This window comes from Eublepharis macularius, chromosome 13 (genome assembly GCF_028583425.1).
Source record: "Eublepharis macularius isolate TG4126 chromosome 13, MPM_Emac_v1.0, whole genome shotgun sequence".
Taxonomy (NCBI): Eukaryota; Metazoa; Chordata; class Lepidosauria; order Squamata; family Eublepharidae; genus Eublepharis; species Eublepharis macularius.
The window spans coordinates 69,850,768-70,115,925 of NC_072802.1; the positions used below are offsets into that span (position 1 = coordinate 69,850,768).

The window sequence follows — 265,158 nt, forward strand, 5'->3', positions numbered from 1 at the left end:
AAAACCCAAGCCGAGGCTTTTATGAAAGTGAGAGAGACAATCCCTCCCATTGCTCTTCTCCCAGTGGAGAATCACATTGAGCAGCTGTTCTTTGCAAGACAACACTACCCAGGGAACCTTGCAGGACCTGACACATGAGGAACACATGTCTGGCGTATCGTGTAGTTTGGCTCTGAGAGAGGATCTGGACTGCATATCATAGTTTTAATCTCTCTTCAAGGAAGCTAGCATACAAATCAACTCGGGATGGGCGGACATTGTATTGAAGCAGTCAGGTGACTAGCTACAGGCCCCAAAAATCTACATCTTTACCTGGATTTGAGACTTCTTCTTCCCCACAGCAGGCTCGTTAATGGGCATTTTAATAGTTTCTTCATAATTGGCCACCACAATTGACCGGAGAGCACTGAACGCTGTGTGCAATTGTTTATCATCCACAGACCAGAAGCGGTGGAACAGGAGGTTTTTTTGGTACCTGTGGAGACACAAGAAATGCAAACTTAATTCCAGCTCAGGAAGGCAGAGGGTTGTCTACATTCATGGTCCTCTCTAGGAGCGGCCGTGTCCTTCATGAAGAACTTTCTGGTCAGAATCTAGATGCCAGAAATCCAGAAACATCTGTGGAACGGCAAAGAGCTGAAACATCAATAAAAACTGCAAAGAGGAGCTGGTAGAAGTGCAAAAGCCCCCCCTAACAGTGATTTTTCTAGTTCTCACTCAGTTTGTTCCTTTCAAAATTAACTGCAGCACCTTATGAGGGTTGGCCAGGCTGCTATGGGTCAGGCTATGGGACATGCAGCTTTGGGTCATCAAACCAGGCAGGGAGTAATAATTTGCCTAGTTATGTTCATAATCACATTTGCCTTGTCTGTGGGTCTCTCTCCAGCCAGCCATCAGCACAGCAGAAGTCTGGTAGGCTGTGCCTGTTGTGGAGCCATCCACAGGCTCAGATGAAGGGAGGGAAATAGATCGAGAATAAAACCACCATCCTCACTTGTCAACTAAGCTGGGGGACACCCTTCCCTTCCCCTCTGAGCAGAGCTGCGGAGTCTTCAAAGGCTAGGAGAACCACAGGTGAACAAGCCAGCCTCCTCCGCACACTCTTAAGGTCTCCTAAGATTCGAGGAGACCCACAAAAAATGCTTATTATAAGCTTTTAGGCAGATGCCTCCCATTTTCCTTTGTTCTGATCAAGGACCATTAGATCTCTGCACTGGGCAGGGTCGGTCTAGGTTAGTAATTGGATGGGAGACCTCCAACGAAGAGCAGAGGCAGGCAATGGCAAACCACCACTGTTAGTGTCTTGCCTTGAAAACCCCATCAGGGGTCACCACAAGTCAGCTATTTTATTATTATTATTATTTATTCAATTTATATACCGCCCATCCCAGGGGCTCTGGGCGGTGAACAGTTAAAATTGATAAAAACAAAACTAAAATCAATATACAAATAATAAAACAAATTAACAAGGTGCAGTGGTGGGGAGAACCTTCCCCACCCCAAAGGTGGGAGGCCGACATGGCACCGCCCCCTTCAATCACCAAACGCCTGGCGGAACAGCTCTGTCTTACAGGCCCGGCGGAACGATAATATGTCCCGCTGGGCCCGGGTTTCCATTGACAGAGCGTTCCACCAGGCTGGGGCCAGGACTGAAAAAGCCCTGGCCCTGGTTGAAGCGAGGCGGGCTTCCTTAGGGCCGGGGACCACAAGTAAATATTTATTCGCTGATCGGAGCGATCTCCGGGGAACGTACAGGGAGAGGCGGTCCCGAAGATATGCCGGTCCCAACCCACTCAGGGCTTTAAAGGTAAGAACCAACACTTTGAACCTGATTCGGAATTCAACTGGAAGCCAGTGCAGCTGGCGCAGGACAGGTGTGATGTGTGACTGGTAAGGTATACCAGTCAGGACCCGTGCCGCCGCATTCTGGACCAGTTGTAGTTTCCGGATCAGGCCCAGGGGTAGCCCAGCGTAGAGTGAGTTACAGTAATCTAGCCTGGAGGTGACCGTTGCATGGATCACTGTAGCCAGGTCCTGGGGCGTCAGGTAGGGGGCAAGTTGCCTGATCTGACGAAGATGGAAAAATGCAGACTTGGCAACCGCCGTGACCTGGGCCTCCATCGATATGACTTAAGAACACTTTACACCACCACTGACATTCAGCTGCATTTCTCACCATTCTGCCACCGGCACCATCTCCTGGTCAGGCTGGTTCCCCACAACGTGGTCAATGAAATTCAGCCCTCCTTGTGGCCTGGCAAGGGGAAAAAGAAGAGTGGGAAGTTTCTTTTAGAGAGCAGGCCATTGTTATTCCAAGGGAGTTGTGACTGCTGGTGTCTTATGAGATCAGACACATCTACTGTTCTGCTCCTAAATTCCAACATGGGAATGCCTCACTGTATCAGTCACCTTCCAGAACAAGCCAAGACATGCTGGTACTTCATGGCAAGTCCAGCTGTGCTTCCACTTCAGGCACGTGGAGTGGGTCTCAGTCCGCCATTTTGTCTTGGTACTTACAGACTTTTCAGCAGTGGATCCTTGAAGAGAGGTGGCTCAAAACCGGGCAAGAAAAGGCCTTTGTAGTCCAGCTTCTCAATCAGGGTATGGGTGGTGTCACCATACTAGACAGAGGGAGATACATGGCGCAGCTTTAATACTATTCTGGGAAATGGGAGTAATTCCATTGCTTTGGCACCCAAGTCAGCACCCACTTGGCTCATGGGGGAAGCTGATGCAAATGACACCACGAATGGCTTCCCTCCCTTCTGCTTCCAAAGCCATCTGCTGAATCCTCCACTACTTCAAGAGCCAGCACCACTAAGGGACCAATTGGGCCCATCTGCAGTGATGAGAGTCAGGAGGGATTTGCTCTGGGACTTGACGTATTTTTAATTATTCTTTGCTTGTAAACTGCTTTGGGAAAAGGCATCTCTCAGGACTGAAAAGCAGGATGCAAGTAAAAAAAAATAGCTGGTGGTCCTCGTGGGTGGTGTTTTGTCCCGAGGAAGGGCTCGCCACAGCTCAGAGCTGGCTCAATCTGCTCCCTTACCTTTCCCACTTGAAATATTTTGAGGGAAGGGATCCAAGAGGCTAGGAATTCTTTTCCCAGAGTGGAAACAGGATAAGGGAAGGCTACACTGGGGGCATTTCTGCCTGTTTTCAGCTGTGAAAAGCACAAATATCCCAAGAGATGAAAAAGTGGCCACTGATTCCCAAGGCAAATCGGAGTCCAATTGGCTCTCTAACTTTAAAAACCGAGCTCTGCTTGTGGCGCCAGCAAAGAGAGAAGATAATAGTCAAGCGGAAGCACAGTTGTTTTGCTCTCTAATATGGGATAATAATACAGGCTGTTGTAAGGATTTGGGGCAGGGCTTTTTCTGTAGAAATGTTATATTTTGGGTTACTGGACTTTTCAAAGTTCAGTTAAAAGGACAGGTCCCCTCCCCGTCTTACCGTCTGAACAACAGCAAATTTCACTTTCCCAAATTTATCTTCCTCTATCCAAGGCTCTTTCACTATTAAGGCTCCCCGTTCTCTTGCTTTCTGACAGGGAAAGAAAGAACGTTGAATGGGCTAAGCACGTTGGTAGCAAGGTTCAGAGTTAAAAGGGAGAATTCTTCACTGGAGGTTTACTTGCACAATGAAATTGCAGTCCTCCACTTCAAAGGCAACGTCTTTGACGCCGTCTCCGTGCTTCACTAAATGCGCTCCCATTTCTGCGCAATGAGAGAGAGGAGAAGGTACAGGAGGTGATTTCAGGGAGCAGAAACCTATCGGAAGCGATTAGTTATGAAAAATGGAACCTCCATGTTCAGAGCCAGTATACCTTGGAACAGAAGGGACGGGAGGGTCATTGCCTTCATGCCTTCCTAGTCACTTTGCACAGGTACCTAGACGGCCTCCACTGCAAATGGAAGGCTCGGTCCTCCGGGACAACTTAGATGTTTTTAAAGCATCAAAGATGAGCTACATGAATTTTGAAGAAGGGTTTGTGCCTGGGATTTTATTGTTGCTGCCCACCACCACGACAAATGTTGATTCCAAATCAGCAAGCCCTCCCCTTCCTTCTGGTGAGCTAACCCTTGAAAATTAAAAAAAAAGGGCTAATCTTTTCTGTTCTGATACTTGGAAGCCAAATAAACTCTACAAAACAAACAATTAGATGCAAAGCCTACCTAAATTGATTATTTTGTTCCATCACAGAATCTTTTTTTCCTAATGGATGTTCTGATTTGCATGGCATACGTCCCTTCCTGCCTTTACTTATTAAATTAATTGTCATGTTGATGGATTATTTTTATCCCCCGCGAAACCTGACTCCCTAGGGCAATCAGATACCTGACTCCCTAGGGCAAACATTATAAAATCAGAAACAATTTAAAATATATATCAGCATGTAAGACAATGGAAAATCCCCCTTGAAACGGGTTGAAACCCCCCCTTGAAACAGGATTTTGCCATCTTACAAGTCACTCTATGGCTGGACTAAGGAGCCTACATTTACCTTGATTTCCCGGGTTGAGAGCCGAAGAGAAGACAAAAATAATCTGGAAATGTAATAACAACAGCATGTTCATTTTCTTTAATTCAGCCAGTGAAGCACAACAGTAAGTGTGCTGGACGTGGATCTTGGAGACCCCAGTTAAATCCCGACTCTTCCATGAAGCTCTCTGGTTGACCGTGGGTCGATCACTGTCTCTCAGCCCAACAGGGTTGTTCCAGGGCCGTTTTTGCCTCCCCGTCTGCCCTGATCACTGGGTGCAGAACTGGGGCAGCTTCAGGGCAGCAGCCAGAGAGCATGAGCTGTAGAGCAGTCAAAGCCTCCCTCCCTACAACCCACAGTTTGTCATGGATACAGTTTGATCTATAGGCAAAGAGTTGCTGGATATGACCAAGGAAATCATAGTTGATGCCTTTGCCCCCAGAAACGGGGCTAGCCCCACCTCATAACTAGACATTGCACAAAGGTCTAGAATCGCACAAGCTTGGAGAGGGGCACAAAACAGAGGAGTAACACAGTTGCAGGGCCTCGTGTCTGACTCGTATCACAATATACAGTGTATTAAGGCCTAGGTGTCTGGGAATGGCAGGAATGTCTAACTTCATAGACGCTGGCAAACAGGGCTTTTTTTCTGGGGAAAGAGGTGGTGGAACTCAGTGGCTTGCCCTCAGAGAAAATGGTCACATGGCTGGTGGCCCCGCCCCCTGATCTCCAGACAGAGGAGAGATTAGATTGCCCTCCGTGCTGCTCAGCGGCGCAGAGGGCAATCTCAACTCCCCTCTGTCTGGAGATCAGGGGGCGGGGCCACCAGCCATGTGACCATTTTCAAGAGGTTCCTGAACTCCATTCCACCGCGTTCCCCCTGAAAAAAAGCCCTGCTGGCAAATATTACTCAAGAATAGATGTATTGGTTGAGGGCCGAAAGATATTCATATGCATGAGAAACTTGTAATCGCTATTTTTACATAGCCCTGGTAAAGATAACAAGTAGCAAGAATGAACTATTTTGTATATATTTTAAGGAGATGTTTCAAATATCGATAACCTTGTCTGGTGTTTGAAGTTAAACAATAAGTTATCCAAGAATGTGAGTCCCCTTTGAAGTGAGACAGACAGCCATTGTAAGGAGACAGCTCTGAAAATCGATAAATAAGGCAAGAGGAATCTATCGGGAGCTTCCCCTTAGAAGGGGCTCCTTGGCTGTGACTTTCACATCTTTGGGCAAGATACTTTTTTGGACTCGTGTAATCGTTCTCCTTGAATGATCTATGTAGCTTTTATAATGGATTTTCCGTTGATTTGAGTTGATACTAAGATTGCCAAATAATTATGATTTATTAATAAAGGCTTAGAATGGAAGCAGAGATTCCATAATTGTATTACTTGTGTACAATACACAGTAAGGAATGTAGAACGTTATCTGTGGTGTACCTCTTGCCAGGAGTTAAAATGATTTGATACAGCAAAGCTAACCAGATGTTCAGGGCTTCTTAAGCGTATGCTTATATCTGAATCAGGTCTGACCAGAGTCGTCCAGAACAAACTGATTGCTCTGAAGCCACTGCTGCCCACTGTGACTGTGTGATTGGGGGTTCTCCAGCTCGGGGCGGGGGGGGGGAGGCCAGCACAGGCCCCAGGGCAAGTTTCTTTGTGGATAAGACTGCTCTGACCCCCAGGCCACTGTACCTCTCAAAGCCAATGGTGTAACCACTGACTGATGCCCGTCTCATCCCCTCTCTCTCCTGGCACCTCTTGGCAAGGCAGTGGCAAACGCCAGCCTTCTATCTCCTTTGACACTTGAACTGTTTCCTGCAGCCGACAGCCAAGCAGGTGAGGGCAAGACAGGAAAGTCCAGTTATAAACGACTGCGGAAGGGCACTGCAAGCGCATCGTCCAATGTGCGTGAAAGCATCCTGCAGTAACAGTCACCAGCATCAGGGCTTTTTTTCAGATGGAATGCAGTGGAATGGAGTTCCGGCACCTCTTGAAAATAGTCACATGGGCTGGTGGCCCCGCCCCCTGAGCTCCAGACAGAGGGGAGTTGAGATTGCCCTCCACGCCTTTCCAGCAGCGTGGAGGGCAATCTCAACTCCCCTCTGTCTGGAGCTCAGGGGGCGGGGCCACCAGCCATGTGACCATTTTCTCCGAGGGTAACCCACTGAGTTCCACCACCTCTTTTCCCAGAAAAAAAGCCCTGACTAGCATCAAGGCCAAGTGTCTGCCCAGCAGGGCTTCTCTTACAGAGACGGGACCCAAGCACACCGCCGAGGGAAGTGGCCACGTACCTTGTCCTGCTTGATGACGTGTGATACCACATCTCGGCTCCCTGTTTCCAGGCCTCTGTAGGCCAGTTCTTCAAAGCCCATTTTGTTGCAATAAAACGACGCTGCCTTTGAAACGCACAAGCAGAAGCACACGGACTCAGTCAACACGGAAGGAAGGGACACGTTTGAAAAGCAGAGGCCTCTGAATATTTTGCTGAGCTACAGGCGACTACAGAGCCACCCCTCCCAGCCTGCCAACTTGTTTTCGGGCTCTGCTCTTGTATCTTTAACAGCAGCCTGGAAGGTAGGAGTGAAGCAGATTCATCGGTTCATGGCAGAAGAGGGAAGGGATGGAAGAAGCCTCGTCTGCTGAATTTCTGCACAGCAGGGCTCAGTTAAAGGTGTAGCTCTACACCTTTAACTCTACAGTTCTCTATCTCTTACCCTTTAAAATCCTTTCAGTTGGGGAAAAGAAAGTTTTGGTGGAAAAGGCCTTTCATTTTTCTATTAAAAAAAAACCCTCTAACCCTCTAATTGTCATTCTCTGTCAATAAGCATTTTTTTCATTTAATCCCTTTGCAAACAGGGCTTCCCAGTACCTTTTTTGCTAAACTCAAATATCAATGGCCTGCAATAAAGCTCCTGGGGATCAACTGCATGCATCTGATCCAGTCAATCTAATGGATAGTGTTGACCTGTGTTCAAATCTTGGCTGAGTTATGAAGCTCACTGTGTCTGAGGAATGAGTAGTAGGGTGAAAAAGAACGGTGTAGTGTCAGGAAAAGCCTTGTGTCAGACTGAAAAATAGTAAGGAGTCCAGTAGCACCTTTAAGACGAACCAGCTTTATTGTAGCATAAGCTACTTAAGTGTCAGACTGAGTCTCTATATGTATACTCACATACAATAAGCATGCTCTGTAGCAGCGACCAAAGCCTTTTGCCTCTTTAGCACCTTTAAGACTAACCAACTTTATTGTAGCATAAGCTTTCGAGAGCCACAGCTCTCCTCGTCAGATGCATTGTCAGCTTTTGAGAACCACAGCTCTCCTCGTCAGATGCATTGTCAGCTTTTGAGAACCACAGCTCTCTTCGTCAGATGCATCGTCAGCTTTTGAGAGCCACAGCTCTTTGTCAGATGCATCGTAAGCTTTTGAGAACCACAGCTCTCTTCATCAGATGCATCTGATGATCAGATGCATCTGACGAAGAGAGCTGTGGTTCTCAAAAGCTTATGCTACAATAAAGTTGGTTAGTCTTAAAGGTGCTACTGGACTTTTTATTATTTTGCGACTACAGACTAACATGGCTAAGTCCTCTGGATCTTTTGCCCCTTCGTTGACCACAACTGCCATTAGATTCATTGACCAGTGCAAGAAAAACAGCTACCCTGCATTAAGCAATTTTTGTTACCTTGACTGAGAAAAAATGCCTCTATGAGAGAGAATCTCACAAGAGGCTTTTTCTGCCACTACACTAGCAAACCCCCGGTTCTTCCAGGCTCCTGCTATTTGCCACCAGATTTTGACAGAGAAACTGAAAAAAGAAGAGGCTGTCCTCCTCAAAAGTACTGGTGCAAAGAAGTGGTAAACCACAGGAGGAGAAATGCAATTATACCCAGTGAAAAGCATTTAATATCATAGAATCATTCTCTTAAAGGGCTATATGCCTAATCAATTGTTCAATCAATAAACATAAGAGTCATACAGTTATATTCAAATATGGTAACTGCCAATAATAAACCAATGCAATTCATGTACGGTAAGAATACAGTAGGTGCTCTATTCCAAACGTCCAAAGATCAAAACAAAAGTCTCCTGTATAGCGGAACTAACCAGTTAATTCGACAGGTACAGTGTAGATCCAGGATGGACGTCAAAAGTAAGTATCCTTCAAGTAAGTATCTGATTTACATAGAAATGTATATAGAAACTTGTAAAGAAGAATTCTTAGTTTAAATATACTTATGGCGTGCTGCTTATTTTGCAGGTGGTGTGAAATGTAAACAGGTCACCCAAGACATCGCCCATCTGTCCGACATTCCGGGCCGGTAGGTGACCTGATGTTTCGTCCAGAGGCACCTCCTCAAGGGCAGCTTCACCACCAAATATATAACATCAAATAATTCAAAAGCACCACAGTACAGTATCCAGAGGAGTTAGCCATGTTAGTGTGTAGTAGCAAAATACAAGAGTCCAGTAGCACCTTTAAGACTAACCAACTTTACTGTAGCATAAGCTTTCGAGAGCCACAGCTCTCTTCATCAGATGCATCATCAGCTTTCGAGAGCCACAGCTCTCTTCATCAGATGCACCGTATAATATGGGAATAGTCAAGCGGCTATTTGGTGTTGAAGCCGCCCCTGAGGCGGTACCTCTGGACAAAATATATTTAAACTAAGAATTCTTCTATACAAATTTCTATATAAATTTCTATGTAAATCAGATACTTACCTGAAGGATACTGTGGCTTTCAAAAGCTTATGGTACAATAAAGTTGGTTAGTCTTAAAGGTGCTACTGGACTCCTTACTATTTTCCAACAAAACAATTCTGGAACCCTGGCTCTTCTGCTTACTTCTCCCCAAAGCCCACCCTGGCTCCTCCTGGATAATACGAGGGGCTCTTTTGAATGATCCTTGGCCTGTCAAGGGGCCATCTGCCTTGCCTCTATTACCTGGCCTGTCCAATTTCCGACATAACCTGCATTCCAGCAGACGCTGGAGAATGTTCTAAAAACAGCACATGGCTCTCCGCGGAACGCCACACTGGAAACGGTCTTTGGACCAGCTTCTTATGCAAGAATTGAAGGCGGGAAGCTGCCCCTTAGGGGTTGTGTGTGTTTGGCCCTGTGGGCCCCCACCCCATCAACGGGCCTCTCAATAAACCAGCTTATCAAGGCAGATCTCAGTAACTTGATTTCAATCATGCGTTAGTAGTCCAAAGATCACACCAGTGTGACGTTCTATATGTGCTAACTATACAGAGAGGCCCTTAATTGAATGCAGGTTGCTTAGGGAATTCCTCCTGCCAGGAATGCCTCCCCCTCCTCGGCTCCAATCAGAAAACTGCCAGGACAGCATGGCCCTCCCCGCTCCCTCCTTCAAACAAAATGATGACATGGGACTCGGCCCCCACCCTCACCCACCTCTGGGCCGGGCACCCCTGGGCAGAGCTGATTGGCACACCTACCTGCTTTGCATTTCCCACCCAGAATGTCAGAGAATGGAAGCGGAGGAACCGTCCTTTTTCATGCTGAAGGGGAGGAAAGGACCGTCTTGTCATGAAGCTGCAGTTGCACCTTTGCAGCCGCAACGTACCTGTGCGCCACCCACCCACCCCCCGCCATGCCACCCAACTCCAGTTCTTGCAAGATCCGAAATCACTAAGTTTGCCAACTCTGGCTCAGGGAATTCCTGGATATACGAGGGCAGTGATGAGAGAGGTGGAGTTTGAAGGAGGAAGATCAGTGGGGCTGCAATGCCCTAGAGTTCACCCTCCAAAGTTGCCATTTTCTCTAGGGGAACTGGTCTCTATAGTCTGGAGATCAGCTGTAATTCCAGGAGAACCCCAGGCCTCGCCTGGAAGTTGGTAGCCCCATCCCCACTGGACATGGCCAGCTGTGGCACAAGCTCCAAGGATGAGTCTTAGCTGCTCGGAAACCCCTCCAAGGTAAACTACCACCCTTCTTTTCCTTTTGGAAAGACGCTGAAGACTGCCTTTCCCCCTTTCTTTCATGTACAATGCGACCACTCTCCACATCTGAGCTGTCTCCTCTGCGATTCAAGAAATCAGATCTGTGTGTGTGAGTGTGTTTACGGGGTGAACAGATGCAGCTTGGGGCCCACAACAGAACTGACAGGGTCCAGGAGTGACAGGACAACCTAATTGGAATGGCGCTTGTTTCAGCAACAAAGATATGGAGTTCCTCATTCTTGCCCTCCCATCTGGGGAGCGAATCCATTGTGGAGAAGGAATTTGGACTACAGTCTAAATCAATCCCAGCCAGATGATGCAACCAACCCCTTTCCATTGCAGAGGAAAGGACGGATCTGCATATTTTTCATCATTCATAGATGGGCTTGGTTAAGAACAAAAACTGCAAAATTATCAATGGGTTCACAGCAGGGTAATGCCCAACCAAAGTGGACAACTTGTCTTTAATGTTTGGATCGGGAGTGGACAAACAGTGGCCCCTGACTTTTTAAGAGGGACTTTCCACTCCTCATCAATACTTAAATTCACAAGTATTTTGATAACCTTGCTGTGCTAAATGTTAATTATCCTTGAAAATGTTTCCCAGTCTCTACAGAGGGGACAGGTTAAAGAGTAAAAGATTAGAAAGCCTGCAATGCCTGGTTGTTCTCTTCCCCTTGCAACATTTTTCAAAAAGGATTTTTTTTCTCTTGCTGTACAGGATGTGATGCCTACTTCCTCTCTGATCCCAGACGAGATTTATCTGGAAACGTTCTCTTTTTCCCAATGAAACTTCCTCCCTGCAGATCGTCACCTTGATTTGGTTACTGTTTGCATCTGCATGTCAAATAAAGGGCATGCCTATGGCATCATCTTTTGCGACCACATTATTTTTAAAAGAGGTCACAATAAGATTGCAAATTTAGGACACTTTCCTCAAAGTTAAAGGGGGTAAATTTCAGTCAAACCCCCAAGCGCTTTTCAAGTATTATTAGCCTTGGGGAGAAATCATATTACACTCTGTATTGATTTGAAGCACGGTTAAAAATTCCTTTTGTACACAAACCAGTCAAATATCAGAATGTTACTAAGCCACACAATGGAATACCAGCTTTACAGTGCAATCCTAAACAGAGTGCAATCCTAAACCAACTAACTTTAAAGGACACAGACCCATGCAATTCAGTCTAGGACAGAGGAAAGTTACTCTTTACTCCATAGTCTACTCTATGGTAGAGTTCGAAGGCCTCTTCACACATATTACGAGTTGACCAAGAGTGACCTTCTCTTAACAGAAGGAGTTTTCCTCTTAGAGTGGAATCTTCCACACTTGGAAAAAGTTTTCCAGTTATGGAAGGACTCCCCCGATAAGCGTGAGAGAGTCAGGACCCATCCCTGTGTTTGGAAGTGTAGACACAGGAAGTTTTAAAAGTTCCCGTAAGATTCTGAAGTGCGAACATGAGTTTAAAGCACATTATAGCTGCACAAAAAGGACCTGAAACTCAGGCTTGCCCTGCGTAACATGAGAAACAACCAAAGTGTGTGAGAAAATTTGCTTCTGTTTAAAAACTACATGTCACGACACAGGAAACAGATCCATCTTGCAGATCAAAAGACAAAGCTTTCACTAATATGCACTTTTTATGCAAGAGTGTTTCTCACCGGAATGTGACCGATTCACCTAAACAATCAAATTGGTGTCATAAAACATTAACACCCGATGTGATGCGTTAACAGTGAAATCCTAAGCAGACTTACTCCAGTCTAAGCCCGTTGAAGTTAATGGGCTTAGACTGGAGTAACTCTGCTTAGGATTTCACTATAAGAGTACAAACAAAGCCCGAGGGAATAAGTCTTTAATAATGTTTTGTTCTTACCTTCTCACCCTTGTCTGTGTAAGATGTCTAGGAAAAAAACACATGAGGATAGAATAAAACAGAGACATTAATGTTGGTTTTCTATTAACCCAGAAGGAAAACTTACTCCACAATGAACACCGCTCACAAAAACAAGAATATTACAGACATGTTACAAAATACCAAAGACAGTACTAGAAAGATTAAAGCATAGGCAATAAAATTATCTTCTGAATATTCTGTACTCACTAGGCAAACAACAAAGATTAAGAACCATAAAATATTGATTCCCCCCCCCCAAAAAAAAAACTGCTGACCAGAAAGTAGATGTTCAGGCTAATCACAAGAGAATCTGCAAGTTTTACAGAGAAAGGGAGGCTTCTGTTTTATTGCACCGGATGACAGCAACAATTTTGAAAATAATGGTTGTGAAAGCGCAGTTCCCTCACCATTTTTTCTGCTGCGGGATCAAAAAGGAGAATTGAAAGAGAGAGAGGGGGACAGCTTGGAGCCCTTTAGATATAGAAGCCCTTCCTAGCTCCACCTTCTCCAGATGGGATTTTGAAACACATTAACCCAAAAGAGGTTTTTGTTGACTCTCCGTTCTTCAGCATAAATCAGGGAGAGTGTAGAGGTGACATTCGCTGGCGTAGCACGCACAAGGAAGCCCCAGATTTGGATCTTACGCCAGACATGAATTCACTCAGCCAAGATCTCCCTCAGCCCATCCCCTCTCCCATGTTTGCATTATGGAGATAATTACAGGGCGTTCCTTACAGGGCTGTTGAAAGAATTATGAATGAATGCGAAATGAATACTGGAAAGGCAACAAATAAATTTGTCATATGTGTTATGTGCCATCAAGTCGCCTCCGACCTGTGGTGACTAAATGAAAGACCTCCAAAATGTCTTATAATTGACAGACTTGCTCCGATCCTGCAAACTGAAGGACGTGGCTTCTTTTATTGAGTCAAGCCATCTCGTTTTGGGTCTTCCTCTTTTCCTACTGCCTTCCACTTTTCCTAGCATTATTGACTTTAACAAGAGAATCTTGTCTTCTCATGGTGTGGCCAAAGTACGATAGCCTCAGTTTTGTCATTTTAGCTTCTAGGGGGAATTCAGGCTTGATTTGATCTAGTACCCACTTATTGGTCTTTTTGGCTGTCCATGGTATCCGCAGAACTCTCCTCCAGCACCACATTTCAAATGAACCAATTTTCTTCCCGTCAGCTTTCTTCATTGTCCAACTTTCACACTCATACATAGTAGTGGGGAATACTATAGTCTGGATTATTTTTATCTCAGCCCCCAGAGAGACATCTTTATATACTATTTATAGCCCACCCTCCTCACAAGCAGGCTCACGGCAGGTTACAACAGTAATAGAATATAATATAGATATAATTAATGTACCAATAAAACTTATCTAAAAATCTAAAACGTCAGTTAAATTGTACACACAAATTGATGGCATCCATGAAACATATTTAAAATGCTGTAACTGTAGTCAGCAATGCGTTAGGTGGACAAAGATCTACCAAACCATGCAAGCAGGAGGAGCCAGAGGAAAATTACCTCCATCACCTCGGGCATAAGCCTGACGGAACATATCCATTTTACAGGCCCTGCGGAACTGCAATAAGTCCCGCACAGCCTGGATCTCAGCTGGAAGAGAGTTCCACCAGGCAGGTGCCAAGGCAGAAAAGGATCTTTAAGGATCTTATCTAGTTCCCTCACAGTAGCTCTTCCAAATTGCAATCTTCTTCTGATTTCTTCATTGAAGTCTCCCTTTTTGTTGATGATTGAGCAAAGGAATTGAAAATCTTGAACAATTTCACTTTCCTCATTGTCAACTTTAAAACTGTCATTCATCAGTAATCATTACTTTTGTCCTCTTGATATTCAGCTGCAGGGCTCATTTCGAGGGGGAATGCGCAGGAATGCCGTTCTGGCAGTTCCCCAAAGAGGTCACGTCAGGTGGCCCAGCCTACCTGACTCTCGGCCATTTTGGGCTCGTTTCATCCTGGATTGGGGCTGAAACGGCCCAGATCAGGCCTCTGACGGGTGGTGGATCACTCTCTTGTTCAGCAGCAGCCCAGTCCTGACTATTTTGGGCCCCTTTCTGGCCATTTTCAGCCCCTTTTTGCCACTTTGGGCCCAATTTCAGCCCTGAATGGCCAGGATTGGGCCCAAAGCAGCCAGGATAGGTGATGTCAGGGGGCGTGGCATATGCAAATCAGTTATGCTAATGACACATTTCTGGTGCTGTAAAGGGGAGTGGCATATGCGAATGAGTTATGCTAATGAGTTATGCTAATGAATTCCTCCAGCTCTTTTTCTACGAAATGACCCCTGTTCAGCTGTAATCTAGCTTTGGTGCTTTCTTCTTTAACCTTCATCAGTAGTTACTCCTTTATGATTTTCTGCCAGTAACATGGTGTCATCTGCATATCTCAAATTATTAATGTTCCTCCCACCAATTTTCACTCCACCTTCTTCTAGATCTAATCTAGCTTTCCTTATGATATGCTCTGCATAGAGGTTGAACAGGTAAGGAGATAATATGCATCTTTGTCTGACACCCTTGCCAATTGGAAACCATTGTTTCCCCATATTCTGTCCTGACAGTAGCCTCTTGTCCATAGTACAGGTTGCACATCAAAACGTTTCTTTTAACACTCTCCATAGCTTTTCATGATCCACACAGTCAAAATCTTTGCTGTAATCTATAAAACACTGGCTGATTTTCTTCTGAAATTCACTGGTATGTTCCATTAGCCATTGTAAATTTGCAACATGATCTTTAGTGCCTCTTCTTTTTCTGAATCCAGCTTGAACATCTGGCATTTCTCATTCCATATATGGTAAGAGTCAGGGCTTTTTTTCTGGGGAAAGAGGTGGTGGAACTCAGTGGGATGCCCTCAGAGAAAATGGTCACATGGCTGGTGGCCCCGCCCCCTGATCTCCAGACAGAGGGGAGTTTAGATTGCCCTCCGGGAGGGCAATCTAAACTCCCCTCTGTCTGGAGATCAGGGGGCGGGGCCACCAGCCATGTGACCATTTTCAAGAGGTTCCGGAACTCCATCCCACCGCGTTCTTTTACCAGAACTGCTTTTTATGGGGAAATTAGCAAGCAGTTTGGCTTGAGCTAGCGCAGATCTTTAACCAATATATACCAGAGTCAGTCTATCAGATCACTCAGACAAGAGAGAGGAGGCTAATATTCAAATAAATAATGTTTACTAAAAGTGTGGCATATGCCTGACATAGCACTTACATACAGCAGACATACAAGAACTCAAAAATAAAAGTTGGAAAGAGTTACAGAGACATTTGCATTAGCAGGAACCCACTTGAGATTGATGGAATAGAGGCAATACATTACCTGATCACGGTGAGGAGCAGAGATTCCAGCAGCGAGGTTGGGGGGCCATGTACAGTGCCATCTGGGTTGGGGATGGGGCGCAGCGCCTGGCTGAGCATGGCGCCAGGCCCTGGGCACGGCACCAAGCACCGAGTGCCAGGCAGAGCCTGCTTAAATAGCCAAAAATGTACCCTGGGGCAGGGGCCTTCCATGTAGTTCTCAGGAGGGGGAACAAAAGCTTGATGGTCCTATAACTATCGCTAATGGGCCACTTTAGAGTCTAATTGTGTGATGGTGACACCTGGGGAAGAGTAAACAAAGGAGGGGAGGGAGTGCCGGGCGGGTTGATTAGATTTGACAGGAAGCCGGGTGGTACTGATGGGATCTGCTTGGAATGTCAGTGCTTGACGGGCGCATCAATATGAATCCATTGTCTGTTTTGTTCGGCCAGCACATCTCTTCCGTCCCGGGGCTGTGGCCAGCGATCTGCGTATCAGGGTGAGGCTGGGCTCCGTGGAGGTGACAGGAGCTGGTCTTGAAATGGCAGCTTCAGAGTAAAGTGTCCTTGGTGGTTCTTTGCTGCCTGAGAACATGGCTTCTCCCTTGGCACGCTTCGTGGGCCGGCTGGCAGGCTGCCCAGTGGCAAGGGCAGGCCCAGTGATCGTCCTGCAAGGGGCTCCCTGTGGGAACTGACCAGGGGGTGCCTGGCCAGGCTTGCGGAGGGTCCCTCCGGCTGGCACTGTGCTGCTAGTGGCATGGCTCTGGGCCCAGGTGAGGTAGGTGCCCAAGGGGGTGGGAAACAGGCACAGGTAACACAGTCCATAACAGCAGAGAGGTAGGAAGCAGGCATGGGCAGTGCTGCCCCTAACAGAGTCTTTGGCAGAGCTTCAAAACAGCAAGGCAGGAAACTGGCGCAGTTCATAGCAAGCTCCATAACAGGAGGGGGGGGGGGCTGGCAGCAGTTCCAGCTGAAAAAAAGCCCTGGCAAGAGTTATTTCTGCCAGATTTGTGTTTCAGAATCAAGGCCAAACAATCTCAGGTGATCATGTGAACTTCTGAATCCAGCCTGCATTTCTGAGCCAGGCAGGCAGACATTGCACCCAATGTACTGAGTTGCCCAATCTTGTGAATTAATTTCAGTCCGCGTTATTTGCGATTCGCCTGCAAGGTGCCTCCGGTGTATGTGGCAATTCAGAGGGAGGCTGCTAACAATCTCAACAGAGATTTCAACAGAAGAGGAGGAGACCATAGAGGGGAGGAGAAGGAGAGGCCAGAGAGCAAATGGATTTGCTGGATTTTTAGGCTGAGCATCAGCTGGCAGCTAGACCCAGGAAAGAGCTGGTTGAACATAGTTTTGAATATATGAAGCTGCCTGAATCCAAGCCAGGCCACTGTTCCCTCTCACTCTCAGCACAGCCTATTCTGGCTGCTGGCAGTGGCTATCTAGAATCTCAGTTAAAGAAAGGTCTGGATAGCTCTTCTGGATCAGACAAAAGGGCCATCCAGGCTAGCGCCGGGGTTTCCACACCAGCCAGTTATTTGCTTCTGGAAGATCGACAAGCAGGGTGGACACCAAGGCCGAAGCCTTCCCAGGTAGCTGCCCCCACTAACAAGAACTTAAGGTAGATTGCCCCTGAAATTGGAGGCTCTGGTTAGCTGTCATTGCTACTAGCCACCGATGGACCTCTCCTTTTTCAATACGTCTAAGCCCCTTCTAAATTAGTGTGCCTTCAAGTCGCCTGCGACCTATGGTGACCCTATGAATGAAAGATCTCCAAAAGCAGCCTGCGCTGCTTTCATTCTAGGAAAAGTGGAAGGCAGTAGGAAAAGAGGAAAACCTAAAATGTGATGGCTTGACTCAATAAAAGAAGCCACGTCCTCCAGTTTTCAGGATCCGAGCAAGTCTGCTAGAAAATAAAACTCACATTTTTAATCTCTTCTGAAGTCAGAAAGCAGACATGTACCAAGCAGGCCAAAGGTTGAAAACCTGATGATGAACTGACTCGTTTGTTTGGTTACGGACATAATTTTGTTTTTCAGAATTTTTTTGACAACTATTTAATATTTCTTACTGTAACAGATTAAGTACACACGTGTAGTATAAGTGGGTCAACAGTAAGTTTTTATATTTGCTGGCCGACAACTATGGGAAGACTTAAAGTAAAAACAGACTCCCAGATTTCTGGCTCTGCTATTGATTGAAACCAGAAGACGGGAAGCTTTGCTGGCTTCAGTTTATCAGCAAACATTCCCGAGGATCATAGCACCAGCAGTACTCAGAAAGAACCAGGGGCTTGCTGGAAGTCAGGGACAAAGGCCCTGATCCTTCTCTGGATCCAGGAACACGTGTGAAGTAAGTTCCCTAGCCACAGAACTCCCCGCTGGAGTACACAAAAAATCATAACTTTACATAGATTCTTTCCCTCCCATCTTCCTTCCAGCATGGAACTCAAAGCCACGTACACACAGAGAACAGCACGATCTAAGTCTAGCGGCACTTTAGAGACCAACAAGATTATCAGGATATGAGCTTTTGAAAGTCAGAGCTCCTTTCTTCACTTAGGAGTAGGAATGGAGATTCCTCAGCCATTCTATCCCAGTCAGAAGGTGGGAAGGGTGAAGCGAAGAGAAAGGGTATAAAGGGTACAGTGCAGCTGAGTAGGGCAGAAATTAGCATCTGTAGTGAGATAAGAATCCTAAATCTCTATTCAAGGGCGGGCTGGGGGGGAGTCCATTCTTCTGAATTTGTGAATGAACTCCCATTTCAGCAATCTCACATTGTAATCTTCCCCTTGAAGTCTGTTTTACACCAAGATAAATGCCAATTCTTCTATCCAGAGATGCTGATTAGACTGAGACCTGCTCAGCATGTTTCACAACATAGGGTTGCCAACCTCCAGGTGGTAACAAAGAAGGGGGCCAGCCCTGGTAACAGCAATTGGGAAAAGGGGGGAAGGGGATACAATCCCGCCAAGGGCTATGACAGTTAACCTCTTGTGAGCTAAATGAAACAATAAAGGATGTGTGCGAAAGAATTTTATAACAATCTTACTGTGCAGACATCTACCTTCCTTGTAACCAAAACACATGAATTCTCAAAAAGAGAGATATTCATTACATAATACATTTCATGAATTCTCAAAAAGAGATATATTCATTACATAGTACATTTCATACAAGGGCTATATAATACATCTCCAAGAGTAAGTATTATAATCACAAGTTCCACACGTGGAACCCGGACGGTTGAGAATGGTATTCTCCTATACAGGCTTCTGTCAGTTTATCAATATGCATTCTTCCCTCTATATAAAGAAGGTAAACTTCCAGTCGTGCCCGAAGAGACGGTGTCGACAAGTTGTTCCGCTCAGCTTTTCGTCCGTAACTTCCTCAGGGGCAGCTGACAAGGTTGCTACACAAGGGAAATCATGCACATCTTACACGGCAACTCATTAATTAATTAATGGTGCGCAGAGTAACAATTATTCACCAACAGGTTTAATACAAACTTGCTTCTCAACCCGCTCCCGAAGGCTCTCGTCTGGGTTAATCTGCTTATATGCTAACGATTAACTATTTGCTGACCTGGCTCATTTACCTTTCCAGAAAGGGACTAACCCAGGCAGCACTTGAATACAATTTCGTTATTGAGACCCGCTGGGGCCAAGGTGCCCATGGAATGAATCCAATAAGCTTCCTTACACAATAGTTCCCATTGCAGACCAGCTCCCCCGGCCGGCTGATGCAACCCTGCCACTGTAGCATCATGGTTGTACTTCAAAAAATGTGACGTGAGGGGGGCTTCCAGAGTCTTATTGCGAATCCGTGAGACATGTTCCAAGATATGTACCTTTAATGGTCTGATGGAATTGCCTATGTATATCATATTGCAAGGGCACAAAATCATATATACTATGCCTGAGGTTTGGCACATAATAAAGGAACGCAACTTAATAGTTCTAGTCGACCCGGGCACAAAAACCACATTACCCTGTAAAATATATTTACAAGCCACGCAGTGACCGCAGCTGTAAGTGCCTGCAGGTAATTTCTGGCTGGAATCAATCTCAGGAGCAGATCTTAAAGCCGAATGAACCACTAGATCTCTAATACTTGCTGTTCTCCTATAGCCTATAAGTGGGACGTTCTCACAACCAGGGATTTCCCTTACTAAGGGCCAATGTTTTTTAGTGATATTACTCACCCTCTTTGAATACGGTGTGTAATCAATCGCCCATTTGATACCCTGGTCCTGAGGGCGCTCTGACCAGACCATTAGATCCTCCCTCCATCTCAAGGATGCTCTCGCTACTGCTGTCTCAGTTACTCTTGAGGGATAACCCCTATTATGAAAGGCAGTCAACCTTTCCACCACCCATGCAGGACAATGCTGCATTTTAATATTTAATATTCTACACCCGCCAATTTTAATGGTTTTTTTATACGATGTTTTAATGTTTTTATAATGTTTCTACTGTTTTTAATTTGTTGTCAAACCGCCCTGAGCCCGTCTGACGGGGAGGGCGGTCTAAAAATGTAATTAATTAATTAAATAAATAAATAAATAGAGCGGCTTTCTGTCAAATAATCACATCCTCTAGATTAATTCCTTTTAAGACATAAAAGCTGTCCATAAGGGATGTTCCTCTTTCATTGTGGGGGGTGAAAAGACTGATATGATAAGTAAGAGTTGCGGTCTGTGACCTTGTGGAAGGGACGAATAAGCAAGGTGTTCTCATTATTTTTATATACTGTCACGTCCAAATAGTCTATACTACTCGCCTCAAACCGCCACGTGAACTTGATATTGGAGTCACGGGTATTGAGCCATCCACAAGTCACCCACTGTATCTCCATCAGAATAAAGGATGAATAAATCATCTATGTAAGCGACAAACTTTACTAATATTAGACCCACATGGATTCCCTGGTCCCGTGATATAGGTGGCTTCCCACCTGGCCATGAAGAGGTTTGCCACACTGGGTGCTGCTGCGCACCCCATGGCCACCCCCTTAATCTGCAAGTAATAATCATCCAGAAATTTAAAAGAATTGTGTTCCAACATCAGATCCGCCAATTGAAGTAAGAATTCTGTTGGTGGATTGGCCCTCTCCCTCTGTCTCAGGGTAAGCTCTATAACATATCTTGCCTCCTCTAAAGGAATAGATGTATATAGTGAGGCCACATCCATTGTTAGTAGAACATAATTCTCCTCAACATGGGTGCCCTCACTGAATTGGATGAAGGCACCCGTGTCTCCAATAAAGGAAGGTATCTTAGAGACAGCTGGTTGTAGGAAGGAGTCTATATATATGGACAGAGGTTCCAGGACTGACCCACAACCTGAAATGATGGGACGTCCAGGAGGGGGCGTCACATTCTTATGTATTTTAGGCAGGTGGTAAAACACCGGAACCCGTGGGGCTGGCGTCATTGATGCCATTCTGGCATCCTCAGAGATGTCCCCCATAGCGCTTGCTTCATTCAAAACCGTTCTAATTAGATTTTGAATGTGTGGGGTGGGATCTCCCCCAATTTCCCGATAACTGGTCCCGACTCCTAGTTGCCGGAGCGCCTCATTAACATATGTTTGCCTGTCCAGGACCACCACCCCTCCCCCCCTTGTCTGCCGGTTTAATGACTATAGAGGGGTCGAAAGGCGGGAGGAAATGTTACAAGATTAAGCTTTCTTTTTGCGCTTCTGGTAAGGGCGCCGGCGGTTGTCTAAAAAATCACGCTGGCCCAAGGGGACTGTCCTGTTCCTCAAATATCGATTGCTGGTACCCTCATCCCCTGAGCTGTCGGCTCCAGATGGTTCCGAAGTCCCACGATCTGATATGGTCTCGAGTGGTCTAGACCACGATACTTTCTTCCTCCTCGGACCCAGCTGATTCTGGTCCCACCAAAGATACACCCTACCATTGGAATAGTCCACACTATCCCTTTTGAACTTCTTAATCTTGATTTCCCTAGTCTTTTTCTCAAACGCAGCCACTTCCTCCTCTATCTCCTTTAAGCGAGCCTCAAAGGCGTCCGCAGGGAGCGTAGCTTTAACAGTCTCTCCTACCCGTTCAATCTCCTCCGTGAGTGCCTGGGCTTCTTGCTTGCAGCGTCCAATGAGTAGCAACATCAAGTCAAAACAACATTTCTTCAGAATTGCTGCCCACTTGGACTTGAAGTTATCGTCATCTGCAAACATGCCAGGCGGTTTTTGTAGACGTAAACCCCTTGGAATGCGCTGCGCTTTGTGGTAATCAAACAAAAGGTGTTGGCGTGTAAGGAAAATTTAACTAACTTAGACTTAATGAACTTGAAAGTGTCCCAATCTTCCCGGTCCTGGGAACTTGGTTGACTCATAATAGAGGACATGCCTGCTAAGATTTCTTCCTGCTCTTCGACTGAAAACCCAAACACATCCTGAAAAGCGGCCATACTCAAATCCAGTAACAAAGAAGGGGGCCAGCCCTGGTAACAGCAATTGGGAAAAAGGGGGGAAGGGGATACAATCCCGCCAAGGGCTATGACAGTTAACCTCTTGTGAGCTAAATGAAACAATAAAGGATGTATGCGAATTTTATAACAATCTTACTGTGCAGTCATCTACCTTCCTTGTAACCAAAACACATGAATTCTCAAAAAGAGAGATATTCATTAGATAATACATTTCATACAAGGGCTATATAATACATCTCCAAGAGTAAGTATTATAATCACAAGTTCCACACCTGGAACCGGGATGGTCGAGAATGGTATCCTCCTATACAGGCTTCTGTCAGTTTATCAATATGCATTCTTCCCTCTATATAAAGGTGCTTTGCAGAGTGCACTCTATGGCATTATACCCTGCTGAGGTCCCTCCCCTCTCCAGGCTCCACTCCAAAATCTCCAGGAGTTTCTCAACCGGGAGCTGGCCTGCTACATGCAACAGAATTCATATCCACATGAACGGCGCCTTACACGGAGATACAACATGACCGATGCACGGAATAATCCCTTTAATACATGCGAATCATTGCTACGTGTCGCAAGCCTCAGCCGCGCACGCGCACAACCCTACCCACCACACACCCCGCCCCTCCTTGCAACGAGACGCCCTGACTTCTGCTTTGGCCCCGCCTCGTTCCGGCCAGCCACGCCCCCTCGCTTCTTCCCAGCTGGTCTGCCGCCATAAGCTGCTGCGAAGCTCCGCCTGATTGGCTCCGCTGCCTGGTTCAAGGAGTCGTGGGCGGGGCTTGTGCCTCCCCCTGTGACGGAGCACTTTTGGCTTCTAACGCTTGCCGTAGCGACGGTTGTTTGCTTGGCTTTCTGTGGCTTGCTTGCAAAAAAGCAATTATTTTTCTTTCTTTTGAAAACTGATTTTTCTCCAGATGTCCCAAGAAGACCCGGCAGTCTCTAAAGCGGTGACTGTCAGCGATGTGCAGCAGCTGCTCAAGAAGAAAGATGAAATTGAAGCCCAGATTAAAGCTTACTATGAAGTTCTGGAAGATGTAAGTGACGGGGCGGGGGCAGGGGCGGGGGGAGGAATGCTAGGGCTGTGTGTACCCCGAAAGTCTTTGGAGAATGAAAAATAATTGTGGTTAGTTGTAAAGGCTGTTGTTTCTTTTGCAGAAGAAGCAAACAAAATTGCTACTCAGTTATTTAAAAGCAGCGCTGCGTGTGCCTCCCATAAGCTTATTTTCATAGATTCATAGGGTTGGAAGAGACCTCTAGGGTCATCTAGTCCAGCCCCGAATTTGCCTTTGCCTTATTTGTGTCAGGGTCCAGCTTACATTTTTTTCTTCTCTGGGTTGAGTTTTGGGAAATAGCCTGACTTGCTGTGCAACCCTAAACACGTTTACTGGCAAGGTAGTGCTATTGAATCAAATGAGACTTACTCCCAGGCAAGCGTGCACAGAATTGCAGAAGAAGATGTTTGGTCTTTGAGCTGCAGCTTTGCGCGTGGGCTCTCTGTTGGTCGGTTCAGGTGACTGTTGGATCCAGGGCTTTGACAAAATAGGTAGCAAGCTTTGTAGAAGCAGGACATGCTGTTCAGCATCATGAAATGGAGGCAGAGTGTGAAACTACAATGCCAAGACCACGGCTATACAGCCCGGAAAATCCACAACAACCAGAGTGTGGATGTTTGGGCGCACGTGGCAGAGAAATGCTAGTGTGGACTACGATGTAATGACAGAAATGTAGAAAACGTAACTTAGGAGCTTTTCTTTTGCGACTGGTGAGATTGTCTGGCGTGGGGTATAGTGCTGTGTGCTCAGTTGCTGGTCCATTCTCTCCAGTAAACGGGGTGTGCTGCGTGCGAGCTGTGTGTGTGTTTAACTAGGGGGAATGGGGAGGTGCCACAGTTCAGTGGTGAGCATGTGGAAGGCCCCATGTTCACTTGTAGGCATCTACAATTAAAAAATCTCAAGTTGCAGAACTGAGAAAAAACCCTGCTAGTCAGGTGGCCAATTGCCTGATTCAGTGGAAGGCTGCTTCAGAACTTATCTTCTTGAACGGAAGCAGAAAGGCACTGAACTAAATTGTTAAAAGGCCTGCTCTGTTCTAGTGTCTCTCTCTTTAAAATTAAATGCTTCTTCTTAATCTTCTCTTTGAAAAAGGTATCCACATGGCAATGTATATATTTTTTCTGCAGCAAAGAGGAATTGGGATGAATGAACCGCTAGTGGATGTTGAAGGGTATCCACGTGCAGACGTTGACATCTACCAAGTCCGGACAGCAAGACACAACATCGCCTGTGAGCAGACCATCCTCGCATTGTCTCAGATTACATTTGTGTGTGTGTGTGTATCCTAGTCTGATGGTCTAACCACTACATCACACTGGCTGTCCTTCTATGTTACTTCCCTCCCCCATTTTATCCCCACAACAACCACCATGTCAGTAGGTCAGATTGCACACTGCAAGCTTCCATGGCAGCACATGGATACGAACCTGCACCTCCCAGATCCCAGTCTGACACTCTAGCCACTATACCTCACTGGCTTTATCTTCAGTAGAGGTCTCTTGCATCCAACCCAGAACAATTAAGCATCTTATTTTAATATGAATTGAAATGTAGATGCTTACATAAGAAAGCTAGAAACTGGGGTGTGTGCTGCAACTGTGCAGAAAAATCTGAGCATAGGGCATAGAGTGCAGCACTTCTGAGCATTTCTGGCTTTTGCTTTGAAAACAATAATGCAGGTTTCTAGCCCTTGTGATTGTGAAGATGGGCTTCAAGGATTGTGGACATTTTCTTGGTATTTCCAAAGTGGGGCTAATTCTCTGCAGACAAGGGGATAGGCCTCAATGCCTGAAATGGCTTCTCATCTCTCTGCACAACCGGCAAAAATAAATGGCTTGCAAAATAAGGAGCTCTGTGCATGTTGGAGAACTCAGCTTTTCCCTGTGCAGGATCTGATACACCAGTGCTACAGATTTTATTTTTTTCACATCTTTTTTCAAAGACTTTCAGTCCACACGTAGTTTTTTGTTTAGACATAATAGCTCTATTAAAACGACTTGGATTTTTTATTTGTTATAATAGTTACCTGTTTTCCCTCTGTGGATCGGTTCCGCTAACAAAGATGTATTCTCTGCTGCACGGAGCCTTCTCCTATCCCAAGATCTCTTGAAGCTTCTTGAGATGGGGGAAGACTGTGCCTTGGGGGAAAGCACCGCTCTTAGCAGAACAGACTACAGGATGAAGTGAACTGGGCAGGGGGGGTTGGACTAGATGGTCTGTATGGCCCCTTCCAACTCTATGATTCTATGAATCTAGGACTGTACAAGTAATGATTTGTTATATTCTATACTCTGCTATTTTCCTGTTTTATTCATTATAATCTACTCTTTCCTTTTTTTGTTTTGTATCTTATATGTATATATAAATTGCTTTTATTTTGGAAAAATCAGTATAAGTTTTAATTTAACAACGAAAAAAAAAGTGTATGACATCCTGGCTAGAATAAAGATGGAATTCAAAATACGTAAGGAGGGAGAGATGGCCTGAAAGATGGCTAGGGGCAAGAAGTATCCCTTAGAGAGGGCCTTGGTGGAGTGGCCAGTAAGGGATCGAGTTTCGGAGAGGCCTGCAGTGCCATTTCTGCAGTGCCATCAACTTCAGTTGGGTTTCAGCTCTTACGACTATGGATGCCTTTTGCCCAGGGCTTTTTTTCTGGGAAAAGAGGTGGTGGAACTCAGTGGGTTGCCCTCAGAGAAAATGGTCACATGGCTGGTGGCCCCGCCCCCTGATTTCCAGACAGAGGGGAGTTTAGATTGCCTTCCGTGCCGCTGAGCGTGTTCCAGCTGAAAAAAAGCCGTGCTTTTGCCTGCAGGTTTGCAAAATGATCACAAGGCCCTGATGCGTGAGGTGGAACAGGCTCTCCATCAGCTGCATGCCCGGGAGAAGGAGAAGCGCGAAAAAGACGAGGCGGAAGCTCGCGCAGAGGCCAGGAACCGGAGCCAGGCCTTGCCTTTGCCTTTTGCCAGAGTGAGCGCCATCACTCCAGGCTCTCCAGCGAGCATGTCGGCAAGTCCTTCCTCTTGTACGCTTGTTGAGTCTTGGGGCACATCTTTACTTTTGGTAGCTGGTACTAAAGCCCCATTTTTTCTCTTGCTCTGTGAGAGCCAACCAAAACAAACTCTGGTTCTCCTTCTCTCTTCTAGGGGTTGCAAGTGGATGATGAGATTGTTGAGTTTGGCTCTGTGAATACTCACAACTTCCAGTCCCTCCAAAATATTGCCACCGTTGTGCAGCACAGTGAAGGGGTGAGCCGCTTCGCAGCTATTGTTGGTTGGCATTTGGGGTGTGGTTTGTTTTCAGTTCTCATGGAAAAGGAATGAGCAAAGCCAGTGGCCCACCTGGCATGGGCAGCGCTTCCTGGACAGTCAGGCACTAGCATGTGCGGGTTTTTGAGCTTTACACGATGCTTCAAGAATGTGAACATGATCCTGCTGGTACTGAGCAAAGGTAAATCTAGTCTGGTGTTCTGTTTCTGGAAAAGGCCAACCAGGTCTCCTGAAATGCTCGCAAGAAGGGCAGGAAGGTGATGGCTCTCAGCATCTGAAGCCATCTTCGTTGTTTCACGTGATCCTGCCACAGTCAGACATGCCTTGATGATATCCCAAATAGTTACTCTAAAATGTTCCTCTTGAGGCTGCCCTTGAAGAACATCCAGAAACTTCAACTGGGTCAAAATGTTGTTGCAAAGGATGTAGGTAGGACCTGCAGAGATGTACCAATACTATGTCCAATATGTTGGTCCTGGTTAGTTTCTGGCCCTCCATTCAAAGTACTGATATTGAGTTCTAACACTCTAAATGACTTAACCCAGGGTACCATTTCTACCCATGTGAGCCTCCTGTGATTGACATAGTTAAGGTGGGCAAGTACGCAGATAAAATTCAGTTGTGGGCTCTGGAATTCCTACCCTAGAAGGTTTTCCTTACCCTTGCTCTTTGCTCTTTGGAACCTGGCAAAAACTGTGTTGTCCCAAAGGGCTTTGGCTGGAACTATGCCCTGAATTGCTTCTGTTTTGATCTGTTCTAGTGGTTTTCTGCTGCTGTGATTTCTTATTTATTGTTGATTTTATTTTTACTTATTGCTGTTTTATATGTTTGCTGTTGCTGGCAACTTGTCTTGGATTTTTAAAAAATTAAATCCCTTTTAAGACAGCTTTGGGTATTCTTTAATAATAGAAAGACATGATATAAGTTCTCCAAATAAATACTAAGCAAGTGAACAAAACCTGGAAAGAAAATAAGGTCTTTCTGTACATTTATCACTTTTTCTTCACCAGAAACCTTTAAGTGTGGCAGTGATCCGTGGAGGAGAAAGAATGCGCTTGGGGCTAACGCCTAAACGCTGGACTGGTAAAGGGCTTCTGGGGTAAGTCTTCCAAAAATCTTTCTTATTCAGGTTGTCACCAATGTATTCCACTTGAGTGGACAATCCTGAATTTCTGCCATCATGTGGTTCTATACTGAGCCACTACCAGTGCTTAGAATCCACATTACAAGTGCAAAAAAAAAATCACTTCTATATTACCACATCCTACTACAGTGATGGTGAACCTTTTTGAGCCTGAGTGCCCAAACTGCAATACAAAACCAACGTATTTATTTCAAAGTGCCAACCCTGCAATTAAACCTGAATACTGAGGTTTTCGTTAAGAAAAAACAACTCATACAGTTGTCCGAACTAATTAACATCTTTCTCTCTCGCTCACTCAGGAGCCACAAATGAAAGTAAAGCAAGTTAAATCAAAGCAGCTTACTCTTCTTTAGAAAGCCAGCCCCAGCAGCCCGGCTGGTGCCTCCGCTTCCTGCTGCTAAAGAGACGGGCAGCAGGGAGGCAGCCTTGAAGAAAAGGAATCACGTGGGCAGGGCCAAAACCCGTGTGATCTCTGCTCAGAGCTACTGGAACACTGTTCCAGGCGTTCCCCCTCCAAATGAGCCCTGGACCTAGTGATCGGCGACTTGGCTTGTGTGCTCACAGAGAGGGCTCTGTGTGCCAGCTGTGGCACGCGTGCCATAGGTTCACCATCACTGTCCTACTATATAAAAGCCGTGCCGCGTTCCGAACGACTCACTTTTTATCCTGGCGCAGGCGCACTGCGGCCCTGTGGTGCCCCTGCACCAGGGCAAAAAGTGAGATGTCAGTGACAGGCCTCTGAGGACCTGTAGAGCTGGCAGGGAGATGCAGTGTGGGGGAGCTCCCCCCGCACAGCCTTCCTGCCGCCTCCACAGCAGCTGTGGGGCCACGCTTTGCCTCCCTGCCACCTCCACAGCCCTTGGAGGCCTGCCTGTGGAGCTGGCAGGGAGGCACAACGCGGGGGAGCTCCCCCTGCACTGCCTTCTTGCTGGCAATGCAGCCCCACTCTCTACACGGCCCTCAGAGGCCTGCCTGCGTGGGGAGGCGCTTTCCCCACTGGCTCCACTGGCAGTGGGGCCTTGGGCCGTGCTAGCATGGCCCTCCCAGGATCCCACTGCTAGAGCCCATTGTATTTATTTATTTTTACAACGGGCTCTGTTGCTAATACAGGGATAAAGGCCCCGTTGCACCTGGCTGTCTTTCCTGTTTCTTTGGTGAACGAATGTGATTTTTGTTTTGCTTTTTAGTTCTTTGGTTTTTCCTGCCGTTGGATTTTAGTTGGGTTATTCTTTATGTAACTTACCAGGGTGGGGTCCCCCCACCTTTATAAGACCCCATGGTACAGAGTTTAGCGTGTCCAGTGAGGACTGGGGAGACTAAGAGCAGAACCACAAGTGACAAAAGGCACAGATTGGACACTTGTCTGCTTCGCTCAAGTTTTGATGGGAAATGTAGGCATCCTGGTCTTGCAGCTTGGCTCTCTGACTGCTGCCCAATGGACTTTTCAACTGTCACTTGTCCAACATTCCGCCAAGCTGCCTACATTTCCCATCAAAACTTGAGGGAAGCTGGCAAGTGTCCAACCTGTGCCTTTTGTCACTTGTGGTTCTGCTCTTAGTATAAATCCCCTTTCTGTCATGAAATTCATAAGGCAACCTTGGCCTAGTCGCTCTGCCAGTCCAGCCTACCAAACAGAATTGCTGTGAGGAAAAAATTGAGAAGAAGAGACAAAAGGACATTTATCTGAGCTCCTTGAAAGGAAGGGTAGGATAAAAAAAATGTAAAATAAAATTAAGTGTGGCAGAAAGAGAGGCTGGAAAAGTTGTAAAGAAACAACAAAAATTAGTCTGGAGGAGTCAGGTGTTCTCAGTAATCCTGAACACGCAAGTTGTGTGATATTCAACCCCAAGTGCTGTGACCATTTCCCCCCATGCATGTGGTTTAACATTTTTATTTTATTGGTTCTGGATACTTTTGACTTCCCTAAGAAGTGAAAGGTGGATTATAGATTTAAAACAATCTCTAATACTCTTTTCTTTTCTTCTCAAGTTGCAACATAGTCCCTCTGCAAAGATGATTTCCAAGGTAAAATCTCACAATTCTGTTGATACTTTATTCTTAACAAGACAACGACACAACTCTATGAAGAAGCTGGGATATTGGAAATGAATCCTGAGATGCAAGTCTCGACTGCTGAGGAGGCTTTGACTGCGATCTGCACTCATGGTTTGCAGTTGTGCTGATTCACAGGATTAGTTTGCACCGATCTTGCATCTTTTACCCCCTAGCTGTAAATCAAATTCAAAAGGCAGATTTTCTTTTTGGCAACACATTCTGCAACCTCACTATCCTTTCTTGCTTATTCAGTAAGGCAATAAAGAGGCCGATGCTAGTCCTCATGAATTTTTCTCTGCTTTTGTTTCTTTTCCTTCAGTGTTGACATGGGGGGGGGAGGTATTGTAATTTTCAGATCTCTGAAGTGTGCCAGAATGCTGATCGGTATTGTATTTTGTATTTCCATTAGAGAAAGTGAATAAAATTTAAGATTTAGAACCATGGATTTGTGCAACTTAAATATTAAGTTTACAAACATACTTAGCCACTTTACATTTTACATGCTTTGGGCAGATAGCATATGCTTGCTCTGTTTTCCTATATTGAACATCAGAAGCTTTCTTATATCAAGTTAAACTGTTGCTCCCCTGAATTCGGTGTTGTGTGTGCAACTGAACTATGATTCTTTCGTTTGCAGTTTGCAGGTTAGGTTGCAGATCTTTGTAAAATTCTCCCTTGCAAATACGGAGCTGTTGAAGTGAATGGGAATGCCTTCTTGATGAGGATCTTCTATGTATACCCCACGCTTCCTCTGCCTATAAGGGCTCAGAGACGCTGTCAACTCTGATTATACATTTGGAATAGTAACTGAGCCTGTTTGCGGGGAGGGTGGGCTAAAAATTGAATTAATAAATAAAAATAAAATAAGTGTTGAACCAGAGGATCACAGAGCAATGGCCCCCAATCCTTCAGTGTGTACCTTACCTGCTGTCCTCTCACACAAAGAGCTCTAGAACCACATCCGCTTACATGAATTACAATGGAGTCTCTTTCACAGCTGCACATGGGAAGTGAGCAGCTAAGCAATGTAAGGAATGAACTCTACCCTGTGATTGAAGTGGTAGAAGCCTGAAGGGGTTGGGTAGCCTGTACTGCTTCAGGTTGTAAGAGGTGTTTTGCTCACTGCAAGAAAAGAGCTAACACATCAGGGAGAAAAGTGCTGGTCTAGCCTAGTCTTTTGACTAGGGGCCAGAACTTTGTCCCTGGTTCTGACCGCCATACCATCCTTTTGCAGCCGCCCTGGAGTTACATCATGGCAGTGCCCATGGTTTATGGAGATTTTACAGTAGCCTGATTTGTTTGGTGGCACCTGGATTTTTATGCTATTTAGATCAATGTGGGTTAATACTGGATTTTATGCTATTTGCAATAACATTTTATTTTAACAGTATGTTTTGTTGGAAGCCTTGAGCCGGCTTGCGGGAATGGCGGGGTATAAGTCAAATAAAATGAATGAATAAATAAATAAATAGTCCTTGCTGGGCTACTTTTCTACTTGCAAGGAGATTTTTATAGGCAAAAGACTATCTAGAAATATGATTCCCCCCACACCCCACTTAAGTGGGATATTGTCGTTGACTACCACATTTTTAGCTTATTCTGCTGTGTGTCTAGGTGGTCACCCGACATCTTTTGTGGGGAAAGGGAAAGGTGGTCTTCTTTATGACTTGGCCTAAGTAGCTGAGGCCTACAAGATGAGAGGAAAAAGTGACTTTTGTATTAGGCTGCAGAGGCCAAAATTCCTTCCTGTTACATAGCCATGAAAGGCCCAAGAACCCTGCTGCCCTCCTCACAATTTACATTAAAAAAGGAATTTTTACCTGAAGGAGTGTTGGGGAGAAATGTAGTCACAAGGGTACCTTTCACCCAAGCAAAGAGGCACTTCTGAACTTCAGTTAACATAATAAAGCAGCTTTATGAACACTGCGAGATTCAAGTCCAGCGGTACCTTAAAGAACAACCATTGTTGTCCTTTAAGGTGCCACTGGACTCGAATGTTGATATTCTGCTGCAGGCCAAAATCGCTACCCACCTGAAACAATGCATTGTATTAGTAAATCGTAATGTCATGAAATTTAGCATTTTTTTTAAAAAAAAGTCTAGATTTCCAAAAAGATACCATCACACTCTCAGGCTTGTCTGTGATGCTCTAAACAAAAGTGGCACATGGATTGAAAAGAGAACCAGAGGGGGGATTTTGAGTCTATTCTAGGGGGGGCGGTATTTATTTATGTAATTCATAGTCCACCTTTCTCGCTGAGACTCAAAAGTGGATTACACAGTATGAGATTAGTACAATCAGTATCAAGGACATTTCCATAAACAATGCCGTAGGGTAAATAGATACAAGTTTAAAAGACATAGTATTAGCAAGGATCCAACACAGAGTAGAAAAAATACTGAAACAGAAAATCAATTCTAGGACTGTCATTAGACAACATGGCACACAGGTGGTACACAGGAGTACATATTTAAAGCAGCAGATAATATGTAAGCAATATAGTAATGAAGTCTATGGTCCCTAACTCATTAGCGAAGCATCTGAGACCCCAGCCCTACAATACATTTGAGTAAAAAGCCTTTTTGAATAGTTCAGTTTTGCATCATTTATGGAAAGCCAAGAGAGTGGGTGCTGTCCTGACCTCAGGCAGGCCATTCCACAGGGCAGGGGCCACCACAGAGAAAGCCCGTGTACAGGCTGCTGTTGACTTCACCCATGTGTAGCCTGGCACCTGCAGGAGACCCTGTTCAGATGGGCAATAGGGAGGGAGGCAGTCCTGTAGGTATGCCAGACCAAAGCCATAGAGAACTTTATATGTAATAACTATATGTAATAACTAATACCTTGAACTGAGCTCGGTAACTGATGGGTAGCCAGTGGAGCCACTGTAGGATGGGAGTGATGTTCATGCTCCTGATAACAGTCGAGCTGCAGCGTTTGGCACTAATTGGAGCTCCTAGTCAGAGAGACCAGAAAAGCAGGTGTCACAGGCCTGTAGATGGTGGAGTGCTAAAACAGACTGAAAAGGGCATTTTGAGTGTGTGTGTGGGGGGGGGGGGGAGTAGATTTCCTGAGGATGGGCAGAGAGCAAGGGCTCTGTGTCTTCAGGCAGGGTGCCCAAAGGCATTTCTCAGGGAGTATGAACAAGAGTGTGTGGTGTGGCTACTACCCTTCACTCAATTGTGGGGCGTTGCCCACACAAATGTGTCTCCAGAGATGCCTGGAAGCAAACTGGCTATTTGGAAACCAGCCAGGGCAACCAAGTTGTCCCTAGGAGGAAAAGGCTTGTCCTGTCTAGACAATCAGTCACAGTTGCTTTGCGGCCTTCTCTGGCAGCTGCCGGTTGCTATGGGAACAGGAGTCGGATGCAAACAGTCTCCAGGGCTTCCCAGGCCGCTCGGCTGCAGTCGGTCAGGTGAGTTCGGGGAGACAGAAAGGGGGCCGGTCGGGAAGAGGCTCGGAGGGCAGCTAGGGTTATCAATGCCAAGTTGGCAGTGGAGCCTGGGGAGGGCAGAGTTTGGGTAAGGAGGGGCCTCAGTGTCGTATCATGCCATAGAATCCACCCTTCAAAGCAGGCATTTTCTCCAGGGGAACTGATCTCTGTAGTCTGGAGATCCATTGTAATCAGGTTGGGAACCCTAATTGGGAAACAGATACAAGAAAGGTTGAATGGAGTGGGGCAAGGCCTGTTTTTTTTTTAAATTAAATTTCAATAATCCTGCCGAAACAAAATCAGTTTCCTTTCTGATTAGGATGGAGATAAGAAACTTTCCAAGACCAGAACGTGACCTAACTTTTCCTCGCTGATGACTAGCCTCTTCTAAAGTTCTCGTTTGCAAATTTCAAGTTTGTGTGGGGCATGAGCAAATGTTTCCCCTGGTCTCGCTGTCATGGTCACCATTAAAATGTTTGGATGCATAGGTGACGGCCTTATTTCTGGCTTTGTTATAGAGAGAGTTGCAGTTATCAATAAGGCAAGATAAATTTCTCACCTTGCATTAGGATCCTAAGAATCTTTACCCATAAATAAGTCCACTGATTTATTTCTCCCTAGTGAGCATGCTCAGGACTGCAGCCTTATTTGGCAAATAGGATCCTGTTGAGAAATTAAGAATAGATCTTGATTTTATGCAATCTGAAGAGAAACCAGAGGAAAGATCTTGATTATGTAAGACCACCTTCAGTATACAAATGCATTCAGCTCTTTATAATGAATTGGACCATAAGTTCCTCTAGCCCACTACTGTTTATTCCAAATGGCAGCAGCTTCCCAATACCTTTGGTAAGGATCATTCCCGCGCTCTGCCTCCGTCCTGAGATCCTTTGAGATGTCAACGACTGAACCTGGGATCTTAGAGCCAAAACACACGTTAAGAAATACCTAGGTTCAGCATGTGTTCTCTTACCTCAAGGTTTGCTGGGATCTGTAGGCGTCCTGGAAGCTTAAAGTTTAGCATTTACAGAGCAGCAGGGAGGGAAATACAGGCACCTGAATTTCCCTTCCCCTTTCTGCTGCTCTGTAAATGCTAAACTTTAAGCTTCCAGGACGCTTACAGATCCCGGCAAACCTTGAGGTAAGAGAACAAGTTTAGCATTTACAGAGCAGCAGAAAGGGGAAGGGAAATTCAGGTGCCTGTATTTCCCTCCCTGCTGCTCTGTAAATGCTAAACTTTAAGCTTCCAGGACGCCTACAGATCCCAGCAAACCTTGAGGTAAGAGAACACGTGCTGAACCTGGGCATTTCTTAACGTGTGTTTTGGCTCTCACACATACAGGGTTCTTTGAATCATGGAAAAACTGTGACAACCTTGTGACTAATATTGTTGAAACTATATTTCTCAGATTATATAAAAATTTGTAAAAGTTAATAGAAGAAGATGTCGGATGAACCCGGAAATACTCCTGCAGAAACCCCACAAGAGGTGAAGTTATCAGAAGGTGATGCTGAAATGCCTAGTGAAGAGGTACAAAATGTAGCAATTATGCCTGATAAGACAGAATTGCCCAGCCAGGCTGCCGAGGTGCCTCGTGAACAGAGTCGGGGAACTTCTGAGCTTACACAAGTAAGTGAAGGTGAAAGATTTTCAGCAGAAGATAATGATAATGATAATGATAATCAATTTATATACTGCCCTTCAGGATGACTTAATACCCACTCAGAGTAGTTTACAAAGAATGTTATTATCTCCACAACAAAACACACTGTGAGGTGGGTGGGGCTGAGAGAGCTCTATCGACCTGTGAATGACCCAAGGTCACCCAGCTGGCTTCAAGTGGAGGAGCGGGGAATCAAACCTGGTTCTCCAGATTAGAGTCCCGTGCTCTTAACCACTGCACCAAACTAGCTCTTGGGGCCAGCTTAGCTCTTCTCCAGACCTCCTAAAGGCAACTTCTCACCCACTGGAAGTGTTGCCATTGTGAACTCAGCTGGTGCTAGCTAATTCTATACTTACATAAGGAAACTTTGGTGTTCCTGTCCCAGGAATGGGTACAAGAGTTGGAAGGTGGACACAGCATTTTCGTTCCCCCCGTCTTGATGCAGACTCCAGTTCCAGGTTGACACGTTTGAACAATTCTCTTGTATCCAAGGAGATCTTTGTTAACCCAATTTGAGATGGGCAGGGTCAAAATTTCCCTCCAAGTTTGCTCTCGGCCAATCATCTCAAAAGTTTAGATAAGGATTTTTGGGCACCATGTCAGGAAATTAAAACTTATCCTCCTTTTATAGCTGAAACTGTTCCGTTCCTAGTCCATCTTCACGTTTACTTGTCTCTCCTTCCTGCAAAGGCGTTAAGATTTCATTGCTCCCCATCTCTCAAACAAGCCTGTGTTATTCCAAGGCCCATTTAATTCTCCCATGATAGAGGGCATCCCAGCCTTACCCTAGACCCTGTACTTTTCTCTTGTCTGCATTCACTCCTTTGGTGTGGGGGCATGCAATCAGAAAAATGGGGAGGGACACTTGCTCCCTCCTGTTCTAGACCTGGGCCGATTCCAGATGGCCAGAAATTGCGTTTTTTCTGCGGAAATAATCGCTTACCGGCCACGCGTTCACTTTCGTCTCCATCCGCTTTGTCTCGCAGCGTGCCATGCCATCCTGCTTCCGGATGTTCGCATGGCCAACTGAGGTACCCGGGATTGGTTGTTTCCTCCCCTTCACAGTTGACGTCGGGGGCCTTCATTGGTTCGCATTTCGGTTTTTTTAAAAAAAATTTTTACGTGTTTTGCGCAAATGCGCAAACGCGCAGGTATGCGAATATGCAGCGTCGACTTTTGTGTGCTTTTGTGCGTTTGTGCATTTGTGCGCATTTGCACAGTTCGATGTGCGCAAACGTGCAACTGCGCAAATGGCGCCCGGTTTTTTTAAAAAAATTAAGGGAATATTGTTGCCGGCCGGCCAGCAAAGGAAGGAGGAAAAGGGGAGGGCCTCTCCGTGGCGACGAAGCGTCCAGAAGTGTGCAAACCCGCAATACCGCGTTCACACTGTCCGCTTATAGAGCGCAAGCGAGCGCCATGGACCACAGGTAAGCCGGGACGGGAAATTGCAGGTATTTACGAGTGAGGTCACTGAAAAAGCGAAAGCACTCGCTCTATTTGTGCCCATCTGGAATCGGCCCTGGTGTGAACAATAGGTTGTAGGATGGTGATCTCCCATGCCAGACAATTGTTTTCCCATTGGAGCCATTAACAAACCCAGCGCCCAGAGACTGTGGCCCTCCATGGAAGTGCATTAGACAGAACTTAAAACTTGTTAGAGAACTTCAACTGACCCCTTTTTTCCCGCTTTTAAGGAAACTGCAGTTGATGAAGGATCCACACAAGAAGGAAGGCAACAGCTGGTCTCCTCAGGCACACAGTCCCAAAGCATCCCTTTGAGGAAGAACCAAGTGCTGAGTTTCTCACAGGAGATAGTTGTTAACGTAGAAACCCCTGAAAAGGAAACAAGTACATCTGAAAAAGAGATTTCGGTCAGGCATGTGGAAGACCAAATGCCCAGCGAAGCGAATACTATAGAAAAGGAAGGACTGGCTGAAGAACCAGGTCAAGATGGGAGACCAGCAGAAGATGCAGAAATGGTGGTCTGGGGGGATTTAGAACCGCATCTGGCAAGCCAGGAAAGTAAGGCAAGCCAGGAACCTGCTGGAAAAAGAGAAGAGGGTGCCATGAGTGGAAGTTATCCGGAAGGTGCTGCCGAGGAAGAAACGCCTAATGGACAAATAAGTGTGGGAATGTTCCCCAAAGAGGGAGACCCCTCCACACCAGACTCCCTTACCCAAGGTCTCCCTCCAATTGATGGGTCCGAATCTGTTGTGTTTTCTGCCTTCCCCAGTATGATGTTTGAAGACAAGACCAAGAAAGTCTCTGCACACTCACTTGTGAGTATCGCACAGAAGACGGCAGACCGCTGTGACTCACAATCAAAGTGCAGCCATGCAAATGGGAAGGGAGTGCCTTGGGCAGAGAAAAAAAACTCACAGAAAACAGTATTTTGTTTAAAAAACACATACATTAATAGATTTAAAAAATGTTTATGCCGCATCTTGCATTTCCAGAGTTGGGTGTGTAACAAGCAATAAACATAACTTTCAGTTAAAATTCTGAGGAGTTAGCCATGTTAATCTGTAGTCACAATATAATATAGAGTCCAGTAGCACCTTTAAGACTAACCAACTTTATTGTAGCATAAGCTTTCGAGAACCACAGCTCTCTTTGTCATCTGAACTGTGTTCTCTTCAGATGACGAAGAGAGCTGTGGTTCTCCAAAGCTTATGCTACAATAAAATTGGTTAGTCGTAAAGGTGCTACTGGACTCTATACTAATTAAAATTCTGTCAGACTGAGGGTGGGAGGGGAAGAAAGCTATTATCTAAATCACAATCAAAATACAAAATGGTATTCTGGGCGCAACATCGCCACCACTACATAAAACAAATTACGGGTAGGGAGTAAAAAGAAGAAAAAGATCTTTCTCTAAAAGCTGGAAAGAATCAAGTTGTCTTCATCTGGTACCTGAAACTCAAAAGAGAAGGTCCCAAATGAACTGATGTGAGGGTGTGTGTGTCCAAAAATGGGGTGCCACAACAGGGTAGGCCTTGCCCTTAGTAACCTTCCTTCAGGAATGGGGGGTGCACAGCTCAGGGTCTCCCTAGGTGGTCTCAGCTATTGGGCATCATTTTGATGAATTCACCAAAGGCCCTCAGGGTTCAGAATCAGGGGAGATGGAGAGGAGGATGTGTGGATGCTGCAATTTTAGTCAGAGACAACACAAGAGCCCCCAGTGCAGAGCAAGTTAATCACCACTTAACACTCCATTGAAATTGCTGGAATTAGCAGTCTGTATACTTCTTTTCCCTCCCATAACTTAGAAGAAACAGGATAAATGATCCAGAGTTAGAGAAATCATGCAAATTGGCTCAAAATGTATCATTTATGCAAGTCATACAGCTTGGCTTATAGTAGTGCAGAATGTCTATTTGGGTTGTTTTTAAATATAGTGTTGGGTATACACAGCTCTGAAAATAACTTTCTCATTTCAGAATTTATCTTGGGTCTTTGGCTATAACAGCAAACTCCCAGTTTTCAACCTAATAGATGAAGAGTTTAGGGTGATTTTGTACATCTCTTCTCACACAGCTGTGATTCATGATCTCCAGAGGAACAAGCAATATCACCTACAGGTACATAGTTCTATATCAGGGCAAGAGAAATGGTAAGTCTCTCCTGTTTTGCTTAGAAGTATCTGCCATCAATATTAAAATAGTAGTTGTAGATTTTCTGGGCTGTATGGCCGTGGTCTTGGGGACCACGGCCATACAGCCTGGAAAATCTACAACAACTAACGCTCTCTGGCCGTGAAAGCCGTCGACAAAATATTCAAATAGTTTGGATATGGCTAAAGCTTTCATGAGAAGGTAATCTATTACCAGTGGTCAAGTTTTATGTCACAAACAAATCAAGAGAAATGTGAATTTTGTTGTGTAGCAAATTCTGACATAATTATCCTTGTAAGATTTTTCCTTTCTGTAATAAGGTCCTTTTCTGAAATAATATGTTTCTGCATTTATTTTATTATTACTTGTTTTTCCTATCTGTTCTTGCATTTCCTGTATTCATTTTGTATTTGTATAAAATTAAAAAAAAATGTGAATTAGAGCTAAACAAGACAAGATGATGGCAGGTCTGTGATTTCATCTCCCAAGCTGTTTTTATTGGTAACTTGCAATCGCAATCCCCTACCCAGTTCAGAGGGGCTGTGTGGGATGTGTGTGCAAGGGGGGGAGTAACCCTCCAGTCCTTTTTTCCTGATCTCAAAACTGTTCCCTGGAGCTGCTATTTGTCCTAGTGAGAAAAACCACAGAGGTTGCCAGGGCTTTTTTTCAGGGGGAACGCAGGGGGACGGAGTTCCGGAACCTCTTGAAAATGGTCACATGGCTGGTGGCCCCGCCCCCTGATCTCCAGACAGAGGGGAGTTTAGATTGCCTGCTGCGCCGTGCCACAGATGGCAATCTAAAGTCCGCTCTGTCTGGAGATCAGGGGGCGGGGCCACCAGCCATGTGACCATTTTCTCTGAGGGCAACCCTCTGAGTTCCACCACCTCTTTTCCCAGAAAAAAAGCCCTGGAGGTTGCCAATGTGTTGCCTATATTTTCCCCTATCCTGTGGCCATAAAGGCCAAATTTTTAGAGCTATTATACCCCTCAGAGACCAGGGGACGAGGAATGTGGGAATTGCCCTGTTTGTGAACTTGCCTGGGGCATCTGGCTGCTAGATAGAATATATGACTAGATAGTCCCTGAAGGTGGGTGGAGGGAGAGGGAGAGAGTGTTTCTGGCAGAGCGTTTGAATCAGCGACCTGTTGAACATTTCTGATAAAATAACCCGGTCGTTCGCAACAAGGCCTCTTTCCTTCTGCTCCACCTTAGGGACATTCGAGTTGCATCTCGTGTGTCTGTGTGAGTGAAGACAGAAGATGGATAGCAACAGCCGACGGAGGTCCTGAGAGCTTGGTGATTGTCTGGGATGGCTACTCAGCGTAAGCGCCGAACAGCTGCCATTTTCATTAGGATACGCCCATCAATGCCATGATAAGCTGGGACCACACAAAGAATCACTGGGGGGGGGCAGAAACCATTGGAAATCCCATTCATCCACCCAGGGCTTTTTTCTGGGGAAAGGGGTGGTGGAACTCAGTGGGTTGCCCTCGGAGAAAATGGTCACATGGCGGTGGCCCCGCCCCCTGATCTCTAGACAGAGGAGAGTTTAGATTGCCCTCTGTGCCGCTGGAGCGGCACGGAGGGCAATCTAAACTCCCCTCTGTCTGGAGATCAGGGGGCGGGGCCACCAGCCATGTGACCATTTATCAAGAGGTCCCGGAACTCCGTTCCACCGTGTTCCAGCTGAAAAAAAGCCCTACATCCACCCCTTAAAACCCAGAGAAGGATCCCGAATTTTTATGTCCTTGAGGGACCACTCTCATTGGCTGTTGCTTGTTTGTTTCTCCAGAGTTCCTGTGCACACGATATTTGACAGTCACCCAGAAGGGGGTGTTGGTGCCATTGCAATTTCCCACGATTCCAGGTTTTTGGCTACTGTCGGTGCTGGGGCAGTGCAGGTACATGGAATGTTTGTTTTATAGCACTATTTCTCAGCTAGGGGGCATGATTGTGGAGGAGGCACAACTGATCTAGCATATCTTCGTGGTAATGGGCGATGAGCTAAGGGTTTCCCAGAGGATGTGTTGATCATGACTCCAGGGGGAACACTAACATGGGGGAGCAGGGTTTGTTTTTTCTTTATTTTTTTTTCACTTCATTTATAGCCCACCTTTCTGACCGAGAGTGAAGGCAGATTTCAAAATATAGAAAAAAATTAAGTCAATCAGGATAAAACATCCCGTAAGCAATGCAATAGTACTAAAATTTCAGGGTTAGAAAACAATGTAAACAAATTCAGTATCTAAGAGTCTCTCTATGAGACATCTGACACATGAAGAACTCGTGTTGGGAGATGTAATGGTAGCGAGGAAGGGTAGTTTTAAAAGACAGAGCCAGCGGCAGGGCAAAGGCTTTGCTATACACCGGAGCTGTGTGAAGGGGCTGTGGAATGCCAGAAGGGAAACTTCAGCCCATTATAACCTCTCCAAGTCCAAGCCTGGCTCTGGAAGGCAGCTCCAGCCCATTTCCATTCCTCCTTGTCCTCTGGTTGCGATCCCACGTAGTTTTAGACTGGAGAGGTGAAATTGACAGAGCCTTGGGGAGGTGAAGGTGAAATTAACAAACCCTCTGAGGAGTGATCTCTGCTGGCTCTGTCTTTTAAAATATGCTTCTTGGCTAACATTGCGTCTCCCTACACTTGATGAACACACTCCAAAGTGTCTTGTATAGAGAGACTGTGTGGCATTATAAAGAAAATGGCTTTCGAAGGTGGGAAACAGGGCAGTAAACGCAAGGTGATACATCCCATAAACATTGCAATAGATTACATTCCTGTTCCCTTATACAAGCATCTCCATGAGTCGTTATACCGCAATCCTAATTCCTTTATAAAAATGCTCTCTTGAATATTTCTCTTTTGCATAGTCTGTGAAAATTTAGAAATGTGGGGGGCTTCCCGATCTCCTCAGGCAGGCCCCTCCACAGGGTGGGTGTCAGTCTGCCCGTGAACAGGCCATCACAGTTCTCACCCATTTGAAGGGTGGTGCCCTCAGAAGGTTTTGCTCAGATTAGGGAAGCTCATGTGGTGGAGCACGGCTGATTCCCCACACATTGGATAATGCACTTTCAATGCACTTTAGCGATCGCTTGGAAGTGGATTTTTTGTTTCACACTTGAAAAATTCAGTTCCAAATGATCTCTAGAGAGGATTGGAAGTGCATTATCCAACGTGTGCGGAATCAGCCCATGTTTGGAGCAGTTGTCCTTTAGGCGTGTGTGTCCAAGGCCATGATGGCTTTATAGATGACGGCCAGTATCTCGAACTGAACCTACAGTAGCAGCTGACGGGCAGCCAATGGAGTGATTGCAGAATGGGTGTGACGTGCATGCTCCGCCTCGCTCCCAATAATAACTGATCCTCAGCATTCTGTGTCAACTGGAGTCTTTGAGTCGATTTTAAGGGCAGACCTAAGCAGAGTGCTTTACAGTAGTCTATCCTGGAGGTAACGGCGGTATGGCTTGATGAGGCCAGATCAGCTGAGTCAGCTGAGGGAGCCATCTTCCAAGTTAAGTGAAAATGGCACAGGCTGGTGGTGAAGTGGCAGTAGGAGAGCGTGCATAGCAAAGTGGGAGTGCGGGGGGGGACACAAGGAAATGCAAGAATGGATGGGAGCTGAAGCAACCCTTGTCCGGTGGCGGGGAGCAGTATCTGTGAACAAGAGAAAGAGAAGGGACTCCCCTCAGGAATCTCCAATGAAGGGTCAGGGTGTGGTGCAGGTGGAAGGTCTGGGCACCTTAAAAGGGGGTGCAATTTTATAGCCTTAAGAGCGTTTTCTTTTTTTACACCAGAAAGTTTGCATTTGGAAGTGGACCTCACCTGAAACAAAGCCTGTTTGCAGTGTAGAACTCCCACCTCAGTATGGTTTTCAGGTGAGTAATTCCGATTGTTTATATACAGAGAGAGTTGTGGGCTTTATTGTGGGGAAGAATGCGGAGGGTGTTGTGCTTTGGAAGTTCATTGTCACCAGACTCACTGTCTTCTGTCCAGGATCAGCTTCAGAGTCCCTCAATACATAGAGTCATAGGGTTGGAAGGGATCTCTAGGGTCATCTAGTCCAACCCCCTGTGCAATGCAAGAAATTCACAAATACCTCCCCCCCCACACACACACCCAGTGACCCTTACTCTATGCCCAGAAGATGGCAAAACACTGTCAGGATCCCTAGCCAAACTGGCCTGGGGAAAAGTGCCTCCTGCCCCCAAGGTGGCAATTGGCAAGTAAGAAGGGGCCACAAGAACGAGGCACTGATGTAACCTTTCCTGCCCTCCCTCTCATGATCTGCCTAGGTTCACATCACAAAGTCCTCATGTTTGTTGGGGAACAGCAAAAGGACATTGTATCACACATGCAATAGGATTTTTGTGCCTCCCAAATGGAAGCCACTGCCTTAGCATTTTCAACCACAGCACACAGGGAAGATGTACGCTGTTTTTGCATGCTCAGACTGCCCCATGGAGCCACCATTCGCTCCACTGTGAAACTTACATGTAGCCACATAAATGATGTGATTTTTACAGCAAAGCCAAGGCAGTGGAGCTCACGCCTCGTGTTGCAAAGAGCCACATTTGCAATCACTATCAATCAGAAGAGCCGTATGACTCCTGCATGCACTGTGTACCACCCCATCAAATGCACACATACAATAATATAACCATTACAACAACAAAATGTAGTCTTTATTAGCCAGAGGCTATTACTTTCTTGGTGCCAATTCAAAATTTCAAATGATCAAACGTCAGCATGACATGAGCCATATAAAACAAACACCAAACAAGCTACATATTTCAGCAATTACCTACATTTAAAATGTACTTAATAATCAATCTTTAAAGCATACCATCCTAAAAGCATCATTAATCAATCAACAATATATATTTTAAAATATTGCTAAACAATCAATAAAATTGTATCTTGCTATATAATTTATATAATATAAATTGCATAGAATTCAAGTTACCTTATATTATCATGTGTGTGTATTATGCGCCATTGCCTCCAACCTATGGCGACCCTATGAAAGAAAGACCTCCAAAATGTCCTCTCATTAACAGATTTGCTCAGATCCTGCAAACTGGAGGATGTGGCTTCTTTTATTGAGTCCAGCCATCTCGTTTTAGGTCTTCCTCTTTTCCTACTGCCTTCAACTTTTCCTAGCATTATTGACTTTTCCAGAGAATCTTGTCGTCTCGTAATGTGTTATGTTAGCCTCAGTTTTGTTGTCAAACCAGGCTTGATTTGATCTAGTACCCCCTTATTTGTCTTTTTGGATGTGAGGGCGATCTGGCTGTGACATCTGTCACCCCGTTGATCACCAGGGTTGATTCGGCTGATCTGGCTGGCTAGGCGGGTGTCCCCTTCCTCCCTCACCGCTCCATGTGTGTCCCTCCCGAAGCTGCGCACTCGGTGGAAGAGGACGACCATCCCAGATAGAAGGAGTGTACCATTCTTCGGTCAAGGGTATACAATTTGTCTCTTTGGCTGTCCGTGGTATCCGCAAAACTCTCCTCCAGCACCACATTTCAAATGAATCAATTTTCTTCCTGTCAGCTTTCATCACCGTCCAACTTTCACATCAATGGGGTATTAGATCAAAATTTATCTAAGATTCACTAGCTATTAATATTAGATGTATGTTACCAGAGGCTGTGGAGAAGGGTGGAGTGAGTGTTGGGGGGGCAGTGGAGGCAACACCATGCCCCCCCCCTCCTCAGCCCCCTGCAGGGTCAAGCTCCGCAGCAACCAGGCCCAGTGGGTTGACTGAGGCGCCTTATAGACAGCTGCGCACCCGCCAGCTGATCAATGGCAGCTGGCCTGTGTAGAGTTAGTAGGGTTGCCAGCTCCAGGTTGGGAAATTCCTGGAGACCTGGAGGGTGAAACCTGGAGAAACCTGGAGAAAGTGGGGTTTGGGGAGGGAAAGGACCTCAGCATGGCATCATTCCATAGAGTCCACCCCCCAAATTAGCCGTTTTCTCCAATTGAACTGATCCTTGTGGCCTGGAGACCAGTTGTAATTCCGGGATATCTCCAGCCACTACCTGGAGGCTGGCAACCCTAAGAGTTAGGCACCCACTGGCAGTGGGCCCTCTGGCAGCCAGCTCTCTGACAATCAGCCGCTTGGAAGCTCCACCTGGGAGCAGGAAAGAAGAGGAAAGAGGCAGAAATTGCTCAGGGGGCACTCTTGGTTCCTCACAGGCTGGGCCACAGCTCCAGAAGGCTTCTGGGTACAGACTGGCCACTGGGCATGCCCCAGACATGGCTAGTGCCTTCAAAAGGGTTGAGGGGGCCGGCCAAGGAGGAAGACCAGTTCTGGTTCCCAGCTCAGAAGGGAGTAAAGCTAAGGGAGAGGCGGTGGATTAGGGTGCGGTCTAAGGCCCAAGGGAAAGCCCTTCAGCCAAATTAGGTCTTGGTGCATGATAGCTGGAGCTGGGATTCCTACAGCGTTGTTGTAGAGGATGGGGGCCTTTGCTTCCACCCATGGCTCAAGGCCTGCAGCTCAGGGAGGCTTGCTGCTTATCCATTCTCTGGTCCTTCCTGAGGTCGCTGTTGTGACATCGCAAACTCCTACTTCCCCATCCAAGCATCAGTTTTTCAACTTTAAAAAATTATTTTTTTAAAAAAAAGCTGATCTTATGGCAATAGTGAGATTCAAACATGGAGAGTGCCGTTTTGTAGCCCAACCACTTAACCACTATGCTACAGCACTATCTCATATTTCTCCTCAGTGAGTCCTTTAAGTGGCTGACATCATTCTCCTCCCCTCTGTTTTAGCCTCACAGCAACCCTGTGAGGTAGGTTGGGCTGAGCGGGTGTGACTGGCTCAAGATCAGCCAGCAAGCTTCGATGGCAGAGCAGGGATTTGAACGTGGGTCTCCCAGATGCTGGGATAATACTCTAACCAGTATGCTTCCCCTGACTCTCTTTTAGCAGAACAGATCCAGGGGGACTAGCTCAACAGTTGAGGCACCACTACAGTCCCTGTCTGTGCGCATACCACCCACCTTACCACCGCCGAGCAGCGTCTCTGTTGCAAATCTTAGCTGATCATGCAGCTTTATCTATTGTTAATACTGTATACTGTTTTGATCGTGGTTCTTGCAGGACAATGTTGCATTTAGTTCCAGAGACCATTGTGAACTGGTCAGCAACAGCACCACACAAGTCATATTCTACAAGTGGGTAAGTAGAAATGGCCTCTGGGATATTTGGGAGTGTTGTTCGACACCATTGTGTATTCACAAGAGATGCAGGAACAGCTGCAGAGTATGTGTGTGTGTGTGGGGGTGGTATTTGTGTCTAATTTCTAACAAAAATGGAGCATGCAGGAGACAGGAGCTCAGTCCTGCCTCTTGCCTCGCCTCACTTGGCCTGGGTGCTTCCGATGTTTCCAGCCCTGCTCACTTCTGGTAGTGGAGTCAGGCTGGGAGAAATTTGCTTTAAGGTGAGTGAATGCAGTGAGGTAAAGAGTGGGCGGTAGGCAGGGTTTTACTCTGGAACTAAATGCCTCTATGGTAATCTTCGTTAGTCTTTAGTTCTGTTCATCATTCATTTTCATAATGGCTTATGAATTCTGCTTCCTTATAAAAAGGGAGAGTGGCACCATGTGCGGTTCCAGAGAACGAGTCTCTCTCTTGCTCATGCCCTTTTCTCCATTGCTCCTTAGGAAGGCAACAGTTTGCAGTTCCATGCTCCGCTCCTGACAGACAAAGTGAGTATGAACATGGAACGCAGGCAGGGGCTTGATAAATCGAGCCTCCTTCCATTGTATTGAGATTCTGCTGTGAGGGAATCGGTGGCGCTTGAGCAGGGACCCTGAAATGAGCTGCCAGATTCGTCCCGTGCAGACGGGGCCAGTCGGTCAAGGTCTTTTGCTGGCCCCAGCAAGGTATATCCGTTCCTTCCTGGGCCCGCGTCATTGTTGCAGTGGCCCAAACCCAAAAGAGGATGCCAGCCAGCCTCCAGTGTTCCGGCATCACTTGTCGGAGTCTGGTTCAGGCTTGTAACATGGGGGCCCTGCCTTGATCCTGTCCCATGTATAAATCTCTTGACGCATTTCTTTTTTATTTCTGCGATTGCATAAACAAGCTAGGTCCGGAGGAGTTAGCTGTGTTAGTCTGTAGTAGCAAAACAGCAGAGAGTCCAGTAGCACCTTTAAGACTAACCAACTTTCCTGTAGCATAAGCTTTCGAGAACCACAGTTCTCTTCATCAGATGCATCTGACGAAGAGAGCTGTGGCTCTCAAAAGCTGACGATGCATCTGACGAAGAGAGCTGCGGTTCTCGAAAGCTGACGATGCATCTGACAAAGAGAACTGTGGTTCTCGAAAGCTTATGCTACAATAAAGTTGGTTAGTCTTAAAGGTGCTACTGGACTCTTAACTATTCAACCCCCTTTAGCACCCCATGCCTCTAGAAGCGTAGTCAGTCTTCAGGAAGCCATTTCGATTTCTTTGTCTTTTGACCAGCTTACAAGATGCTCTGAGCTCCCAAGGAAATCTCTATGCCTGTGAAAACTGCCTCTCGGTCTGTGGGTGGCCTGGCTTTGCTGCTTCTGTGACTGGCACTTGAGTATTGGATATTTCAGTGTGTTCTGTACTTTTTCCCCCCCACTCCAGACATTCAACAAGGTGGTGGGAATCTTTAGCCAGTCCCTTTTCCACTTTAGCACTGAACAAGCCATTACAGGAACGCTGGAAGGGAAGTTGGTGGTTTGGGATGCCGTGAATCCTCCTTCCAGGTCTGCCGCTTTGTACGTCAAGCCCTACAACATGAAAGCCATCAAACTTGTGCATTTGCAGAAAGATGGGATCACAGCTCTGGCTGTCATGGACAAGTAAGCCCTTGATCTCACCGAACCATCCCTTTTTTAAATTCCCAGCTCCGGCTGGTTTCCACGGGTCCTTTTTATCCTCCCCCCCCCATGCTTGGTGGGACACAGAGCCAAGCTACAAGTGACGCCTTACACAGGTTGGACACTTGTCAGCTTCCCTCAAGTTTTGATGGGAAATGTAGGCGTCCTGGTTTTACAGCTTGGCTGTCCATTACAGCTGCAAGACCAGGACGCCTACATTTCCCATCAAAACTTAAGGGAAGCTGACAAGTGTCCAACCTGTGTAAGGCATCACTTGTAGCTTGGCTCTAAGGCTGCAATCAGACATCACAACAAGCTGCAAGATGAAACTCTGGTCAGGCATAGAAACAGCTGGTTGCTGTACTGATGTGCTTCATTTGCTTTTTCCACCTCCTTCCTTCTATTAAGCAAACTTTCCTGGTTTGATCAAGCACCAACATACCACAATGTCCGAATGGAGAAACCTCCAGAAATTGGAGTTCATTTACTCCCCACAAAGAAGGCTTCAGCTTTATAGGGTCTACCACACTGCCTCAGCAAATGCTGGGAGATTTGTGGGCAGTGCCTGGGGAGAGCGGAGTTTGGGGAGGCTGTGATGTCACTTCCAGGTGATGTACTAGGCTGCTTCCCCTAGTCTATGATGAGATCATTTCCTGTGGGCAGGTAATTCCTTGTCTCTGGAAGGTAAATGGGAGGCTGATTTTTATACCTCGATTTAATCCCAGTGTAGAGTTCCACTTTGTGTGGAATCAATAAACTCTGAGGCATCAAGGTATCTGCATTCGGATGTCCTGGTGTATTGGTGTTTGATCCAGCCAGGGTTTTTTGGATTCAGCTCTGCATATGAAAGGAAGTGGAACAAAGGTGGGCATGCATCCCGCAACTTGCCTGACTCTGAGGGCCAAGCTACAAGTGACAAATGACACAGGTTGGACACTTGTCAGCTTCCTTCAAGTTTTGATGGGATATGTAGGCATCCTGGTCTTGCAGCTTGGCTCTCCGACTGCTGTCCAACGGACTTTTCAACTGTCACTTGTCCAACATTCTGCCAAGCTGCCCACATTTCTCATCAAAACTTGAGGGAAGCTGACAAGCGTCCAACCTGTGTCATTCGTCACTTGTAGTTTGACCGCAAGTGGAGCGCAAGTGAAGAGGGAGGAATACACATGAGTCTGTTCACTTGCCAATCAAGTGTCATTCATCACTTGTAGCTTGGCTCACAATATGCTCTGTTGTGGCTCCCACTTGGTGGGATGGTCTGCTTGTGGAGACTGGAAGTTTCCCACACTTCTTACATTCTGTAGAATGTGTAACACAGAGTAATTCAGAAGGACAATTTTATACACCGAATAGGATTGTAGTCTATTGCATTGTGTATTATGTATTTTCTTCTTTTTACTGCATTGTTTTATAACTCTTATAATCCAGTTTGTACATCTTATATTGGGTTTTCTTGTATTGTTTTCTAATTTTGTAATCCGTATTGAGGCTCAGCAAGAGATACAGATTATAAAGTAAGCAAGTAAATAAACAATTAATTAAATGAAACAATCTGCAGCTCGTCAGGACATCTGAATATCGCCTGAGAGGCTTTGCTGGAGCTGCGTGAAGGGGCTGTGAAATGCCAGAAGGGAAACTTCAGCTCCTTAGAACCTCTCCAGCTCCAAGCCCAGCTCTGGAAGGCAGCTCCAGCCCATTTGCATTCCTCGCTGCCCTCTGGTTGCCATCCCACCCAGTTTTAGACTGGAGAGGTGAACTTGACAGAGCCTTTGAGGAGGCAAAGATGAAATGGACAAACCCTCTGAGGAGGGATCTCTACCAGTGTTGTCTTTTTAAACTATGCTTCCCAGCTAACATTGCATCTCCCTACTCTTGACAAACAGGGACTGAGGCATCTTGTATAAAGAGACTCGCAGTGGCCAGCTTGAGAGCACCTGGTGATTTCAGTGCTTGAGGGTGAAACGACATGTTCCATGAGACACTGGGACTGGATACTCTAATTTTTAATTTAAAGTTATAATACGGTCGGGTGAGGGCTTGAATTGGGGCCATGGTCTTGGGACAATTTTAGGGGGTAGCTTTCTCCCCTTACACCATTTCCCAATAGTAACCCTTCTTTCTTAGCTGTCATTTGCTTTGGTAGAGATCAAAAGTGAATGTCTGTATTATATCTGGATCTTCCTGGTCCAAGCTCCATATCCCAGTGGTGGTTCTCAACACTATAAATGCTCTGCTTAGCTACCTTTCATTGTGCCCTTTAAATGAAGAATAGAAATGTAAATGGCACCCTAAGAGCATCACGCAGGGCTTCTCTCCATTTAAACCGTTTAAACCAGAAGAGGGCACCACTCTACGGATTAAGGGAGAATGCTATCTGATGGATTGCATCCCATAACAAGATTAATTGTACTCTTAACATTGCAGCAAAGAACCCATGCCACATTTTCACCAGAAGGTTGGGACAGCACTGCACGCAATTGTACCTCACTGGGTGCCACCCCAGCGTTGCCTCTCAGCTGCATTTCTATAGGGGGGGATCCTATGTCACAGAACAGGGCTTGCACCTCCAGGGCCGGGAAAATATCCACTGCATAGGCTTCCCATAGAGAGAGCATAGTTCAAATTTAGCTTGGAAGTACCCTGACAGCCTCCACCCTGGGCATTATGGTGTCTGGAAAAGGATGGGAATTCTTTGGCCAAGATCCTAACTGTTATTCATTATTGCACTTTGCTCAGTGAATGTCCTAGCTGTTAATTATATTGTATTTTCACTTGCACTGTTGTAATCCGCCTTGGATCTCAATGAGAAAGGCAGACTAATAGTAGTAGTAATAATAATAATAGTAATAGTAGTAGTGGTAATAATAAACAACAACAACAATAATCCTGGACAGCTCAGTGATGGAGCTCAGGCTTTGCGCTGGCAGGTGCTAGGAAACACTTTTCTTTGCCTGAGACCCTGGAGGGCTGCCACTGGTCAGATTAAGCAATACTGAGCTAAATGGACCCGTGGTGTAAGGTAGCTTCGAACATTTCTAAGTGCATAATTTTGTTCTGAGGTGGGGACAAGTGTGTGGCATGCATTTTCCAGAGGAAGCCTACTGAGAGCCAGTTTGGTGTAGTGGTTAAGAGCGTGGGACTCTAATCTGGAGAGCCGGGTTTGATTCCCCACTCCTCCACTTCAAGCCAGCTGGGTGACCTTGGGCGAGTCACAGTTCTCTGGAGCTCTCTCAGCCCCACCCGCCTCACAGGTTGGTTGTTGTTGCGGGGATAATAATAGCATACTTTATAAACTGCTCTGAGTGGGTGTTTAGTCATCCTGAAGGGTGGCATATAAATCAAATGTTGTTGTTGTTACTGCATAGCCTACTAGCCCCAATGTCAGACCGAAAGGACAGGAAATTCTTGAAGAATCTGCACCTTGCTTACAACGTATATATTGAGGAGTTACTTAGCTATCTGTTCCATTTGGTGAAGAGCTCTGTTGGAGCCGAAAGCTTGCAAACTTTTTCAATAATGAAAGTTAGCCCAATGATAACATCTTGCTAATTGATATTGTTTTTCCTCTTTATTCTTTGGACACAACATTGTCCACAAAATTTGAATCCAGTAGCACCTTAAAGACCAACAAGATTTCCAGGGTATAAGCTTTTGAGAGTCAAAACTTCCCTATCTGACAAAGGGAGCTTTGACTCTTGAAAGCTTCTGCCCTGGAAATGTTGTTGGTCTTTAGGGTGCTACTGGGCTCGAATCTTGCTCTTCTACTGCAGACCAACACAACTACCCACCTGAAACACTGTACTGGATCTCCATACCAGCTTATTCTTCTTTTCCAGAACGATTGTCACTTGTGATGTCAAAGGCCACATTAAATTCTACGACGGAAACTTGCAACTTCTGCATTGGTATAGTCAGTTCAAACTGGGGCCCATCCGGTCGATTTCCTTCTCTAAGAAACCTGCATGTCCCTCAAACACCTCCCAGTTGCCCAGTTCCTGTACCTTAACGGGCCAACCTTTAATTGTCAGGTGAGAATTGACCATAAGAGCAATACTTTGGGTGACTCTGCTTTTCTGAAAACGGTTTTGCAAATTCTAGAGTATTTTTGACAGGCATAGAGAACATCAAGCGTTCGGTTCTCCTAGGACTGGTTCTAAAAATGTCAGTCCTTCGCTTTCCACAAATTATGCAAAACCGAATTATTCGAGCAGGGGGGTACTTTCAAAGGCGATAGGTCTGTGCCGTAAAGAAATGGTTTCGGAGGGATACTTTGGTCTGTAGACTATATTTCTGTGTACTGTCTGTTGGTGTAAGTGTGCTCCTACTGGATAGTTCTGTGCTGTTTTATGTTTTGTTTCAGCATTTTTTAAATGCTGGATTGGATTTGGTTCAGTGCTGAATTGGATTTCTTCTTGTTTTCAAATTTCTGCTATCCTTCTCATATTGTATCTGAACGTCTCACCTTATTACATCACGAAATAGAGCTTATTACATCACAAAATAGCATGCTTCCCATGGGTTGGGGGATTCCTGGAGATCTGAGAGGTGGAGCCTGGGGTTTGAGGAGAGGAGCAACCTCATCAGGGTCTAATGCCATACACCCTCCAAAGCAGCGATTTTCTCTAGGAGATCTCTGCAGTCTGGACATCAGTAGTTATTCTGGGACATCTCTAAGCCCCACCTGGGAAGTTGGAAACTGTAGCGAAGACAGCCTCCAATTGGTGATGGATAGGCAAAGCAAGGGGTGGCCCTCCTCACCCACTCTGATTGAAGCGATTACTCATTTTATTGGATTTGTTTTCAACCAAACCCTCTTTGTAACATCTACTCACTGTTAGAAGAGGAGGACTCTACACTGTCCCTTTCCTCAGGTTTCAGAGGGGGACAAACCAAAGAGTTAGAAAGACGGAGAGGTCAGGGCATTCTGTTTACTGCTCTGACTATCCCTTTGATATGTAGATTGCTATTCTCAGGACTTCGTCCTTGTGACATCCTTCTCTTCCTGGCTCTGCCACAGCCACTTTCTCTTTCCCTTCTCTCCATCTTGCAACCATGGCTGCAGGACTTGCCCTGCCATCCATGGCCATCCTTAGATTAGATAGGTAGATAGGATCTGTCGCTCCTCCTTCCCTATCAGAGTATGGAGTTCCTATAATAAAGAACTTTTATTTCCTTTCTAAATATAAACAAGTGTATGGGTTGTTATTTTCTCTCCTACACTCACACCAGACAGCATAACTAGCTCGCACCACTTATGAACAAACTTTCACTACAAACAATATACTCTGCTAATGGCCCAACTATGGAATCCTTTAATTAGGTTTCTGGGGCCAACATATGATTTATTTATCACTTAGCCCCTCTGCTGTATTTGTGTTGTGACTATGAAAGCATCAGCCTAATAAAGAGACTCCAATGCATCTGAGGAAGTGAGCTCAGGCTCCTGAAAGCTTCAGCTGGAATAAATGTTGTCAGTCTTTAAGGTGCCGTTGGAATCCTACCGTGTTTAAAAACAGCAAGCTTGCTCGCTATGTTATGATACTTGTGATATTTATCCCAAGAAAGATTCATCACATGACTGCTACTTTTCACAAACGTGTCTCAAGCTTTGTTTCCTGCGGACTTGGAAGTGACCCTTCCTTGCCACAAGTAAACAGGCAGCTGTTTACAAACTATGTATTTGCCTTACCCTTTCTCCATTTTAACTCATCCCCTCTCAACTCCTCTTACCCGCCGCCTCGTAACATCTCCAGGCCAGGGCCACACCAGATGAGACATTTTTAAGAAGCAGTTATCATGCCTGCAGAGCCCAATGCTGAGTGGACCGAGGGTGATTCTGGTTCTTCTCTGCGGTGCAGGAATTTTATCCTCTCCACAGCCGATGCCGTGGTGGTTCATGTCACGACGGAGGGGATGAAAGTGAGCAAATGCCTGGAGGAGCCCAAAGGGGCCGTCCACGCCATCGCCTGCCACCCAACCAAGCCTCTTGTGGCCAAGGGGAGTTCTTGCGGGCTCCTGAAAGTGTGGCACTACGAGCTCAATAAGTACCTCGTGAGCCGGATCTTTAAGGGAGAGAGTATCCGGAGTGTCTGCTACAACCACGACGGTATGGATTTGCGCTGCTCCTTCCTATGGGAAGTCCAGGCGATTCTTCTGTAGGACCTGGGGGGGGGGGGGGAGAGAGCATCGGAGTCGACTGGCTCCTTTGCAGTAGTAACGGACAGGTCAAGTCGATGTCATTTGGGGGCAGCAGTGTTGAACACAAACTTGTGCTTTGAGTGTCCCTCTGGCCAATCATGATAAGAGACACGCAGAGTCCTGTGGATGAAGCAATTTATTATTACTGTTTATTAAACAATGGAGGAGCGATGTTTACGCAGGGAGTGAAAGGTCCCCTCGTGCCCAACGCTCGTCAGAGCTACAATAGCAGTGTGTGTGTGTTATGTGCCATCAAGTCGTTTCCGACTTCTGGCGACCCTACAATAGCAGTGCAAAGCAATTAATACCTTTTGGTTAATTATAATATTTGTTATAATATTTGTTACTCTGTTGGGTCAGAAACACAGTGGCCACCACATTGGCTTACGGGCAGCCACCTGCCCTGGGTTCAACAGCAGGAAGTGCGCAAGCAGCTCTGGTTCCAAAGCATCATACTGCCAGGCCCTCAACATTGGATCAGCTCTTTTAGCCCTGTGCAACGCCCCTCTGAGGCTGGGTCGTTCTAAAGAAAACGCCCTGGGGTGGGGGCTGGCAGATCAGTCCTTTTTTCCTCGTTGTTCCAGCTTCTACAAATAGCATGATTAAAAGGTGTCGAGATGAAACGACTGTTTGCATTTTAGGATCCTTGCTGGCAGCTGGGTTCAGTGATGGAAGTGTTTACATCCTGGATTCAATATCCCTGGAAAATGACTGTGTGGAGCCTTTCAAATATACAAGAGGCCAAGTCATCCATATGAGCTTCTCGCATGATTCTCAGTATCTTGCAACCGCAGTGAGTGGTGGGGTGTATTTTTTTTGTCCCTTCTGTGTTACATAAGTCACATTTCTTTGCTGCTGCAGAACCGTGAGTGCTGCGTACTTCAGCTTTTTGTCGTGATTCTCAGTGGCAAGTGATTCCAACTTTGAAAACCGCAGCTTCTAGTAGTAAATAAGGTGGCTCCTATCAGCCACAAAAGCAACATTACTAGGCTACAGGTTAGAGGTTCATACACACTCAGAGGTCTCCTTGGGTATGCAGAAGAATATGTAACGAAAAGGAAGAACAAGAAACAGCATGGCCTGTAGGATGTGCTTCAGGAGGCATAAAATGCTGAGAGTGAGAGTCTCTTTACACGAGACGTCTGACACATGAAGAACACCTGTTGGGTGATGCAGTGTTAGCCAGGAAGGGTAATTTTAAAAGACAGAGCGGGCAGCAGGGCAAAAGCTTTGCTATACACTGGAGTTGTGTGAAGGGGCAGTGAAATGCCAGAAGGGAAACTTCAGCCCATTTTAACCGCTCCAGGTCCAAGGCTGGCTCTGGAAGGCAGCGCCGGCCCATTTCCATTTCTCGCTGCCCTCTGGTTGCGATCCCACACAGCGTTAGCCTGGAGAGGTGAAATTGACAGAGCCTTCCCCGGAGTCAAAGGTGAAATTAACAAACATTCTGAGGAGCAATCTTCCAGCTCTGTCTTTGAAAACAACACTTCCTGCTAACATTGCATGTTGCTGCACTTGAACACGTACTGAGGCGTCTCGTATAGACAGCCTATCAGAGCCAAGCTACAAGTGATGAATTATACTTGCCTGGCAAGTGTTGTGATCAAGTGGAGGGCAAGTGAACAGGGAGGAATACACGTGAGTCAGTTCACTTGCCAGGCAAGTGTCATTCGTCACTTGTAGCTTGGCTCTCAGTTGAAAGGCAGGAAAAGCACAGTAGGAGGTGGGAACATTGGCTCGCTCAGGCATCTGAGAGCATGTAAAACTCTGGAGCAGTGGTGGGTGGGTGTGAGGGATGGAAATATTCAAATCGTATTCCCCCCTTAATCCCCTGGGACGCCCCAACTTGTTTGGAAGTAAGCTCAAATACTTTGATGCCAAGTGAGTTTTTAATTTTTCCCCCCCTTTCAGGATGACAACATGTCAGTAACCCTTTATAAACTAGTAATTGCAGATGAGAAGGAAGTCTGGGAGCGTCTGGCTGCACTCCGCTCTCATTACAAGCCCATTCGCACTCTCCTCTTTGGAGTTCACTTAGACAGCGATACACCCCGGCTCTTAAGTTTGGGAGAAGACCGGCTTTTGGTAGGTCGCTCATCCAAAATGTAAAGGGTTAAAGCAAACTGCGTGGAGGTCAGTCAGGGGAAAGGTAAGATTCATTATCCTGTTGCATACAGTAGCCAACTAGTCCTCTTGGAGGGCCAACAAAGAAAGTTTCCATGAACGTAAATGGCTCTTGGTATAAGGAGGAGAAGATTTTTGTGTTCGAGACTGCCAAAGAGAGAGAGAGAGACGGGGAGAAGGGTTAGAGATCAATCGGTCTTTGCTGGTGCTTCAACAGTTACTGGGCTTGGTCCCCTTGCTGAGCGCATCATCACATGGTGTCTTCAAAATGCCCTAACGATTTGCATGTGTGAATAGGCCATCGTGGACCTAATGCCACATATACAACTTTCATATCACCAGTAACGTAGTTTATTCTCACCTGGGTCAGTTCAGGTGAGCTGCAAGCCCGTATGAAAGGGCTCTGTCATCGAGTTAATGCTTGTCTGTTTGCAGGTGGAATACGACTTGGAGAAAAGTGTAAAAGATAAGCTGGTAGTTATCCGAAGGGACCGCATTGAGCAGAGTGCAGTCCCCAAATACATTACCTGGTACCCGCTTCTCACGACAGAACATTTTTTCCTGACTGCCAATGACGAGTACAAAATGAAGATTTATAACGTGACCACGAAGATGTGCAGGTAACAGGGCCGGCATGAGCAGCAGGCATTGTGGGGCAGCTGTTGAGGCCCTGTGGCCTTGGGCGGGCGGGCGGGTGTGTGTGTGTGCCAGTGTGCTCGAGCAGCAATCCCAGCCTGCCTTTTCACTCACCAGTTCTGCCATTGCCTTGCCCTGGAAGAACTGGTCTGAGTCCTGCATCCTTTTTTTAAAAAAAATGGGCAGCCAGATGCCTCTGGGTGGCCTTTTCTTTTTTTTCTTTTAATTTTTTTTAACTGGATGGCCTTTTCTTATATGCCGAGGGTAATGCCGATTGCCACTTTGGGGTCAGGAAGGAATTTTCCTACAGGTCAGATTGGCCAGGGATCCTGGAGGTTTTTTCCAGAGGAGTTAGCCGTGTTAGTCTGTAGTAGCAAAGTCAAAAAGAGTCCAGCAGCACCTTTAAGACTAACCAATTTTATTGTAGCATAAGCTTTCGAGAATCACTGTTCTCTTCGTCAGATGCATGGAGGGCAAAAAGAAACTGGTCAGATATAGAGGAGGAGAGGGGAGGGCGGGGTAGATGCAAACATCTTCTGATATGCAGATGCAAACAGCTCCTTCTGATATGGAGATCAGTTTGCTTCTGTAAAGGTACAGAGGAGTTAGCCGTGTTAGTCTGTAGTAGCAAAATCAAAAAGAGTCCAGCAGCACCTCCAAGACCAACCAATTCCACTGCAGCACAAGTCTTCGAGAACGACAGCTCTCCCCACCAGATGCATCTGGACTCTTTTTGTACTAGATGACCCCTGAGGTCCCTCCCACCCTCATGTTTCTATATTTCTGTGCTTACGAGCCAGGGCACAGAGGCCAAGGCCTCCCCAGTGCCTCTGAACCTGGAGGTTCAGAGTAACCACTGACGGAGCCGTCCTCTTCTAGAGATTTGCCTAGTCCCCTTTTACAATGTTTATTTAAGTTTCTCAAAATATAACAACAATAGTATTATTGGATTTACAATAGTCTTTCAGTTAACTTTTAACAAGAGGGTTATCAGCCAGTATAAACATATATTGCATGTTAATTATACATTTTACGTTTCCTTTAAATGCAGTAAATACAAAGTGAATTTTATGCAACACAATATAACTTATTAAAAGTTGAGTAGTAAAGAGTAGTCGTCTTTGGGTTTAATTATGCTCTTTATGTGGTCATCTTTTGTCAGGAATTCTATTACCGGCAGGGCTCATTTTGAGGGAGAACGTGCAGGAACGCAGTTCCGGTAGTTCCCCAAAGAGGTCATATGTCAGGTGGCCCCGCCCACCTAACTCTTGGCCATTTTGGGCCCGTTTCGGCCTGGATTAGGCCTGAAACGGCCCAGATCAGGCCTCTGACAGGTGTTGGGATCACTCTCCTGCTCAGCAGTGGCCTGATCCTGACCATTTTGGGCCCCTTTTGGGCCATTTTCAGCTCCTTTTTGCCATTTTGGGCTCAATTTCAGCCCTGAATGGCCAGGATTGGGTCCAAAACAGCCAGGATAGGTGATGTCAGGGGGTGTGGCATATGCAAATCAGCCATGCTAATGACTCATTTCCGGTGATGCCAAGGGGCATGGCACATACTAATGAGTTATGCTAATAAGTTCCTCCAGCTCTTTTTCTGCAGAATGACCCCTGATTACCGGAGACCGTTGTTCTACAAAGTTTGAGTTATAATTAGGCAGATCAGATTGTTTAATTAAATCCGAGAGTTTTGCCATAACAAACTGCTCCCAAACCCACAGCCTAGTCCCCTTCTAAAGCCATCTAAGCACTGGCTGTCTCTGTATCCTGAGGCAATGTTTGTTTGTTTGTTTGATCAGATTTATACCTCACCCTTCCCACGAATGGGCTCAGGGCAGCTAACAACAGAAGGAAATATTATACATTAAAACCATAAATATCTAAAATCAATATTTAAACGCTCAATACAATTCAAAAGTACAAAAACTGGTGCCATGGACGATATAGGCTATAAGAAATATCTAAAAAGCATGGATACAGCTGTGGTGCAAACCCGGGACAGCCACCGATGGAACACAAGACATGAGGGGCAGGCAGGGGACAATTTGCTCGCTCTCAACCAAAGGCCCTGCGGAACATCTCCGTTTTGCAAGCCCTGCAGAAATGTAACAGGGCCCACAGGGCCCAGATCTCAGTTGGGAGTGTGAAAAGGCTCTGGCCCTGGTTGAGGCCAGACGAATGTCCCATGGGCCAGGGACCACCAAAAGCTGTTTACCTGCAGAGCGTAAGGCCCTGTGGGTGACATAGTCCCTCTTTCAGTCTGTTTCTCCCTCTCTCTTTTTAGAAAGACTGTTCTAGGACCTACATACGGCTCTCCCCTGGAGAAGATTCAAGTCCTTCCCGTTGCAGAGGGTTATGAGCCTGAGAAACGGTATCTGGCCTACATCACAACAAACCAGGTAGACGGTGATCCTGCCCGACAGAAGTAGTAATTTCTATTCCGCTGCTCAAAAGCAGAGAAGTAGGAGCAGGGTGCAGCAGCTGTGTCAGGCACGTCTGCAGATCTTTTCCTCACCGTGGAGCTAAATGCAGCTTTGAAGGGGCTACCTATAAGTGTAGGCTGAAAGGGTTAAGCACCCACTTCCCCCAGTTACTTTTCCCCTCTTGTCCAAAGCAGCTGCCTTGGGCTGCTAAATGGCTTTTTGGAAAACTGCGAGGAGAACCTAGTCATGGATCTTTGGTGGCTACAGACACAATGAGAAGCTGCAAGGGAGTCACTCTGCCTGGCCTACTGACCTCACTAAGCCTCTGAACTAGCCTCAGTTATATTCTTCAGACAGGCCTTGTGCAATTTCTCTCCATCTTCTTTGCAGGAGAAAGCGGGAGCTGATATTTCCTTTCTAGAGATGAGGCCAGGACGTCTGGATTGTGGGGTGGGTGTAGATGAATCTTTTGGGATTGAGACACGTTCCCTGTCTTTCTCCCTAGATTGGGCTGCAGATCTTGCCTGTTGATGGGAACCCGCACAAGTCCTCGGCTTTCATTTGCCACCCAGCAGGTGTCTCCGACTTCGTCTGTTCCTATGATGGCTGCCACATCTTCACATCGGGGGGCAACGACTTGGCTGTAATGAAATGGGACATTAATTTAAAGTAAGTAATGGCAGAGCTTTCTCTTCTCAGTTCCCGTGATGGAGTGTCAGCGAGGGTGTCTTCCAAAAGAAAAGGCAGACCCCAGGGGCCTTCTGGCTCAGATTCCAGTGGGTACAAAGCCCATTTGATTCAGAGAGAGAGAGTTTGGCTAGCATGGTGGAGTGACGCTACATGACAATTACATGCAGCCATATAAATAATGTGATTTTTGCACTGGAACAAATAGCAGCGGCATAGGGCAGCTTGTGGAGACAAAAATGACATGGAAGGAAAGGCTGAAGCTGTTTCTTTCTGTAAGTGTGCATCTGGGGAAGGAGCACAAACAAATAAATGTGATGACTTTGTAACGTCAGGAGGATCAACCCTGAACATCTCCTTGCTGGTAGGGAAAATTGCCCAACCAGTCCTTGAGGAATGAGACCTCCGCCCTTGGGGCTAGCCGCTCTGATTCTAATTGTGCACGAAGGAAAAAGAAATCTCCGTTCGAATGTCTTTATTGTCAAATAGAAATGACACAACATGCCTTTGTCATTCTTGCAAAATGCTTACTGTGGCATTTCTGAGAAGCTGACATATTGCTTTCTGCTATTAAAAGCAATGTACGAGCTTTTCTGCATTTCCTAGAAGAGAAGAAACCTTTTGCTGGCTTATTGACATCTGCAGCCAAAACAAGTACAGAAACTGCATTCTTGGCAGGGGGTCTGCCACCCCGTGGTGACCTCGGTGGCTGTGTTGTGATGAACTAGACACTGCCTGAAATGGGCGCAGTCATGCCCTGGGATTTTCCTAACGATGCCTAACACCCATAGAGAATCAGCAAGGATATCCAACTAACTATCTCTGAGTGTCCAGAAAAGATTGTGATGGGAGAGTCCTGATTTCATTCATTCTTTGTCTCTCTCGCACACAGATGCACACCTTGGTTTATGCAGCTTAATCAGTCGGAGGTCTGGCTTGCGCAAGCTTTAAGTGAAAGCAGTAGAATATAAATGATCCTTTCTTTATAATTGCTGGCAAGGGTCCAGCAGCGCTGAATGCCTCCGTAATTTGTTTATGAAGGAAGACTCTTTATGAGTTAATTAGCACTTTACTGCGGCCTCTGCGTCTCCACAATATTTAACATCCAAGTGTAACTTAATTATATATAAAAGCATAAAGTGTTTGGGGGACAGGGTCTCGTGTGCGCAGACCTCGTCTTTTGCACAGGGGGATTTGCCATGGAAGTGCCCATTTGGTATCGCACCATATGGAGAGTGTTGCCGGTGCACCCCAAGGATCTGGCTTGCTCCCAGCCATCACCAGCGCGGAAGATGACGGGCATCCCCGCTTGGCTTTGCACTGGCGGAATCACAGCCAAGCTCCGGAAGCAAGAGCTTGGCCCACACTAGCCCAGCGGCATTATGGGCTCAAGAGGGAATGTGTTACTTTGCTGCAAGTGATAAAAATGCCTGGAACCGACCGTGCTTCAGTGGTCTTTTGAGAGAGGAGCAGGGAAGACGTAGGCTAGGCCTTGTGTTACTGTCGGCTACCATCAGGGCTTTTTTTCTGGGAAAAGAGGTGGTGGAACTCAGTGGTAGAACTCAGGACTGCGCAATGACATCACTTTGGGTCAGCTGGAACAAGGGGGGAGTTTTTAAAAGTTTAAATCGCCCTCGTCAAAAATGGTCACATGGCTGGTGGCCCCGCCCCTTGATCTCCAAACAGAGGGGAGTTGAGATTGCCCTTCGCGCCGCAGGGCGCGGAGGGCCATCCAAGCAACCCTCTGTCTGGAGATCAGGGGGCGGGGCCATCCACCATGTGACCATTTTCAAGAGGTGCCGGAACTCCGTTCCACAGTGTTCCAGCTGGAAAAAAGCCCTGGCTACCATTAATGTGACGGCTTCCTTACACAGCGAAAGATGCACTGCTATACCAGATCAGATTCAAGGTTTTGGTATTAGCCTATAAAGCCCTATGCAGACTGGGACCGGCGTATCTGTGGGACCACCTCTCCCTATATGAGCCACGGAGGATGCTTCGATCCAGCGACAAACAGCTGTTAATGGTCCCTGGCCCCAGGGAGGCCCGCCTAGCATTGACCAGAGCCAGGGCCTTTTCGGTCCTGGCTCCAACCTGGTGGAATGCTCTGTCTAAAGAGACCAGGGCCCGGCCGGATTTTTAATTCTTCCGCTAGGCCTGCAAGACAGAGCTGTTCCACCAGGCGTATGGTTGACGCTGGTTGGGCCTCCCCGCTGGCTAACTAGAGCAAAACATTCCCCCCTGCTAGAAGTATCTACCACCCAGCCTGTTAAATACTTATGGAGATGGCCGGGTTGTGTTTTTTTGGAGAAGTCTGCTGTTGTACACTTTAAATATTTACGTGGTTTTAAAGCTATATGTATTTTAAATTACTGTACTGATTGTAATCCGCCACAGGGATTGCATTGCCCAGACTCCTTTGAGGAAAGGCAGGTTAAAAAGGAAATAAATAAATGTCCTAAGAATATGGCTTCTGAGCATGTGGTGGGTCAAGAATGACAGCTTTGCTCTTCCAAACAGGGTCTCCTGCAGGTGCCACCCTGCCCATCAGTGACATCGACAGCAGCCTCTACACGGGCTTTCTCTGTGGTGGCCCCTACCCTGTGGAACGGCTTGCCTGAGGAGGTCAGGAGAGCCCCTACTCTCCTGGCTTTCCGCAAACGATGCAAAACCGAATTATTCAAAAAGGCTTTTTACTCAGATAGGAGGGCTGTATTGTAGGGAGGGGATCTCAGATGACCCGCTAATGAGTTAGGAACCACAAGCCTCACCACTGTGTTGGATTCGATTCCTGCTAACGGAAGTCTTTGTGAACTTGTATCTATTTATCCTATGGCACTGTTTGTGAAAATGTTCCTGATATTGATTGTACTAATCCGCCTTGAGTCTCAGTGAGAAAAGTGGACTATAAATGACGTAAATAAAAAAATAAAATTATTCTGCAGCCCAGGTGTGCATGAAGAGAATCCATTCAGTGTGCATCCAGATCTTCACGAGCAGATTTGTGTGTACACTGAAGGCTCTCGAAATCTTATCTTTAAAATTTCCCCAGTATCTTTTATTCAACCCCCCCCCCCCCCCGCCCTTCGGCTGATGACGAGAATGCAGGCTTCCCAGTTACACAGATGTCCTCATCAAGTGTGAATCACTCTTCAGACTTCACTCTAACTACTCCTTACAACTTTTTTAGCACTTCACTGGAACTGAAATAAAGCTGAACAAAGCAAGCCGCTCTCGGCTTATGTAGGGGCAGGTTTGGAGGCTGAAAGATTTAATTCACTTAATTTAAAATTATATTGATCTGGAGACATTGATGGGCCTCATTATTTCTGTGTTGGGTTTTTTAAAATTGCTCATGGTTCTGAGAGGGCAGGATATTTGTTCTCTTACATCTTTCCCCCCGTTTTTTTTTATCTCCTCTCTTACTGCTGTTTAGATCTCTACCTCTCAGTCTTTGCAGAGAGGCTTAGAATTTTTAATTGTAAGGAAATGGATTTAAGTGCCGTAAGTGGCAGCGTCAGAGAGAGACGTCTGTAACAGTGCCTTGCAAAAGCGTTGTTTGTGTCGCTGCCTCTTCTAGCGTTCTGGAAGCAGCAGTTTCCCTGGGCGGGAAGGATATGATCCCATTCTACAACCTACTGGATGGTGGCAGAGAGGGCGAATTCTTCAGGGTAAGTGCACTACGTCAGCCTTTCAAGTCGGTTCACAAAAATACACTGCTAAACACATTTTCAGCCGACAAAAGCTTTCTTGAGCGGCTACCCCAAAGAGAACTGCGCTCATCAGAGCCAAGTGTAGCAGTTTATAAGCCTGTACTGTATTGGCTGGGATGCCGGGGATACAGTTATTATTTCTTTATTTCATCACAGTACTTATAACCCACCTTTCCTTTATGGCTTAAGGTGGAGGGTAGCGAGGGCAAGCATTTGCTGGGTCCCCCAAGTCTGGCCAAGAGCCCCTTGCCCTAATCCAAATGGAAGACATACAAAGTACAATAAGACCCTAACAGCCCCTTTGGGGGTGCAGGGGGTGGAATCACAGAGCAGGAGAAGCATCTGCCACCCAATTTTCTGGGTTGCTCTACAGCAATGGAGATGGAAATTCACTTTATACAACATTTTGAAGCAGACTTCCACCCAAGCTCTTATACCAGATTCCGATAGGAGATTCATGTATCGAAATCACGGATGTGTATGAGATTCCTTTGCAGGGGATCTGGGCAATGTGGCTCAGAGGCAGAGCACCCTTCTTGCCATGCAGAAGGTCCCTGGATCAGCACCCCAGCATTTCCAGTCAAAGGCTTACGTAAAAGGCAACGTGAAAGTCCTCTAGCTGCGACTCTGAAGAGCTGCTGCAAGTCAGAACAGACAATAGAAAAGAGTCCAGTAGCACCTTTAAGACTAACCAACTTTACTGTAGCATAAGCTTTCGAGAATCACAGTTCTGCGGAAGAGAACTGTGATTCTCGGAAGCTTATGCTACAGTAAAGTTGGTTAGTCTTAAAGGTGCTACTGGACTCTTTTTCTATTTTGCTACTACCGACTAACACGGCTAACTCCTCTGGATCTAAGAACAATGTTGACCTTGGTAGACCAAGCAGTTTCCTGGGTGTTCATGTATGTGTGTAGCCATTTGCTAAGCCGAAAAGTTTTGAGGCAGCACAAGTCTTTAACAGTCAGCATTCTGAAGTGAAAGTGAAATCTTCCTTGAGTGAAAGTGAACTCTGCCTTGAGTTTCAGTGAAAAGGCGGACTACAAATGACACGAATAAAGAATACAAAGTGCTGAAGAAATTACTAGAAATTGCCTAACGTATCGACTAATCTGATTTGCATTCTGCACACAGAACTTCTGTTTTGTATTCTATTTCCTTCCAGGAACTGGAAGACTATTTTTACTACGCGCAGCTGTGTCATCAAGGCATCAATACCATGGAGGCCCGAAAGGTGTCAACACACATTCCCTTGGAGCAGATTCCTTTCGTCATGCGAGCGATGGGTTTCTACCCATCGGAGGAACAGGTCAGAGTTAGAAAAGCACGAACGGCATATGTCCAAATCTCACACTTTTTGATCTCGCTTACACCAAGGTGGACGTGGAGTAACTACTATGGAAAAACAAAGGAGTTTCATAAAGGCTAACAGATTTATTGTAGCATATTCTCAGTTGGCATGCCTGTATATATAGAGTGAGAAAGTGTGTGCATGCGTGTGCTCGCTCACATACTGCCTTCCTCTTCTTTACCCCCAGTTAGGTTCCAAACTCAAAATCAATCATATCTGGTTTCCTTCCTCCTTCTTGGTTTGAATTCCCAAGGATGACAAACAAAGGGGATTAAGAGTTTGCAGATCCCCCCCCTCTGGCTGTTTTGAAGAAGGCTGGCCCTGCTCCCATTGTGTCTGCACATCTCTGCTCAGTGGAGGGAACGAGGCCATGCATCTGCCCTGCCACACAACACTGAGCAGGGAATTGGGCTACATATTCAATCATCCTTGAAGAACTGCTGGTGTTCTTCACACCAAAAGGCGCCTTCTCTCTCTCTCTCTCTCTCTCTCTCTCTCTCTCTCTCTCTCTCTCTCTCTCTCTCTCTCTCTCACATACACACACACACACACACACCCCACCCCACCCCCCTTGGTGGAAGGAAGTTGTTGTTTTAGCTGGACTCTCACAGTGACTTTGCGTCCCTGAAAACTGCAAGGCCAAGCATCATTTCTCTGGTATAACATCCTGCTTATTCCTGGCTGCATGCCCTCCAGTGGCCCCAATTTACCAGACTCAGCCTCGTTTTTCTGGTACCAGGGTGAATCACTGTCCCTTGGGAGGGACTTTTTATAATATGAATACGTTGCTAGAATTGATGTTCTTCAGTTTTAGTCCTCCTTGCTTTTGTAAAACTGAAATATGTGGATGGGAGTGGGTACATACTAAGTGTACATGTCTATATATGCATGTGTGCTGGGATGTACAATTTCTGGAAGGTTTGAAGCCATGGACACATTTCCCCCCATGGGAGAAAACCAAAATACATGCAATACTAATTTTCCTGTCCAACCTAAATTTATTTTACTGCTTTAACAACATAAAATACATCATGTACATATGTGTAAACTTTACAAAATACTTATTTTTTTCTTAGCATTTAAGATTTGGCATATTTATGGAATTTAAAGGTATAAATGGCTTAGTGTTCTACACATAAAACTGCAAACTGCTGCACTCTGTGCTGCCTTAGCACATTTATCTTAATTTTTGCTATTTGAGAGGTAGGAAAAAATAAAACTAGAAATTATAAAATGAATGCAATCAACAAAAGAGGGTGTATTATTTGGACAAGAGCAGTTTCTTACAGTCGCAAGATGACTACCGGCATATATCTCAGATACTTTCAACATGCAAGTTTTTCTTCACCTTGGCTTCCAAACTAGAGTGCTTTTTCCACACATTGTGTAGTTTTTCCCTGTCCTCAATGTGTTCTTTCCCAAAATTGTTTTACTCCAATCTTTTTAGAAAGAGCACACACAGTCTAAGTTGCCATCTGGAAGGAACGGTGCAAGTTTTCCTGCACTGCAAAGGTCCCGCTGATATTGGCACTATTGGCACTATGGGGAAGGTTCTCCCCACCACTGCACCTTGTTAATTTGTTTTATTATTTGTATATTGATTTTAGTTTTTGTTTTTATCAATTTTAACTGTTCACCGCCCAGAGCCCCTGGGATGGGCGGTATATAAATTGAATAAATAAATAAATAAATAAATATTTCCCCCATGTTCAGCCCCCTGCAGGTGCTATTTCCCCCCCAAAAATTTCTATCCTGTCACTGTAGGGCTTTTTGATTCAAAGAGGAAAAAGATCATTGCTATAGTGTTATAGTAAAGGTCTATTGCAGCTTATTCATTTCAAATATTAATAAAATGGTTATAGTGCTATTTGCATTCATGAAGAAAAGTACAAAAAATAATGGGAGGTGGCAAGTTACCATGGCAGCCCTGATGCACACAGCCATGAGTGCCCATGCAGTCAGTGTGGAACGAGTGTGGAAAGGAAAAGTCAGAAAAAAGGTGGAGGGAAGTGCTCAGAAAACTCTTGTGTGTGTAGGGTTGCCAACTCTGAGTTGGAAAAACCCTGGAGATTTGGGGGACTGGAGCCAAGGAAGGGTGGGTTTTGGTGAGGAGGAGAACCTTAGTCGGCTATAATGCCACAGAGTCCACCTGACAAAGCAGCCATTTTCTCCAGATAGTAAAGAGTCCAGTAGCACCTTTAAGACTAACCAACTTTATTGTAGCATAAGCTTTCAAGAACCACAGCTCTCTTCGTCATCTGAAGAGAGCACAGTTCAGATGATGAAGAGAGCTGTGGTTCTTGAAAGCTTATGCTACAATAAAGTTGGTTAGTCTTAAAGGTGCCAAAACCTAGGGGGAAACCTTCTGTAGGATCAACTCAAGAGTAGAGAGCCAAAGCTCAAGGACCAGTTTCTGTACCATGTTTCTGTACCATGCATCTGACGAAGAGAGCTGTGATTCTCGAAAGCTTATGCTACAATAAAATTGGTTCGTCTTAAAGGTGCTACTGGACTCTTTTTTATTTTGCTACCACAGACTAACACGGCTAACTCCTCTGCATCTAAAGCTCAAGGAGGCACACAAAAAGGTTGCAATCAAACAACTGTTAACAATAACCAGTTTTATGTCTCAGTGTAATAACTGGACTATTCTGGTTATTACACCGAGACATAAAACTGGTTATTGTTAACAGTTGTTTGATTGCAACCTTTCTGTGTGCCTCCTTGACCTTTGGCTCTCTACTCTTGAGTTAGTCTTAAAGGTGCTACTGGACTCTTTACTATTTTGCGACTACAGACTAACATGGCTAAGTCCTCTGGATCTATTTTCTCCAGAGGAACTGATCTCTGTAGTCTGGAGATCTGTTGTCAATCTGGGAGATTTCTAGCCCCTACCTGGAAGCTGACAACTCTACAAGGTATGGAAGGTCCATCACTCCTGTTTTTCTTAGTTCTGGGGTCTGTATTTTCTGCCAGCCCGGGACAGTTGGAATAATCTATATATTCAACCTGAATCTATCTTGCGTCCCCTTTGATGTGAGACAAGCTCTGAGCCTTCTTTTACCCTGGAGTTCAATCTCTGTCGACCGAGTATCCTTTGATGGCTGTGGAATTGCCGCTGAGTTGCCTCGGCACAGAATAGAACTACTAGACATTCCATCTGTTTCAGCCACTCAGTTTATGACAATGTGTCTTTATTCCTTCAGATTGAAAACATGCTCAATGAAGTCAAATTTGGCGAATATCTTGAGACCGGAAAGCAAGTGACTGAAATCAACTTGGGGGACTTCATCAAACTCTATATAAATCACCGGCCAGCATTTGGGCTGTCCTTCAAAGAAATTGAGACTGCCTTCCAAGTGCTGGGCTATGAGAACGAGAAGCAAGAGATGAATCTGGACAGGAATGATCTGCTGCTCTTGCTCCAGCAGAGAGGTAGGCAACGCAGGCCCTGAGAAGAGCAGGAGAGTGGCGGGGCGACAGAGTTGGTCTCTCCAACATCTCCTCGTCTTCTTCCACACAGGAGAGCACTTCACGGAAGAGGAGCTGGCGGAGTGCCTCACCACACTGCTGGGCATGAACCCTGAGGGAGGGTGCTCGGAGGCCGGCACCTTTGATCCCACAGGTACCTCAGTCACATTTTCCAGAAAGAAAAAGGGAGAACTCTGGGTGGATATACCGTGCAATCCTGCAAATTATAAAGCTGACAGTGCCAGTCAGCAAGATCAGACTGTACATGTGTCAGAATGATGCCTTTTCTCTCTCCATCTTTCTTTCTTCAGATGATCCCCCCTCAAAACTCACCTTGGCCCTTTTCACACATCCTTAAAGGGACGGCCCATTCACCGAATGCGAGCGGATTTCCCTCTTGACTCCAGACATCTCCGCTTTCAAAATGGTTGCAGGGTGTTTGACTTTTCTTCAGCACTTTTCCTGGGAGCGCACTTTCCCACGGTCCCGAAAAGGCACTGAAAAAAACGGAAGCCAAACAGCCTGCAACGGTTTTGAAAACGGAGACGTATGGAATCAAGGGGGAAAGCCACCAGTGTTCGGTGAGTGGGCTGTCCCTTTCAGGATGTGTGGAAAAGGCCCTTGCTTGTGGTGCACACCTGAGTCCTTATCCATTGCAGAAACTAAGGGTAAGCATGGTGTGTGCAACTGGAATGTACACAGATTCTTCCCCTCTTTCTCCTTCATCATCTCCCCCTCTCTCAGCTATCTACTCTTTGTTAGGTTTTAAACTGTAAGCTCCCTGGGGCAGAGACCTGTCTTCTCATTATTCAAGGACCAAGCACATTGATAGCACTGGATAAAAAAAATACAAACTGTCAAAATAAGATCATGAAATGAGTCCATTGATCTCAGTGCCTTGTAAATGTGCTGAGGATCAGGTGTCGGTGGCCCAGCTGTGAGGCTGTGCTTTAGTTGCATTGCAGCTCTAATAAACCTGTCATTAGAAACCACGTTAAAAAGAAAATAAAAATTAGGCACTGAGCTGAATTATGAGAGGGATATATATTATATAAATTAAGCATACGTGCAGGATTTGATTCTTATTTCACATTAGAATTCCTCCAGAAATGTTTTCCTGTATAGCTTATTGTGCTTCAGGTAGACATTGGGAGATGCAAGAAGCTGTGTGAAGCCATGAAATTCGGCATGAAAATAGTATTTAGCAAGCCTTCTGAGAAGGCATCAACCACATCTTTCAAACATATAGTCATAATGGCAAGGGCTAGAGATGTACTTTTAAAAAGATAAAAATGAAAGCTGAGAATCTTGGAGAAATTTGCACTGTCTGTGTAATGCCATGTTCCAGCCTCCTGCAGGCCCCCAGCATACCCACCACATTTTCCCACCCGCCATACAAAGTGGGTGCCTGCCCCAGGCTGCTCTGATAAGCCTCAGGGTGCTTCTGAAGGGTGCTTCTCCCTCATCTCTTCCATATCTACTAAATGCCTCTTGGCAGCCTGCTGCTAAACAGGTTTACTCTGCAGTCAGTCCCATTGACTTCCGTTCAGCTTCTTTCAGGCTTCTTAAGCATGTTTAGGATTGAGGCAGTAGCAAGCAACACAGCTTTCTGGCATCAGGAGAGCCATTTTAGAGCAAAATAAGGGAACTAATTAGGAGGCTGGCTGAGTGCCCCTTTCCTGCTGTCCAGTGACACAATGTTGACTTGGAATCGACAGGACAGAGGGAGGAACATTTACGCTCTAGTGTTATCTCGCCCCCAATTGCAAAATGAGCCCTGCCAGATGACAAGTGTGTACCACTCTGGACTGCAACATCTAGTTCTCAAAGGTTGCAGGGGAAGTGATGCACATGTCCTGGACTGGGGTTCTTCCTTTCATTGAAACTCAATATGGTCTGCATGTCAAGCCTTTTCGTAGCGTGAGCCTAAGAGTCTCTCTACACGAGACATCTGACATGTGAAAAACACTTGTCGGGAGATGCAATGGTAGCTGGGAAGGGTAGTTTAAAAAGACAGAGCCGGTGACAGGGCAAAGACTTTGCTATACACTGGAGCTGTGTGAAGGGGCTGTGAAATGCCAGAAGGGAAACTTCAGCCCATTATAACCACTCCAGGTCCAAGCCCAGCTCTGGAAGGCAGCTCCAGCCCATTTCCATTTCTCACTGCCCTCTGGTTGCAATCCCCACAGTTTTAGACTGGAGAGGTGAAATTGACAGAGTCTTTGGGGAGGCAAAGATGAAATTAACAAACCCTCTGAGGAGCGATCTCCGCCAGCTCTGTTTTTTTAAAACTACACTTCCCGGCTAACATTGCGTCTCCCTACACTTGACAAGCATGCGCCAAGGTGTCTCATGTAGAGAGACTCTCAGAGAAGTGAATAAAGGTCAGTTACAGGAGCCAGGTGGCTCAAGCAAGCAAGCAACAGCCAAAAGACATGGAGGCCACTGGCCAATCTGCCCTGGGCAAATCCCTTACTGGCCTGATTTAAGTCTCTCTTCTGAAGGGGTCAACAGCCAACTGAAAGAACAGCTTGCTTTGTAAACATTCCATTCCGCACACCACCATTTCCAAGCTGTACCAAATCCGACAATCGGTTACTGTGGGCTTTTCTCCTCCCTTCCCCTCCAGGTGCAGAAGCCTTCATTGAGGAAGAAATTCCTGAGGAAATCACAGCAGCAGATTTTGTGACAGAGATTCTGAGCCTGCCCATTCCTGAACCAGCATTAACAGGGATGGAAAAGACAACTGAAACCGGGAGCACTGCCCTGACATCTAAGTCTTAATGGCTTCTGACTCGTCGTTCTTTGTTTTGTATTTGCTCTAGTGACCGATTTCCTCGAAAGCACCTTCAGCCATTATATTGTCTTACTAAAGGTGATGTTCAAGCTATAATGAGCCGTTAATGAAACTGAATGCTCAAGTAATTATTCTTGGACTGGTCCAGTTTAAGAGCTCCTGGGGTCTGTTTTAGGCTGTATTGGGTATATTTGCTTGTGTACGCTGAGGGCAATTAGCACATGGTACAGGATAAGTTGAGATGTTTGAACCTATTAGGCAACTTGCCTGTGGATGATTAGGGTTCTTGGTCAAAACAGTCAGGATATTTCTGGTTTGCACTGCCACAGTCTCCAAATCTGAGAAGGAACATAGTTTTCTTAAAGGAAGGGGCTAGAGCGGGTATTTGGGTAGCTCAGAACTGGCTGGGAGGTGGGGGGGGGGGAGAATTGCTCCATTGGGAGCCAGCATGTGAACGGAATGTGCTGGCTTCCTCCATAAAGAAAACAGTAGTTCCACTTGTGGCTCCTGGACTGTTTCAGCCACTGAAAACAGCACAGGGGAGAATTCCTCCTTCCCCTATGTACTGGCCCTGATCAGTATCAGGCCCTGCTGTATGTTTATTCATGAGTTGCCATCACCAGCCAGCACTTATGCTGCAAGTCCCTGTGGAAAACTCATGCAGTTTGAAGCATTTACTTAGGCTCACACAGCCATGTTACAGACTGCAAACCACACTTTTCTACATCTTTAAGAGCACTGATCACCCCAAAAGGTGCTACATCAGACTATATAGGTCCATATCTGATTTTTTTTGTGCTGCCAACATACACAGACCTGTTTTATAAATTTAATCAGGATTGAACAATTTGTGCCCACCAAGCCCAATGCTGCCAGCCAACCGCATACGGTGGCCCATCAATGGCTCTAAAAATCTCCTGTACTGGACATAAGGGAGGGAAGGTGGCATGGTACAGCCCGTTTTCACCAGTTCCCAGAAACCCAGCAGGTCCGTACTTGGAGAGGGGACCACCAAGGAAGACTCTGCAGAGGAAGACAATGGCAAACCACCTCTGCTTCTCCCTTGCCTTGAAAGTCCCTTTCTGAGGATGCCAGAAGAATAAGGGGGGTACCTCATGTCATAACAAAAAGTGACAGGTGCCCCGCCCCTTTCTGGGAGGAAGTCCCGCCTCTATAACCCGGAAGTCCCGCCTCTATACCCCGGAAGTCCCACCTCTAGACCCGGAAGTACCACCTCTAGACCCCGGAAGTCCTGCCTCTAGACCCGGAAGTACCACCTCTAGACCCCGGAAGCAGTACCCCACCTGACAGGAAGGGCCTAGCAGGGTCCCGCCTGCCCCTGTGGACCAATAGGAAAGAGTTTTGAGTTTATGGGGTGCTAGGGTGGAAAATTGGGGGGCAGACCAGCCCCCTGCTCCCTAGAAGAGCCTAGCTGGTTCATGTGACCCCTCATTTCACTTCCCCGAACCCCCAGAAATGGTTTTTGATGGCCCTAGCCCCCTGTCTCTGTATAGGTCCCCTGAGGGGCTCATGTGACGCTGCTATGCACGCGTCATGACTGGCCCTACCTCCTGGATGTTGTTTAAATGCGCCAATGAGCGGTGAGATGGCAGGGGAGCCTGGTCTTTAAATGGAAGAGCAGCAGGACGATCACAGCTTCTTCTGCGGCTGTTCTTGCTGGTGCAAGATGGAGAACACCCCTACAAACACGCTTGAAATGGCTGAACCAGTGCCCGAGGTGAAGCGTAAAGCCCTCAAAAGAATGTATGTCAAGATGTCCCGCAAAGGAGATGGCAGCATGTCGGTTGTGAAGCGTCTGTTTGGTTCACCGCCAAGGACTGTAGAAAATGACCATGCTGAACCTAATATGAACAAAAGAGGCAGCCCTGAGGGCAGCCTTTCAACAACCCAGCAGGCTACAACTATAATAGAGGTACGTATGCTCTAATTTTACAAGGCTCACCCAAATATATGTTTGCAGACTGTAAAAGCATGATCTAAACACTCTGTTGTAAATTCTTCTAGGAATGCTGCCGTTCAGATACCCCTGGCCTGATATGGCCCCTGCACGACAGTGTGGATAGATATTTTGAACTGGGCATCCTTCAAGAGGATTATGTCAACCCTAAAAATAGAAGATCTGCAATGAATGAAGTAGTCAAAGCTGTTTCATATTCCATTTTGAACCATTGTTTCAGCGAGATAATGTTTTTTAAATGTACAGGATGTGTTGAAGATATCCCCGCGCAGCTGGGCCACGATTGCCTGACATGGGAAGAGGATTTCTATAACCAGAACTTGAAATATGTATCTACTAAACTCTCCATGGGGCCCATGCTCTATACCATAACACTGCTAGCCACAAGTATCCATTGTTTTACAATGAATGAGGGGCATATTAAACGGCTAGGCAGGTATATAGAAGCGATTCAAAATGCTAAGAATGCACAAGATGCTCTAAATGGATTATTAAAGCAGTGCAAACAACGTTATGTAGATCTGGCTATGAAGATTATTAGAAAGAAATTCACACATCATAACTCCTTACTGAATTACTGTGGTATATGTGCACCAGTCTTAGAGATCAGGATGTAGCCTGTGCCTGATATAAAACAAAGCCATTTTCAATTTTTAAAAATGTGTTCGTGCCTTTTGTCTTACCATCACAGAAACCACCGGGTATGTCTCCAAAAAGATAAGGAGACTGTGTAGAATGTAGCCCGTGTTTGTATAAATAAAGTTGCTTTTCAATCAGTTTAAATGCATTTATTCCCTTTGTCTTACCATCAGAACATTGTCTGCCTACAGATGATGAAGAATTTAAGTCTTTTCCAAAGATTCACTGTTCTGCTGAGAAGTATTATTGAAAAATGTAACAATTTGCAACATTTCCAATCCTTTTACTTTTTAATTTCTTTTTAAATTAGTGATTTTAAAGCATGGTCCTGTAATAGCACAAGAAGTTCAATTCAAAAGAATGCTCTTACAAGACACCCGCGATAAATACTAGTTATAATCACTTTCACACAGATTCCAAGGGGTTCTGGGGTGGGCAGCTGTAAAACAGTGGTAAAAATGACACTACAAAAGCGTGATCTTTAAAGACACCCCCCCCCCCCAATAAATACTTGTTATAATTACTTTCACACAAATTCCAAAGGGTTCTGGGGCTGGAAAGCTGGACAGCGGTGGGAAAATAACGCTTCTGTTTACTTTAAATGCCTGGTAGCATCAATTCAGAACCATACCAAAGTTGTAAAAAACATACCCATGATATATGCGATAAGACCCCAGATGCAGGGGCCCAGGGATGAAGTAGAGGTTACTCAAGAATACTTGATGAACAGTGCCCTCTCGTGTAAAAATACTGACAGAGGGCTTTTAGAAGATAGCTGTAGGCCTATGTCAGCTAGAGACTAACAAAATTTGTGGTGGGGTATAAGCTTTCGGGAGTTTATCTTCATAAAACAACAGTGTTTCCCCCCAAAATCTATGAGCCTCTATGCATTATTTAACACCGGGGATAGAATTATTTGTGTAGAATTATTCAGTTGATCCTGTTCGCATCTCCTACAAGTCCCCAAAAGGGAATGTTTCTGGCATCCTAAAAATCTGATTCTGGTACCACCAGACAGAACACGGCAACAGTCTGTTTTCAAAAGATAAGGGGAAAATGTGCTGATTCCTCCATATTATGGGGGGTGCCATAAAAGAAAAGCACCATATTTCAACCGTTCTTCAAAGATTTGGGGTATGACGGGTACGGATCTGAAGGGTTTAAAAACCGCGCAGACGGCACAGCTTTTACACACGCTTTCTACCCCTGGGCGCCAAGAAGAGAGAGAAGGTAACAAGCCATCCTTGGTGAGTATCTATGGGCTAACAATTCTTAGAAGGGATTCTAATATTACGTATTTTTCCATTTTTAATAAGGACAAATTATGAGCGACCATCATCACATTCTGGATGATCTTGAAGGTGAATTTTTAAATCAGCATGCTTTTTCCAAACTGAGAAAGGGCTGAGGGGTTTTACACTGCTGCCAGAATACTGTTTCTCCACTCCTGCTTATAACTACACTTTTTAAATCTAGCACTCTCCTACAACTATTGTGTATATGAGCTCTGTTAATGAAACTGATATAATTCACACCTCTGTCTCTATGTTTCGAAGGGGGGCATTAACCGCTCATTCTTTATCCAACTGTTTATCAAATAGGGGTCTGATAACAACCTGTGCTCTACTTTGAATGCTGCACACTGCTCTTTTCTAACACAGCCTTTCATTGTAAAAGTTATTGCAAAATTTGTGTGTGTTCTAGGATTCATTTTTTGAGGGAAGTGGCTGTGATTATATAAATTCGCCCCATAGCTGCTAACTGTACTTTTAATCTGAATTTAAGATGCTATGCTCTTTTGTTAATGAAACTGATATGATTCAGGGGGGGTGGTGGGGTTCTTTTCAGAATACTGCTCATGCTTTCTCACACCTACTAACTTTAAAGCGGGCTGTTCTCTCAGTCAAGTAATATGCATGTATATTTATGCTAAATTAGCATTGCCAAGCTCATTGTTAATGATGCTGGTAGAATAGAAAAATGCATGTGATGAATTTTTGTTAACTGATGAATGTATCATATGATGTATTTTGTTTTTTATTTGACAGGTGCTGAATCAATAAAAATAAAAAAGTCTCAGCTGTATTGTACAAACAAACACACAATGTGCACTAATGCTCACCTTATCTTGTGTATCACTTTCATTATAGCAGCAACTTTTAAATTTTCTCACCTACACATGACATAATGCTGGTATTAGGGTGTGTGGGGGTGTGTGGGGTGCTCAGGGGCCTTACTACTGTACGGGTGTGTATATACTCACACTATGAACCCATTCCTGCCAGAGAAAGTCAATGTGCCGCATGTAAGCATTCTCCACCAGCCATGATGGGTATTTTACCCCCCCCCGCATACGCACCTTGTACCTATTCCTACACATCTGTATCATCTGTTTCTCACCCTCTATCGTTTCTACACAGAAATATTTCTTGATGATTTGAATATGCCCCTGGAAACTGCTCCTCCCAAGAGCGCTCAACAAGCCAGCACCCGCCGCACTACAGATGTGCAAGCAGAGGTCCACGCCTATGGCCCAACTTTCTTCAGTGAAGAGATAGGTAAATCCCACCGCTCACTAATATATACTATAAAGCTGTATCAACACAGCTAGATTAACCCCGTCCCGCTCTCTTACAGAAATTATTTCAGAGGGAAGCACCATGCCAGTAGCAGCGACAGAGACTCCTACAGCAGCCCCTAGTAAGTCTCAGCTTAACAGGGGTCTGAGAGTTATGCTAGATAGCCACGGGGGAGGCAATAATGTGTTTTTGTTTTCTAGATACATCAGCTGCTGTGCCCCCGGGTGGCCAAAGACGCAGGAGTACAGCTCACAGCCTGAGACGACAGCCTAAAGGAGTACCACCTGCTAAGAAGAAGAAGCCCGACCCTCCACAAAATATTGAGGAGCGTTACAAAAAGCTTTTTGAATACAGCCAGAGACTTTGTGACGGCCTCAAGAGGCTAAAGGAGAAAAAGCTGATTCTGGAGAAAGCACAGCAGTCCGTGGCTGAAGAAGAAATACAGCTCGGCAAGCTATGTGGCAAATATACACCTGATATTAAAAACGGTAACAACTATTCTGCCTGTAATGACAATTCATTACAAGGGGGTCGCGGGGGACCACAGGCCCTTTCCCCCCACCCCAGGGGAGATGAGGATGCCAGAGGTGCTGCTCCACCCTCTCCACACCATATGCAGGAACAAGAAAGTGTGTGGGATGCCGGGGGGCTATCTTCTACCCTACAGTGCTCACAACCCCTGTCACAGGAAGTTGGAGCATCTCCTCTAGAGACACCCCCAACTGAGAGGGATAATCCACCTCTAGAGGAAGATGACAACTCACCGGATGCGGGGGTTCATGTGGAGCGTGTCAGATCCTGGGAGAGGCCTTTTGAAAGATACAGGTCACTAATGATTAGTGAAGAATTTCGTTTTGTTAATTTAGACAGGGTGAACTCATTCCCCCAGGCTATTGCAGCACTATTCAGAGGCATTCAAGAGGTTCTGGATGAACTGAACGGGCGAATAGAAGATGGGGACTATGTTCAGTTGCGCTTAGAGGGTGGTGGGTTAGAAAATGCTCTGTATTCATTTAAGAAGAAAAAGAATGAACTAAGTGCAGGGGAGTTCCTTGAATATATTAGTGCCTTGCTCCAGAGCAACAGGGAGATTCTGGGTAACAGCACATTACGCCTAGTAGCTACCATTGTAAAAGCTCCACGGGGGGGTGGGCGCCGCTCAATCAAGTCTATCCCTTATAGCTCTATTATTGAAAAAAAGAGGCAATTTCTGGTGGACTTCAACAGTGAGCACCACAACCTCTGCTTTGCAGGTGGTCTCTTGTCTGTTATGGCAAAAGGGCAGCCCACAGACGCAGAATTGTTAAATGCTGCCAGAAAATTGCACAGAGATCTAGGGTGGTCGGATCAGAAAAGGGTGGGGCTCAATGATATAGCATGTATTGAAAACCATTTAAAAGTCAACATTCATGTGGTTACATGTTCTGATAAGGGGTGGGGGATCTTTAAAACACAGGAACCGCGGTATCCAAATACGTTCTTCGTCCTGTTACATGCGGATCATTATTACGGTGTGCGGAATGCTAAAGCATTGATGGGTGCACGAAATTACTGTGGACACTGTCATACCCTATATTGTCATAAACACAATTGTTCTAGGTACTGTAGAATGTGCACAAACATAGACTGCAAGAATGAGGTGGGGGTTGCAAAGAAATGTCCACACTGTTGCATGTACTGCAGTTCAGAAGCATGCTTTCAAAGACATTGCGCGTTGGCAAGAATAAATGAGGTGGAGTGCCCAGCTAGGGAGTGGTGTAAGAAATGCAAGTCTTATACTGATGTGAAGCATAAGTTCAAAGAGTGTCACGGGAGGGCCTGTAAAGTCTGTAAAGCGAACCTTGCGGAAAATGAGGATTACCACCTATGTTACATAGAACCTCTTAAAGAGCCTGCATGCTCGACGCACTACATTTTTTATGATTTTGAATGCATGCAAGAAACAGGGGAACATATTCCTAACCATGTCCACGCTCGAGCTTTTAAAGAGGACCCCAAATGGGCAGCATCTGGTCAGTCTTGGGAGTTTAAAGGTGAAACATGCGTTTATCAATTTGTTAAAACATTCACCACAGATAGTACATTCAAACACTGCACGTTCATAGCTCATAATGCCAAAGGCTATGACTCCTACTTTATCGTTAAGCAGCTCATCATGGAGAAGCTTGATCCCCAGCTGGTAGCCATGGGGGGAAAGCTGATGTGTGTAACAATAACTAGTCTTGACATAAAATTCATAGATTCTTTGAACCACCTGCCTATGGCACTCTCTAAACTTCCCAAAGCCCTGGGGTTCAAGGGATGCAAGGGTCATTTCCCACATTTTTTTAACACTGTTGAAAATCAAGCCTATGTAGGACCATTACCCGATGTAAAATACTATGGTGTGGATCACATGATGCCCAAGGACAAGGCCGATTTTTTGAAATGGTATGAGGAAAACAGAACAGCAACGTTTGATTTTCAAAAAGAGTTAGCATTTTATTGTCAGCAAGATGTTGAAATTTTGGAGCGGGCCTGCACCATGTATAGATCTGAAATTATGAGTATGACTCAAAAGGGGGCCCAGTCTATAGATCCCTTTCAGTACCTCACTCTTGCAGGGGTATGTCTTGCAATGTACAGGTTTAACTTCCTGGCCCCCGGTACCATCGCTATTCCACCCCCAGATGACTATCACCGCATAGTGAAGAGATTTTCAACTGCATCGGTCCAATGGCTCATGTACACCGAATACAGTGAAAATATCCAAATACGTCACGCGTTAAAGGGTGGCGAAGTTCAGGTAGGCTCTTACCATCTAGATGGCTATGCGGTCATAGATAATAAGAAAACTGCCTTTGAATTTCATGGCTGCTTTTGGCACGGGTGTGTGCAGTGCTATAATCCATCAGAGATTAACAGGATGACAGGCACAACGTTTGAATCTCTTTACAATGCAACCTGCCGCAGGTCTGATGATCTTAAAAGGCGTCAGTTTGAAGTCAGAAGTATTTGGGAACATGAGTGGAACCATTTAAAGAACACTGATGAGTCTGTCAGAGAATTTCTTAAAGCCATGCAGTTTCCAGAGCCGCTAGTTCCCAGAGACGCCCTGTTTGGTGGCCGTACTAATGCAATCATCCTCTATTACAAGCCGGCACCTGGGGAACAGATACACTATTACGATTTTACCAGCTTGTACCCATTTGTTAATGCAACAAAATTGTACCCTGTTGGGCATCCGCAGATCATTCAGGACAATTTCAGACCTCTCACAGATTATTTTGGATTTGCTAAGGTTAGAGTTTATCCCCCAAGGGGCCTCTTCTTCCCAGTGTTACCTTCTAAGGGGGGTGGGAAACTCCTTTTTACATTGTGCCGCACGTGTGCTGATATAAAGCAGCAGGAACCGTGTACCCATAGTGATGAGGAGAGAGCCCTTGAGGGAACGTGGTGTACTGTGGAACTGGAGGTAGCTCTGGTAAAGGGTTATCGGATAGTCAAAATCTTTGAAGTCTGGCATTTTGCAGAAAAATCTGACAGGTTGTTTTCAGAATACATAAAAAAGCACCTCCGTCAGAAACAGGAATCATCGGGCTATCCCGAGTGGTGTGTGACAGATGAGGACAGAGAGAAGTATATTGCTGATTTTTATAAAAAGGAGGGGGTCCTTTTGCGCTCTGATCACATAGGGATGAACCCCGCCAAGCGTCAGATTGCCAAACTGTTTCTTAATTCTCTGTGGGGTAAATTTGCTCAGAGAACAAACTTGGCAAATACTGAAATTGTGAGAGATCCTGACCGTTTCTTCCAGCTGGTATTTTCAGACAATCACGATGTGTCATCATGCAGCTTTATAAGTGAGGAAGCTGCGTGTGTATCATGGAAATACTCTAAAGGCAGGCTGACTACATCTACAAACACCAATGTCTACATAGCCTGTTTCACAACTGCATATGCGCGCTTAGAACTCTACAATTTGCTAGACAAACTGCAGGAGCGCTGCTTGTACCACGACACAGACTCTGTTATATTTGTGACCAGGAATGGGGAGTGGAGCCCCCCCTTGGGGGATTATCTCGGGGAACTCACGAGTGAGGTGCCCCCAGAGCAGCATATAACAGAGTTTGTTTCAGCAGGCCCTAAGACCTACGGGTACAAGCTGTCAGGGGGAGAGGTGGTGCTGAAGGTAAAGGGAATAACTCTGAATGCCGCCAATGGTGAAAAGATTAATTTTGACAGTTTGAAAGATTTGGTTTTTGGCCACGTCTCAGACCCTGAGCCCCGTGAAATAGTGGTGCAGCAGCAGGGGATTGTCAGAGACAAAAAACGTTTTGTCATTGAAACAAAAGCTCTTAAGAAAACTCAGAAGGTTGTTTATGACAAACGTGTGATTGTTGACGGCTTTAAGACGCTACCTTACGGTTACTGATATGGATACAAGGTGGCTGCACCCTTTCTCAGCCATCCTTGCCGGTCCCAGCAACTGCGGAAAAAGTTATTTTATAAAAAATCTGCTTTTGAATGCAAAATCTACACTCTCTGTCATGCCGGAAAATATTGTGTGGTTTTATGCCTGCTGGCAACCCTTGTATGAAGAATTGCGGCGCCGGTTCCCCTTTATAAAGTTTGTAGAGGGCTTGCCCTCAAGCCTGAATGATGATGAACTGCTGCCTCCTAATAAAATAAACACAGTCATTGTGGATGATCTGATGGCCTCAGCGTGTGGTAGCGCCGAAATTGAGAATGCGTTTACTAAGTATGTACACCATAGAAATCTGAGTATCATTTACATAGTTCAAAATTTATTCTGCCAGGGTAAGAGTAGCCGCACCATCAACCTGAATGCGAAATACATTGTGTTATTTAAAAACCCCCGAGATAAATTACAAATAGCAACTCTAGCGCGCCAGATGTACCCCGGTAAATCATCCTTCTTTATGGAAGCTTATGAGGATGCCACACGAAAGCCCTTTGGGTACCTGGTGGTGGATTTAAATGCAGCCACTCCTGATCCCTACAGGTTGCGCACTGGCATGTTCCCCCCTGACCTGCCTGCATCCTATGTTATTAAAAAGACAGCGGGTGGGTTCAAAAGGCGCTAACTTTCAGCTGCTGTGACATTTTAAGGAGAGGTGGCTGACCATTGCAGAAGCATGTCAGAGTGCTTAAAAAGAAACGGGGCGCTACTGAAACTCGTCTCCAAATCTTCCCCTCGCCTAAGGAAAGCTATTCTGAGTGCAGCCCCGAATGATCTAATCAAGGCTATTGGAGAAATAGCTCTAAACACCCTAAAAGGCATCATCCCCCTATCACCGCGTCAGAAGAACGTCCTGCGAAAAAAACGAGGCATCATTAAATCCCTGAGCAGCGGTAAAACTCCTCTTACAAAGAAGAAGCGGCTTGTGAGGCAGCAGGGAGGCTTTATCGGATCCCTGCTAGGTTTTGCTCTGCCCCTGATTACCAGCTTTTTAACCCCTTCCTGATGGAGCATGCTGAGAAGATGTACCTGGTCCCGAGCCATCAAATAGATCGGCTAGCTATTCAGAGGCCCCCTGAGGGTGAAAGCATCAGGCACACAGCTGTACACTCTCTAGATAGGGAGATGAAGACCGTTCTAGAGAGAGGGGACCTGTCTGAATATGAGAAAGCCAAACTGTACGGGTCTCTCCTCCAGAAATATTTAACCCATGTCAGAATGGGAGAAGAAGAGAAAACTAAGCTGAATCTGTATCTCCCACAACCAGGGTTAGCAGCAGGCAGCGATGAAAAAAAGGCCGCGGTTTTTGAAGAGGTACTAGACAATATGCCCCTCCGATACAGGAACAATGCTCGTGTGCTGCTGAAGAAGATGGGTCAAAACAGTGAAATAGCCTCGTGGGATGAGAGGGGAACTTTTCTTTACAGGGGAGTGCCTGTAGCCGGTAGCCACTTACTCGACCTCATCAAGGCTATTACTCACGCGCGTCCTCCCTCTTCTGCACCCCCACCTAAAGGCTTTGATGTGTTTATGACAGCTTTGGCTGAACTCAACACCCCTGCTTCCGTCGCGGGCACCCCTGCTACTAGAAAAATACTAGAGGGCCTGAAAAGCCCCCAGCCTTCGGTTTTAATCCGCCCCCCTGCTTCTTCTTCTAAAAAGAAAAAAAGGAAAAAACAAGAGGTACCGGCACAGTGGTTGACTGAAGAATAAAATATTTTTGAAATGTAAACCTTTGTCTGAGTATTTTTAGACAAAAGACACGGTTAAATTTTTTCAGAGGGTTTTATTAGGGGTACAAGAAACACAGGTTTGAATTCGCGTGTACATGTTTTGTAAAGTCTTTGAATTCTCTCTGTTTTTCACAAAACTCATGACCATCCTGTCATTCTGCTCGGGATTGGGGGAATACATCTTCACAACCGTGTCAAAGGGGGCTCCTCTGCAGCGCTGATGTAGAAAAAACAGACAGTGGTGACCGCAGGTGTTAGATGTGGGTCCTTGGAGCCTGTTCTGCTGAAAATGGACCTCCTCAGAATTTTTGTTTAAAAATTTCATGATGGCTTTGGGGAAGAGGCGGCTGCTCGGTGAGTTCCCATAAGAGTCAAAAAACTCTGCTGTGACATGGTCTGGTAGGTATATTGCTAGCCAGTGTTCCCCGGGGAGGTAGTGAGGATGGGTGTTCACCACTAGAGATGCCGGCCTCCGAACCACTCTTTTAACAGGAAGTTGATCGCTGGGGAAGACATCTAAGAAGGTTTTTCGGGTGCGCGGGTTGTCAAGTAAGGCCTGGGATAACTGGATTGTGTCCATCTTACATGTAATCAAAAAGCACGTTACGGTTGTGGTTGATCTCTATGACATTATCAAACACCCCATACACAATCAAATTAACGGTTCGTGGTAGGGCCGCAGCAAAACGTATTTCTGCTCTCAGGTTCCCGGTTTTAATCAGGGAGTAATGGCCGGTGCAGTCCTGATCAGGAGAGAGGTCAAAAGCAAACAGGGTGTACCCGTGCCTATACTCTTCACGATCTACCAGGAGGGGCCTGTCCTGAAGGTGCTTCCCCGCTGTTTGCACGAGGCTCATGTATTCTCTCACGTTGTTTCCGGCTTCAAAGTCGGGCTGGAAGGGCTTGGAGGGGACCTGCTCCCCGTCCACGTACAGGGCTACAAAGTTAATGTTGTAATGTTGGAAATGAAAAGGGTTTTTGGTGAAGGCGCCACTGAAAGCGTCATTGTCCACGAGCCCCATGACCACCATTTTGGGGAGCTGTCCCAAAAACAGGTTGTCTTGGTTGCTCACGCGGGCACCGGTAGGGATGCTGAACACCTTCATGTCGACACGGTCCACAGGGTATTTTGCTGTGGATGTCAGCAGAGCTTCAGCGTGGGCCAGCCGTACGCCTGGGGCTACTTTCACTTTCTTCACAAAGAGCGCAGCAGAATCCATGTGGAGCTTATAGCGCACAGCAGCCCCCTCGCCACTCATCAGGCAGAAAGAGTCTTTGTTACGAGCTAGTTTGATTTTGACATCCACGCCATTTAAGAGCAGCTTTTCTTGAAAAAATATATCGGCGTGGAGATGGCCTAAAAGGTCTACTGTTTTGCTTTCGGCTGCCAGCAACGCCCTTTTGGCAAATCCTTTGTTACCTTGGTTCAGCAGGGTGCTGTCCATCAGACTCGCTGTATCCTTATAAAATCCGCCTGAAGAAAATTGGGTAGATAGGGTTTCAAAGCTGTAGTTGAGCACTGTTTCAATGAGAGCCCTGTAGGGATAGCAGTTGTTACTCTGGCTGATGAGCCGGTCGCCTAGGGTAACATCCAGCTGACTGAAAATGGAAGCAATTGGGTAGTTCACCAGTGCCACTCTAGCATTCTGTGCGATGTCGGTACCATCTTCTTGAGTAATTTTACATTTCACATACAAGAGAGTATTGTTTAAATCGAGGTAATCTTCACCATTCCCGGCTATGAAAAACTCTAGAGGTGCTGACCCCGTGAGGGCCGAGAGGGGCGGAACCTCGATATATACGCTTTTCTCAATGCTGGTCTGGGTAGGGGCTATCTGGAACAGGTCGAGCTCGGACTTTACACACTCTTCCGACCCGCAGTGGATGAAAGCCATAGCCGTTTATAGTACGTCTTTGAGCCTCCTGTGAGACTCCTTCTTCTTCTTGTTCTTTACTTTCCCCTTCTTCACATTTGTCTGTTTCTTAGCTCCCCCGCGCCTTCTTTTAATGGGTCCTGGGGGGCCTCTGCGTGTGCTGGATGCTTTTCTTTTCAGCCCTCCCCTTCTTTTAAGATATAGAAAGCCCGACCCCTCCTGGGGGGCCAGTTTATTCATAACGCCGTGAGTCACGCGGCTCACAACATCTTGAGCGATATTACGCGCAGCGGTTTTCAGGTGTGGCTTGACAATATCCACCCCTTTTCTAAAAAGTGGCACTGCCATTCGAAAAAGGCGCCGGAAAATCCCCCCCACCCCCGCTCCATACATAACGGGTGCCCCGTGGAACCCGGGGAGGCCATAACCCGCCTGAGATTGGTAATATCTCCTAAGCATCGCGGGGTCTCCATAGTCTTTCACGATCACCATTTCTTCCGTGGGCGTATGTGCAACCTCACAATCACCTTGCCGTAGCGGAATGGCACGGCCCGATTCTGATCCGTCTTTATTTCTATGCGGATGGTTTCAATGTGGTGCTTATTGATTGGAATATAGTGAGGCTCGTCATATGTGACCGTGATAAAGTCATGGTGCTTCCCCTGTACAGGAACACACCGTAGAAGGGGCACCGCTGTGTCCCCCACTAACTGATGTTCTATGATATCAGTGTACAGGTACAGGGTATTAATCCCTCCTGTAATATCTCCGCAATTGTAAATTCTTTTGATCGGAACATTAGGGGGTGCCCCCATCACATGGGCTAATTCTTCACTCATTGTGACGGTGTAAATATCAAGCCCGTTAAATCTGAGCATTGCACACGTTGGATCAAAATAGAATTGTAGATCAGGGGGCGTCCCAGCCTGTCTTCTGACGGCTGTATTCATAAAATCTGATATGCTGCGCAGGTCATAATAATAGCCTGAACGCACATGATACTCATTGCTATTGGCACCTTCAGAAATCCTGAATGATGCATTCTGGCTAAATGTGTACCAATTGCGAGGATACTGAATTTCAACCAGCCCCACTTCCCATTCTCCCCGCAAATCAAGTGGCTTAAACAGCCGCACTGTGAAAGAGGCGCTGGTATTTTCGGGAAATAAGTCCATAGACGCATTGCTAGGGAGTGTAATGTAAAAACCGTCATCCCCCATAGTGGCCTGCTATGTCGTCAGCCTGCACCCAACTGTTAAATTTAGGTGGCCAGCCTAACCACTTCACTAAAAGATACTTCTTTTTCTTCTTAGTTCGTGTAGCAATAATTTTCTCAACCCTGTATGTCCTGTCCTCTTGAGCATTAATCTTCTGCAATTCCTCAGGGTAGAATCTCCCTACTAATAGTTCACCATCAAAGTCTTTTAGGTGAAATAAGGGCCGCTCGCCTCTCCTTGTGATATCTTCTATTATGAAAATTTCATCGGTGAATGTCTGCTCATAACCCTTCTCAAAAGTGCCTTTAGTTTTCGATACTCTCACGTGATCTCCTTTTCTTAACATGGTATCTGTTTCTTTTCTTTGAAAGGAGGGATCATAAACGCGCCTCCATATCAGGAGAGAGTTAGATGCGTTAACATCTATGGGGCGTGCCTGAATAGTTCTATGAAAACTGTGATTGTACCCTTTTAGAAGCTCTTGTAACACATTTGTATATCTATAAGTATTATTGGCTGTGAAATACCGCCACATCTTTGACTTTAAAGTCCTGTTAAATCTTTCAACCACCGCTGCCTTGACTTCATTGTTGGTCACAAAGTGGTGAACCCCATGTTGTTTTAGTACATTGCTCACTTTTTTATTAAGAAATTCTTTCCCCCTATCTGTTTGTAACTTGCACGGAATGCGGCCCTGCTCGAATATATTTTTAAAAGCCGCTGATACTTCAGCCCCTGTCTTGTCTTTCAGTGCTACTGCCCATGCGTATTTAGACAAAATGTCAATCACCGTTAGAATGTATTTGTACCCCCCGTTGTATTTAGAAAGCTGTTGCATATCTGCTAAATCAGCCTGCCATTGCTCATCCACATCACCAACATAGGTCTTGTTTCTTTTAAAATGAACTCTTGCTGGCTTATGCAACGTGTACGCATCCTGATCCAAAAGCCATGCTTGCACATCCTTTCTAGTCAGTGTTTTACTAGTCTTAGAAGCCTCTCGAAAGAGGGATTCTGCTCCCCCAAAGCTACCTGCTCCCCCCGGATTATAGTAAATCCCTTTTAATACCGTCTCTTGAGGCATCATGAACCGACTCAACGCTTTTACACATGGAAAAGGCATTTTATTAAAGTGTGTACAGATTGTGGGCTTTCAACCACAACTCCACCCCCCCCCTTCAATTTCCTTCTCTGGTCATAGTCTCGGGTGCTGCTCCATCAACCCGCAACTCGGGATCTCCTTTTCTCCCCCCTGGTGTTCCTAAAGGCTCAAAATCACTATCATCGGTTTCAGTTATCGACCATTCATCAGAAGACTTGCAGCAACTAAGATTACAGTATGGCGCATATGGTCTCCACTCATCATCTGAGCTGTTAGAATAGCAGCAATTTTCATAGCAGTAACTCAGCAGAGGTCTCCTCTTTTTCAGCTTCTTCCCTACAGAGGGCTGTGGGTAATGCTCATCTTTAGAGCTCTCTATGCTATCCCCAGCAGGGCCCCACATTGTCTCCTCATTCAGTAGAGTGGGGACGGGGGGCACCTTGGGTGTGACACCATCAGTTTGCACCCCCTGCTCGACATTTTCACTCTCAATATCGCTATTATCATCAGTTTCTGTTAACGACCACTCATCAGAAGAGTTGCAGCAACTATAATGACAGAAGTCCAGGCGCGGTCTGTCCGAGTCATCTACATAATCAGAATCACAACAGGTATCACTGCAGTAATCCGTCTTAGGTCTCCTCTTTTTCAGCTTCTTCCCTACACGGGGCTTTGGGGGATGCTCATACTCAAAGCTGACCGGACCATCCCCAACCGGGCCTCTCGCTAGCACCTCATCCAGTAGAGCACACTCGATCAGCACATCTGTTGGCTGCAGGAATAGGAAAAAGAAAAACATTTTAGAATTGCTTCTCTAGCCACCCTACATTCTTCCAGGACCCTCCTTCTTTCGTACTTACATCTGGGACCAGGTATTGAATGCGCGGCTTTACGCCTTCTTTCACCGGGTCTGTCGCTTTTGCACTATCAGAAACATCCAATGTTGGATCTATTTCCCCAACCTCTATGGGGACAGCATCCTCTGGTTCATCCCCTGAGTCCTCACAATCTGCTCTGGCACCCTCATCATCTTCATCATAGGGGACTTCTTGACAATATGCTATGTGGTTGCAAAATCTGCAACAGTCAGGATCAAACTTGTTCTCCTTGACCTCCTCAGCCACCGCTACATAGTTCAGCTCCGCCATCTGCAAAATAAAAACAGCCGCCCAGTATGCTATACCCTGTTTCCGTTTTCCCCATTTCCCCTAGTCTCAATACTCACATTAGGGTAGAGAGTCTGTATGCACTGCGACACTTTTTGTTTCAGCAGTCCTGGTACTATGCCGTCTTCCTCATGCACTTCTGGCTGCTCTTGGATACCGTGTACACTCTGCATTTCTTCATAAATGGGCTCCACTTTCTGGTCTGTCACAGGCTCATCCCCTCTTATGCTTTTCGCTCCCTCAGCCGTCTCCTCCTCCTCACATCTCAGGCAACCGCATTTTTGCCAATCTGCTATTTCTTCACAGTACGGACAGCACTCTGGGTACACTTCTGTGTGCGCCGCTTTGACTATTTCGGAAAACACCTCCCAATCCACTTCATAATCATCTAGCTACAAGAGAAAAAAACTCTGTTTTTCTACTTCCCACAGGTGTCTGATTCTTTTTCCGCTCCAGCCTTCCCCCTTGTACTTACCCCCTGTACTAAAAAACGCACGCACTCGGGTCTGTCAAATCTAGCATCCGGATCGTCACCGGGTTGTTCAGGCTGCATGCATTTGAATTTTTGCCAATACATTACACCACGTCCCAGGCATCCGAATTTTTGTCGATATGCTACTTCAAAGCAGTGATCACAACACTCCGGGTAAACTTCTGTGTGAGCTGCTTCAACTATTTCTGAAAACACTCGCCACGGTACTTCTTTATCCTGCAGCTACAAAAAAGAAAAAGGCCTGCTTGTTTTTCTGCCACCTCTGGGTCTGATTCTTTCCCTTCTTCCCCTTCCCCATGCACTTACCCCTTGTACTAAGTGAATAATGCACTCTGGAAAGTCAAATCTCGAAAGCTCTCTACATTGTGCATCTTCTTTGCGGGGTTCTTCGCAAGAAGCTCGCATTTCTTCCACAGCTTCAGTTCTGTAAGGCTCCGGCGTATTCATTTTCTCGTAAACAGGCTCTGCTCCCTCAACAGCGCTGCTAGCCCAGCAAGAACAGCCGCAGAAGAAGCTGTGATCGTCCTGCTGCTCTTCCATTTAAAGACCAGGCTCCCCTGCCATCTCACCGCTCATTGGCGCATTTAAACAACATCCAGGAGGTAGGGCCAGTCATGACGCGTGCATAGCAGCGTCACATGAGCCCCTCAGGGGACCTATACAGAGACAGGGGGCTAGGGCCATCAAAAACCATTTCTGGGGGTTCGGGGAAGTGAAATGAGGGGTCACATGAACCAGCTAGGCTCTTCTAGGGAGCAGGGGGCTGGTCTGCCCCCCAATTTTCCACCCTAGCACCCCATAAACTCAAAACTCTTTCCTATTGGTCCACAGGGGCAGGCGGGACCCTGCTAGGCCCTTCCTGTCAGGTGGGGTACTGCTTCCGGGGTCTAGAGGTGGTACTTCCGGGTCTAGAGGCGGGACTTCCGGGGTCTAGAGGTGGTACTTCCGGGTCTAGAGGTGGGACTTCCGGGGTATAGAGGCGGGACTTCCGGGTTATAGAGGCGGGACTTCCTCCCAGAAAGGGGCGGGGCACCTGTCACTTTTTGTTATGACATGAGGTACCCCCCTTATTCTTCTATGCCATAAGTCAGTGGTGATTTGATGGCAGGCACGCATGCTTGCACGCACACATGCTTGCACACCCACATACACTGTGTAAAGGAAGAGATTTCAAAAATAGATGACAAATTATCTCTACATACTAAGATCAGACAGGCTGGCCCTGTGGTCCAGCTCTATAAATAATTTGTGATACAAATTGCTGCTTTGGGGACCCTATTTTGAGTGGAAAGGCAGCATAGAAATGCAAATAAATAAACATCCCCCCCCCCCCCAAGTCTAACTACTTGGAATCACTAATTCGCCTCCTTACCCACAGGAATAGGTCAAGAGTGTTTGAGCTACGGTTGCCAACTCCTGATTGGGAAATTCCTGGAGACTTGGGGTTAGAGCCTAGGAAGAGTGGGGTTTGGGGCAGGGAGGGACCTTGGCGGTATAACCTAGAGTCCCTCTCCAAAGCTGCTGTTTTCTCCAGAGGAACTGATCTCTGGTGCCTGGAGATCTGTTGTGATTCTGAGACATCTCCAGCCACCACCTGGAAGCAGGAAACCCTAGCAAAGACTCTCCAGGTATCCAGATGAGTTAACCGTGTTAGTCTGCAGTTGCAAAACAGGAGAGTCCGATAGCACCTTTAAGACTAACCATTATTGTAGCATAAGCATAGTTCTCGAAAGCTTCTGCTACAATAAAGTATGGTTAGTTGCGCCCCTCAGCGAGAGGCACCAAAACCGCCTTCCCCTCCCCCACCCCCACCCGCCTCCCCTCAGCGCAGAAATGGCGCGGCGAGTCCCCGCCCCCTCCCTCCGACGAGGCCCCGCCCCTTTCCCGCTCGCTTCCCGGCGAGGAGGGAGGCCAGCCGCGCGCGCGTGCGCGAGGCGGCGCATGCGCAGCAGGCAGGCCTGGCGGGGGCCGCCACAGTCCCAGGCAGCCAGCGCGTCCCTCCTTCCTGCCCGGCTCCCCTTCCCTTCCCGGCGGGCGGGCTGAGGCTGAGGCTGGGCAGGGCCGGCCAGGGCGGCCTCATTGTGCGCGCGGGGGCGCCGCCAGCTGCGCCGGGCCGGGCCTGCCTGCCTGCCTCCGCGGCTCCTCCTCCCCGCCGGCCGGGCCGAGCGCCGCGCCTCGCGCTCCCCTCCGCGCCCGCCGCAGCAGCATGTCGGGCCGGTCGGTGCGGGCCGAGACCCGCAGCCGCGCCAAGGATGATATCAAGCGGGTGATGGCGGCCATCGAGAAAGTGCGCAAATGGTGAGGCGGGGGGCGCGCGGGGAAGAGGGCCCCTCCCCCACCCCCATGAGGCGGGCCCGGGGGGCGCCTTCCCTTGGGACCCCCCCTCCCCTCTGGTCTTCCCTATGAGAGTTCCCCCCCAGCACTTCTGAGGGGCTTCTCCCCTCTCGCCCCCCCTCTTTGAAGGCTGTTTCGCCCCCTCCCTCCCAGTTCCTTTGCCCTTGTCCTTCTTCGCCCCTCGGTCCGTCTCGCTTTGCCCCCTCCCCACTTAACTGGAGAGCCCCTCAACCCCCCCCCCCCGCCCGTTACCCATTCACAGACTCATAGGGTCGGAAGGGGCCTCTAGGATCATCTAGTCCAACCCCTGTACAGTGCAGGAAATTCACAATTCCCCCCCCCCCCAACACACACACCCGCCCAGCGCCCCCTGCTCCATGCCCATTTTCCCTCCAGGGGGTCGGTTCCTGCCCCGTCTCTCCCCCGCCGTCCCTTTGCCAAAGGGCAGCCGGGCTTCTTCTTGCACGTTTCTCTCCCTCCGGCCTCTCCATTCATTCTCCACCTCTGCAGCCTTTGTTCCGTGTACTTTTTCTCCTCGGGCTCTCCGTTTTTGCGCAACCAGCCACGGCTGGTTTTCTTCCTTCGCTCCCCTGGTTTCTTTCTTCTCTCGTCGACGGTCCCTTCGCTCCCAGTTTGTCTCTCCATGCAGTTGGAGTGCCTCGTCTTGCCAGCGGATCACTCACTCCACCTCTGGTCTCTCCCTGTCACTTGGGATTTGGGGCTGAACCCCAAGACCTTGTGAGTGGTGGCCCCTCCAGCCACGGTTCCTACACACCCAGTCTTTCTCTTTGCTTTGTCCAGATGGCACATTACTTGCCTGTTAGCACAGTCTCTTGCAGCCCCTTCACAGTATCTCTTTGTTGAGCTGCCTCATTCTCTTGGATGTGTTTTGGCCTTGTTCTTAAAACCTTTTGTTGCTGCTTTTCTCCTTGCATAATCTTCCTTCTGAACATACTTCCATTTACCTCCCCCGTCCCTTGCTAGGAGGGTGTGTGGGACAAAATGATGTGTGTTGTGCCTCTGCCTCCCTAATATGTTTTCCTCTCCTTCAGAACAATTAAATAGGTTTGCAGGTTTAAAGAAAGGGTGCATATATCATAGTGAATAGGGGAGCAAGTAGATGGGATTTCAATCTCTGTTGCTGAAGAGCAATCGTTCATCTTGCTTTCTGAATCCTTGCACACCTTCTACAAGCCATAGAAGTTGGCATAAATGTTTTTTTTTACACCCCAGAGGAAAATCTTAGAATATTTTTTCTTGAAATTAGGTGCAAAGTTTTTAAAAGTGTGTGTGTATGCATATTTTAATAGGAACCATTAAATCAGAGGGATTTCTTTTAAAAGTTTCTTTAGCTTTATTCTGCAAAATCAGATACACGTTAGCTGTGTTGTTTAATTATGTTGGTTTAAATTCTGTGGAGCTTGAAAGGATGTAATTGCTGCTTAAATTTGTTTGAAATCATATAATTAAAGGTTCTAACCTTGGTAAAATCATCCCCTTTTGTTAAACCTTTACAACATTTTGGTATTTTGCATTTTTCTGGGTTTTTTTTTTTGTCTAGAGTTTATTGTGAAAATCAGTGTGGCATAGTTAACAATGCAGCAAAATGGTTATTGAAGCACAATAGACAATCAGTATGAAGTTTGGTATTTTGGGAACAGATAACATGGTGTGAATGTAATTCAAGAGTGCCTTATTTTGTTTAAACAACTTGATTGCGTCTTGTAATTTTATCCTAAATTTTTTTCAGAGATCTGGAATTCTCAGGTTTTGTCTTAATTTGTAGAATTCAAAGGCTTTATAGCGGATGAAATGAAGAATCTGGTTCTTGGATAGCAAATGGTTTTTGGATGTTTTTGTAAACAAGCAGAATACAGAAAAGTATGTTTGTATTCTTTTCTCCCCTTTGGAGTTGGTTGACTTTAAACCGAAGTTGTGAAGTTTGCCAGCAGTCCCGTTAACCTTAATTGGACAAAGGACCAAAATGTCTGTTCTGATGCATAGACTGAAAGAAGGTTTTTAAAATCAAAATCCAGCCATTGTGTTGATAAGCCTGAATACTGACAGCGTTGTGGTTCAAAGTTCCTAGGGATAATGCATCTCTGTGTGGCAAAGTAAATGCTATTTGCCCTCTGGCTAACTGACCAGCAGCTGGGAGTCAAATATAATGCTGAGGGATGACCGTGCTTCTTATCCCCATTGGAGCTGGATGTTTGATGCTCCGTTTGGCTCTTCTTATTGAAGGAAAGCGTGTTCCCCCGTTTCCTTTTGTTGTAATTTGGCAGAGGCTGGGGGAAGAAGAGGGAAACCTTTTTTTTTCTTGCTCAACAAATAAACCAAGCTAAACTTTTTTGCCAAGCATTTTCTGTTGTCATGGCAACGGTGCACAGGTGATCGCACTGGCTCGTTCTTCCAAGAGGAGAGTAATGGGGGATTCCGCTGGAATTTTGTAGACTTCAATCCTCGCGCAACAAGCCATTTTTAAAGGGCAACCTTCCCCTTAATACAAACGCTAGGTCTTGTCCTTGAAAGCACTGTTTGCGCCATTATCACCACACACGCAGGGAGTTTAAAAATAAGTTAAGAGAATAAAGGGGGGGGGAATGTAATAAGAGAAAAAGCAAAGAAGGAAGCCTTTCCTAATGTGTTATGATTCAGTGTTCTTGAGACTAAAGGTGGCTAGTGTGAAGTTAATGCCCTGCTGTGTTTTTGTATGTTGCTTTATTCTCCTGAAGACTGCATGGAAGAACTGCTATTGCTGTAAACTCCATGCATGATACACCAGTGGGTCACTCCCAATACACGTTGGGTGTAATCTGGAGAAAGTTAACTGTGCTCAGGTCAGAACTGGGAAGATCCAAGCCACTTTAGATGCCCAGGCATCTAATATGTTTGGTCTGGATGCCATTTAAAGCATTTAAAATGCATGTGAAGGGTTTCTGTTAGGTGGAAAATAGGGTATGGTGAATGACAGAAGGTTGTCTTTCAGTTGGATGTCAACCTTCCATTGTTTTATGATGTACAGGTGATTTTGGTTGTTGGCAATAGCCTTAAACTTGATACTGGTTTTCCTGCATTTCCTGTTGACACCTAGCACTTGAAAATGTTTCTGTTCTGGCTCAAGACTAACAGATTTCCGTGGGGATTTGATAATCACAGTCATGTTATTCCAGTTTGGAGAACCTCATGTTTAGTTGTGTGCTTGTGGATCTGCTTTAGAATCACACTGGTGATTAACTCTTATTAACGTTGTACAGCACTTGTGGTTGTTCCTGTTTGCAGTTAATCTGAAGCAACAAAATAACATGGCTACCCCCCCCCCAAATGTTCTTAAAGATGTTTGTGTACTGTAGTGTAAACAGGCTTAAACTTAGTCGCCCATTTCTTACCTGGATCTCATAATTCACATACAATTTCAATTTGGTGCATGTTTATTTGGGAGGGTGATCCACTGGACGATATTCCTGAGTAAATATGCTTAGGATTGGACTGCTTGGCTGAGGAAGCCTTCAGTGTTCTGTAATTCCAAAGGCCTGGTCTTCAGAGATCCAAAATAAGGCAGTGTTTGTGTCATTTTAGTAATATGGAGGGATTGGGAGGGGTATGAGCCCCAAAAGCAATTAATTTGGCAGTGTTACAGTCTGCGATTCATGGGAAACGTTTACAATAGATAGCAGTTGAGTGGTCTAAGGTATGAGGACCATGTAATGAAACACTCTTTTGATCTACTGTGTCGTCTTTATGCGTCAATATTTGTTGTTGTTGTTGTTGTTAAGATAACCGTCTACTCTGCCCCTTGGCCCTCAGGCTTTTGAACAGCTTACAGCATAAACTAATATAGCAACAATATTATGCAAGTTAAAACTCATCCTGTATGAACAAATCAAAATATAGATTGCTTACAATACTCTGTCGTGCAATATTAAAAAGCAAAGTTAAAAGCAAATAAGGTAGCAACCATTAATATCAACCCATTTATATAAAAACAAACCTTTTATAAAACAGCAGAACTTCAGGAGCCGGGGAAAACCAAACAGTTGTCAAACCACAAAGCAAGCAGGCAAACAAAAACTAGACAGCTAGTAACAAAACAACAAAAGGGCTCAGGAAATAAATACACTTTCACTTGGCACCAGAGGCTCAACAGATCTTGCGCCAGACAAGTGACCAAGGGGAAGGCATTTTGTATTTATAAATGTGAAGGGCTGGAACCACCCCTGAACTTCTTAAATTTTTTCAGCAGAAAATCAAACCTAAACAACTTTTAATAATTTAACATAAGATGCATTATTGCTGTTTTGCTTAGCTTGTAAAACTGGATGGTTTGGCATATTTATGGAATTGAAAAGTATAAATATCTTCATATTCCTTAAGAAAAATTGCAAATGTGTCAAATACTTGAGAATTGCAAACTGCTGCACCCTATGCTGCCTTAGCTTATGTATCTTTCATTTTTGCTGTCTGAAAGGAAAAAATAAAAGTTGAAAACAGAAAAATTCTGGAGTAAAGCAGAGAGTATGTTACTTGGACAGAAGCTCTGAGTTACAATAGGTAGGACTACCAGCATGTTGGTATGTTAAACTAAAATGTAAAGCATTGAAAAATACTGAACTTTTAAGTGCTGCAGCTTAGTTAATTCTAAGAGCTAGCCAGCACACAGACACAGATTGCTAATTTTAAAACAGCTGTGTTGACTGCCCATTTGCTTCGAAGTTCATGTTGGGTTGCCGATTATGCCATGTAAAGCAGTTTGTGCATGGGGCATGCCTATCTAAAAGACCTCATAGTTTTGGTGTAGTGGTTAAGAGCGGCAGGACTCTAATCTGGAGAGCCAGGTTTGACTCCTCCACTTGAAGCCAGCTGGGTGACCTTGGGCCAGTCACAGCTTCTCAGAGCTCTCTCAGCCCCACCCACCTCACAGGGTGATTGTCGTGAGGATAATAACAGACTTTGTAAACTGCTCTGTGTGCGGCATTATGTTGTCCTGAAGGGCGGTATATAAACCGAATGTTGTTGTTATTATGTATTATTATATCCTTGTGTGCCACCTATGGTCCTCAGGTTGCCACCTGCCGGCTATTCCTCCATTTGAGGTAACCAGCCTGGCACGAACCAGGGACTGTGCTTTTATGGGACGGGCTTCCTGAGGAGGTGAGGGAGGGCACTGAGTCTCAAAGTATTTAAGGAGGTGGTTCAAAACTTTTAATTGCTAGGGTTTTAAAACAATTTTCATGCAGGCATTTTCCTAGCGGGGGAGTGGGTTATTCGGGGTTCTGCTTCAAGGCTTGACAAGTCTGTTCTCAGGTCACTACGGTGTCTAGAAATTTCATTATGTTGCCTAGTGTTTCCAGCAATTAGTTCATTGTAGCATCTCAGCAATTTGCAGTAGGAGTACAAAGGGATGGATCGAGCCCATTTTTCCACTGGCGAAAAAAGGAGGGTAGGGTTTTAGCACCAAAAAAACTGCTTGGTGTCGTGGGACCTACATGGACCAAAGCCATATGGAACAGGGGGCTGCAATAAGTAGGGGAATTAGCTGTCTGGATCCAGCACAAAGCCTACTTAGCATTTGGCATGAGCATGTTTTGTTGCATGGCATTAAAAATAGATGTGCATGAAGTCCTTGCCGTTGCTTGTTTAAACTTCACACCATTCTGTAGTGATAAATGATTTCATTTCTTAACTAGTTGTTTTTTGTAGTGGCGCCAATATTCAATTAAGTGGCACTTTCTAAAGAAATAATGAAAGTGTGAGAAATTGGGGAGGGGAGGGTCTGAGGTTAGCTTGTTCTGGTGGTGTCGATGGCAGTTAACCCATATTTATTTATATGCCACAATATTTTTTTTCATAGCATTAATAAAATGACAAGCAACTGTGGAGAGATTTAAGCTTTCTGGTTGGAATAGTTATAAAATAAGAAAAATTGGTCATTTAAACGCAAGACTCTAAAAGCTGAAAACTAAGTCTGCCTCCTAAATTGGGCTGGCCCCTAGACCCAAAGAAAACTTGCCAAAGCCCATTTAGTTGTATTTTTGTATATTTTAATTTTGGATTTGTAAGCCATCTTGACCCATAGGGAAAGGCAGGGTATAAATATTTGCATAAATGTTCTGGTCCGAAGATGTTTAGTACCTCAGGTGCCACAATACTCCTTTTTGGTTTTCTTCCATCTTAGTAAGGGCATAACATAACTCTTCATGTGCTGTGGTCATTTACAATGCACAAATGCACCATTTACATTCTCTGGAGGCCTTTTGCCAAAATAAGGATTAGAATATTTTCCAGCAATGTTCAGAACTCTTCTTTTCTTTAAAAAAAAGAAGGCGTTCTACTTAAATGAGCTTCTACATATATATATTTCTCAAAACTGAAGCCTGCTAAGAATATTGGAGAAGAAGAACTGAGCTATGCCTGTTAAATTTGCCACAATACTTTCAAGACGAGTTTAAGTAGAAAATGACCTTTTGCAGCCATGTCCACAATGCATGGCAGTTGTGTAGTTTGCTCAAAAAAAACACCCCCAGAGGATTTGTCTTGTAATCCTGTATAAGGTCCAGATATGGAACATGCCACATACGGAGAGCTCTTTTGGAAAGTAAAACCCCAGTAAACATTTGGGTTTTGTTCAAAGGAACTTGAGGTAATCAGTTCCTCTTTATGTGGCCTGTGCCACGTGCGTTACCATATTCTGTGGCCTGTGCTTCGTATAAAATAAGGCAGGACTGTGCCTGGTGTAGGTGAGTCTTAAAAACAGAGCGCGCTGTTTGCTGAGGAGGCTGCCATCTTTCCTCCTTTGTAAAGGGATAATTTTTAGACCCACTTCACAATATGTGGTGTATCCTGTATCTAGGTTTCAAATTAGTGTTTATTCTGCAAAGTTGTTTTAAACCTGCTAGTGCACTTCCTACCTTTGTCTCAGTGGTGTGGATCTATTCATTCGTCTGTAGTCCAGGTTCTAGCAGAGGCTCAAGCAGGATCACAACTAACGACAATGGAGTATGTTCAGTACAATACCTGTGAGCTCCGTGCCATCAAATCACTTCGGACTTAGGGCAATAGAACCTACAAACTGTAGAACGCACTAATAGAGACAGTAAAGCACCATTATGAGATTGGAGAATAATGCAAAGAGGCACCGTTTTTCCACACAGCAGTAACAGGTGGGTTCAAGATAGATTACAAAATTAGAGGTCAGTGTTAAAAAGGGTAGCCTAATACACATAATGAAGATAGATGGATAGCCATGTTAATCTGTCTGTAGCAGTAGAAAAGAGCAAGAGTCCAGTAGCACCTATAAGACTAACAGCATTTGTGGTATGCTATATAAGCTTTTGTGAGCCACAGCTCACTTCTTCAGATACATAACGAAAACTCCCTGAAATTCCACAGACAATAACTGCATTCGCTATAAATTTATTCACATTATGCAAGTGCCCTTCTGAAAAGTTCTGCAGAACAATGAGAGTGTGGGAACCTTCCTGACTCTACAAAAATTATTTTGCGCTTCCATTAGATGTAGATCGTACCAATACAGTGGTTTATGCTGTAGTATTTCAATTCCTGCTCTCCACACAACTCCCCTGGATGACTTTTTTACTTTCTTGTTGGAATCCCCCTAAGGATTACCAAATGAACGATTGCTTTACAAAAATAAATTCATTGGTGCCACCAAGCGTGCTTCACAAATGCCCGCAGATTTGGGAGACATGGGGAGGGAGCTTGGCGGCTGGCTGCCTTTCATGGTTCAGATGCTTGGATTGCGTTCCACCTTTGTTCGAGTAATTGCTGAGAACAGACACATCCCTCTCCATGTTGCTGCTGACACTGTTGATATGAGAATTGCGAAGAACTTCTGCAAAACTGGTTTCTTCAGCCTCCAGTCAAATATCTACTTGAGACCTAAAGGGTTTTTTTTTTTTTTGTGCAGGCTTGGTTTTGGCCTGATGGTGTTGATTGTGTGTTTTCTGTTTTGAGACAAACGAAATTGGGTTATGTGAACTGGGAGCTCAAGTGGAAGAGTGTGGTCTTTTGTAAAATAACCTTCCATTTACTAGGTGGAGCTCCCTCTGTAGTTTGGCATTTTAGACACTCAAATTGTCTCTTATATAGGTACAAACTAATAATAACAGCGAATGGGAGTAAACTGCAGTAAGATTTATTTTAACAACAAAGTAGATGCCATTTGAGTGTTAGGTTCTTGGTGTTCCTTGTATGTGTGCGGTAAATACCAATAGAAGGGGGGACCTGCAATGACTTGTAAGGGACATCTCATCCCCCCACGCACTATTTCCTCTTTCCCTTTCCTGAACACGCCTATAATCTCTCCTTGCTTGCTTTTCTACCCACCAGTCAACTTAACTTTATCAATCCCCCTTCAGCTTTCTCTTCTTCCCTCCCCCAGTAACCTCTCCTTGGGAAGATGCTGGCCTAGTTGCACAGCACTAGCCGCCAGACCACGTTACATGGTGCAGGGTAGGCTGGGCCCAGTTGCATAGTGGGGAACTTGCAAGGACTTGTGGGGGGCACCTCACTTTCCCCTGTTTCCTCTTCCCAACACTCTTTCCTTCCTTATGCCCCTTATGCTCTTCCCAACACTCTTTCCTTCCTTAGGCCTGCTTCCTTCTCTCCTTCCCTCCTACCAGCCAGCCAACTTTTAAAGTACCCCCATCTTCAGCCACATTATTACTTTATTTATAGCTCTCATTTCTCCACAGTGGGGAACCCAAAACTGCTCTCATCATTTTCCTCTCCATTTTATCTTCACAACTCTTTGAGGTAGATTAAGCTGTGTATGATCGACCTGAAGTCTCCCCATGAGCTTCGATGGCAGTGTGGGGATTTGAACTTTGGTCTCCCAAGCGATAGTCTAAATCTCTGACCACTACTCCATACAGGCTGTGAGTTGCGTGGTGGTTACTGTGAGTCTTTCCTGAAAGACCAAAAAAGCTCTGGAAAAAGGGCCTTGCTCACTCCACCCTGTCTTTTACTGACAGAAACTAAAGCTAGAAGGCTGGCAATACTCTTGTGGTTGCCTAGCAATGGCCACTGAGGGCGTTTGTTCTTAAAGTTATAGGGTTCTTTCATTTTGGAGAGTTTTAACGCCTATTTTTTTTTTTTTTTAAGATTTCAGACTTTTCTGCAAACCTGGCCTTTCTCAGGTTTGTAGAATGGTTTGTCTTGTCTGTCCTTAGCTTCAGTGTCTAGATTTAAGTATTGCTTGGATAATATTGATTTGAGTTACCAAATATATAACCTTTTCTGGATTGCGGTCATAGTAAATTTGTCGGTGGAGTTTGGCATCTGATCTGCTTTAAACGTATTTAAAATAGTCTGGAAAGGCTTGGGGTTTAAATCTTGGGGTTTAAACTGTAGAAACCTGTGTTTGAAATAAAATGTTTCCCCCGTAGCTCGGACAGTTTTAAAGAAGCTTATTCTGCAAGATGAGAAATTTTGGGTTGTCTATTGAAGCATCAGTTATATGGAAGACGGTTGCTTTGACGCAATCTGGATACAGAAAAAGAGCTCTGCAGGCATATCTGCTCGCACTAATGCGTACCTAATCCAGTGTATTGTTCCATTGACTTCCTTGTGTACCCCAGATATGTCCAGGGTTATATTTCAAGGAACCATGGGAAATAAAGATGCAATAGCTGCTTCTTTATAGAATCTGAAATCTGCCCAGGACTGGTTTAGTTTCTATGTTCGCTGTTTTATACAAGGTTTACAGATGGGACACCAAGTGAGAAGACAGATGTTGCTCAGTGTAATCCATACACAATTTGGTCTGTCAGGGTGAGCTGTAATTAAAACTGAGTGCTCCAGGTTAGAGACTTTTCTTTGAAGAGCAAGTAAATGAGGCTAAGCAAGATTTGTGTATCAGAGGATCATATGAATCGGACGTTGGATGTCGAGCACCGTTTAGAACAGACTTCCCTTTGCTCCTCTGCATTGTTCTCTTTACCGCTCTTTAACTTTTAACTCCTCATCTAAAATGATGGTAAGTCAAACTCTTCAAATAATTAAAGTTTTGTTTGATACTTATCAGGGGAAACTTTTGCTTTACCATTTTTTGGAAAAAAGTATACTGATACATGACTACCTGTCATGGTAGTCAGTTGCAGCAAAATTTAACAGGTACCGTGACATAGGAAAACTTATTCTGGAATAATGTTTGTCAGTCTGACCCATCACTGCACTCCTGTTAGGTTCCTCTTGTGTCCCGCATTTGGTCAAGTGAAGATGCTTTGGGTGAGACTGCAATGAGATGCTAGCCGGGAGATGTTAGTTCTCGTTTTCATTGCAGTAAACTCTTTTCGTCCTCTGGGCCATTTCATTTTCTAACAACAACAACAACATTCGATTTATATACTGGCCTTCAGGATGACTTAACACCCACTCAGAGTGGTTTACAAAGTATGTCATTATCCCCACAACAAAACACCCTGTGAGGTGGGTGGGGCTGAGAGAGCTCTGAGAGAGCTGTGACTAGCCCAAGGTCACCCAGCTGGCTTCAAGTGGAGGAGTGGAGAATCAAACCTAATTCTCCAGGTTAGAGTCCCGCGCTCTTAACCACTACACCAAACTGACTCTCTATCCACACAGGCAGCCCTGTTGTGTGTAGAGTCCAAATACAAGCAAAGTTCTAGTTAAATGGGTTTGGGGAGGTGCCTTTGGAACAGAGGCTGTTCAGCTGAATGGGAGTTTGGATGTCAGTATTCATTTACCAGAAGTCCCAGTATAGAGATCTAGAATATTTGCAACAAACCTCCATGTGGTTTGGTTTCCTACTTCCATCTTTCACCAAATTGTCTCACAGCCTTCCGACCCCACAACAGTATCCCAGTCATTCTCGACGTGCAGCATTGTTCTGCTGCAGCATCCTGCCATTGTGGTGGTTCAAATCTCCTTTATTCTCCTTCCCGCCCCCCACTGCTGCCAATTGGATGCTGATGTGCATGGCGGCGCATGCCCTTCCTCTCCTGCTACTTCTTGGGCTAGAGGTCTTGTTGCTGTCCAAGGGCAGAGAGTAAGAAACCAGGTGCATCCACTGGGGTTCAGCTGAAATAGTTAGCGGTGCCATTTGGATAGTCATTTTCCGATTGTGTTGTGTGTGGTCCTTTACTCCCTTCCCTCCTGCATAGCAGGTGGTCTCTCAGGTTGGGGCTGGGGAGGCCTAAGCAGTTTAATTGCGTTAATATCCATCAACAAAGATAATCTTTCCTTCCGAATAGTTGTTGTTTAGATTTTGTTTGGGGGTGAGGGTTAAATGCTTTAACACATTTGCAGGGGTTTTCCCCCCTGAACTCATGAAGCATTTTTGGACATTGTTGCCGTTCTTAATCTTTCGTTAGGCATTTAAACTCTGCTATCGTTCCCAGTATTCCCTTTCCGAGCATGAAGCTCCTCTTTGAAGACTTGCATTCCAGGCGCCGTGCCGTGTCAGCTCTTTATTATAATTTCAGGGAGGTTTGGCTGCCTGGGGTTTTGCATGGAGTGCTGGGGGGGGGGGCACACGTACTGTCTTGTAGTTTTCCCGTCTGAGCTGTAAATTTGGATGGCACAGATTGTACTCTGATGTTTTTTCCCTAAAAGAGAAAGCATGTCCTGTTGTGAAACATTAAATGTTTCATATTGTGGAAAAGAGATATTTGTCCATCCAGGAACTGCCGCTGCCTGAAGATGCCTGCTGTTTACAGAGATAATGGGTCTTTATTGATTGTGTGTATGGGTGGGTGTGGGTGTGGGTGTGGGTGTACACACTCAGTATTGAGTAGGTGGTCTCAGCATAGTTCTAGGTTTGATGGGGAATATTCCACCAGTTGAAATAGCTTGTTGAATTCCTTCTGTGACATGCAGTGAATGTACTGTGAATTGATATTTATTTATTCTTTATTTATGTCATAGGGAGAAGAAATGGGTAACAGTTGGTGACACATCCCTGAGGATTTACAAATGGGTTCCAGTAACAGAGCCAAAAGTAGATGATGTAAGTATTTCAGGATATTTCTTTGGTTTCTGGGGGAATTAAATGGTAATCTTCAGAAAATGCACATTGTTTTGCTTGGTGATTGTAGAAAAAAAGCTAGGAAATGGGTTGAAGAGTGAAGGAGCTATGAGTCGAACACAGTCTTCCAAATCTCATATCCTTCAGTTGGGGAAAAACCCAAAAATATTATTCAGTGTTGGCTGTTATTTTGGATGCTTTTAATGAAAATGAGGCTATGGTTATAGTTTCCTTGTTAACTTTATTAAAAAGTAAATGACTTTCTTCCAGAGCCAATGGTCAATATGGAGTTTTGCAATTAATATATTAGCTATATGTAAAATTGATTTTTTAAAAAAATATTTTTATTAGTTTTTCCGTTAGGGGTAGGGGAAAGGGGGAAAACAGGAGACAAAAGTATCGTACATTCTGCTTGAAACAGCACTGCTTATCTACATTTGTAAAATAGATTTTTAAGGGGCGTGTTGTGTCTTTCAGAAAGATTCTGTTCACTTTTCAGATTGAAATGTTGATGCTATTGGCCCATGCTGAACCAAATGGAGATTGTGGCAGTCACAGTCCTCACACATAGTCCTCACACGCTTGCTAGCCACCTGTTTTTAAAGTTAACAACAGAAGGCATATTTATTGCATGCCTGTGTTTGTGTGGCTGTTAATGTTTTCACCTGTTTAGTCGGCAGACACATACACATGCTGCTGACAGAGAAAATCCCCAATACTTGTCAATGTCCGCTGCACCATGAGGCTGTCATGTGGCCATCTGCTCCTAATTTTCAGAGTGTTGCCCGACCCCTGCGCTCTGCTTGCTGAGCCATGTCCCCGTCCTTCCCTTCCCCCCAGCATCTGTCTCATCGTTTTCTCAGCAGGCACTGGGAACGCTAAGAGCGGGGCAGCTGGCACTTTCTCCTTGGAGACCAATTACGTCGCCTTCTAATTGAAAATGCCGCATCCTTTTTCATGCAATCGGCGCTCTCACCCTTTCCTTTGCTGCTTTATCTTCTGTAATGATTGTAGCCCTTTGGGGGAGAGGGCTGACTGCTCCATGTGACATGCAGCAAATGTTGCTGATCCGTATTGATTTGATGCATAAATAAATGATTTAAAGCAAAGCACTTCAATTATGCGAAGCCTTCCTTTTTTAAAAATAGCCTGCTACATACGTATGTTAAGTAAAGGCTATAATTTTATAATCTCTTAACATGGAATGCCTGACCCAGTGCTCAATAGATAGTCTGTTTTCCATGTAAAGAAGAAACGATAGGATAAATGCTCATCTTCAGAGGCCAAGCGTTATAAATACTGTAAAGGTAAGGGTAGTCCCCTGTTCAAGCACCCAGTCATTACTGACCCATGGGGGGGACGTCACATCACGACGTTTTCTTGCAGACTTTTTGTTACAGGGTGGTTTGCCATTGCCTTCCCCAATCATCGACACTTTACCCCCAGGAAACTGGGCACTCATTTTACCGACCTCAGAAAGATGGACGGACGAGTCATCCTTGAGCCGGCTACTTGAACCGGGCTTCCGCCAGGATCGAACTCAGGTCATGAGCAGAGCTTGGGCTGCAGTACTGCAACTTACCACTCTGCGCCACGGGGCTCCTTCAGTACATTATTATAGGCTTGGCAGCAGGAACTAAGTAGTCAGTCGCCATGCATGTTGTGGTCCAGTGTCTGAATCCTGGAGATGCCACCCTGGGTCAGATTGGGCTCACCTGGCTGATTTTTTTGTCTCATGCGTGTGTCTTGTCTTGTGCCAGTGTGATATGATGGATACAAAGTTGGATTTGGATTGAGAATTCCTTGTTCGGAATTAATTACTTACTGTCAGAGGAGTGATGCGACACATCACGGTCAAAGTTCTTAAATAAGCAATTATGTCCTGTCCATTTTCTAATAATAGTAAAAACATTCTAATGATTAGGTCAAGCTACCGAACACATGAAGCTACAGTTAAAGAGTTTTTTTTAGGGACTTTCTGAAGTGCAAATGCAAAGCTTCATTTAGAGAGATCCCCTGTTCCCCGATTGCGGGTTTAAAACACAGTATGAATGGCCTTGACTTAAGCCCAGTCTTGTTTCTACCAGTGGTAACATCTGTATTGAGCATGCCAAAGGCGGGATGTAGGCAGGGATCGTTTTTCAAAGCCTTCCCGACTAAAGGAATCTGTAGCTCATAAACTTGCTGCCCTACTCAACTGATAAAATTGGCCACTCTGTTTTTGGATCCGTCCTTTTTGGTTATAGTAATAGATGCTGGTATCATCCAAGTGTTTTTAATTGAGCTGTTGTAGCCTTATTACAAGAGTGCTGCTTAATATGGTGAACTGTCGATAAAAAGATGCCCACCTAATAAATGTCATGGCTTTACTGAACATTTTAAAGGGTTTCTAACTGAGCCGTAGTTGAGGGGTGCAGGCACCAAATGCTGACCGTTAGTCACGTCTGCATGTGCTCATGATCTTGATCTTCCTGTTTCAGAAAACCAAGAATAAGAAAAAGGGCAAAGATGAAAAGTGTGGTTCTGAGGTCACCACTCCAGAGAACAGCTCCTCTCCCGGGATGATGGATATGCACGGTGAGTGGGGCATTGGTGGGGGTGGCAGCAAAGAAAGGAGCCCCCCCCCCCCAGATATACGAATTTGATTTCCAAACAGATTATTATGACTTGTGCTCCTGGTTGGGTCTCTCAACTATATAAAGTAAGGAACAAAAATGAGCACTGAGCAAACAGCGGCCCCTCCTGGTCAGGCAATTCTGTCTCGCTTTCAGAAGTCTTTTATTGAGCAGAGTTAACACCATAATCCAAAAGATTTAGGCCGTGGCTTAGTGGGGTAAGCATCTGATTTGCATGCAGAGGGTGACATGTTCAATCCTTGGTACCTTCAGTCAGAAAGATCAGGTAGTATGTCTTGTGAAGCTCTGGAGAGCTGCTGCCAGTTAGAGCAGACATTCCTAAAAGTGATAGATGGTAGGCCTCAGTATGAGGAAGCTTCAAGTGAGCGTTGAACCGCAACCTCATCTTTTAAAGTAGCGGAGTGGGACTGTTGGGTGGGTCTGCTTGAGGGAGAGCAATTGGTGAGCTGCAGCGTTGTGTTGTGGGTGTATGGGGTGGGTGGGAATAACGGATAAATATTGTTTGGGGCAGAAAATGAAGCAGTGGAGGTGGGGCGATTTTGGAGGTAAGAAAGCTAGAATCGCTGTGGGATCTTGGCATTGTTACAAAATAATTGTGTGGAAGCTTAGATTCAGTTCTGCAGATCTTTTTAAAGTGTAAAAAAATGCTTAGGCACTTGAATTTGTGTCCCTTAAGTAGCAGAATACCTGCAGCTTAAAACCTCTATAGGACAGAACTTAGTCAACTTTGCATTCAAGACCACCAAAGAAAGGGGTCACACAACCTCCCTTGACAACTTCATTTGTCAGGCTGTAATTGTTAAGAACCTTTTTCTGGCTCCCAGTATTTTTAAGCTATTGGCACCTAAAATGCTGAAGGGCGCACGCTATAATGATGTTATAAGAAACAGAAACCTTGGATGTCTTCTGTTTCACCTTGGCTGATTCTCTAGTTCACTCTGATTTCGTTATCTTAATGGTGATATTACAGAATCTCATTTGTTGTCAGAGTAGATTCCGGGTCACGGGGGATTTCTCCCCTCTCCTCCCCTGTTACATATCCCTGTACGGTCTCCAGCGTGATGAACGTGAATTGGGGGAATTAAGGCTTTCTCTCCAGAAGCGTGTGCTTGACAGATTAACACTTGGAGTGAGTCATTAAATGTTACCATGGCTACCATCAGTGGAATCTGTAATTTTCCAATTCTGGTTGTCTCCATGAGAGGCGAAGTAGGTAAAGCGATAGCTTTTATTAGTGAACAGCTACAGGCAAGTGCTTGCAAGCTTTGAAACTCCAGAGGCGTTTTGGGGCAGTGGTCAAGGCCTGTTCGTCATCTGAAAGGATCTGTCCTTTCTTTTGCTTGAGTGAATTTCAACCTTCTTTCAAAAGTCTTGTGATGTACTTCTGTGTTGAGGAGAAGGTAGGGTTTTTTTTAAAAAAAGGTTCTGGAGTAGTTATTCTTCATATGTGAATATTGTGTTCCAGTCTCATGACTACGAAGACTTTCAAGTAGTTGAACTCTTTTGCTTTGGAACTCCAGAGATCTGCTTCCAGAAATGGGTTGACAGAACCAGTATAGAATTGGTAGCTGATCCTTCTTTCAGTTCACCCTTCTGAACTGGCTGTTAATCTCCATAGGTCCGCTGTGTAACGCCAAGCCACAGGATACCAAACCAGGTATTCTGGCACATAAGGTTCACGAAATATTTTGTTTCAGATATCTCAGTGGGTTAACCAATGCATGATTACATTCTGCAATAGCCTATCTTAAAATTCATCGCCGAGATAGATTAGAAACCCCATTTCACCTCACAGTGTGCTCTGAAAAGTCGAGAAATACCATAATGCACACATCATACCGACATGTACACAGCTGAGTCAGGAGGCTCTAGAACTTTCATCTCATGTGGTTCCTTAGTCTGGATAGCGTGTGCAAGCGTATTCAACGTGTGCAAGTATATTTAATGGGGAGATTCTGGAAACATAAATCTAGATTTTTAAATAAAGTCCGCGTGAATGTTAAAAAGTCAGTGGCCTAAGTAGGCAGCTTTGGCCGCTGATTTTTCTTGTTCATAGGGCTGTTCCTTAAAAAGTGTGATCCGAGCATAATAATCCATGCTCTAAACACATCCAGATTAGATTACTGTAATGGGGCTGCCTTTCAGAACCGTACATAGACTACAGTTGGTGGAAAATGCAGCAGCCCTCCCACTGTTGGAGTTTGGGAGAAAGGAGTTTGGGAGAAAGTCAGTGGTGAAAATAAGGAGGACTTGGTGTCCCTCTACCGGTGTATGTCTCTTTTGATGAAAACTAAATACACTCGTTTTGGATGGGGCAAGCACTTGAATAGCAGACATGGAAGCTAGCTTCATATCTCATTCAGCTTTGCAGCATGTGTTTGCAGCAAAACACATTAATACTAGAAGGATAATTGAATGTAGTTTTTGCGTGGCTTACCTCAGCATAGAGAATTCCTGTTGCTTTGAGAAGGAAGTCTGAACACGTTGCAAGAGCAAGAGAATTCTGTACAGTAACACACACACACAGTCCCTGTCGAGGATTTTGGAATGTTCCGGGTGTTTTTTTCTCACCAAAGCAACCTTTTTGTTTGTAGATGATAATAGCAACCAGAGTTCGATAGCTGATGCTTCTCCGATAAAACAGGAAAACAGCAACAACTCGAGTCCCACGCCAGAGCAGAACTCCACGGGGCAGGCAGATGGTCCTGAAGCAAAGTCTGACGATACTCAGGCAGATGCCAAAGAGGAGCCTGGTTCAGAAGGTAATGCATATATTACTACGTTGCTTCATCTTTTCAGGGCTCGCAAGCCTTCGTTGTTCTTGACTGAGAGTGATTGGCAGCAAGTCCATTTTTTTTACTGCAAAAGTTCAAACAAAATTGTTGCATTTTCTCCATGGAGCAGGAACTCATGCCTCTTCTTCGGATACTGTAGTTTTCCCTCTTGCGATCACTTTCTGAATAACTGTTGTCAAAGATGGATTTTTTTTTTTTGGTGGAGCTTGTTGGATCACAGAAAACAGAGTTCCTTTGTCTGGGAAATGTGCAAACCTTCCCCACTCCTTTTCTTATCGACACGCTTCTGCTTAATCCGTGTGGTTTGATGGCTCAGATCTGAGGTTCTGTGTTTGAGCCGCTCTGTTTTAGTCAGATTTCTTAATTTCCTCTGTTATGATTGGGGGCGGCCGGGGGGTGGGGTGGGGGGAGATGCCAAAATAGAAATATTTTGCTACCCTGAAGCTGCTTCAGCCCTGCCTGGCTTTCAGGTTGGATTTTCTAACCTGATTTGCTCCAAGTTTCAAGCACCACTGCAAACTCCTTTTAAAAACGTTTTCTTCTAGCATGCATTTTCAAAGATAGTCTGAAGGTTATGCAAAATTTAATGCTCTAGTTTTCTTAGGTTGGCACTTAAGTGTGAATGAGAATGTATGGGGAATACGGGCTATGGCTGGGGAGAGGGCCTTAACCTCCTTTTCTCAGATCTTTGGGAGATAATTCAGCTACTTATAAGGCCCTCTTTAACTTCTGCCAAATCACTTCTCATTGGATTCCGTCTTGTCTTTACTGTATTTCAGACTGTGTATTTAGATTCCTATATTTGTTTTTTTTAATTGATTGGGTTTTTAATGGATCAAAAATTTATGGATCTAGTTAATAAGAACTTATTTATTGAAGTTGTATGAAGGACACATTTTTATGAAAGCCTTTTCTATGTAAAATAACCTTAATAATTATTCCAAAAGGTATTGTTTAGCCACAGAACAAACCAGCCATTTGTGTGAATTCAATACCATGTCTTGCAGCATTGTAATTAATGAGGGTGGGTTCATTGCTCCTCCGCATTGCTTTTCTGCCCCAGACAATTCTGCTTTAGGCAATCCACTTGGCATAAATGTGACCCAAATACCTGCAGCAGTTACCTTTTTATGTGTCCACCCCGCCATGCCTTCCTCTACTGCCTAACACAACAAGTTAGCTTCCAGCCTGTGTCTAGCTTAATGAGACCCCAGTGCCTGATATCCCTGTCTGTTGAATGTTTGGGGTTCTCCTCTAAACTAAGCTCAGTTTGCAGTTGCTGTTGGATAAAAAGCATTGTGTGTATGTATACTCCATGCAACTTGCCTGTTAACTTGCCCATTCTGGCTTCTAAAATCTTGTAAGGACCACATAAATAATAATAATTGTGCTTATATGAGCCCTAGCAAATGAACCCCATCAAAAATCTCCAGTGAGCTCAAGGCACCTTCCCTCACCTCCTCAGAGGTGATTATCCATCTGCTGCTTAAAAAAACACCCCTATACAAAAATGATGTGGCTAATTATCTCCCAGTTTTTAATCTGCCCAATTGAGATAGCAGTAGCAGACTAATTCCAGGTCATCTTGGATAATTGTGGTGCTCCCGACCCTTTTCAGTCTGTTTTCAGACCAGGTTATGGAACGGAGATGGCTCTGGTGGCTTTAGGTGATGATCTCTGTTTGAATGTAGACAACGGCCGTGTATTTTTGTTGCCCCTACTGGATCTATCTACATTCTTTGATACAGTAGACTAGGCCATCAGGGGATGTTCCTTGGGCTTGTTTAAATAGTTCCTCAAGGAATGGACACAAAGGGTTGCCATTGGAGACCAGCTATCTTCCGTGTGGGAGTTGTCTTGGGGGGTTCCACAGGATGCAGTCTTAATTGCTATATTATTCAACCTGTATATAAAGCCCTCAGCAGAAATCATTCATAGCTGTGGAACTGAATGTCATCAATATCCAAATGACACCCAGCTCTATATCTCACTATCCAAATTCCCTGTTGATGCAGCAGAGGTCTTGGGTCACGGCGTGACTGCTGTGATCAAATTGAAACTGAACCCAGACAAGATAGAAGTCATGCTGGTTGGGAAGGTGGAGATCTTGAAGGACACTGTGCACCCTGTTCTCGATGGGGTTTAGTTGACCATTCTTGACTTGGTTAAGAGCGTCAGGATTTTACTGGATCTAGCATCGCTGCTAGAGAAACAAGTTAATGCAGCTGCAAAAAAGGCCTTCTTCCAACTCAGTCTAGCCTGGAAGATGGCCTCCTACCTTGACATGGCCAATTTGGCCACATGGATCCATGGTAAAATCTAGACTAGACTACTGCAATGCACTTTACATAGGTCTCCCCTCAGAGTCTTCTTGGAGGCTCCAGTTGGTGCAGAATGCCTCATCTTGATCATTCCCAGGAGTTAGGCAGAGCATATCTGTGACTCCCGTTCTGCAGTCACTCGGTTGAGTATACATCAATTACCAGGCTCAGTCCAAGGTTTTGGCTATCAGATACAAATCCCTTATGGCCCTGGTCCCTCATACCTGCAATACTGCCTCTTTCCTTGTGTTCCCACTTGATGGCTTGGCTGATAACAACAACAACAACACATTCGATTTATATACTGCCCTTCAAGACAACTTAATGCCCACTCAGAGCGGTTTACAAAGTATGTTATTATTATCCCCACAACAATAATCACCCTGTGAAGTGAGTGGGGCTGAGAGAGCTCCTAGAAGCTGTGACTGCTCCAAGGTCACCCAGCTGGCTTCAAGTGGAGGAGTAGGGAATCAAACTCGGTTCTCCAGATTATAGTCCCGCTCTCTTAACCACTACACTAAACTGGCTCTCTGATCTGAACAGAGCCTTCAGCAGATACCACCCTGCAGTTGAGTTAAATCAACGCCTGCCTGTATTGCTTGTTTTCTCTGGGGGCCCACCACCTAATGACTGTCCTCTCCCCCCTCCAGCTTTCCACATACTAAGCAAAACTGGATAATTCAGGTGGGCTTCTTTGCACAGGTTGAAGGGCAGTACCAGGGGTCATTTGGTAGAAAAAGAGCTGGAGGAACTCATTAGCATAACTCATTAGCATATGCCACACCCCTTGACATCACCAGAAATGTGTCATTAGCACAACTGATTTGCATATGCCACACCCCCTGATGTCACCTATCCTGGCTGTTTTGGACTTAATCCTGGCCATTCAGGGCCCAAAATGGCAAAAAGGGGCTGAGAATGGCTGAAAAGGGGCCCAAAATGGTCAAGATCGGGCTGCTACTGAGCAGGAGAGTGATCCACCACCCATCAGAGGCCTGATCCGGGCCGTTTTGGTCCCAATCCAGGATGAAACGGGCCCCAAATGGCTGAGAGTCAGGTGGGTGGGGCCACCTGACATGTGACCTCTTTGGGGAACTGCCGGAACTGCTTTCCTGCACGTTCCCCCTCGAAATGAGCCCTGGGCGCTACTATAAGGAAATGGTTCTGAAAGATACTTTGGTAAAGGGATCAGGACTGTAGACTATGCTACTGCGTAATGTCTGTTGCTGTAAAGCATGCTCCTTCTGGGTAATTTCCATTGTTTAATGTGTCATGTTTAATTGCTTAGGCTTTGTTTCAGCTCTGTATCAGTTTTCTTCTTGTTTGACTTATACAGTGTAATTGCCTTGAGTCTCAGTAAGAAAGGTGGACTATAAATAATGTAAGTAAATTTTTTCCAGATGTGTCTGATGAACAGAATTCGCAGTCTTCATTGGAGAATTCCATGAATAGTTCAGAGAAAGTGGAAACTCAACCTTTGGAAGAAAATGACATTGCCACAGAGACATCTAAAAACTCTCAGGTAATTTAGAATGGTGGCCTTTTAAAAACAGATGGGAAGTTTAAACAAAAATGAGGAAGGACCAACTAAAGAGGCATTGTCAGCAGTCAGAATTACACTTTACCAGTTTCCAACCAAGTTCATTGTGTTAAATCTCATGTTTACATGTGACAATTGACATTTCTTTCTGTCTTGGCATTGACAGTCTGACACTGAAATTTTTGGTCTTTCTCTATTAGGGGTGTGCAGCAAGATAAAATAAAATTTGGTTTTATTTGGAACTGGTATTTAAGAATAACATAAATATTCAGTATTCCCAGAGCTTTTTTTCAGCTGAAACGCAGTGGAACGGAGTTCTGGCACCCCTTGAAAATGGTCACATGGCCGGTGGCCCCGCCCCCTGATCTCCAGACAGAGGGGAGTTTAGATTGCCCTCCACGCCACTGGCGCGGAGGGCAATCTAAACTCCCCTCTATCTGGAGATCAGGGGGCGGGGCCACCGGCCATGTGACCATTTTCACCGAAGGCGATTTAAACTTTAAAAAACTCCCCCCTTGTTCCAGTTGACCCAAAGTGACATCATTGTGCGGTCCTGAGTTCCACCACCTCTTTTCCCAGAAAAAAAGCTCTGAGTATTCCTAATATCTGGGTCTGACTCAGAGGAGAGGGGCGCTTTTTTCAGTCAAACTTTACCAAATTTGCAGGGAATGTAGTCCTGCCTATCTGCCAAAGAACCTCAAGTTTCAGGACAATTGGACCCAGGGGTCCAGTTCTGTGGGACCCTGAACAAGATTCCCCCGGCCACTCTCCATTGTTTCCGATCGTGGAAACATTTCTAAGGCTTTTCAGGCAAACAAACCTTAAGCAAAAAGGCAACCCCCGGCCAAAAGCCAGTAACCAGTGCAAGCTGAACTAACAAAGCCCAACAGAACCAAGCAAAAAGAATCCTACCAGAACCAAACTGAAGCAAGAGATCAACATCACACCAGAGATTCCCACCAGAAGCAAAGTGGGGGGGAGAGACTAACATCACACTAGAGAATCTCACCAGAAGCAATGTCAGAACTGAAACTCCTCTCACAACCAGTGTCAACCAAGAGACTCTCAGCAGAACCAAAATAAAGCAAGGAAGGATACTGTTGCAAGGTGTGACTCAAAGAATCCATGCAGGCAGAACCCAGCTCCAATGCAAGTACAGCAGAACCAACCCCAAACCACAGAATCCCAAAGGAACCAAAGTCAAAAAGCCGAATAGAAGTAAGGAAGGACATTGTTGCAAGCCCAACAGAACCAATATCAAACCATTATCGAGGGGGGGGGGACCTCATTCATTAATTCACTTCCCCTCCCTCCTGCCTCTCTCCCTCCACCCCATGGAGAAAAAGCTCAGAGAAGCCTTGGAAAGTTGAGGGGGAAGAGCTGGCAAGGGCAGTAGGCAGCTTTTAAAAGGCGGTAGCTGCTTTTGCTGAGTTTATCCGGCATTTTTTAATTGGTATCCTGATTTTATTTGGGATTCTCTAATGTTATTTGGTATGCCCAGATAATACCAAATTGGCAATTATTCAGTATATATTCAGTATACTGAATTCCAAATCACACACCCCCTAGTGTGCACAGCAAGCTATCGTTTGTTTATATAGGGAAACGTGTTAAAGTATTTTAGCTAGCTAGAAGTATGTTAGTTGTTGTAAATGGCTAGATGTCCCTTTAATTTATGGTAGGACTGATGTGGGTGACTGTTAAGTGGCTGGAATGAGGTAGAGCCAGCAACCAGTAGAGACCACCTTCTGGTTTGAGTTAGGGTCATGCATTCTTTCTATTTAAAACGCTGGCCGCAAGATGTAAAGGTGAACTTTTGTCTGACGAAGAGAGCTGTGGTTCTCAAAAGCTGACGAAGCATCTGACAAAGAGAGCAGTGGTTCTCAAAAGCTGACGATGAGTCTGATGAAGAGAGCTGTGGCTCTCGAAAGCTTATGCTGCAATAAAGTTGGTTAGTCTCGAAGGTGCTGCTGGACTCTTTACTATTTTGCAGCTTCAGATTAACACAGCTAACTCCTCTGGATCTATGACCAAGTTTCAAAAGGTGTCTTCCAGGCACTTTCTGACATCTGTCTTAATGCATGTTGTGGGGGACAAGGTAAATTGGGTTTTCCTTGGTATGTAATCTTGTAGGGCCATGTAATAAATGTTCTTATTTTATTTTACCTCATTTATATCCTGCCTTTCTCCCAATGGGGACTCAAAGTGGCTTACATCATTTTCCTCTTCTCCATTTATTTCTCACAACACAACTTACCCTGTGGGGTAGGTTAGGCTGAGAATATGTGACTGCCGAAGGTTACCCAGCAAACTTTGATTGCAGAGCAGGGTTTCAAACCTGGGCCTCTTAGATCCTATTGTGTCACTCTAGCCACTACACCACACCTGCTCTCTTTTACTTTGGAAGTCAGCGTGTTTTGTATCTAGAAAAAGTTTTCTCTTTTTAAAATTTTTTGAATACATTTTATATTTTAATCTACAAATACCCAAACATACAAACACAAAATACATACTATAATCACACAAACTTAAAATAAAATCTGTATACATTTATATAGAACTTACTTAGACTTATTTTTAGTATTTCACTTCTGTTTAAATATCTTTATTCTATTTTTACCATTTGTTTTCATATCTAATAACATTTTTATCAATAAATCATATTTTTGTTATAAACATGTATTATTGCCTAATTCTATCATTCTCTTTGTTAATTTTGTTCTTGATTTTCAGCTATATAATTTTTAAAAAACTTCCCATTTATCTTGAAAGTCGGTCTGTTATGTATAAAAGTGGTTAATTTTGCCATTGTCACATATTCATTTAATTTATTCTTCCATTCATTCAGGTCTGGGAATTTCACCACGAAAAAGTTTTCTCCTTGTGTAAATGGTAGAACTATGAAGAGAAATAAATTATGATTGATTGAAAGAGTAGCTTAAAGGGAAATAGCTATTTTGCTGTAACATTTGCCACCTAGGGATATTTTGTACCTCTATAGAAATAAGAGCTGCTTCTTTTATTCAATGTTGGGCTAATTATTATTTTTTCTTTCTTCTGTCAAGGACTCTGAAGGCGTGCCACCTTCTAAAAAGATGAAAGTGGAGGCTCCCTCTCAACAAAATGTTGATGAAATATAGACTCTAGATTCCCCCCCCCCCCCGGCCAGTTTTTACATAAGGTACATCAGTGGGCTAAATTATAGAACAACCATTCTTAAGTATCTTCTCTTGGAGGAAGACAGAACTCCTATAAACTTTTCAAGTTACCAAGCAAAAATCCACGAAAACCGAGCAAAGGCTTCAGACACTGAACTTTCTTTCCTGTGAAACAAAATGTTGAGAATTTTAAGTTCCTGTCTCTGAAATGGTTGGAGTGAACAACTCAGGAGGGGTCCACGCACTGTTTCCAACGTCAGAATTACAATTATGTTGCTGCTGTATTTTTTTCCATTTTTCTATTTAACATTATAAGATATTTAAGGATGGTACAGGTCAGGTATTATCTTTTCATGTGAAATCCATTGTTCTGGTTTGATGTCTGCTTTTTTTGTGCCTTGTGTTCCAAAACAAACCAGTGCTAATTTTTTAAACGTGGGTTCTCCCTCCCCTTGCCCCCCCCCCGCCCCCCAATCTCTTGCAAAGTGGCCTATGTTTCTACAATGCCATATAGGAAGCTTTAAGTGTGTTATTTTCTATTTTATACCCTGGTGCTTACTGTTCTAACATAGAAATATTGTGAAAGAAATCAAGGGGCCATTTTCACGGTTGGAGTCTAGAGACAAACCATGCGGTTCACACTTGATTTTCTGCAAGATACAGCAAAGAATTTTTTTTTAAGTACAGCATTCAAGACACTGTAATCCTGTTCTACACAGTCCCTGTGGAAATGTATGGGAGTTGTGCGTAAATACAGCTTGAGTAGGAGAAATTCCTAGTGGGTTACATCCTTTGGCTGTATAACAGTCTTTGAAACAAACTGGTTTATTCAAATGAGTGTGTCTTGCTGTTTACTTAAATTAGTACTGATTTGGGTAAGTATTGAAGCAAATTATGAATTTTAAGAACTAGTTCTAAATAGCAGTATCTGAACCTCTTAAATATTCCTCTATAAATACAGATTTGCACAATATACATAATCTGTAAACTGATTTTTTTCTCTTGAATTGTGTATCTCCTTAAAAAATGTGGGTGACGACTGATTAAATGGCGGTCGGTGTGGCGTTTAACACCCATGTTTAATTAGAGATTTTTTTTAAAAAAAAATGTGTTTGCTGATCTATGAAATGGACAAATATATTTTTGAACTTTTAAAAAATTGTAATTATGTGATTTTAATTGATCAGCTCGGTCCATCGCTCTGAAGCCACTGCTGATAAGTCGCCATGCCCCAGTAGTTCCTGTCTGTAGATACAGCTATGTGGTTCTGTGTTTTTGTGTTTTTTACAGATTTCCAAGGAAGTAGAGAAGCATTTTGATTTCAAAGCTGAATCCTGTACTTAATAAATAAAAAAAATATATAAATAGCACTAAAATACCTCAAATTTTTCATTAGGTAGAAACATTCATTGGCATTACTGACACTGACAGGCGTAGTGATTGAAACTGACTTAATTCCTCTGTGTGGCTTTTCCTCAGAAATGTGGTGCAGTTCACAAAGACCACCTGCTACATGTTCACCATTCCCATTCAAGAGGGCTTCCTAGCTCAGGCATGTATTGAGCCTGACAGTTTAATTTTTAAAATAAATGAAAGTTGCATAGCAGTGGGTTTTAATGAATGGTGCCGTTTTCTTGGTACTCTGTGGCTCAGCAGACGCCCACCCCACCCTAACCGAATCACTTACATTTAGCGACTTCACTTTGAAAGTAGCAACACTTAATTTGCAGATCATTCAGAGTTTATAGATACCGAGATCCTCTATGTACAACAGGCAGTTGAGAATAAACAGACAGAACTAATTCCTTAAACCCCCTGAATGTCATTCTATACCCTTTTGACATGAGGAGTGGGGGCAGAGAATCTAGACATTACCCGGTATGCAGAAATTCAAAATTGTGTACAAGACTGTTACTAGTCTTTCTTTGAAGTGCCTGACAACACTGATAGGCCATTTGGATGTGTGGTTAGATAACATTTTTAATGCTTGGAAGTTATAGATGAGATCCAGCCGGCAAGGAAAGGATCCCCAATACTTGAGGAGGCTTGGTACTGGATCCAGCTTCTTGGAATTGGTTTTATAAACTTTCTTCAGGGGGATGGGGGGGCATTGAACACATTGAAGTGTGGAGGGGAAGGGGTTGATGAAGTCTTGTGTCATGGTGACTGGAAGTTGTCATGCTGATAATGGATGCGGGCCGCCAAATGCTACTGCTCATGTCAGAGGAGGTCATGTAGCAGCCATGCTTGGTGCATTGCACCCCCCCCCCCTCTTTTTAGAAATACTGCAAATATCAAGAAGTGCTTCCTTATCTACAATTGAGCATTTGGACCTCTGAAATACTAAAACCTAGACATAAGCTAGGTAACAGACCTTCGTGGGTCGTGGGCCAACGAGGTGGGGTGAGGAGGAGGCCATCCAAATGAGAAACTTACTCAGCCAAACACTTAACGTAGAACTGTTAATTGAAGGGTGTTGGGGATATTTTTTGCTTGGGGAAAGTAGTTATTAAACATTCCAAAAAGTGCTGGCACTTAGCAAAGCAGCAGCCACCAGTTCATGAGGCAGCATAAAATTATTGGCTTTGGGTAGCTTCATACAGAAATGTTGTCATGTTTTGGAATGTTCTTTATATCTAAAGGCCTGCTAGAAGGTGTAAAGAATTTTGTGGGTTTTTAAAAAAAAATACCTAATTGTTTTCCATCTTAATTATTTTGTGTGTGTTGTACAGCAGTATAATTTTTTTCACTTATTTATTCCATCAGTAGCTATGGTTTGTACAATGTACAATGGTTTCATTTTAAAAATTAAAAAAAATCACAACCCAAATAACTGCGTGAATAATCTTGATTTAATTAGTTCAGAAGTGTGTCTGAATATAAAATTGTGGAAATGAAAGGAGCCTTATAGGATATCTAGTTGGATCTTCTCCTTATTACAGAAAATCCAAACAAGCATTAATAATAACACTTGATTTATATACCACCCTTTAGGGCAACTTAATGCCACACTCAGAATGGTTTACAAAGTGTGTTATCATTATCCTCATGACAATCACCCTGTGAGGTGGGTGGGGCTGAGAGAGCTCTGAGAGAGCTGTGACTGACCCACGGTCACCCAGCCGGCTACAAGTGGAGGAGTGGGGAATCAAACCCAGTTCTCCAGATTAGAGTCCTGCCACTCTTAACCACTACACCAAACTGGCATTAACAACAGATGGTTGTCCAGTTTCTGCTTGAAAGAATAACAAGTTCATTGTTGAACCTCTCTTACTGTATAGAAGAATTTCTGAGATCGTTATCCTAAGTACGTTTACTGTGCAGATCCTGTTAAACTCTGTGGGAGTTGTCCGCATACACATTTAGGATTGGGATGTAAAACTTGACCTCTTTGAGGGATGTTTCTTCAACTCATACAGGTGTCTATTATTTCCTTGTGTGTTCCAGCGAGTACTTGCTGACAGCGTGTAGATGAATATTTTTTTAAAAACAGCAAGCAGGGCACGCCCTGGTCGCTTGTGCACATATAATCCTGTACATTCATATTAGAAGATGAGATTTTTGTATGTTGTTTTCCAAGTCCCTCCGAACGTTCCACTGATCCGGCAAGAGGTTCAGGCCAAAGGTATTGCTGCACTTTCAGTTACTATTCCTAGATGACATCAGCTTTTCCAATTTGTTACGTTTGGGGACATTCATAGAGTTGGTTTTGAATTTCACTATTGACCACACTTGGGGTATACAGTAGCATCAACTAATAACCATTTCTGAGGTTTTTGTATCACAACAAATGGTCAGGGGTGACACTGGCAAGACGGAAGTCTGAACAGAGCTGCAGCAGAAGCCCAACTGTGTCCCTTCCCCGTTGTTGAGTGCTTTTCTGCTTTTGAAAATAATTTGCACCTTTCGTTCAGGCCAAACCCTGCAGCTGTGTGGCAGCTCCAAAGGCCCCTTGTCCCTTGATCGACATAATCACGCAGGGATAGATTTATTGGTGGTTACTAGCCATGGTAATGCATTCAGTAGCAGTGAACCTCTGAAAACCTGTACCGAGAGGCAACTTCAGGAGAAGGCCCATTGCTGACCCTCCATAGCAACTAGTTGGCTGCTGTGTGATACAGGATGCTAGATTAGAATGGACTTCTGGTCTGATCCTGCCGGTCTCATGTGAAGTATGGTCAGGAGGGGCTAATCAGCACCTGCTTGTCCACCAAAACTACAATACACAAGCAACACCAGTCCATACAATAAGTGGGGGTGGGCTATTTAAATTACCTTCTCTCCCTCATCTCTTAGAACTCTAGGCATTTGTTTCCTTTCAGTGCAGTTCTTTGTCCAGTTTGACAAATGAATGCAGCTCCCAACAGACTGGACAAGCAGATTCTTGTTCAGCTGCTCTTAGTTAGCTAGCAGGCTCTTCGCTGCTTCTTGCTGCTTGTGTGAACCCCCTCATCTCAAGAGAAAGGCAGTACAGAGATAGGTTCAATAAAATCTCTACTATGATTTTTTAAAGTACAGTTATGTGGATAAATGTGCACCTGTTTGCTCGAAATAGGATATACCAGTTGCATGGTCCTATGCCACGTACGCTTGGAAATGGGAGTCCCGTGTTTAAATGTGCTCCCAGGTAAGCACACACAGGATTGCAGCTAAAAGAGCTTTTAAGCTGGCAGCCCTGCAGGTGTATTGGCAACCTCAGAGCTGAGCAGAAGGTCTGTCCCGGGTTCACCTCGATCGGTGAACCACTGGCCAATTTCTGATTGACTGCCTGGACATTTGGATAATTAATGGGGGATTCACTGATTCTACATATCCTTTTTCAAAACTGTCTTCCTGCCCCAGGTTGCCAACCCTACGCCAGGATTTCGGGTATCTAGGCAATGAGATGTGCAGACGCCGGTTTAATAACGCTACTTACTAACACTATATATTGTGTATTGGCTCTTTAACATTTGAAGACGAGTCTAAATGGATTCAAAATTCAGTTACTATGAATGTTTTCATAGTTTTTCTAGTTTTTTAATGTGAGCAGTTAAGTACCATTGTTATAACACAAAAAATTTCTCTGATTTTTAAAGTATCTTGAGGGTCATAAATACAGAGCAAAGCACATTCCTTTAAACATTTTAATTCATTCAGGGCTCATTTCGAGGGGGAACGCACCGGAAAGCAGTTCCGGCAGTTCCCCAAAGAGGTCACATGTCAGGTGGCCCCGCCCACCTGACTCTCGGCCATTTTAGGCCCGTTTTAGCCTGGATTGGGGCCGAAACAGCCCAGATCGGGCCTCTGACGGGTGGTGGATCACTTTCCCGCTCAGCAGTGGCCCGATTCTGACCATTTTGGGCCCTTTTTTGGCCATTTTCAGCCTCCTTTTGCCATTTTGGGCTCAATTTCTGCCCTGAATGGCCAGGATTGGGTCCAGAACAGCCAGGATAGGTAATGTCAGGGGGTGTGGCATATGCAAATCAATTGTGCTAATGACACACTTCTGGTGATGTCAAGGGGTGTGGCATGCTAATGAGTTCCTCCAGCTCTTTTTCTACAAAATGACCCCGGCATAGTATTAAAAAACATGAACATCCAAGACAAGTTTCCCAACCATGTCCAGTGGCACCTTAAAGGCAGACAACATTTATTCAGTATGAGTTTTTATGAGACTAAGCGCACTTAATTATTTGTGTTCAGTAAAATTTGTTATTTGTACTGCCTTTCTCACCGAGACGCAAAACAGCTTACACAGTGTAAATCAATATGATTGTGATCAATGGCTGGGACCTACCAATAAACAATACAACAGGCCACCCCCACAAAAAGCTGCCTGATACTGGATTAGACCATTGGCCCATCATCCTAAAGCTATTGATTTCATGGGGTTTAGCAGCAAAGATTGCACTGGAAGGCAATGCAGCAGGTGCTTTTAAAGCCAGAATATATATTTTAATGACTCCAGTAGCACCTTTAAGACTAACCAACTTTATTGTAGCATAAGCTTTCGGGAACCACAGCTCTCTTCATCAGATGCGTCTGACCAAGAGAGCCATAGTTCTCGAAAGCTTATGCTACAATAAAGTTGGTTAGTCTTAAAGGTGCTACTGCACTCTTTACTATTTAAAAATACTCGGAATTTTAGACTTATCACTGTGGTATTTTTTTTCCTATATGATCCCCCTGGAAGTTGGCAACTCTATTCCAGACTAAGCCGACTCCCCTGCAGTCTCCGGGCTGCCAACCTCCAGGTGGGGCCTGTAGATCTCTGGGATTAAAACTGATTTCCAGGCCACAGAGACGCCTTGCCCTGGAGGAAATGGCAGCTGGGGGTGGGGTTGCCAGCTCTAGGCTGGGACATTCCTGGAGATTTGTGGGGTGGTGCCTGAGCAAGGTGGGGTTTGGGGAGAGGAGGGACCTCGGCAGGGTCCAATGCCACACAGCCCACCCTCCAAAGCAGCCATTTTCTCCAGGGGAACTGATCTCTGTGGCCTGGGGAACAGCTGTCATTCCGGGAGGTCTCCAGCCACTATCTGGGGCAGGCCTCCGCGGCCAACGCTGCCCTGCGCCGGCTGCGCCTGAGGGGGCGACTGGGCCAGGCCTCCGCGGCGTCCCCCGCCCAGGCAGGCAGGCAGGCTGGCCGGCGCTGCCTCCTCCCCGGCCGGCCTCCGCCCGCCCCTTCTCCGCCCCCTCAGCGCGGGCGTGGCGTGGCGAGGCCGGGCCGGGCCTGAGCGGCGGCGGCGGCGGCGGGCAGCGGCGGCGGGAGCGCGGGGCCAGCGAGCGGCGGCGGCGATGGCGGCGGACGTCTTCATGCGGTTCCCGGGGGCGCGGGCGCTGGCGGTGCCGGCCCTCTCCCGCCGGGCCGCGCCCGAGGAGGACTCTTCGTCGGACGACTCGGCGGCGGAGGAGGCGGCGGGCTGGCCGGCGGCGGGGGCCCGGCGGGCGCGGGGCGGCGTGGAGGAGGGCGGCGGGCCGGGGCCGGGGCCGGGGCGCGGGGCGGGCGCGGGGCGGCCGGCGGCCCGGGCGGCGCAGATCATCCACTCGGGCCACTTCATGGTCTCCTCGCCGCACAGCGAGCACCCGCCCAAGAAGGGCTACGACTTCGACACCGTCAACGAGCAGACCTGCCAGACCTACCGCTTCGGCGCGGCGGCGGCGGGACGGGCCGGCGGGACGGGCGGCGCCCAGGGGGGCGGCGGCGGCGGCGGCCGCCTCAGCATCGACGCCTCCCTCACCAAGCTCTTCGAGTGCATGACGCTGGCCTACAGGTGAGCGGCGGCTGCCAACTCCCGGCGCGGCCTGGAGACCTCCCGGGGCCGCCGCCGGCCTCCGGGCCACAGGGATCCGCCCCCCTGCTTTGGCTGGGTGGCGCCAGGCCCTCCTACGGCCGGTCCCCGGGCTCTAACCCCAAATCTCCAGGAATTTCCCATCCTGGAGTTGGCAGCCCCAGAGGGCGGTGCTCTTGGTGAGCAAGGAGGGGCCTGGCTGTGGGGCAGGGCTGCTGAAGGCTTGGGGAGAGGGCAGGGGTGACAGTTGGCAAGGTCTTTCTTTCTTTCTTTCTTTCTTTCTTTCTTTCTTTCTTTCTTTCTTTCTATTTATATTCCACTCGCCCCACAGGTGGGCTCATAGCGGATCACAACAAGAATACAATCAACAGGGTAGTCTAAAAGTATAAAATCATCCGTAACCATTCCTATCACACGCTTGTGGCAGCCTCTGAAGGGCCCAATCCTAAGGAGGCTTCCTCGCAATTTAGCCTCATGTTATTCCATGGGGCTTACACCCAGGAAAAGCGCCCCTGGGGCTGCACCCTGGAGAGTGGCACGCTGCCCACCCCAGACGTTGGGTGCCCGTCTCTGCCAGCGTTCCTTGTGGAGACGTTGCAAAACAAAACCCTCCAAAGGCAGCCAACTAGGCGAGTGCTGAGGATACAACAACCCAAACCAGGAAGTGGGGCGTTCAGGCAGTGTTGTTTTTACCTCTTCCTTTCAGTGTCTGCTTTTTTCCGTTCTTTGGGCTCATCCCATCTTTGTAGGGATAAATTCAGGAAAAGGTCCAGAGCAGCTCGGGCCCTGTGGCCAGTTGTTGACCAGGGGCGGGGGGGAGTTTGCCTTCTCTGCGGGTGTGTGAGATGAACAGAGAAGACTTATTTCAGGACAGGAGGAGATTTAAAAATGAACGTGCTTGGTCTGTGTTGCAAAGAATCTGTGGTGCTTCCACCTCTGTTTGAGGAGCTGAAAGTGCTCCACATGTGCTAGAGTTTGACCCCTTCAGAGCAACCAATTAGCAAAGCAAAAGTATGACGTGGAATATGTTAATTTTTACGCAAGTTCTTTCAGGCTAGCAGTTTGCTTGGCTCTCTATCCTTTTCCCAGATGCTTAAAAATAGTTACACCTCACTGTTTCTCATGTCTTTGAATAGCAATGAGAAAGTAGACTTGATTTCTTTTGAGAGAGAGCGTGTTAAACTAAATATGTACGTTAGTGTGATTACAAGAGGCACGAAACTAGGACAGCTTACATAGGAAGACTTATTGATCTGCCTAAACTGCTCTCAGAACACATTTCCCATAGTATGCAGGTAGGAGGGGCTTCATGCATGTGTCTTGATACACACTGTGAGTCAGGCTGGTGTCGACGCTTTACATGCTTATTGCACTGGATGTATGCATAGCAGTCAGATTATTATTTATTTATTTACAGTCCACTTGTATCACTGGGATCCCAGGTGGATTACACCGTGCAAAGGAAAATACAATATAGACAACAGCTAGGACATTTCCTGAGCAAAGTACAATAATAAACAACAGGACATTCTGTGAAATAATAATAATAACATTTAAGGAGGAGAGAAGTGACTATACCGAGGGGGTGGAGAGTTAATGGAAAAATTCTAAGCAACTTTATATGATTTTTAAGTATTATATTAAGTAGCAATAGCGTTGATACTATGAGAATTAATGGGATAGAAATTAACTAATCTATATTTTTTGGAAAGATAACCGTATAACATAGAGTGAATATATACATACATACGTAAATTCAAAGATAGGTCTAATTGTTAGACTTATGGTATATGTATAGATAAAGAACAACATATAGAACAGAAGCCTAAGTAAATGACAATAAGTGTGTATAATAAGTATGTGTATAGAAGTATTGGAATTGATGTATAAAGGGGGGCAAATTGTTTGTCCCATATTGAAGAGAATAGAAGGAGTAAGATAAAACACAGGTTATCAAAATGAATATTATTAGTAGTTTTAATGAAGAAGATAGATTAAGAGGATTTTATTTATATGACAATTTATATGACAATTTATATGTGAAAGGAAGTGGAAATAGTGCTTAGAAGAATCTGAAAGTATATTATAATAAACAAATAAAATAAATATGAAGGAGTAGAGGGAAAGTGGATAGGGGGTTGGAAAACTGTTGGAAGTCAATAAAAAGGGGGGGGAAAGGGAGGGGGTTAGAATTAGAAAAAATTAAAGAATGTGATTATAATTGTTATTATATGTTTCTAATCCAATAAAAATTCTTTTAAAAAAATAATAATAATAATAACATTTGATTTATATACTGCCCTTCAGGACAACTTAATGCCCACTCAGAGTGGTTTACAAAGTGTGTTGTTATTATCCTCACAACAATCACCCTCTGAGGTGGGTGGGGCTGAGGGAGCTCCTAGAAGCTGTGACTGACCCAAGGTCACCCAGCTGGCGTCAAGTGGAGGAGTGGGGAATCAAACCCGGCTCTCCAGATTACAGTCCTGCTGCTCTTAACCACTACACTACACTGGGTATGGTAGCAGAAATTTGAAAAACTAACTAATTTACATGGTATGTTTAGTAACATGGAAACTCCCTAGAAGGCACATGTTTAGGTTACACACAAAGTGGGCAGCTGCCCCTGGAGTCAAACTTGTTACAAGGGAGCAACTGTGTGGGAAAGTGTGTATAACATCTGAAGCTCCTTTTTTGTTTAATGCCATTATTCTTCATTTATAACAGGTTTTAGGTGAAAACTCTTGAGAATCCAGCTGTAGGGTATATTTCCAAGTGATAGTCACTCGGACAATTCCACTGAGGGCCTTACTATACATTACATTGTTTTGGGGCCCTGCCTAAGCCCCTTTCCCCCCATGTGCTGTGGTCCCAATCCAAACTGGGGACCCACGTGCCTGAACATCAAGAGTCAGCATGAAAATCCCTGTGTACGTGTTGTTCGGGTGGACTCAGGAACTGTGTAAGGTGTAGCCCTGAGGTCTCGTGGTTTTGCCTTGGGAACATGCTTTGCGCAAGTGTCAGCTAAGCTGATTAGTTGTGATAACGAACAAGATCTGTCAACCTCCCCCGCCCCCCTGCGTGAGCAAAACATTTGTGCTTCTGAATCGCAGTGTTGTGTTAGGCCTTTTGTGTGAGAAGCTTAGTCTGGGACACTAACTAGCAATCTGGAACGCAAAGTGCGTGCGTATGGAGCTGAGTTCTCTTCTCTCCCAAATACACCATGTAGGCTGAGCTGTGAAGCAGGGGCTGGATTTCGTGCCTCGTATCATGCATTTGCTAAGTTTCACTTGCTACAGTAAATAAGATTATAGTTGGCGTTATCTTCTTTTTACAATGTGGAAAAGGATTGTAGGGCTATTCTCTCTTGGCTGTGTAAAGGTCAAAATATAAAACAATGAGGTCAGAGATCAGTTTTAGCTGTGACTACTTCAGATTAGATAATGCCTGCAGATGTATGCTCCCTTTGTCTCAAAACACTGGAGTTTGCGAAAACAAACAGGAGGCTTGTGGCACCTTAACAACAAACACATCTTTATTGTGACAAAGTCTTGTGGACTCATGTCTGCATTGGGAGATGCATAGGCTTTGTCGGGAACTGATCTTGTACATAGATCCAGGGGAGTTAGCCATGTTAGTCTGAAGTCGCAAACTAGTAAAAAGTCCAGTAGCACCTTTAAGACTAACCAACTTTATTGTAGCATAAGCTTTCGAGAACCTCAGCTCGAAAGAGAGAGCTGCGGTTCTCGAAAGTTGATGATGCATCTGACGAAGAGAGCTGTGGTTCTCAAGCTGACAGTGCATCTGACAAAGAGAGCTATGGTTCTTGAAAGCTTATGCTACACAATAAAGTTGGTTAGTCTTAAAGGTGCTACTGGACTCTTTGATCTTGTACAGTGGGTGAAAATGACAAGTTATTTCCAGGAAGGATGCTGTCGACTTTACATTCTTTCAGAACTTACTTTTGCCCTGTTAGAGAGCCGAATAGGGGAAGACTTCTGCTTGAGCGTTAGGAAAAAGGAGGATTTTTAAACTGAATTTTTGCCTTGTTTTCAACAAGGGAACATAAATACTGCTTGTGATTTCAAACAGATCTTTTTGAGAAGTTGCTACTGAACTGAAACCTCTCCTGGGACATCCACCTGTGTAGTAATGACAGCAAAGATTCCTGTGTTGATCCGTCTGCATGTTTTGTTCCCACTGAGTAAGCTCAGAGTCTCTCTCACCTGTTAAGGAGACTTGGCTTAATGTAGATTAATGGCAGGTTGTTATATTTTAGGCAGAGGTGTTAACGCTGGCATTAATCAGCCTAAATCCTCTGAATCTTGTTTGGGCTGTGCAGGGTAACGTGGAAAACAAAACGACCTCATGTCCAAGTGATACACAGAATTACAGTAGTAATAACAGTAGTGTTTCACATAACGTCATTCAGGTAGCTGGTGCTTTAGAGTGACCCAAGGAGTTGGCAGTCTCAGTTTCAGTGATATTTAATTCAGATTGCTGCTGTGATGCTGGTCCTGGGGAATAAGTAGAACGCTTTACTGGCCTGACTTGTTTTCGGTTAGAGGAATATGCCGGCTTTTCAAGTTACTCAGAATTGTTCATGTTCCTTTTATCAACCGGTCTTGCGTGCATATGTGCCGTCAAGTCACAGCTGCATTATGGTGATCCTTCCCCTTCAAGGACTTTTCAGAAGTTGCATAGCAACCCTGGCCTTCCTTGATGGTCTCCCATCCGTATACTGACCCTGCTTAGCTTCTCATATCTGATGACATCAGGCTACCTGAACCATCCAGATCAGGGCATTATCAACCAGTCTTGGTGAAATAAAATTCATTATTTTTGTAACTATGCTGTGGCTAGTGTTTTGGAGGTATGTACTTGCAGGACTTCAGAGACGAGTTAGGGAGGACGGAGTTTCCTCTTAATCCTTTTTCTGTGTCCAGTTTAGGAGCAGTGCGGGCTGTGGTAGGCTGTATTTGCCCAACCCCGTAGCATGGGAATTCTGTGGGGGAGAGAAGTCCTTCTGGCAAGGGCCATGGCTGCTGTGGAGCAGGCCATACTTCTGAGTCCCTTTGGCCAAGGCAGTCAGTAATTTCCTTGACTGATCAGGTTTCTTGTCTTTAGCTGATAATTAATGAACAAAGATGTAACTCCAAAGTAATGGGAGTTGTTCACAAGTAATGAGTTTGTGGAGCGGCTTAAAACAATAGCAGTGCCACTTTCTTAGCAGTGTGAATGTTAGAAAAAGGACATAAAGAGTGAGATCAAGGTGGGTAGTTACGTTAGTCTGTCTGTAGCAGTAGAAAAGAGCAAGAGTCCAGTAGCACCTATGAAACTAACAAAATTTGTGGTAGGGTAGGAGCTTTCATGAGCCACAGCTCACATTTTCAGATCTAAAGAAGTGAACTGTGGCTCACGAAAGCTCATACCCTACCACAGATTTTGTTGGTCTTGTAGGTGCTACTGGACTCAAGCTCTTTTATACTTAAAGAGTGTTAGAAATCCATAGGAGTTGGATCAGTGACCTGTTGGACCTGAACTGTGTTCCCTGTGTGATACAATTGGCAAGAGAGATGAGGTGCCTTTCATCCATAACGTACTGGTAGGCAAAGTCAATCTGTTCCAGTTTCTTAGACTTCTTGTTATGTTTACTATGTTAGTTTAATCCAGCACTCCTCCAAGGAACTCGGTGAAACGTCTGAGAGGTTCCATGGCAGTCTTCCATCTCTTTGTCAGTCAGACCCAGATCTGTGTCTCCCCTTGGTGGAACTATGTACTTAGAAAGTCAGATTAGGATAAAAATCTTTACTTGGCCATTATCATAAAGTAGAGGAGGGGAGAATGATGTATTCTACCCTGAGCACCCTGGACAAAGTGTAGGATAAAATGTACTAAATATAGTAAGATACACTAGGATAAAGTGAAATGAAGACACATCCATCAAGATGTGTGTCTTCTGTAGCAGAAGATACAGCCTGGTAGAGGACGAGCAAGCATTGTACGCGTCAGGAAGATCAATTTCTGTTAAACGCCAGCCATGGTTCTGCACAGTCCTTTTGGTCCCTCTAGCTGAGCATTCCCTTCTCTGATGGGCTGTGGCTCGGTAGGGTGCTGAGCAGAGAGGAGCCTTTTCGACTCTCTGCTGAAGTAGCGATGTCAGGGATTCAGCCACCTGCATGCAAAGTGTGTACTTTGCCATCAAGGCCTCTGCCCTAAGTGCCGTTGACCAACGGGCCAAGCATGCAACCAGTGGGACCTCATTCCTCGGAAATCTTCATTAACACAATTCTTCAGGTACAGTAGATCCTGCTTGAGGCTGGAAGCTGCATTGGGTGATCCATTTGGGCTCAGATCAGTTAATTGATTCTATGATGGAGCAATATCATCGCCTCTACAACCCAGTCCCAGGGCATGATGATAGCTGGTGGGCTGTAGTTGCAGCTCTTGTGCATGTTTACTCAGCAGAAAGTCCACTGAGTTCACTGCACTTGCTCCCTAGTACATGTGCCTAGGATTGCAGCATTAAACGCTTGAGCAGGTCCCCTCCACGTGAATTAAACAGCTCGGTTCATCTAGCATAAGAATTGCAATTTAAACAAGCCCAAACCATGATACCAGCTGCGAAGGAAGTGTTTGCTTATGGTTTGCTGTGACCTCAGTATCATGTGGGAACCCATCCGTTTCCAGGCTGTAAACAGAGCCCGTTTTATGACTTATGCATTTCATAACTTCTAGAGTTTGGGAAAGTTGTTAAAAAGGGAGAAGGGAGTTGTTGTTGTGTTCCTGGCATATAGAGCCATGCAGCTTCCAAAACACACTTGGTGGTGAGCTGTTGGTTGTACTTTGCACACGTTGTTGTGTAGCTTTAGAGGAATTTTAATTCATTCCTTACGTTGGTCCTTGATATTGACTATTTCCCCAGATACTATTTTTTATCATCCCACCCTCCTAGGCATTCATTAAGTGTAATTAAGAGATTATTTGCTGTAACAGCTGCTGCCAGGATTTGCTTTGAGAAGTTCCCTTCAAATGCCTGTGCCCTTGTCCCACAGTAAACCAATCCCCGGAGCACTTTAAACTACGGAAATTTCCTGCAGGAGTTTTATGAGTTCTAGGAAGTCCTTTACTTCCAGGAATTTGTTTCCAGCCACAACTGCAGAGGTCTTGGCAAATGCAGGGGTTTAGGTAACCATAATTTCTGCTCACCCAACTTCCGAAAAGATGATGGCAGAATTCAAAGCGTTATTAAGCCCTCAGCCTGGGTTAGGGCTAGGGTTTGCCGCATCCTTTCCCTCCCCATCAAGAGAGAGGTGTTCGCCGTGGACAATCTCACCATTGTCTGTCCTTGCTGCGGTGCAGCCCAGATGCCGCAACCGTGTGAGCAGCAGAACGATATCCAGGCTGTCTTAACTGGAGCAACAAGTGGCCGTGACAAATCTCCCTTCCTCCCATGGCAGGTCCCAGACTTGTTCTCTGTCCAAAGAGCCTGGCCAGCACCCTGTAGAGCAACCAGAGAAGCAATGAGGGCAATTCTTTCCCATATAGAACAGACTCGGGAGGAGAAAGTGTAGATTTTCCGTCTCCTGGGATCAGTCTGTTTGACAGCGTGCTGGCCTTGGCTTGGCCTTGCCTTCCGTGGCGCAGTCTGTATCGCACAGCTGTTTTGTGTGGCTCAGAAAGTCTGTTTGTACCAAGTGTGAGCTTCTGACAGCGTGTTGGCCTTAGCCTGGCCTTGCTTTCTGCAGCGCAGTCTGTATTGCACAGCTATTTTGTGTAGCTCAGAAAGTCTGTTTGTCCCAAATGTGAGCTTCTGAGTTCACCTTGGAGAATTTTGTGACTATTCTTTCAACTGCTCTAGAGCAAAATGATTTCTTTATCCCTTTTCTTTTTTCACAGGAAAAATGTACTTACCATTAATGCTTTCATTTCAGTTCTGAGATTGCATTCTGCAGAGATAAAAATGCACAGAGCATTTTAGTCTTTCTAGTATCTGCTATTTATGGCGAGAATGATTTTTATGGTGGTTTAAAAAAAGTTTATCAGTTGCGTTGGTTTTTAATTCAGTAGTGGTTCAGTTAAACTTGTGCAAGAATAAAACAATAGTTGGGGTGGGAGCCATTTTTCTGTATGTCTTCTGAGACAGCACTCGCCACTTGTGGCATTTTTAAGAATTAAAAAATAACTAAGAATTTTTAAAAATATTGCATCATTAATTGGGGTATCATTTTTAATCAGAATAATTTTAGATAATTATTTAAATATCTAAATGTTGTGGGCCGACTTATATTAGTTGGCTCTTGCATTTTGCTGGAAGTTAAATGCCTCGTTTGAGATATGTCTTCTGTACACATGATTGCTAATTGTGTAGCTTCTTGGTCTTAACTGAGTACAAGGAGAGTTAGATTGCAGTTTGCTTAGGACAAGATGCAGCAATTGTACTGAGTGATACTTTTGAAATCTTACTTGTTTCTGTTCTCTTCTTGAAAGGGACTGCTTGTGTACATGCAGAGAGGTACCTGCTCTCTGGTTGTTGTGGGTTTTCCGGGCTGTATTGCCGTGGTCTTGGCATTGTAGTTCCTGACGTTTCGCCAGCGGCTGTGGCTGGCATCTTCAGAGGTGTAGCACCAGAGGTGCTACACCTCTGAAGATGCCAGCCACAGCCGCTGGCGAAACGTCAGGAACTACAATGCCAAGACCACGGCAATACAGCCCGGAAAACCCACAACAACCATCGTTCTCCGGCCGTGAAAGCCTTCGACAATATACCTGCTCTCTGTTGCACTGTGAGAAAAACATTGTTCTTGGTATGGCACTTGCAGGTTCTTTTCTTGCTGTGAAGCAAGCAAGGCCAAGAAGTTCCCAGTCAGCTAAGTAGAGAACTGTAGCTGCAAGGCAACAAGACGGCTGAATGGCCCCCGGTGTGTTGTATACGAGAGCTTCTCAGCTTTTTCCACATTGAACCTTGAATATTGTATCATGAATATAAGAAGACATGATCAGAAAGCCAGTTTGCATCTTGAAACTCCTGTCATTTGATTTTATTTTACTCTAGAACAGGGGTGGGCCACATCTGGGTCTTCCCCTGCTTTTGAGGGCTGCCCGTTGACTCTTAACAGTTTTCAGTGCTAGCAGTCCAGCACTGCAGACGGAAACAACAACACTCGATTTATATACCACTCTTCAGGACAACTTAATGCCCACTCAGAGCGGTGTGATATTATTATGAGTGAGTGAGTGAGTGAGTGAGTGAGTGAGTGAGTGAGTGAGTGAGTGAGTGAGTGAGTGAGTGAGTGATTTGATTTATAGCCTGCCTTCCCCGCGAGCCAGCTCAGGGTGGGTTACAGCAGCATAATATTACAAAAATAAATATTTAGATAACATTAAAGCCGTGGTCATCAGTATGTATGTACAACAATCAAACATTAAAATGGCGTCAAGATGGCAGCGCCTTCCACTCTTTCCCAGTCAGAGTGGAAACAGGTGGGGGGAGAGGGGGTACGAGCTAATATTGCCACATTAACTGTGCATATGAGGGGGCAGATGGCTGTATATAGCCCCCCCCCTTGATGGGAGACTGGTAGGGAGGCATTTCTAAGAAGCCTTAGACTAGCCTCAGCTGTACGCCTGGTGGAACATCTCTGTCTTACAGGCCCACCAAGAGGATATAAGATCTTTGCAGGCCCTAGTATCCTCAGACAGAGAGTTCCACCAGGTTGGGGCCAGGACTGAGAAGGCCCTGGCCCTGGTTGAGGCCAGCTGAACATCCCTGGGGCCAAGGACCACCAGTAGATGTTTGCCTGCTGATCTAAGCGCTCTCCGGGGTATATACAGGGAGAGACAGTCCCTCAGGTATGTTGGTCCCAGTCCGTTTAGGGCTTTGAAGGTTAAGACCAAAAGATTATTCTGTGAGGTGGGTGGGCCTGAGAGAGCTGTGACTGACCCAAGATCATCCAGCTGGCTTCAAGCGGAGGAGTGGGGAATCAAACCCGGCTCTCCAGATTAGAGTCCTGCCACTCTCAACCACCACACCAAACTGGCATCCAACTTGCATTCCTCAAAAGCAAGGATAGGGATACCCCCTCCTCTGCTTTTCTTGGAAGTTCTTAGTGGCACTTCAAGTTGTTTGACCGTTGTTCAAAAGCATGGCTTGCTGGTCAGTGCTGCAGTCTGGTGGGCCAGCGTGTCCAAGTCATTAAGCAGGTCAAGGGCAGGACGACAAGTTCCTGTGAGCCGGATGTGGGCTTGTGCATCCCCTGGCAGCCATGATCTGCTCACCTGCGCGCCAGCATGAGAACGTTTTCCGAAGCGCCAGGAGCTCCCCCCTTTTGCACTGGAAGGTGGCTGCTGGTTCGGAGGCTTACAAAACCGACGCTTTCTCTGCAAATGCTCATTCCCAATGAGGGGGAAAGTCTGATTTATAATCCGTTTACACGCCCTTCATTCAGCAAGAAAGCGGTTTAGCTCTTTTTGTTGAGCTTCTCAGAGACGTGGATGTTACTGCTTGATCCCACGGCTGCTCTGCTGGCTGCCTCTAAGCAAATCGCTGGCGCCGTGAAGGGCTGGCACAACAGCACCAACTGCATCCTTTCCCCAACACTCGCCACTGTTACAGGATAATTAAGTGCCCGTAGATAAGGCCGCCTGCCCTGTTGTGTCAAGTGGCTGCCCTTGCCCAGTTGTTGAGAATGTCGAGTGAGAGCACTTGACTTCTCGTCACTCTCGTCTGTCCCCCTGGCTGAGAAAAGGACTTCCAGTTGGCGACTTCGATTTCCCACAGACTGGCTTTGAACTTCCACTTAGGGCAGCTGCAGAGAGACGAGAGCAGAGGTGTCTCGGGACCGAGGCTTCATACCTGTTCTTAGGGCCGCCCCAGCCACAGGCATGAGTTTGTCTGCCGGGTTACTCTTACTTAACCAACTGGGGCACCTCCACAAAGCAAAGCAAATACTACCGCGAATACCGGAGGTAAACTATACAAACCGCAGAATTATCAAAATTTTTACCAGAGTGCTTATATGTAATAAATGATATAGGTATAAATATATACAATTACATTCACAGCGGTAGTAAATTCAGCAAAGACCATAATATGGCACAATTAATAACAATCAGTCATAATACCATTAACTATCCAACTGGTGAAAAGTCACGTATAATTAGTATTTCTTGAGTTGATTAATTATTTTTAATTTCCTGAGGTAGATGTTGTTTTCAAAGAGCCGACTATTTCTCAGATGGAAAGGAATTGGAGCTGAATCTTTCTTCAAAGAACAGCCAATGGGTTTTTGCCAGCAGATTCTCAATTCCTGTTTCGTACCAAAACTTCCTCACGGGCATAACTTTTATACGTGGTCGTTAACAGGGCTTTTTTTCTGGGAAAAGAGGTGGTGGAACTCAGTGGGTGGCCCTCAGAGAAAATGGTCACATGGCTGGTGGCCCCGCCCCATGTCTGGAAATCAGGGGGCAGGGCCACTGGTCATGTGACCATTTTCAAGAGGTTCCGGAACACTCTTCCCCGGCGTTCCCCCTGAAAAAAAGCCCTGGTCATTAACAAAGCTCAGTGGCATCACTCAGTTGGTATAGCCAGACGGAACAATGCCTCATTTTATGGCATATTTGGATTTCCTCCAAAAATTTTGCAACTTCACTGGTAATTTCCGTTACCGAATCACTCAATAAGAACCGACAGTTGATCAGAGCCTGGCAACTTTGGCTGTGTACGGCTGCTCCTAGTGGAAAGTTAAGATGGTGGCAGCCCACGTTGTTTGCAATAACTCCTTAGATGCTGCCATACAACTATAACTTTCTGTTCTTGAGAACTTGAACTGTCCCCTGTTCAGAGAATGTTCTAGAAAGGCTAGAAGTAGGACCGTGCCTTGAAGGATGCTGTTTATTAAACGTTGCTAGAGAAGGCATTGAATGGAGCGTTGTTTTCTCTATTTACGTAACTGCTACATTTGCCCCTTTCTCAGCGGGTCTTGATATGATCCGTTTCTGTGTTATTTCCATGTATGGTGTGGCCAGTGTGTGCTGGAGGATTAAGTGGAATGCAGCCCAGGCTAGCCTGGTTTTGTCAGAGCTTGGAAGCTAAACAGGGTCAGCCATGGATTTGCTATGCAGAGGCCAACAACAGCAAGTCACTTCTGTTCATCTCTTGCCTTGAAAACCCCGTGGCCCTGGGGTCGCCATGTGTCAATTGCCACTTGTCTAACGGAGGGCCAGGCTAGCTGTTCTGCTGGTGAAGTATAAGTTGTCAACGTTACAAAAAACCTTCCCCCCCCCCCGTTTTAATACCTGCCTTCTGCTTAATTACAAGGTAACTCAGAAGGTTTGCGTCACCAACAGAATTTGGCCCAGTGAATGACCGGCATCTTGTCTCTTGTGCTGATGAGACACAATCGTGGTGTAACTTTTGCTCCCCGGGAATGATTCTTGTGCAAGTTTCCATATTTGATGGGGCTGGGTGGGCACACAGCAGAACTGAACAGCTACGTGTTGAGATGTGAAACGGACCAGTTTGCTCCTTTTTCTTGCTGCTTCCACTCTTGTGAGTTCTGATAGAATGTTTTCCACAGATAAGAATTATTGCAGGAGCAGTTCAGTATGTTGAGCCTAGCCCTGGCAGTAGATAAGGAACAATCCTCAATACACTTTAATGGCCAACCCAAATGAGATCTTTCTCTCCCCTTCTGCACCCCTGGTGAAAAAAACCACACAGTAATGGGGCAGTTCCTGCTCATGGCGCTGGGGCTTGAGGGGGGGGGGGCTTCCCAGCCCCAGCTCAGACCTGTCTGTCCCAATCTGTTGTCTTTAATGGCTCTCCAGTTATGGTGCCTGACAATTGCTGGTTAGGTAAACCTGCAGACTGCAGGATAGAGAGACACGTCAGTTGATGGACAACTGTTCCTCTCTCCCCTCTACATGCTCTTAAATAATCAGGCCTTTTCTGGCCTGGCTGGCCACCAGGAGTGGCAGTCCACGTATGCAAAGCATTTTAGAAGACCCTGCCCTGCTCTTTAGCAAGTACTGTGACTTTTTGGAGCCATTGATGTGAGTGGTAAAGCGAGAGAGAAACGGTTGCCTCTGTGTTGTGCTTTCTGAGGAACCCGTAAAGTTCGGGCAGAACTCTTCTCAAGGAAAGATGTGTTTTGTTTTACTCTGGCATATCGGCCTTGATGCTGTTCCTTTTATAGCATATGTTATTGCAATCCTATTTTAATCCACGGCAAGTTATTTTGGTTTCCCCAAAGCTCTCCATTCTTACTGTGGCCTTTCCCTTTTTTCTGTGGCCAATGCTTACCTGGGTTCCTGTTTAATGCTTTGGAAGTTTGTAATTAAATTAAAACTTTGTAATAATAATAATAATAATAATATTTGATTTATATACTGCCCTTCAGGACAATGTAATGCCCACTCTGAGCAGTTTACAAAGTGTGTCGATGAGTTCTCGAGCCCTCCGCTGCTTTGGGTTGTATCTGAAGTTGGGTGTTCCCCCCCCTGCCTCAGAGAATTTGCATTGTGTACGTGCTCAGTGCGGGAGGGATGAGCGGGTCTTCCAAAGAGCTCTTTTCTGGAACACCAGATGAGATCCCGAGAGTCTCCAGCATATTTATAGGCTTGTCGTGTGTTGCGGGGAATGTTACATTATCCTCTATGACAGAAGAACTAGCTTCAGGTTTCTTTGCCTGTTGCACGCAGTAAACAGCTCACCGTTCTGTGAAGCCAGTAAATCTGCCCGGAGTTCCTTACATGCAGGGCTACTCAGTCATTGCTATTCAGAATAAGTTGGCTTTGACATGAGCCACCTCGGTCAGCCCTGTGGCTTATTAGAAACGCTCCGGCCTCCAAGATTTGCTGCTTGGCCCTGCAGTCTGGCATGCCGCTGGACCATAAAGAGGTCCAAAATGCCGGAGGGATCGACTGGTAGCCATTATGTAAGGCTGTGCTCAAGCACAGAGCAGCTAGGAGGTGGCTTTTTTTTAAACTTGGGCCACTGCCTTGTGGCCCGTGTGTGTTTCACCCTTAAAGGATAGGAAGTCTATCGTTAACATTAGTTGAACTGAAGGGAGAATTTCAGTAAGTGTATTTTCTCCCTCTGTTGCAGGACTGTGGGGAGAGAAGTTGTGTTTTCTGAAATGCTCCTTTCTTTCAAGCCCAGTTTGTTTTAAATGCTAAGCAAAGCACATTGCATGGAACACTTCGCCGGAGTCCTGTTTAAACTCGGCGAGCCTTGAAATTTATGCGGTGCTCATATTTTAACTCCAGTTTTGCATGTGGGAAGCTGAGCTTGATTTTAGCCCAGGCTCGACTGGGATGTTGAATCCAGCTCCAAGTCAAGCAGCCCTATTCCATCTTCCGTGCAAAACTCTGTCTTTGTGGTGTGTGTGTGCATGCGTGTGTGTGGCAGCTCAGTTTCATCCCACCAAGGCTGAAACTTGCAAGAAGGTATATTATTCATGGGTCGCATTTATGGTGGTATAACCCAGAGGCAACCGTGTTCTTGCCTGTGTCAGTGTTAATCCTGCCTCTGTTGAAATGAAGAGAAGAACTTCTGATAACTTTAATGAGGTCAGGAACTGGTTCCGGTTATATCAGCTTGAAGTGTCCAGTCGTACCCCCTTTCAGCACAGCATTGCAGGCGGCTGTACTCTTTTGGTAAACCTGCTGTGTTTTTATTAGCAACATAGAATTTGATTTCACCTCGCTTAAACCCTTCTCGTCTGCACTGTAGCTCCGGCAAGATTAGGAGAATGGAAGGGGTGGGGGGAGGAAGGAAAAGGAGCCTGGATTGCGGTGGCTATTTTTAGATGCCGCAGGCAGGAAGAATGGTAAAAATAGTTCGCAGCAATTGTGGTCCGGGAAAAGGAAAATTTCATTGACATTCCCCTCTTTTCCGCCCCTCTCCCTTCTCTGTCATATTAATAGAGGCAGAAAGACTCAGCGGCTAGGTCTCGTTTCTCCAAAGAGCCCAAACAGTGAACTGAGAAATCCCCAGTGCAGATCTTGCTTCAGCTGTGAACGTATTTATTTAAAATATTTCTGCTCTTCCAAATAAGCTCAAGACGGCTCATAACAGAAGGTTAAAATGAACTAGATCATCGTAGGCAATCCGCTATTCTTTCGACTTTCCAGGTACTGTGTGAGGGTGCCACTGGCCCACCTTGCAGGGTTCTTGTGAGGCTTTCCAAAATCATGTGCTGACAAGTGTCTAAAGCACAACATGACTGCTTTCCATTAATAAAGTGCAAGTTGGAAGGAGGAGAAGAGGGCAACCCAGTGGGGAATTTCTCCCTAATTCATATCCTCCTTGCCAGTATAGTATAAGAGTTCCTACAGGCCAACTTTTTCTTCTCGATAGGCTTTCCTTTTTCTATATATTTCTGCAGGCTGGGGAGCCCCCTCCCCCAGGGCTGCAGAAGCAGGCTCAGCCTTGTGGCAAGTACTTGGCCATGAGTGGCTGTGCTAGAGGAATAGGCTGTGGGAAATGCCAGAGGAGGTCCGGCTCAATGAGGCTGAGCCGGGCCCTCTCCGCCCTTGTGCTGTGCTTTGGAGATTTGCTCCTAGATATTCCAGCTAGCTTGGCGGTGCCCCGATGAACATTCCTGCCGCATCCTACTGTGAGGCATTTACTACTTTAGGAGCTCTGCAGTCTTCTCTTTGCTTCTGAGGTTTGTTGTGCTCTGGCGGGGTAAATTAGATTCAACCAGCAGTTTTCAGACTCTTAACATTGCGTGTCAAGTTTGTCTGGTAACAAAACATTTGTGTGTTACAGAGAATTCGGGCTCAGATTCTCAGGGCATGCTCGGTTCATGCGAGGTACTGGCTGGGCCTGTTGGGTTTCATCACTGTCCTGTACCAAAATGGTGTGTACCCTAGAACAGCAGTCTTCAGCCCATTTGTTAGGAACTCAGGTGTGTTGCAAAGCCTTGCCTTCTGGGTCACAAGTGCCATGTTTTTGGTTTTGTTTTGGAAGGATCTATTGCTAGTGCAGATGTGTGGTCAGGAGCCCCCCCCCCCCCGCCCCCACACACACCAATGCTGTATGTTTGTAGAATAAAGACAGACTGTTCCACGCCCTAGGACCCTCTTGTCTAATAACTAACAATATTATTTGCTTTTTTATCTCAGCAAGGAACTCAGAGAGGTGCGCATGCTTTCCGCCTCTCCACATTTTACCTTCACAACCACTCTGTTAGGTAGATCAGGCAGAGAGAGAGAGAGAGACAGGCCCAAAGGTATCCAGTTTGCTTTACAGCAAAGAGTTAGGTGAGAAACCAGTGTAGTATAATGGTTAGAGTGTCAGGCTAGGATCTGGTAGACCCAGTTTAAAATCCCCATTCAGCACTGAAGCTTACTGAGTTACCTTCAGCCGCTCAGCCTAACATACATTATAGAGTGGCTGGGAGGATAAAATGGGAAAGACGGAATCAGGTAACCCATGTTGAGCTCCTTGGCGGAGGAGCGATATAAAACCATACAAGATGGGTAGTGGGTCTCCCAGGGCCGTTCTTTCACTTTAGCCGCTGTGTCACACTGGTTAGTTAGCATCTTCCGAGGTGGGCCAGGACGTCCAAAGGGCTTTTTGTCTGACGCTTTCAGGCCGGAGATCAGTTGTGCTGCGAAGTGAGTGCGAGTCAGTGGGAGAGTTTGGGCTTGGCTGAAGGCTCCCAGACAGGAGGGAAATAACAATCCTTATTGGCTCAATACAGGAACGTTTTTGTCCTGCAAGGCTGCCATTTGGTCTGGCTCACAATAAGCAAGCGTTTTTATCTGATGCTCTGAATGAACCTTTGTTTGCAAAAACATTGTTAGTTTTGGCTTGGAGAGAGCTGAATTCATGCATCCAGTTCCCCAGAAGAGAGATTAAGTTAAAAATAAAAAAAAAATGCTCCCCAAGAGAAACTATGTCGGCAAGCCAAAAAGCACCTTTTTGCCCTGGCGAGTCCTTTGGGAGGGGTGAGTTTGCTGATACTGAAATATCAAAAGCCTTAGGGGATACATGTTTAAAAAATGAAAAAAGACAAACGCCCCAGAGAGTGCTCAGATCAGCAGGTAAACACCTACTGGTGGTCCTTGGACCCAGGGAGGCCCGGCTGGCCTCGGCCAGGGCCAGAGCTTTCTTGGTTCTGGCCCCAGCCTGGTGCAGCTCTGTCGGAGAATACTCAGGGCTGCCAAGATCTTGTATCCTTTCAGCAGGCCTGCAAGACAGATGTTCCACCAGGCTTATGGCTGAAGTCAGTCCGAGGTCCATCAAGTAAGCCTCTCTACCGGCCTATAGCCATCTCCCCCCACCCACACACATACGCATGTGAAGTTATAGGAGGATGTTACAAACTCGCACCTCCCTTCTCCCCCATGTATGTCGGGTAGGGAAGAATGAAGGAGCCTCCATCTTGGGATTTGAAACTTAAAGTTACTGAGATTTCTGATTTTGCTGTGCCAAAATGTTTTAACTTTTGTATCTTACACATGTTATTGTAACCCGCCCTGAGCCCGCTCTTGGGGAGGTCAGGCTAGAAATTGAATGATGATGATGATAACAGAAGGACTGGAAATACTTCTGTGAGGAGGAGTTGTGTTGAACGAGGGGCTTTGGGATGCTCTGGACCCTCCACTGCTTCCTGCCTTGCCTGCCTTCCGCATACTTATTTGCAAGATCTGTTCATGCGGCGCAGTCTGGGTTCCTGCATTCCGTGATTGATGATGGGACCATCCAGGAATGGTACTCAAAATAAAAGGGCAGCTCTGAACTTCTTTTACCCGCAAGGTAAAAGAACAGATCTAGGTTTTCTTGGCTGGATCCACTGCTCTACTGCTGCAGACTAGAGGTGAGGACGAGGAATGCCCCTTCTGAATGCTCCCACAGTTCTGTATTTTAAAGAGGAAGAACTCCCTGCAAATGGAAAACCAGCACACAGGGGGAAGGGCCCCCGCCCTTTGCCTGTTACGCCATTTTCTGGATGTTGTTCAAGTTAGGGAGAATTGAAAAGACGTTCTTTCCCTCATCTGCAGTCTGAAGTGGTACAGTCCATTGAGTTACACTGACAATCCGCTGTGCCTGTAGAGCAGGGCCTTTTATTCAGTATGAACCTATAATGTGTCGCCCCTTGCTAAAATCATCTTCCTGTTACTTTGCTGTGGTCATCTGTGATCTGCATCAGGCAGCCTAAATTTTCATATATTCATCCATACTCAGAACACAGCGGGGACTCGGGTTGGGGCAGAATGTCACAGCTCAGTTATCATCAGGAGCGCTAGGTAGGGCATGCTGCATATTACTGTCATTCTGCAGTCTCTCCACTGGTTGCCCATCAGTTACCAGGCTCAGTTCAAGGCATTGCCTGTCCCGTACAACGCCCTTCATGGCCTTGACCATTCATATGTACTGGCCTGCCTCTCTCCCTATACTCCACCACGACAGCTTTGCTCATCTGAACAGGGCCTTCTGCAGGGTGCCACCCTGCAAATGGGCAACAGAAACTGAGTGAATGGGCAAAATCAACAACAACATCCTCATTCTCTGTTGTGGCCTCCACCTTATGGAATAGCCTGCCTGAAGACGTCAGGAAAGCTCCCAGTCTTCTGCCTGTCCACAAATTGCACTAAACTGAATTAGGGGATAGATCAGGACGTTTGTCTGTAGCAGTAGAAAAGAGCAAGAGTCCCATAGCACCTGTGAGGCTGGCGGGATTTGTGGTGAGGTATGAGCTTTCGTGAGCTCACAAAAGGTATCTGAAGAAGTGAGCTGTGGCTCACGAAAGCTCATAGCCTACCACAAATTTTGTTAGTCTTATAGATTCTACTGGACTCTTGCTGTTTTCTACCACTAAACTGAATTGTTCAGGAGGACTTTTTTACGCTGGTGAGACAGCTTTACTATAAGGAAATGGTTCACAGAGATGCTTTGGTAAAGGAATAGAGACTATAGACGATACTACTGTGTACTGTCTGTTGCTGTAAGTATCCCCCTACTATATAATTTCTTCATCATTGAATGTGTCATGTTTAAATGCTTATGCTTAGTTTCAGCAGTGTTTCAGTTCTGTACCAGACCTCTGCTTCTTCTCAAATTTCTGGAATCCAAACCCCATTGCATTGTTTATTGGATGTCCCAGCCATGGATCATGATTTATGCTGTGTAATCTGCTTGAGAAAGGTGGACCATAAATAATGTAAATTTTTAAAAAGTAAAAACAATTGGTTACAAAGGAAAAGCTACTCAATCTACATCTAGTATATGACAGCCAAATCCCAAAATTTTGACGTGTGAAACTACAGAAGCAATAGATGGTTGTTGTGGATTTTCCGGGCTGTCCATAAGCAATACTTTAACTATGGATGTGTTTCAGTTCAGAGACGCAGTGTTCTGTGTAGCTCAAAAAGCTTTCATACTCATCCACTGGAGTCGATCTGATAAAAAGCATTGATTGTCTCGGTATTGTTTCTCTTCCCTAAAGCAATTAATTTGTTCTGAGATGCTCTCAGATGGCTTCCTGCCTTCAACGTGAACTACATTTTGATTCTCTTCTCAAAATTAGTAACTTTCTAGTATATCTTTTTAGTGTCTCTTTGTCTCTTCTGGGGAATCATAAATGGTTGGAAAGACTTCTTCATTTTATCAGTATTGTCTTAAGGAGGTGCATAGGACAAAAAGAGGCAGTATAGTCTGTTGGAATTTAACAGCTTTTTTTAAAGAGTCACATTACATGCTGGTTAATTCAAGTATTACATGACTCTCAGGTTGGCGATCAGTTATTATCCAATCGGCCATTTCTTTTCCCAGAATTAGTCTGGTGGGAACAATGTGTTGTTGTACAAATCTAGGGAGTGTGTTTACTTTTGCTTTAAATAGGGCTGTAAACCAATTCAGAGTCCTTTCTAAAATCCATATGTATCCATAAAAGTTTGTACTGTCCCATCCAGCCACATATACCTGTGTTGGTAATTTGTGACATGTCATCTACCTGCAAGAAGAAGACCCAGTTTTTCCATTTTACAGATGCTCCCTGGCCTAGCCATGTGAAGAGACGTTGCTTATTCCTGGCCAGAGAACTGGTTATTTACAAGCTGGTTTGGATCCATTAGCTGGCTGCTGATTGACCCTTTGCAATACGTAAATGCATTTATTTTGGGTGTTGTACTGAGTATCTGGAAAGAAAGAAACAATTTCTTTTAAATCTTTTTGGAGTTCTCTTAGGAATAGGAGGGAAAGCTATGTGCAAAGAGGTGTGAAAATGACTCTCAACACCCTCTCAAAATACAATTCCCAGGATTTTTTGCGGAGTGTCTCACAAGTTAAACTGATAATGCAGTTAAAATGTTAGTATGTTCGTTGCCGTCACATTTAGATGAATGCACAGTTGCCTTTCGCTAGACAGCGCAGCCAAAATGGCAGGATTCCGATTTTACTTGAATACTGTTAGCTTCTTTTGCTTGTGCTGCTTATTGATAGAACAGGTCACTTTCACCTTGAAAGCAACGAACCCAGTTGCTGGCTTTGGATTCACCCTCTCTTTATTTGCTAGAATCCTATCAAGTAGTCCCTTAAAGGGCTGCTTATTACTGTGGAGGGCCTGCCCAACCACAGACATCTGCCTCAGAGTCTCTCCACTGGGCTCCAGAGCAGGGCCTCCATGTTTGTAGCACCACTATTCTAGAATTATGGTTCATCAACGGTCTTCCTGAGATTACAGGTGTTTAGGTGCTAGACGGAGGCCTCTTAATTCTGTCTCATGTTCAGTTAAGTTGCTCATTTCCTTGTTTTTTATGTTGTTTTTGTCCGTTCAGGTTTAGATGCTGCTGCTATTTTATTGTGTTGTATGTTAATGGCAATTGTGTAGCTTCGATAATTACATAGCAATTTAAGTTTTGTTCCCTGGCTATTCTTGTTGGGTTTTTTCATTGTTAGTCACTATCAAACAAATTACCTTTTTGGAAAGGGGGGATAAAAATAATTTTATTAAATAAAAGCAAAGCATACAGCTTGTCTTTTTCAGTATCACTTAATAGGTTGATCTTGGTTTTGGGAGCCATTTGTTTCATCCGGAGGAGGAAGACGGCTAAGGTGATAGAATTGGGGCAGCCTGCCCTTGGGTTGCTGCACAGTCTCCGTTCATTTACGAGGGTTGTACAGAAGTAGTACAAACCCATGATCCGAACAAACCAAACCAACAAATGCCCCTCCGGGCAGACTATTATGGACGCTGCTGATTGACTGATTTATTTAGAAAGTTTTCAGGCTGCTTCTCCAGAGAGCCTGCCTGAGATGGCTTACAAAATAATATGTAATAAAAATATAAAACCTTGAAAATCAGCCATGGTATCCACCCCCCCCCCTCCTTGCATCTACATCCAGCATGATAACTACAGCTGACTGGAGCACCTTGCTCTTGGATACAACTAGAGCTTTAAAAAAAAGATCAGTGGGTTTTAAGGAGAGAAGGAAAGTCCTGTTTGCTCTTTTGAGTGGAAAAAGTTCCTCTGTCAATTTCACCTCCCCTTCCTTGAGGCGAAGATGAAATTAACAAACCCTCCGAGGAGCAATCTCCCTAACTACGCTTCCCGGCTAACATTGCGTCTCCCTACATCTGAGCCTCCCATGTAAGATGTCTGGTGTAGAGAGACTCTGTGTGCCACCAGCAGTCTTGTTACTGCTGCTGAAGGCTCTGGCATCTCCCAGAAGGAAGGATCCATCCGTCAGGGTTGCATTTTCTTTTCCCCACCTCTTCGGGAATTGCAGCAGCACACGTAGTAATAACCAGTTTTGATTGATGGGGAATTGAGTGTTGCCAAAAGGCTGGGCAGAGTTTTCGGAGCGCATCCCGGAAAACGCGCAGCTCTGCTAGCTGCTGGTTTCATGAAACTTTACGCCCACTTCAAAGAAGTTGCCTCCTGGCCATTCTGGCATGAGGTCATTGGCGCTCCCTTAGTCAGGCACTCTCAGTGGATTCCCTTAGGGGCGTGCAGGCCTAACCACTGTTGTCTTACCTCTGACCTTCTCGGGTATGGTGTGGAACAGGAAATCAGTCGGGCAGTGAGCCCTTCCTTGCTCTTGTGGCTCTGGCAGTTGCCTGACTGCTATCCTGTGTGTGTGTGAGAGAGCATCGTTTGTGCTGTATCTGCACTGGGCATCCTTGGAAAAGCTCGGCACCTCAGAAGATGAGTGTTGTGTTGGCAGATTTTGCTCATCTGACTTGTTTGGGTCAGTGGTCCAGAAGTCTGATACGAGCTTTGTGGCTTAAAAATGTGTTGTATGCTTTTAAATTGGTACCATGTAATGGATTAGGTAGACAAGTGCAGCAGCTGTAAAGGTGGGTGGAAGTTTTTAATAGCGCAGTATGCAAGAACATGGAGTGAGAAATGCCTTTCTTATTGTGGGAGTGATGCAGCGGGCCTATTTTTCTTATCCAGTCTTGGCAAACTACCATAGAACCGCCTAAGTTTTCCCTGTTGCCGCTTTCTGGGATGTCTGTTGATTTTCAAAGTGTTGACAAGGATGGGGTAGAACAGGAAAAGAAGGCGAGCAGTCCTGCTTTGTCATGTCACAAAGTAGGTCACAAAGAAAAAAGTTCAATAGGAAAAAAATCCAACAATTGAACATTTTAGACAGCAAACCTTCTAGTGTGAAAAAAAGAAGAGGAACCAGAATCTCTCTGCTGTGTTGACTTCCCAACCACTGGAATTCCTAGGCTTTTTGTCTCTTCCCAGTTTGAATCTTTAGCCCAGGTCTTCCCCCCGCCCCCCGCAATAATCCTGCAATCGTAAAGCCTTCTCAGCCCCCCCCCCCCGTAATCCTCAGAATTCAACATGTGCTGTAAGATGTTGCATTAAGAAACCTGAATTCCTTGCTGTGTTTTGAAAGTGCAGCAGGTACTTTATCCACCCCACACCCCAGTCGTTGTATTTTATGACTCTTCCAACTTGACCGAGGCAGCTCCCCTTCTTTGGCTGCTTCCTTGCAAGCATGCTTCAGGCTCAAGAGAAGTCAGTAACCCGATCAGAGGAATCCCAGAGAGATTTTAGCTGGCTCTGCTGCATTCTAGTGGATGCATTTTCTAAAAAGTGGAGTGAGGGCTGGCTCCTGCCATGGATTTAGCCAATCTGCCCAACAGGTTAAAAATGGAGTATGCAGGCAGTATGGTGCACAGCAAGTGGCAGAGGAGATAGGAAGCCAGCTGGCTGCCCTCCCTGTCTAGACTCAGCCTGTCATGGACGCGATTACCACTGTGAGCCATTACAGGATTATTTCGGTAATTATGCCAGCTCTGGTGCTCCCGGGAAAAATCAAGGCCGCCGTCTCCGCTCTGGCAGGTGGGGCCTTTTGGATCCTTTGTCCTGGCACCAAATCCTTTTTCTAAGTCTCTGCAGGAGTTCTTGGGCCAGATGTTGCTGTGCTTTTCTATGTGAGTTTTATGCTTCTGAGACAGAAAAGATTAAGCCCTGGACAAGGAACTGCCAGGGAGTGTGGTTTGTGGTTTCTCTTCCCCTTTTCGCCCCCTCCCTGAATGCTCGCTGTGTGGCTTTCTTGAACCCATCAGGTCCATCTGGGAATTGGTTGCTCTGTGCAAGGCTCGGCAGGGACTTCACTCGCAGCTGCCAGGTAGCCCGGTTAGTTCCTTTTGACCTCAGCACCCATCTTCTTTCTGGGCGGTGGCCGTAGCTCTCTGAGTTGTAGCACACGGATGCCTCATGGAGGGTTGGTGCGTTGGCGCTGCCTCTCTCAGGATAACATGAAAAGAGTCCTGCTTGATCAGTCCACTGGTCTGCTTAGTGCAGCATCCTGTTTGCTGCCGTGGCTGACCACACGTCCTGGGGGAAGACTCCCCCATTATAGACCTCCAGCAAATCGGTGTCGACAGGTATACTGCCTCTGACACATGGAGCTTACATGTAGCCATCATAGCTAATAACCGTTGGTGGAACTCATGTGTCTTACTTCACTTCAAACCATCCGACCTGGCTGCCATCACTGCCTCTGGAAGCAGAGAGTCCCACGTTCGTATGCATTGTGTGAAGATGTACTTAATAATAATAATAACATTCAATTTATTTACCGCCTTTCAGGACAACTTAATGCCCACTCAGAGCTGTTTACAAAGTGTGTCATTATTATCCCCACAACAACAATCACCCTGTGAAGTGGGTGGGGCTGAGAGAGCTGTGACTGACCCACGGTCACCCAGCTGGCTTCAAGTGGGGGAGTGGGGAGTCAAACCCGGTTCTCCAGATTAGAGTCCCGCATTCTTATGCACTACATCAAACTGGCTCTTCCTTTTGTCTCTTTCAAATTTTCTGCTCGTCACCTTTGTTGTGTTGTGAACTCTACTATTGTGGATGAGGGAGAAAAAAGTTCTGTCTGCACTTTCCGTGCATAATTTGACAAATCAGTGCCATGTTTCCCACCATCTGTGTATTATACACATCCAACATGGTGACAGTGCTTCAGATCGTCTCACAATCCAACAGTATGCTTTGAGCATGGCTGCTCTCTCTCAGCCCCTTTTGGCTGCTCCCTGCAGTGCGGGCTTTCTTTGCTGGCTTTAGTGCATCGACCCTTAGAGGGCAACTGGTGCCAGGTAATTCTAGCAGCCTTTTGTGGCCTGGGGCCATGCTGCCAGTTTGAAAATGGAGGCTGTGTTTTTGAGCAGAAAGAAACAGATGCAAGTCCGCAATGGTTTCTATGTGCACTTGAGCATGGCTCTTTTCTCTCTGTGGTCATGTGTAGCATGTTTGGCAAAGGGATTAGGGGGTGGATATTTAAGTGTTTGTCTTCTCAGGTGGTGCGTCTCTCATGAGGATTGGTTTTGCTTGGCTGGGGGTCAGTGCTGGCCTTTAAAACCCACATGTGGTGTTAAAGAGTGAGAATTGAAGGTGGCATGTCCGTGCTCGGCCAGAGTTGTTATTTTCCCCTGTGGGCTCTTCAGTGCTGCTCCTGGCCTGGGTACTGCTGCTGGGATGGAGGGATTAATTTAACTTTCTCAGGCCTCCTCCTCACCTGTTTCCAGGGTAGGAAATCCCCCCCCCCCCCGCTCCTTGCTTTTGGCCTAGTTTCAAATGTCTGTCATATCTCCGCACTGGAAATTTTACAGCAAAAATTATAATTGGGAAGTGATAGGTGGTAACCTTTGGAAAACAGCTCTGTTAAAAAAATTGTCACTAAATTAGATTGGCAAAAAAACACAGCAAGTGCCAATGTTTTCTGTAATTTTTCATCTTCCAGGTACCAAAAACCTAACCTAAATAACCACCAACAATGCACTGGTTTTTTTCTGATAAAAATTTAGGATTACATGGCAAGTTGCTGAATTTTGTGCATTAATTCTTAAATTATGGGAATTGTATCTTTTAAAAGTTCTTATAGCCGATCTGTTTTCCTTTTAATTGTATCCTTTCTTGATTAATTTGTATGCTGGTCTTGGGTCCATAATAAATGAATGAAAGAATGTCCTTGCTACTGTATGGAAATGTCCTTGCTACTGATTGTACTAATCTCACACTATGGAATCCACCTTGAGTCTCAGTGAGAAAAGTGGACTATAAATGACATGAATGAATGAATGAATTGAATAAATACGAATAAAACATTAAAACAAATGTATATATCCCTTTTCCACTATATATATATTTTATATATATATAAAAAAACAGGGAGACCACCACCAGGCCCTCCTGTTGTGAGTTAAGACAACAGGTGGGCACACACAAGGAAGCCTAATCATGTACAAAACTTTTTTAAAAAATATGCCATGTCGATTTTATGGGTTGCATTAGTATGTCAAAATCTTTCCTAGTAATCAAAAGCAATTGAGAAATATTTCATTAGAAAAACAAATATGATTTAAATATTATGTTTGACCAAAAGCAGAGCTTTTAGATGGATGATCCTGATTTTGGAAGGTTGTAAGCTGTTTAGCCCACATATTTTACTAGAATACTTAAAGATCTGACAGCTCAGCAACATGCACGTCCCTTGTTTTTTTCAACTACAAGGGAAAAAATGAAGGCCCTGGAAATTCTCATGCTAAGTAGGAGGTGTGCACTAAAAAAAATGGTATTTTTTATTTAGGTCTCAGGAAGGTTATAAGTTTCAGGTTTTTGGTGGGGGGGAGTGCATGGGTTCTGAAATTAATCAAGTCCATTATTTTCTATGGGGGAATTTTTCTGAGGAGCTGGAGGGGTGGTTTGAATGCTGCCTGTCCTCTAAAGAACCGCTCAGTTTCAAGTAGCTTGGGTCAAGGGGGTCCCGTTTTACGGTCCCCCGAATAAGGTCCCTTCTTCAGCTTCTCTCAGTTATTTCCTGTGGGGGGTGTATGGAAACTAGTGCTTTCTCCAGGGCAGAGAATCATTAGCCAAACGCACAGGAGTAACCGCTGTCACAAAGACTCCCCCAAAGAACTTACAAAGCCCAGTAGAACCAACCTGACAGCAGAAGGCATGCTCTCAAAAAAATCTCTCCCTGAAGCTGCAGCCAGTTGCGGTAGACTGTAGTTCCTTACTTTTGGAAGTTTCCTGGGCAAAAGTGGGGAGGGGAGGGAGGCAAATGGCATTGCACGTTAGGGGAAACTCAACTTGTCTGTCCAATTATGACCATTAGAGAATCATCATGATTGGACAGACAGTTGCGCTCCTCCTAATGTGCAATGCCATTCACTTGTGAGAGTCCCCTCCCTCCTTTTGCCTGGGAAACCTTCTCAAGTGAAGGAGTAGAAGCTGCTGTGACCTTTAAAATGGTGCCCTGGTTGTTCTGAATATTTTTGGAATTAACCGAAAATGCTAATACCGAACTATCTGAGAATCCTGGATTTGGTTGGGATTCCTGAATATATTTTTTCAGCATATATTCATACCGGATATACTGGATTGCACACCTGTAATAATACTAAGCCAGGGTTTCCCCAACGTGAGGTTCCCATGGGCACCACAGCACCCGCCCGTGCTTCCCTTGGTGCCTTATTGGAAGGTGGGAGGGACCATGGTAAGGCAGGGCTTACTGTTGGCAGCTTCGGCAACTGAAGAATCAGGAGAATTAGTTCCATTCCCCCTTCAGGCTTCCTTTTTTTTTTTTAAATTCACTCGTCTCTTTCTCCTTCCTCCTAGACTTTCTATCATTTCTTTTTATTCCCATGCTGCAATTTTTTTTACAAAGTAAGGAGAGGGAGGTACTTGTTTGCCTCTGGTGCCACCTGTTGTGCTAGCCATTTTGGGGGTGGTGCTTACCACCCCTCTCAAAATTCCAAAGGTGCCCACAGGGTCAAAAAGATTGGGGGGGGGGGCTGTACTTAAGTGCACCTAAAAACCAACACAAGTTTTTTTTAAAAAAGGTCAATTTTCCAAGGAAAAATGTTATAGCAGAAAATATTCTGTTGCATGCCCCTGTGGTCAGCTGAAGCCGTTTTTCTGACTGGCTTGGCAAGCGTTCCCTTATTGGTAAGCTTCTTACGGCTTTTTAGTATTGGCTTCAGTGGAGCCTCATGTCTAAGCAACTGTTGCCTTCTCTCCTGTCGTTCTGGGAAGGACAGAAGAGAAGCATCTTTTCCTGCTCTTCCTCCTAGCAGCAAAGTAACCTGCAGTGAATCTGAGCTGAGTTTCCAGACTGAGTTGCTTCCAGTGTACCAGTTCCAGCCATCCTTGTATGAAGGGAGCCGAGTTGGCTCCGCTCGCGATCCTAATCAGGGTCAGAACTGAAGCCCAGGGCGAGGGGACTGGGTGCCAGCTTGGCATGTTGTGCTGCAGCTTTTGTTTGCCTTCTGCAAATGCAATTTCCCCCAAAAATCTCTCCTCTCTTGCAGCGGCAAGTTGGTCTCACCCAAGTGGAAGAATTTTAAAGGCTTAAAACTTCAGTGCAGGGACAAAATCCGTCTCAACAATGCCATCTGGAGGGCTTGGTACATTCAGTGTAAGTATGGCCCGTACTTCAGTGCTTTAGGGAGGCCCGTGCACCAGTTGGCAATATGCAACAGGCTTAAAGTCCTCCTCTCATTAGAGTTGTGGCCTTGCCTATCTGCCCTCACTGCTGGTAGAAGTGAGTAAAGAGGCTGGGAAAATCCAGCACTTGCTTCAACTTGGAACCTCCCCAGGGCAGTCATTCTCTTCTACCGGCAGTGATCCTGCATTCGAATAAACACGTTCTTTCAGGTCAGAAGTTCTTGCTGGTCAGAAGTCGGGAACATTTTCTGCTCTCCCCTGCCCTTTATGCAGTATGGCGGGAAGTGCATAGCGCTGGTTAGGCAACTTCTGAATCCCTGCTCTGCAGTTTCCTCAGAGCAGTGATTCAGCCTGACCTTTGTGCTCCTCCTGAGACGTGCCGCCTGCTTTCCCTTTTCTGTTGCAGATCTAGAGAAGCGAAAGAACCCCGTCTGCCATTTTGTGACTCCCTTGGATGGGTCTGTGGAAGTAGATGAGCACCGCCGCCCTGAGGTACGTCCCAGAAGGGCTCCAGGACAGATAAGAAGACCCCACTGTGGATTGCGGGCTGGCTTCGACTTACATGCCCAACACCATTTTCTCCTCTGTGTGTTTCAATACTTTAACACAGCAAAACAGTAACAGCAGCATAACATGACAGAGAAGTAAAAGTAGCACAAAATAATAATAAATAATAAGATTTGATTTATACCCCACCCTTCAGGACAACTTAACGCCCACTCAGAGTGGTTTACAAAATATGTTGTTATCCCCACAGCAAACAACTTGTGAGGTGGGTGGGGCTGAGAGAGCTCCTAGAAGCTGTGACTGACCCACGGTCACCCAGCCGGCTACAAGTGGAGGAGTGGGGAATCAAACCCGGCTCTCCAGATTAGAGTCCTGCCACTCTTAACCACTACTCCAGACTGGCTCTCCTAATGCAGCATTAAAAAGTATTTTTAAAAGGCACAGCGTAAGTTGAGAGGAAGCTAGCAGGGCAGTTAAATAAAATCACAGGAGGCATTTGAAAGAAAATCAACACTGCATAAAATGTCTGAGAAAATGTAGGAAAATCTGCTGAAAAGAAATTCGGGCAGGCAGAGGGTTAGGGGATTACTTATATGAGGCGCCACAGCAAAGAAGGCCCTGTCCCTCTTAGTCACACACACCCCCGGCACTTCAAGAGGGGCAGGATGCAGGTCTGATTGGATGAAGATCAGAGAACCTGGGTAGGCTCCTGTGGAGAGAGAGGGCCGAAGGGGAACCCTGGTTCCAAACCATCTAGGGTTTTAAAAGTCAGAACCAGCCCTTTAGAGAAAGTCTGGGGAACAAAGCATGAATAGAAGCAAACATTGTTAAACGTTTAGGCTTCGTATCAGTTTTAGGCCAAAAGATTAGTGGAAAATGGGCATTTGGAGAGAAGGAAGGGTGGCGTTGTATGCCGGGCGAGCCATATCTGTACACGTCCTTTCTCCTGTGTGTATGAACGGTGTTATTCCACTGTCGAGGCATTTTTATACTTGACTGTCAAGCATCTGGGCAGTTGTGTGTGTACGCGTGTGCATGAACATTGATAACGCTTGCATGTGCTTCATCATCTCATCTGCATTTATTCTCAAGATGGCATTGTGTGTTTCCACACAGATGTTTTATTCTGCTTCCTTGTAGCAGTGCCGTTTTGGGAAGCATCTGCATGATGACCTCTGTTTGCCCTACTTCTGTTTTTTCCCCTACTGTGATCTTTTCCAAACCTGATCTTGGTGGGATGCCAGGAAAGGTTTTGGTGTGTGCAGTGGCACCCATGGGCATCACATTGGGGTCCTCTGCCCTTAGGAATCCCCGGCAGCCAGTTGTCTAGGGTCTGCTAAGACCTATGGTCTATGCAGGGAATGCTCAAAAAGGAGGCCCCACCAGTGGATATGTCGTGCAGCGTCCCCTTGACTGTCTAGTGTGTATCACTTGAAGGTCCTGTCAACTTTTGAGTGCACCTATCCTTCTGGTTTGCACTACATGGATCTGGGAGAAAAAGTTTGCTTCTGGAGGCTTATCAGTTGGCTGAACTCTTCCTAAAGAAAGATTACTAGGAAGTACAGCAAGACCCAGCATATTGTCCAGTATGTCCTAGAGTGTTGCCGTGGGGCCGTGGCCTAGCGGAGGAAACACCTGATTTGCATGTCGCTGGTCCCAGGTTCAGGCCTTGGAGACTGCAATTGTGCTGAGATCCCGGAGAGCCACTCAGAGGAGCAAGATGGATTGGACTTCGATGATAATATATTTTCTTCTTTTCTCAGGCTATTGCAACAGATGGGAAGTATTGGAAACGGCGAATAGAAATAGTGATCAGAGAGTATCACAAGTGGAGGACCTATTTTAAGAAAAGGGTAGGCTTGTTTCGGAACCGGTATTTTAAGTGGAAGTGGTTTGGCTTACCAATGAATTAACTGTTGACTTGCCCTGAAAAATTAAGCAGCATTTGATCATTTAGTGTTCACATAGTACATTAGAGGGTTCAAAGTGTACCATGACCCTGCATGCGTTTACAACAACCCTAGAAGGTGGGCCATTGATGTCTTGCAAATGGGAATCAAGCCAGAGAAAGAGATGAGCGGTTTGCCTCTGGCCACATAATGAACTTGTGGCAAAAGCAAAGTGGAACGGGGAAGTTCCCGGTTGATCACTCAGTCGCTCATACTGGACCTTTCCAGCCCTGTGTTTCTAAGTCCAGTAAAGTCAGTGGACGCAGAAGGGGGTGTCACTGCTTAGGACTGCACTGTTGGGCACTTTGCTACCCTGTAAACTTGTAGGACAACAAATAATCTTCTGTGTTTCGATTGATTTCTCCTATTAACACTTGAACATCCTAAGTGGGGTTCTAGAGCATCCATCTCACTTTTCATCAGTAAGAATTCCTTGCCCAGAGAGGGGCTCCAGAGCCTGGCCCCCTCCCGAATGAGCACTTTGTTTTCAAAACCAAAGTTTATGTTTTTCTTCTCCAGTTACAGAAACACAAAGATGAAGATCTTTCCATCTTGGTTCGGGTAGGTGTTGTTATATCAGCCCTTCTTTGTTTCATTGGAGTGAGTTGCGGGGGGGGGGGGGGGGTGCCCCGAGATGTACTTGGAAGACCAAGGCCCAGAACTGATGGCTGTTGCTTAGGAAAAGGACATCTGTTGGGGAAGCGTTTTTGCTTAAAATGGAGAGCAGCACAGAGCTTTGAAGGGGAACTGAGGTGTGTGTGCTGGCAAAAAAGTCAGTTGGCCCTCTTTACGGATCCAGTGTTTATGTAGCAGCAGGCTTAATGAAATCCACAAGCGAATCCCCACCCACCCAGACAGAGCTGTGGAGGCCAAAAATTTGCACTTCCCACAATCTTCTAAAAGAAGTAGCTAAGGAGGGCTATTGAAAAAAGGTCAGTGGCTGCCCCCCCACCCCAGCACCCTTGTCATTCAAGCTCCTCTGACCGGAGTTTCGAAGGCTCTTGTTTAACTCTTCTACACAACAAACTCTGTTAGCTGAATTGATCCCATTTGCCGCTACAGCCAGGCCACCATTGCTTAACTAAGATATAAACCCTTCAGTAAGTGCATCTTGTAAGAAACCACGCCCCAAAATGGTTCCCGACTTGTGCTTGTAAACGCATTCTCTCTCAGACTTGTGAGGAACCGTAGAGGCTGTGGAGTGCTGTTGCAGGATTTTATCCGTAACGTTCCTCTCCTTTCCCCAGGATGATGACATGTTACTGTGGCATAAAGAAACATATGGCCGGGAGACCCCCGTCCCCATGGAGTTGGACTCCCTCTTCAGTACAGACATGCTCATGTCAGAGTTGCCGGACACCCTCTTCTCCACCCTCTCTTCTCACCAGCCAGTTTCCTGGCCAAATCCCAGAGAGATAGGTATATTTCTCGGCATTGTCTTCCTGCTTCCTTGCTTTTTCTAGCTGGACAAAGCAGCTTTCCTATTCCTGTACAAGTGGGCTTTCCTTATCATAGATTGGCCCAACTGAGGAAACTCTCAAGTCATAAAGCCCACACTGGCCTTGCATTTTTCATGGGGACACAGCTTTTGCAAGTCACTTTGTTTGACGGGGAAGAAAAACCCAACTTAAAAAAATATGTTGTGAGGTGGGGGCATAGAGAGGGTACTTTGCACCCCCAGGGAAAAAGTGTTATTTACATTCCTCTCACCTTTTCGGTGCCTGGTAGAGATGGGCACGAACTGAAATACGAACCAAAGTTCATGATGAACCGGGCCGGTTCATGGTTTGCGAACCAGTGGTTCGTCAAAGCCCATTTCTGATGAACCAGCACAAACTTTAGGCTGGTTCGTTTTTTGGTTCATCACTGCAGACAGCCTGGCACCGATCAATCCGTTTCCTAGACAACAGGGGATGGACTTCCTGCAGACCTTCTGCTGACCCGGAAGTGGTCTTCTGCTGGCGCGGAAGTGACGGTTTGCTGACCTGGATGTGATGTTTTCATGAACCAAACGAACCAGTTTGCAAACCGGGGCAGGTTCGTGAAAGTTCGTGGTTCATGAAATATGACGAACCACAAACCTCACGGTTCCGTTTCCCCCCCGGTTCGTGCCCATCTCTAGTGCCAGGTGAAATAACCCCGTTCTTGCTGTTGGGGTTCTTTCTTTTAGTGTTATGCTTTTTATTCTTTTCGGATTAAGTAAAAATGCTTTTGTTGGTGCTGCTGCTCCTTACCATTGGTTTACAGTTTTTAAAACTGTAACGCCAGTGGCCTTGAGTGCCCCCATGTGGCAGAAAGGCAGCATTTACATTTTCTGAATAAATAATAGTGTCAGGATGTAATTCATGCCAGGACTCCCCATTGGGATTAAAAAGCATGTTTAAAATGGTCAGGGGCACCGGGAACCTTGGAAGGTAGTAAAAGATTGCATTAAAGTATGCAGAGAACACTTCTTCACAGCCTGTTTCAAACATCTGGGATTCCAGGCAAACAGATGTCTTAGTTTAGAAATTAAGTGCCCTTTGCTAAGAAGGATAAGGGTGCACATGTGCATTTGAAGTCTTGAACTAAGTGTTGAATCCAGGCCCAGACTGCTCCCCTTTAGAGCCATGGCAAGATGCAGAAGAGCTGTAACAAGTGTCCCTTTAACAACACACTAAATATCCCCCAAGAACATCTGCCAAAGCATATTGGAAAATTTTTGTGTGACTCCTTATTATAACTTGTTTGTGTTTGACTCTTCCAGCTCACTTAGGGAATGCTGACATGATCCAGCCAGGACTTAGTCCTCTCCAGCCCAACTGTATGGATACTTTTGAATTTTTTCAGGGTAAGAATTTAATTATTTTTTAATATGCTAGATTTGCCAGTGTAACAACAGAGGTCTCTGCTTGCAATGTTTTAAGCGCTTACGTACTGAAATGCAATGTTGTGCCACTAAGAGTCACCTTGTAACTGAACCAGAGGAGTTAGCTGGGCTAGTCTGTAGTTGCAAAATAGTAAGAAGTCCAGTAGCACCTTTAAGATTAACCAAGTTTATTGTAGCATAAGCTTTCGAGAACCACAGCTCGCTTTGTCAAAGGCATTGTCAGCTTTCAAGAGCCACAGTCCTCTTCGTCATGATGCCTCTGACGAAGAGAGCTGTGGTTCTCGAAAGCTGACGATGCTTCTGACAAAGAGAGCGGTGGTTCTCGAAAGCTGACGATGCTTCTGACGAAGAGAGAGGTGGTTCTCGAAAGTTTATGCCACAATAAAGTTGGTTAGTCTTAAGAGTGCCACTGGGCTCTTTACTATCTTATAACTGAAGAGAGCTTTCCAGTTTTGTGCCTAGTGGTGACAGCAGTGCTATATAGGAGAGTCCCTTAAAGAGGTGCTCCTTCCTCTTGAGGGAGCCGTTCAGCTGCTATTGGGCTTGCTTGTCATTCTTAATGGCAAGCTAGTGGAACAGAACGGAATGCCATTTAGTGCAGGATTTGGTTCCTCTGGGCACATGCAGGTGGGAAGGAGAGGTGATGGCTAAGCTTCTGTCCTCAGCACCCAGAGTTCAGTGGTTTACTGCCTCTGAAGATGGAAGTTTCATTCATAGCTGCCACCATTCATAGCTGCTGATAGCTCCGCTCTCTGTGAATTTGTCTGTTCCCTGTCGGGCTAGGGTTCCATCAGCAGATCGAGTGGCAGAGTTTGTTGCTTGAAGAACTGATTACCTTATTTGGTGCCACCGTGCGAATAATGACGTGTGTGTGTGTGGTGCCCTCAAGTCATAGCTGACTTATGGCGACCCCTGGCAGGGTTTTCATGGCAAGAGATTATCAGAGGTGGTTTGCCATTGCCTACCTCTGCAGCCCTGGTTTTCGCTGGCGGTCTCCCATCCAGTTACTAACCAAGGCTGACCCTGCTTAGCTTCTGAGATCTGATGAGACCAGGCTCACCTGGTCTATCCAGATCAGGGGGCAAATAATGATAAGAGCGTGAAATACCAACTGCGATTCTCCAGGCCAATCCTGCAGGTCCACCAAAGCAGGATGTGGAACAAGTTGCAGTTCAAATTTGCAGGCAGTGAGTGGTCCAAAAATCCCCGTTGCCACAGTCCAAAGAGTCCCCTCCATTTGGGCTGTGTGCCAGCAAACTGCACCCTCCCCCCTGACTCACTCGGGGTTCCTCCCGAAGAAAGTCTTCATTTGCAAAGTGTGCCTTTTCCCTTTAATCCCTCCGTTCTTTCCTTTTTGCCCCTCTTTCTCTAATCTGTGCTGTGGCACGAAGGCTTTCTGCTTTATTATCAGAATTTAGCAAAGTACTGCTAGAAGTTGAACTAGGACAGCCATAGATCCAGAGGAGTTAGCCGTGTTTTCTGTAGTTGCAAAATAATAAAGAGTCCAGTAGCACCTTTAAGACTAACCAACTTAAATGGCTTTTGCACATCACCTTAGTTGTTAATGTTCTTGTTCTTGTTCTTATGTTATGAATGTATTATTGTATTAATAAAGTTATTAAAAAAAAAGACTAACCAACTTATTTGTAGCATAAGCTTTTGAGAATTACAGCTCTCTTTGTCAGATGCATCATCAGCTTTCGAGAACCACAGCTCTCTTCGTCAGATGCATTGTCAGCTTCCGAGAACCACAGCTCTCTTTGTCAGATGCATCTGACGATTCATCTGACTAAGAGAGCTGTGGTTCTCGAAAGCTTATGCTACAAATAAGTTGGTTAGTCTTAAAGGTGCTACTGGACTCTTTACTAGGACAGCCAGGGTCTGCAATAGATGACTGAAATACCAGGTAATACGTAACTTTCTCCGTCTTTGTTCAGACCTCTTCTTATCCAACCGTTCCAATAATTATACCATCCCCACCGTTCCTGCTCCTAGTCCAGTCATGGCAGACACCTGCAGCCATCCTTCCCAGGTAAGGAGGACTCTCAGATGGGAGGTTCTATGATCTCAACTTGTAACATACATTTTCCATATTGTTCGTTAGCAGATCAATGCTTTTATAAGTTTGCAGTGGGATTCCTTCTGTTACCTGATTTTGAATGTGTCTTTAGTGCACGTCTGAGCCAACAGGAGTTCAAGTTTCTCTTCTTCCAAAGTTTCCAGAAAGCGGAAAGATTGCATGTCCCTATTGGGATCTGATAAATACAAATTTTACTACGTATGTCTGTGCGGAAGACAAGTGTGAGGCTTGTTGACTATACTTTCATTCCTGTGGTCACCTATGACGAGTAAGAATATAGCCTCCAGATAACCAAACCAGGAAGCTTTTGTGAATTGGAAGAATTACTGGTGAATTTCCTGTTACAATGACTTGAAATATTTATTTTTTGCTGCATTTGTGTTCCAGCTTCCCCTCTGAGAAGCTCAGGGAAGGGTATATGGTTCTCTGCTCCCACTTTATCCTCATAGCAATCCTGTGAGTCCGAAGAGTGTGCAACTGGCCCACATTTGTCCTGTGACCAAGCAAGGACTTGAACTTGAACTTGGGTCTTGTTGGGCCACAGTAGATGCATGTTCTTCTACTCCAAACTGGCTGTGATGACTGAGAGATATTTTAGTAGGCAGGCTGGTGACAAACAACGAGAGCCAGGGACTGTGGCTTCTGTGAAGTTACTTGTAAGGTTAGCCTAATTGGGCTGAGTCAGGTCTGGACCTTCTTGATTCACGTTGGGCCTTCCTCCTCTCTTTCCCCAGACCGCAGCACTGGCCTCTGGTCCTTTGCCCAGCCCGCTCCCACCTGTGAACCTCAGCGAAGGGCTTGTTGGCACCTCAGTGCCTGCCGCCATCATTCCTGGCGTGGCTGACATTGGCGCTGACCAGTGCCTCGGCATGAGGACGGGGGACTCCTTCCTGCAGACACCGGGTTTCAGCGCCGAGCCACCTCTGAGCGGACAGCAGCCGTTCCTGCCTTCATTCCCAGCACTGGTGCCTCTCCTTCAGCCCCCGCAGCAGGCGCCCTTGCCCCTGGATGCCAGCGTGCCCTCTCAGGCGCCCTTGTTCGCTTCTTCGGAGGCTCCGGCGCTCGGCCTCTGCAAATCCTCCGTGATCACCCACACCGCATCCGCCACCCCCACACACAACGCTCCCGCCACCACCTTCAGCCACAGCCAGAGCGGCCTGCTGGCAACCCAGCCGCAAGGAGCAGGAGTGCCGTGCGGCCTGACTCTCCGGACTGCTGCCGCCCAGGGGCAGCCTCTGCTGCAGCCCCAGGGCACCTTCGCGCTCCCCTTGGCCAGCGCCGGGGCTAGGCCCAAAAAGCCCCAGAAGATAGTGCCTGCTCCAAAGCCGGAAACAGTGTCCTTAGTGCTGAAAAATGCCTTCCTCACCCCAGGTGAGTGAATTACTTGCTTGATACTCTGCCTTTTAACTAACAGTCCTCCCAAGTGAATGGTGCCTTCTGCACCGCTGCGTTGTGCCCGTCTTCCAGCACAGAGCTCAGTCCTACAGCAGTGATGCCAGGTTCAAGTTTCAGGTCTTCATTTTTTGTAGTAGCAGCTTGCAAGATTTACCTCTAAATACCTTGATTCTAAAAAAAATGTAGACACTCCAGTAATTCTGGAAGGCCTCTGAAAAGCCGAGCCAGTAGGGGCTTTTTTAGACCTTTACATAGCAAATACACACGAGCGTGTTGCAAACTCCTTTTGTATTGCTCTGTCCTGTGCTGGGCTGTACAGTCATTCCTTTGAGTCTGGGGTGGGCGCTGCAGTGCAGGCTCCCGAGAAGTGGAAGACGACTAATCCATCTTGGCCAGCGCTCTCAGCCTCAACCAGCAGTCGCTTTGCAGAGGCCTTTCCTGTCTGGCCTCACTCAGATCCCCATTTGTAATGGGAGCTGTCTGTGATTCTTCTGCATATCTGGCCCTGTGCATCACGTGGGAGTGTGGCCTGTTTGCAGGGACACGGGGCACCCTGTTTTCTTCGGCAACCCCCTTCCCGGATGCTGAGCAGGCAGCGCTGTCTTTCTGGGACTGTTCCTTTGTCTGTAACAAAAGGCTACTGTCCTCCCCATGTTATAAATCCAGAGGAGTGAGCCATGTTGATCTGTAGTTGCAAAATAGTAAAGATGCATGCATGTAGTCAGATGCATGCATCTGACGAAGAGAGCTGTGGTTCTCGAAAGCAGACGATGCATCTGATGAAGAGAGCTGTGGTTCTCGAAAGCAGACAGTTCATCTGACGAAGAGAGCTGTGGTTCTCGAAAGCAGACGATGCATCTGATGAAGAGAGCTGTGGTTCTCGAAAGCAGACAGTTCATCTGACGAAGAGAGCTGTGGTTCTCGAAAGCAGACGATGCATCTGACGAAGAGAGCTGTGGTTCTCGAAAGCTGACGATGCATCTGATGAAGAGAGCTGTGGTTCTCAAAAGCTTATGCTACAATAAAGTTGGTTAGTCTTAAGGTGCTACTCTTTACTATGTTATAACTGAAGCTTATTCAGTGGGCCTCAAAACCTCAGAGGCAGAGGCAAAGGCACTGGTCTTGACCTCTGTACCGAATCATGCTAGCCAGCGGTCTGAAATTTTTCCTGTTTTCTTGTGGATTTCCCACAATTATTTCTGAGGCCAAGAGTGACAAAGAAAGATTATTTTTTTAAATATCCTCTGCCAGTCCCAAACATTCTTACGTTGTGCTGTGTTAAAAGATCAGTTCTGCATTCTTGTCTGTGCAACAAACCTTGAGGATCCCTAAGGTGTGTTTTCACACAACAACTTCAGCATGCATTGGTTGTTGTGGATTTTCCGGGCTGTATAGCTGTGGTCTTGGCATTGTAGTTCCTGACGTTTCGCCAGCAGCTGTGGCTGGCATCTTCAGAGGTGTAGCACCAAAAGACAGAGATCTCTCAGTGTCAATGTTTTCCGGCCGTGAAAGCCTTCAACAATATATCAGCATGCATTGATTTGGCAAACTGTAGATTTCTACAGTGTGTATTACACTTTGTACACACGTCCACACAGGCTTGTGGCTAGTTTTCTCTGTGGGTTGCCACTTGGCTTGCGAGCCCAACAGGTGTAATGGTTTAAGTCTCCCACATGAGGCTCCTGCAGTGGTGTAAATCTTCCGCATGGTATGTTCTAAACCAGAGACTTTACATTTATCCAAGAATGGATTTTCCTGGACATTTTGATAGAGCACCAGTGTGGCAGGATCAGTAAGTCCAGACAGTTCTCTGGCTTGGAGCCAGTTTGGTGTAATGGTTAAGAGCGCAGGACTCTAATCTGGAGAGCCGGGTTTGATTCCCCACTCCTCCATTTGAAGCCAGCTGGGTGACCTTGGGTCAGTCACGGCTCTCTCAGAGCTCTCTCAGTCCCACCCACCTTACAGGGTGTTTTGTTGTGGGGATAATAATAGCATACTTTGTAAACCGCTCTGAGTGGGCATTAAGTTGTCCTGAAGGGCGGCATATAAATCAAATATTATTATTATTGTAATCTCCAGAGTCAGGACAACTGCCTGAGCTGAGATACCTCCTGACAGATGAGCTAGCTCCCAAACTGGGCTGAGCTGGGCGTGCCACTGATTGGCCTACATTTCACCTGCGCCATGCCGTGGGCTGAGCTTCAGCTCTGCTCCTGTCAGAGAAATCACACAGCCATCACTTCTGCTGCTGGATGGCGGCACGAGACACAGAAGTTCAGAGTCATCCTTCCTTTGCTTTAAATGGGAATGGAGCCCAGTCTGATCTAATTTGTGTTGGTGGCGGGAGGGGAGGGGGGGACACCAGCCTGCCCGCCCTGTCACCGGAAGCTTCTTTCCTTTCTCTCTTTCTCCTCTCCTGGTTTTAACCTCTGCTCTATCTCTCAGCTGCCTTTCAGGGTCAGTCTAGAGCTGTGATTGTCACTCCTGCCCCAATGAAGAGAGACAACGTTTTGGCCCCAAGGATCTCCCAGCCCAGTGTTGTAATTGCCCCATCTGGAATGGCCAGAGTAAGCCGCAGAAGCTGTCTGTCTGTGTGGAAGGGTGGGAGGCTGGCACAGGTCGACTTCCCCCAAGACGAGCCTTGCATTCTGTTCCTTCTGCCCTCTGTCCCCAGGCACCCCCAACGACAGAGTTCCACGGCAGCATTCTGCTCAGCCCGGGCCAGCAGACTCCAAGCCCCCAGCCGGGCTCAGCCACTGTTCCTCATCTCTTCTCTGCTAGTGCTATGCAGGACGCGTTGGTGAAAGGCGAGCAGGCCCTCCCCCGCCAAACCTGCTCCCAAGGCCCCTCACCTGTCCCCAGTAAGTAGAAGAGCCGCACGTCTGGGCATCTGCGGATGCTTCCACATGCCTGGGGTGATAAAACGCCTGGTCTTAGCCAGGGCTTTTTTCCTGGGACGAGAGGTGGTGGAACTCAGGACCTCACAATGATGTCACTTTGGGTCAGCAGGAACAAGGGGGGAGTTTTTAAAAGTTTAATTCGCCCTCCGCAAAAATGGTCACATGGCCGGTGGCCCCGCCCCCTGATCTCCGGACAGAGGGGAGTTTAGATTGCCCTCCACGCTGCTCCAGCGGCGTGGAGGGCAATCTCAACTCCCCTCTGTCTGGAGATCAGGGGGCGGGGCCACCGGCCATGTGACCATTTTCAAGAGGTGCCGGAACTCCGTTCCACCGAGTTCCAGCTGAAAAAAAGCCCTGGTCTTAGCCCTGCTCTGATACAACACAGCTTGTTGAATTGGGACGGCCCCAGTGAGGGGAAGAAATGAACATACTTCTCTGGGTCTACACACCTCTGTGTGCGCACACTCGTGCACAGGGTGATTTTGGCAAATGAACATACTTACAAGGAGTCACAATTAACGCATGTTGGAAGGGCAAAGCTAGCACTGTGGAGCGGCTGGTTCTTGCTTTATTTTAAAGATTTGTGCCCCACTTATCAATTAATTGGTAACTTAGATTAAAATGGTATGAGAACCTCGGCTTCAGAAGGCACGTGGCTTATCTTGGGCGGGGGGACAGCTAAGAGAGGTGCAGGAGGGAGACGAGGAAAGCCCCTTCCAGCCACGATGTCAGTGTTGCTGCTATACTCCCAGGAGCCACAGTGAGCCCGGGGGAGCCATAGCCCTTCCAGGTGGTCTGCACAGCCAGGCGCTTGCTGGTGTCTGGATCCCTGTACCGCAGATAAGTTCGTGGGGCAGGCAAGCGCCCCATCCTCAGACCCGGCAGCCCTGTTTCCTCCCGGGAGTGGGAGTGTTTCCTTCTGGGTTTCAGGGCTGTCAAGGACGAGAGAGACTGATGTGGCTGCAGGGTGCCAAGCCTTTTCTGTAAGGATCTCAGGGTGACGTGGATAGTTCTCCTCCCTGCAGCGGCTGTCAGGAAGAGACAGAGTGACTGGCCCAAGGTCACTTGGCGGACTTCATGACTCGCTGGGGGTGGGGCGTGTCTGCAATCCTAGTGCCCTCCCCCTCTCCATTGACTGATGGCCTCCTTGAGAAAGAATCCTCCAAGGAGCACTACTGTTCACCGCTGTCACTCGTTCGGGAAGAAAACATTGCTTGATGAATTGATTTGCTATAGATAATTCCCTTTGGACTCAACTTGTCTGTTTCTCTCTCTCTCTTTCTCCTGTTTTCAGGCAGAGACTGCCAGCTCTCAGGGCAGGCGTCCCCGTGCACTTCTGAACAAAGTCCCAGTCCCCAGTCCCCACAGAACAACTGCTCAGGGAAAACCACCACTGATCCTCATGTGGCTGCTTACAAGGTCTGTTCTTTGGCCCTTTCTTCCTTTGGTGGGACCGCCCCCCCCCCAGTGGCACTAAAGGAATTAACCTTGCCCAGGGTGTGAGGGGCTGGGGCAGATGAAGAGATGCGGCATCCAGGTTGGCTTCCCTGGGCCCTCCCTGAGACTCTGATCACACCGACTGCTGCTGCTACTGTGCGTGTTGTCCAATTGTGGCAGCGTTCAGCATTTGGCCTTTCACTTTCTCTAGGAGTTGGCCCTGGGGAACAAAGGCCCCCTCTGTGTGCCGCAGCAGGGCTCCTCTGTGCGTGGGAAAGCCCTGGGTTCTACTCCCACATAATGTCATGTAGCTGTGTCTAACGCCCCTGCCCCATGCCAGCAAAGAGGCAGAAACCTGACACCAGCCCAAGAGCTCACTTCTGCTTTCGTTTGGACAGACCCGAAGGATGAAGCATATTTCAGCAGAACAGAAGCGGAGGTTTAACATCAAGATTGGCTTTAGCACGCTCAATACCTTGGTGTCTGCAAACTCTAAATCAGTAAGTGGCTTGGCAGGACTCTGTCCTTTGCATCCAACGGAGGAATTCCTCCTCTGCTGTCTCATACTCATTCCGGGCAGTGTGTGTTCTCCAATGTAAATTCTGCACCAAAGAAGCTCAGTTGTGAAACCGGAAGAAATTGTTCTGCCAGTTTTACTATAGTGCATATACTTCAGGTTTTTTTTCAAGCCATGGGGAGGGCAAAGAGTTCTTCAGGGCTCTGCAGCCTTAGCCAGTAGAAAACATGTTGGGTGGGCTTCTCAGGTTCCATCAAACCATTGTTTGCACACTTTGAAGCATACCTGAACAAGGATTGGAAACATGGCTTTTTAATGGGTGCTGGGATTCTTGGGAAACGGTGCCCAGTATCACATTCAGTGGGTTTCTGAACTCCCCCAGATTCATGGCGTAGGCACAGTGTTATGTGTACACGTCGACCCCTCCAGCGGCCCCTGATCCTTCAGTGCCCTGAGCTTTGCACAGGGCCACAGACCGCCCTGCTGAGCTCAGTGTGGGTCTTTCTCCCCCCCCCCTGCTGCAGATCAGCCATGCCCTCACGCTCCAGAAGACCGTGGAATACATTGCAAAGCTGCAGCAGGAAAGATCCCAGATGCAGGAGGAAGCCAAGCGCCTCAAGGAGGAAATCGAGGAGCTGAACGCTACCATCATGTGAGTGTCGAGAGGCCTGCAGTCTCTCTTATCAGCTGTGCTTGTGTCCCCACAATGACAACACAGCACTGCAACCCCCCCCCCCCAAGCAGCTGCTCATTCATGGTGAGCCAGGCAGTGGGTGGGGGGGCACATCGTGCCCTCAGAGGCATTTCTGAAGGAACTCGCCTTTCTGTCCTCTGCACACGCCAGTAAAGAGTCTTGGACTTCTGGTTGTAGTGCAATATGGGTATCCTGAGCGTTGCCTTCTTGGAAGGAACCAAGATCAGTCTAGCCCAGAATTCTGTCTCCAACAGCAGCCAATCTCATGCTTCTGGAAACTAAACAAGAGGGGAGGTGCATATCCTAAGTTGTTTCATATTCCTGCTGGGGAGAACAGTGGCGTGTAAATAAAAATGTAAGGGTGCCACCCCCCCCCCTGTTAATTTAATAACATGTCCTCAACATTGGGGGAAGGGGGGGTCCTCATTTAGATATCGTGGCTAATAGCGGTTGGTAGCATTCAGCTCCTGTTGGCCATAAATATGTCTAATCCTTTTTTAAAGCCATCTGGGCAAGTGGCTGTCCCCACAGCTTGTGCGGATGCGTTCCGTGAGTTAATTTTGCGCTTATTCATTTTGTCTGTCCTGAACCTCATGCCAGCCAGTTTAACTGCATGGTACACACGTTCCCCGCGGCTTGTGTAGTAAGAAAAGGAGACAAGTTCCCTTCGTGGTCTCTGTGTATGTGTGTGTGGCTTTATTTTTATTTTAATTTTTTTTTGTGAATAGAAATGTGTAGCCAATGCAGGCGGCCCTTTGCAGGCCCACGAGGATAAATTCTCTGGTATCGTCCAGGAATTTCTAACCAGACAGATACAATCTGCCCACAGGGTACGTTTGAATAGCTGCTGCAGATAAAATGGTGTGAGACGTTACAAGAATTCTGCAGTGCAATTTCATCTGGAAAACATGAGAGGTGTTTAGTACTAGATATATGTGCCATGTGCTGTACAGACCCAGAAACACCACGGTACCTCGGCACAGGGTTTACAAACTGAATTTAACATATAGGGAACAGTGATAAAAGTGGGGCAGGAGTTGCTTAACTGAAGAATTGCAATGAGGTTGAAAACAAAAGAGCATTTTTTAAACATAGAGTATTTGGATTCTTACTCCGGCATTTCTGTTCTATTATTTTTTTGTTTGCATAGTTTAGTTTGTTCAGTTTACAAAGGAAATGTTTTTCCTTTTTTTTCTTGGCCCATTTCTAGGCGGAAAGACATTGGGTTGAAGCCCACGGATGAGTTCTGCTAACAGCAATGCTGTCTTTGGGTGCTGCTGGGAATTTCCTGGTGATTTGAGAGCCTCTTGGGCCAAAGGGAAGCATCGAGGGCAGCGGAACGAATTAGCAGAATTTCACCCATTCTTGTTGATCTTAAAGATGTAAATTGCACTTTTTTGCCTGCTGGCCCATGAAATAGCCAACAGCAAAACCAGTTGGGAACAGTCATCTCCGTGCAGGGCGTCAGTCACAGCTAAATCAACAAGAAGAGAAAACACAGCTGTCCAGGTCAAAGGGGAGCTCAAGTTTGTTAGTGCCCCTAATGGCTGGAAAACGGTGTTTTCAGCCACAGGCAGGAAGGGAGCTGGAGCTGAACAGGCCTCATGGGCTTGGGAGTTCCACAGTGTCAGCACCGCCACTGAGAATGCCTGTCTTGTGTCGTAACCTGTACCTTCCCACTTCTCATGATGGGCAAATGTGGGGCAGGGCACCTACAGCACGTCTCGGCGTCTGGCTGAGCTGATGCATGAGAAGGCAGTCCTGGAGCTTAGAGCTGCATTCTCTTCCCTTCTTCAGTTCGTGTCAGCGGCAGCTCCCTGCTACCGGCGTTCCCATCACGCGGCAGAGATTCGATCAGATGAGGAGCATGTTTGAAGAATACGTCCGAAACAGGACCCTGCAGAATTGGAAGTTCTGGATTGTATCCTTTTCAGTGCAGCTGAAAATTTGGGAGGGCATCTATTCCCTTACCAGTGGAGCTGGGTTTTGCGATGTTGATGTTTGATGTTTTTCTCTGACTCCCATGGGGGCTGCAGCACTTTTTGCTTAAGGTCTTCTGGGGGCAACACTGAGCTTTGTCAGTCAGCTCGGGCCTGGAAGCCCCTGATGTTTCACCTCCGGCTGGTAGCTAGCCTTCGGGCATTTGATGGTGATGAGAATGCACTCTGCAGGTGGTCAGAAAGTGCAGCTTCCAAACTTAAGCGCTGGCCTTCCAAATGGTTCCAGGATGGAATGCAGGGAGAGTAGGATTTCTGAGAGCATCGGCAGCCGTATTCAAGGCAACGGATCCTGGGGGTGGAGGGAGGGAGAGGTTTGGTTGTACAGTCATCCAAACCATTCCCGTGCTGGAGTCAGCCCAGTAAGGCAGAGTTGTCTTTGAGGAAGAAGGGGAAAGTTGGACACCTGTGTAGCCGTGAAGACAAGGCAGTAGGTGATGTGAAAGAACTTCACCTGGAGAGCGCTGCCAGCCCGAGCGGACAATACTGATCTTGATGGACTGATAAGGCAGCATCATGTGTGTTTGTGTGTGCGTGTTTCGACTTGCTTATTTATTTATTTTATACCCCGCCCTTCCCGCAGGTGGGCTCAGGGCAGCTAACAACATTCCAAAAATACATTAAAAGTCACAAAAACATCAACTCAATAATAATTTTTAAAAAGTCATTAAAATAGTCCAGGAGCAGGCTATTTAAACAAATATTGGGAGTCCGTATACGGGCATAGCAGATGGCCGAGGGCAGCCCCAGAAAAAGTGGTGGCTTCAGCTTCGCACATTTAAGAACGTATCTGCAGCTTTCTTATACTAAGTCTCACCATTTCTCCATCCCTGCCACTGCAGTCTCTTCTGATTGACAGCAGCTTTCCGGAGTCCTCAGCTGAGGTCTTTGCCAGTCCTGGGACCGAAGGCCCTTTAGTCGGGAGTGCCTGGGACCTTCTGTAGGCACGGCACACGCTCTTCCATTGAGCAAAGGATAACTCTGCGCATGTGCCCAGGCATTGCCTTGCTGGGCCAGGCTGCCTGGCTCAGCCTTCTGTTCTGTCAGCCGTTTTCTTCCTTCCTCTCTGCACCCCGGCTCTTTTGTGCACGTCCCCCCCAGACGGCAGACTGTCAGTTTTGAGTTTAGCACTGGAGGCAGATGCGTAATACTCGTGTGCCCCTTTTGGCATCTACACCTCAGACCGTAAGATGCCAGCATTTCTGCTGGCATCTGGGTGCATTTGCAGGTTTCCGCATGGTGCAGAATCGAAAAGGACGGGAGCCGGAAGCTTCTGACTTAAGAACAGGGGGCCCTTGAGGAGTATCCGTAAATGTTAGTGCGTCACCCAGAAAAAAGCTAGATGGGTGTTTTGCATCATGACTCAAAGATGAGATGGGTATTTTGCACTCTAGAATTCCCTTCGAAGCCCAAGAGGAGGGCTGGTGGTGTCAGGGGGAGAGACAACTCATCAGAAGCCTGATGGCCTGAGATAAAGGCGAAATGGGAGGGGTTTCTTCCAGCCTCAGCTAAAATGATGGTAACGCTACTCACTTCCTGTGATTATATCAGCGGCAGCCATGTGGCAGAGAGTGCCCTTTTGGCTTCACGGCCTTACTTGTTTCGCATTGTGGTTGAATTTGGGGATATGAACTTGACATTCTGTCTGTGTGCTGCTTGCAGGACTGGGCAGGCGATATTGTTGCCCTTATGAATTCTCATACCCAGGGTCCTTTGTTGGGTGGGGCCAAGCCTATGTCAGTAGCAGAGTCCAGAGAAACAGCTGAAGAAAAATCTCTGCATGGACATCGAATGAATGGCAGGTCCTTGGGGCATGAAAGCAACAGAAGCGTCCAGCCACAAGATAAAAACAATACACAGTTAAAATGCTGCCAGTCAGATCTACCGAAAGAGTTTATCCTCCAACAAATAACCTCTGGAATAAAATATTTACAAGCCTTCCTCAAGACAGCAAGCAAAGGTGCCCTCTGCCCCCATTCTGGTACTGGGTGCGCAGGCGTCATTATGGTGATGACCATCCCTCTTGTTTGTCTCTCTAAGTTTGGTACTTAGAGGTGGTATACTGTCTCTGAACATGGAGGCTCCATTCAGCTAACACAGCTAATATCTGTAGAAAAGAGCAAGAATTCAGTAGCACCTAGAAGACTGTGGCGCAGAGTGGTAAGCTGCAGTACTGCAGCCCAAGCTCTGCTCACGACCTGAGTTCGATCCTGGCGGAAGCTGGGTTCAGATAGCCGGCTCAAGGTTGACTCAGCCTTCCATCCTTCCGAGGTCGGTAAAATGAATACCCAGTTTCCTGGGGGTAAAGTGTAGATGACTGGGGAAGGCAATGACAAACCACCCCGTAACAAGTCTGCCAAGAAAACGTCGTGATGCGATGTCCCCCCATGGGTCAGTAATGACTTGGTGCTTGCACAGGGGACTACCTTTACCTAGAAGACTAACAAAATTTATGGTAGAGTATGAGCTTTCGTGAGTCACAGTTCACTTCTTCAGATACAGCTAGAACGTGAGTCCATCTGTCCTTATATCTTGGAGAGAGGAGTGATTTCAGATGCCGAATGACAATAGCCGGTGAATGACAGTAGCAGGTGTGATTTGATAGGGTGGATAAGCAGGGTGGATATGTATCTGAAGAAGTGAGCTGTGATTCACGAAAGCTCATATCCTACCACAAATTTTGTTAGTCTTATAGTTGCTACTGGACTCTTGCTCTTTTCTACTGCTACAGACAGACTAACATGGCTACCCATCTTGATCCACAGCTAGTTTCTGTTGCTAGAGCTATCTATCATGAATTTAACTAACTGCCTGTAAATGGTGTCTAAGCCAGTGGGCATCCCCAGACTGTCAACAAGTTAATTCTGCCTTGAGTGACATTCTAAGAATGGCGTGTCACAAGCAGTACAGCCACGCCTACACCAAAAACGGGGCCTGTAAGGCGGAACTGGGAAGTTTCTATAGAATCCTGTGGTATTGCTTTTGTTAAGAGTGCCGTTGTGTCCCTCATATTTCAGAGGAATGCCTGAAAAACGTGTGTGCTGCCTGCAGTGCTTTCGGGATTGCTAATGACTTTACTGTTACTCTTTGTAACTGAACTTGGAGTGTGGGTAGCATTCTTACATGCGTCTACAAGTCAGGCACGAGTCAAGCCAAGCTCTTGTTACACCCATACTTTACTTCTAGGGTGCAGCAGGGGGAGAAGTGGCTACAGAGGATCTTTTCTCATTGAACTTTTTGTTTCAAAATGGGAATCCTGTGCTGGACAAAACACCCCACTACTTTTGATGGTGTTTTGATGCTGGATGCAGCACTGCATCTAAGTAGCAAAACCGCATCAAAAGAAAAGTTGGGCGCCCGATCAAATAGGGGGGAAGCATGAGCGAGCTCTTGAGGTGGTTTTTCTATGGGCTCTGGCATCCCCGGGGATGTCTTCCCTCTTCCACCTCTATAGAGGTATCAATGCACGTTTGGTTTTTCCCCTTGACTCTCGGTCATATTGCAGTTCAGCATTATCATTAAACCCTTGTTCGAAACGTTCAATGGAATGGTGTCCACAACCAGCTTAGAGGAGCTGAACCAGACAGCCTTGGCCTGGGTGGACCAGCACTGCTCTCTGCCTGTTCTAAGGCCAAGTAAGTAACAGTTTAATGGAGGAAGCGGGGACAAATTCTCTAATATCCATTCCCAGGTTCTCCTTTAGAACATCATGGTGACTTGTTAAAGCTTTAGAGAAATCACTTCTCTACACTAAAACAAAAAGTCTGGTCTCTGCAGCCTGTATCGGCTTCGCTTATACTTGTTTTGCAGGCAAAATTGGTGCGGCTATTACTACTGACAATGGGCGCATTCAAAAACTGTACCAGGGAACCCAGCCACCCCCTGCTGCCCCAATCTTCTCAGATACCAGCAGGTGTTGCCCACACATCTGCCCATTTTTTCCGCCACCCTTGAAGGGCAAAAAAATTGCTTTGAAAGCAACACGAGCCTGACAGCTGTGATTCTCGCTCGGCCGAATTCCAAGTGCCAGACTCTGTGCTGTGCTGTTGCAGCATGTAGCCAGCCCTAATCCAGGCATGCCCCCCTTTTGGCTTATGTTAGCTTGGGGGGGGGGGCTGCCAGAGATTGATCCAAGGGTCCATTCAGTGCAGCTTGGTACAAGGAGACCTTAATGGCATTTTAAAGCAGTTTGTTAATATTGCTAACATATATATGCTGTAGTTGTTCTGAAACAATGCTTTCTACAAAACCATTCTGAAATTATGCTAGTGGAAGCATGGGAAAATGCCAATTTTGAACTTTGTAATTTGGGTCCCTCTAGGGGCAGCTGCGATCACAGCTGACCCATATGTCTCCGGTGGCTTTGCTGAAATTTTCTGAGAGCAAATTTGAATTTGTATTATTATTATAATTGTTGTTAAATAGTGAAGAGACCAGTAGCACCTTTAAGACTAACCAACTTTATTGTAGCATAAGCTTTCGAGAACCACAGCACTCTTCGTCAGATGCATCGATGCATCTGATGAAAAGAGCTGTGGTTCTTGAAAGCTTATGCTGCAGTAAGGTTGGTTAGTCTTAAAAGTGCTACTGGACTCTTCTATTTTGCTACTACAGACTAACATGGCTAACTCCTCTGGATCTATCGTTGTTATTTTGGCAGCCAAAGTAACTGGGTTTATTTTGTTTGCACTGTTTCTTTTCCTCCATCCCAGTGGTTCTGAACACCCTCCGACACCTAAGCGTATCCACCTCCATACTCTCTGACCCGTCCCAGTTGCCGGAGCAAGCGGCCAAGGCAGTCAGCAAGATCAACAAAAGAGCTGGAGAAACCTAACTAAACCTATCCAAAGATGGCAGAGCCAAGCTCCTTAAGCCTGGGGAGGCGACTCAATCTCACAAGACCTCAGAACTTCCTTGTGGGCCGTTTGCTGTGAGGCCTTGGCAGCAGGCTGCGAGATACACGGCAGGAAGAGCTGATGCCAAGGGACGATCTTTTGGTGCTGTGCTTAAGGGGTTCAGTCACACGGGAAAGTCAACTCAGGTAAATAAGCAGGCCAGACACCTGCACCAGCAATAGAAGCACTCCTTCAATGCAACGTCACCAAATCTATGCAGTGCCGACATTTATGCAACCTGACCTCAAGCACCGGACGTGGATGGAGACAGCAAAGACGATACCGTGTGGAGCGGCGCATTAAAAGGGAAATGTGTCCAGATTTAATGAGATGTAAAAGGCCTTTTTGTTCTCTTGTATTTCGATTTCTTCCTCAGGGTAAGTCAGAGACTGCGATTCCAAGGATCTCCTTTCCCAAGCGGAAGCTGGACTGGGTGTTGAGCGTGGGTCATTTCCTTCTTGACCTGCCTGGTGGCAGCCTGTAAAGTGGCATGAGAGAGGGCAGGGGGCGGGGAGCTTGCAGTTGAAAGACAAGCCAGTGATTCGACGGAACAGCTACAACCCTTCTGGAGTCTCCAGTAAGCAGCTCTCTGGAGCTTGACGGAGGACTGCGATGGGGGGGAAACGCCTTAACCAAAAGGAGGGATAGAACATCTCCCTAACAGCACAGAAGCACACAATGCATTCTTCCTCCTAGCCATCTCCCCCCCGCCTTTTGTAACAAGATCAGATTCTACAGTTTCTTAGTGCAAAGTGTGGTTAGTGCAGGATCAGCTTTGCTTTTGGAGTAGATGGCACAGTATTAACTTCTTCTGCTACTAACTTCTCATGACCATCTCAGGACAGCTCAGCAAAGGTGGGAAGAGTGTTTCTTACAGGCCTTCTTTTGGAAGGCCTTTAACTCTCCTGACAGGAGGCTGTCCTGACGTGGCTACAGTCAGTCATGCAGATTTGTCCACAAAAAGTACTAGCTCCGTAAGCAGGAATTTACTAGTCTTTCCACACTGACAACCTGGGGCATGAGCCTAGTTTACAGCATTCCCCTGCTTGGTCACCCCAAAGCAGTTCTTCTTTGGCGCAGGGGATTGGTGACCATTTACAGCCTCACACTGCAAGTTTGCCATTAAAGCCTACTCAGAGGGGTGACTTGGTGGCATCCACAGTGCCACATTCAGAAGTTCTCCCAGGCACACAAAATGTTCCTGTTGGCTGAGGAGCCATTTCCCATTACTGTGGCCCTGTGCAGATGCAGTGCTTTCAGACCCTTAACCCTGGGATCATGTCACCCCCTGGTTTCAGATCCTTAACGTTCACCATGAGTAAGATTTGTGCCAATGTAAGCTTTAGTCGTGGTTAAGGCTGGTGCAGGAAGTTGGCTTGGGGGCAGAGAATCCACAGCTTTGCCTGGGTCTGAGATACTCATTCCACAACTCTCAAGATGTCTTAATAATGCATTTGCAACATGTGTTTAGCTTCATTGTTTGAACTAGTTTTCAAGCTCCTGCCATACAGCTAGTTTCTTTTGATCCTTGTGGCTAGCAATATCCCATTGAGAAGGACTGTCTCGCCCCATAGGAGGCTTCCCCGAGAAGAGTCCTCTCCCAGGGCTGGCCTGGTAACCAGGGCTTTTTTTCAGCTGGAACGCGGTGGAACGGAGTTCCGGCACCGCTTGAAAATGGTCACATGGCTGGTGGCCCCGCCCCCTGATCTCCAGACAGAGGGGAGTTGAGATTGCCCTCCGTGCCGCTCCAGCGGCATGGAGGGCAATCTCAACTCCCCTCTGTCTGGAGATCAGGGGGCGGGGCCACCAGCCATGTGACCATTTTCTCCAAGGGCAACCCACTGATTTCCACCACCTCTTTCCCCAGAAAAAAAGCCTTGCTGGTAACCATGAACTAAGCTTGTTCCCTCATCTGAATTACTGCTACAGTTGCTTGTGCGTCTTTGCCTTTGTTCTGCAAAGGCGAGGCTGATGGGCTGACTCAGTAAGTTCAGCAGAAATTGATTCTTGTTCTTAATTGTCTGTTCTGGCAAGAGCATAGCATCAAAGCTTGGCTGCTCTCCACCAGCAGTGACTGGCCGACTTTTTCCATAGAGTATGGTTGCTCCATCACACAGATTTGATTTTCTCAGGGCAGCCTTGGCAGAATATTGAATAGGCCTGTCTTTTACCCGTTGATTTGCCCCTCGCATGGGCCTTAGAAGTTGGAACCATTGGACATAGTGAGAAATGCAACCATAACCAAGCCTCATGCTGAGACTCAATCATGTTGGGTAGGATTGGCTCTGGCTACCGTGTTCCAACAAGGGGAAAGTGGCTGGACCCTTCCTGGACAGGTGACTTGAGGGGCCGGCGTGTTCCCACGGGCTGCAGTGGCATGGAAGGGAAATAATTAGAGCTGCACAAACTGAAGAGAGAGCTGACCGATGCCCCCGCCTCCATCCCTCTCCTGGGACCTGTAACGTTGCCCCCAAGATTCTGCATTCTCACAGAGTCCTCCTATGGCGTTTCCCTCACTTTGCATAAGGGGTGCCAGGAGGGGACACACACCCAGAATTGAGGGACCAGCTGGAAAAAAGCCACGGGCTGCCAGTTAGCTGTTCTTGGGTGGCACGGTCACGTTATTTAGAAGTCGCCCCTTGTTAATCTGTAAGGCCCACAGCTCTGAATGCTTTCTCATCGCTGGTAGGATTCTTGCAGAATATTTCTCCAAGAGCCACTAAATGCGCTAAGGGAATTGGTATAACTGCTGTTCCAGGTCCTTTGGGGGCCCTCAGTTCTCCCACCACAGCTCTGTAACCTACGGCCCTGAAGCTCTACCGCTATGTCTCTTCTCTCGAGTTGCATTGTAGTGGCTCCAGAAACTGGTGGAATTTGTGAAGAGCCAGCCAGGAGAGAAATACGGCTCTCAGTAGCTACCTTTTCCCCTTCTGGGCCTGGGATCTTTTTATCCCATTGGGCAAGGAGAATTGCCAAGTGTTACCAACTGTCTCTCTACACGATACTTCTTAAAGGAGGATTCTGAAGTAAAGGGAGATGCAACGTTAGCCAGGACATGTCATTTAAAAAGACAGAACAGAAGGCTCTGTCAATTTCCCCTCTGTATGGGAGGGTCGTTTAAAAAGACCACTGGCAGAGATGCCCCTCAGAGGGTTTGTTAATTAGATGCAATGAACAAACCCTTTTCAAACTATGCTCCTGCGGAGAGGGAAAATTGACAGAGCCTTCAGCTTTTAAACTACGCCTCCCGGCTAACATTGCGTCTCCCTTCACTGGAGCGTCCTCAAGTAAGAAGTATCTTGTGCTCTGTGGATGAATACCAGAGCAGGCGAAACAGCTTCCACACATTGTCTGACCTATTTTTAAAGCCAGAGTCATAGGAACGGGGTGAGTCTGGGTCCAGAGCCGGCACCTACAGTTCCCCTGCTCCTTCGGGATATTACTTGTTAGGACTTTTTATCAGTTTATTTTGCAGAGGTGTTTTCAGTCTGTCCCCGTTTGATCTCAGCCAAAAGCATGGTGTCACATTTGACTTTGATACATGTGGTTTTAGGCACATTTACTCTGAAGTAAGCATCACCATGTTCAGTGAGGCATCTGCCCAAGAAAGAATTCACAAGATAGTAGTGTAGGTGTTTGCTGTAAATTAGGGGTGAATCTGAATTTCTCATCCTTACCGTTTAGAACTGAATGTGTTCCTGATTTGATTTCGCTTACCCCTTGTGCATTACTTCTTTATTTTCATGTCATTTTTTCCTCTGTAAAATGTTTTTCGTGTATCAATAAATCAGCATTGCAGAATATGCATATATTATACAAATGTTGTGCATCGCACATATACGATATAAATTGCATATAAAAACGTGTACCATGCGTACACGCTATTATGGCCCCCTCCCAGCCCTTTGGTTCCTCCAGTGGGCCTCCACCACCCAAACTGAAACGGGCTTGACCCTCCGGCAGCTTTTGGGGGAGTTGGTGAGCCTCTGTGCATGTGCAGAGTTCTAGCAAATGGCTGAGCAGGAGGCTCGTAGGTGACACTTGGACGCAGCTTGACTTAACCAAAGAAAAATCGTTATTGTACTACAACAGAATAAAATACAGAGGGCACACAGTATCTAGGAAGTTACCACGCACTAGGGTTTGCAGCTAATAGAGGGGAAGAAAAGGCAAAACAAAAATTCTAATCTCTTAACTATTCCTTGAGAGTTACCAAATAGTACCTGAAACATCCCCGGCGGAGGAGATAAGAGGCTGGTCTGCCTCTAGCACCTTCCCTTCTCCATCCCGGTGAACCGTACCACAAAAGGCACCCGAGCCTTTTTAAAACGTCTCTCCCCTGAAGAAGGGGTGGAGGTGGAATCCTAGGGAGTTAAAACCAGCCTCTCCCAAACTGCATGACCCAGCTGGCCATTGTCATGTAGGCACACAGGCTGGTTTTCTGATGGCACCCAAAAGGCTAGGACAGCAGCCATTTATCTCACAGGATGTCAGTTTCTAACAGACATCAGAGATGGCAGAGTAAATGTTATCCTACGCTGTCCATTTGTTTTGCTCCTTTTCTGCTGAAACAAGATGCTTTACCAGGCCAGATTTGAAAAGGTGAATCCACAGGCCATTTGGATATCTAAAAGGCCTGCAGATGTATGCTCTTATGACATATGCTATGAGCAGATCCCCAAAAACAAAGAAGTGAAACCATTGACAAAAATTCAAAGAATTTCCTCTCATCCCTACACTAAAGGCACCCCGTCCTCGAAAGCTGCCTGCCACAAAAGATTGGCTCACAGATTCTTGCTCTACGCTGCCTGTATTTTAAGGTATGCTTCCCTGCTTGGAATGAATTCATACTCTCCCTTCGCACCCAGCAGCTAATATGCCTAGGTAAGACCCAAGCCCAGCATCTTGTTCACACGTTGTCTCCTTGGTAGACCTCCCCATGAGCAATCTGCAGAGAAACTATTCAGTTGTCATATTACATTTGCTAGTATTAGTGGGGAATGTTTTTTTGAGTTTTTATTGCCTGGCAAGGCTGTTTACTACCCACTGGTAAGAGCAAATCGGCTTCTGTAAACGTGTGATGAGATAGCCCAAGGAGCATCAGCATCTTAAAGACATAAATAGGCAGGAAATTGCCCAGCTGCAAGTCCTACTGCATGATGCATTCATGTGTGCAGAGAGAGTTTCTCCGGATCCCCGGAATTGTGTTTGGGGCTGCAACGAGAGCAGCAAAACGGGTCAGTGAGAAAATAAAGCCACCAGCGTGGACTGAGCCACATCCCTCTTTCACAACAAAGAAAGTAACCAGTTAGTAAAGACTTAAGTGATTTATTTGTGGCCTCATTACCCAACGCAGGTATCAGACCACCTTTCCCCGTGGCCTTTCTGACGCTGGAATGCCACGTGTGGGTTCTCAAAACAAGCTCCCGAAGGGTACAGGCTGCACTCTTTGTCTTGGACTGCCTCTCCTTCCATCCCCCCAGAGCATCTCATTGTATAATATACAGGCCAGTGGGCTGTCCGTTCCAGCCTTGCAATGAAAGTCATGTTACACTCTTACAAATAATTAGCCCAGTTTAATTAAGCCTTTTTCACTTCTGTAGCCACTGGGAAAGGAATCAAAGAATAAAAATGAAACATTAAGGCTTCTCATTCTGCATGTGTTGACTGCAGAAAGGAGTGTTACTTTGCGTCACCAATGGGGTGGGGGGGGGGCTCAGTCCTGAAGTCCATAACCCTGCCCTCCTCTGCCCATGCAAATTGAACGGGTGCAGACTTCTCCCGCCCCCCCCCCAGCTCCTTTATACTTGAGAGTTTCATAGTAACTCGTATCAACCAAACAGGAGGATGCAATTGCGCTGGTAAGATTTTGTCTGGCTTTGTAAAGTTACTAATGGAGTACAGAAGTAGTAGTTTCAATATGATTGTTCTGTGGTATCTTGTGTGCTTGGTTTGTTTTGGACTAGCATTCTGAAGTTCACCTATAAACATGCATTTTTTAAAATGGTGAATGAAGCCTGAAGTTGCAAGCAAGCTGCTCATTCGTCATTTGGATAAAATTTGCTTCTTTTGCAGCTGTGATGATAAATGATTTCTCTTAATTAAAGGTTTTTTCTTAAAATTACAATAAGGCTGGAAAGATGGCAATTGCAGACGTGCCGTTTACAGCTTTTTGTAAGAGTCTCTTTTCTATTGCATGAAAAGGCATCTCACTCACTTGGGTTGCTCTCTTTAAACTGTGCAATTACATTTTTTATAGTTACAACCAAATAAATACTATTTTGGGGGAAGAAACAGAGCCTGCATTGTGTAGTCTGTCTGTTTGAAAAGATACTTTCCCTTTGAAGTCTAGAGTCCCTGGACTAGCTGATTCTGTTTTAAAGTTCTAGTCTACCCTCCTCTAAGGGCTCAGAAGCAAGCAATTTTGTGCAGTTACTAAAAATTGATAGATCTGATTTCCAAAGTAGCCAAATCTGTGGGTACTTAAGAGCGTGGAGCCATGACACACATCTTTCTACAAACCTGAAAAGCCCGTTTTAAAAAAAAAAGAAACTTTTTTTAAAAAACCAAAATGTTGGGGTAGGGTTTTTTAAAAAAAGAAATCAAAATAATAGAAGTGGTGCCTGTAGTTTTAAGAAATGAATCTCTTCAGGCCTGGCAGCAGCCACTTGACCACTTACAACTTGCATGACTCACCCAGGACTGGATGCTTGGAATGTTCAGCAACAGCTACCCCATAAAAGGCAGTGTGATGTAGTGGCTAGGATCTGGGAGACCCAGATATGAATCCCCCCTGTGCTGTGGAAGTTTACTGGGTCACCTTGGCCCAGACACGCATTCGTGGCCTAACCAACCATACGTGGTGGTTGTGGGGATAAAATGGAGAAGAAGGGAATGATGTAAACTGCTTTGGTTCCCTGTTGGGAAAATGGCAGAATAAGTGAAGTAAATAGGTAGTAAATATAGCTAGCTGAAGATGTGGGGAGAGATAAAAGGTAGGTTGGTTGGTGGAAGAGAAGGACCCGGAAAGCTGAGGATGTGGGGGTGCCAGGAGGAGGGAAAGAGGAGATAGTGTGAGTGGGCGATGTATGGGAAACAGGGTCCCCAGCGCACAAGCCTTTGCAGGTTTCCCGCTGTGCAGCTGATCCCAGGGGCCAGCAATGCACAACTTGGCTGTAGTTTTCCTGGACAGAGTCTGCTGGGGAGGGGGTGCTGGGAAAACTGAAGGAGGGGCAGATAAAGATACATTGGCTGCTAGATGGGAAGGCAAAATGGAAGCCGGAAAAGGCAGAAAGCTATGAGGGGCTGCAAGGGAAGAGAAAGAGGAAATTGTGATGGGAGGGGAAATTATACCCCACCCCCCAAACAAAAGCCATTGAATTATCATTTCCATTCACTGTCTATGCCAAGACCATTGAAAGGCTGCACAGCTCAGTCAGATCAGGAAGTCTTGCATAATTTCTGAGAAATGTTTGGGACTGGGATTTTAGCAAGTCAAAGAGCTCTTTGCAGGGCAAAATCCGCAGTGCTTATCTCTTACACCACCTTCATGCAAAACAGATTCAAAGATGGTGTGATGGAAGGCATCCTGTTGCCTGCTTTTGAAAGTACAACATGGCACAGAGGGCTCGGGGGCATTCGGGTGACTTTGGGAACCCTTGAGAACTCTTGGGGGCTGTATTTCATATATCTAATATTGCCCCCCCCCCATATGAATCCAAAAATTTGCAAGGTGGGAAGGAGCTACACAAGGCTAAGGTTTATGCTTTCTGTAATCCCAGAAGAAACTGGATTTGCATATATATGAAAAGTTAAGGGTGTAGGAGGTATAACAAAAAAACCCAAACAGTATAAGTTATAAGTTATGTTTGTGAGTGTGCAAATGTCACAGGGGAAGAAAAACGGGCAGCATTTTGGATTGCAATTGAACATGTAGCCTGGCGATGAAAAGTGGAGAGAGGAGATGGGAAGAAATGCCAGAGGAACTGCTAAGGTCAGTGGTGGGGGCAAAGAGCAGGTTGGTACATGAGCAGGCAGAGGGAAGATGCTCAAGGAGCAACAGGTACTTCCAAATCCCCTGGGGTGTGCCATTAATCCACCTCCATCAGGGAGCAAGTCCTAGAGAACAAGAAATCGCAGCAAATTGTTTCGTCGTGTTCTTGCAGCCTTACTATTGGGGCATCATTTGGACTTTATTCCTCAGGCTGCAAATAGAGAACAGCAAATTCAATCATGTGATATCTTTTAAAGTGGCCGTCTTGTTGTCCAGTCGCCCGCAAACATTCTGAAGTTGGATATTGCCAAGGAGCCTGTATCAAGTGCTTGTTTATGAATTCATAAACCTTCTAATATCCGCCCGCTTGAAAAACCATTTTTAAAAAAATGTCTTCAGTGCTTGCTGGCGGTTTCAGTTCTCGTCATAAATCACTCTTGTCTTCAAAGATTTCTGAGAGCAATCACACTTTCCTCTGACAGGGGTAAAATCTCTCTCCCTGTCAGCAGCTCTTTGCAACCAACAAGAGAATCGGAACAATCCAGTCAACCTCAGCAGCGGTGTTGTGGTTGCTGTGTAATGGGTTGTCAATTGTTTGCATTTTACATTTTTCCTCAAAGGACCACATTTCTTTTGAGCAATGCTGTCAGCTATCAGACAAAAGGGGGGTTGGATCCTGTGTATGAGGCACTAACGGGGTCAGGCGAATAAGTCCGGCATGGTGGCAAGAGAAGCAGCACTCTTTGCAGCATCCGACCAAATGAGCAATCCCCTTCAGCAATCCTATTATCGTTCTTTCTGAAACTGATTTTAATGATTCTGACAGAGAAACCACTACAGACCTTGATGGACCCCCCGGTCTGACTTTGTATAAGGCAGGCTTGTGCGTTCATGCAGAGCAGCCACATTATGTTGGAATCTTGTGCACATGTCTTGACCACTATGGGGCTTGATTCCGAGTAAGCATGCACAAGATCCAGCTGTATGGGCCAGCCGGACTTCTGTACTGAGCAAAGGCCGCCTCTGCCTTTTTTCCAACTAGAAGCAGCAGGTCTTGTTCTGAGAACTTCTTCTTTGAGGCAAGCCAGGCTATCCCTGGTGGACTGAAAGTGGAAACAGCCAATCTTGAAACCATATTTAACATGCACAGGATCTGGGAATCTCCATCCGCAGAAGCAAAGAGCAACTCACGTCACCACTTATGTCCTTTGACAACAAATAGAGCAGGAACAGGGAACCAATAGGAAAGTTACAACCCAACTATCTCCAAATGAGAGAGAGTGAACAGTTATCCCAATGTTGCTATTTTACCGTTACTCCTGGTATCTCTTCTTATATGGGAAGACTAACTTGATGCCCGTGCTTCGCTACAGTGTTTAACTACTTTAAATCCATTTATAATACTTATGGGTATGTAACATTTTTTGGTTTGTGGGGGGGGGGGGAGGGTTGAGTTGGTTTTGTAGTATAATAGCATAGTACCTGAGCTTCACAAAAGTATTTGAATAAAGCGAAGTGTGTGGATGCCAAAAACTGATGAAGTGAAATTCACAATGTAACGGTTTTTTAAGAGATTTTTTAAAGAAAAAGATTGTCGTGCAAGAAATAAAGCGAAAAATACGTACAACCGTTTTTTTTCTACTGAAGGACCTCTTTGTAGACTGCATTGGTGGTTTTCCCCTCAGGTGCTGGGATCACCAGGCTGCTGGGTGAGCTTACTCTGGAGCAGGCCACGTAGAACTGCCCATGTGAGAAGCAGTCCTCCCTCAAGTCAATTCCTGCCACCTTCAGTGTCTGCCCCTGGGACTTGTTGATCGTCATACCAGAGCAGGCCTTGAGGGGGAACTTCAGTCTCTTAAATTCGAAGAGGTTCTCTGATGGTATGAATGGTATGAACACCGACTCCCCTCGAGCACTGCTGGTGAACAATGTGGCCTCGATGATGTTCCTGTGGAGGGCTTTCACTCACAGTCTGGTGCAATTGCAGAGTTTCGGTGGGTTGAGGTTCAGAGCAGCATCAATGGAGCCTCCGCTTTGAGGAGAAGTTTGTGGTCTGGGAAGCCAGGAGGGTTGAGCATGTTGAGGAACTCCACGGGGTAGTGGACCACATCATCCATTTGCACCACTGAGTCCCCAGATCTGTATTCCATTTCTGCCCCTCTGAGGGAGTTGTGTTTCATTAATGATGGCAGCCTTGTCATTGGGGGGGGTCAGAATGGCACACTTGCACAGCCAGTCCATGGACTTCTCCGTGATAGTGACGATATCAGGGTATATTGTGGCTGTTAGGTCTGCTAAGGGTGTCACTACTGTGCCCAGGTCTGCAGGGATGGTCACCTTTCCCTTGGACTTGGGATACTCTCTGTCCCCTATTTTTAGTAGGAGTTCAGAGAATCCCCCAGCGGACACATTGTCTCTCAAGTGGACCCTCATGTTCTTTCTTAGTGCGAGTTTCCTGATGAGGGGCCACAGATATGATGCCTTGACACGCACAGTAACCTCGTCAGCTTGAGTTTCCCTTGGGATTACTGGCAGAGTCTGCCAGAAGTCTCAAGCCAGCAGCCCGGTGACTCTCCTCATCGCTCTCCTGTTGCCCCTGACACCTTTGAGGGTTATGCTCAGTGCCTCAAACACCCCTTCCTCCTTTTAGCGTGGTGTATCCTGCACGATGTCTGTCAGGAGGCTTCTTGGGAGTAGGAAGAAGTGATGGCTGCAAGAGGTGTGAGGTGGTGTTGGACTGAGGGAGGGGTGGTGTGGTGGGCACTTTGGCAGGTTCATGTGAGAGGTTCACATTGAAATGGCCCCTAGAAAGGTCGTGCACCATCTCCCCATGAACATTTAAAAGCTCAGTTGCCATACTGACTTTTATATAAAATCCCAATTCAGGAGTCTTGTACTGTCCTTCTTCAACTGTCTGCAGTTTCCTTGAGGTGATTTTTACCTCAGAACAGAGAGTTCCACCAATCAGGCCGCATATGCAAATGACCCCAGGGCGGAGTGGCTGAGAGCAGAACCACAAGTGACAAAATTGGACACTTGTCAGCTTCCCTCAAGTTTTGATGGGAAATGTAGGCATCCTGGTCTTGCAGCTTGGCTCACCGACTGCTATCCAATGGACGTTCCAACTGTCACTTGTCCAACATTCCGCCAAGCTGCCTACATTTCCCGCCAAAACTTGAGGGAAGCGGACAAGTGTCCAATCTGTGCCTTTTGTCACTTGTGGTTCTGCTCTGAGTTGGCTGTTGGCAGGGGGAGGGAGAAGAGCAGCCTGCCAGCCACACAGGGAAGCTGTATCCCTCGGGGAAAACACGAGACCCCTTTTTACCCCCTTAGGGGGCGAATGTCTTAAAATTCCTTCTTAGTGAGCCCCTACATCACAAAAGGAACATTCTCCCCAAATTTCACACTTCTAAGTCCAGGGGTTTGGGCTGGGTGTTGATGAGTCAGTCAGGAGCCTTGTCTTTATATATAGAGAGATTGAGAGTACCTTACTGTTGCCAGGGCCAAGTGTACATGACCTGTTTTTGAACTGAAAGGCTCCATATTAGGCAATTTCCACATGTCCTTAAAGGGACGGTCCACTCACTGAACTCTGGAGGCTTTCTCCCTTCACTCCAGAGGTCTCCGTTTTCAAAACAGTTGCGGGCTGTTTGGCTTCTCTTTTTTTGGCGCCTTTTTGGGGACCATGGGAAAGTGCATTCCCTGAAAAGGCACCGAAAAAAGGAAGCCGAACAGCCTGCAACCATTTTGAAAACGAAGACATCTCGAGTGAAGGGGGAAAGCTACCAGTGTTCCGTGAGTGGGCCGTCCCTTTAAGGACATGTGGAAATGATGGTTGTTGTGGGTTTTCCAGGCTGTAATGCCGTGGTCTTGGCATTGTAGTTCCTGACGTTTCGCCAGCAGCTGTGGCTGGTATCTTCAGAGGTGTAGCACCACCTCTGAACTACAATGCCAAGACCACGGCATTACAGCCCGGAAAACCCACAACAACCATCGTTCTCCGGCCGTGAAAGCCTTCGACAATACATGTGGAAATGGTCGTAGACTTATATCAGGGCCTTTGTTAAATTTCTCAGGACCGTCTTTAACATTCATCTTGCACTTTTAGTGCTCGGAGGGCTTCATTTCCCTCACCTCAGTCACTACCAGAGCCCTGTAAAGCCTGCCAATATCATCCCGTTTTGTAGATGAGGGACTGAGAGTGGTTTTGGTGCTAGCGTGTGTGGTACAGAGATGAGATTGGAACTGGAGTTTTTTTCTCTCTCAGCCACTGCAGGACACCAGTTCCTATGGAGAAGCACAATCAAGATGTAAATATGGCTGTGCAAATGCAGTGAGTGACAGAAAGCCATCTATGCAAACAAGATAGAAAGTGGGACCCCACAGAGAGAAATGGAAAACTCCCAGCCTTGGAAAATGCACCACTGGGTGTTCTCAACTTGATATGGGCAGGGGAGAGTGCCGTGGCACCAATGTGAACAAATTCACAAGTGGTCTGGCTCTTTGGATGCTTTAATAAGATAAAAGTTAACTTCAAAAGCATGAACAATAAATAGTGTGAGTAAATCAAGTACGTTACGTATATTTAAATACTTTTATTAGATAACATGTATCTCATCTCCCTGTGATGAACCAAATACATGCAGATTTATAAACTACGCTGTCATTTATAAATTAAAATACATTTATAGATTGAAATATTATAAAAATAAATATATAAATATTGGCTTTATACACACACATGTACACACACAAAGAACATAGTACTTCCCCCCCTTCACTTATACTTGGTACTTAATTATCAGCTGAAAACATTTGCTCAAGTGAAGTTAAAAACTGTCATTTAAATTTCTGTCATTTATCTCTCAAATGAAGGGGCCACTTTGGGCTGAAACTGAATTTGTGTTCTATTTTAGCAAATGGCTTCCTTGCGTTTCTGTGCTCAGAGAAGTATGATGTGTGGACAGTCACAGCCTCACCTGTGAAAATGTCCCCTGACAGAAGCACCTCAAATTAAGCGCTGCCTTTCACAACTTCTGCCACCATTTCGTTTAAAAATTTCTGCATTAACTTGCTGTAGTGTTCAGAAGCCTTGATGAGAAGGATTTTCTTGCCTGGCTCGTCTTTCTCATTGTTGGGGATGTTTATAGAAGATTTTGTATAATTCCAAGAACGTAGACACGCAGCCTGCTGCTGAAGGTTTTGCTGTAGACTCTTTATCTCTCCAGCACCATCAATGGTCTTATTGAGCTGGTCGAACAGGGTGTGAAAAGCCTCGATGATGGGCCTGATTTCTTCCTGAGAAGCATTTAAATTGGGGAATTTGGTGTGATTATACTCCAAGTTGCTTGATATGCTAACAAAATTCTTGACCTGCAAAAGTCGAAATAGAAAAGATGTTATTTTTGTTGGCCTTTCTGTTCCCCCAGCATAGCTTGAAAGCATTTGAAGACTGCTTCCTGGTCGATCTTCTGCTGCAATTTCTGTTGCAGGTTCCTATATCTCTGAAGCATATCTCTGTTCCCCACTTGGAATTAAAACTGGGTATAGATTTCACCCTTGCACCCATAAAAAGTTTGTTTTTATTTAGTTAATTTATATGCCGCTTACCTGTATCGTAAGAGACTCTCAAGGCAGTTAGCGATGACTTAAAACCTTAAAATATAATCTGAGAAAATATCAGGGCTCATTTCGAGGGGGAACGCACAGGAACGCAGTTCCAGCAGTTCCCCAAAGAGGTCACATGTCAGGGGGCCCCACCCACCTGACTCTCGGCCATTTGGGGCCCGTTTCAGCCTGGATTGGGGCCAAAATGGCCCGGATTGGGCCTCTGACAGGTGGTGGATCACTCTCCCACTCAGCAGTGGCCTGATCCTGACCATTTTGGGACCCTTTTCAGCCGTTTTCAGCCCCTTTTTGCCATTTTGGGCCCAATTTCGGCCCTGAATGGCCAGGATTGGGTCCAAAACAGCCAGGATAGGTGATGTCAGGGGGTGTGGCGTATGCAAATAAGTTATGCTAATGACACGCTTCTGGTGATGTCAAGGGGTGTGGCATATGCTGATGAGTTATGCTAATGAGTTCTTCCAGCTCTTTTTCTACGAAATGACCCCTGGAAAATATTATGGAGCTGCTAAATTCTCAGGAAAAGCTATTGTATCAGTTCCAATCATTCAGCATCATTAAAAGATCTTCTGGAATAAGAATGTCCTTTGATGTGTCTGATCTCAGTTTCTGGGGGAAGGAGTTCTACAGGTTATGAAGGGTGACTCCTGAAAGCCATGCGATCCCATCAGCTCGATCTCAGACAATGCAGCTTCCAACAGGAAGGGATCACTCCCTGTGGTTAAACCTTGGGCAGGCTAATATGCGTGGAGACTGTCCCTCTGGTGGACCCAAGCCATTTCATCATCCCAGCTCCAGAACCAAACACTCAAAATCAGGTCATTTCCCACTGAAATTTGGTTCTCTTTTAGAGTAAGAATTACCAGCCATGCTTTATTCTGCATGAGTCATTATTCTGGGCATTTCCCGCTTTGAAAGCTGATTACTTTCTGCTCTAAATCAGGGGAGATCTATCTAGAGCAGGGGTGGCCCAACTGTGGCTCTGTGCGGCTCCTGGAGGTCTCAGAGTATCGCCATGGCCATACGTTTTAGTTTAGTTTAGTTTATTTCCCTCCCTTCCTGCCCTTTCCTTCTTTCTTTCCATGTCTTTCCTTCCCTTTTCCTTTTTTCCTTCCTTCCTTCCTCCTTTCTTTCCATGTCTTTCATATTTTCAATAAAAATGTTGGGGTTGTCAGGTCTGATTCCGAAAATACCTGGGGACTTTGGGGGTGAAGCCTAGCAAAGATGTGATATCACTTTTGTGATGTTACTTCCAATCAAAGGTCAGGTGATGGCTCTTCCCAAGCCCCACCCCTTCCAATGATGTCACTTCCAGCATACTGCACCAAAACCCCACCCCTTCCTGTGATGTCACTTTCAGGACACTCCCCCAAACCCACTTCATCTGAAGACACTTCAATGCATCATATCTTGCATCTCTCAAACATCTGATGTTTATTCTATGTGGCTCTTACATTAAGCAAGTTTGGCCACCCCTGATCTAGAGGCATCTAATACAGTATCACCTGCATAGCAGAGGCAGTTTAGAAAGAAGCCAGAGAGGCAACTTCTTGGTGAGTGTTCCCTTTGGGCTTGGTGGTGACTGTTTTGAACAATTTCTTAACGGCATATAAACAGCAACAGCACCTTGGAAGGCGTCTTCCTGTTGGAAGGGTCTTCCAAGAGACATCTACTGATATTCTGCATCAAGCATGACCTAACACATAGCCAAAAACTTCTAGTCATGAACGGAATGACTAATTTTCCAGCTCTCTTGTGAGTTTTGTAGGCACATCAGAAAATTCTTTGAATGGTAGTTTGCTTTTAACATAACACTGGTTTTGGTTTCGGAGAATCTTTCCCCCCCACAATGGCACTTTTGTTACAGAGAATCTCCAACCAGAGCGAAAGCTACAATCAGGTGAGTAGTCAGCCACTAGACGTTCCCAATGGATTCTACCTCATGGATTTTATCTAAAGGCATTTTTATAATGCGATCCTAAGAAGAGTTACTCCAGTCTAAGCCCATTGAAATGGTAAAACGAAACAAAAAATGTTCTTTCACTGATGCATAAACTCTTAGGCAAACAGAATGATGAGAATGAAATCTCAATAAGAAAGGTGGACTATAAATAAACATATAACATCTGCATAAAAATTTCTGCTCATATTTGGGAAGTCATTGGTAGAAAAGAACTGGTGGTTATTTTCACTGAAAAAGGTTCTTCGGCTATAGCCTAATTTTCTTTAGAGTTGGGGGAGGTAATCATTTTTAAAAGTATGAGGGTTATGTAATCTAAAATGTTTAAATTCTCTGCATAATGTTATATGTCAGTCTTATCTTATAAAATAGACTCATTTCAACCCCTGTTTTCTATGGTTGTTATAATGACTTAGACAAGGAAGCACAGAATTAGAAAATAAATTTGAACTTTTATCATTTTATGCATAGAAATGTGGGAGGGGTTGGTAAGAAAGGAGAGAGATCCTAAATGCCATCTTAGTACATTTAAATACCTCCTGAATTTAAAATGGAGAGAAATGTGTGAAATATACTTACAGCATTTGCAAGCTCTTTTGCATTTATTTGTAAACATCTCAGGCACTCAGTACATTTAGTGGGAGCTGAATGTACCAGGGAGCATCCAAGGACAAAGATCAATCCACAGATTTCTGTTCACAAAGGCAATTTAATTAATTTAATTTATTACATTTATATTCCGCCCTCCCTGCATCAGCAGGCAAATAAATTTGCCCATTGCAAATAAATGCTATGAATAGTTGCATGCTAATATCTAAACATGCCCTGACCTGGATAGCACAGGTGAGATCTTTTCAGCTCTCAGAAGCTAAGCAGGGTTGGCCTTGGTTAGTAATTGGATGGGAGGCCTCCAAGGAAGACCAGGGTTTCAGATGCAGGCAATAGCAAACCACTCCTGTTAGTCTCTTGCCATGAAAACCCCACCAGGGGGGTCACCATAAGTCAGCTATGACTTGAGGGCACTCTCCACCACCAATAACTAATAATGGAGGCTTTTTCTCTTTGGGGTGCCCTCTCTCTAGTGGTTTTTCCAAACTGTTCTCCCTGAAGTTCACTGCAAGTTTATCAGGCACTTCTCAACGACGAGAACAGTAATGGCAAGAGAAGGTTCCAATGTCTGCCACAACAGACCTTCTCCTGCGGCCCCAGAAGAGTCTCGGGCTACGTCCCAAGTCACAGTGAATCTAACCAGTGACCAGCAGGAACTGAGTTTGCCGTGCAGAATGAGCCCCCAAATTCTCTGCTTCAGTCATGCAGGAGTTTCTTAGCAGATGATATTGGTTAGAGTGGTCTGAACGCCACCACTTCATGCCTCCTTGGCAGACAACCATTTTTAAAATCCCATTAGTTTGCTTCAAAATGTTGCTAAGCGATTGCGCTGGGGAAGTCCCATTCAAGTCAACACCCGTATAAACTGCCTGCTTGTCCCTCACCCCCCAAACACACTCATGCACTGTACATAAAGGGAAAGCCCACCTTTTTGACCCAGCATGGTAAATGCAGTCACAAGAGGTGTCTCCTTCAGCTTTAGGATGACTGGTCCAGTTTTCTGTCTTTTGGGGGATTATGAAGCCCATATTTAAGTAACTTGGACCAGATTTGGGTGGAAGGAAATGAGTGAATTGGGGAAATGGTGGGAGGATGCGGTAATTTTGATTTGGGGATTTTCTCATTGTCAAAGTCCTTTCCTTAGAAAAAATATATATGGTACCCATCGTTTTGCCATGCACGGAGTTACTTTTTTTGCCTTCTATGTCAAATGCCCACATGGGAAGTTCTGATTAGGATCACTTCCTGTCCCCATCGTAATTGCTCTTTATTTGTTTCGAGTGACTATGATCAGCTAAGGTTTGAGGATGTTGCTTGGATCTCATTTGTGATCTTTAATCGACTGTCTGGGTGTCTTGATGCCCTAGTTTTGTCCGTGGGCCATAGCAGCTCTCTGTTGGAGGGTGTGTATTCAGCGTGACTGCACCAGCTTAAGGAGGATCCACAAAGAGTCCACACCTTGTTAGTTTAGCAAAGGTGTATAATACAGTTTATTTATAGGTGGATAAAGAGCAATATATACAAGTTTACAGTCCAGAGAGACAAAGTGCTTCGCCTACACCTGGACTAGCAAGAAGCCCCAACCATACTGTACATGGTAGCTATATATACATGTAGACACCCAATCAGATACATGCATGAGTTTAGCTGAGTCATTCACTTCATGGTCTCCTGACCCTTATGTTAACCATCTGACTCTATGTCACCTGATGTGTCTACCTGTCATACTGATCGTTCTGATCTAAAGCCTCTGCACACTGGCTTTTGACACTTAGATATCAACACTCCTCCAAGCCAGTATGAGAGCAGTTTAAGGCATCACGTAATCGTTCAAATGGTACAGCACACAAACTTTTAGTAAACATGTCTGCAATATTGTCACCAGATGTACATCTAAACAATCTTATGAATCCTTGCTCTACAGCACATTTTACGTTCAAATACCTGATTAAGATGTGTTTACTGCGTGTTTTGGTTCCACCATCTTGGGCTAACTGTTGTGCTGCTGTATTATCTCCATAAACAGCAATAGGTACTGCACAATGCAGTTTCATGTCAGACATGAGCTGTTGTATTACTTCCAGCTCTAAGATACCTTGACTCATGGCAGCAACCTCTGCCTCACACGATGAATGTGCTAACAAAGACTGTTTTAATGTCTTATGTGCAATGAGAGCACCTCCTACAAATATGGCTAGTCCTGTAGTGGATTTACCGTCAGGGCGATCTGCCCAACTAGCATCACAAAACATAGTGATCTGCATAGGTTCAGTGGCTTTTAGAACCAAAGAGAAATTGAGAGTAGCCTTAAGATATTTCAAGACGCGTTTTGCTGCTATCCAATCCCTATGGAAAGGCTTAGCACACCTTTGGCATAGCATGTTTACTGCTTGTGTTATATCTGGACGGCCCCAACATGAGAGATACAAAAGACTGCCCACCAATGACTGATATCTTTGTACATCTTCCCAGGGAAAATCATCTGGCTCCCTGATATACCCTGTAGTCATAGGAGTGGACACACCATGTGCTTCAGTTAATCCATACTCTGAGAGCAACTTTGTAATTTTATCTCTCTGATTCAGTTGGAAAAATCCATCCTCAGTTTTGGACACTTGCACTCCCAAATAATTGGAGATAGGACCCAAATGTTTCACTTTGCAAATATCCTTAACTATTTGTTTAAACCAACATAATTGTTCTTCTGTTTCATATGTACACAATATGTCATCTACAAAAATAAGGAGTTGGACTTCTGAACCTCCTACCATTTTTGTAAAAATGCAGGCATCACCTTTGCCCTGCTCAAAACCTGCTGCTTTTAGTGATTGTGACAGGTATTGAAACCAAGCTCGTGCTGATTGACGCAACCCATACAAGGCTCGGTTTAGTTTGAGCACCATATGTTTATTTGACACCTCATACCCTGGTATCTGCTCCATGTATAAACATTCCTGTATAGGAGCATGGAGATAGGCTGTACAGACATCAAAATGATCTATGTTTTTGTGTTGAGCCCCTGCCTTACATAAGGCTAATTTTACTGTTTCAGGCCTAACAGTAGGAGAAAATACCTGGTCATAGTCGTGGAATTGTACCTGAGAGAAACCACGGGCTACTAAGCGAGCTTTCCTCTGCACATTACCTGAGGGAAGTCGTTTCACCTTATACAGCCACCTACAACCAATAATATTTGTGTCTTTTGGCTTAGGTACAACTGTGAACACTTCATGGTCAGTTAGAGACTGATATTCGGCCTTCATGGCCTCGAGCCAAGCCTTTTTCTCTTCCCCCTCATAAGTGAGAAGCTCAGAATAATTAGCTGGCTCTTTAGCCAGCACACAGTTTGCTGCAGCTTCAAAACCATACCTTTGAGGTGGGACACCTTTATTAGGACGACTGGACACACGTATAGGAGGACTAGACCTCTGTGCGTCCTGTGTTACCTGCCTGGCTGGAGAACTAATCTCCTCTTTCACACTCACGTCCCCCTCTGGACTTGTTTCAGGCATTTCATCGGTAACTGGCAACACAATCTGGCTTTCACTCTCATACCCGTGAAGCCTTTTCCAACTTCCATGCTCACATATACTAGCAGACCTGCTGTACGATACCTTTTTGTTTTCATTTGTAAACCTGTAGGCCTTCATGCCACTCTGGTATCCAATGAATATCATCTTAGAGGCTTTTGGGCCCCCTTTTCTCCGCTGTTTTAAAGGGATATGCACCCAAGAAGTCATGCCAAACACCCTTAGTAACTTTAGGTTAGGGTCCCTGTTGAAAAGTAACCTAAAAGGTATTTCATTCACAGCACGGGACCACAGACGATTTACCACATAGCAGGCACAGATAATTGCCTCAGCCCAGTAAGTTTTTGGCAAACCAGCATCAGCTAACATAGCAGCCATTTTTTCTTGTATAATGGCACCATGCCTTTCTGCCAGACCATTTTCTTGTGGCACACTTGTATTTGCTACCCTGTGCAAAACACCATATTTATCACACCAGTGAGAGAATTGTGCAGACATGAATTCCCCCCCTTGGTCAGACTGGATGGCCTTTATGTCCAGCCCCAACTGTTTTTGTACCCTATTTGCCCAAACCTTAAACAAATCAAACGTTTGAGACTTGTGTTTCATAACATACAGCCATGAGTACCGGCTAAAATCATCCGTTAGGACCAGGGCATAACAATTTTGAGAATGGCTTTTGGGGAATGGACCAATCAGATCCATGTGTATTAATTCAAGTGGCTTTGTAGACACCCGGCCACTTTTCTTAGCTACAGGGAATGCCTTTGTTTTGACTGCTTTGCAAACAGTGCAGTCTAGGAACTCTGAGCAGCTTGACACCTTTTCTCCCTTCAGGAGTGTTAGAGTTTTGTTTATAACCCCAAAGCTAGCGTGCCCTAAACGCCTGTGCAATAAATGCACACAATTGTCATGGCTACACTTGTTTGTAACCGTGTCAGCCTTTGCCTGCCTATTCTCTACAATATAAACATTGTTTCTCAGTTCCCCAGTAACAAGAACTTTGCCAGCTTTGCTTATTTGGCATTTGTCCCCCACAAACCGGACCTCAAACCCCTTTTGGGTCAACCTACTTACTGATAATAGATTATGGTCCAAAGAGGGAACACAATATACAGGCGCAAAGTCCTCCTCCAGAGCTGTAAACCGTACAGCTCCCATGGCGCTGACTGGAGATTCTCTCCCATCTGCCAACAACACGGACTGCAGGTTGCTTCTTTGTAAATCATACAGCACCTCCTCAGATCGGGCGAAAGAATCGGTAGCGCCACTGTCAACTGTCCACTGGGAATGCGTATTTACAGTAGATGCAGTGACCAGCCTCGCATGTTGATCTGGAAACCGAGGCTCCTGTACACGTCCTTGCTTCTGCTTCTGTTGTTTTCTTCTCCTGTCCGGGCAAAACCGACGAAGGTGAGAAGTGGAGCCACAGCTGTAACATTTTCTCACGGCTGCTGCTGACAGCTGGGTGACCTCACGCTGCTTGTTAGCAACTCCTCCGCCGTCAGTAGCTGAAACCCCTCGATGGGCCCCTCCGTCTGCTCGTTGCTCCGTCCTTGAATGCCAGCCTCCGTATGTTGAAACACGAGCCTCTTCCTCAAGAAGACGAGACGTAACATAGGAATAAGTGAGTTTATCTGGCTCCAGGCTCTCAAGGCTTGCAATAAGAGGAAAATATACATCAGGCACACTTGATAATAGAATGTATGCCTTGTCAGAGTCCTCCGTGGGCTTTCCACGAGCAGCCAGTTGCTGGAAACATTCCGTCAAACTGTTGATATGCTTCTGCATGCTCTCCCCCGGCTTGAGAGCAAGTCTGTAGAGGCGACGTGTCAGCATAATTAATGACCCTGCAGACGTTCTTGCATGTATCAGCTTCAAATCTTGCCAGGCATTTGAACTAGTAGCCGAGTCCCTGATGTGAAGCAATTGGTCATCTCCCACAGCCAGCACGATATGAGCTAAAGCACGCTCATCTGCAATCTTTTCCGCATCATTGGGGGCTGCTGGGGGGTTGCTGACACTTTTCCACAGCCCCTCTCTCTTTAGAAAATGCTCCATACGCAACGACCAAATGGAGTAGTTCACGGAGGTCAGCTTCTCCACCAACACGACCGTGCTCTGTGCCATACTTGCTTCTGCACCGGTCTGAGGGAGCTCGTTTGCCTCCTCCTCCTCCTGGTCACTGACACTTTCCACCGCCAATAATTCCTCCTCCGAGGGATCGCGGCCGTCAGGTGCCAACATCCACCACCGACTCTGTTGCGTCTCTACTTCAGTAGAGCCTCCTCAGCAGCCTCCTTGGCGCAGTCTATCTGGGCCCATAACCCTGTTGGAGGGTGTGTATTCAGCGTGACTGCACCAGCTTAAGGAGGATCCACAAAGAGTCCACACCTTGTTAGTTTAGCAAAGGTGTATAATACAGTTTATTTATAGGTGGATAAAGAGCAATATATACAAGTTTACAGTCCAGAGAGACAAAGTGCTTCGCCTACACCTGGACTAGCAAGAAGCCCCAACCATACTGTACATGGTAGCTATATATACATGTAGACACCCAATCAGATACATGCATGAGTTTAGCTGAGTCATTCACTTCATGGTCTCCTGACCCTTATGTTAACCATCTGACTCTATGTCACCTGATGTGTCTACCTGTCATACTGATCGTTCTGATCTAAAGCCTCTGCACACTGGCTTTTGACACTTAGATATCAACACTCTCAGGTTCTAGAAGTCCTGACAGATGGCAGGTGGCCATTTAAGACAAATCTCTTGACGGCAAAAGCTGTTGGTTGCTTCTCCTCTTTGCACTGTGTTCAGTTGTTCTTCCATGGCCAGCAGCCAGAAGAATTAAAACTGTGCTCCTGTGCAACACTTGATTTTAAACGCTGTATTTTCCCATACAAATCCAGCAATGCCCACTGCCACTAGCAAGATCCAGAGATACATTGACTCAGAAGAAAATCCCATCCAGCTTCTCTCCTGAAATTGCCCCTTTAGGTTCTGCTCCATGTGGTCAATGGCTTTGACGGTTTTAAAGGCTGGGGGTGGGGGATGAATTGACAAAGGAGGCTAGGTCTATCATTGAGCCTCCATGTACAGTGGCACTCTATCGCTAGTGTTTGCTGAGGAGCAAACAGTGGGGATGTTGTTGCTTTTGTACCCTCCTTGTGGTCTTCCACTGCTGGCTAGAGGATGCTGGAAGCTGGGCTGGCTAGGCCATTGGACTGACTTTGCAGAGCTCTTCATAGCAACATGTCCTCACAAAATATGTCTGTGTTCAACCTTCTAAGCTAGATCCAAATCGCACACAGCTCCAGAATTCCATGACTGGAAATTCCAAGGTGTAATTTTTCTCTAGCAGGACCAAAAGCCGGGCTTCTAGATTTGAGGTGGTTCTATCTGGACCACACAGCTGTGGCCGTTCACTCTGATAGGAAAAAGCCAGGCACCAGTGTGGCGTGCGGTCTTTTTCCCTGCTGGGCCTCGAAGCAGCAGGTAGGTATGTGTCAAAAATCAAGGATATAATGCATAGGATGTTGCATGGAACACACACACATACACACCCCAAAACTCATGTCCTTTTCACCCCAAGATCTTTTGGCCTTCATTTGCCTTACATGTGGGCCCTTGACCTTGTAGTATCCTGTAACAGCTTGGACTAGGCTGCTTGCCCAAACATGCCCACTTGAGTAATTTGTAACTGAAGGAACACAAGAAGCAGTTTTAAGTCTGCCCGGATATATTTTTTTGTTGGTATTTAAGCATATTACTTGGAAAACTTGTATTTCTGTAATTTCCTGCAAGCTGCTTTGGGTCCCTTCAGGAAGAAATGTGGCATACAGTTCTCATTTTATATACACAGACAGACAGACAGACACTCACAGCAGCTAATATTGATCTGCCTGATAACTTCTTTTGCCAGTGTATTGGTTTTGTGTTTTTTAGGCTGATTGATGCAATACCTTTCGTTTCACCAAAAAATGTTTAGATCATTTTAAATTCTGCCTGAAAGACTGAAATGATAGAAAGTCAGGAGATCAGTCTTTTAAACACAATATAACCCTTGCTCAATTTAGAATATGACATTTAAAAAATCAGTTGCCCGTCAAGATTTGATAATTTTTTTAAAAACCACCATTTGATGCCAGTGATGTGAATGGAAAGGCCAGTTCTGAGGCTTGATGAACTATCAGGGTGAGGAATGAATCAGCCATACTGATGCCATGGGGCCGTGCCAAGGAAGAGGCCCCGTTGGTCTGACGCCTTTCCTTTTTCCAGTGAACAGGAGTGAGGGTGAAGCGCTTTATGAACACGAGGCCCATCCCCAGAGGAGATAAGCACCAAAATCACACACACAATGGAACCCAAAGTGCAGTTCTGATGTTGCCTTTCCTCTTCCCCTTCCCCCAAGGGGTCACTTCTGAGAAAGAAACCACACGCCAAGAGATTAGATCAACAGGCTAGAAAAGCGATCAGATGAGAAGGGAGGTGAAAGCAGGCTTTTTAGTCATGTAGGCAGGACAAATCTCAACAGCGCTTATCATCGTGACGTGGCCAGCGATGGCTTTGATTTAACCCGCATCCCTGAATCCTTGGCAAGTCCCTGATTCAAGTCAGCAATGAACATGAACGCCTTTTCAGGGTGGATGTTGATGCAGCTTGTTCTTAACAGGGTGGTTGGAATCTGGGCTGTGGGACTGATTGGTTTGTACATGGCAAATCACAACGTATGTTCTGTTTTACCTTAAGGCTACAGGCTCATAACCAGCAGCCTGGAGTTCACACTGTCCCTGGGGTTTCCCTAAACCAGCTCTTGAAGTTGCCTCTAAAAATACACATTTCCTCTTATGCAGCGCTTTTTTTCTGGGAAAAGAGGTGGTGGAACTCAGTGGTGGAACTCAAGACCACACAATGACATCACTTTGGGTCAGTTGGAACAAGGGGGGGAGCTTTTTATTTATTTATTTACTTAAAATTTGTATTCTGCCCTCCCCGCAAGCAGGCTCAGTTTAAATTGCGCTTGGCGAAAATGGTCACATGGCCAGTGGCCCCGCCCCCTGATCTCCAGACAGAGGGGGGTTTGGATCACCCTCCACACCGCATGGTGCTGCTGCTGCTGCTAGTTTTGGCTGCTGTCATTGTTTTAGTGATGAGCAGGGCTCATTTCGAGTGGGAACACACAGGAACACAGTTCCGGTAGTTCCCCAAAGAGGTCACATGTCAGGTGACCCCGCCCACCTGACTCTCGGCCATTTTGGGCCCTTCAGCCTGGATTGGGGCCGAAATGGCCCAGATCGGGCCTTTGATGGGTGGTGGATCACTCTCCCACTCAGCAGCGGCCCGATCCTGACCATTTTGGGCCCCTTTTCGGCCATTTTCAGCCCCTTTTTGCCATTTTAGGCCCAGTTTCAGCCCTGAATGGCCAGGATTAGGTCCAAAACAGCCAGGATAGGTGATGTCAGGGGGTGTGGCACATGCAAATCAGTTATGGCAATGACATACTTCCAGTGATGGCAAGGGGTGTGGCATATGCTAATGAGTTATGCTAATATGCTATGCTAATGAGTTCCTCCAGCTCTTTTTCTACGAAATGACCCCTGGTGATGTTTTATTGGTTTAATAATTGTGGTTGCACGTTGCGTCAGGCACCTGTGTGTGGCAAGAGGACAAACAGGTAGATAAAATAATGGGAGAAATGATGAATTGGTGTAAATTGTTTCTGCTGGATATAGTCTAAACCATCTCAGTAATTTCTTCAGCCCATCCTCTAATGTAAGCAAGGGAGCTCTTCGGTTCTCTTGGCAGATGCTCCCAGTATGACAGAATGGCCTTCCTAAATCTGTCATAGAAGGTACCCGCCCACTTAGCCTTAGCAGAGGCCGGGGCCACAGCAACCAGCTTAGGTCTCTAGATATGAAGAAGGCTACCTCTGAGAGAAGTTTGTAAAAAGGATTAGTTGCATACTGATTAGTCGTGTTGGACAAGGATCTGGGAGCCCCAGGTTCAAAATTCTACACTGCCATGGAAGCTTTTCTGGGTGATCTCAGGCCCATCACACCCTCTCAGCCTGATCTACCTAACAGGGTTGTTGTGAGAATAAAAATGAAGGAGAAAGATTTGGACTGCCAATGGGGGGGCAGATGGGGTACTAATGAAGTAATAAGTATTAAGAGGAATTGAAAAACGACTGTTCAATAGGCTTCTTTGGTGACGATTTTAGATCTCCCCCTAGGACAGGTTGCTTAGTATTTGAAGAGTCCAGTAGCATCTTTAAGACTAACCAACTTTATTCTAGTATAAGCTTTCCAGAACCACAGAGGCATTAATCCTTAATCCTAAGGATGCTTTCCTGGGAGGAGAAAGCCCCATTGAACAACACAGGGCTTGCTCCTGAGTAGACCTGCGTAGGGTTGCTCCCCAAGTGCAGGCGGTGTGGTTTCCTTCCCCTCTCGTGTTCCTAAAATTCCGTGAAGGTTGACGGGAGAAGGGGCCGCCTCATCCCCAGCGGTGCAGGGGCCAGGCGGGGCTGCTGCTGAGCACGGCCCCGGGCGAATTCTCGAGCGAGGCCGGCCATGGCTGCGAGCCCAGCCGTCCTTCCTGGAGATCAAGCGCCGCAGAGCCGGCGGCGACCCCTTCCCAACCAGCCGGCCTCGGGCTGCAGGCGGAGCGCGGCTGCTGCGCGCGCAACGCACCCCAGCGACCCGCCGGCGCGAGGGCTGGACGGGGCTTCCCCGCGTCGCCTTTGCGTCTCCTGGCAACCGTTGCCTAGCAACGGAGGACGCGCCGCTGGCCCGCGGGGATTTCCTGACCCGGCTGGCGCCACGTGCTGCGCCATGGGCGGCCTCAGCGCCTCGGACGCCTTCTGGGCGCACCTGCGCACGCTGTGCCTGGACGAGTTTCCCTGCGGGGCGGGCAGCTGGGTAAGAGCGGGGGCAGGGGGCGGCCGGGTTGCAGCGGGCAGCCTCCTGATCCCCTCCCAGGCAAGGCCGCGGAGAGCGCCCCGTCCCTCTCCCGACCAAGGCGTCCTTTGCCCGCCCGAGGGTTATACATTCAATTTATAGTTTATAGAGCATAGTTTGATGGTATTGTTACGTGTAAGCCATTTCTGGAAAGGGGCACCCACATTTCCTACAAGCATTGAATGGTGGAGAAGGAACCTGATGTATGGCGGACCCCCCCCCCCCCCTTGAGGTTTTCATGGTAATGGCAGGCAATGGCAGATAGATCCCTGTACCATTGCAGCAAGAAACCCAGGCTCTTGGTTAAATGGCTTTCTTCAGAAATCAGATCATTTCCACAGATATGTCCTTAGAATTACTCAGAAGCAAGGTAAGCATCTAAGCAGTAAGAACAGGTTGACAGGAATGGTAATCTGTGGGAAAATCCTTCTTCTTAACACACTCGTTTGCTCCTTCCCCTTCCCAACAGTAAAACAGGATTTTTGGCGCAAACTAGTCCTGAGACCATCTCACATATTTGTACTATCAAGTCGAGATACTGAGAAAGCAAGAGATCAAAGTTGAGACATAGCAGTGCGTGAGAGTGAGCGGGATACAAGAAGCACTGAGAGTTTCTACAGTCCATTAGCTAAGGCACCTGCAGCTTCAATAAGCCTGTGAAAGGAAACAGTTATGGCATTAGCAATATGACATCAAGTTATAGCATAAAACATTGGTTCAGAAACAACAGGTCAGCATTAAGTAGTGGCATGGATGGGGCACAGACATGACAGGTAAGAGACTGAAAGAGGCGCCCCTGCAACCCCTGGTCTTCCTTGGAGGTCTCCCATCCAATTACTAACCAAGGCCAACCCTGCTTAGCTTTTAATTGTCTCTCTGCATGAGACATCTTACATGGCAACCATGCAGGGAGACACAATATTAGCCAGGAAGACAGATCCTGCGGAGAGCACTCCTCAGAGGGTTTGTTAATTTCATCTTTGCCTCCCCAACAGACCTGAACAAAGTCTAAAAATATTAACACATAATCAGCTTGGAACTTCTAATTGCTATCATGGTGGTAATCAAGTCATAGCTGACCGTAGTCTTCCTTGGAGGTCTCCCATCCAATTACTAACCAAGGCCAACCCTGTGTAGCTTTTGACCATCTCTCTACACGAGACATCTTACACAGCAACCGTGTAGGGAGGCAATGTTAGCCAGGAAGTGTAGTTTTAAAAGACAGAGCCTGTGGAGATCACTGCTCATGGGGTTTGTTAATTCCATCTTTGCCTCCCCAATGGACCTGAACAAAGTCTAAAAATATTAACACATAATCACCTTGGAACTTCTAATTGCTATCATGGTGGTGGTCAAGTCATAGCTGACCGTAGTCTTCTTTGTAGGTCTCCCATCCAATTACTAACCAGGGCCAACTCTGCTTTGCTTCCAAGAGCTGACAAGATTGATCTTGCTTGGGCTATCTGGGTTGAAGCACACACTGAATGCTTTTCATAAATAACAAAAAAAATACTGTACATATTTATCAACGTGATTTTCAATCTGATTGCTGGAGGGGTGCCTCACAAGCCTCTGGATTGCTCCCCTTGGTGGGTGACCTCCATCCACGGCCCTTGTGTGTGTGCCGCCCTTCCTATCTTCTGTTCTCTCCAGAATAAGTCCCGTTTCCCGCAACAGAAAGCCAAACCCCGCTGCCGTTCTGGGCTGCAACGGGCAAGCGCAGTGCTTCATGAGGAGCTCATCCCTCCCACGGAAGAAACCGCAGAGACGCTGACCGAGTTTTTGAAGAGCCTGCGCTCGCCCTGGGCGCTGCCTCCTGACTGCAGCCCTGAGGACCAGCAGCTCAGGGAGCTGGCTGTGCAGGACCCGCAGGTCATCCAAGACAGCTTCATCTTCTCCTACTTCAAATCGCTCCGGATCGTGAATAAAGGCGTGAGTGGCTGGGAGGCTGAGAACTTTGCTGACATCTGGGATCCGAAAGAGAGATTGCCTCGTTTCCCCTCTGAACCCAACTCATCTGCATGCCAGGAATATGATGACATGTTTGCAAAACTGCAGCAGGTCCCCAAATTACCATTGAGCTGCATTTTCTCATAATCCCTCCGGAACAAAAGTCTGAATTGGGTGTCCCTTTGTGTGTGATTGGGGCTTTTGGAGTGTTTGCCATCCTGAGGAAGTCTGACTTTTGCTTGCTCTTGAGTCCCTCATCAAGAGCAAGTGGGTCTGCTAGCCCTTACCTTGGCAGTGCCAGCTGCCTGGCTGGGGCCTGGCTTGTGTACTAGGGCTGGAGTGGTGGTAGGGAGCTAAGCTGGAGAGAGTCCTTTACAGGAAGATGGGTCAACTGGATGGTCTTTGAGTGCCCTCTGATTTAATGGTGAAGTGAATGGGTTTTTTTTTTAACCCTAGGTGACTGAAATTGATGCCGATTTATTAAGATTTCCCAACCTAGAAGAGCTCATTCTCAGTGCCAATCATATCTGCAAAATCAACTCCGCCAACCTCCCTCCAACGCTGAAAGTAAATAGTTGCATTTCTTCTCAGCATCATGGGTCTTTTCTGTAGTCACTCAGCTCTTTGCCTTTTCATGTTTCTTTGAGATGAAGTCTTGTGGGGGGAAGGGAGCAGTGTAGTATAGCTCAGTGTTGGACCGGCCTGGAGAGTCCTGGATTGGAATCCTCTCTCTGCCATGGAAGGGTGGCCTTGGACCAGTCACTCTTTCTCAGCCTAACCTATATTGCAGGGTTGTTGTGAAGATAAAATGGAGGTGTAGAGAACCACAGACATTTCCAGAATGGGAATTCCAAAATTGGGGATTCTATCTCATGCCTTGAAACAATGGCCGTTTTCACGTCTTACCGGCTGTGCAAAATCGTGCAAAACTCCCGGAACGACGGCATCTTCCTGGCGCGATTTCCCATCATGACTCCAGTTTGTGGTGCAACTCATGATGGGAAATCGCTCCAGGAAGATGCCGTCGTTCCGGGAGTTTTGCACGATTTTGCATGGCCAGTAAGACGTGTGAAAACAGCCGATGTTTTCTCACCTTCCTCGTTTTGTGTGTTTTATTTTTTCTCACCTCTCCAGAACTCGAAAACGTGCTCATTACTTGGTGACAATATTTTTGGTCTTAATAAAAGTATTATGCTTTGAGCACATGGGGATTTTTCTATGGTCCAACTTGTCTTGCTGCAAATTTTGTAGCTTGGACAGGTTGGCGATATTTTAAGGCTATGCTAAGGATATTCTTATCTTCTGGAGTGAAGTACGGAAATAGGATTTCCCCCCTCCACACACACACACACCTTTTCTGAAAAAGGTCCCCGTGCTGTTTGTAGCTGCATGCCAGGCAGCAATTCTGCATGTTAGCCTTTCCAGGATCAGGGCCTCTTTACACCAAGCAAAACACTGCATTGTTTTGGGCAGGGCTTTTTTTCAGGGGGAATGCGGGGGAATGGAGTTCCGGAACCTCTTGAAAATGGTCACATGGTTGGTGGCCCCACCCCCTGATCTCCAGACAGAGGGGAGTTGAGATTGCCCTCCGCGCCGCTCAGCGGCACGGAGGGCAATCTCAACTCCCCTCTGTCTGGAGATCAGGGGGCGGGACCACCAACCATGTGACCATTTTCTCTGAGGGCAACCCACTGAGTTCCACCACCTCTTTTCCCAGAAAAAAAGCCCTGGTTTTGGGCATTGCAAGCATTGAAAGCACAGGAAATGGGCAGTTGTTCTCCACGGGGAACTGGCATTGAGAGCCAAACTAAAAGTGACGTCTTACACAGGTTGGACACTTGTCAGCTTCCCTCAAGTTTTGATGGGAAATGTAGGCATCCTGGTCTTGCAGCTGTAATGGAGAGCCAAGCTGTAAAACCAGGACACCTACATTTCCCGTCAAAACTTGAGGGAAGCTGACAAGTGTCCAACCTGTGTCAGGCGTCACTTGTAGCTTGGCTCTGAGTTTGAATCCCATCTGATACAGGAAAGATGCTGTGGCTTGGAGCAGAAGGGCTCCTGGCCTGGGCTTCCCTCAACGGTTCTCTTTCTCCTCCTTCCGTGACAGGTGTTGGAACTTTGTGGCAATGAGGTGGACAGCTTGAAGGACCTGTGTGCTTCCCCCCCTCCAGAGCTCCAGCATTTGGGCCTTGGTCATAACTGCCATCTGGGCTCATCCCAGGAAGACTTCCTCACAGATGCCTTCTGGTAACTCCGAGCTCCCGAACCAGCAAGAATCACCCGAGATGTTTCTAATAACCATTTCTCTGTGCTTCCTTTATTTTTTCCTCTCTTTTATTTCTTCGTGTTCTGAAACTCTTGTTGTTCGCAGGCAATGGCCCCGGTGGTTTAGAGTGAACAGATAGTTCTGTCCCCGCTTACTGCAATTCCCCCTTTACTGCAATCCCCTCCCCTGCAATTCCTGCCCTTCGTTTTCTTCTTCTCAGATGGCTGGGCAGTTGTTAGGACTGTGGGAAAATTCCTTGGCCTATCTTCTCTCCTACCATAGATTTGTGTCCGAGTTGAGGAACATGGAAAGAGTCAGGGACAGTCTCTTTTTCTCCGCCCTGCCCTGCCTTCTCTGAGGAGGCTCTGGTCTGACTTTATGGACCAAAAGTACAAAATTGTAAATGGTTTGTGTGTAGCTTTTTTCTGGTTTTTTCCCCCTTGCCCAGTTTGTCCATGTAGGTGAGAGAGTCACCTGATTTTCTTCTGCTTTCCCACCATCTTGGGCAGCCAGGTGAGCAAGAATGGGATGCCCAGATGCTAATCGCCACCCCCCACCCAAAACTCTCATGCTGTACACATGTGCATATTTGTCACAGGATGACAGCAGTATCCTAGCTTGCATGAATGTGCCGTGTCTCAGGTCACACTCCATTAGCACTTTTAGATTGCCTCCGACGCGCATATTGCTCAACAAAATCACTTCATCTAAGGTTGCCAACACCAGCTTGGGAAATTCCTGGAATTTTGGAGCAAGGTCCGGGGATGTTGGAGTTTGGGGAGAGGAGGGTACTCAGTGGGATGTGATTCTATACAGTCTACACCCTGAAGCTATCATTGCCTTCAGGGGACTGATTTCTGTAGTCTAGAGAGAAGTTCTAATTCCAGGAGAATTCCAGTCTCCGTTTGAAAGTTGGCAGTCCTATCTACAGTTCATTGAGAACTGGGTAAAGTCAACTGATGTACATACATGTGTGAACCAGCCCTTTTAAGTATTCTTTTTCCCTGTGAAAGGAAAATGGAGGTTGCAAAATAACTTGAATCAATAGAGCCGTTAATATTAGGGTTAAAAACCTAAAGATGGGGCCTGGCGTTCCCCCCAAATTACTGCTGATCTCCAGACAACAGAGGTCAGCTCCACTGGAGAAATGGTACATTTGAAAGGCAGACACCAGGGCGGGCATTTGCAGCCTCTTTGAGCCTTTGGGAACATTTTGAGTTTTGAGAGTGGGTGGTGAGGACCATCCCAAAAATGGTTGCCACGGGAGGTGAAGCCAAACCCAAAATGGCCGCTTCAGCTGGCGGTGCCAAATAGAATACTTCTCTCACTTCATGGGACGGCCGAAAGCCTGCATGTTATTGCAGCCATGGAAAATACTTTTATTTGAATGAGGGCAGCCAATAATAAGTCTTGTCTTACAATGACACCACCCACTTTCTGAAAAGCTCAGCATCACGGCGCCCATGGGCAGCCTGTTGGGGAATGCTGAGGATCCCCCCCCCCAAATTCCACTCTCTGCAGTCTCCACCCCCAAAGTAGTCTGGAGTTGGAAACCCTAATTAAGATGGACTTTTGCTGGGTGATGGAAGGAGATACAGGAACCGAGATAGAATGATTTCTACCTCCCACTGCTTTGGAGCTGTCTGACCCCTTTAATAAAAGGATTTTGTGGATCTGTTCCATGAATGGCAGCGTTTCCCACCAACCACCCCCATCCGCAGGCAAGAAGTCCTCCCCAGATATTTCTTTTCGGGGAGGGAAAGCAGAACAGATCTGTAGAATCCAACCAACAGTCTGCAACCTTTTAATCATTTCTTGCTGCCAGTACTTTTTCATTGGCTCGTTCTGTTTCAGGCCAAACCTCGTCTCCCTTGACTTGAGTTATAACAATTTTACCGACTTACTCTGCCTCCTCTCCAAACTCTGGACACTGAAGAAGCTTCGCGTCCTCGTACTGCAGGGCAACCCTCTCGCTCTGATGCCCGGCTACCGCGGCTTTACCCTAGACAGCCTGCCAAAACTCTGTGCCCTGGATGACGGCAACATCACCCCCGATGAAAGGCATTGGTTCTTGGGCCTCTCTGGCAATCCAGGTGGGGCCACCACGTTGAAAGAATCTGTTGGAAGGGCGAATCCTGAAATCGTCAGGGGGGAACGGAGGTGGGATGTAGGATTGTGGCAAGCAAGAAGTTCCACTGTGCACTCAAGAGCCCTGGAAAAAAGCAGAGTTCTTTGCATGTACGTTGATATGCTTGTGAAGGCATATGTATATTTTTCAACTGGGGGCTGGGTATGAAACCCCCCCCCCCATTTTAACATTCCTTGGAATGTCATAGGAAAAGGGATGTAGCCATATGGGTTCCAGTGACTAGAACGCCCCAGACCATGAAAGAGCCAACATGATGTAGTTGTTAGAGAGTTGCTGTAGTATAGTGGTTAAGTGACTGGGCTGTGAATCAGCATTCTGCTGGCTCAACTCCCACTACTGCCGTGAGCTCAGCAGGTGGCCTTGAGTAAGCCGTTCTTCTCAGCCCTAGCTTCCCAGCTGTATTGTAGGGATAATAACAATACTGACTTTGTTCGCCTCTCTTGAATGTGGCACTAATTTGTCCAGAAGGGCAGTATATAAGCACACTATGATAGTTGTTGTTATAGTGTCAGACTAGGGTTGGGGAGAGCTGGGTTCGAATCTCGAATCTGTCATGGAAGCTTGCTGGGTGACCTTGGGCAACTCACCTCCTTTCAACCTAACCTACCTCGCAGGGTAGTTGTGAGGATAAATGGAGGAGAATGCTGTAAGCCACTTGGGGTCCTCAGCGGCTATAAATGAAGAAAATAAAATAAATTTTGCTGGATTGGCCCATATTAAAGATGCTTGCAGAACCTTTGTAATCTGGTTGCCTTGATGAAACCTGAAGGTTGGGTGTATTTTGCAGTTCTTAAAACAATTGGCATTTCTATAGTAGTTCCAGTGTGTAAAGTATTCCACATGTATGACATTGTAGTAATTCTTAGAATACCCCTGTAAGGTAGGCTAGTATTTCTTTATTGCAGATGTGTGTGTTGCTAGGGGTGGGGGGGACAGGGCTTGCCTAAGTCCAAGTAGTGAGTCAGTGGCCCAGGTGAAATTTCATCCAGCACCCTTCTAGATCTGAGCTCACTCTCTTAGCTTCGCAATTCATCTTTTACTTTGGATGCATACATAGTTTTAACTTCTCTGCTGAATAACCATTTTTTAATTTTCATACTTGTCTTATTTTCATACCTGTCTAATACATGTATTAATATATAAATGTGAGCAGTGTTCGCTTGAGCATCAATGCAGAAATAGGAAAATATGAGCTTTGTGAGGCTCTTGGGTGACCTCTTGTGGTCCTCTTCTTAACAGACTGTAAAATAGTAAAGAGTCCAGTAGCACCTTTAAGACTAATTAACTTTATTGTAGCATAAGGCTTCGAGAGCCACAGCTCTCTTCGTCAGATGCATCTGTAGCATAAGCTTTTGAGAACCACAGCTCCCTTCTTCAGATGTATCTGTAGCACAAGCTTTCGAGAACCACAGCTCTCTTCGTCAGATGCATCTGATGATGCATCTGATGAAGAGAGCTGTGGCTCTCGAAAGCTTATACTACACAGGGTTTTTCTGGGAAAAGAGGGGGCGGAACTCTCAAGAAGAAAATGAGGAAGAAACACACGGGATTCTTTGAAATCATATTATTTTCAAGCGCTATTGCTGAGTATTTTCAAGAGGTGCCAGAACTCCATTCCCCCGTGTTTCCCCTGAAAAAAAGCCCTGATGCTACAATAAAGTTGGTTAGTCTTAAAGATGATACTGATGGATATGGACGCTTTATTATTTTGCTACTACAGACTAACACGGCTAACTCCTCTGGATCTTAATGGACTGTGAAAGTTTCCGGTGGACCAGCCAGGCAGGTTCCAGGTTTTTTTTGTCACACATTTTCTCTTTCCTTCTGCTCTCTTTAAATGGATTCTGCGTTTAATGTTGTTTTGTTGTCTGTTGTGTACAAATGACATAAGTAAAAAACGGTGGAAAAGCAAGAAATGGGTGGAATGAGAAGATGCAAAAAGAAGGCATTCCTGTCCATCCGGAATGGAAATGGATTTACTGCTCTTTGTGTCCCCTTTTGTAGAGCTGCTGCAGCAGGAAGTTGAAATGGTTGTCACAGTGGGCAAGATCCAAGGGGTCCCCAATCCCGTGATCTCCGAGGAACTGGAAAGTAGCCTCGAATCTTCTGTAGTCACCTACAACTACTATGTGACGTATGAGTTTGCCAAAGGGGAAGAAATTGATGATGGGGACAACACCAAGGTACAGCTTTGAAATGCCGCATGGATGTAATCCTTGACAGGACAGAAATATTAAGGAAAACTGCTCAAAACACTTTAGAAAAACCGTGTCCCTTTTACAGTACATTGGAAAAGAAACAAATTTTAAATGAACCTCGACACATCCTACATTCATTTTCCATATATTAAAACTCAGTGTTAGTCTTACTGATCTCTTGACTCATCAGAGTCTCAGATGCTATGAAACTGTATATTATACAGTTATAATATACAGATATCTTGTACCTATTTATCACAAACATCCATGAAGAGTATCTAGCGATGATAAGGTTTTTAGCATTTGTTTTGTTTTTCTCTTCCCAGAGTTAAATCAAGATGGGTAGCCATGTTAGTCTGTCTGTAGCAGCAGAAAAGAGCAAGAGTCCAGTAGAACCTATAAGACTAACAAAATTTGTGATGGGGTATGAGTCACAGCTCACTTCTTCAGATATCTTCAAGTATCTGAAGAAGTGAGCTGTGACTCACAAAAGCTCATATCCTACCACAAATTTTGTTAGTCTTATAGGTGCTACTGGACTCTTACTTTTTCTTTCTGAAGAAGTGAGCTGTGACTCACGAAAGCTCATACCCTGCCACAAATTTTGTTAGTCTTATAGGGGCTACTGGATTCTTGCCCTTCCCAATGTTGGTTACAAGAAAACAAAATACGTTTTTTTTAAAAAAAAGAAATGCTGCATAAAAATAGTGCCTCGTCCTCTTTTTTTGAGCTGTGAGATATAGGGGAGAGAGGGATGCAAACAAGATACTGATTGTACTAATCTCACAGTGTGAAATTCACCTTGAGTCTTAGTGAGAAAGGTGGACTATAAATGACATAAATAAATAAAATGGTCATTTCCCTCTCCCCAGAGAACCCTGGGAACTGTAGTTCTGTGAGAGGGGCTGGGGAGAATTCTCAGCAGTCTTGACAGCCTGCTGTCCCTAGGATTCGTTGGGGGAAGCATGATAGATACACTAGTGTAAAACCAGGATAAGTTCATAGTGCTGCTAAGGGCCCAATGCCACTACTGCCGCCATCTGGAGAGAGAAGGCAAGGTGAGATCATTGCTGCTGCTGCTGCGTAGGGGGAGGCCTGCCTATGGCCTTGGGGCCTTGGTCGATGCCTGTAGTGGAAACCATCTTTTCTGTGTCCCTATTTTTCCTCTCTGATTCTTCCACTGAGCAATTTGGAGCAAGGACACTTAGAGAGGGTGTTTGGTGGTGGTTTCCAGCCATAAAGACATATTTTCCCCCTTTTGGATCATACAGGAATGATCATTGCACTTAGATGATAAAATAGTAAAGAGTTCAGTAGAACCTTTAAGACTAACTGACTTTATTGTAGCATAAGCTTTCGAGAATCACAGCTCTTTTTGCATCTGACGATGCATCTGACGATTAGTCTTAAAGGTACTACTGGACTCTTTACTATTTTGCGACTACAGACTAACACAGCTAATGCCTCTGGATCTATGACTTAGAGGATATTCAGATGGACGCAGCTTCTAAAAGAAAGAAAGAAATCTTTCCTGACTAATCTCAGTGTCACAAATGTGCGTTATCATCTGCCCCGCAGACAGAGGATGCTAAGGGCTGCAGTCTCTCTTCTGAATATTCTCATGGCCTCCTCTTGTCGTTCGTAATGACACCATTTGGAGAAGCCAGTGGACGGTGCTGGATGTTTTTCTGTTTTAGATCCCGGTGTCCCAGAATCCAACCTCAACTACGCTGAATGCCCAAATCCCGCCAGCAGGCCCAGATGAAGCAGGAAGCAATGAGGTCGCGCCTCTGGGTGTACCAGATAAGCTGGAGTTGCCTTCTGAAACGGGTAGGTTACCTTGCCGGATGAGAGCAAGAGATTATCTGCAGCAGCAGGAACTTGTGGTCTGCCTGCATTCTCCGGGCCCTGACGTGCAAGGCAGAGGCTTGATAGAATCCTGAGAAACTGAGTTCCAATTTGGATTTTTCAGAAGTCATTTTCTGTGCCTCACAATTGCACAGATAAGCTTGAGTGTACGAAGGTCGGAATTCCACCTGTCCTCTAGTGGCTTCCGATTTAGATCTTGAGTTTCTGGCTTTTTTTTGCAAAGCCTGTTGGTAGGTTACACTATTTTTAAAACTATTGTTTCAGAGCTGAGGTGCACCAATCATATATCCACCCACCCACCTTTGTGCAAGAGCAGAGGCCTTGATCTCCTGTGTAATTCTGTGATCTAGTGCTGCTTCTTAGCAGCGTATTTTCAGCAATCTAGGTCACGGAGGGATCCGTTAGCCTGGCCACGTCAATTAATAATTGACAAGGGATATTATTATCCTGAAAAAGCCATCCGATCCTACCCAGGTGTTGGTGCTTCAATGTAACAAGTTGAATTACAAATCAAAGCTGAGGTTTTACCACCTTAGTGGGGCATGGCTTTAAATCCACCCATCTGGTTTGACAGAAAGCTTCTGTAGGGCTGGTGGTATTCCTGGGGGGGGGTCCTACGTTGGTGGTATTCCTGGGGGGGTCTACTTTGGAAAGTAAACATTAGAAGAGTCCTGCTGGATCCTACTAGTCTCTCTAGTTCCATTTATTCACCAAGGGTGATAGCCGTTTCAACCAATATCATCTGGCTTGGCCCTGGATATCTCCACAGCTTCCTTTGGGACAGCCACAAAAGACTGTTTCGCACACAGCCAAGGTGGATGTAACGCCAAACAGCAAGGGTCACACGCTGATCTTTTTTGTTTGTTTCAGAATGTTTTGTTCTGGAGGCAGACGCTTGTTAAATCTGGTATCCTCTTGTCTCTTTCAATTAGCAAATGTTCACTCCACTCTTCGGAAGCCCTGGGCTGAGACCATTGAGTGTGAATACAGAAAGGAACACATCACCAAAGACCTCGTTGCTTTGAAGAGCTATCTTCTTGCTGGAACTACTGTGGCAATTGTGGAAGAAAAGGTGTGCCTGGAGTTCTCTCAGAATGACAACTGATCTCTGGGCTACAGGGATCAGTGCCTCTGGAAAAACCATAGAATCTTAGAGAAATGGAAGCCCTAGAGTGGTTACAGAGGATGGATACTCTAGGACTTCCATTTCTCTTATGGTATACCATAGAGACTAGGAGAACCTGATTGATGGTCACCTATGAAGACGTTAAAGGCTAGAGACTAAGTGGGGATTAAGAGAGAGATGGGACTGCTTTTTCCAATCTGAAACTTTGTACCAGGGGCAAGCAGGGCTTTTTTACAGCCGGAGTGCAGTGGAGCGGAATTCCGGCACCTCTTGAAAATGGTCATATGGCCGGTGGCCCCACCCCGATCTCCAGACAGAGGGGAGTTTAGATCACCCTCCACGCCACTCCAGACAGAGGGGAGTTTAGATCACCCTCCACACCACTCCAGACAGAGGGGAGTTTAGATCACCCTCCACGCCACTCCAGACAGAAGGGAGTTTAGATCACCCTCCACACCACTCCAGTGGCACAGAGAGCAATCTAAACTTCCCCCTCTCTGGAGATCAGGGGGCGGGGCCACTGGCCATGTGACCATTTTAGCCGAGGGTGATTTAAACTTTAAAAAACTCCCCCCTTGTTCCAGCTGACCCAAAGTGACATCATTGTGCGGTCCCGGGAATGTGCACGCACTTTGTGTGTGTGCATATGGTACCAGGGGCACCACCTCCCGCCAGGAATTTCCCCCTATGCTGGCAAGCCACTGAGTTCTACCACCTCTTATCCCAGAAAAAAGCCCTGGGGGCAAGTATGCCATTAGTGGAAAGGGTCTGCACTGCAGTACCCAACCCTCCTTTCGTGGGTAAAGAGGGAAATAAGGATGCAGACTGTGGTTGAGGATTTTTAGATTTTCTAGGGTTGTGATTATGTAATGATATGAAACACTTTCCTCTATGTGTATGTTTTTAAATTCTAGCATAATCAACATTCTGGCCTTTTTGCAGACATGTGATGTTCTCTTCTTCTCATCAGATTGTCTCATGGCCTGTCATTGTTTCGCCGGTTGAAACTCCCAGCAAGAAAGGAAAGGGGAAAGTGGAGAAAGGGAAACCAGAAAAGGGGGGAAAGGACAAAGGGAAAGAGGAGAAGGGCAAAGGGGAGAAAGGGAAGCCAAAAGATGGCGGAAAGGTAAGGCTGGACTTGGGCATGGCAGTGGAAATATGTTTTTATATTTTTGGTGGTGTTGGGGTTGTCCTGTATACAGGGCTTTTTTTCAGCGGGAATGCTGTGGAACGGAGTTCCAGCACCTCTTGAGAATGGTCACATGGCCGGTGGCCCCGCCCCCTGATCTCCAGACAAAGGGGAGTTTAGATTGCCCTCCGTGCCACTGCGTGGAGGGCAATCTAAATTCCCCTCTGTCTGGAGATCAGGGGGCGGGGCCACCGGCCATGTGACCATTTTCACCAAGGGCGATTTAAACTTTTAAAAGCTCCCCCCTTGTTCCAGCTGACCCAAAGTGACATCATTGTGCAGTCCTGAGTTCCACCACTGAGTTCCACCACCTCTTTTCCCAGAAAAAAAGCCCTGCCTGTATGTATGAATAAGTCTCCATTTGCATCCTTCAGTGTCTTGCCCTGGTCGTAACAGGGCCTTTCACAGGGAGGTTATCCATGGTTTGGGTGCTGAACTGCAGGGTTTTTTCCCCCTCCAAGCTTCCTGATAACATTCTTGCCCGTTGTTGTCTTTCTGTGGTTTCCTTATCATCTCTCCGAGCCTTCTCAAACCATCTGTAATGCAATTTTGAGAATGCATGGAGGAATAGTGAGGAAACCACGGAAGACAGCAAATGAACGACAATATTGTGAAGAAGCTCAGAGAAAAAACAATGGAGTTCAGCACTCAGATGGGGGGGAACCTCCAGGTGAAAGACCCCGATCAAGCCTGGCTGTTGCCTAATTGATACTGACTGCCCCCCCCCCCCCCGCACCCCGCACACACTCCAGCCATTGATTAGGTGCTGTGATGTCACAGAATGTCCATAAATATACTAGCTGCTCAGGGTGAAACCTGCAGGGAAAGTATAGAAAGCTGACAAACAGTGCAGTCTAAAGGAAGCGGAAAAAAATCAGACCAGCCAAAAGAACTCACAGCATAATTTTAAATACACAGCCAAAAAAGTTTCGGCCATTCTCTGGTCAACACCACATATTTTATAGGTGTCATGGTAGCCTCTTCCCTCCCATTCATGGAACCTGTGAAATAAAGAAGAGAGTATATATCTGAGCATATCCAAAGTTAATTTCTCACCAGCTGGTAACCCTTTCCACTTCGAGCCCAGTGGCACCTTAGGGACCAACAAGATTTTCGGAGTGTCAGCTTTCCACAGTCAGAGCTGGCTTCCTGAGATACCAGAAGATGTGACTTCTCAGCAAGATTGGACTCTGACAGCTCTCTGATTAACAGTCGAACCTGTAGTCAATTGAATAATTTTGCAAGATTGTGTCTCCCCTCTGAGGTTCAGTGATGACTGATGATGTTTCTACTAAACCCCTGCAGGTAAATTGCCCATTCAGGCAGCCATCAGCTCCTACTGAGAAAAGATCTGCAGATCAATCTGGGCAATTACATATTCATTAGCACAATAAAAGAAGGCCTAGCCGACTTCCTTAACGCTGTTGGCTGGATCTCTCTAAGAAAAATCTTGCTACATTGTTGAGAGCTTCATCTCCATTTCATTTCAAAGAATGAAGCACACCCACCCTTTTCTAACATCAGCCCTGTCCAGGGATTCTTGACACAATCGAGTAGTAAGAGTCCAGTAGCACCTTTAAAACTAGCCAACTTTATTGTAGCATAAGCTTTCGAGAACCACAGCTCTCTTCGTCAGATGCATCATCAGCTTTTGAGAACTGCAGCGCTCTTTGTCAGATGCATCTGAAATGTCTAGGTTTTGCTTCTGTCCCTCTTGATGTCCCTTGATGTCCCTCTTCCTTCACTCCAGTGATGCTCTAGAATTCCTCCCCAAACTCTCTGGTAAATACCATAGAGATAGGTCACTTCTTAGAGCATCAGTATGAGGAGGGCTGTGATGTCAAAACCTGGAAGTGACATCAGAATGTCAGCAGCATTGTTCCCCTACCTCCTTTTTCTTCCCATTTCTCTGGAACAAGTATTAGGATAGGAATTCTCCTGCCGTCAGCTGTCACTTGCGAGTCCTATGAATTCCTAGAAATATCTGGATAATATTAAGCCCTTTGAGTAGAGTTGCCAGAGGCCCACTAGGAGCCAGGCACCCCCTGCTGGCACTCCAAGGCCCTACTGGTGCTCAGTGGAGCAATGGAGGGGGACAAATGGCAGGAATGGCGTCATGCAACACCATGATGTTGCTAGGATGCTAGGAATCTAGATGTGATGTCACCATATCACACAACACTCTAGGATGTCCCCAAAACATTATGGTAAAAACTATAGAGATCAGGAAATTTCCCAGAGTGTTGTGCAACACAGCACTGTCTCTTCTAGGTTCCTAGTTGGAAATAGATCCAGATGAGTTAGGACGTTAGTCTGTAGTAGCAAAATAGTAAAGAGTCCAGTAGCACCTTTTAAGATGAACCAAATTTATTGTAGCATAAGCTTTTGAGAGCCACAGCTCTCCGTCAGATGCATGGAAGTGACATTGTAGCACCGCACAGCACCATTTCATCGGGTCTCTGTCCCCGCTCACTCTCCCGTTGTCTGCCAGTTGCCAATGCTGGGCTGTCAACCTGACTTCTGAGTCTGATATTTCCAAGGTGTTACCAAGATATCTTGGTGTGTGATAAATAGGAGATGATTTTCTGAAATACTCCTATAGGGTAGCGGCAAGAAGAAAAAGAAATCACCCTCTCCAGAGCTACGAAGTGACCCCCCTATCCTGAAAATCCTGGGCTCCGGCCATGTGAACCTTGAAAGCCTGCTAGCAGGAGAGTCACTGGTGGCAACCGTGTGCGACTTTGGCGTTCTGATCACAGAGCTGAGACCGCAACTCTCAGCCGTGAAAGAGAAGGTACCTGGACGCTGATGAACTAGTGTGAGAAGCCCCCCCCCCCCCGTTCCCCATACACAAACCCTTTCTTTTGTTGTCACAAAGGCCAAAGTGTTCAATCTTTGTGGCAAAAATGTCCAGTTGGGAGTGCCTCAAAAGTATGGGCAGGTGAGCTTTAGCCCAGATGCCATATTGGATTCAGCACCTTTGTCAAAAGCTGCTGCCAGGCTTGTATTTACTCTGAGAGCCAGAAAGGGCAGTGGGCCAAGATGGCTGCCTTCCTGAGGTAAAAAAAGCTACCTCTGAGGCCTTCCTTTCACTTTAGAGAATTATAGAAGCACAGCAGGTGCCATGAGGCTTTCTGTGTGGCCCTCCAAGTAGGGTTGCCAGCCTCCAGATGGCAACTGGAGACCTCCTGGAATTACAACTGATCTCCAGAGATCAGTTCCCTTGGAGAAAATGGCTGTTTTGGAAGGTGGCCTGTATGGCATTGTACCATTCTGAGGCCCCTCCCCTCCCCAAACCCCGCCTTCTCTAGGCTTCACTCCCAAATCTCCAGGAATTTCCCAACCTGGACCTGGCAACCCACCCTCCAAGACCAGTGACAGCTTGTGGTTCTGTGACCTAAAGGAACATTTCTCTGTGGTCTTTCTAGGGTTGAGGTTGCCAGCCTCCAGGTAGTGGCTGGAGATCTCCCGGAATTACAACTGGTCTCCAGGCCACAGAGATCAGTTCACCTGGAGAAAATGGCTACTTTGGGGGGTGGACTCTATGGAATTATGCCATGCCGAGGTCCTTTCCCTCCCCAAACTTCACTTTCTCCAGGCTTCTCCAGGTTTCACCCCCCAGGTCTCCAGGAATTTCCCAAGTTGGAGCTGGGAACCCGAGTGTCTTTCAGGCTCCCCTTCAGCAACTGCCTGTTGCGCACAAACAGAGGGCTTGCTTTTGTCTCCTAAATGATCTCATACTGGATCTGTGATTGCAAGGGCTTGCCTTGGGCCATGTAAGGCTTCTCAAAATTAATGAGCTGGCCTGGGCCTCCCTAATAAGATCATCTCTGAACGAGGCGCAAGAGACTCAACATAAACCTGGGCCGTTTCCAGACGGCTTACCTGAAGCCGCTCCATGACGCAATGTTGTGGATCGTGCTGTGGAAAACGCAAAATATTGTGGCTTCTCCAGAGTTCAGAAGGGTAGATTAAAAGACTCTGGGTGAAGTTACTATGCTTTATTCCTTTCTTTTGCACAAAGTTCCCACCCTCCCTGAACAGCACTCACCTTTTGCCCTTTCTCCTCTTTCCCCTTCGCAGGATGGTAAAAAGGGCAAAAATAAAGATAAAAAAAACAAATCTGGACCCGAGAGTGCAGCGACACAGAAAACCACCCCACCTGCCAAAGGTAATGGCGACAGCTCATTCATGACATTTATTTCTTCATTTGGAAGACTGAAGCTCCACCTTTTGATCAGATGATCCACAGAACAGCTAACAAACAACAGCTGAAATGCAATGAGAAAGCAAGCTAAGATACTGAGGAAGAGCGCGCATGTTTAAAACCCTCCATATCCTACCATTTGGAGGCTACAGCTATACAAAACAGATACTGCCTGCCTGCACCTTTATAAGCATTTCATGTCCTTCATGAGGACTGGAGACTTGATAAAAGTGATTTGGCAGTTTGCCAGAGGCTGCACCAGTTCTGTGTCATTACATAGACTACTTGTGGCTGGTGTAGCCTAGTAGCTAAAATAATCTGGGCAGTTCCTGGTTCATATCTTATCTCCGAAACAAATTCTCTAGATAACATTAGACAAATGTTTGGGTTATGTTGCCCAGCTTGGATACTGTTGTAAATCAGTATTCCCCCCCCCCCGCACTTCTGCAAAGTGTCATAGAGCTTTTGTGCACCTCCTGGTTTTCTCTGGCTTTCCAGCAATCTTTAACTTGACCTGTTTGGAAAGAGCATAGCAACACCAGGGTGGCTGCTGTGCGTACAGGAAAGCATGGATCTTTCCTAGTCCTGCCCACGTTGGTGCCGTTTTCACTGTCCCAGTCTCCAATATTGGCTGCCGTTCCCTTTCTTACCCCAGGGGGCTTTTTAAAAAAAAATCAGCTATTGCTAGGTTGTTAAAAGTGCTATAACAATGCACTGCAACAATGTGCTAGTTCTTAATGATTGTTTCAGGTGCGTAGCTGTGTTGGCCTGCAGTAGAACAGCAAGACTTGAGTCCAGTGGCACCTTAAAGACCAACAAGACTTTCAGGGTAGGAGCTTTCAAGAGTCAAAGCTCCCATTGTCAGACACCTAGTTCCTAATGACTGCAATTAGACTATTTTTTAAAAATGAAAGTAGGAAACTAGTACATTATTGCAATAGGTCGTTATAATGTTATACCTGATTTTTAAAAAAAGCCATCTAGTGTGCGTGTGTGTGTGGGGGGGTAGGGTTAGGGGAGGGGGAAATGCAAGGAAACCCACCGTGTGGCATCCCAGTTGCTACTGTGCTGACTCAGTGGCCAAAGCAGCAATGGGGGAAACCACAGGCCACCCTCCCCGTTCTCTGTCAGGATAAATCATGCTGAGCCAGGAAGCAGCTAATGTGTGTAAAGAGCTCCGAATGCTGAAAGCACCAGAGAAATGCACTGTGTGACGGGGCTTATTTTGCCCCTTCAGGGTCCTAATATCATGGGAGTTTCCACATTCTCAGGCACAAGGGAGCTTCTTGGGGGGCTGTGGCCCAGGTGAGTTAACCGGGTCCCTTTCCCACCCTCCTGCGTTTTTCCAGCAGCCCCTTCACAATGCCTTTTGGCACGGCTGCCTTCTGTTACACAGCGCACCATAATATGAAATGTTTTTCCAGCCACCTGTAAAATATGTTTGCTTTGGCAAGCAGCTGGTAACTTTCCCTCTCCAAGCTTGTGCCAAGGTGCCTCCAAACCACACAGCTGCCCAGTTGTGTGACACCAGTCGGGTGGCAAATTTTTTCTTACTGGCCCATGTGAGTAGCTGTCATGTATTTTGATCAAGGCTTCTGGCTTTCCCTGGAGCCGATGGCAGTATTGGCTTTGGGGGTAGATACTCTTTCCTGACTGGTGGGGTGAGGCAGCCGCGAAAGGGAAGGAGCTGGGAGGGAATCTGATCTGAGAAGCCATTTTGTTGCAAGAATACAAGGGCAGAGTCGGCATTGTGATAAGCATTCAAACGCTTCCCTCTGGAGATACTGGTGCCTGCTTCAGTTTCGAGGGGCAATCCGGCTCAACGTATTTTCAAAGGGAGGCTTTTCCTTCACTGGCCTACTCAAGGCAGTGGCTCCAGATCTTCAGAGAAATGCGCCGGAAAATGTTGTGTCGGTAAATGCTAAGTGTGCCAGTGTCCCGTTATACAATGAAACACTTTGTGAGGAAGAGTGCTATTCCTGCATGCATTATTCAGCCACCGCATTAAAGGAACTGGAAAATCACGTGACCGAACCTACTGGGTCCTGATATTCAAATAAAAGTGAGATGTTTTGGAAAGTGGTGCTTTCCAAAAAAAAAAAAGCTGTAAGAGGGAGGATGAGCGGCAGGTGTTTTTCATCTCTGTGGACCCTCTGGTGTCTGCAAAACACATTTTACTAATCTGGTATGTTAAACAAAGAAGAATGGGATAAATTCATTCCTGACTTCTGAGTTAGATTGTGGAGAGATCTGTTGGGTCGTATATTTTTGTTTAATATGTACTTTCCCAATTGACTTTGAGTCCTCAGTGTGGGAGAAAAGTGGGATAAACATTTTCAAATAAAGTTAAAAATGTATTTAGGGTTATTGTTTATAGTAAAGTATTGCAACTATACATAAACGGTGTTTGGCACACACAGGGACCCCTCGCCATTAGTCTGAGAAAGGATCTTGTAGATTCCTTACACACTTTTTTCCCCTTTCAACTCAAAGTCTGTTAGAGGTATGAACTGAAAACACTACTCGTATCTTCTTTTCTAATATTCTCTTACCTTATGCAGCAACATAAAATGGCTGTTGCATTGTTAAATTGATTCTTCAACATATTGGGATCATGTTCCACCAGGCATATGGTGGAGGCTAGGTTGGGCCCCCACTGGCCACCCTAAAGATCTGTCCACTACCCTACATATGAGCCAGGGCTTGAAAAGCAGTATTTTATCATCGCCATCTGAAGAGAAGCTGTATTGTATATAGTTGTTTTAATGTTATCTGTATACTGTTTTATCTGTTTTTAACTGTATTTATGTAATTTGAAATGTTGTACTGCACCCTGAGCCCGCCTGGTGGGGAGGGCGTACTAAAAATCGAATAAATCAATAAATAAACCAACCAAACAAATAAATAAATGTAGGCCTAGGAATGCAGTGTTGCAGCTCTCTCCTGCTCAGTTTGAGGAGGTGGTGGAGAGTGCCCTCAAGTCATAGCTGACTTACGGCGACCCCTGGTGGGGTTTTCATTGCAAGAGACTATCAGAGGTGGTTTGCCATTGCCTGTCTCTGCAACCCTGGTCTTCGTCGGAGGTCTCCCATCCAAGTACTAACCAAGGCCAACCCTGCTTAGCTGCTGAGATCTGATGAGATCAGGCTCACCTGGGCTATCCAGATGCTACAGCTTCCCGTTTGCAAGATGTGAGCAAGTCCGTTAATGATAGGACATTTCGGAGGTCTTTCATTCATAGAGTTGCCATAGGTCGGAGGCGACTTGACAGCACATAACACACACACACATACAGTTTGAGGGCCTAAAGTTGCCTTAATGTGCCATTAGTGAAATCCTCAAATTAAAACACAGAGAAAGAGAAATATTATGGAACGATTGCCCCATCCGCCCATCTTATTGTATAAGGAAAGAAGATGTATACATTTTTATATCCTTTGTTCAGTTCAGACACCCAGTGGATATGAGGAATAAGAGAAGTGATGGGGCACATTTCCTCTTCTTTTTCAGGAAGAAAACAGGACTCTCCTAGAATGACGGAGGTTCAAATAACCCAGCCAGTGCCTCTAACGGTAGAATTCCAAATTCAGCACCTTAAGTGGAAGTCGGCATCAGAAATCTTAATAAAACCCAAAGTATCTACATAGTTGTGTTGTGAATAGCATAGATTTTACTTGACCTTGGCGGTCTTGCTTGCTTGGGGAGACTAAGCCGTCTGTCAGGGGGTCAGTTTGTGAGTATCCAGTGTAATGTGCAGTTTGGCCCTGAAATTTTTTCTTTTGAGGAGGGGCATTCATTTAATTTCTGTAGGTTCTGTTGCTTTATTTGGACCTTCAGTTTGCTCTTTAATTTTTACTGGCAACCAAATTTATGCTTCAGACCATTTGGAAATCTAGCTGGCAAGCACCTGGGCCTTGTGCCTGCAGAATAAAACCTGCTACTTGAAAATTAAAAGTCTTGACAAGCAAGCCTCTATGGCCACCTTGTTTGTTTGAAGAACAGCTCAGTGTAACTCAAAAGCTTGCTGCAACGTATAAGGTATCATTTTGTACAACCCACTGTAAGTATCATGTCAATTTTCCAGCAAGGTACACAACAAATTCAAGCCTACCGCTGCAGTTTCTTCCTATGATTTTGAGGAAACTTTGATAGTTCATCTGCCTCGTCATTATTCTGCAGTGAAATAGCCAGTTAATCTGCTTGGATCATACCTGTCGATCACTGGATCCTCTCCTGAAGCGGAGACTGGAAGAGGAGACTTATAACAGAACCATATGTCAAACTCTGATGGTTCCAAGGGGCAAGGGCAGAGGGGCTGCTCTTGCCCAAAGCACTGAGAGCCAGCATGTCTAGTGGTTGGAGTGTCGGACTAGCATCTGGGGCACCCAAGTTGAAATCCTCACTTGGTCAGGGAAGCTTATTGGATGATCTTGGGGCAGTCACATAGTCAGCCCAACCTGCCTCACAGGGTTGTTGTGAGAATAAAACAGAGAATGATGTAACAATAACAACAACATTCGATTGATATACCGTCCTTCAGAACAACTTATATATGTACAACTTATATATATATATATATATATACACATACACACATACACAGTAGGAAGTGCATAGAAACTTATACAAGCGCTACATTTAAAATTAGATTAAACGAATAGAAATATATAATCAGATTATATAACTACACAGCTTAATTGTATGATAGCTCTCCTTCCCTCTCCTTTGTTATTTATACCCAAACTTTAATATCAACTATTTTAGTTAATCATTTCCCTGTATTTTATCATACCTTTATATCGAGTTACCTTAATTAATCTTAATTTTAGCCTAAGTAGTCAAAGAAATTCTTCCATTTCCCCCCAAATTCAGCTATTGGTCTATTATGTACATAAGTAGTTAATTTGGCCACTGATACATATTCATAGATCTTATCTATCCACTCCAACACATCAGGGCACATATCTGTTTTCCATTTCGCTGTACCTTCAGGACAACTTAACGCCCACTCAGAGTGGTAGAGTGGTTTACAAAGTGTGTTATTATTATCCTCATGACAATCACCCTGTGAGGTGGGTGGGGCTGAGAGAGCTCTGAGAGAGCTGTGACTGACCCAAGGTCACCCAGCTGGCTTCAAGCGGAGGAGTGGGGAATCAAACCGAGTTCTCCAGATTAGGGTCCCGCTGCCCTTAACTTCTACACCAAACTGGCTCTCCAAACTCTAAGCTGTTTTGGGTCCACATTGGGGAGGAAAATGGGGTATAAATGTTTTATGTCTGTTGCCCACTGAAGTGGCAGCCAAAAATGCAGGTTGAGACAAATTGGCAGCTAGAGATGTCAAGGAAAGGGTGGACGGATGCACTCCCTTGGCAAACATGAGCACCCAAATCCCTCTCTGCTGACATAATAGGAATGTGGGAGTAGAATGGCATTTGTAGGGGAGTGTTATAGATTGGGTGTGAGTGCTGACCCCACTCCGCTACCCACTGATACTTGCCAGTTTGGTGTAGTGGTTAAGAGCGGCAGGACTCTAATCTGGAGAGCCAGGTTTGATTCCCCATTTCTCTGTGTGAAGCCAGCGGGGTGACCTGGGGTCCGTCTCACACTCTCAGAGTTCTCTCAGCCCTGCCCACCTCACAGGAGGATTGCTGTGTGGGTAATAATAACAGGCTTTGTAAACTGCTTTGAGTGGGCAGGGCAGTGTATAAATCGAATGTTATCATTACTATTATTATCTCTCCAACAAGCCCCCTCTCTGCTGTTTTTCCATTCAAAGTTTGGTAAGATTAAGACTTTGCAGAGGTGGAGATTTGCAAGGGACAATTAGGGGGAAGGACACAGCAAGACCCCTAGCTCAGCTTTTCTCCTGCAAATCCCCCCCCCCAATTTGGCTTGAAAAGAAACGGTTTGGTATTCCTTTGTAAGGGACCGGGGACTGCCTGCATCCAAGGTTGGGCTCTTCCTCCGCGCCACAGCCCCTCCTGCCCAGTAAAAGCCCTTTCAATGACTGTGTGTGTGTCAGGGATCTTCACGTAGGGTTGCCAGCTCCAAGATGGGAAATTCCTGGAGATCTGGGGGGTGAAACCTGGAGAAGTCTGGAGAAAGGGGGGTTTGGGGAGGGAAAGGACCTTGGCATGGCATCATTCCATAGAGCCCGCCCCCTAAAGTAGTCATTTTCTCCAGGGAAACTGATCTCTGTGGCCTGGAGATCAGTTGTAAATCCGGGAGATCTCCAGCCACCATCTGGAGACTGGCAACCTTGTCTTCACGCGGCACCAAAGTTGCCCTCCCCAAACCTGTTCTTACGACTGCATCCGCACAGGTGGGTTTAACCTTAAGGAGCCCTGAGCTCGCACGGCGAATCCTGCAGCCCATTCACAGGCGGCCTCCCGTGCACGGCGCCCGGCAGCTCGGCGGGGGCTCCTGGCCCACGCGGCCCCGCTGCCGGCCGACCCTCTCCGCTGCCGCCGGGCACTGCCGGGGAGGAGTCGAGGCGCGCGCTCGGCCCGGGCCGAGCCCCCCGTTGCCATGGCGACCCCGGCCCGGGCCCTGCGGCGCGCCCCTCGCCGGCCGCGCGGCTCGTGCGCCCTCGGCCGGCGGCGGCGCGGCTCTCCGGCGGGGCTGGCGAGCCAGGAGGGCGCCCCGGCCGGGAGCAAGGGCGGGGGCGGCGAGGAGGGGCTGCCAGGCGGCTCGCTCCCGTGCGGCGCGGCGCGGCAGGGAAAGGGCGAGCCGGGGAGGCGTGCCGAGGAGCGCAGCGCAGCGCCCACACTGGCCCGGCGCCCCTGGCGAGGGTGAGCAGGCGAGCAGGCAGGCCGGGCGGGCGGGGGCTGCAAGCCCCCCCAAGGGAGGCGAAGGCCCAACGGGATCCCCCCACCCCCGGGGGGCTCTGTGCGCAGCGCCCGGCGGCACCTGCATGGCGACGCCTCCTTCCCCCGCGGCCCCGTCGGCGTGCCAGGCGGGGACTCGAGGCCAGGGGGAGAGAAGGCTGCCCTGCCGGATCGCCGCCCGTCGGGGCGCTGGTGCCCCCACTCCAGGGGCAGAGAGGCGAGTGCGAAGTCGCCCCTCGAGACGGTGCAGCTCCCCCGGGGCCAGCGCGCCCTGCCTCCGCGGAGGGAGGTCGTGCCCCGGGGGACCGTTCCCCCGCCCCCGCCCCGGCCGCTCTTTGGAGCTGCCTTCTGGCTTCGGGCGGGTTGGGACGCAGGGTCTGCTTTGCTAATCCCTGTCACCGTTTTTGTTTTTGTTCTAAAGCAGATCCGCCTTTGGAAGGTGTGCCAATATTCTTCCCGCGTTACAGAAGAGGAACTGCGGCGCTTTAATTTAAGGTCGGTACCCACCCAGTTGGTCTGCGGGAGGAGACCAAGATTCGAGTCCAGCAGCGCCTTCAATTAGACCCACAAGGGCGCAAGCTTTCGAGAGTCAAAGCAATCTTTGTCAGAGATCGGAGTTTCACAGAGAGGGTCTTGTGAGCCACAAGGTGCTGCTGGGGAGAGGGGGGTGTTTCCTTATGCCCAAATGGGTCCTTCCTGGGAGTCGGGCCTGAGCTGGTCATCTATTGCTGCTGATTGGCATTTGATGGATTAAATTTATAATCTACCCTCCCCTTGAATGGGCTCAGAGTGGATAACATATTAACATTTATAATAAAATTTGCTTTAAAAACCATAACTAGACATACAATTCAGAAAATAAAACAGCTTTAGATGGCAACTCATATACCCCAACCAGACATTCTGTGGAATGGAAGATGAAGGGGCGGCAGTGGTCCAGCTGCTGAAGAAAAACAGGGTGAGGGGTTGATTTTTGCTTGTTTTCTATCTGCTTCTTTAATCAGTTTGAGAGCTCGAGGCGTCCAGTTTAAAGGGGACCCTTTGGATTCCTGACCAATTGTGTTGCTGCAGTGTGCATTGCCCTGGTGGTGGAGTAATAATAATAATAATATTTGATTTATATACCACCCTCCAGGACAACTTAATGCCCACTCAGAGCGGTTTACAAAGTATGCTATTATTATCCCCACAACAAAACACCCTGTGAGGTGGGTGGGGCTGAGAGAGCTCTGAAAGAGCTGTGACTGACCCAAGGTCACCCAGCTGGCTTCAAGCGGAGGAGTGGGGAATCAAACCCGGCTCTCCAGATTAGAGTTCCGTGCTGTTAACCACTACACCAAACTGGCTCTCACATTCAGGGACAAAGCAGGACTGAGTTGGATTTGAATCCAGAACCCCTGTGTGCTACAACACAGAGAAAGAGTTTTTCTGCAGGTTGACAATTTGTTGCTAAGCATGCGACAGGTGCAGCAACAGCACAGAATCTGAGTTTCGCATTACGCAGAGGTGCAAGCTTTTGCAGGCACGCCCTATGTACACTCAGTCTCTAGCATGGGTTCGGTGGAGCTAAATTAGGGACTAAACTTGCCGGACAATTGTAAGTTAAGCAATTTCTTTGAGTCAAAACCTTTCAACAGAAAATACAACTTGATGCAGAATACAACAGGGAACGGAAATTTGCAGCAAATGGTGTCATTGAATTCACTTAAGCAGCTGCTACTTCTCAGGAACACTTCAGGTGACTCTTCTCCAAGTGTCAAGAGTCTGTTGGTATGGTGCTCTTGCTTAAAGGAAGAAGCTGGAACCCAGGCTTCAGCTTAGAAATTTCAGCCCTTATTCAAGGTGATAAGAGCACATAAAATTTTATCGAGCAGCCTCTTCCTCGGCTGCTCAGTTGCAGACACTGACTCCACCCTCCTGGGCTAGACCAACCAGCTCATGATGTATCTGAACTGGAAGAAAGGAGCTTTGATTTTCGAAAGTCATACCTTGGAAATCTCATTGGTCTCTAAGGTGCCGCTGGACTCAAATCCTAACTCATGAGGGTTGCACGAGGAGCTGCAGATTCGAGCCAACTGCTAACGTTTTCAAGTGTGCTTTCTTCAGGGACCAGGGCTAGTAGCCTGCTTGGGGTGGGGGGGATGTTGGGTGGGAATGGAGGCGGCAGTTCTCAATTTGAAACCAGAGCAAAAGCGGTTCCATGTGGAATCACAGAAGGCAAGCGGCTCTACCTGTGGCAATGCTGAGGAATTATGGCCTTTCAAACCTGGCAGAGGCTGCAGCAGCTGAACTGCGCAGCTGTGAATCTTCTGTGAACAGTGGGGTTGATGGACAGAGGGATACGGGGTTCCATGCACATACCAAGTGAGAAGGAATCCCTGCTGTTACACATCACTAACATTTCAAATAGAACTGAGCATGCATAAATTTATTTTATTTTGGTTCTGTTGCTTAAGTGAGATAGAGCACAAGATTGACAAATCTAATAATGCTGTCTCTTTTACCCATACAGTATCTCAGCCTTTCTTCTGTGTTTGAAATGCATCCCAGGATAAGAAAATTTGCCATGTACATTCTGTCCATCATCTTGCTTGCGTGCCTGGTCTATTTAAAGAGAGACACCAAGTCGGTTGTGTCTACAGCAGCAAGAAAAATGCACAAGTCACATCAAAAGCATCCTTTCTGGCTTCCTGAGCAGGTGGAGTCTAGCAAATGCATGCCTGACCTTACTGTTGCCAATTCCTCTGCCTCCCTCCCCGAGGTTCACCGCGTCTTCTTGACATACAAGCACTGCCGGAACTTCTCAACTTTACTGAAGCCCACCGGATGTGATGCCGACACGTTCCTACTTCTCGCTATCAAATCTGCCCCTATCAACATAGATCGCCGGGTGACCATCAGGAACACCTGGGGGAAGGAAACCGTCATTGGGGGCAAATCAGTGAAGCTGCTGTTCTTGCTCGGTCGCTCGGAGGTCAAAGTTCAGGCTCACTCCCTCCAGCAGCTTCTGGTGTACGAAAGTCAGGAATTTGATGATATCGTCCAGTGGGATTTTCTCGATAACTTCTTCAACTTGACGCTCAAGGAACTGCATTTCCTTCGATGGTTCGCCACCGATTGTTCCCAGGCCAGCTTTGTGCTGAAAGGGGATGATGACGTGTTTGTGAACACTTACAATATTGTGGAGTTCCTGAAAGACCTGGACCCTCAGAAGGATCTTCTCGCTGGGGATGTCATCAGCAAAGCTCGGCCAATAAGAAACACCAACACCAAGTATTTTATACCAGAATCGATGTACCGGCATGCCTTCTACCCTCTCTATGCCGGTGGTGGTGGCTACGTCATGTCCCAGACAACAGTGCGGCGGCTGCAATTGACAGTCGAGGACACGGAGCTCTTCCCGATAGATGATGTCTTTGTTGGGATGTGCTTGGCAAAAATGGGGATGACCCCAGTTCACCACACCGGCTTTAAGACCTTTGGAATCCAGAGGCCCTTTAATCCGTTTGATCCCTGTCTGTACAAAGAATTGATGATTGTACACAAACTGAGCCCAACGGAGATGTGGGTCATGTGGACGTTGATGAAAGACGGCGGCCTTAGATGTGCCATGTCAGTAACTCACAAATGATAGCAGTGATTTGAGCGTCTCTGGCAAAATACAATGTAGCTGAGACTTTGATAGGAGTTGGCTTAAACTGTTATTAACGGATAACTTTTTTTTTTAAAGACAGATTGTTTATGGTAGGATAACTTTTGCACTGATTCCCCCCCCCCCCTAAAATCGTTGTTTACATAAGTCTAAAAAAGTTGGACCGAAAACCGGTGTTATTTCTGGATCCCCTGCTCAGGATACCTGTCCTGCTGGATCCTTAACCTTACTATGTGATTTGAAGAATAGATTTGAACCTGCAGGGCAATCTTAGTGGTAGAGGCAGGGCAGTCTAGCCAAAGTGAAGCAGTTTTAACTCAGTAGGAAAGGTAATTGTGTGCTAAACTCTTTGCTCTTGAAATCAGACAAAATTTGTCTAGATAGCATCTATAGCTTTTCCCATATGGGGGCAGGTTGCTCCATGAAAGATTCCTCAGTTCAGAGAAGACCTGTAATGCTTTGGCAAAAAATATACATATTCTGCTTCCCTGTTGTGCTGTGAGTTAAAGCATGACAGGGGCTCGGGTGTCCAGTCTAACCATAAGCTCAAAGGCTCAGTGGGAATAAAATCAAAAAGAGTCCAGTAGCACCTTTAAGACTAACCAATTTTATTGTAGCATAAGCTTTCGAGAATCAAGTTCTCTTCCTCAGATGCATGAACTCCTTTGGATCAGTGGGAATAAGACTTTGGAGAGGCCCCAAGGAGAGTTCTGTAAGAGCATTAATAACAGAGTGGGTTGGAGCCTGTGGATTTGTTCTACTAGAGAAGGTCCTCTCCTCCAGTGGAAGGTGTCTGTCCCACAGAAGAGACTGGAGCAAAGTGCCTCTCTCAGAGCCAAGCTACAAGTGACGCCTGACACAGGTTGGACACTGGTCAGCTTCCCTCAAGTTTTGATGGGAAATGTAGGCGTCCTGGTCTTGCAGCTGTAATGGACAGCCAAGCTGTAAAACCAGGACGCCTACATTTCCCATCAAAACTTGAGGGAAGCTGACAAGTGTCCAACCTGTGTCAGGCGTCACTTGTAGCTTGGCTCTTAGAGGAACAGATCTGCCGACTCCAACTCTTCTGATCTCCTACCAAGAGCCTGACTTTGCTACCGCTTTGAAACAGTTCCAGAGCAGGTTCACATCTCTTTGGGTTCCCTTTTGTGCAGCATAGTTCTGCGAAGGAGCTGTGGCTCGCTAGCCAAGAATTCAGTTAGTTATCAGACTCCTCCGGGCAGTGAGGAACACCCCCGACAATTAAACCTGTTAAAACACTTGGTGTAAAATGTTCCCTTGAAACGGAAGTTCGCTTGAACTGCCCTCACTGTAATTACTCTTAAGGAGGAAGTCTATTGCTACTTTTTTGTCTGCAGCGGTTGCCCTGCAAAGTGGAAATCCCAGGCCGTTCTAATCTGGTAACGGGCACTAGACTTTCCAAGATGAGTAGTTCTGGAGCACATAGGTAGGGGCAAGACTTTACACATTTCACTGTGAACCAACACCAGTCATGTAGCACGTTGGGTTTTTATAATTTTTCACTAATCACGTTTTTCACTGGTGTTTGTGCTTATAGTCATCGACACTGTAAGGCAGGCGAGCAGGTGCACCACCAACCCCTGTGGCCGCCCTGTCTTTCCTTCACAGCAGAGATGAATAAACTATTTGGAAAATATAATGTCTGAGCATTAAGGCATTGCTAAAAAAAGTGACGACAAAGCAGCCGTACAGAAGCCATGAAGCTGTGGGGTGGGGGGGGGGGACAATTTAAAAGAGATGAATCCTGGAAAATTGGGGTAGGGGAAAAGTACTACTAGTGATCCAAGGCTGCTACAGGAGAGTAATGGCCAGTCTTTCAGTTTACGTCTGTCTTGCGGAACTTAATTTATTTTGGGGGATGGAAGAGATGTTTCACTCTGACTTTAGCAGCAAACTGGCCCCTGCGCGCTGTCACAGAAGCGTGTAACCTGCCCCCTCACAAGCCTTCCAAAAATTTCTTTGCAGACCGCTAATTCTGACAGGAGGGGTTTCCTGCAAAAATGTCTCAAGGAACAGAAAGCCATGGGAATTTTTATGTGGGGAAGGGGGGGGGGGCGCCCCACATCCTGGATTCTTCCCTGTCCCTGAAAATATTTGGATTCAGAAGCTGATGTGACGTGTCATGCCTGCTTCACAGAAGGGAAATACGTTAAAATTTACTTGCAGTCTTCCTCTTATAGAAATGAGGTCTCCCTAGGTGAGCCTAGTAGAGCTCAGCTGACATTAGCACAGTCACAGACCTGAAAAGTCCAGGCTTGAATCTCATTTCCGTTGCGAATATTGTTGCAATTGTGCTGTTCCTTTGGCAGTCATTAGTGCCAAGAGTCGAGTAACCGAGACAAGGAAAAGAGGGAAACGAGGAGTCGCTTAAGGGAGTAGGCTCAGTTGTAGCCCATATATGTACACAAATAACAGGTGGAGTCAGGAAAGGGACTGTAGGTTGTTTGGCTGATCTTAAACAACGGTTACCTCTAGGCCCCATTTGGTTTGAGCTGTACTTGCAAAGAACTTATCTCCAATGTGTGTTTGAATAAGATTTTAAATAAAACAAACCAATCTGTCTCTTTCTTACCAAGTGACAGAGGCAGACTGAGGTTTGAATGCAGCTCAGTATAAAGTTGCCTCAAGGGCGTGAAAGAAGAGATGCCTTTCCATGTGTTCCCTGTTGCCTTTAATTTTTTTTATCGGCTGCTTGTTTTGCTTGGTGGTTTGAAGAAGCACTAAGCTTCTTTACTCAATCTAGATTTCCACCTTGGCCAAAGAATAAACACCTTGGCCTTCTGTATAGTAAGAAACTTAAGACACTTGATTTTAGCAAGCACATGGAGCTCACCTTGCCAAGGTTCTTTGCGGGGGAAGGACAGAGAAATCAGGAGTTGACTGGCAGTGGTTTTCTCCTCTGCTAGACAGCATCTTTGGGACACACAAGTAAGAGCAAGACTTACAAAAGAATGAAAAAAGGGCTGAGATTTGCTGCAGACTGTGATGGTGGAAGGTGTGCCAAAATGATCCCTTCAGAAGCATGTATGGACTAGGACTGAATGCTCAGGAGCCAACACCGCTGGGCTCACCTGCAGCCTTTGCCCCTGCTTCAGTTCAGGCAGAGGAGGGTGTGGAGTGGGCAGGGCTCGGCATTTGTCCTAAGCCTTCAGGATGTCCCAACAGGGATTGAAATCTAACTCGTTCCCTGAGTCAACCACCATCATTTAAGTGACACGAAGTTAAACTTACCTGACCCTGCTACTAAGTCTATTATTGTATAATCTGATGACCGTGCTGGCCAATCTCCATTCTACGTACTAGCATGCCAGCATTTGCCAGGTTACAGTAGAATCATTTTTTAAAAAAAGCATTTCTGAAGAAAAGCCTGACCCAACCCACGCATCTCAGCTGTTAAAAGCACAACTAAGCAGCTACAGGGATTGACTAGTAAGAGCAGAGCACGTGCTTTCTATACTACGTCTCCCTTGTCGCCCGTTACCTCTCTCAACAGATACTACCCTTGCTCCTTTCCTAGCTGGTCAGTGCTATCAGAAACCCAAAGGATCATCAGTCTTCAACTAGCCCCTTGTAGCTAGTTCAGAAAAAGTGGATCTTAATTATATATTTTTCCTTGGGGATTTCTGTGAAGGAGCTGCTCTGTAAATCCTGCCAAACCAAGCAGGACAACTGCTGTAGTTTCTTGGCTATAAACAAATCTGCACCTGGAAACACATTTTGGCACACAGCTCATTACTGATGCCGTGGTACAAGGTTGGGAACATTTACTTACAATTAAGAAATTATTAATTTTTGTAGCCTTTTATTTAAAAACAGGTTTCAGGGCAAATAGTCTGTGTTCACATAATCAGAAAAAAACCACAACAGAGAAATCCATCTTCAAGACTGACTTTCGGACCAGGAAATGCAATGCATTCTGGAGTTTCAGGTGCAATAAACCCCTGGCATTATCTCATTTCCTTCACAAAACAACTAAATGTTTTCCAATATAAAAAGACACAGCCCTCTTGGACTGAAACCTACAATTATCTCCAGACATTTGGGTATTTAACGGATGTTATTGAGTCATTTCGATCAGATGTTCCAAGAATACATCTGCACAGCCAGCAACGTGCGTATTGGGCTTGCTACTTTCACATTTGCCATTTAAATAAACAGCTTTCCATGAGATCAGAAGCACAACTCCCCAAGTTTGGGACCTGCAGCCAGCTAGTTCAGCAAGACGAAGGAAAGGTTGCCAATACCCTCATGATCCTAGTATTTCAACTTTTATCGTGTCAATGATTCCCACCCAGCCACTGAACTAATGGTAACATCCTCAGGGCAATCAAACAGGCTTCAGTCTTCGCGAAGGTAAGCTTCTTCAGCCTCCTCAGTGTTTGCCTGCCGACCAGCTGGTATCACAGGTTCCTCTTCCTTCACTTTCAGAAGCTCTTCAGTCTGAGCTTCAGCCAGCTTGGTCTCTGCCTTCTGTGACAGCTGCCTTACCTCCTGCACTTGGGTTTTCACCAGCTGAATATGGTTTTGTGCTGACACCGAAGCTTGATCAGCTCCTAGAACAGAGAAGCTAAGATTAGGATGGCTTTGTGTAACCATTGTGTTTGGAACTGGAATGCCCGGCAGCACAAAGGGGGGCCCTGGTCTGACCTTGACGCTTCACAAGTTTGCTAGGGGCTGTGCTACAAGAAAGCAGAGTATATCCTGCAGCAAACATATGGTGCCATGTAGTAACAACAACATTCGATTTATATACTGCCCTTCAGGATGACTTAATACCCACTCTCAGCAGTTTACAAAGTATGTTGTTATCATCCCCGCAACAAAACATCCTCTGAGATGGGTGGGGCTGAGAGAGCTAGAAGCTGTGACTGACCCAAGGTCACCACAAGTGGAGGAGTGAGGAATCAAACCCGGTTCTCCAGATTAGAGTCCCGCGCTCTTAACCACTACACCAAACTGGCTCAGTGGTATGCAGTGAGGTATGCAACTCAGTCGCACACATGGCAGGCAAATGCTTGCGATTCTGTTCCTTTCCAGACACAAAAATAAATCCACATTCAATACTCACACGCCCTAAGCAACAACAATCCTGAAGAGTATGATTAAATAAGATCTGTTCCACGCTGAAGTGGGGTTTTACTGTATGGGAGAAGCCCCCAGAGAAATTTAATTTCCCCTTTTTGAAAAGATCTTTTGCCCACACCTTTCAAATTCACTGCTACTTTGAAGGCTGCGTAGGGGAAGCTTGGAGAAGACTTAAACGCATGCATGAATGGCATACAGCTGTGGATTAAGGCCTTACTTTGGGGGTGGGTGGGGGGATTCAAAGTAGTACATTTTTGCTAAGCGCAATCTCTATGGGAAGAGAACAGAGCAGGGTGCTCCTGGTATTCCATCAGCCGCTGATTGCATCTGTTAACAATACCTGACTGATACGCTGCTTCTGCCGCCATCTCCGAAAGGCGCAAGGCTGTTCTCCATCTGGTCTCTAGTTTCAGGTATGCTTGCTTCTTGGAAGTCACCTAATCAGAGCCAAATGCCATGTCAGAAATAACACCTTAGCTTGCTTGTTCTGCCCATAAATAAGTGACAGCCGATGAAAACAAGCAAGCAGACCTCTTACTTAGCAACATATTCTCATTTGCCCTTGTGACAGAAGGTCATTGCTTGGTTTCTGTTTTTTCACAGACTCGAGGGCTGGCACTAGCTACTGCGAAAAGTAGAGGTCACAAGTCTGACCAGAGCAGGAATGTGAATCCAAGACTCTTCCATTCAAATTCAGAAGGGCTGCAACCTGGAGCATTCTAGGCTCTCGAAGGGCAAGATGCACCAAGCTTATGTTTCCTGCTGGTTCCTTACCTCGACTCTAGCGCCAATGATCACCTGCCAGACAGCATCCTCCTCTTTGGAATTCATTTTCCCAGTTAGCTGTGTATATTTCTGGTACAGTGACACCAGTGTATAAACTGCCTGCAAGGGGCACAGAAGTCCAGTAAGAGGCCATCCAAGCATTTACAGCAGCATGCCCATTCCCGCCACGAGGCAACAAGGCTCTTACCGTTGTGTACTCTGTGAGAGCATCAATTAATGCATATGTTGTTTGAGAAAGAAGGGTCCCAGTGCTGTCAGTTACCAAAGAGACAGCTCGCCGGATCAAGGCTTCGTTGCTAAGCAAGCTTGGGTCATGTTTCTGAAAGACAAATATTAGCTGCAAGGCGGGTTGCTTTCCAAAGGCACCAGCACTTCAGGAGCTCATGATAAGGAAACTTTATACACAGGTGGCAGCAAAAAAAGGGGAAAAAAACCTCCTGGGTGATAAGGCCGACACAGGATTTGCAGCAGGGCTGGGCAGCTTATTCAGCAGCTGAAGGCAGGCAGCTAACCAGCACGCTGAGGAGACAAAGTCAATACTTTCTATTGGCGCTTTTCAAAGACCTCTATAATCCTCATTTTATACCTTCAATAACCCTGTGGAGCAGATTAGGCTCAGAGATGGTTGGATGCAGCTGAAATTTTCATGAAAGGAAGAGTAATTTTTGCCAATCCCCCCCTCCTCCTCCTGCAGACTTTGATTCCTCCCTCATCCTAGTCCTGGGGGGTCCCTTGTCCCAGCATTTCAGGGGGCATTTTGGGCTGCAAAGGGAAAGGGGAGGCAAGGAAGTCTTGCTTCACTTACAGAAATCAATCAGCAGGATTTTTTTGTGTGATCCAAGCCACCTACTCACCCAAGGCCAATCTGAATGCTTTTTATTTTTACGAAGTGCTTGAGTCTTGCTCTTCCACAATAAATGAAGAAAGGCTTCTAGAATGGGTACACCTGGCTGGAGGCCATGGATCTGTTCCATTAATCACGATGCTTTCCTCCAGTGCAAGGACCCCTTCCCCTGATGCAAACACCACATTTAGTGGACATATCCACAAAATCCAACTGTTCTTGGTTTTAGTGTTTCTAATGGTCGATAGCTAAAACTGGGGATGTATATAGGCTGCACTCCTGCAACTTCTCAGCGAGCAAGCAACATGATCTGCCTCAGATTCTCCTTTAGTTTTAAATTTCTTTCACAGAAGCTTCCAATGCTACGGCTTGAAATGCTGGTCCAGTGACTATCATCTGTAATAATTCTACACTGGATTACTGTCTCTCCTGCTTCCTGAAGCCAACCAAAAGGGAGGCTGGCAAGGGCAAAATGGCTTTTTTCTACCACATAAATCAATCCTTGCTCAGAATGAACCATGAGCCCAGCTATTAGGCTGGCTCAGGGCTGCCACTTTGCCACTACTGCCTTCACTGGGTACACTTGAACAGTGTCTACATACTCATGTCATGAAGCAACTCCTTCTCTTTGCCGGACATCCATCTGTGATCCTTGCACTGCTGTTACTGAACGCCAAAATAAGTTTGTCCCCGAACTGGAACCAAGTTGTATTTTAATGGGGTTACCTGTGCAATAGGAATGGCAGACAGAGTTACTCCAAGCCCCAGTGCTGCCACTTTGTTCCATGGTCCCCTCAATCCTGAGACACAGCGAGTCCTCACATTCGCCAGGGCTGGGAAACTGCGCCTGCAAAAGACACGTTTTAAGCATAAGGGCATCCTGCCACTATGTCAGGGAACCAATCCGTTCTGGATCCAGCACATCTGGAGCCCTTGATCAACAGACATCAGCCAGGAAGTTTCATTTCACACATTTCCTCTTCAAAAAGCAAGGCTCCTTCAGGATGTACAATATCTTTCAAAGAGAGGACACAAGGAATTTTACTTGGCACCATTAGAGATGGGGCTCTGGGTATGTAAGGAGATGGAGGCAATAAATACGAATAAAGATTTTTTTTTGTTTGTTTCTCAGGGGCTTTGTGTTTCAATTCATTTCTAGGCGTAGAACTAGTCTGGAGCCATTGTGAATTACCGTCACACTGGCTCCAGAAATGAACTGAAACACAAAGCCCCTGAGAAAGCTTTACCACGTGAAACAAAAATTGCTAACGTTTTGTCAGGCAAATTGGGAACAGCTCCGTGTTACTCCAGGGGAGAGATTGCAACTTGGAACGTGTCAATCTTTGTGGAGGCTAAGGGATCCCATCACATATTCCAGTTTGTGGTTGAAAGGACGCGGATTTACACAGCACAACAGCACTTTCATTACATCTTCCCCACCTGAAGGAGGACCTTCCCCTATATTTTGGACGTTTACTATCAGGTTGGAACATTCTTTGGAGTTGAGGACATTTAATGGACTACTGGTGGATGTAGACAGAGACACGTTGTTCTGTATTGATTTGTATATATGCATTTCCACATGTAGTTCTACATTCATTTAAAGTTGACTGTATATTGGTTAAAGTGTTCACTGTGATAGATAAAAATAATTTTTGTAAGTGGCAATGATTTACATATGAGGTCAGAAGGGTTATTTAACAGTAAACAGATACTATTGGATATTGTATACAGTTTATGTTATTGGGGAGACCCTCTTTGCAACAGTCTTTTACAGTCTTCCTAGTCACAGCACCACACCTCCTTTCAGACTGTTTGTACAAGTTTTAATTTTGTATTTGAGTAGAGGGGTATATTTCCTTGAAACTACCAATGGCTGAATTTCTTGCACTTAATTTTTTTATTAGGAAAGTATTACGGGTGAATTTTTTAAAATTAAATTTTATTCCTCAGGCTTGAGGTATTTTATAACCATAAATTTTGAACTTTGAAAAATTTACACCATAAATGTATATAGACAGACATAAACACAAAACCCTTCCAGCAACTAACAAAACAATACAAAATCTATTAGAACAGCATACAGAAATCATATCAGGCTGTAAATATACAAAGTGAACTAACCTTACAAGCATTTAAAATGCTGCCTACCAATGACACCACTGGTGTCCAGTAGTACCTTAAAGACTAATAACATTTATTCCAAATTAAGCTTTTGTGAGCCACAGCTGACTTCATCAGATGCACTGGAGTGTATTGCTAGGACAAGGCTCAGCATACACTGGCATGATGCATATCCTGTACCAACTCTCTCAGGACAAGTCTGGGCATGCAACCTTGTGGTAAGTCCTATAAAAAAACCCATAGCCAACAGTGCAATCCTATTAAGAATTACTGAAATCAGTGGTCTCAGATCGAAATAACTACACAGGATTGCACTGGAAATCCAGTAATGCCTCTCCTGTCACTTAACATTCAAGAATGTTAATGTGGGCAACCGTTTAAATTTTTTAAATGGTAACTGTGCTTATATACCACTCTTTTAGACAGACTGGTGCCCACTGAGAGCAATGAACAAAGTCAGTGTTATTTTCCCCACAATACAGCTGGGGAGCTGGAGCTGAGAGGAGTGCCTTACTAAGAATACCTGTTGAGTGCATGGCAATAGAGGAAGCCAAACCAGCAGAGTGCCGTTTCCTAGCCTAACCACTTGCCCACTAAGCTATAGCAGCACTGAATGTAAGTCAAAACAAACATGCTAAACCAGATTACATGGTGTTTAGCATATTGAATAATTTCCTAGAAAACTCACATCAGCAACACTGGAACAACAACAGCCATCCAATCTGGTTTACTAAATGACTCCCATGAGATACTAGACTCTATAGGACATCATACATATATAGTTTTTAAAAAATGTCATATCTGAACTGCACACACATGTCTAAGAGGCAAGTAAGAGTTCAACATCTTTCCGAACCCCAATATGTATTCCAATTTGAAATGGCCATGAAGATAAAATTCCCACTGGGGGCAGGGAAGTGAACTAACCCACTCTAAGTCTAGAGTTGCCAACCTCCAGGTGATAGGTGGAGATCTCCTGGAATTACAACTGATCTCCAGGCCACAGAGATCAGTTCCCCTGGAGAAAATGGTGGCTTTAGAGGGTGGTCTCTATGGCATTATACCATACTGAGGTATCTCCCGTCCCCAAACACGCCCTATCTAGGCTCCCCCCCCCAAATCTCCAGGAATTTCCCAACCTGGAGCTGGCAACCCTGAGGCAGCCTCTTGAGAAACACCAAGATGGTCTCTTTATTTAAAGCGCTTCTCCGCTGCCTTCCCAGTCCACAGGAGTCTCAAGGCGGCTAAAACTACTTTAGAAACCGTTTCTTAAAGCCAAAATTAAAACACACATTTTAAAAACCCCAACGCCATAAGGCCAGGCCGTCGATTCAGCCCCAGCGGCGCGAAACGCCACTTCCAGCCTCCATTTCCAAGGCACAAGATGGGCTGCTCTTTGCCGGCCTCCCCTCCTGGGGAGAGAAGCAGCGGGAAGGGCCCTCCCGACGCCCCAGTGGTTCTTCCCTGTCCCTCGAGCGGAGAGGCCCCGCTCCGGGGAGGAGACAGAAGCGGCCGGGCGGAGGACCCGGGGCCCCGATCCCCGGGATACCTGAGGAGAGCGCAGCAGCCCCGCAGCCAGCGGCTATTCGAGCCCGCCGCCGCCATCTTGGCTCCGCTGTCTTCTTCGGAGCGACGGAGGTGACGTCCTTTTCGGAGCCAGCCCGAGACCATAGAGTTCAAGAGGGAAGCGCGGCCTGGTATTTTCCTTTCCCTCTCTAGGAGGGCGTTTTCATGTTCCTTCTTTCTCAGTCCTCCAACGTTTATTGACTCCCCCTTAGGGCTCCCAGCTCCAAGTTGGGAAATTCCTGGAGATCTGGGGGGGGGGGGTGGAACCCGGAGAAAGTGGGGGTTTGGGGTGGGAAAGGACCTTGGCATGGCATAATTCCATAGAGTCCACCCCCCGAAGTAGCCATTTTCTCCAGGTGAACTGATCTCTGTGGCCTGGAGACCAGTTGTAATTCCGGGAGATCTCCAGCCACTACCTGGAGGCTGGCAACCCTACTCCCCCTTGTCTGTCTTTTTAAAAAATCTCACAGAACAAGAAACCAAATTTACCTAATATAACTCTGATAAACAACCAAATGACACTAAACTAGGGTTGCCAACTTCCATGAGGGGAAATCTCCTGGAATTATAACTGATCTCCACCAGACTACAAAGATCAGTTCTCATGCAGAAAAATGGTAGAGTCCAGTAGCACCTTTGAGACTAGCCAACTTAATTGTAGCCTTTCGTATTACCTGTTGTCATAAATATGTGCTGCTATGAACTACTTGTGCTTTATGTAGTCTAATGTCAGCCCTAGAATTGCTTATGTTCTGTTCCAGTATTTCTTCAACTCTGTATTGGATTCTTACTAATGCTATGTCTTTGTAAACTTGTATTTATTTACCCTATGGCATTGTTATAGGACTATACTGGTCTCACACTGTGTAATCCTTGAGTTTCAGTGAGAAAGGCAGACTGTAAATGACATAAGTAAAATAAATTAAATAAACCACAGCTCTCTTCATCAGATGAGAGAACTGACTAAGAGAGCTGTGGTTCTTGAAAGCTTATGCTACAATAAAGCTGGTTAGTCTTAACGGTGCTACTGGACTCCTTACCATTTTGTAACTACAGACTAACACAGCTAACTCCTCTGGATCATGGAGAAAAGGACAGTTTTGGAGGGCAAACTGGATGGTATCATATCCCTGATGAGCTCCCCCCCTTCCCTAGACCCCACCCTCTCCAGACTTCACCCCCAAATCTCCAGTAACTTCCCAGCCCAGAGTTGGCAGCCTTAGGAAACAACATTGTGCAAACGTTCAAACTCGTTACAACTCTCCTTCATCAAGTTAGATGGCACAAAAATTACAAAATGAACAAGGGGAGAAAGCAGATTTTCCAAGACAAGATCTTGCCAGCTTTGGGTGTGAGATGATGACAAGATAGGTCTGGCCTGATGAAGAGTTCTGGTGAGCTTGAAAACTTGTACAATGTTTCATTTTGTTGCTTCAATTCAGCTGTTTACTTTGGGGGAAAAAACCTTCTCCCCTCTGCCTTCAGAACACTACCTGAACAAATTATTTTTTGAATCAAGAGAGAAATAGGAATGTGTACCTTTAGGTATACTGTGTGGGGCTTGCATGAGAGCTATCTGTGTATCAGCAATCAAATGTTACCTACACACTTACCTACAGAGGCTGAACCATGGGATGTAGGATCTCGGATCTGCTCTAGTTTTGCACATATAATCAAAGCCCATGCTAATTTACACACATAGTGCAGTTGTTTCATGTACACAAGGCTCCCGATATGTGGCTCATTGGATCAAGTCACTTAAAAATCAAGGAGAGCATCCCAACACAACACAGAGCACTGCCACACTTGTTTAATGATGTTTGTGGGCCACAGATAATAATAACATGCTTTATAAACTGCTCTCAGTGGACATTAAGTTGTCCTGAAGGGCGGTATATAAACTGAATGTTATTATATTGTTATTAACAGGTGCAGATAAATGTGTGGTGCATTGTGACTTCCATGATTTGCACATATTAATGAGCCCATTTGTTTGTAGGTATGGTGTAGTGGTTTAGAGCGGCAGGACTCTAATCTGGAGAGCCAGGTTTGATTCCCCACTCCTCCACTTAAAGCCAGCTGGGTGACCTTGCGATAGTCACAGCTTCTCAGAGCTCTCTCAGCCCCACTTACCTCACAGGGTGTTTGTTGTGGGGATAATGATAATATATTGTCGAAGGCTTTCACGGCCGGAGAACGATGGTTGTTGTGGGTTTTCTGGGCTGTATTGCCGTGGTCTTGGCATTGTAGTTCCTGACGTTTCGCCAGCAGCTGTGGCTGGCATCTTCAGAGGTGCTACACCTCTGAAGATGCCAGCCACAGCTGCTGGCGAAACGTCAGGAACTACAATGCCAAGACCACGGCAATACAGCCCGGAAAACCCACAACAACCAATGATAATATACTTTGTAAACTGCTCTGAGTTTGAGTTAAGTTGTCCTGAAGGGCAGTATAGAAATTGAATGTTACTGTTGTTATTGTTAATATTTTATTAACAAGCAGTTGATAATGTACCAGGTAGCTCAGTAGATCTTAACATTTCTGAATACTGTGGCCATTAACATGAAAGAAGTACACAGAGACCTCTGCTATGCAACTTAAAAATTTGTCAAATTATAAACAAATCTTACATACCTGAAGTGCTTATTTTTAATTGTAACTTCCACTGTGATCTGAGTTTTAGAATATAAAATCTTGAACTTTAAGCATAAGCTTTTACATGCATAAGTGTCAATTTTTCATCTTTTCTTAGAATCTGGTGAAGAAATCTTAGAATAATCTGATGCTTGATTTTTAAAAAATCTGAAAAGTGAGAAATAATTGATTAGAGAATACAGTGTCATACCTTTCCCCCAAAAGATCACAATGATTGTAAGAAATAGATATGATCACTTTCTGAGGTAGTGTAGATTTCTTTTCTTTCCTTTTTAAAATCATGATCTACAGTTGAATCCCTGTATTATTATATTTCACTTTAAAATATACTTATAGAATTGATTTCATGACATTTTGGAATATCAGTTCTTACGGCCTGCTCTTTGATTAGTAAAAAACAAAACAAGCCATTCTAATCTGAACCAGATATCAAAGATGATACAAGACCCGTAGGTCATTAGTTTATTGATTTTCAAAACAGAGAATAATTGCACAGTTCTTCATTCTTTCTCCAGGTAGCTTGAGTTCAGCGACTGCATTAACATCCTCAGAAAAAGGGGAACATAAAAGGTGAAAACGAGAGCGGGTTTTAGAGAATACCCCAAACAAGGGGAAAAAAATTAAAGTCAATATCAGAGGGCAAGTTACAGCTTGACATGCCAGCTTCTTCTATTATCTTCGCAGATGGAGCGCAGGAACGGCTGTCACTTAAGCACCAGGAAATAAGTGGTCCAGCCAGCCAGCAACAAGGCACCAAACAGCACCGTATAACTGAACAGCACAAAAGCTAGAAGCTCCTTCAGCACCTTCAGCCAGTGGACAGCGAAGGACTCCTGCATGATGTGGGCTTTGCAGGACGGTGCAGATAAATGTATGGGGACAGCCTGATCTGTAATAGAGACGAAAAGGGCATTATAACATGGATATTGGCAGGATTAACTGAGCCATCTGCAAATTGCAGTGCAATCCTAAGGTTAGTTTTCTAACAATGTGACCTTAAGCGGATAGTTTCAGGTGAGTAGCCATGTTGGACTGCAGTAGAAGAGCAAGATTTGAGTCCTGTGGCACCTTAAAGACAAACAAGCTTTTCAGGGTATAAGCTTTTGAGAGTCAAAGCTCCTTTTATCAGATACGATTTGACTCCAGGAAGTTTATACTCTGGATGGAACCCTTGTTGGTTTTTTAGCTGCTGTGTGTGTGTGTATGTTATGTGCTGTCAAGTCACCTCTGACCTATGGCGACCCTATGAATGAAAGACCTCCGAAACGTCTTATCATTAACAGACTTGCTCAGATCCTGCAAACTGGAGGACGTGGCTTCTTTTATTGAGTCAAGCCATCTCGGTTTTAGGTCTTCCTCTTTTCCTACTGCCTTCCACTTTTCCTAGCATTGTTGACTTTTCCAGAGAGTCTTGTCTTCTCATGATGTGACCAAAGTACAATAGCCTCAGTTTTATCATTTTAGCTTCTAGGAAGAATTCAGGCTTGATTTGATCTAGTACCTTCTTGTCTTTTTGGCCGTCTATGATTTCTGCAAAACTCTCCTCCAGCACCACATTTCAAATGAATCAATTTCCTTCCTGTCAGCTTTCTTTACTGTCCCTCTTTCACATCCATACATAGTAATTGGGAATAGCATAGTTTGGATTATCTTGATCTTGCTTCCCAGAGAGACATCTTTATCTTTAAGGATCTTTTCTAGCTCTCTTATAGCTGCTCTTCCAAGTCTCAGTCCTCTGATTTCTTTATTGCAATCTCCCTTTTGGTTGATGATTGAGCCAAGGAATAGAAAATCTAGAACAATTTCAGTTTCTTCATTGTCATCTTTAAAACTGTGTAATTCCTCGGAAGTTATTACTTTTGTCTTCTTGATGATCAGCTGTAATCCTGCTTTGGCTCTTTCTCCTCCTCTTAGCTGCTACCGGACTAAAATCTTGCTATCCTAAATAGAGCTGAACTTAGAAGGATGTAACTTTGCTTAGGATGGCTCTGTAAGTTTGCTAACTGTTAGTGGTTTGTGTTTAGGTCAGTAATAATAACAGTAATCTAGGCAGATTTGGAAAAAACAGTTTGCAAAAAATCATGAGTCTTCAAAAATTAGGCATGGTGAAAGAGAGAGAGACGATGACTACTACTGAGCGATGCAAGAGGACGGCCTAATGTGAGGAAAAGAGGCCACCAAAGTACGGTTCCTTTTCCAGTGGACGAGCTGGGGAGAGAGTCTAGATGCATGGCTGATAGTACATTAACAACCGCTAAACGCATTAATCAAAGTCGCCTCTCTTTCCACAGGAGCCCCCTTTAATATTTAATGTCGTAATTGCCTCTAATGGACAGACTGGGCAGAAATAAAGGCTTTTGTTTATGATTTTGGGGGTAAGTACAAACTGTTTGGCTTGCTTCTTTGCTTCTGCCAAAAATAACCTGTGTGAGAGACAAATGCTTAAAATCCATTCCCGGTCAGATCAATACCAGTGCAACACAGTAAGCTATAGCAGTCCCTAAACTTCGGAAAAGTAAGAGGAATGCAGCTTTTCAGCCTGCAGGTTTGGGAAGTGTATGCTTGGTTGCCCTATTAAATCCTGCAAAATTCTATCTTTGCTTTGATGAATTATATATGTATAGGAAATATATGAAATAATTTTTTAAACTTTAAAAAGATGATAATTTTAACTTCGTCTGAACAGGTGAAAATAAAGCCTGAATCAGGTTAGAGCTCATCTAAAGAATTACTTCTCTTTTAAAAAAACACACAAGCTTCAATAATTTTAAAAGCTACAAGGGACATTTTAGAACCCATTTATTTATTAATCTTTTAATTATTTCCAGTATCAGCATATGTTTTACGACTATTCTCCTAGACGAAATATATACAAGCTGTTGTCATAAGATCAGAAAACAGAGTTATCCGATAATTATTTTACTTTAAATGGAAAACAATTACATTTGATGGGGAGAAATTGCTTACCCTGGACAAATGAATGCATTTGCTTGGAGTTGTTCTTTGCTTTTGTTTCCGGACTCTCTCTTGAATGTCTGGCTTACCGAAAGGCTTATGATGGAACTGTATCTTCTTCCACTTGTGATATCTGAAGAGGCAGGCGTAACGAGGCTGTATTTACAAGGCTGCTTGTCCTAATAGACTAGGTGTGGTCAGGAATCAGTTCGTAGAGAGGATATACACAAATCCTTCACTCAGCTTTCACAACACACAAAGAAATGCTCACAGTTCTTTTTAAAAGTGGAAATTAATACCATACAGGCAAAATTATTTTTCCAGGTTACTAGTTACTCCAGTTGTTTGTAACTGTGCCTCCCCAAATAAGTGTATTTTTCAGAAACGTCACTGTGTATATATTTTTTTGTTTTAGTACAGCTATGTATGGATGTGAAAGTTGGATGGTAAAGAAAGCCAACAGGAAGAAAACTGATTCATTTGAAATGGGGTGAGGAGAGTTTTGTGGATACCGAATAAGACAAGTAAGTGGGTTCTGGGTAAAATCAAGCCTGAATTCTCCCTCGAAGCTAAAATGACAAAACTGAAGGTATTGTACTTTGGTCACATCATGAGAAGGCAAGGTTTTCTGGAAAAGTAGAAGGCAGCAGGAAAAGAGAAAGACCTAAAGCAAGATGGCTTGACTCAATAAGAGAAGCCATGTCTTCCAGTTTGCAAGATCTGAGCAAGTCTGCTAATGAGAGGATGTTTTAGAGGTCTTTCATTCATAGGGTCACCATAGGTCGGAGGTGACTTGATGATACATAACACACACAGCAAATGCTTAAGGTAAGTATAGAAACAAGTAGGAAAAGGAATAGGAACTGTAGACTATACTACTGTATACTGTCTGTTGCTCTAAGAATGCTCCTACTATGTCATTTCAGCATCATTTAACATATGTTGTAATTGGTTATGCTTTGTTTCAGCTGTTTTTCAGATTTCTGCTTATTTTCAAATTTCTGCACTCCTAACCCTATTGCATTGTTTATTAGATGTCCTAGTCATCAGTTGTGTTGACTTGCACTGTGTAATAAGCCTTCTCAGTGAGAAAGATGGACTATAAATAGCACAAATAAATAAATAAAGATGACTGCGTAGTCCCATGTGATATGCAGACGACACTCGTGTCTATCTTGCGCTTCTAGCTGATCCCTGGGAGGCTATAGAAGCCCTGAACCGGTGCCTGGAGTGGGTGTTGGCTAATAAACTGAAGCTACATCCTGACAAGATGGAAGTGCTACTGGTGAGGAGGAGGTCTCACCTGGGACTCAAGGTGTCACCCATTCTGGGTTTGGCAGCATCTACGTGCCATCCTCCTCTATTCGTCCTGCTTTGGTGTTTTTTGCTGCTTTTCTGCACTTTCCTAAGTCTGGTTTGATACTCTCTTTGTGAAAAGATTGCAAGTGCCTTCAGATGGCATATGGATGGGAAGATATGAACGTTTGCAACTCCTGCCCACATTGGCTCATTTTTCTTTACCTCGGCCCCCATGGTCATTTACACCCCTACTCTCACAGAGAGCTTTTTAAAAAATGGTAATATAATGGTAAGTACAGCACTGTAATGTTGTAATAATGCATTGCAAAAATGCACTAATCTGCTTTAATTTTTTAAAAAGTCTGTAGATCTTTTCATTAAGAAATTGTAAGGGGAAATGTGTAGTATGCAGGCAAGGAAGGAAATGGGCTAGAGACTTTTTAAAAAATTAAAGCTCTTGCAAGAGATCAGTATAATGGCTTTGATATGGCATAGATTTCTGTGGGTGCAAAGGGATGTATGTGTGATTTCCCCCTCCACCCCCTCCTGCAGAAGACTTGAATTCCCCCCCCCCAAGCTATTATGTGGGATCCCTCAGCATTTCAGAGGCTTTTTAGGCTCCTATAGGAGTGAGGAGTCCCCTCCTTTTGCCTGTGGAAATCTATGTAGGCTCCAACACAAAGTTATTTTGCTATAGCCATCTGTCAAAAACTTAACCAAAAAAAAGCCTGATAAAAGCCTTCTGGTGGTGGCAAGCAAACGATGGCCACAAGGCTGAAACAAGGAAAGCATGGGGGAAACTGCTGCGTGAGTGCTCTGTTGCATTCGCAGCAGCAGCAAGAGCTACATGGAAGCAGCGTCACTGCCTTAATCAACACTGTGCACACATGGCTTTTGCTGTAAATAATCAGTTTCCCCAGAGCTTAATCTGTGAGAGGGTTTGTGCAAATGAAACACGGTCAGGATGATTCTATGGTGGATGCACAGCTCAGATTATGTGTGCCTGAAGACACCCTTTGTCTGACAGGTAACATACCCTTTACTAATGTTATTTGGGGCTCTTAATGTTGCTTCTTGTCTTCTGGTTATTTCCAAAGAAAAAATCTCTGCTGCAAGTACAGGCTTTCTACAAGATATATCTTGCTGAATGGACTCTAAATTTAATCAAGCACTCGTTATCGAATTATTAGCCTTGAGATGAGCAAGGCCTCCACTAAAAACAGATCACGATCAAGCCGCGCAGGAGGCTTGTTACGCTGCAATTACTCCTCCAGGGATTTGGCAAAGGGCTGCCAGCTTTTTCCCAGAAACCCACAAGTGCTCTCTTGTTTAGGAAACTGCATTGCTCATAGTTTCAGGTGGGGAGCCATGTTGGGCTGCAGTAGAAGAGTAAAATCGGAGTCCAGTAGCATCTTAAAGACCAACAAGATTTCCAGAGTCAAAACTCCCTTTGTCAGACACAATTTGACTCTCGAAAGCTTATACCCCGTAAACCTTGTTGGTCTTTAAGGTGCTGCTGGGCTCAGATCTTCCATTACTGATAGCAGTTCTGCTGAACCCAGACAAACCCTTTGCCGCTTAATGGTTCCTCCTTGGCTCCTCTCCTCCAAGTGACTGCCAAGAGATTTGACAGTTTGGTACCCAGGAATCAGGCCAGAACTATTAGAAACAGTTCACCTGCCAAATCAAACAACAGTCCAGCGGCACCTTAAACACTAACATTTATTTCAATGTGAGGTTTCCCAAGTCATAGCTTACTTCTTCAGATGTGTAGAAATCAAAGTGGGAATCATTCTTATGGGGAAGATTATTGGGGAAGGGGCGGGGTGGGGGAGGTAAGGCAGAGAGTGAATTCCCTCATAGATCTTTCAAGCATGAATTCTCTAAGTGCACAAAAAGGCGATGTTAGGTGTGAATCCCGTAATAAAACTTCCAACGGTGACCTCTGTGTCTAAACTGAAAAGCATACACGAAAAAAATGGCTCTAACCAGTGCAACGTTAGAATCTTTACCCTGAGTGAATGCTGCATTTAGAATATCCCAGAGGACATAGGAAGACATGACAGAACTTGAAAGGCAACACAGATTAACTGTTGAGGACAAACCTGTTGGGGTTACTGAGAAAAGTGGGGGGTGCTAAGGGAGGAAGGGAAATTGTCAGTGACTACAGCTGTATTTAGGCCTTCCCTCCCCTGGCGTCAGGGCATGTGCCAAAGTGCAAGGGAATTCTACCATCTATTCCAAAAAAACAGATGTGAACCAGTTCACTGACAACAGTAACTCATTGAAAATACAACTGCAGTGGTTACTTTTTCTTCAGAGAAAATCCCAAACCATTCAATATCTATCTTTATGTCCTATGTCTCACTTCCGCCCAACAGCTCAAACCTGCTGGGCAAGTTTGAGGTACATCTTTAGAATGCACATTATCTTCCCAAACCAAGAGATTTCTAACACCTTCAAAACAGGTACTTTTTAATACAATTATGACTTCACAGTAGAGTAAAAGAAAAATCAGGCATCAAAATTGTTCCATCATCTTCTCACTCTCTTCCATGATCTTTATTGTAAATTTTACAACAGGATCTCTGAAGCTTGTTAAGGAAATATTGACATTAAATGAGTGATTTAGGTATCTTACAACATGCTGTAAGGAAACTTTTGTTTCTGGCACACACAACAGTGAGAGACAAATTCATTGGGGGCCCAAGGGGGAACACAGCAGCATACCGTTCTACCAAGATGGCAACATTTCTTGGGCAAAAGCGTAAACGTGGTATCAAGGGACAGAACATGGAGCAATAAGGCAACAACAGTAAGAGGTGGGAAACTGGAAAAACTTCCTGAGACACATGGGATTGTGGAATCTCCCTCCCTCTCAAAATGACGTACAGAAACTGCAATACTTTACTTAATACACAAATAAATTAAGGATAGCCCAGGAAAGTTGCTAATAGATGCCTGTTAGGACCCGTTCAAAAGTTCAATTTTCTCCCTTACCTGTATTTCAGAAGTCAGTCTGAAATCTATGTAGCGCATTCCTAAGCAGACTTACACCCGTCTAAGTCTAATGAAGACAATGGGCTTAGAAGGATGTACCGCTGCCTAAGATTGCACTGATGTCCTTGTCCCTGTCTCTCTTTCAAAGGCATCGATTCCTAGCAAAGTCCTACTTCATGGAGAAAAGAATGGCAGGACTCGTGCATGGCACCCAGTGGCAATACCAAAGGTCATTTTCCATCTACGGTACGTTTCTCTGCTTCTTTTTGAAGACACCGTAACGTCTCTCTCTCTCTCTCTGAAAAGTCCCTGTGATTTTTGTACAGATTTCTAGTGCTAGAAAGGTGGAGGCTCCAACTTCTCCATCAGAGACTTCATCCAGCTTGTTCCATTGATTAATTTAGTTGCTGCGATGACATATTCTGTGCCTCCATCTTCCATCTGGGACAGAAACCGGAGTGCTGCAATTTCGGCATACGTTACACCACCCAGAAAAAATACCAGAGTGACTTTGTTTTCTCCATGCTGACCTGCAAGTTTGCCAGGAGAAAGAATTACAAACTTACTTCAGAACAGGCTTGCCATACCCCCGATCCAATTTCAGACTTGTTATTTAATGAAAAAAAGAAGCTGTGCTGCACTCTGGAAAAATGAGGAGGCAAATGCAGCTGGAGCAAAAGGAATAGTTAAGTTGAACATAGCACCTATTATGAAAGACATAGGGTGAAATCCGTAGTTTAATTAAGTGGGCCTAAATGGCACTGAAATGAATGACACTGAAAACACACAGAGAAACATGACTGGGACTCATGTGCCTTCACCAGCTTGTGCCTATGCACCCCATTCAGGCCCTGACCTGGATGGCCCAGGGTAGCCGGATTTTGTCAAACCTTGGACGCTAAGCACGGTCGGTCAGTATTACTTTAGACCCTGCCTTTCTCCCCAGTGAAGACTCAAAGTGGCGTACATCATTATATACACACTAGGAACCTCACACACACTTGGATGTGAGACCATCAAGAGAGTCCAGGGCTGCTGCACAGAGGGAGGGCATGGCAAACCACTTCTTTCCTCTCTTGCCTTGAAAATCCCACAGGGTCGCCATAAGTCAGCTACAACTCGACTTCACTTGCCAGCACTGCCCAATCCAGAACTCTGCATGTGACTATTGCCTCCACAATGTCCTTGCGTTTGCAGGCTCCCTAGTTCAGTCACTGATTGGAGCAAAAGAATGCGTGTGCAATATTTCCTCCTGCAGCAGCAAGGAAGCCTCTGTGTGTGTCTGCATGCACGCACCAGGAAGACATCATGGTGTAGTGGTTAGTGTCATTCTGGGAGACCTCCACTCTGCCACTCTCTCACTCTAACTTACCACAACAGGTTATTATTGTGAAGAGAAAACTGAGGAGGGACAACAATACTGGAAGTTGCTTTGGGTATCCACTGGGGTGAAAAGGTGGGTAAAAACAGCTTAAAAAAAAGAAAATGAAGTCCTGCACTGCCAAGAGACTGCTGGGTTTGAGCAAAGATGTGGTTTGTTAGCAGCACCAAGACTGCTTTTCCATACGGCAACTATCCTCTATTTAGCTTTCATTGCCACTGCAGATGTGTTTGCAGTGGAAATGGAGACTCACATGGCAGTTTCCCCTGCCTCAGCCACTCACAGCTGCCATTCTCCCCAGCAAAGCTGGAGGGCTTTTCTTTTTTAAAAAAAGTTGGTAATTGACACACCTCTACAGCATTACAATGTTAGTTCTTTTGAATGTCCAGCTTCTGTTTACTTTTTTTTTTTAATGTGAAAGCTGGAAAATCAGAGGAACTAGTAGACTGACGGTAATAAAGGCATGTTTTGATTTGCAATGTTTTCAAAACGGTCATACCAGACCTGATTTGGAAAAAGTACAGCGAAACGGGGAAAACATGAAAAGTGGATAATTAGGGGGCAATATCATGTGTATGCTTCAAAAAGGCTGCTCTGGATGACGAATCAGAGCAAAACCTCTGTGTGGAAACAGCTTAAGTCAAACTTTTCCAGATTGATACTATAACACAAATGGTGTGTTCAAAGACACCTACGCTTCTTTTGAAGCCCTGTAGGCAACTGCTGCCGTTCTTCAAAGTGAGGTCCTGGAAGCATCTTTAAGACTTCTTCTATGCTTCGCCACCCTGGCCGGGCAAGCAGTTGTGCCAGGCGTACACTTAGAGGAGCATAGCCACTGTATACATAGGAAATATCATGAGGATTCTGTACAAGGGAAAAGAGAAAAAAATTACAAAAATTTATTATTTTATTGACATAAAATCTACCCACACACGCTGTGGAGATTAGGGAGAGTGTACCTCCACAGCAACACAATTAAAAATAAAGCTTCAATTTACCCATTTACCTGTTCATTGACATCATCCATCCACAGACGTAAAGTTTTCCGAATTGTTGGGTAGTTGTTTCTTCCGCTTGTCTGAGGCTTTAAGAGCCCAGCCTTTTCTAGATTATTTAAGGTCAGAATATGCTCATAGCCGTAAGTCTGTAGCAAAAACAGTATTGGCAGTATTATATTTTATAGACTGTATGTAGCACTGTTGTTAAATTGCTGAACACACACACAGACATTCTGCAAGAAGGTAGGGGGGGGGGAAAGATTTTTCCAAATACTGAACTGGTTTGGATACCACCAGCTTCTGGCTCACTGAGATTTTAATTCACAAACTATATATGATGGAAGTTTTGAGTACTACAGCTAAAAGTGTAAATTTAAACAAGCAATCTTGTTTCAATTAAAACAAGCATACCCAAGCAAATAACCAGAGGGTATGGGAAGATCTTTACAAGGGCAAAGCTTGTCTTCTGTTATTCGTTCTAACATAGGATACCCACCCAATCCTGCAGGGATAAGTACTTGAGCTTCCTCACTGATTGCTGTACATAAGATCTTCCCAACAGGTTCCTACTTTTGACTTTTTGTAAGTCTAACCTGCAGAATCTCTCTCTTGTAATAATCCAGGACCTTCTGTTTCAGCCCACTATTGCATACTGACTGCAGACAAACAAGCCTTAATATCTTGATCAGGGGATGCTTTTGGGCAATACAGTCTTCAACGTAACTGTTGACCTAATGAGAAAAATGCAAATTGTCAAACAAAACCATGCAAATTTCTAAAAGAGACTCAAAAGTAATTCAGGGATCATCTTTAAAACCGCCATAAAGGAGCAAGGAACACACACACACACACACACCCTGGATCAGAAGCATTTTGCATCAAACTGAAACCATCATGGCCCAGGTGTTTATCTAGAACAGTAACTGCCAAATGTTCAACCAGACCCACTGACTACCTGAGCTGGTTTGCAGGAAAATGTGATTTAAGGACAAAGACTTTTTGATTCCAGAAATTACTGTGCAACAAAGACAAACTCCAGTAAAGAACCCCCTTCAAGTGAGTCTACCTCTGCCCTCGCCACTGGGAAGACTAGAGCTTCTTCCACAAGATGATTCTCTGTGTAACTTTCATGGCGTCTGCAAATACAGACATTCATAGAGCAACATAGCATCCACACAGCTGTTGTCCTACACTTTCCTTGCACCAGCCCCCTTTGGCTGCAACACCTCCCTTCCCCCCAGTTCCGTAGCAGGCTTTTATAAAAATTGATAATAGCCAGATTGTTGTAGTGTTATAAAGATCTGCTGCAATATAAGATGAGCCCTGCTGTATTAGACCAGCGGCCTATCTAGTCCAGCACCCTGTCTCACACAGTGGCCAACCAGTTACAAATAACTAGTTCTTCTGAATTCAATGCTTTTAAAAAAAAGATTCTTCTAACCCTTTCTGTTGTGGAAATATAAGAGGAAAGGTGATGCCTGCAACAAAACGGGCTAGAGACTTATTTAAAACAATGACAGCTGAGAATTCAGCAGACTTAGTACACTGTTGCAATAGATCATCATAATGCTATAGTGATCTAGCTATTATCAACTTTTTTTAAGTCTGAAAAAGCTGTATGATGGCATAGCAGAGAAAATGGAAGCTGCAAGAGGCAGAAAGAAGGAAAATGAAACTGACAGGGGCAGGACTTTGGATAATGTGCACCTTCCTGTCCAGAACACCTAATACCCCACTTGGACTGTCCCCTCCCTATAAAGGTTAGAAAAAAAGGTTTGGGAAAGAGCATTCTGGGAAAAGATTATTGGAACACAAATAGCCTAAATCATGTGGCTGCACACCCCCGCCCTCCCAAACCTGCTGCAACTTGGAAGCTGAAATGGAGAAAAAACTCCAAGTGGCATTAGCTTGGACAGCAGTCAACAATGAACTATTTACACAGATGGTTGTTGTGGGTTTTCCGGGCTGTATTGCCGTGGTCTTGGCATTGTAGTTCCTGACGTTTCGCCAGCAGCTGTGGCTGGCATCTTCAGAGGTGTAGCACCAAAAGACAGAGATCTCTCAGTGTCACAGTGTGGAGAAGATGTTGGCAGGTCTTTTCCACACTGTGACACTGAGAGATCTCTGTCTTTGGGTGCTACACCTCTGAAGATGCCAGCCACAGCTGCTGGCGAAACGTCAGGTACTACAATGCCAAGACCACGGCAATACAGCCCGGAAAACCCACAACAACCATCGTTCTCCGGCCGTGAAAGCCTTCGACAATATTTACACAGAGGTTTAAACTGTTTCCACTTACTTTGTCAGTGTCTACGCCTGACATAAACTCTTGTTCCACTGTTAAATTATCAAAGAAGTCTTCGGAAGCTTAGAGGAAAAAAGAGAGTGAAAAACCAATCCTTAAACAGTAAATGAACAAACTGCATTTAAAAATAAGAGTCAGTTATGTTGTGTGTGTCTGGACGCAACGTTAACAGGGTCAGGTTGCTGGCAGCTCGTTTAAATGGCACGCATCAAAACTGATTTAGGCCCACCCTTCCACACACGAGGTTCGTAACTGCAACAACCAACAGTTGTCTTGAGTCACGTTTTAGGAGAAAGACGGGATGAGTGTATTTTAAGTAAATACTCACTAGTGATGTCTTTGATGAGCTCTGCAATGGAAGTGTGATTTGCTAAAGAGCTTCTTGCAGCTTGCATGTGTGGCAGCTGCGAGACAAACTGTTTGATCTCTCCAACTGTTTTAGCGTGATGCCTCTCCTAAGAAAATAAACCCAGCAGTTAAAATGCAGGGTTAATCGCCACTTACACACATACACAGTTTGCAAAAAGAGTTTTGCTGTGTTGGTGGGAAAAATCCCTCTCCCCGCACCTCAGTTCTTTTCTATGAGAACATCACTAACTTCTGTCCAAGATGGAAATACCCACTATCAGTTTTGCTGCACATAAAATCGCCAAATATATGCCAGTATGTGGCTCTGATTGTACCAACTGCATCCACTTTTCATGAATGTTCCAGGGCCAAACTAGATGTTACGGCATCCATGCATCTAACCTGTGGTCGCCAATGCTAATTTAGAGAAGAATTTGACCATTTAAAATGCCACAAAGGCCTGGCCCTGATTGGAACCATTGTGGGACCAGGCAACCTTCTTCCCCTCCACGCACTTTTTAAACTGCTAAAACAGGTACATGGTGGGGTGAGGCACAAGAACGCCAGGTCCAATCGTGCTGCAGGCCCAATCAGGGCTGAGCCTTCACAGCATTTTTAAGTGGCCAAATTCTTCTCTAAAATGGTATCAGCATCCACAGATTGGACTTGCTGATGCTGTAATGTCTAGTTAGCTCCCTCAGTTGTGTATGTTACAAGTGAAGGATCTGCCAGGACATCAGATTCCCCCCCTCTGTTACTGGTCCCTGGAAAGCTCACTGCAATGAGCGAGGGGCCTTCTCTCTCCCCCCTGACTAACTGTTCAGGGGAGGCTTGGAGTAGAAAGAGCCTGCCATGGGCTGTGTGCTCCAGACCACCTCCAGCCAGGCGGCAACCCAAACAAGCAACAAAAATGGCTCAATGAAATCTCACGCTACCGTGTTCTGAGATTCTGTTTGGCGGTTTTAAAAACTGCAGCATCCCTATATGCACAGACAATGCTTCTTCATTTGGGGTATTTTTAACATTTGCATTTTTTAAAAAGTGTTTGGATTTTCCTGTAAACTGGTTCTTTCTCTATGTTCCACCTGGCACTAAGGTGTGGAATTTTTGACTGTTGCACTAAGGTCTATTTCAGATGTCAGGATCTGCATTTTAATGTCTAATAGCGAATCAGTGCAGTGCAGTAGACAGAGCAACTGCAATGGGAAACAAGGGGGGGGGTTAGATCTGAATACCTGCCCCCAGAAAGGCAAGAAGACTCTCTTAGCATAATGTTCCTCACAGCACTGTAGTAGGATAAAATCAGAAGGATATACTGTAACTCACACGTGGGCTCTTAGGACAAACAGGCACTGGATACACACCCCAATTACTGGAATATAATCAGCCCCATGTGAGAAATTTTCCACTGATAACTCTTAACAATGTTTCCTAGATAGACAGAAAATTGTATCTCAGCGATGGCTGGAAACACCGAACTAAATTCTAAGGGCTTGACTGCCAGAAGTATGTAATGACCTATGAATAAAAATAATCCAGAAGTTTGTATACTTGTATAGATGCTAGATACAGAAATCTTCCCCCCCCCCCACCTCCAACATTTCTTTAGAAGTAGAACTTGGTTTAAGTGTAAATGATCTTGATGGCGAGCCCAGGCAGGAAGGCAATAATGAAACCCCACCATTAATAGGCCCTCTGCTACTCTCAGGCTGCTATTTCATTAACACCTATTACATTCAACCTCGCATCCTTCCAATGTAAAGCACTAATGTGCCAATTATGAAACGTACATGGTCCGCTGTTTCACGGGCAAGTGCATTTGCCCAGCTCTTCAGAGAGGCAGAAGGAAATGCAGAAATGCTGAACACACCCCAGGGTGGCACAGCTCAACAATATAAAACGCGACTTTTTAGGCACTATGGAATGGTGGTGGGCAAGACAGCATTTTGTGTAAGTGGCAGTGCTTGAAATATCTGTACGATAAACATGGACTCAAATACAAAAGGCACAATATTTCATGGTAAGGCTTCCATGAAGCTGAGATATACCGTATTGTGAAAATGTGCCTGATCCAGTGACACCTTAGAAACCAACCAGATTTCCAGGGTATGCGCTTTTGAGAGCCAAAGCTCAGACCCTGGAAATCTAGTTGGTCTTTAAGGTGGTACTGGACCCAAATCTTGCTCTTCTACTACAGATCAACAGAACTTCTCACCTGAAACTGTGAGTTTACGTGGGAAGACGGTCTCAAAGAGATGCTTCAATAGAGAGACAGGGACCACAGACTTCACCACTATGTACTATCTGTTGCTTTAAATAGGATCCTACTGAGTAGTTCTATGTCATTTAACATCAGTCTTAGAATTGCTTATGCTCTGTTTCTGCATTTCTTCAACTCCATATTGGATTTTTGCAGATGTTACATCTTTGTAAATTTGCATTATATACCCTATGATGTTTTTATTGAAATATCCTTGATACTAACGTACTAATCTTACGCTATGTAATCCACCTTGAGTCTCAGTGAGAAAGGCAGACTATAAATGATATAAATAAACAAACAGAAAAATAACTGAATATGATATTGGATACAGAATTGTTTCCTGAGAACCTCAACTGTTCTTCAAACATTTCTTATGACTGCTAAGATACGCCTGAAAGCATGTTTGTAGTGCGAGCTGAATTCTCAGAAGACAGAGCAGTGGCTGAATTAAGACTCCCAACTACTTTAGTGCCTCACGCAACATTCTGAATAGTAAAACCAAAATCTATTATACAAAGTAGTTAATTATACTGAATCTGATCTATTTGCACAAACAATAGGGGTTGCAAAATACAGACTGCTTAAGGACAGAATTTCGATTTTTTGAAAGAACGTAGCAACATAGAACCCTTCCACCATCTCTCCTTTCCCTCTAAGAATGGCTGGCATTGAAGCAACAATGCGGACCTGACACCTGGGTCTGGTGACTGTACCGTGTGAACTTTAAGTGAGGAATACCACTGCTTACAGCCCCATTACCTCAAATGCTGCGGAGATAATTTTGGCCCTTTTGCTCAGCACAGAGCCGACAGCATTGAAGTTCTTGTCTCGGATTTCTGCATAGAGCTCCTCAGCAGAATTCAACTGCAGCTTCTTAGGCTCCGTAGGGAGGTCCTTGCCGCCCTCCCCCTGCTTCTTGGGAGCAAACTTTTCAGGTGGGAGTTTCACATATGCTGCCAAAAAAAAAAAATCGCATCACAACCCAGCTAATCCTGCTGCTACCACTAGCAATGCAACAGGAGTGACAGGATGTGGTCAGCAAACTCTTGATTCTTTGGAAGGGGCAGTTTTAACACTTTACAACGCAAACCAGTCCTGTAAAAGTTACTACCTTCCCTTTTCTCTCATTTCGGGAATACCACTGGAACGCCACCCATACTGCCTGAACAAAACAACATATTTCTCCAGAAATTTCAATGAAATCATTTATTTTGTTGGACAAGTACAGATTCCCATGGCAACAAGTTTCGCAAGACCCTAACATTCTTGCCCTCCCTATTACCCTAAAATCCCAGGCAGATATACAGAAGCTGTATCTGGGGGGGGAAAGGGAGACTGAAGAATTCCCTGGGGAACAGAACGGTTCTGCAGAGATTGGGAGGTGAGGAATGAGTACATGGGCTAATCAAAGACAGGGCCGCCTACTTCCTGAGTAATAAGGCACTGTTCGTCCAAACAGACACGGTCATGTGATTACATTCTATCCACAGATACGTACTTACTATTTTGAATGCCATATATTTCATCAATAAGCCCTTCGTATGTCAGCTGCGTGGCCAGAGGAGTCATCGAGTCCACATTGCGGTCAAGCAGCAGCAAAGTATCAAAGACTGGAAATACTGGATTCTGGCTTCCAGAGAATTCTCGCTTCATCCTGATCATCATATTTGCCACATGCTGTTTTTTAAAAAAAACAAAAACAACCAAAGAGGTGATGACCTGGATACAAGCAGTGGTTACTACTACAACAGCAACAAAAATAAAAAAAAATGCATTTCTCATTCTGCTGTGTCAGAGAAGCTCTAGGACTTAGTTATATCATCTTCCTTGGGGGTGGGGGGAGTCAGACTCAATCTGATAGGTGTTCCTTAGTATCCAGGAGATGGGCAGATTAATCAAAATTCCCTGCTTTTACATGTAGATACAGAATGTATAAGGCCAGCCGCTGAATATAACTCAAAACCCAAGCTATTCCATGTAAACTGTTGTGACTAAAGCAGTCCACACAAAGTGGAGGTCTTATGGCTCAGCGGAAGAGCACATAATTGCCAAGCTGAAAGTCATAGGTTCAACTGGTGACATCTCCAGTTAAAGGATCTTGGGTAAAGACCCCAGAGAGCCACTGCCAGTCAGAGTAGAGACTACTGAACAAGAACCATCAATGGTCTGTCTTGATAAATGACCATTTCATATGTTCACTCATCAAAGAGGGATCAGTTTGAGACCCTAGAGAGCTGCTCCAAGTCAGAGTAGGCAACGAACAAGATAAATCAATGGTCTGACTTGGTATAAGGCAGCTTCCTATATTCACTTGCAGGAAATTTGCACAAAAGAAGCCAGACTGAGTTAGCTGCTCATGAAGGCAGACATCTCAGGTCTTCCTTACCCGTGCACATTCCCCCTTCCCAAAGATCTGTGGGATGGTTCCATAGAGCGCCTGTAGGGTCATGAGACCTTTTGCTGCATGATAGAGGCTCGTCTGGTCATTTTCCAGGTAACATTCCTACACAAGAAAAATTATATGAGAATGCTGGTAAGAAATTTATGATGTATACTCATTTTAACAGGAATAGTTTTCATTTATTTATGTTCTTCATAATCCGTCTTTCTCACTGAGACTCAAGGTGGATTACACAGTGCAAGTCAATACGATCAACAGCAAGGACATTCAATGAACAATGAACAAGGGCAGGGCTTTTTTTCAGCTGGAACACAGTGGAACGGAGTTCTGGAACCTCTTGAAAATGGTCACATGGGCTGGTGCCCGCCCCGATCTCCAGACAGAGGGGAGTTGAGATGGCCCTCCGCGCCCAGAAAAAAAGCCCTGAACAAGGGTATGGTTCGCAGAAATTTGAAAAACAACATAAATATGTTGATATCTAAGTGTCAAAAGCCAGTGTGCAGAGGCTTTAGATCAGAACGATCAGTATGACAGGTAGACACATCAGGTGACATAGAGTCAGATGGTTAACATAAGGGTCAGGAGACCATGAAGTGAATGACTCAGCTAAACTCATGCATGTATCTGATTGGGTGTCTACATGTATATATAGCTACCATGTACAGTATGGTTGGGGCTTCTTGCTAGTCCAGGTGTAGGCGAAGCACTTTGTCTCTCTGGACTGTAAACTTGTATATATTGCTCTTTATCCACCTATAAATAAACTGTATTATACACCTTTGCTAAACTAACAAGGTGTGGACTCTTTGTGGATCCTCCTTAAGCTGGTGCAGTCACGCTGAATACACACCCTCCAACAGGGTTATGGGCCCAGATAGACTGCGCCAAGGAGGCTGCTGAGGAGGCTCTACTGAAGTAGAGACGCAACAGAGTCGGTGGTGGATGTTGGCACCTGACGGCCGCGATCCCTCGGAGGAGGAATTATTGGCGGTGGAAAGTGTCAGTGACCAGGAGGAGGAGGAGGCAAACGAGCTCCCTCAGACCGGTGCAGAAGCAAGTATGGCACAGAGTACGGTCGTGTTGGTGGAGAAGCTGACCTCCGTGAACTACTCCGTTTGGTCGTTGCGTATGGAGCATTTTCTAAAGAGAGAGGGGCTGTGGAAAAGTGTCAGCAACCCCCCAGCAGCCCCCAATGATGCGGAAAAGATTGCAGATGAGCGTGCTTTAGCTCATATCGTGCTGGCTGTGGGAGATGACCAATTGCTTCACATCAGGGACTCGGCTACTAGTTCAAATGCCTGGCAAGATTTGAAGCTGATACATGCAAGAACGTCTGCAGGGTCATTAATTATGCTGACACGTCGCCTCTACAGACTTGCTCTCAAGCCGGGGGAGAGCATGCAGAAGCATATAAACAGTTTGACGGAATGTTTCCAGCAACTGGCTGCTCGTGGAAAGCCCACGGAGGACTCTGACAAGGCATACATTCTATTATCAAGTGTGCCTGATGTATATTTTCCTCTTATTGCAAGCCTTGAGAGCCTGGAGCCAGATAAACTCACTTATTCCTATGTTACGTCTCGTCTTCTTGAGGAAGAGGCTCGTGTTTCAACATACGGGGGCTGGCATTCAAGGACGGAGCAACGAGCAGACGGAGGGGCCCATCGAGGGGTTTCAGCTACTGACGGCGGAGGAGTTGCTAACAAGCAGCGTGAGGTCACCCAGCTGTCAGCAGCAGCCGTGAGAAAGTGTTACAGCTGTGGCTCCACTTCTCACCTTCGTCGGTTTTGCCCGGACAGGAGAAGAAAACAACAGAAGCAGAAGCAAGGACGTGTACAGGAGCCTCGGTTTCCAGATCAACATGCGAGGCTGGTCACTGCATCTACTGTAAATACGCATTCCCAGTGGACAGTTGACAGTGGCGCTACCGATTCTTTCGCCCGATCTGAGGAGGTGCTGTATGATTTACAAAGAAGCAACCTGCAGTCCGTGTTGTTGGCAGATGGGAGAGAATCTCCAGTCAGCGCCATGGGAGCTGTACGGTTTACAGCTCTGGAGGAGGACTTTGCGCCTGTATATTGTGTTCCCTCTTTGGACCATAATCTATTATCAGTAAGTAGGTTGACCCAAAAGGGGTTTGAGGTCCGGTTTGTGGGGGACAAATGCCAAATAAGCAAAGCTGGCAAAGTTCTTGTTACTGGGGAACTGAGAAACAATGTTTATATTGTAGAGAATAGGCAGGCAAAGGCTGACACGGTTACAAACAAGTGTAGCCATGACAATTGTGTGCATTTATTGCACAGGCGTTTAGGGCACGCTAGCTTTGGGGTTATAAACAAAACTCTAACACTCCTAAAGGGAGAAAAGGTGTCAAGCTGCTCAGAGTTCCTAGACTGCACTGTTTGCAAAGCAGTCAAAACAAAGGCATTCCCTGTAGCTAAGAAAAGTGGCCGGGTGTCTACAAAGCCACTTGAATTAATACACATGGATCTGATTGGTCCATTCCCCAAAAGCCATTCTCAAAATTGTTATGCCCTGGTCCTAACAGATGATTTTAGCCGGTACTCATGGCTGTATGTTATGAAACACAAGTCTCAAACGTTTGATTTGTTTAAGGTTTGGGCAAAAAGGGTACAAAAACAGTTGGGGCTGGACATAAAGGCCATCCAGTCTGACCAAGGGGGGGAATTCATGTCTGCACAATTCTCTCACTGGTGTGATAAATATGGTGTTTTGCACAGGGTAGCAAATACAAGTGTGCCACAAGAAAATGGTCTGGCAGAAAGGCATGGTGCCATTATACAAGAAAAAATGGCTGCTATGTTAGCTGATGCTGGTTTGCCAAAAACTTACTGGGCTGAGGCAATTATCTGTGCCTGTTATGTGGTAAATCGTCTGTGGTCCCGTGCTGTGAATGAAATACCTTTTAGGTTACTTTTCAACAGGGACCCTAACCTAAAGTTACTAAGGGTGTTTGGCATGACTTCTTGGGTGCATATCCCTTTAAAACAGCGTAGAAAAGGGGGCCCAAAAGCCTCTAAGATGATATTCATTGGATACCAGAGTGGCATGAAGGCCTACAGGTTTACAAATGAAAACAAAAAGGTATCGTACAGCAGGTCTGCTAGTATATGTGAGCATGGAAGTTGGAAAAGGCTTCACGGGTATGAGAGTGAAAGCCAGATTGTGTTGCCAGTTACCGATGAAATGCCTGAAACAAGTCCAGAGGGGGACGTGAGTGTGAAAGAGGAGATTAGTTCTCCAGCCAGGCAGGTAACACAGGACGCACAGAGGTCTAGTCCTCCTATACGTGTGTCTAGTCGTCCTAATAAAGGTGTCCCACCTCAAAGGTATGGTTTTGAAGCTGCAGCAAACTGTGTGCTGGCTAAAGAGCCAGCTAATTATTCTGAGCTTCTCACTTATGAGGGGGAAGAGAAAAAGGCTTGGCTCGAGGCCATGAAGGCCGAATATCAGTCTCTAACTGACCATGAAGTGTTCACAGTTGTACCTAAGCCAAAAGACACAAATATTATTGGTTGTAGGTGGCTGTATAAGGTGAAACGACTTCCCTCAGGTAATGTGCAGAGGAAAGCTCGCTTAGTAGCCCGTGGTTTCTCTCAGGTACAATTCCAAGACTATGACCAGGTATTTTCTCCTACTGTTAGGCCTGAAACAGTAAAATTAGCCTTATGTAAGGCAGGGGCTCAACACAAAAACATAGATCATTTTGATGTTTGTACAGCCTATCTCCATGCTCCTATACAGGAATGTTTATACATGGAGCAGATACCAGGGTATGAGGTGTCAAATAAACATATGGTGCTCAAACTAAACCGAGCCTTGTATGGGTTGCGTCAATCAGCACGAGCTTGGTTTCAATACCTGTCACAATCACTAAAAGCAGCAGGTTTTGAGCAGGGCAAAGGTGATGCCTGCATTTTTACAAAAATGGTAGGAGGTTCAGAAGTCCAACTCCTTATTTTTGTAGATGATATATTGTGTCTATATGAAACAGCAGAACAATTATGTTGGTTTAAACAAATAGCCAAGGATATTTGCAAAGTGAAACATTTGGGTCCTATCTCCAATTATTTGGGAGTGCAAGTGTCCAAAACTGAGGATGGATTTTTCCAACTGAATCAGAGAGATAAAATTACAAAGTTGCTCTCAGAGTATGGATTAACTGAAGCACATGGTGTGTCCACTCCTATGACTACAGGGTATATCAGGGAGCCAGATGATTTTCCCTGGGAAGATGTACAAAGATATCAGTCATTGGTGGGCAGTCTTTTGTATCTCTCATGTTGGGGCCGTCCAGATATAACACAAGCAGTAAACATGCTATGCCAAAGGTGTGCTAAGCCTTTCCATAGGGATTGGATAGCAGCAAAACGCGTCTTGAAATATCTTAAGGCTACTCTCAATTTCTCTTTGGTTCTAAAAGCCACTGAACCTATGCAGATCACTATGTTTTGTGATGCTAGTTGGGCAGATCGCCCTGACGGTAAATCCACTACAGGACTAGCCATATTTGTAGGAGGTGCTCTCATTGCACATAAGACATTAAAACAGTCTTTGTTGGCACATTCATCGTGTGAGGCAGAGGTCGCTGCCATGAGTCAAGGTATCTTAGAGCTGGAAGTAATACAACAGCTCATGTCTGACATGAAACTGCATTGTGCAGTACCTATTGCTGTTTATGGAGATAATACAGCAGCACAACAGTTAGCCCAAGATGGTGGAACCAAAACACGCAGTAAACACATCTTAATCAGGTATTTGAACGTAAGATGTGCTGTAGAGCAAGGATTCATAAGATTGTTTAGATGTACATCTGGTGACAATATTGCAGACATGTTTACTAAAAGTTTGTATGCTGTACCATTTGAACGATTACGTGATGCCTTAAACTGCTCTCATACTGGCTTGGAGGAGTGTTGATATCTAAGTGTCAAAAGCCAGTGTGCAGAGGCTTTAGATCAGAACGATCAGTATGACAGGTAGACACATCAGGTGACATAGAGTCAGATGGTTAACATAAGGGTCAGGAGACCATGAAGTGAATGACTCAGCTAAACTCATGCATGTATCTGATTGGGTGTCTACATGTATATATAGCTACCATGTACAGTATGGTTGGGGCTTCTTGCTAGTCCAGGTGTAGGCGAAGCACTTTGTCTCTCTGGACTGTAAACTTGTATATATTGCTCTTTATCCACCTATAAATAAACTGTATTATACACCTTTGCTAAACTAACAAGGTGTGGACTCTTTGTGGATCCTCCTTAAGCTGGTGCAGTCACGCTGAATACACACCCTCCAACAAAATACAAACACAGAGATGAATCATTGCTGAAACAAAGCGTAAGTAATTAAACAGGACATACTTAATGACACGGACACTACCCAGTAGGAACACAATCACACCAACAGACAGTACCCAGTACAGTACAGTACCCATTACCCAGTACAGTCTACAGTCTCTGTACCAAGGATCTCTCTATGCCATTCGTACAGCGGAGTTCTATTACCTGAGTAATTCTATAATCTAAGTAAATCATCCAATCCTCCAGTGAAGCAGAATCTGTTAAAGCTGAAGAACCACAGACATTTGCCTGGCCACCTCTTAAAATACTCCAAGGAAAGAGCAAATTCCACTGGCCAACTTTTATTAAGTTGTTTTATTAAGATGTTTATTAAGGCCTTATTCACAGTATCTAAGCTAGATCTCTTTTCTTGCAATTCAAGCCCCTCTTCCTGCATTTGGAAAACATACAAAGAGCTGGTTCTAATTTGGACCCCAGTCAACAATGAGCCTATATATATATATAGGGTGCAAATGATGGATTCAACACTACTCCTATCTGGTGCTCAGTCTGCAAAGCCACTTTGACATTTACTACTTATTAGAAGAAACAGATACTCACTTTAAAGGCACTTTCAGACTCCATGGACAACAGGTCTCCGTCAAATGGAATAAGGTCCAGGCTGTACTCCTCTCTATGAATGAAGGCACCCAGAATGCCCTGATCTTTCAGCCGCTGCTCACACAACAAGCTGCGACGTGGCACAAACAGGATGTGGAAATCCCTTTGCGGAGAACGGATTCTGTCTTCACTGGAAAGAGACAAGAAGAGATTTTAAGAGAGGTAACAGACTAACCTAATACAGTAGCCTTCAACATTGGAACCCCAGATAAGGGGCCAATACAAGGGAGGGCTCAACAAATCCCAGAGTGCCAAGAAAGTTCATTGTGGCACCTAATATGTTCATCAGTATGTGACTCTTGGTAATTTTCAGTAGAACGCAAAGCTTATTTAGGCGAGAGATAGATGCTAGCTGCTTGCTGTAACAACAGCCAGAATTACCCCATATTAATTTAAACACTACACACTTTGGCAGTAGAAAAGAGCAAGTGTCCAGTAGCACCTATAAGACTAACAAAAATTGTGGTAGGGTATGAGCTTTCATACCCTAACACAAATTTCACGGAAGCTCATACCCTACTACTCAAATCCCACTACTGCCATGTGCTTAGCACAAGGCCTTGGGCAAGCTGCTCCTCTCGGCTCCAGCTCCCAAGCTGTTAGGTGGGAACAATAATAACAATGATTTTTGTTCACCGCTCTGAGTGGGACACTGATCTATCTAGAAGAGCAGTATATAAGCACAGATTATCATTATCAGCCATTCTGAACAAAAGGCACACATTCACCAATTTCTACATGGACAGTGGTTGTTGGGGGTTTTCCGGGCTGTATTGCCGTGGTCTTGGCATTGTAGTTCCTGACGTTTCGCCAGCAGCTGAGAGATCACTGAGAGATCTCTGTCTTTTGGTGCTACACCTCTGAAGATGCCAGCCACAGCTGCTGGCGAAACGTCAGGAACTACAATGCCAAGACCACGGCAATACAGCCCGGAAAACCCCCAACAACCATCGTTCTCCGGCCGTGAAAGCCTTCGACAATACATTCTACATGGACAGTTTTTTGGGAAGAAGTTTCAGTTCTTTTTCCATCAATTCCCATTGCACTGGTTCCATTTTTTCAGGCCCAAAGACGGAGACCATTCTTGATTCCCCTCCACAAACCAGAACTCGTTAACCCACCTCCTTCATGAGCGGTTGACCTTTGGTACACACAAGCAGCTCTGCTCCAGGGTCAGCAGCCTCTTGCTGTTGTTTGGGAAGGCGGTTGGCTGTACTTTAGTGTCCAAATTACTGGGCAGTGAATTATGACTGTGTGGGAAGGGCCTGTATGATCTCTCCCACGTAGAAATGAAAGGCAGGCTCCATCTTGCTCTGCTGAATGCCAAACTAGATATGAAGGCATGTCAGATTGCCATTGAGTGCCATTAAAGGTGGGGACAGAAGTGATCTGAAGTGGGACTCTCAGACAGGAAGTCATCTCCACCAGGAGAGAAGCAGTTTCAGGGGGAAAGTATGGGGGGGGGGGGAAAGCGTTCAGCACCCCTCCCATCTTTATTGCACTTAAATGGCACTCCCTTCTTACATGCACGCTCCCTGCTTTATAAGAAGTCACAACTTCTTGGATCTTGCTGCTGTGTTGGATCTTGCTGCTGTCACTTCTGGCTTAGCCAAAGCAGGACTGTTTACAGCCAGAGGAAGGACAGGATAGATCTTCCCACCCAGCACAAGTCAGTGCAGCCTCTGTTGCAGAAGACTGCAGAAGGTAGAATGCCAAGCTTACAATACCTGAGCACATTGTCAGCAATTATGTCCATTAGCTCTAGCCTCGGTCGGACGAAGAAAATGATATTCTTGACATCAGCAGGGGGGAGGCGGCCTGGTTTCAAGGTAAACATTTTCTCCACTTCATGTTCCTGGAAGGAAACAAGACGTTCTATGAAGACACGTATTGAGAAAAGGATGCCTCTCATATTACAAAACATGAAGTTTAGCCAGAATGGCTACTAGTCAATGCTTTTAGGATAACCAGGGCACCAGAAGCAAACTGGTTTCCACTCCATTTTGGGTAAGACTCTCTGCCCAACAGAAACGGATACAATGAAATGCCACTGGGATTTCCCTTCCCCAGTGTTGTACAAGTAAATGTCAAACCACTAATCCTCTATTGGTGGAAAAGTTAATGCAGAGTATCAGTGGTCTTTATTTTTTTTGAGAGAAGATGGCTAGATACACACTGAGAGCAGTATAAACTAATAACTTCTGCATATTAATTCTGCAGATTAATAAACTTCATATCCTTCGAGTGCATTGATAGAACTCCAATGGTTTTAATGGGGCTTCTGAAGGGGAAATACACAGTGGATTTTGTGCTTTAGCTGGACAATCTTCAGTAGAATAATTCCCAAAGGTGCTTCTGTTTTCCCCTTTTCAAGGCCTTCCTTGAATCTATTTTAAATGCATTATACCATTTGCTTTAAAATAAAATTAAAGTGGCTTACAAAATTATCTAGAAGTCCAGTAGCTCCTTAAGGACTAACATTTATTCCACCATAAGCTTTTGTGAGTCAGAACTCACTTCATCAGATGGCAGGCACATCCACAGGAGATTCATTTATACTTAACAGAAACGTAGGAGTATGTCATAGAGAAGCCAGACAATAACCAAAGAGAATTCAATACATTCAGAGGGGGTGAGGATTGGTTATTGTTTCTAACTAGCCTCTCTTTGTAACTTCCTCATTCCCACCTTTCTGTTGCTTGTAACTTTAGTTTAAAAATATGTTGTATGGATGTACCGTCCAAGCATCTGGTGAAGTGGGCATTGACTCACAAAAGCTTATGATGGAATAAGTTTTGTTAATTCTTAAGGGGCCACTGTACTTCCACTTGTTTTCACTGAAAAAGACTAACAGGGCTACCACTCTGAAAGTGTCTTACAGAATATTAATTACAGCCAAAGTATTTTTGAAGTTTCTCTTTGCTTGTGCTCCTTAAAACGGAAGTGAAACATAAACGCCTTTGCACAGAATTATCCAAGAGGGCTATTTTCACAGAAGCAGATTTAGATAAATACAATTTTTATAAAATCCATGTAACAGCACTTCAACCTCACCCCGCCCCCCCAAAAAAACCCAGGCTCAACTGTTTAACAGCCCTGTCCATGCCTTACCTTTAAAAGGGAATATTGCGCAATCAATCCAAATGGCCCCGTTAGATACTCGTCCCATACTATGGCCTATAAAGAGGAAGGCAGAAAACCAGCTGTCATTCAATCTGCTTTAAGAATACGGGAGCAGACTAGATGGTGAAATAAAGTTTCTGCTGGTTCAGGGCAAAGGAGATTGTGGGATGCTTCACTGTGGTTCATGACGTATGTAGGAAAACCTCACTGAGGAGTAAAGTCTGCAAGCACATCTTCAAGATAACCTTTAACACATTACAGTAACTTTCACACTGATCCAGAGGAGTTAGCCGTGTTAGTTTGTAGTTGCAAAATAGTAAAGAGTCCAGTAGGACCTTTAAGCACCTTTTAGATGCCATGCATCTGACAAAGAGAGCTGTGATTCTCGAAAGCTTATGTTACAATAAAGTTGGTTAGTCTTAAAGGTGCTACAGGACTCTTTATTATTTCTCACTGGTAATTTTAAAAGGAATAAGAGGACAGAGTAAACCACGCTAGATTGCTTAGTGAAGGGGAGCTCCAGGAAAGAGCTGGCAGATATTGGCACGTATGCACAGAAAAGGTCCTTGAGCACTCTAGGCTGGGAAAGGAACGGAAAGACTTCAGCTATTAAGCCTGTAATAATTCACACTCTTACAGAAGAGCAAGTTACATTAGACAGACCTGAATACACAGAGAGGATTCTGCTGTCCGTGTGCATGCACATGGGGGAAAAGTGAAAGACAAAAAGAAGGGAGACTGCAGAAGGGAAACTTTCATTTATCCAGTTTTATTTCACCCTTCCTCCAACAAATTCTCCTCCTCTTGTTTTATCCTCACATCAACC

At 45.7% G+C, this 265,158-nt stretch overlaps 13 protein-coding genes across 15 annotated transcripts in view; 7 read left to right on the top strand and 6 right to left on the bottom strand.

The window, feature by feature from the left end:
* HPD (4-hydroxyphenylpyruvate dioxygenase) overlaps positions 1 to 12,838 on the bottom strand; it is a 16,682-nt gene extending 3,844 nt beyond the window's left edge. The window contains exons 1-10 of the mRNA XM_054996605.1: positions 12,762 to 12,838; positions 12,334 to 12,360; positions 9,953 to 10,015; positions 6,787 to 6,891; positions 4,505 to 4,547; positions 3,634 to 3,716; positions 3,454 to 3,543; positions 2,518 to 2,621; positions 2,177 to 2,254; positions 313 to 475 (exon numbers count right to left, since the gene is read on the bottom strand). Of these exons, the coding sequence (XP_054852580.1) occupies positions 313 to 475; positions 2,177 to 2,254; positions 2,518 to 2,621; positions 3,454 to 3,543; positions 3,634 to 3,716; positions 4,505 to 4,547; positions 6,787 to 6,891; positions 9,953 to 10,015; positions 12,334 to 12,360; positions 12,762 to 12,764 (759 nt within the window). The 5' untranslated portion in view covers positions 12,765 to 12,838. The remainder of the gene's footprint in view (positions 1 to 312; positions 476 to 2,176; positions 2,255 to 2,517; positions 2,622 to 3,453; positions 3,544 to 3,633; positions 3,717 to 4,504; positions 4,548 to 6,786; positions 6,892 to 9,952; positions 10,016 to 12,333; positions 12,361 to 12,761) is intronic.
* Positions 12,839 to 22,920: 10,082 nt separating this feature from the next.
* Positions 22,921 to 30,529, top strand: PSMD9 (proteasome 26S subunit, non-ATPase 9). Of its 3 annotated transcripts, none has more exons than XM_054995728.1 (7): positions 22,921 to 23,164; positions 24,310 to 24,412; positions 25,995 to 26,188; positions 26,326 to 26,427; positions 27,459 to 27,547; positions 29,582 to 29,617; positions 30,285 to 30,529. In XM_054995728.1, exons 1-6 carry the CDS (start codon positions 23,045 to 23,047, stop codon positions 29,607 to 29,609), a joined length of 636 nt encoding a protein of 211 aa, XP_054851703.1. In that variant the 5' UTR covers positions 22,921 to 23,044; the 3' UTR covers positions 29,610 to 29,617; positions 30,285 to 30,529. The 3 variants fall into 3 exon arrangements, with proteins under 3 accessions (XP_054851703.1, XP_054851702.1, XP_054851701.1); XM_054995727.1 differs by having other exon boundaries at positions 30,292 to 30,529; XM_054995726.1 differs by lacking the exon at positions 30,285 to 30,529 and having other exon boundaries at positions 22,922 to 23,164; positions 29,582 to 30,090.
* A 3,996-nt stretch (positions 30,530 to 34,525) lies between these two features.
* On the top strand, positions 34,526 to 70,689 carry CFAP251 (cilia and flagella associated protein 251). Its single transcript, XM_054995877.1, has 21 exons — positions 34,526 to 34,711; positions 36,440 to 37,024; positions 38,186 to 38,326; positions 39,571 to 39,680; positions 40,151 to 40,259; positions 42,151 to 42,231; positions 45,461 to 45,538; positions 46,023 to 46,067; positions 46,975 to 47,192; positions 51,047 to 51,238; positions 53,069 to 53,316; positions 54,050 to 54,201; positions 55,320 to 55,493; positions 55,968 to 56,152; positions 58,452 to 58,566; positions 59,096 to 59,259; positions 62,858 to 62,948; positions 64,154 to 64,297; positions 67,546 to 67,774; positions 67,863 to 67,964; positions 70,440 to 70,689. Exons 1-21 carry the CDS (start codon positions 34,526 to 34,528, stop codon positions 70,592 to 70,594), a joined length of 3,504 nt encoding a protein of 1,167 aa, XP_054851852.1. The 3' UTR covers positions 70,595 to 70,689.
* Positions 70,690 to 72,138: 1,449 nt separating this feature from the next.
* On the top strand, positions 72,139 to 73,320 carry LOC129341634 (uncharacterized). Its single transcript, XM_054996913.1, has 2 exons — positions 72,139 to 72,540; positions 72,633 to 73,320. Exons 1-2 carry the CDS (start codon positions 72,238 to 72,240, stop codon positions 73,200 to 73,202), a joined length of 873 nt encoding a protein of 290 aa, XP_054852888.1. The 5' UTR covers positions 72,139 to 72,237; the 3' UTR covers positions 73,203 to 73,320.
* A 9,259-nt stretch (positions 73,321 to 82,579) lies between these two features.
* Positions 82,580 to 83,893, bottom strand: LOC129341012 (uncharacterized protein F54H12.2-like). Its single transcript, XM_054995878.1, has one exon. It carries the CDS (start codon positions 83,891 to 83,893, stop codon positions 82,580 to 82,582), a length of 1,314 nt encoding a protein of 437 aa, XP_054851853.1.
* Positions 83,894 to 86,266: 2,373 nt separating this feature from the next.
* LOC129341579 (uncharacterized) lies at positions 86,267 to 87,462 on the bottom strand. Its single transcript, XM_054996850.1, has 3 exons — positions 87,417 to 87,462; positions 87,052 to 87,339; positions 86,267 to 86,963 (listed from the first exon to the last, which is right to left on the bottom strand). The coding sequence occupies exons 2-3, from the start codon at positions 87,337 to 87,339 to the stop codon at positions 86,268 to 86,270; spliced, it is 984 nt and encodes a 327-aa protein (XP_054852825.1). The 5' UTR covers positions 87,417 to 87,462; the 3' UTR covers position 86,267.
* Positions 87,463 to 89,828: 2,366 nt separating this feature from the next.
* On the top strand, positions 89,829 to 117,459 carry BCL7A (BAF chromatin remodeling complex subunit BCL7A). Its single transcript, XM_054997108.1, has 6 exons — positions 89,829 to 90,148; positions 102,089 to 102,170; positions 104,669 to 104,765; positions 107,419 to 107,586; positions 111,341 to 111,462; positions 114,546 to 117,459. Exons 1-6 carry the CDS (start codon positions 90,057 to 90,059, stop codon positions 114,618 to 114,620), a joined length of 636 nt encoding a protein of 211 aa, XP_054853083.1. The 5' UTR covers positions 89,829 to 90,056; the 3' UTR covers positions 114,621 to 117,459.
* Positions 117,460 to 121,415: 3,956 nt separating this feature from the next.
* Positions 121,416 to 171,402, top strand: MLXIP (MLX interacting protein). Its single transcript, XM_054995881.1, has 17 exons — positions 121,416 to 121,891; positions 149,701 to 149,807; positions 150,243 to 150,328; positions 152,107 to 152,196; positions 152,812 to 152,853; positions 153,540 to 153,711; positions 155,039 to 155,122; positions 157,099 to 157,193; positions 157,976 to 158,612; positions 161,082 to 161,203; positions 161,311 to 161,497; positions 162,831 to 162,955; positions 163,372 to 163,473; positions 164,015 to 164,142; positions 165,982 to 166,105; positions 169,687 to 169,816; positions 170,894 to 171,402. Exons 1-17 carry the CDS (start codon positions 121,416 to 121,418, stop codon positions 171,013 to 171,015), a joined length of 2,829 nt encoding a protein of 942 aa, XP_054851856.1. The 3' UTR covers positions 171,016 to 171,402.
* Positions 171,403 to 197,632: 26,230 nt separating this feature from the next.
* On the top strand, positions 197,633 to 218,359 carry LRRC43 (leucine rich repeat containing 43). The gene is made up of 12 exons (XM_054996956.1): positions 197,633 to 197,719; positions 199,412 to 199,690; positions 200,165 to 200,275; positions 201,816 to 201,955; positions 203,829 to 204,067; positions 206,128 to 206,306; positions 208,019 to 208,151; positions 209,123 to 209,262; positions 210,287 to 210,442; positions 213,108 to 213,299; positions 214,589 to 214,682; positions 218,223 to 218,359. The coding sequence occupies exons 1-12, from the start codon at positions 197,633 to 197,635 to the stop codon at positions 218,357 to 218,359; spliced, it is 1,887 nt and encodes a 628-aa protein (XP_054852931.1).
* A 5,719-nt stretch (positions 218,360 to 224,078) lies between these two features.
* B3GNT4 (UDP-GlcNAc:betaGal beta-1,3-N-acetylglucosaminyltransferase 4) lies at positions 224,079 to 225,170 on the top strand. Its single transcript, XM_054995882.1, has one exon. The coding sequence runs from the start codon at positions 224,079 to 224,081 to the stop codon at positions 225,168 to 225,170; it is 1,092 nt and encodes a 363-aa protein (XP_054851857.1).
* A 3,824-nt stretch (positions 225,171 to 228,994) lies between these two features.
* On the bottom strand, positions 228,995 to 235,680 carry DIABLO (diablo IAP-binding mitochondrial protein). The gene is made up of 6 exons (XM_054996426.1): positions 235,601 to 235,680; positions 232,654 to 232,774; positions 231,271 to 231,402; positions 231,072 to 231,182; positions 230,638 to 230,734; positions 228,995 to 229,765 (listed from the first exon to the last, which is right to left on the bottom strand). Exons 1-6 carry the CDS (start codon positions 235,654 to 235,656, stop codon positions 229,551 to 229,553), a joined length of 732 nt encoding a protein of 243 aa, XP_054852401.1. The 5' UTR covers positions 235,657 to 235,680; the 3' UTR covers positions 228,995 to 229,550.
* A 3,144-nt stretch (positions 235,681 to 238,824) lies between these two features.
* LOC129341061 (uncharacterized) lies at positions 238,825 to 239,142 on the bottom strand. Its single transcript, XM_054995970.1, has one exon. It carries the CDS (start codon positions 239,109 to 239,111, stop codon positions 238,977 to 238,979), a length of 135 nt encoding a protein of 44 aa, XP_054851945.1. The 5' UTR covers positions 239,112 to 239,142; the 3' UTR covers positions 238,825 to 238,976.
* A 5,909-nt stretch (positions 239,143 to 245,051) lies between these two features.
* Positions 245,052 to 265,158, bottom strand: part of VPS33A (VPS33A core subunit of CORVET and HOPS complexes) — a 22,132-nt gene continuing 2,025 nt past the window's right edge. The window contains exons 2-13 of the mRNA XM_054996710.1: positions 264,321 to 264,386; positions 262,937 to 263,064; positions 261,150 to 261,339; positions 255,208 to 255,324; positions 254,324 to 254,498; positions 253,581 to 253,774; positions 250,539 to 250,665; positions 250,205 to 250,272; positions 248,499 to 248,636; positions 247,914 to 248,051; positions 247,603 to 247,771; positions 245,052 to 246,056 (exon numbers count right to left, since the gene is read on the bottom strand). Of these exons, the coding sequence (XP_054852685.1) occupies positions 245,863 to 246,056; positions 247,603 to 247,771; positions 247,914 to 248,051; positions 248,499 to 248,636; positions 250,205 to 250,272; positions 250,539 to 250,665; positions 253,581 to 253,774; positions 254,324 to 254,498; positions 255,208 to 255,324; positions 261,150 to 261,339; positions 262,937 to 263,064; positions 264,321 to 264,386 (1,704 nt within the window). The 3' untranslated portion in view covers positions 245,052 to 245,862. The remainder of the gene's footprint in view (positions 246,057 to 247,602; positions 247,772 to 247,913; positions 248,052 to 248,498; positions 248,637 to 250,204; positions 250,273 to 250,538; positions 250,666 to 253,580; positions 253,775 to 254,323; positions 254,499 to 255,207; positions 255,325 to 261,149; positions 261,340 to 262,936; positions 263,065 to 264,320; positions 264,387 to 265,158) is intronic.

Coding starts and splice junctions, on each gene's coding strand:
- MLXIP (XM_054995881.1), top strand. CDS start 121,416: ATGGCGGCGGACGTCTTCATGCGGTTCCCGGGGGCGCGGGCGCTGGCG. Junction 161,498..162,830: donor AGGCCCCTCACCTGTCCCCA/GTAAGTAGAAGA, acceptor TCCTGTTTTCAG/GCAGAGACTGCCAGCTCTCA. Junction 164,143..165,981: donor GAGCTGAACGCTACCATCAT/GTGAGTGTCGAG, acceptor TCCCTTCTTCAG/TTCGTGTCAGCGGCAGCTCC.
- LOC129341012 (XM_054995878.1), bottom strand. CDS start 83,893: ATGGCTTTCATCCACTGCGGGTCGGAAGAGTGTGTAAAGTCCGAGCTC.
- CFAP251 (XM_054995877.1), top strand. CDS start 34,526: ATGTCGGATGAACCCGGAAATACTCCTGCAGAAACCCCACAAGAGGTG. Junction 51,239..53,068: donor GGCCAACCTTTAATTGTCAG/GTGAGAATTGAC, acceptor TCTGCGGTGCAG/GAATTTTATCCTCTCCACAG. Junction 67,775..67,862: donor GCTCTTGCTCCAGCAGAGAG/GTAGGCAACGCA, acceptor TCTTCCACACAG/GAGAGCACTTCACGGAAGAG.
- PSMD9 (XM_054995728.1), top strand. CDS start 23,045: ATGTCCCAAGAAGACCCGGCAGTCTCTAAAGCGGTGACTGTCAGCGAT. Junction 26,428..27,458: donor TTGTGCAGCACAGTGAAGGG/GTGAGCCGCTTC, acceptor TTTCTTCACCAG/AAACCTTTAAGTGTGGCAGT. Junction 27,548..29,581: donor ACTGGTAAAGGGCTTCTGGG/GTAAGTCTTCCA, acceptor TTTCTTCTCAAG/TTGCAACATAGTCCCTCTGC.
- LOC129341061 (XM_054995970.1), bottom strand. CDS start 239,111: ATGCAGGAGTCCTTCGCTGTCCACTGGCTGAAGGTGCTGAAGGAGCTT.
- LOC129341579 (XM_054996850.1), bottom strand. CDS start 87,339: ATGGCGGAGCTGAACTATGTAGCGGTGGCTGAGGAGGTCAAGGAGAAC. Junction 86,964..87,051: donor TTCAATACCTGGTCCCAGAT/GTAAGTACGAAA, acceptor CTATTCCTGCAG/CCAACAGATGTGCTGATCGA.
- LRRC43 (XM_054996956.1), top strand. CDS start 197,633: ATGGGCGGCCTCAGCGCCTCGGACGCCTTCTGGGCGCACCTGCGCACG. Junction 199,691..200,164: donor TCCGGATCGTGAATAAAGGC/GTGAGTGGCTGG, acceptor TTTTAACCCTAG/GTGACTGAAATTGATGCCGA. Junction 213,300..214,588: donor TCTCAGCCGTGAAAGAGAAG/GTACCTGGACGC, acceptor TCCCCTTCGCAG/GATGGTAAAAAGGGCAAAAA.
- B3GNT4 (XM_054995882.1), top strand. CDS start 224,079: ATGCATCCCAGGATAAGAAAATTTGCCATGTACATTCTGTCCATCATC.
- BCL7A (XM_054997108.1), top strand. CDS start 90,057: ATGTCGGGCCGGTCGGTGCGGGCCGAGACCCGCAGCCGCGCCAAGGAT. Junction 90,149..102,088: donor ATCGAGAAAGTGCGCAAATG/GTGAGGCGGGGG, acceptor TTTATGTCATAG/GGAGAAGAAATGGGTAACAG. Junction 102,171..104,668: donor CAGAGCCAAAAGTAGATGAT/GTAAGTATTTCA, acceptor TTCCTGTTTCAG/AAAACCAAGAATAAGAAAAA.
- DIABLO (XM_054996426.1), bottom strand. CDS start 235,656: ATGGCGGCGGCGGGCTCGAATAGCCGCTGGCTGCGGGGCTGCTGCGCT. Junction 232,775..235,600: donor GGCTGCTGCGCTCTCCTCAG/GTATCCCGGGGA, acceptor TGTCTTTTGCAG/GCGCAGTTTCCCAGCCCTGG. Junction 230,735..231,071: donor TCATTGGCGCTAGAGTCGAG/GTAAGGAACCAG, acceptor GGCTCTGATTAG/GTGACTTCCAAGAAGCAAGC.
- LOC129341634 (XM_054996913.1), top strand. CDS start 72,238: ATGGAAGAGCAGCAGGACGATCACAGCTTCTTCTGCGGCTGTTCTTGC. Junction 72,541..72,632: donor AGGCTACAACTATAATAGAG/GTACGTATGCTC, acceptor AAATTCTTCTAG/GAATGCTGCCGTTCAGATAC.